The sequence below is a fragment of the Siniperca chuatsi genome, linkage group LG20 (assembly GCF_020085105.1).
Source record: "Siniperca chuatsi isolate FFG_IHB_CAS linkage group LG20, ASM2008510v1, whole genome shotgun sequence".
NCBI lineage: Eukaryota > Metazoa > Chordata > Actinopteri > Centrarchiformes > Sinipercidae > Siniperca > Siniperca chuatsi.
This window is the reverse complement of record NC_058061.1, coordinates 12,119,611-12,407,968: the sequence shown is the minus strand read 5'-3', so window position 1 is coordinate 12,407,968 and position 288,358 is coordinate 12,119,611. Positions and strand designations below refer to the sequence as shown.

General features: G+C 39.2%; 6 protein-coding genes and 2 long non-coding RNA genes across 11 annotated transcripts; 4 read left to right on the top strand and 4 right to left on the bottom strand.

Moving 5' to 3' along the window:
• Positions 1-185: 185 nt before the first annotated feature.
• On the bottom strand, positions 186-12,749 carry lgi1b (leucine-rich, glioma inactivated 1b). Its single transcript, XM_044178799.1, has 10 exons — positions 12,108-12,749; positions 11,862-11,933; positions 10,242-10,313; positions 9,439-9,510; positions 6,752-6,823; positions 5,620-5,789; positions 5,276-5,440; positions 3,818-4,038; positions 3,110-3,356; positions 186-2,311 (listed from the first exon to the last, which is right to left on the bottom strand). The coding sequence occupies exons 1-10, from the start codon at positions 12,317-12,319 to the stop codon at positions 1,962-1,964; spliced, it is 1,653 nt and encodes a 550-aa protein (XP_044034734.1). The 5' UTR covers positions 12,320-12,749; the 3' UTR covers positions 186-1,961.
• Positions 12,750-13,944: 1,195 nt separating this feature from the next.
• fra10ac1 (FRA10A associated CGG repeat 1) lies at positions 13,945-28,469 on the top strand. The gene is made up of 14 exons (XM_044178857.1): positions 13,945-14,094; positions 14,857-14,936; positions 15,149-15,241; positions 16,466-16,511; positions 16,720-16,796; positions 17,011-17,094; positions 17,273-17,357; positions 18,839-18,884; positions 24,571-24,684; positions 25,439-25,481; positions 26,052-26,191; positions 26,412-26,462; positions 27,420-27,504; positions 28,272-28,469. The coding sequence occupies exons 1-14, from the start codon at positions 14,077-14,079 to the stop codon at positions 28,312-28,314; spliced, it is 1,005 nt and encodes a 334-aa protein (XP_044034792.1). The 5' UTR covers positions 13,945-14,076; the 3' UTR covers positions 28,315-28,469.
• Positions 28,470-30,517: 2,048 nt separating this feature from the next.
• pde6c (phosphodiesterase 6C, cGMP-specific, cone, alpha prime) lies at positions 30,518-46,473 on the bottom strand. Its single transcript, XM_044178856.1, has 22 exons — positions 44,427-46,473; positions 43,369-43,521; positions 41,859-41,948; positions 41,464-41,604; positions 41,278-41,352; positions 41,081-41,145; positions 40,622-40,688; positions 39,995-40,042; positions 39,576-39,725; positions 39,051-39,194; positions 38,623-38,688; positions 38,144-38,299; positions 37,563-37,670; positions 36,894-37,003; positions 36,704-36,791; positions 36,515-36,615; positions 36,168-36,275; positions 35,953-36,016; positions 35,329-35,403; positions 35,127-35,210; positions 33,044-33,197; positions 30,518-32,928 (listed from the first exon to the last, which is right to left on the bottom strand). The coding sequence occupies exons 1-22, from the start codon at positions 44,892-44,894 to the stop codon at positions 32,885-32,887; spliced, it is 2,559 nt and encodes an 852-aa protein (XP_044034791.1). The 5' UTR covers positions 44,895-46,473; the 3' UTR covers positions 30,518-32,884.
• Positions 46,474-48,183: 1,710 nt separating this feature from the next.
• Positions 48,184-51,424, top strand: rbp4 (retinol binding protein 4, plasma). The gene is made up of 6 exons (XM_044178743.1): positions 48,184-48,498; positions 48,650-48,752; positions 49,030-49,166; positions 49,336-49,442; positions 50,220-50,432; positions 50,770-51,424. Exons 2-6 carry the CDS (start codon positions 48,651-48,653, stop codon positions 50,787-50,789), a joined length of 579 nt encoding a protein of 192 aa, XP_044034678.1. The 5' UTR covers positions 48,184-48,498; position 48,650; the 3' UTR covers positions 50,790-51,424.
• Positions 51,425-53,588: 2,164 nt separating this feature from the next.
• Positions 53,589-64,520, bottom strand: cep55l (centrosomal protein 55 like). 2 transcript variants are annotated; one of them, XM_044178972.1, is made up of 12 exons: positions 64,389-64,520; positions 63,702-63,927; positions 63,445-63,552; positions 62,412-62,567; positions 59,226-59,279; positions 58,588-58,732; positions 57,981-58,126; positions 57,448-57,641; positions 57,078-57,201; positions 56,735-56,806; positions 56,233-56,358; positions 53,589-55,986 (listed from the first exon to the last, which is right to left on the bottom strand). In XM_044178972.1, exons 2-12 carry the CDS (start codon positions 63,888-63,890, stop codon positions 55,774-55,776), a joined length of 1,527 nt encoding a protein of 508 aa, XP_044034907.1. In that variant the 5' UTR covers positions 63,891-63,927; positions 64,389-64,520; the 3' UTR covers positions 53,589-55,773. The 2 variants fall into 2 exon arrangements, with proteins under 2 accessions (XP_044034907.1, XP_044034908.1); XM_044178973.1 differs by having other exon boundaries at positions 62,418-62,567.
• A 124-nt stretch (positions 64,521-64,644) lies between these two features.
• LOC122867774 lies at positions 64,645-68,257 on the top strand. The gene is made up of 2 exons (XR_006375987.1): positions 64,645-64,805; positions 67,326-68,257. It is a non-coding gene; the product is annotated as an uncharacterized LOC122867774 (long non-coding RNA).
• Positions 68,258-97,263: 29,006 nt separating this feature from the next.
• nrg3b (neuregulin 3b) lies at positions 97,264-280,806 on the bottom strand. Of its 2 annotated transcripts, none has more exons than XM_044177709.1 (9): positions 277,829-280,806; positions 190,941-191,073; positions 124,637-124,710; positions 119,896-119,922; positions 114,663-114,765; positions 112,244-112,370; positions 106,655-106,752; positions 101,649-101,831; positions 97,264-98,497 (listed from the first exon to the last, which is right to left on the bottom strand). In XM_044177709.1, exons 1-9 carry the CDS (start codon positions 278,661-278,663, stop codon positions 97,747-97,749), a joined length of 2,331 nt encoding a protein of 776 aa, XP_044033644.1. In that variant the 5' UTR covers positions 278,664-280,806; the 3' UTR covers positions 97,264-97,746. The 2 variants fall into 2 exon arrangements, with proteins under 2 accessions (XP_044033644.1, XP_044033641.1); XM_044177706.1 differs by having other exon boundaries at positions 190,941-191,076; positions 277,829-280,805.
• LOC122867220 lies at positions 236,438-243,625 on the top strand. 2 transcript variants are annotated; one of them, XR_006375870.1, is made up of 5 exons: positions 236,438-236,859; positions 237,198-237,325; positions 239,358-239,464; positions 243,206-243,299; positions 243,403-243,625. It is a non-coding gene; the product is annotated as an uncharacterized LOC122867220 (long non-coding RNA). The 2 variants fall into 2 exon arrangements; XR_006375869.1 differs by lacking the exon at positions 239,358-239,464.
• Positions 280,807-288,358: the final 7,552 nt, after the last annotated feature.

Here is a 288,358-nt window from a genome sequence, read left to right as displayed (position 1 = left end):
CAAAAAGAAAAGTTCATAAAGCCAAGAAAAAACATCAAGAAATTGATCATAAAATGATAATGAAGACTATAATGTAGACTCACTGATTGAATGATAATTGACATCAATCCAGATTTACAGTGTGAGAAATAAAACATAATTTTAATGCCGAATCAACAGCAACAATAAAAGAATTATATCTCTGATTTAGCATTTTAGTATTTTATTACTACTGTACATAAAATACAATGAGCAAGATGACAAAGGAATGGCTAATATCCTCTACCCTTACCTAACTAGATGAGACTGACACAAGTAAGCCTATACTGTTTTGCAGAAGTAGCATGTTACACCGCATTTAAGGAGGTGGTCCTTGCTTTTTTTAATTTTACATCTACACTAAATTCTATATCGATGAAAAATAAAACATTGAGTGTGGTCCCCTCATACATACAAAAGCAACATCATATAAATTACTTTACACAGTCTTGTAAAAACGTAAACATTATATTTGGCAAATTGTTGTCAGTGAAGTGGTTAATTGTTATCAGACTTCTGTTTCCTTTGTGTCAGAATAAGAGGACCTTGTGAAAGCACAGGTACTAGGTGCTGCACAGTGGTTGGCTTTTTAGTTGTGGAGTAAACACAACAATGGTTTTGTCAATGAGGGAGAAAAGGGGCAAGAGTGCAGTGAAAGTGGGAGGGCCAGGTGGCACAGTGGGACGCTTCTAGCGAGTCATTCATCAGGAATCAACACTGTGAGTGTCTGTATCATGCATACAGTCTTGCTTAACTGACGGTCATAGAGTAGACAGGACAAAGAAGTTTTTTATCTCAATTTCTCACAGTGTTTAGTGGATACTTCATTCCATACATTAGGGTCACTTCTTTAAGTGTAAAGTAACTACAAAAGACTGATGGAACACAGGTGGACTAGCTGCCAAATTGCGCTAGAAGAATGGACATAACTCTTTGTAAGTAGTCCAATTTTTACCTGCGTTTGGTTGGAAACTAGTATTATTTTCCAGCTCTGGTCTTATAGTACCAAAATAACACCGCTAACTACAGTGCTGCTGTTGCGTTGTCATTAAACTTGGATTAGATTCCAATTTGAAAAAGTCTCTCTTATGCGACAGAGACCTACATAGACAACCCCATTGCTTGTAAACAACGTCAACATACCTCACAGTAGCTTACATTCCAAGCTGAATAATGTCTTGTAATGTTATTTTGCTCTGAAGTCAATTTTCCTGAAGTGGTTTGTTAAATTAAAGAAGATGTAAATTAAAGAAAATTTGTCTCTTGTGCCTGTAATTTTTCTAGAAAAACTGTACACTTCTATCTGAACACATTTTGCCTCTGTCCCTCAATAATATTTCCCTATTTGCATGATAATTAGCACTACCAAACTCAAATCCTTCCTATCAAATTCCTGCAATAGGAATAAAACAATGTATGGAGTTGCAGAGACATATACTGTATGTCTCTAATGCCAGACACCTGCCATCAGAAGCAGTGATTTGATAGCTTGTTTTTCCAAGATAGTCAGTTCGCACTTGGAGTGGAATTAAGTTTTTTAAATGGAGAATAAGGCATTACCAAATAGTAAGGAATCTTGATGAAAATACAAGGAGTTTCTCAAAATGAAGTAGTTGCAGCAGGATGCCAAACATAGGCATCAGGGGCTGTGTAGAATATATTGTCAGTGTCATGGAAATAACCATTTCAGACCTGTCAAAATAAACTCAATGATCATAACCAATGTAAGAATTTCAAGCACTTCATCTCAACCTAATCTGCCCTAAAGGTCCTGATTTGTGTTTAGTCTTTAGATAGTTTGAGCTTCTGCTTAAAACTTCCTTTTGTTTAAACTTAGGTGGGAATTGCTGGTGGATTCTAACGGGACTGACAAGTTCAACAAAATCATAGAAGAAAGCATTTGAATGGTAGTGTGCATAATTTGTCCTAAACTGACGAGGGGTTTAATTACTCAAATCGATCATGAGGTGCTCATATATCTGGGTTTTTCCCTTGAAGCTGGATGCGAGCAGGAACACCCGGTCATCAATGGAAACCAGAGAAAATGAACGAGGCGCCTGGATATTCAGCTCCTGAGATGGGACAAACTGGCCCCTCTGGGTGTCCCATTGGTAGACCTGCGTCAGTGAATAATCGCTGCCCAAGATGGCATACTGCCAGTTGCCGATGGAGACAGGCTGGAACACCATAGAGCCACGGGAAGGAAATGTCTGGGCCTCCTTGAACATGGCACCGTCCCAGCGCATCACCTTGGAGTCCCCGATGAATCTTGTCAAGCATATAAACAGCTCACCTTTGAAAAGGACAAAGATTCAACAGTCTGTTTAGTCTACACACTTAGCTACTAAATCTGGATCTGAAATAGAAAAGCTCACAAAAACAGTTTATGTAATTCCAAAATAAGTTATAGCTTGTTATCAATAGCTACTTAGCAAAGAGTCACTAACAGATGAGCTGTCCCTTTAGAAACAGAAAATACAGAGAATATTATACAGTAATGATTTATGGGCAGGTTTTATGGCAGTGGACAGTGACTTTACCTTTTATCACCTTCAAAATGAATGCCTATGACATGCCGAGTAATGAGGAACTTAAGTGTAATAAATTACACCTAAGAGTGTGAGTCATGAATGCTTTTATTAAATTAACTGCATCAAATAAAATGTTGACCCTGGATCAAAGTGCACTGTTAATCATATGACACACCCCAGACTATCTTAAGCTTACCATTAAAGGTCGGGTATGCGATTCTGGAGAAATCCAATACCATGACAAATACCATGATATAGAACTTTGGGGCCACTTTGTTTGTTTCCCATTTACAGAGCCAGGGCTGTGTACAAACACCAGAGTTTTTTTCAGCGTGCACACTGAACGGACAGCTATTGGACCGTGAGGATATATTCGCTGAATTTGACAAAAAGAGAGTACATGTACTGTATATGCAGTATCCTGCTCCAAGGACAAACTCACAGCAGCTGATACTGTGATACTATATGGTTAAAAATTGCTTGCAGTGTGCACAATGTCTTTTTAGGCAGTGCAAAAATAAACCCTGTGTGTACACTGCTGTTCAAGCTGCAGCTCTCACCTTTGACTCGAAAGTGTTTGATGGAGAAGACGTCCTCCATCTCTGGTATGTCAGTCCTGCGGTCAAACTGTTTCTGGCTTCGGTTCCACTGGTAGACAACAGGCCTCTGGGAGCTGCTGGACAAGATCAGGTGGGGTTTGTTGGAGATCTCCAAATATTCTACATCTGTGTCCCGGTACCACGGGTGGAGTGACTGGTGGGAGTAGAAGCCATTGCCGTTCCATTTGTACACTGTTGTGGAGCCGGCCTACGAGAGGAACATGTACAAAATGTCAGCTCAAGTCAGCTTTATTCAAAACATATTTTACTGTAACAAATCAAATTGTAACTAAGTGATCTACAAAAACAGAACAAAATTATATTATTAAAAATTTACAAGCAAATTGTAAATTTGTACAGGGCCAAAGATGAGTGTGTGTGTGTGTGTGTGCGCGCGCGCCTGAGTGTCCCCAAAAATATGTGAGAGCATATGTGAACATTTGGCAACGCCAGGGTAATCAGCAGGAGCAGATGCAAACGGGCATGCTGCGGAATAGCTTACATGATGGGAAGAGTAGTTTAGAGGAGCAGTATGCATACAGGGGCTGGACACAATGACAGAAACACCCGCATAATATAATGTAATTAGATGCCATAAAATGTTTTTTTTTTTAAATTCCCTGATCAATTCAAGTGCTTTAGACTGTTGGAAAAGCAAAAGTAGCCAACCTTAGAGCTATCAGCGATGACAAAGAAAGACTCTCCATCGATCATGAACGTCTCAATGTCGTTAGGTTTGCGAATCTTCAGGATGTCTATGTCCTGGATCTTGATGAACTTGTTGGCGGAGGTGTCACGTTTGTAAATGTGCGAGCCCCCAAACAACTGGGCCACGATGATAAAGAGGTGGTTGTCAATCACCATGGGCTTGCAGACCACAGTGGAGGTGCCTGTACAAAAAAAACACAAGACAAAAACATTATTAAGACTGGACAGATAATCATCTATACTAGAGTAATATAAAGTCTAGTAGCATTTGTTTTGTATCTCCTATTTGTGTGTTTGAAATATAGAGTACACCCAGTAATATGTGTACAATATGATCATCTGCGCAACATATATGCTTTTCCTACACGTCCCATCCGCCTGTCTGAGACGATGGAGTAATCGCCCACAGGAGGCGGGTCTGAGTAGCAGTTTAGCCAAAGATATGAACGTATGACGTAAAATTTAGCCAATCAGCGTCCTCAAAACTAATCCGAAAAGGGCAGGTTGATCTGGGATCAACCTGACCTCGCAATCATGCATTTTCAGGGGATTGGTGGATTTTGTTGCCTCCCTAGACATTGAAGAGCACCTAAGACAGCTAAGTTAACTCCACATTACTGTTTTTAAAGGCACGTCAAAGACGGTACAAAACAAGCTGTTGGACTGCATACTGTCAGTGCTAAAGGATTACATTCTGGAGGAAGTGAAGTGCACTGATTGTATCGCCATTCAAGCAGATGACTGACCTTTCCACCCACTTCCAGCTGGTGCTTGTGCTAAGCTACATCAATGCTAGCAGTAACATCCAACAGCAGTTTATTGAGTTCATTACTGTGGGGGTGGGCATGGTTAGCTGTCAGCTGCAGAGGGAGAGGTGGGGGAGTGGCTCAGGTGAGCAGTGTCAGGGAGAGCTAATTGTCACAGCTGTGTCTTGTTGACTAATTATGTTCTCCCCTTTATTTTATAATAGTAGTGTGCTGGACCTGGTTGGTGCTGGACTGGTTGGGCTTCTCCACGGAATATCACCGCCACTTCTCCATGGAATATCACCAGGAACGCAAGGCTGGGGTCCACTGATCGGCCCTTCATCTATGTGCAGCAGCTGAAGGATTTTACAACGAGATGCCTATCTGATGCCCTGGGCCCTGGCCACCTTCCAACGCCTCATGGACGAGTACCCACACTTGCTGCCTCTTATATTAATATTGAACTGCGAAGTAGGAATTCCTTTTTGATACATTCACTTTTTTGCTTTAAATCATATTGGGATGTTTGCTGAAATTGATTGGATGTGGCACAGACCTACCTAAAAAAATTTCCACCAGCAACAACAATTACACATTGCTGTTTGAGATGTAAACATTTACACAGGATTCCCCCACAACATCGATGTTGCTCTTTACTTGTTTATGAACTCACTTTCAATGGTGTCGTAGGTTCTGAAGGTCATCTCAACGTGATCCCATTCCAGGAAGCTGCATGTACCAGCAAACGGTTGGGCAAACACAACATACTGATCTTTACCAAAGGTGAAGGCCTCCACTGAAATGGACTCAAACTTCAGCGACTGATAGGAGGCGAACTCTGAAAAGTATGACATGACAATGAATTCTGTCTATCTTTAAAGAATCTTTAATATTTTGCTTTTCAGCTATTTCAGCTCGTTGATAAGAACAGGAAGGAAACAAGAGTGTGAGAAGGGTGAGGCAGTTAACTGACAGAGCTATTGTTAGTATAATGCTTCTATGACAGGAAGATGATACCTGCTGTGATACAGTCAAAAGAGTGTGGCAGCAGGTCATTGAGCTTCTTCCCCTGGTGAATGGGTGGGCCGCTGCAGTAGATCTGGTCCAGGGTGGCATTGGTGTGGTGCATCCACTCCACCAACCACTTAAGCTTGCAGTCGCATATCAGGTTGTTGCCCCGCAGATCCCTACATGCATGGATGGATCACATCAGTTAACAGATACATGTACTTGTTAAAACATAATATTGTTAATATTTACTCTTGAAACATGTATTTTAAACATAGGTTTTGTTTTTGTTTTTAATTTTCAGTCCCTGTTCAGTTTCTGCTTACTGTTCTGCTGTCTGTCTCTCCACTTCTTGGCTGCACTTTGGCTTCGAGCCAGGAAAGCCACAACAACAAGTGTCTTATCTCCTGAGTAGTCTCTGCTCATCACCCACTCTCAGTCTGAATGCTGTTGACCTTGGATGTGTGCATTGAACCACACACTGTAGCCTGCATTATTCTGGCTGATTGTGGCAGCCAGGATCCAATTCTTGTCTATGTAATTGACTTGTTTACCATTTACCCCGACATTCTGGCATCCTAACCAGAGCTTTTCTCTTCTCTCCTTTAAATTTTATCCTATTTTTCTCTTTCAGGGAATTTGTAGCAGGGAATAGCTTCTTCTACAATCTGTTATTTTCTTACTCTCTTTCTTCCTACTTCTTTTCCTCCTCAGTGTGCTCTATTTTTTTTCCTTGGCTTCTTACTTTTGCATCCTTTGTTTAGTGGGGGAATTCCTCTCCTTTCCTTTTTACTACTATGAACTCATAATATTACTCTATTTAATCCCACAATTTAAGAAAAGAGGGAGGAAGACAAAGGAAGATTTTGCTCAACATTTGCCATGAATCCTTTCCCTCCCCTCCCCAATGAATGAGTACCAAAAATATTACATTTGAGTTCTATCGTTACCATTTCAGAATAAATACCAATCAAGCAAACTATATCGTCAATCACAATCAACCCAGAGTTAGTTCATATATTAACTTTAACCTTACACACACATAAATCCACAGAAATGGCAATCGATCAATCAGAAAATTGATTAATTAACTAACTATTCTGTGTCTCAACAAAGCACTGAACTGAAAGACTGAACTCACACTTTGGTCAAAGCATCCATGCCCTTGAAGACATCTTTGGGCAGTGTCTCAAGGTTGTTGTAAGCCAGACTCCTAATCAACAAAGAGAAAAAAATAATACACACAGTGATTGAATTAGAGGTAGACTGTCTTTGTACACGTAATAGATATTACACTGTATTATAGACTTCATTTGTTCTGTTTGCCAGCTTGACTTGAGCAAGAGTAGAATAAACAAATTCTCATACCAACAAAATTACAAGCAACCAAATGTGAAGGAGGCATAATGTTGTGGTTTTGGGGTTAGTTTTGTTATTTCCTGTTTCATTTTATAAGTGTTCTACTTCATGTGTCTTGTGTAATTTTACTTTCTCTCTTTGTTTGCTTTTCCTGCCAGTTTCGATTGTTTGTCCTGCCCTGATTAGTTTCACCTGTGACTCGTTTTCTCCCCTCTCCTGAGTGTATTTAATAAGTCTGTGTGCTTCCTTTGTTCTGAGCCAGTTCACTTCGTCAGTCTGTGTCAAGTGTTCCAGCTCTTCTCCAGTGTTTCTTGTGTTCATTTTTATATTTACCATGTTTCTTGGACTTTTTGCTTTTTGCCTGCTCCCTTTTATATTTGTTTGCTACATTTAGACTGCCTTCACTGGTTTTGATCTTTGCCTGCCTCTTCACCACTCTGTAAGCCTTTTGGTGATAGACTCTATTAAATTATACCATTGAACTTCACCTGTTCTGCCTCAGTGTCTGCATTTGGGTCCAATCCCTTGTGTTCCCCATTTTACCTGCTTTACTCTACGTGACACACAAGTCAGAATCTCAGTACCCTCACAATATTAATGGGACAAAAGGCTAAGTGGTGAAATAGAAGGGAATAAAATCATTAGTGATTAATTAATTAAGGAAGAGCAATTACATTGAGTACAGGGAGGGAATATCACTTGTTAGAAAAGGGTGACTGTTTTTTTATACACCAGGCTTATTCATTACATAGTGATGTAGATGCCAATTTTGGTCATACTGAAAAGCAGTATTACTCTTATGTTTTTAACCAACATGTTACCCTAACAGTGTTACCCTTTTCCAAAGCTGTCAAGTCGATGATATCTTTGCCTGCCAGTTAAAACCAACCAACCGAAATTGGCCCTATAGAGACATTGCGTTTGTGAGCGAGGGACTAAACTCCAAACCAGAAAGAGATGTGAATGAAATGAACTGTCAGCGTTATTCATGAAGGCTAAATTATTTATTTGAGAGTCGGTTTTCCAGGGAGAGAGGCCATTTTACTTGGAATTTGTGCAAGACTGCACTCTCCAAACAGATGGGGATAGAGCAGCGTGGACAGGATTCCAGCAGGACCGCTGCCTGTACCCTTTAATAATTTATTGTATGTGATGGTATAGAGGTTTGTTTACTTTCCTCTAAAAAAAAGTCAAAGTATCCATGGAACAGGAAAAGAGCACTATGGGCTGGTCTATTAACAAGATTCCCCATTGTAACTCTTCCTTCCAATTGATAGTAAAGTTGCAGCTCTGCGACTAGACAACAATCAAACAGAACATGGCCCCTGTGGAAACTCTTTGGTTACTTATGGTATCGATATTACATTCTGTGTAAATTATGATGGTGTCCTTCCTGATTCCCTGATTATGTTCTCTCACCTAAAGCTTGCATGAATAAATGCTGTTAAGTGATAAACCTATCATATTTGAGTTATTTCCTCTACAGTACACAATTTCCTAAATTTGAAAATATGATGGGGAGAGTTAAAAATCACCCATCCATTCTTACATCAAGTCACACATGATGAGAAACACAAGTATGCAATAATTTTGCTACACTGCACAGCCTAAACTCAAAATGTGTTAGGAAAGATTATAGGTCACTTGGTTTAAGGTTACAGTACAATTATATTTAGTCTTGACCTACAGGTCACTCATGTTCTCACCTATCTTTAGTTTTGGCAAGCTTTGCAGTTATAAACTGTTGTCTGGCTGTTTCCTGTATCAAGATATTATATTTCATTATCATTTCTGTGAACAGTATTTCCTAAATACCGTAAACACAGATACAGTATATACTATGCAATACTTATCACACTCACAATAGACCCCACAGCAGTCCACAGAAGATACAGTAGCACTGCTGACAGTTAGTGGTCACATTAGTGAACTTAGCAATTCATTCTTTTTTTGTATGTAAAAGTTGTTTTTACATTAATTTCCAATATCAATACCAATAACTACATATTAAGAAAAGTAAAAGCTATATGACAGTTAAAGTCATAAAATCTTTTTATGGCAAAAGTGTAAGAACAACAACTCTGCTGGTCCACTAAGGCAATGTAACATCCAGATCTGCCCTTCAGCAACCTGATCCAGCTGACACCTTCAGCCAGTAACCTTGGACATCACCACTGGCAGCAGCACTTCTGCTTACCTTTGCATTTCAGACAGTGACAAAGTGATACAGAGAGAAAACAGGAAGTTGATACACGGGATGTTAGAATACCTTGAACACTAATATCCCATTATCTCTCCCACAGAGAAATTACTTAAACAGAGAATGTGAAAGCGGCTGTGCAGATTATTAATGATTAGGGATGAAGATAAAGTAATACATTTTAAAAACTGGAGAGAAAGGAAGAAAGGAAGCAGAGACAAATTAAAAACTGTTTTCCAACATGGCTGCCACAGAACCAAAATACTTACAGATGTATCAGTGCTTTCAGGCCCCGGAAAGCATATGGGGATATCGATGCAATTTTGTTATTTTCAATAAATCTGTGAATGAGACATATTTCATTAGCATTTTGATAGATTAAGATAGATTACCACTATGTAAGTAATCCCCACACAAATATTAAATATATTGTGACACTAAAAACTAAAATCCTTTAACTCTCACATACGTATGCACGTCCCTTTGCAGTTGTGAGAGGTTGACAGCAGTTATGCAGGGTTGTGTAGAAAACCTGAGCTCTGTCCTAATTACATATTACACTGTATACTATACAAGTATCCAGTACGTTCGTATCAGAGAAAATGTCAAAATGAATTATACTTTAAAGGCTCTGCACAACCAAACAAGTGTTTTCAATTACTCTACTGAAGCTAATTAGACTTCTGCTCTGGTTGATGTTGGGTGGAGTCAGGCTGGGCATTACATGAAGTCAGTGAAAACACATGTGTGGGCCTTTAAAATGCCAGCATGCATGCCAATATTGCTTGATTTTTTTGTGTGGAGTTGATGGACGCTCAACAGCCAAAATGAAAAACAAAAACTAGAAGGTAATAAATCTTTAGGAAAGCATTTTTGCTGGTTACCACAGTAACAAATTTCAAATTTGAAATTGGAAGTGTGTTTGATTGATGTTCATTGGTGTATGCCTTGCATCAGTTCCTATTAGTACAATACAGAGAGTATACAATTGGGAGACAGTTTGTGTATTTCATGACCCTTCACCACACAGATGTATATATCAACCATTTATAAATTAAAGATAAATACTTACAGATATTCAAGATGGGGTAAACCCAGGAACGCATCCTCATCAATTAAGTCAAATGAATTTGCTGTGAACAATCTGTGGAGAAAAACCAGTAAATTTATTAATAATTAATATAATTTAAAGCTACAGTACAATCTTAGATTTTATTATAGTTCCCACAGTGTTCCTAAACCCCAAACTGTTTGTGTTTCATAACTCAAAGGTGGACTGGGTTGAACTTCAAAACATCAACAGTCAGCTGGGAGGAAATGTTAAGATTTGGAGGTGCTGTTTGGTACTATAACAAAACCTGGCAGTGTATCTTTAACTCATTTAATCATATTGGGATAAATGTTGTGATTTATTATTGCCTATTGCCACTAACATCAGTAACTGTAAGTACAAAGCAGATGGAAAGATAGTAAGTGAGAGTTACTGTAACAGACAGCAGACTCATTCAACATTTCTGCCCACAGCCTGTGGTTAAAGAATGAATGAAATGAATACAACAGACAAATGGCAGATAACTCCTACATGGTTTTCATGAAATTAATGAAAGAGAGAAATGGGTGCCTCCTCCCACATGTTTCTGAGTCACCCTTTAAACCAGTAATGTAAGAATGGTGACTAGCAATAATTTATTGTGCACCGTACTGTATCTTATTATGAAAAATTATAGGGTTTTACTTTAAAGCACTGTAAATCCAGGGGGAAAGTTAGATCACTTTTGGTTGAATCTATCCTCAAAATAAGTTAAATCTTATTCATATTTGAAAATATCTACCATTTCAATCCCAAAATGTCTCTTAAAAAAGAGACCAAGACCTTTTAATTCCAAGATGTCAAAATGCTGGAAATCTAATTTTGTGATGATGTCTTCATGTCTTCATGTCTTTTTCTTACTGCACACTCAGAAAACCAGTGACAGTGACCCTTTACACCCCCACTGCATGGCATAGAGAAGCCGCATTGATTATGTAGTACTCTAATGGAGGTTAAGATAGTCCAGGTCACCTTGGCAGTAAATAATGCCACTCATTCACTTTACCCAGTTAAATTTACCCTCCTTCTGGTCACAAGCCTGCTTCTCTGACATCACATCCAGACTGATTTAGTGTCATCTGATCATATGCCAAGAAAAGTGTTTTGCTTGGAAAAAATGATACTTGGTGACAGCGTGCTGTTTTGTGCAATAAACTGAAACAAGTGTTATCTAGTATCTAAGTATGTCTGTAGCCTGACATTGCTGTTAATTTGCAGATTTGCAATAACAAATTGCTCAAAAGACTCCTTCCAAGATGTGTAATAATGGATGTGATATGTAAAAGAAATAGTAAAATAAACTCCATAATTATGTGTGTAATTATGATTTTACTGTTTTTAGCAATCTTTGGGGAAAAAAAGAACATGTTCATTATTTATCTCTGCATCTCTATATCTTCCCAGCAAACACACACATTGCTCCTCTCTCCCCAACCCCTGCTGTTATTCGCTGTAGCCATGTGGTCTATTGCATAATCCTGACACCATTATAGAGAATCCCCCTTTAAAATCTGCCTCGATGTAAGTCCCCTGGCGAGCTCCTGCCTCATTGTTTGAACACTGAAAATTGATTTACATAGATAGATAGATAGATATACTCACAGCAGTTGCAGGGCAGGCGTGTGAACAAAGCTTCCTCCTGTGATTTCATTAAATCCAGACTTGACAAAAGATCTGAATGGATGGAGAACATATATTAAAGGGGTATTTATCTGAAAGTATAATAAAGATGAGACCTGGTGTATATTGAAAGGCAGAGACAGAGTCTTTCCATAAGCTTTCCTGACAAATCAGTATTTTAAATGGCACAATAAAATCAAGGGTCTATTCAGATGCAGGACCACTTACAGTGAAACCACGTCGGATGGGAAAGTGTGAGGCACGGATCGGACATTCTCACATAGGGCATTATCTTTGGTGCAGGTACATCCAGCGGGGCATCTGGGCTGCTTCACTCTCCGTCCGTCTGCGAAAACCAAGCTGACAGCGGCGACCCAAACCAGGAGCGTCCATCCTTTCCACCCTCTCCATCCTCTCACTGCTCTGCCCGGGTATCCCATTCCTTCTGTCCCGGTCGAGTACTATCACTCCAGCACATGCAACTTCCTCCACGATTTGTTAACCCCGGATTTAACAGGCAATATTAAGTGTTTCTAATTTTTCTAGTTTTTCTGTCTTGTTTGTTTTAATGACAGAAGCGGGTGTTGTTGCGCTCTGATGCAAGCTTGTGTCTATGCTTCTTGCGTCTCAATAGGAAGGCACCAGTCCAGCGGATTCGTTCTGCAAGGCGCAGGATTACAAATGCGGGACAGACAGGAGAAAAGAACAAGAGAACAGTCTCAGATTTTTGTCATGAAAAGGAATTATCTCGAGCTCCCAAATAAAGCACGCTGCTATTTTTTTTGATTGGTCTATTTCTTATCAGACTGCTGCTTACAAAATAAGTTGTCTTGACTCAGTGCTACAGACATGAAAAGAAAAAAAAAAGCATATAAGCGTAAAATCCCTTGAGAGAGAAAGAGAATGGGGGGGGTTGGGGGGGGAGGCCCCAAGGTGCGCTTTTTTATCAGCAGTGCCAGCCATTATTTATGCGCGCTTCAGAGCTGTGCATGGTTAATGGGAAGCGGCTATTCATGAGGCTCTGTGCAAATGCACCTGCCTCACTCATTCAGAGGCCTTTCCTCCCTGCTTTCGCATAATAATGACATTGACTGTGAAAAGAAGATGAGTTTATACCGTAGGGTTAAAAATGAAAACAACATGAAAACATGAAACATTCATTCAGTGATATTGTGGCGTAAGAAATTGTTGGGAAAGTAGGACCTCCAGAAGATTTTCATAAGGCAAGCAACCTAAAAACGAATAGCCTACAAAAAATTAAAGTAATATTTTTACTTCTACCAAATATTTTTCTCCTTGTCTTAACGCCCAGATAATGAATTTATGATAATACTGTATGTCATGGAATAACCTTACATGATACTTTTATAGCATTTGTCTCTCACTTCCTCTTTTTCTTCAATCCTATATTGAGTCCTTTGTTGAGTTCAGTGGGTCGTGGAAAAGCCATGAAACACTGGACTTCTGTTCTCGGACTGTGGCGAACGTTCACCCCTGCCACCCCTAATAACTCAAGGACTCAATTATACAGAAACATTAACAACATTATTTTCCATCTACAGTTCAAACGCATATGCATCCTCTCTATATATTGTCCCCTGGAGGAAATGGACGTTGTGATCCCTGAATTGCCAATAATCCGTCTAATTGGACCTTTTGTTCCAAAATAAAAGTCAGTCTCTGATGTTGTACTCTGTAGACTATTCTCTCTTTTTTAAATAGATTATTCATTGGACCATGTTTAGTGATGTTGGCTTGCCCACCAATAAATATAGAAAAAATGGGTTGATGGATGAATGGATGCATCAGGCAATCCATATAGGCATGATGAAATAAATTATTATAGGCGTGGGAGGGATAAACATGAAGAAAGCACAATGAAATCACACAATGAATGCAAACCAAAGAACTGGCTATCAGAGACACTTAATTTGGTAGCCTATAGAGATCTAAAGCATTCCGTTTTATTATCACCAAAACAACAAAGTGGCCCCGACGACTCCTGTATTAATATGTATGTTGAAGGATATGAAGACTTTTTTCATCTTTTCTCAGCAGACTCTCCCAGAATAATTCCTGACGTTGGATAACGTCATCATACCGCGATTTTCTCTGCCACGTCATCATCTGGCGACGTACTTTTCATTTAGTAAACAATTGTCAGCAATAGTTGCTGAAGACTAAAGTCAGGAAACTCATGGATAATCTTGTGAAGGTAACCTATATCTTTTAAAGTCGAAATGCAAAAAAAAAAAAAATGCAAATAAGGTCGGAAGAATATTTAGCGTCTCATGTATTTGTTACTAGCCAGTTAGCATGAAACACTAAAGATAAGTTAGCCAGTTGGCTACAGGGTTAACGTTACTGTCTTGATTCCTGGCGGCTTTATTGGTTACAGTTACGTTTTAAGCAGAAAGCACCATTGTACCACACTTTAGCTGTACGTTTAGTCCACTGACTAATGCTAAACCCCCTCGTTACCAAGCCTGTCTCAATTGACTTTACAGAGGCAGGACTAACGTTATAGCTAACGTTAAAGCATCAAGTACAAAACACAAAATTTCACCTTACAGATGTTCTGCTTTGTGGTTTCTAAAAGTGGATAATACAGGGTTTGTGCTTTTTGGTTTTCTAGCTTCAGGTGTGTGATTTTATGGTGCACTTTTTCACAGCGGTAAGCCTTTCTATAGAGAAACATGTGCAGCAGATGATAATGTCATTTTTGAACCGATTCCTGTAGACATTGATACATAGCGTCATATTCACTGTATGGCCATGTGTGCAGTGGAGAAAATAGTGTGAGACTTCTCGGACTACTGTGTAAACTGTCAAAGGGTACTGTGCATGTTTCTGAATGACTGTGTATATATGCACACATCTATGCTTTTAAAAAAAAAGGTATGTTTGTACCTGTAAGTGCATCATGTGCGATTGGATGTGATTCCACCAACACAAATGAGTTCCTGTGTTTCCTCAGGTGCATGCAGGTGGTGGCTATGACTCTGACTTCAGTGATGATGATGAGCAGGGAGATTCCTCAGAGAGAGGCCTTAAAAGGTATAAAAGAAAGACTATAGAATTCCATAGGCTCAATATTATATTTAGCAATTTATTCACATCTAAAGTCATGCTAATATATTCTGAATCAACACAAGTGCTTATTCTACCATCTTTTACTTTTGTCTCCAGTATCTTACATTTAGCCTGATGTGCATAGACGGCCTCATCCTCTAACACAAGCTTTCTGTGTTTATTTGTACCTTTGTCAGGAAACGTGAGGAGGAAATCTTACAGAAGCCGTTCCAGAAAGGTCGGCACTCCAAGGTGGCTCACCGGAGTTTACACTCTAATGATCTGGACAGGTACTGTACAATTGCAGTGGCATATATGAGTCATTTAGTTTTAAATTTTGTTTAATCTATAATCATGGCAGAGCTTCCTGCTCAGTTCTGTAATGTATTTTAATAGCTCATCTCCAAATAATTGCTATTCCTTTTCAGTCACATGCATTTCACCTGTTCACATTGCAATTAATGCCAGTTCTGATAATGTATAAGAGTTGCCAACAGTACAATGAAATCATTCAATCAAACTGAAATTTTATTTGCAATTTGTGTGCAGATGATGTACGACACAATTACAATTAGTCCAGTTTTAAATTTCATGTTTGAAAACTCGTCATTAATGCCACAATGAGATTAATTCCCCCATTGTCCTTACATTACCATCCAGAGAAGATGTGTTTTTTATTAATTTATGCTTCTAATAAAACCAAATGGCACCGTAATTCCTTTGGGTTATAAAAGTTTCCTGTCACTCCGTTGTTCTCACTTTTGATCCATTTTAAAAAAAGTTTAAAAAAAGTACTTTAGTGAGACCAAGATACTCAAAACAAAAAAATAAAAGGCTCATCTATACTTGGTTCATTCAGTGACAAATCATTTAAAAATGTACCCAGACATTGTCGTCACACAGGCCAAACTCCTGTAATAATTTGAGTGCTCGGCTTTTACTCTGCCATCTACATAATACAGTTATTTACACTCCTGAAGTATACAATGTCGCACATTATTAAAGTCCCCCCCACTCAAAAATATGTTTTTCCTCTTGTTCCTACAGTTGGATGTTTCAGCTTCACTGTGCAGAATGATGTATGTGCAGGGTTTGACACTAGAAGGCTGTTTTCACATTAATCTGCTGAAAGTGGAAAGTTTCTCTCTGCTCATTGAAAATCTGATTTTAAGGGTTGGGCCTATGGGCATGATATGTGACATCACAAATAGTTTGGAAGCCAATCCTGGTCCAATTTGCAACTTATACAAGTGTGATGTAGAAACTTGAAGCCGCCAGTGCGCATGCACTAAGAATGGACTTTACAGTGAAGTAGGAGACATCTTGTGTCCAGCAGGAAAATTGTAGAAATGAACATTTGCATTGGAATTTAGTAGATGCCTTTTTACAGATTTTAATTTGGAAATTATACATTTTGTGCAGAAAAAACATATCAGACACACATTATTGTTCCAAACAGACTATTTGTTTTAATACATGTCTTAACTATTCTCATTCTGTTTTCTGTTTTTCAGAGAGGAAGCCAGGAACAGAAGAGCCCACCTGATTTCAATGAATGCTGCATCCTTTTTTCAATTCACCTTTCTCAGTGTTTCTTTTAAATCATTACAGTGTGAAATAATAAAACATACACTATGCCTTATACATATATTCAAAAAAATCATATAACAATCCCATATGGTATGTTCATTTCGTGTTGGTTTTTGCAGTTCAAAGTGTGCAAAAGTTAACATTTAAAGAGAGACTGACCTTAAGCAGATGTCTCCAGTTTGAGCGACATAAGAAGTTTGTCGGTGACTACATACTTTATTATGGAGGACAGATGGCCGACTTCAAACGCTCTGTGTGAGTATTGTTTCTCACAGTCAAGCTTGACAATCAGTCATCTGCTGTCACTCTGCTAAATCTAATGAGAATATATAAACCATAACAGACCATTGGTTGTGCTTTATTTTCATCCAATGATATGTTTAATTACAAATTACACTAGTGGTAATTTTCTCCTTATCTGAGTATCTGTGATTATAAACCTTCTCATTTAATCTTTTCTTTCCCTCAGAGCCAAAGACAAAACAGATCTGGATGTGCTGCGTGAGAATCATCGATTCCTCTGGAGGGACGAGGATGAGGATGACATGACATGGTGATCATCCGTAGTCAACGATTATTGTTCTGTTCTCTTCTGAAAATGTTTTGCTGTAAAGGAATTATAAGTATGTTGGAACTCTGAATCCACAAGTAGCCTGTGCTTGTGTTAGTCAGCTTGTTTCAGATGAGTTTGTGCTGTTATCTACCTTACTTCTGGACTTATTCTGTTCCAGGGAAAAAGACCTTGCCAAGAGGTATTACGACAAGCTGTTTAAAGAGTACTGCATAGCTGACCTCAGCAGATACAAGGAAAACAAGGTGGGATAAATGGATGAAATGATTTATTGATTGATTTATTACTGAGCTGAAACAGAAATACAGCAGCAGTAGACGTTTAATGTCACAAAATGTGACAGCACATACGGTGACAGGTGGCTCATGTCGCCTGATGATTAGTGGCTATTTTGAATATAGTAGCTCAACAAAGTTGTCACACCAGTAAAATGCTGAAATAAGAAGCCAGTTTCAGACAAGAACGTAAAGTATGTCATAGTTTTTTGTGTATCTGTGCCGTGTTGTGAGGTTGAGCCAACGTTGTAGGAATATTCAGACACACTAACATTATGACAGAATCCAAATGATTAGGTACGTATGTTGTGCTTCATTAAGAGGCTGGCATTAAGAAGTGAAAACACAAGTTCTCATAAGGTGAAACGTAAGTTACTTACCACACCTACAGAATGTGCAGAAAGAAAATAATACAATGAGTATAGACACCTCAGCCATCCCAGACACCATTGCCAGGACTTGGCAAGATGATTCATTTTTGCACTGTGCTCCAAAATTACACTAATTGTCCCAGTGGTGGTGCCATGAGTAAAGGTTAAAATTTCATAACTCAAGCACTAATCTCCACCACCACTGGTCCATTTAAGATAAATGTTAGGGGCATGATGTGTTTTGGCACTGTTGTCCGTCTCTAGTGACCACTGAGCCATTCTGGTGTGAGGCCAGGCTTTAAAACTGACAATATGTTAAACCCAAGGGCAGTGTGCCTATGGCTCCATAGCTGCACTGTCTGGTCTGATGATGCTGTACTCAAATATCTTTCAAAGCCATTTGATATCTCAACTGTTGTGAAGTTGACAAATCGCAGACAGATGGCATACATATATAATACTTAACACCCCAATTGACCTTTAGTTATTAGAAGCACTATAGTGCTAACAACATGCAGATGCATCCACAGACAGTGAGTGTGCTATGAGAGCTATGTAAAGGCACTGGCAAAAATACAAATGACTCTTATCATCTGTTAATGGATACTTAATTCCAACTACTGGAGATACTGTACACATACACCCCACATTACATTTACAGTAAGGTGTAAATGTGTATGCAAAGCATCCATTCACAAGAAAACATGACAGAAATATTTATAAACAATATTCACATGAAAATATGCATTGTAGCTGTTCACATCTTCTGAAGAGCTTTTACATTTGGCCTATTAAATTTTTATCTTTGTAACTTTATTTTTGATGGCTGGTTAGGCCGCTGCGACAGCATTCAGAACCTGGCTGACACACTGAATTCTTCCACTGAAACAAATGCTATTGAATGCTAATGACTATTCAAAGACAGGTACTGAGTTACTATAGGTAAATTAATCTAAGTTTAATTTAAGGTTTATAAGATTAATTTAAGTGAAGAACTGTAATTTATGCTTTGTGTCTGGCTGTTTCATTCTAAATGATTGTGCTAATTTACATGGATCTTTTTAATCTTGTGCCCAACAGTTTGGATTTCGATGGCGGACTGAGAATGAAGTTGTCTCTGGCAAAGGTATGGCATAACCCAACATTATCCTAATTTTGAGTTTATACACTTCTGCATGTTTTTTATATTTTTGTATACACTGCTTTATCAAAACACTATGCAGTATAATATTTACATTCTATAGTGATCTTTTAATTAGAGATAAACAAGATTAGGATAGAGAAGCAGCGTGTCCTAAATCGATACTACATACTAATTCTAAGCAGTTTTTTCGTATGTAGCGTGCTCGTACTGGAAAAGTGACAAAATGAAGGGTACTCAAAGCAGACAGTATGCATATTAAATAGAGTGTGCTGTTAATAAGGTGTCTCCTGCTAACATACCCACAAAACAGTTCACAATCTTCTCCACTAGATGGCGACAAAGATAGAGACAATTTACACAGCAGTAGATGACATGCTGTGGATACTCCCTAACACAAGTCACTCCACATGTAAGACTATTATACAAATATGGTTTTTTCACTTTACTTTGATTTATTGGCTTGTCAGAATGGCATCAAAAACCTTTCAAATATTTGACCTCTCACTTGAGTTTTCTTTTTGTTTTCTTGTGGCTACCAACCTTGGTGGACAATTAGTGCCATTCAGTTATCAATTGATCTGTTGATTCACACAAATCGTTCCCCCGTACCTAACATTTTCTGTCTTACACCCAAAGAAGAACATAATTCTACCTCTGCACTTGTGATGGAGCCTACCTTTGGCAGTTTGGCAGCGCTTTGATGATTACTGTCTATTAATTGTTCAGGATTAGTACAACACCTCCTCTCTGTCTACTGCTCCTTCATGTGACAGTGACATATATTTATAGGTTTACCTGGCAGGACAATATCAGCAAGTCAGTGAGGGTAAACCTGCATTGACAGCTCATTGATATGCTTTGAGCCACACAGAGACACATATTCACACACGCTTATCAATGTAGCCTCATAAACATACACAATATGTCTGAGAAAGCTGACTAAGTCAATATATTGTTCCAGATTAAGACTGTGTAATCCTGGTCTCTGACAGTTCACCCCCTGTAGCAGTACTCTACAGGAAGTGGGATTAGATCAGGTCAGAGGCACTTCACTTCAACTGTCACGCCTGTGACTTGTGTACATTAATGATTCCCAGGGAAATACTTTTTAAGCTCTATTTAGAGCATGGGACCCTAAACTCAACAGTGAAATCAATGCTGATCTAATTCTGTAAGGTGGACCCAACATCCTCCTTCAGAGGTAAAGAAAACACTTGTACAAACTGAAAGTTAAAAGTGTTTGTGTTGCAAGTTAAAGGTGGAAGAAGTGTCATGGACTCAATAAGACTTACGTTTGATTTGAGAGCTGATAAAGAGTTCCAATCATCAAGTCATTCAAACACAGGCACTTGAATGCAAAACCTGTACAAACTGTGTCATCACCAAGAAAGCTTGGTTTATTGTACACCTGGATTAAATGTTGTTAGTCCAGGCTCAGGTGTAGTACTATTCAGATGGCCAGACTCAACTTCTGCTTGCAGATAAAACTAGACAAGACTTAAAGGGTAATTCCGGTATTTTAAAACCTGGGCCCTATTTTTACACATTTTGGGGTCAAAATGACTAATAGGTACAAAAATTTTGGAACTGGTCCAGTAGATCGCCTCAGCTGGCAGCCGCAAAATGGGCTGCAAAGGCTACAGCATAATCGTTGTGGGCAATTGTGCCAGTCAAATGTACGTCCACTAAAAGTGCTTGTTTTTACCACTGACAGGCTCAGATTGTCATTCTAAGTGTCTGACAATATTAGAGAGAGAGATTTCCGAGCGAGACTTCCCCTTGAGCTCCTGTTTCTGGTAAACAAAAACAAAAAGGTCTATCTCTGTTGGGATCCTTTCCATAATGTTGTCATTATGTCATTTTGTAGGAAAGTGTGGACAAGTCTGAGGGATCGCTATATTGGATAATGACATTCTTCCGGTAACACTCGTTGACTTATTGCTTATTCACATGATATTTTGTTTGTATGCCCCCTGGCGTGTCAGAGAATATTGCAACGGACAGCGTGTTGTGCATAAATGCCTCTGTGCATGTTCGCAGCTCTGCGGAGGCACACACCACAGTATCTCGTGCAAGTATAAACAAAGCTTAAGGCGTGCAGGTGCTTCATTCCAAGTCATATTTTTCTGTGGGTTTCCCATCTGGGATAAATTGAGCTTTTGTCTTGCTGTCAGGAGGAGGTCAAATGCCAAATGCTTATGCAACTTTCCTGTCTTTAAAAAATGGTTTTAAAATGCTCGCTACCACACTCTTACTTACTTGCAGTGCAGGAGTCAGGATTGATCCACCGGCGGCATGGATGTTGAGCAGACCTAAAGTTGCATGAATATCATTCATGTGATGACATAAACAAACAAAGTGCTCTGATGCTAGCTAGGCTATTTTGCTAACCTGAATCTTGTTTATTTGAATCGCCCATATTGTTAATGATTGATAAAAATGAAATCCACTTTTGGAAAAAGCTTGAGAACCACCAGTTTAAACTGTACAAAAAGTGTAAAAATTACAATTTCTTGTTTTATGTGGATTTTGTTACGTTCTGACCGGCCACCTGTTTGCCCCAATTCCCCTCTTTATGCTAAGCTAAGTTAACTGATACTATTGATATTCTTATCTAACTTTCGGCAAGAAAGTGAATAAGCGAATTTCCCTAAAATGTCAAACTATTCCTTTAAAATTAGATTGTTTTTTCAAAGTCAGAAATGTAACAGAAATGTATCCACAGTCTTCTTGTAATAAGCAAGTGTTTGCAGTCAACTTGACATGTTTGGTCTAATAGCAATAGCTTTGTCAGAATACCTCATTATCATTAATTAGAAAGTTAATTATAATATTTTCTCAAAAAACAGGCTAAAACTAAAATTATTATGAAAACTAGTTTCATAATGATGTGTTGTTTGTGAACTTTTAACATCTACCCAAGAGTGAATAAAAAGTCTGAGCACTGGCTCAGGTCATTGCCCAGCGACTTCATCCAGTGAATGTTAATCACGCAGCCATCTGTCCTGTGGTGTATCCATCTTGATCTCAGGCTGCTGGCTGGTGGCATTAGTAACCATTGACGTAAAAGGACAGGAGTTTCCTCTCTTAACGGGTTTACTCAGCCAACCTGGTGCCAGCTCTTTTCATGGAGCATGTGAGAATCACGTGATGTGTGAGGATGCCCACTACTTGTCAACAAAACAAAGTGGAGATCCTTTTTTTTTTTCCTTCTAAAACTTTCAACAGAGACCCATACAGGAGCTTTTGTGTAAAGCTTATTTTGTAAAACAGAGATGCTCTGTGTGGTACTATTTTAAAAATCGGCCTTCTGTGCACAGCACCAGTGACTGAAGTTGTGCTTATTAGCTGTAGTGGTAAAATGTGGAACCAGGGTTCTGAAAACTATCAGAAATAAGTGAAGAATTGTTTCCTGACCTTGGTTATATTTCATTTTGGACATTTATTTAGAAAGACGTTGTCTAGAAAGAAATTTCTATTGACTCCACTCTGCCAAGGTTGTGGTTGTGAGTAGCTGGAGGGTAAGACAAATTCACACTCTCCATGTTGTAACCTTCGAATATATCACATTCTTTTATATTCGACACTGAGCTGCTTCTCTGCAGCAGCAAGGGGATTCAGTACCTTGTTCAAGGGTGCTCAGTTTTGTGTAGGCAAAGCATAGGCTTTTACCTCCTTTCTTTACAGATGAAAGCTGGTGTGGTTACATACAGTTGATGTATTTGATTGATTTTGTGTGTGTGCGTAATGGAGAGAGTAAAGTAGGATGTCATGAGAGAATTCCAGTGCGATTGTAATTGACGTCACTGATGATGGTGAAGACAGGACTCTCTTAGGTCTCCAGGCACCGGTCACTGCTCATGGCGTCATGTTGGCACAGAGTGGAAAAGATGGCCCTGTCCCAAATCACTCCCATATAGTGTCAGACTGGACCTGTCATCAAGCATTTAAAGGGATATGCTGGCATTTGCAGTTTCTCTTCACTTCGAATTCTTTTAGTTTTAAGACATTTTAAATGTAGCTAGGTGAACATACATATAGCTGCTTCTTAATATGTGACGAGTGTTTATTGAAAAAATGAAACACTTCATTTGAATGTTTATTGAAAAAACAAAACACTTAATTTGAAATGATCAATTTAAGCCTGCTGTTTTTCTTCAGTTCACTTTTTAAAAAATATTTTATTTTGAGGCTTTTCTTAAAGTAATGAGAAGAATCAACTAAACAGTCAAGTAACAGGTAAACTCAGACGTGCAGAAAGAATAAATAAAATAAAATAAAATAATAGTAAAAGGCTACCAGTTGTACAGAATGCTTAAGAGAGCTATGCATTAAATCTCAAACAAGGGCCATGAGAAATTAGCTGGGTGATTTACTCATCCTCCCCCGGTCTTGGCTAGGTAAGCAAGACTTTTCATCTGTATGACTGAAATCATGTCGGCCATCCATCTCTGGAAGGAGGGGGGAGAGGATGATTTCCATTCCCTCAAAATGAGTCTTGGCGATAATCATCCCCAGCATCAAGGGCTGTTGTGGCTGTAGGAAAGCACAGAGTGAACTGTGAGCAGCCGAAGATGTTGCCGTTTTTCTATGATAAAGAATTTGTTGATTCATTAATGAATATAATATTTATCCTTGCTAGTGGTGTGGCTTTATGGCAGTGTTGGTCGGTCGATCAGTTCACCACTCTGGTCCAGATTGCAATAGCTCAACAACTATCGGATGGATTGCCATGAAATTTAGTACAGACATTCATTGTGCTTATGTATTATAATGATTTAATTGAATATAATGTCAGGAACTACCAAATAAACCCAGTCAACCTCATCACAATCCAGGACTGGAGCCAGAAGTGTCTTTTTTTAGCTGACGTCAAATATCCTTAATCTAATACAGCATGTGAAGGGAAAGCCTGCTCTATGACCCAAGTGGCCCAAATCCATGACAGCCAGCGTCACCTCACCTGAACTTTTACAGAATCTTGATCTTAGGCAGGTGAGGGCAGGCATCACTTTCCTCTCGCAAAGTAAGGAGCATCTCTCGCCCCTGTGCCAAGAATGGACTACTCTGATGCACTCGCTCCCTCTGCTACAATCTGGAGGAACCCCCAGAGACTAGATCAATGCCACCTTAAGATCCTCGCGGGATAATAGGCAGGCTGTGCAGCGGCTGGAGAGAGGCCTAAGGGGATGAGGCGAGGTGAAGAAAGGGAGATGAGAAGGAGCAGGGGATAAGGAGGAGGGGTGTAGAGATAGACGGAGCAGTGGGGTTTGGAGGTTGCCTGTCAGAATCTGAAGCGTTTGGAGATTTATAGTCTGCATTTCTTAATCCTAAAATAAAACAGCCTTTTTTTCTATACAATTCTCTTCTACTTACATAAATTCTGTAGTTTTTTAATTCTTTCTTTCTATTTCATACATAATAAATCTTTACACACAAGAATATTTGTGCATTCACTATCAGGGTTCTGTGGCTTGTGTGGTCTTTATGTCTTACTTATTGATTAACAACAAATAATAATAATAATAATTATAATAATTTCTTTGCCTGTGTACATCTTAAATTGCTGTGGATAAGAGATAGATAGCTAAAATATCACGTGAATGTAAATGTCATTGAAATCTATGTTTGTATGTATACAGTACATGTGCTCTCTGCTCTCTTCCAGGTCAGTTCCAGTGTGGAAACAAACGATGCGAAAAGCAGGAAGGCCTAAAAAGCTGGGAGGTGAATTTTGCCTATGTGGAACACGGCGAGAAGAGAAATGCGTTGGTCAAACTCAGTAAATACTCAGTATTTTTTTTTCTTTGTAAAAAGTGTGTGTGTATGTATGTGTGGCTGTGGCATGGTGATTGTTCCTGTCTAATCCTCCTTCAGATGTCATACTTCAGAAAAACCTGTTGAAATAATTACCGTAATTGGAGGACCCACCAGTCATACTGAACTCAGTCAAGCAGGAAATGACAGGCTCTTTTAACAAGCAAGTGCAACAGGTCACATCCAGACATGTTGTTTCTCCTCATCATGAAATTCATTGTTTTGACATTCCTAAATGTTTTGACAGTAATCAAACATGGTCTGGTTACCCTGAAGCGTGAACTTAGCAAGGCTCATTGGAGAAATGTAATGGATAGGAATGTTGGAATGAATGAATTAATACATTTCTCAAAACACCTAAGCATTTCAATTTCATAAAGTTACAAATCTTAGTGTGTTATTATAAAAAGACAGACAGAGAAGTTATACAGGAGTTCCACAGGGTTCTGTCCTTGGTCCTCTTCTCTTTAGTTTATATATATAAATTATTTACCAGAATTACATCATAGATAAAACAAATCAATAAAGTCAATAAGTTAATAAATACAATTTAAAACTGTATGGAAAAACTATCAAACAGCCAGATTTCTCAAGTACAATGTCTATCTACACACATGTATGTATATGTATTTGTCCCTATAAAAATAAACATAAACACTAAATAAAATATATTCTCTTGTTCAGCTTTGACCTAATCCTGCTCTTGTTTTTCTTACTAGGACTATGCCCTGAATGCTCTTTCAAACTCAACTACCACCACAAGTAAGCTAACATACTTTTCACCATTGAGACATTTTTACATTAAAATTGTAGCTTGTTTTGCCCATGATGAGTAATTTTTAAACATTGCGGAGAGTGTGCACTGGTCTGCTAGAAGTAGGGCAGGTCACCATGGACAGTCAACACACATTATTTCGTAGCATGCAGGGGTTTAGGATTCAAACCACTATTTATGTCTCCTGCCTGACCTTCGTACTAGTCGTGTTTGAGTGTCATGGTTATTTATCACATAATTATTATTATTATTATTATTTTTTTTTTTTACAAATGGAATCCTGACACAACTGAATATGATAATATAGCTTGAGCTGGTTATGGTCTGTCAAAAAGTCAGGCATTAGATATGCGATGCCAAGGCTTTTTATAGTTTGTTAGGATTCTAAAAGGCCCTTCCAGCAGACATCGTAACAAAATGTATAAAAGCCTTCATCCATTTAAAGCTCTGGCCAAGATTTCATTTATGCGCCTCTGAAAGTGCCTTTGGCCTTGAAGGATTTCAGGTTGTCTCTATATTGTGAATACAGTTTGTTCAAAGTGTGATTCTGTTTGTAGGAGGAAGGAGGTGAAAGCAAAGACAACGACTAAAAGGTTATCGGAGGAGAACCAGGAGCCACCACAGAAGAAGAAGAAGAAGAGGAAGAGATCATCTTCACACTCCAAGAAGCACAAAAACAAACACAAGAAGCACAGAGGTAAGACTCCTCTCCTTTCCTAGACAAATAAACTGTCTCTTTAATTAGGGCAATAATCTCATCAGATGGGAACAGCCTGTAGAAGCAGCCTTGTTAATGCATTTCTTCTTGGAAATAATATAATTCCCATTTTTCTCTTTTGTTTGACATTATTATTTTGTAACGACTCCCTTTTGGTTAAAACATATCTTATTTTCTAACTCTCTCTGTTTCTCCACAGATCGCTCCACCTCTTCCAGCAGCTATGGGGAGTCGCAGGACTCGGACAAAGGTAGCATTCATAACGCTCTCTCTCTCTCTCTCTCACACACACACACACACACACACACACACACACACACACACACACACGCACACACACACACACAGAAGTACCTCCCCCATTTTAAAAAACATACACATTGGACAGTTTATGATCTACTCTCCCAGGCCTCTAAGCCGTGACACTCCTCCAAACTTCTGGAGTGAAAACACCCTGACAGTCCTTTCTGGAAACACATCCATTAGCCCTGTAGTTAATAATGATAGACCGACAGCTGGTCTGCTTTTTCTCATCTGTCTTTCTCCCCATTCCTCTCAAGCTTTTTTCCTTGTCTTTTTGCCCTTCATTGTGAGCAGCGTGAAATGAAGTATGTCTTTTCCCCTGTGTCCCTGTTCCGCTTATTCCAGGGTCTGGATGGATGGATGAGTGGATGGGTGGAGGTGTAGACAAAAACAAACTTACTCTGTTCAGAGGTTATGTCATTGAGTTCAACATGAAGTGGATTCCATACACACTCTCGCATTTTCTTTCTTTCTTTTTCTCAGTCGCACATTTGAAGCAGTTGTTGAAGGCTGAACTTGATTAAATGTAGGAATCCTAGAACATCATGTAATTTGTGAGCGATGTGTTCAGGGAGGGTTAGGGATTTTAAGGTTATGGAAGCACTTTCAATTTTTACAATGCAAACTATCCACCAAAACTTGTTTCTGAATAAATTTGTTTACAAGGTTTAGCTTGCTACCTGAACATTAGCTGATTGGTCAAATACATCTCTGACGAAGGTGATTCAAAAGACAATTGGTTGTTTCCAGACTTAAATCTCAAAAAGCCGGTCAGATGAATTCCTGCCATGTGAGGCTAGCAGTGAAGACCCTGACATTAAAACTGATGAACAAGGGTTATTGGTCGACCTAGTTTTTCCTTCTTGGAAGTGTGACCGACAACTCTCTGAAATTCTCCTACTAGACTCTGAAGCTGGCGATGTGCCAGGGGGCCAATCAGAAGCTGACCACTGGCGAGGACCCGCCCCTGCAGTGGAGGAAAAGTCAAGGTGAGGTTAACAGCTAATGTTCATATTAAACCACATCCAGTAAGCTGCTGTAAAACCATCAGAGACGGTCTTTACCACTTAGCCTACATAGGTTACGCATCTCTATATAGCACAGTATGTAGACCACTTACAGTAGATACCCTGCACAAAGCTGTTCTGAATTGTCAGGAAAGTAACTAAACCTTTAACCTGCTTCTGTCAAGCACAAGAACTATATGAGCAAAACTCTGACCTCACAACAAAACACTTTCGATAAATCGATGGTAGTGCTTCATACCCACGGCTACAAATTACTTCAGCACAGTATTATCTAGGCTCTATAAGTTAAGTTACAATAATTATGTTGGAGATGAATCTCATGTTTTATTTAAATGTAAAAACAGAACCATCTTAGAGAACATAAAGAAACGGCTTTCACAAGTATCACATTGTTACATTCAGTTAAGCTAACGATAGTGGGTAAATTAGGTGCCCTTCTGAGTTATGTTTGCCTTTGTTTAATTGTCTGTATTATGGATTGCTTTTTTTTTGCTGCCCACCACTATGTATTTGTTTGTATTCTGTACCAATGTTGGTACTCCACATCACTTCATATTGTCTAGAGCTTGAATAAAATGTAAATGAAATAAAAAAGCATAGCACTATCACTGCTAGAGTTAGTCAGGGGCCACCCATACAACGCATTTAACAGTCTGTGTCAGCACCGTGCATGACAGGAACTAACATTTCTGTGATTTTGTTTGTTTTCGTTTGTTTTATCCGTCTAGGGAGGAGGAGTTTGATGAGTACTTTGAAGACATGTTTCTTTGATTCTGCTGGTATCAGGAGCAACCCTGCTGTGACCACATCTCCTTCCGCTTGCCACAGACATTAAGCGTGTTCTGTTTGAGTCTTGTGTGCATGTAGGTTTCTTTGACTGTATATTTCATTACTGCTACAGAAATAAACATAACGTTTGTCCTGCACCTGTCTTTGATTTATATGTCTGTCACCATCTCCGCTTCAATTATACCACTATCGTGGCAGAAAATACTTGAAAATAGTTGGTATGCAGCATGCCTCTAGGGATGGCAATGTCTCTCTGTCAGTTGGTCCACATGGATTGATTGCCATGAAATTTGGTACAGACATTTATGTCCTTTTGGGATAATTTGTCATTACTTTAGTGATACCTTAACTTTTCATCTAGAGCCAACTTCAGGTCAAAACTTCAATTTGTCCAATACTTTGGTTAATGACTCATATTTGCAAAACCAATGTCATTCCCATCAGCCTCAGCTCCCATCAGCCTTTGTGTTTAGTGCTGATTGGCAGATGTTAGATGCTAACATGCTGATGGGAACATGGTAAACATTATACCTGTTTAACATCAGCATGTTAGCATTGTCAATGTGAGCATGTTAGCATGCTGATGTTAGCTCGAAGCACTGCTGTGCCTTAGTACACCCTCACAGAGCCGGTAGCTGTAGACTTGTTTTAATATGTTAGAATGACCTAAACTTTAAGTTATAGAGTAGTACTCTTTCCTGTGGCAGTATAAATCCAGTGAAATTGTAATCAGTAGTTATACAAAAGAGTCAAGCACTCTGCTTTTACAAAAAGACAACAAGGATTAGCTCAAGATGTCCCTCTGACCAAGGGCTGATTGAAGTGATGCCTTGACCTCAACTTCCAGAGAAGGAAACTGAGTGAGGTCGCTGGGAGATTATAGACCTTGGCTTAAATAAAGACAATTACTTTACCTCTTACTGCTCTGTATGTCTCGTTATAACTTTCTTCTCTGCTTTCTCAGGAGATTTACTGTGTGATTCATGGCAATGTAAGCTAACAGGTGGTTAAGTGTAGTTAATGGTACATTGAGTAATAACAGCCTGTTGTTTTTGAGTGGTTGTAGGACATGATGTGGCCCCTGGCTGTACTTGTACACCTGGATGCATTTACAGTTGATCAGTTGTGTTGTCAACATCTGTTTTCTTGCCTTCACGTGTGCGCACGTTTAGGGCCCTTACAAATGTCCTGGAAGGAATTTATTAATCCCAAATAACAACAACTTTTTAAAATTTAAAGCTCCCCTTGCCACCATATTTTCAGACACATAACACTCTCCTTGAAAAATTATTTGTTTCATATGGGTTTTCAACAAAAAAGTAAACAGCTATTTTAAAATACTTTAAATTACATCTACTCTTTCTCCCTCATTGAATCTAGAACATACTGTATGAATATGTAGATATGTAAATAAGTTTAACCACCAGAGACAAGATTTCTAGTAACTTGCATACAAAATGATGCACGTCTTCAACTCAAATTTAAGGTGAGCACAGAGAAACCTTCCCCCTTCAGCAGATGGATGTGAAAACAGCCTTCGAGTGTCAAACTCTGCACATAAATCATTCTGCACAATGAAGCTTGGAAACATCCAAGTAAAGGAATAATAGGCAAAACACATTTTTGAGTGGAGGGGGACTTTAAATTTAACATTCATATTTTGGTCATGTTGATGCAGGGGTTGACAAGCTGAAGTGTCCCACAGAATTTGTCAGGGGAGGCCTCAGCAGCATCCTGCCATTAAACTACACACATACAGGAGTGCACTGATGCAGCAATGTTGCTCTTAATTTAAAAGATTTGTACTCCTTTCACAGAGCGAAGTTTATTGTCTTCTAAATGACTGTATACCTGTTAAAATGATGACAAAACACCACGCAATCATGCAGAATCTGCAGACAGCAGGACACAGGATGTTGAACAACATAGCCAGACAACAGTGTCTTGGGCAGGGATCAGAACCAATCCACTGATCCTTTTTCCCAAGAGGCTCATCCAGCTTTGGAGCCTCTAAGATCCCTGCACGATATATGACTAAGAACGAAGCGCTGTCGCAGCTAAGCCCAAGGTTGCATTCTCTGTCTCTGTGTAACCTTCATGTGAATGAGTCAAGCTTGAATAAGAGATAACGTATCACCTTTGTGCGTCTTAATTAATTTTCATACTGAGAAAAAGTGATTCTCTCTATTCTTACACCTCCATAAATTCTTTTATTTGCTTACGCATATTACATCTCATGACACATACATACAGTAGAGGTCATTTCATACGTCAAATGATAGATTTCTAAAGACAGTTGATGGGATAAGTAGAAAGTATACAGTGCATTATTTGGTATCTCACAAAGGATCCTTGAAGGAAAAGCAAGGTGCCATTTGTTTTATCACTGGAGACAGAACTGGTGGTGTAACCATCCATATAAAATGTGTGCAGCAGGAACACTGAGGTAAATTCATGGTTAAATCATTAAAACATATCACTCAGGGGTTGATTCAGTAAAAGTTTTTTGCCTAGTTTGGCTCCAGTAATCAAAACAGCTCCTCGCTTCTCCTTAAGCAGCAGAAAAGGAGTTTCCAGGTAGTCCCAAAGCCATTCTGATAGGATTAAGTGCCTTTGATTGATGCCCCGTTGATTAGAGGAGATGACATTGTGTAACAGGAAGTTAAGAGCTGCAGCTTGCCTTTGCACCCGGGAGGGACATTGCTAAAAGTGTTTCAGAAAGTTCACAGGGGGGTGCGCTGTCAACTCAGATGCCTGATAAGATCAAGTCATTTCAGGTTTACATGGAGAGGTGTTGTGGGGAGATTCACACTGAGTTGACATCAAACAGCAGTTATTGCATGATTCATCACACTGTTGCATCAGTGACGAAAGAAGCAGAGGACTTTGGCCTGTCACACAATCAATGATGCTATAGTTGCATCCGCCACATAAACACAAGTTGTCTGCACATACATGTAAGGCTTTGGTAGCCTGCTTTACCTCCTCTGTAAGAAGGGTATTTAAAGTCTAAAGCCGTGTGGATCTTAAACGCTGGCTGGCAATCAAATCCTATCAAATCTTCTTACAGGAGAGGTAGATCTACTGTGCCCTGTTTGACTCCTTAGAAGAAGCAAAGGTTGCTTTTACTTGTACATCCTTCAAATCAGTTCTATGCTTCAAATATTCTTAAGTTTACACAATTTACATTTTACAATTTCTATGTAATAAACTATATACATGTGAAATCATGCACGTTTAAAAGAAGTTATCTTTTTTTGAATTGATATGGAATTGTAATTTTGCTCTAAACACTGGCGTAAATATGATATATATTACCCTTTTCAGGTATTTCTCCAGGTGGTTGGACATAAAAATACCAGCTTAAAGGTGTTTTTCAAAGCTGGCAATAAAGTTGCACAAATTCAACACATTTTCTAAATGCCTGAATTTGATTTTAGAGTGCATTTGTTCACATATTCACAACGCCCTCTCTCAAAGCTCGTCTCAAACTCTCTGTCCATGAAGACAGTTCAAGTACAAAATTGTCAGACAAAGAATCCAAAAAATATATGTATATAGATGGATTGCATATAACAATAAATTCACCCTTACACAACTCATCAGTGCCTTTTGAGGTAAGAGAACATCAGCCCTTGTTGATTGAGCGTAATCATTTGCTGTAGTATCTGAGCTTCGAGGTTTGTTATACAGCATTGACAGATCCTTCAGATTGCAGTCTCCTGGGCTTGTGTTCAAGGAATGAATTCCACAACTCATGCTACATGAACTGTTAACCAAAAACATAATTCTAACCCCATTCCTCTGATCCCAGTAAGTATAAAGTTACGTGGTTAGTCCCTGCCTGCCCTCCCATCCTCCATTCATGGCCTGCCACTGCCAAAACAGCAGCTAAGTGCATTGTGCAACCTACAGTACTACTATACTGTGTAGTAAATGACTGCTAATAGGAACACCATGTGAAAACTATTGTTTTGGCATGTATACACCCCACATGCAGCACAAGCAGTACCCTGTTTGAGCTATTTATACTAAAGAGTTTGTATCTGTACTTTAGCTTGACTTGGAACATTTGCATCCAACCGTGGTTTCAAACCATATGTCAGAAATGTTTAGATTATTAATATGTTAAAGGGAAATATATGTTGTCCATGTAGATATTGGGTTTCAAATGTGCATGGCTGTGTGTTGTACGAAGCAGATTAAGTTTCAAATACATCACATCTTCAGAGTCAAACGGTTTCTCTTGCAGTCAGAGTCCCAACATTACTTTTTGGTAATGTTTCTGACTCTTCCCTCCTTGGAGAATATCTAGGCTGACTGGACCGCAGACCAGACCTGACTACACTAGACTAAAGTAGGCTAGACTGAACCAGACCAGACCAAACAGGGCTGGACCCAGACTGCACCGGAGCGGACAGCACCTAACCAGAGAGAACTACACTGGTGTAGATCAGACCAGACCAAGCTAGCCTAGTCAAGCCCCAACTAGACTAGTTGTCAGACAAGAATAACCAGACCGCATCAGTCCAGATCCAAGCACCGGGGAACCTTAGCAGATGGTGCAGGTCTTTGACTTCCCTCCGTCGCCTCCAGCTAGATAAACACACAGAAATAAAAAAATTTTGTTTTGATACGGGATGATTCTCAACACTTGATCTTGATCAGGCCATCAACTGACCAATATACACAGATCTATTTTTTTTTTTACCTTTCTTGGCTTCTTCCTCTTCCAGTTTCTTCTTCTCATCCTCAATGGCCTTCATCTTTGCGTTGTATACCTCAGCCAGCTCGTTCCAATGTGCCCTGTTGTTGTTCAGACCATCAAACATAGGCTGTATCTCTTTGTGGAACCTGGAGAACTCCTGATAAGTGAAAGAAAAAAAATACACTGAATGCAATTATATGCTATTCACATTGTGGGATACATACTGTAGAGGGAGAAGAACTTACAAAAAGAAAATTTTTGCTGTTGTAAATAAACAATATGCCTCTTAGACCATCGACAGGGACAACAAACACATATCCATAGTGATGGATGTGTGTGTTCTTGTCCAAATGCCATCCTGACAAACTGCCAAATAGCTAACTGACATTCCTCCTGGGGCCATCTGGGTTCAACAGGTCCATATCTATACATCCTGTTATCCAACTTAAGATGGTTGAAGCTACAACACCACCTCTGTAAAGCTAATAATGAGACTGTATGAGAAATAATTTAACTCAAAAGTCAATAGTCAGTTTTTTTTATTAGACTACATTAAGATCAATCCCCATATGCTGTACATAGTGTTAGTAATTCAGCTCTGTCATAGCAGAGTTGAAGCTACACCTTTCTGACACAGTCTCATCCAAAACTGAACACATACACCAGGTTTTACAAATAGGTATTTACTGCACAGTTGGGAGAGGGCTTGAAAATAAATGTTATGACCTTGAAAATAGAAGTCACTAGGGCTGGGATGATTCATTGATTCATCGTAATTGATTACGGAAATACGTTGATTTGCGTATCGTGCGTTGATGCGTCACAATGAAGTATGGCTGCACCCAGTCAAAGCATGGATTCCCCCGCAGGACAAGCTGGAGCATTAAAACCTCGCCCACAATCTCCCCTCGCTCTACCCCTCCCATGCGGTCTACGGACAGTCGCACATGCTCTGCAGAGAAACACACACAGAGTAACTCTTCTGTTTATGTAGGCCTACTTATGCCGTTGTTTTGTAAAATCTTGAGAGAGCACCTGTTGGTGCCGATGTTTTCGGTGCCACGTTAGTTTCGATTGATTCGACAGGTGACGTCATTAACAACAAGACTCCTCCACACGCGGCTCACCTACTGTTGTGAAACGGAATCCAAAAAATCCAAAATGGAACTTGTGTTTTTTGGCCGACTTTATAAAACATAGTGCTGACGAAGAAAGTAAACAGTGCAGACACATACGTGGAGAGAGATACAGAAAGAGGCAAGTGGGGGCAAGTTAGTGTGTGCAGAGACCAGAGGTGCAGGGGTGTGTGTGTGTGAATGGGGGAGGGAATTGAAGGGAAAAGCAAGGTGAGGAGATTAGAGTAGTTTGTGAGTAAACACTAAAATAAGGTGGTGAATTAAGTAGAATTAAAATGGTAACATAAGAAATAACCTACTAGAAATAGGGAAATATATAAATGTATTCTTTCAAATATTATAATATTTTCAATAGACAAATGCCCTGCAGTACATACTTTGTTTCTTGTTACATTTGTTTGTTTTTAAGAGAAAATTAATAATATTGAAATATTAATGAGACATGTTTTTGATATTTTTGGGGTAAATTAATTGTATATTATATTATTGATATTAATCAAGGAATAAAAAAATCTTTAGAATAATCGATAAATTAGTCGTTAGATTAATCACTAAAAAAAATAATTGTTAGGTCACACTTTAAACTAGGGCCTCGGAGTGAAGTTAATGGCTCAGTTTAGTTACTTTTACAGTTTACATTTGTAGAGCTCATACTCTTCGAAAGTATCAAAATCAATTAAATTGAACTGAATCAAAACTACTCAGAATGTGTTTTTTATGGAGCTTTGCTTCGCTTTGCTGAAAATCAATGAATTGCTGCAACACAAAGCAAAGGCCAGACTTTTTTTCTTTTGCAAAATCCATGTCTGTCTTTTTTCATGCCATTGAAATCAACCTTTAAACTGTCACCTCCCCCTTCATTGTTTATAATATAAATATAAATAATATAAAACTTGTCATTTTTCTCAGGAAAAATGGTGAAGCTGTGCGGTTTAAAAGCTGTTCATTACCTTGTATACAAATGAGCACACAAAGTCGATGAAACCACACTGCATCTTGGGTAGCTGTTCGGCACAGTTTCTGTCCATCATGGGCTGAGAGAGACAGAGGAGAGAGTTTCAGATGGAAAACAAATCCTGAGAAACCTAAATAAAAAAAAATAAAAAATTCATGTGAAAGGAAGAGAAGGCACAGGAGGGGTATGAGCCTTACAATTGGTTGTTGGTCCAAAACAGTTCTCTCCAAATCTCCCTGTTCCCAGAATTCAGCAGCGACCATCAGAGCCACCTGAAGAGGAACAGACATGCAGAGGAACAAAGAATGATACGGTGAAATAAAAGACAAATATAGGGAGGAAAGGATTGCGAATGAGTAGCAAAAACATATTTCACTCTCAGGACATTCTTTTATCTTATGAGGGTTAGTTTCAATCCTTTCGAACCTACAGTATTTACATGTACATGGGATGGACTTCATCTCAGCAGGACAGGATCTCTTCTGCCAGCTATAAATATGAAACTTATTTTTTACCTTCTGTAAAGCCTTTAGCATTTGATCTCAAAGTAACAACAAATACAGTAATACAAGTGGACTATTGAACCTAGTTTGTTTAAACATTATTGTTTAAGTTACTGAGCTAGAACCAAACATATTTCAAGCTGAATAACCTGATCAAAGACTGAGGACAGGCAGGAGAAAATATTAATAATGTTAGCAGAACAAACTACATGAAAACTGTATTATTTGTAAAATTTGCTCCTGTGCTTTCTGTGTATTTTTTGCTTCTTGTGAGCTTCACTATATATTCTTTAACCAGCTCATGTGAAGGCCACCTACCTTGCTCTGTACCTCCCAGGGTTTGGTGATAGCTGACAAGTCACAACCTGTCATCATCATGGCCCTGGAGGTGAGGGACAGACAGATGACACACCGCTACTGATGCTGATGATTTGCAAGGGTCTACTGTTGCAGAAATCTTCTCACAAATATATTTTAAAGTAAACTGGACAGAATCTCAGCTGTATTATCCTCTGCTTGAATCGGTTACATACATGACGATTTCCTTCCTGGTGGCGTTGTTGGAAACGTAGGCAATGGCCTCCTTTTCATCTGCCATCGGCTCTGTGGCATTCACAATGTTTTGGAACATGGTTCTCTTTCTGTGTGAGGACAAACAGATGAGATAGCAGACCATCAATCAGACCAACTGAACTAAGCAAATACGCAAATTCCATAAAACATACTGAGTCACGAACGTTGATCGGCTGCTGCTACACTTCTGAGCAACATCAGCTATAGTCAGCTAGTCTTTCACTAGCATTATTTCATGTATGTTGCTAACTGTGGCTGTAGCATGGTAGCTGCTACTGGTCTGAGTGCAGTATTTCAGAAAACCTACTTAAAGTAAAGGGCCAGATCAGTGGCGATGATGCAGACGTCAAACAAGTGCTGCACATTCTCAAATTGACGCTTCTGGAGGTTGCAGAAGATGTTCAGGCTCTGTGAGAGACAGCGAGGAGTGGTCAAAATGTTCGTGCCTTTTCTTTAAGTCTGTTATTTTAATTTATTGTCCAATAATGTGTCATACCTCCTCAGCCATGAGCGTCTTGCTGTACTCCAAATGGTGCCTCTCCATGATGGAGGAGCCATGAAGTTTAGCCAGAGGAGATGCGCTCCTACAGAAAAAAAGAGACAAAGATAGGAGAATAAATTGGCACACAGGCGACACATGTGCACGTTAACTTCCTCCACACACAGAATCATATATTTTGACTTGCTTTGTCTGGTAGAGGTTATTGGTCCCTCTGTGGTCGATATCGTGGCAGAAAGCAGCAGCCACCATGGCAAAGGCATCTAGATCAGAGTAGTACTTCCTCAGCCTCCCTGTCTGTAGGCAGAAGAGACAAATCATTGATTAGTATGTGCAGGTATTTGGGTGTGTGGTATAGATTATGGCCACCTAAAAAAATCATTATCTGTTCTGTCCATGATTAAAAAAACAAAAGATTATTCTCATTTGTAGCCTGTTTTTAGACCATTTAAATCCAGAAACTGCAAAACATTGGGCACTGTCAATACTCACTTGAATTCTCTGCAATGCACTCATGTCGTTATACATACTTATACATTTTATTTTACCTGTATTGGTGAAATTCGCTTTATGAAGAAATATAAATACATTATAAATATAATGTTATGAGCATATATAGGTAGTTCACACATTCCTGTGTTGAACTGTCACCACATGTATTGTGTTAAATATTGTGCAGTAAGCTCTAGTGTAAAAGTTCTACAAGAAACAGACTGAGAAGTCTGCAGTTGTGAAGTGGAGATGTGAATAAAAGAGAAGAGATGAAGCTACAGCAACTTAGAACATACTCTTGTTCATTTGTAAGGTTTAGTGCTAGGGTTTACTGTAGGTGCAGCAGATGTTGTCCAGGTGTTACCTGCAGCAGGCAGAACATGGTGTGGCCTACGTTGAAGCCGTGCCTCCAGTTGTGGTAGGTGATGGCACGGTAACCCTTCCTCACTGTGTACATCCATCTGGTCAGCGTCTGAGATGGAAAGGGGGAGAGGGTGGATTCAGAGAACAAAGTGAGAGAAAAGAACAAAATGTTATCATTTTAGATGGCTTTCAGATGAGCCATGGCTCAGTCTGATGTACACGTGTTTAAAAAAAACCCCAAACACTTTTATCCCAGTGCCCAAAGAAACCCACTCTGCCTTCACAGCTACACCGCCGAGTATCACTCAGATTTGTATCTGCATCCCTAAGACTCTTTGTTTCTGTTCTTGACATATTTTAAAGTACTCACATTTCACGTAGATTATATGTTTACACTTAAAAGTTCTTTAATCTAATCAATTTCCACTTTTTCATATGTATTTTGAGTAAATACTAATAAAATCCCAGCTTTTGGGGGGGAACAAAAGAGAATAATGAGCCCAGTACAGACAATTATATCCCAGCTAGACAATAGCAGCATCTGCAGGCAAATCGAGATAAGTGTCTCACAACATGACTCACCTCTGCGGGAACTTTAAACTTTTCAACAACTCCGAGCTCAAAGAATATGCGAATGCCGGCTTTGATAAGGTCGTGCTCTGTGACGGGGAGGTCACTGAAGGAGAACAGGTACAGATTCTCTCCAGTGACATTGTCAGCTGGCGGGCAGGTTGCTTTCTGCACAATGCAATTCACACAGAACACATCCATGAATCCTTCAATACTCAAAAAGTACACATGTCAGTCTCGAGTTAACAGTAAAGAAAAAATGCATTTTTCAAAGGAATTTAATTTGTCTCTAAAATCCATTCCCATTATCCTAAATAATGATGATATTAAATGAATTAAGTGTACAGATATTCAAATTCATAATCTTATTCATACAGTTATTTGGTTTGCCAGTGCCTGTGCTTTGATAAGTGAGTACTGTAATAATCGTATGTATCACACTGTTTCATTTCATTGTTAGTTTTTGTCCTAAAGGTTTAAACAAAACATACCAATAGTTTGTACATCTCTTTCTGGTCGCAGTCTTCTGGCTCTGAATCAAACTTCTCTTTAGTGTTCTGGTTATAAAAGAGAGAACAATAATTTACAATGGCATTTTACACTCAACCCATGAGCATGCAGCCATCATCTACAGCAATTTACAGCTTGAATTCCTAGATGGGAAAAAGCAGAAAATCTGAAAATATTATGGTATTATGTTTTCATACACTTCAGACAAGTGCTCCAAGCAGTGAAATGTTATGTCATCGTGACCTCTAACAGCTGGTATTGGAGGACTGCTAATCAAAAAGCTATTAATGGTGCATTAACCTTTGACTACTTTTAATTCCTGCTTGAGTGGCCTCCTGATCAAATGCTGGGAGCTCAAAGGTAGGCTTCTGGAGAGGAAAATGTGGAGGAACGTCAGGCTGATACTGACCAGAATGGACTGCATCTCATCATTGGTGCATTTGCTCTGGTACATGAGCATCTCCTGGGCGATGTCTTTCCTGTACTCCATACGGTTCAGCCTGTCATAGGTGTCACAGTTCAGCACTGACCAACCCAAGAACTGTGTCAGGGCCTGGTACGAACAATGAGAGTGAGAAAGCATGAGAGAGGAGAAACACATCTAAACAAGAAGCAACTGAGCTGCCCCCCTGTGTTACCCCGATGTATTTCTAATTATTGTGATTACCCCATTAATTAAGCTAATGAATGCACTGGGTGGCAACTATTTCCATTATGAAGTTACTGCTGTTTTAGGATCTTACCTTCATTAACATGTAAATTTATGCTACAACATGCTCCAAAATCAGAACAAATCTTTCCCTTTATGGGGGAAACCTGTGGTGCAGAATGTTGACAAGAGTGCATCTAAACAGACAGACAATGACATGATATCCCAAATGAGACACACTGTATGATGGTGACAGCAGAAAAAAAGAGAAAGCATGGTGCTGACCTCAGTGATCTGTTCATCGTGTTCATCAAATGGCTTGCCGTCTTTCCTGTTGAAGAAAGTGGCAATGCCCACAATTTCTTCCTTCTTGTTGACAATGGGCAGCGACAAGACGTTCTTGATGACAAAACCTGTGTCATCCACAGCCTCTTTCTGAAAGACATTGAAATTAAATATTCAAACCATGCAATCGGTTTTCAACCGCGGCTCCATTCTTATTGAATATGAGCATCAAAACAGTATGATATAAAATCTGCATATTGTAGAGGAAGGGCCTTAATGTGTGTAGGTATATCAAAACCGATACTGATGTGTATTCTATTGTGTGCATATATGTGAAATCAGCTGTATAGTGGATACAAAGGTGGCCATACACAATTGAATGTGTTCTATATGTGGATGGACAGTAAAAGTCTCCTCACCTGGAAAGTGAAGAAATCATCTGCAGCCACGTTCATCATGTTGCAAATCTGCAGGCAGTCACATTAAAATATTAAAGTCCTGCACTTTACTTTGTAAATTTTACTCATAATTGCTATTGCTAATCAATCTTTGCAATAACCTTTAAATAAATTATATTTGTATACCTTTAATTGTTATAAGTCATGTTTAATTTACTGTATGGAATTTTAGTATGTTTAATGCAATATGTTCAACTTTTTCAAACAGTAAAATCTATAAATTGTTAATTGGGATTAAATGAATGAAATGATTACATTACATTACAAGTTGTTTTATCTAAAACTTGTTTATTACCTGTCATATATTCAGTGCTATAAATTGTCACATAACTACCAAATCACTTCACAGTATTCCAATTGATACATACCACTAGCTTATTTTCTGGACAAAGTGTAGAGTGTATTTAAGTGTAGAGTGACTGAATTTGTCCGTGCGCCCTTTGTTTCACTACATTCTTATGTTACTACATTAGATGTTGATATTTCTCTGTGCCTATTCCACATGTAAGTTCCCCTCTATTTTCATTCTTTTATAATTCTAGTGAATTCTGATAATGAATTGCCCTGCAACGGCTGTGACAGACTTACAAAGCCATTCTCTGCAACGTAGGTTGGTAGTCCGCTAACTAGAGCCCAGTGATCTGCAGGCGGACCACTGAAAAAGAGAGAAACATACAGCGTTGTGTGAGCTGGAGTGAGCAACTTATTCCCTGAGAAGCAAGATAAACAGTGCTGGCTCTCATGCATTATGTTTCTTCTACAAAAAAACATATCCAAATAACTCATCAGAAACCCCCAGAATTGTCTGTGAACATGTCTTTCAAAATATATAGGATACTTCCATTTTCTTAGCTTTCAATTTAAATTTGGGCTTTAAATTGTATTAATGTTAATGAGTGTGAGATCAGATTCTTATTAAAACTATGTGAGGACTTTTATTTTGAAATAAGAAATGTAATTTTTTTGATCCCAAGTCACTGAAACTGTTCTGTATTTTGAAATTTATTAGTTTGAGTGGATTTGTAGCATATAGCTAATGCTGCTCACGGTATGACTTTGATTTCTTCTTTGGCTTCAAGGAGGTAGTCAATGATCTTGTAAAAGATGATTTCCTGTATAAAAAGCAGAAGCCTGTTAGAAATTCTCGATCATCTTCAAACTACATTAGTGAATATATAAGTTGAAGAGAATAGGATTTAAAGTACTACAAAACTGAATTAATGAGGAGAAAATGAGTTTGTTACCCTGCCGTCTGGTGTTTTTGGTCCCTTATAGGGTTCCACATCTCCCAGTTTCACCGGCCATTCATCATAGAATTCCTGCAGGAAAATAACACAGGCAATAATAGTTTTAAGTTATTCATAGCTGTAGCCATGAACGCTATCTATTTAATCCTGTCTGTAAAACTGAATCTATTCTGCAAGACCAACCTTCTCTTTGGTCATGTCCAACAGACCCACTGAGTATCGTTCGCATTGTAGATAGGTCCTGACAGTGTAGAGCGCTTTGTGGAACTGTCTCTCAATGTCTGTCAACTCCTCAAACACTTTACTGGCTGACCAGAGCAGCACCTATAAGCGAAAGAACGGCAATGAATGCGGGTAATTAAATGTTTATCTATGGCATATAGCATGAACTCTGTTTAGAAATACCAACAGGTAACTAACACTAACACAGTAGACACAGTATTCATCAGTGCCTAATGATGGGAGGTTTCCACTGGATAACACAGTAATCACAGTATTACATATCTACTCTTAACTACTTCCCTGACTCAAAGGGTACTTAGAGCATTTATTTATTAAATAGCAGCAGTTCAGTTTACCTGACTCCTTCTGGATTCCACATTGAACATGTAGGCTGTGTAGTGCTGCAGGGTGATGACTTGAGCAAAGTTCATGTACTTGTGGAAGAGCTAAGGACCAAATCAGATTAGAAGTTTCATTAATACACAACAGCAGATTTAAGACTGTGGCACATGGGTGTATAGAGTATGTATCCTCAGAATGTTGCTCACATATGATGAAATTTAGATTTAACTGATCAGTAAATATTTATGACAGTTCATCCCAAAATCAAAAATCCATATTTTTCCTCTCACCTGTAGTGCTATTTATCCCGGTTTAAATATTTAACCCGGTTACTCAAGATAATCCACAGATTTGTTGTGAGCAGTTTCATGTAGGAACTATTTTCTTTCTACTGATAGTTCCTACATGAAACTGTTCACAACAAGGTCTGGAAAGAGAAATTGCTGTTAATGAGTGCCATCTGGTCCCATTATATCGAAAAAAGGCAAATATCGCTACGACCGATAGCTCCAAAACTCAGCAACTCACACCAAAACAATCTAGATGGATAAATAGCACTACAGGTAAACAAAACTTCATAAGGTCTTTTAAGTCCACATTTGGCTAATCTTTACACAGATTACACATATTTTGTATTTGGATTTACATAGATATACAACATTTCATAGGTCTTTGCAGGTTGCCAAACCATTTGATGATTGATCAAAGTACACAAGTGCGTTTTTCTTACATACTGAAGTTTACATTTTGGAGATGCAAGATTTTTGCCCAAAAGAAATAATATAGATAAAGAGAAGTAAACAATCACTACCTCTCTGTCTATATACCAAACTAAAAGAATGCAGAGGTATCAGACATTTTATGCATCTTCTCTCTAAGGAGAGGATTGGAGATCCTCTCCTTAGATCTCTTTACTCTCTCTTTCAGTTCCTGTGAATCACCAATATAACTGAGAATCAACCTCAATAGTCTGTAAAAACATAATTTCCATCTGACCCAGTTCAGTCTTTATGGAACTGTGCCCCAGTGTGTGTTTTTGGCTTCTGAATAATAAGAGACAGTAGTGCATGTTCTCTGATATAGACCACAGAGATAACATATTCCCAGTTAAATCATCATGCCTTTTTTCAAGTCGAATGCTCAAAAGCAACCGCATTAGGGCAGTCAGGTCTGATTGGCTTCCACTGACATAATGGGAGTATTTTGCACCCTACTGGTGAGATGTAATTACAGCAATAATCTTTATTTAGTTACAAATTTCAAGCACAGGCTTTTTAAAGTAGCAGACAAGCAACTATGGATATGATGAGCAGAGAATTCCTGCAAAATAGGGTGTATTTTAGCTGTTACTTCTTAAGACAAAGCAGACCTAATAATGATACTATAGTGGTCAAATTTTGGTTCAATTTATGAAGCAGTTAGTGTCAGCCATGCATCAGTGTCCAAAACACAATCTGGTTCCAGCTCACGCAGTAAATCACTACAGATAAGAGTGGATGTACATGTTTAAGTGTGTATTCTTACCGCCTCATCCTCTGCAGAGAACGTATCCGCTCCTATTTTGTTTAGTGCCATGACGACTCCAAGGCACTCTTTGTCAGCCATCAGAGGGAAAGTGAGCATGCATTTAGTCTTGTATCCAGTCTGTTTGTCCACAAAGTCACAGAACTTTTTATTCTGTATCGAGAGAAAAAGAAAACTTCACGTGAGGTTTGGTTGAATCCAAAGGTGGATATAAAACGACATCACAGACATACAACAACAAAATTCACATTTACACTGTTCATTTCATTTTTATGCAGTCCAATGTTGTTTTTCATATGCTCATTAACTTCCTGACAGACTGAAAGATTCATATTCATAAAGTATATAACAATGACTTTTTTCAAATAGAGGGTAGCATGCTGTCTGGTCTTACTTTTTTAAATAAAGTGCAATTTGTTGTGTATTTGGTAATCAATATTGCATTCACATTTCAGTGGACAAGACGGGTCAGTACCATATTCTTCTTTGATAATACAACTGATGTCTAATAGGGATGGTAGTTAAGAAATAATTAATATCTGCTGGGTTTTCAGAAATCTTGTTGCACACCAAAACTGACGCTCATAATAAAAACAAGTAATAAAAATATATCAAAGGATATAATTCAAAATAAAACCCTTTCCCCCATATGTTTTATCATTAATTTTGACAACAGAGTTGTGTATCACTAATATAGGCTATTTCAATATCATTATTTGAAGCTATTTGAAGTCCCCTGAACTCTTTTTAAACTCTTCACTTATTTTAAAGCAACAATTGCAAGAACCTCATCATGTATGTTAGGCTATAAATAAATAGTGATCCAAAGTGAAGAAAGTGTGGAGGTGATTTCTATATGTCCCAAATTTGGGAATCAAATTTGATGTGCACATTTAGACCCACCAAGCCAATAGAGGTCATTTTCACTAATAACGTTGCAGAAACAACGAAATTTCTCCATATGATTTTTGACAGATACAGTCACGCACACACAACTTTCTTGGAGAGCGCGCGCACTACAGAGCGCGGGTAGACTACTTCATTAGGCTACTTCTCACCGTTGAGACGTCAGGAACATTTTGTGGCTTTTTGGACTGTGCGGTGAAACCGACAACACCCATATCGAGAGGGAACACAATTTCACCCTGCGGATGGACCACGTTTGCCTCGTATTTGGATGTTGGAGTCACGTCAAAGAGGCAAGTGGCGAGCTCGGGTATTCCGTTTCTGGCCCGGCATGAGTAATAACTGACCCTGTCGGCCTGTAAGATCAGGGCAACTCTCTGCAACACTTTGTGAAGGGACTGCTCCATGGCTCCTTGTTTCTGCAACTCTTGGACCATCTCGAAGATGATGGCGGCCTCTTGAACTGAGTTAACATCCTTGAAGGAAGCGGTGTCTTTGATGTCGACAGGTGCAGAAAAGGCGGCGGAAAGGGCTTCAGCACGCAACTTCTTATCAAAGTATTCTTTAGCGAACTGTGGGTTGTTCTCCAGGTATTTCTCCACGCTATCCTTGTCTGCCATTTTGAACTCGAGTAGTTTTGTATTCCCGTCTTTTCACAAAAGCATCACCTGCAGGGATATGTATAAAAAAAAAAATAAAAAAAAATGGAGAGGGGAGCTGTTCTGTGGCCTACGCGGTTGGGTGGCTCAGTAGCATCCGTTTGTGCGGACGTGCATTCTCCTCCACGGTCCCCGAGGGAGTCACTAACACGTCCCGTGTCCGGCGACAGACAGAATAGGACAGAGTGCGGCTTAGAGGCTGAAAGGATCAAAGTGGCCGCTAATGAATGTGACGTCATGACATTAAAACCCCTGCTATAAGCGTCCTTAACCCGCAAATCCCAACGCTGATCATTTTATATTGGGCAATCCTCCCCATCTTAAGCAGGACGCAGGAGAGAGTGAGACTGTTGTCAGGTCGACTGCCAGGTTGGATGCATTGGCTACATCAGGACAGTATGTGGACGGTGTCCTATCTCATTGGTTCAGGTGGTTTTCACATGTCACCATATCTCCATAGGCTACATGAAACTACACACACCTTTACACCGTGGAGACACTCCAACCACTGGCTGCTAAGACCTGTGGAGGCTTCTAAAGAGCACCTCAACATTCACTGAATACAGTTGCTTCACACAAAGGTCTTCTGTAAGCCAGTTACTGGGCTCACACCAGCAGCCTACTGTTCCAATCTAACAATTTAATGTGTCAGCCCTGTTTACTTGCTAATTAAACAATTTGAGCAAGCAGGAGACATCTTGCCTCAAATAACCTCTCAGTGAGCTAACCCTGCATTAGGTATTACCACTGTTCTATCCTTGTTTTTGTTGCTTCAGCAGAGAAAGTACCTAAATAGTGTCAGCCACCGGCAGTGATCATGTTCAGAGCCATAACGGTAGCTATCTAATGCTCTAAATGTGTGAGCAGCCTACCTGTGTGCGCTAATTAAATCAGCATTATCATTGAGGTATCAGTCCCAGAACTGGAAATTGGCCAATTAGTGAGACTTGGACGTCTGAAAAGGCCCTAAACAAAGATGGCTGGCTATTATTAACTGAGTGCATTGTCTGGTTAGCTCCTGGCAGGCTGGTAAGATCAGGAGTTCCCCACTATTTTTCGCTGTGGGGATAAAGACAAGCTTATCAAGGGAGAACTACAAAAGGTGTGTGTCTGAGTGTGTGGATGTGAGGTGTTGTGGAAATAAATTATTAGAGCAGGCAGCCCATTTCAGGAGAGAAGTGGTTGGGTGTTAGTGTGCGAAAGAGGAAAGACAGACACAAACAGGCAAAGCAGCTAAATGTAATGATGAATAATGGTATATTTCTGAAACCCAATTCCAGTATTTTCTTTCCTAACTGAATGGACTCAGTTATGTGAGTATTTTTCCTGATTGTGTTACTTTTTAACAAATGTATGTACTAAAATAAAGTGATTTTTATTTCATTTTGTGTGTTTGGGTACTGAACAGCAGCCACTGTGGCCACATGTAGTAATTACAGGTTTAATTGATTATGAATTCAACTTATCATTTGTAAGAGGAACAATGTGATATTTTGTATTGCATAGTTGCATAGCCTCACTTTAGACAATAGATGAAAATTTCCCAAACTTGACCTCATTTACAGTTCTTCTGGTATTCAAAACTAAAACTAATTAGCTAGTAAAAACACCTGAAGTGACGTGATTTAATTGGTGCGGGCTCCACACTGTGCAATCTTAATCAAGTAATTACCAGTTTAAAAACTACACCGGTACAATCTACTTCAAGCCACTAAAATCACCCTACAACTATACTATCTTTGTTGTTGATTCATCTCTTTGGTACTTTAGGCTGGAGGTAGTGGTGATGTCTGATTGGATTGTATTATAATTTGGTGGGTGGACAAAACACTCAGTTTACACAAGTTTCCATCTTTAAAGCTTTAAAAGCTCAGATGGAAGCAGTTTATTTAGCCATGAGGTCTTTTGCCCAAAACCTCAATTTTGTAGGGGATCATTTGTTTTTGTTTTTTTGAGTTACTTAAGTTTCACACCCCCTCAAAACAAGAAACTGACTCCTGCTTTAAGCATGACATTACCATTTACTCAAAATGTTAAATGCATACACAAACCTGGCAGTGTAACGTATATTGTTGGCCAATCTTCATGATTATGAAACCTTTGCTGCCTCTGTCCAAATTCCAGCTGCTATTATTTCTGCTGAAAATGAGTGATTGCGCTGTTTTTGACTGGCTGGGGCTGTGGTTATGCAAGCTGCAGATGTTTGGCTGTGCTGTGCTCTTATTCAACCAAGCCCTCAGAGGACTGGTTACATGATCTCAGTGCAAAACAACAGCATCAATTTATACAATTCTGCCACAGTAGATTTAAGTCAGATGAAACACAGACCTGTGTTAGAGAGTAGTTTAGGTATTTCTCTTAACTTGCTTGTACTGTCAATGATGTACATTTTGACTTGAAAACAAGTCAGAAAAGTGAGACAAGCTGTGTGACCCTGGTCTTGGGAAACAGCATGTTTTTTAAATAGGAAATAAAGAGGTTCTTGTATACATGAGATTACAACAGTATGGGAGCCATTTGCTTTAGCTTAGTGTTCACAGGAATCAGTAATTAACTTTCTCTAGTGCTATAAACATTTTCACAAAAATACACAGTTGATTCCTGACTGATCTCTTAAATGACAACAATTCTTTGAAAGCAAAGAGGCAGGATCAATTTCATTGATGTGGATTAGTCACAGATTTGTAATATAAAGGAACGTTCTTAGCAGATAAACTTAATGTTGTTGATGATTTAAAAGATGTGTCTTCCTCTCTGAGCTCTCTTGGACTCATCTTATGTAGATACATCTACAGAAGCATTTTCAGCTAACTCACGCAGTATCCCATCATCATTGATTGGTGTTTGAAACTCCAGATTTTGTGCTCAGAAAATATGTGATTATCTGACATGGATTATTTTCTGCTGTCAGTGGACTTGAGCACTCTGTCTACCATTTATATAAACAGTGCTTGGAGTTACAAAGGAGTCCCTTGACAGCATAATCAAGTCAACAGCTGATGCAATAATATGAATGCACACCCACTGTAAACATTGTTTGGTAAATAAGAAAGGAGAAAGGGCTAAAACTCACATTTAGTGTTATCCAGTTTTTCCACACAAACAAGGGGGTTGTGTGCCTGTGCATGTGGGACAGGAAACAAAAATCACTCAAAGGGTACAACTCGCTTGTTTTCTCAGAGTGTGTTCCTATGGTGTTTGTATATGGAGTGTGACAAATGTGTGTACACATGCATCATATAGCTTATTCCAGATGGTCCTCTTGGCTTTGCTGGTGGTTGCTTTCATAAGGCCAAGAATGCCTTAGCAGTTCTGACAGGAAAGCACATTTTTGGGGGGATATGGACGGGCGGTCGGCCAAATGTGCAGAACATACAAATCAATAGAACTGGGGGACTGCAGTTATGTAAATGTTTTTCCAATGGAATGCAAGCTAGCTCCGGGGAGAACAGGGGAGGGCCAGATCTTCAGAAGTCATTATGCAATGCTAGCCAACTGTATATAAGACCCCAACCTGACAGAAAACCAGAAGATCTCTGAGAGCTGTCCACATTTTGGTAACCAGGTATGCATTGACAATGGAGTTGCGTTTTTACTAAGTTAATTATAGACTTTTTTTTCTCACACATTTTTATTTTTGCTGTGCCTCCTTCTCTCAAACTGTCCCTCCCAACCACTTTCCTTCTTTCTTTCTGTCTTTTTTCCTTCCTCTGAAGTATGCTGCGGTACATTGTGGCCCTCTGTCTCCTGGCTTTGTCCTGGGCGCAGGACTGCCAGGTGGCCAACATCCAGGTCATGCAGAACTTTGACAAGACCAGGGTGAGTTGGAAGCATAAAGAGATTTACTAAGTTCTATGATCATATTCACATTGGCTTTGTAGTATTATCTTCAAAGTTTTTTGGTTAGAGATAGATAAGAATATCACTTCTGTTTAAAGTACTTTGTGTAATACTAATTAGACTGTAGTTCTAACATTTGTTATGTCTTATTTCATAAAGAAATATTCCTGCTTTTACTTGGAATATGCTGTGCTTTAACTTTAAATGAAAAACATGGAGGTGTGAAGTGGACTTACATGTGGATTTTTTCTCTTAGTATGCGGGGACATGGTATGTAATAGCAAAGAAGGACCCAGAGGGTTTGTTCTTACTTGACAACATCATGGCCCAGTTTACTGTTGCAGATGATGGCAAAATGACTGCCACTGCTAAGGGCAGAGTCATTATCCTCAAGTGAGTTCTGCTCTTTACTGTGAAGGCTCACCTTTTCCTCCACTTGAACTGTGGCTTTGTGCAACTTACTACATGTTATATGCTTAAATCAGTATGCTTTCTCTCCGCTTTATTGCCTCCATTTTGTCTCACATCTTTCGTTATGTCCTCCTCTCTCTTTGACCTCTAGCAATTGGGAAATGTGTGCTGACATGTTGGCCACCTTTGAGGAAACCTCTGACCCTGCCAAGTTCAGGATGAAGTACTGGGGAGTTGCATCCTACCTGCAGACTGGAAGTAAGTTGTGGAACATTTACACCTGAACACTAATTAGACCAAATGGGGTCCAAATGTCATTGACTTAATCACGTTAAGTATAGTTGTTTATTAATTGTACTTTCATACAATTTGAGCCTGAGTCACAATTTTAGACGATTTTAAAAGTCACTATGATCCCAGTGCTGAACCAAACTGTTGTGTTTTTAAGTTAACTTACATTTTCTGTATCAACTGTAGTATTACCCATAATACCCATCCATGTTATTGCATTCAAGGGACTCCTTTGTAACTCCAAGCATTGTGTTTATATAAACTGTGGACAGAGTGCTCAAGTCCACTTTCAACAGAAAATAATCAATGTCAAAGAGAGATAATCACATCTTTTCTAAGCACAAGGTCTGGAGTTTCAAACACCAGTCAATGATAATGGGATAATGTGTGAGTTAGCTAAAATGCTTGTGCACTTCTGTATGTGTATCTACGGAAGACGAGTCCATATGTTTATACTGTTGCTTGAGGACAGATTAAAGGGGAATTTACTTCAATTTTAACTGAAACAGTAGCATTTATCTTGCGATCAGCTTCCATATACATACAACAAAGCAACTCTGAATCATAAAGTACTTGTGAGACGTACAGTAAATGTCCATTGTAATGTGTAGCATACTTTTTTTGCCCTCACACTTACCATGCAAGTTTTAAAAAATGCTTCACAAATTGTAAAAGGATGGTTTGGTAAAAATCTAAACTCTCCCACTCCCTCCCCTCTTTTCTCTCACCCATCACTGCTCGCAGATGATGACCATTGGGTGATCGACACTGACTACGATAACTACGCCATCCACTACTCCTGCAGACTACAAGACTCTGACGGCACTTGCCTAGACAGCTACTCCATGATATTCTCTCGTCATCTGGACGGTCTGAGGCCGGAGGACCAGCGCACTGTCCACCAGAAAAAGATGGACCTCTGCCTGCTGGGCAAATACAGACGCGTTGCACACACTGGTGAGTTGAGTTCAACTAAGTGCTCTTTTGTTTATGTAATGATTTATTGATCTATTTGTGAGTCTGTCATTCAATAACGTGAGAGACCAAGTGAATGATTGACTGAACTAAGTTGAGTAGGTCCTTGTGATTACTGTCTAACTTGATTAACTGATAAGATGAGATCAGAAATCACTTTATCAGTTATAAATCCTTAATATCACCAATATTATTACAGCTGTGTACATGTAGACTTTAAAATATAAGATTTTTGCATGTGTGATATAATCACATTTGTGTTTTCATGCTAATGGGGTATTTTGTAGTAAGCAAAATTTTTGTCTTCTTTCCACTGCAGGCTTCTGCGACAGCAGCTGATCTGTTGACACTCAGAAAACTTCTTTTTGAAGCAACCCCACCCCCCTGCATGCCCCTCTACTGGACTTGGACTGATTCCCACCGGAGTTCTCTCTCCTCTACTGTCTGTGTCTATCTTAACAGAGAAAGTAGCCCAATTAAAAATAAACTAAAAATGGTAAACTAGAAAGTCACATTCACATGACTATATTGTAAATAGAAAGGAAAGGTGAGTGTTAATGCTGGTCTGTTACTACTTTCCCAAATTTCCCTATTATTAAAGGAGATTCTGGGCCTTTTAACATTTTATCCTCAACTGTATGCTCATCTGTTTTTTTTGTATGTCAACTTCAGAGTAGTGTAAAACAACCTTCCTCATGGAAACCAGTGGAAGTTGTTCTCTGGTTCCAGTGAGAAAACTAGACATATCAGATAAGTGAAAAACAACTTTTGGAACTTTGCAGGCCAATGTGACAAATAATCAGTTGTGAAAAGCTGAAACTGTCAGCATTAGGCAGCTCTGGAGTATAACCACCAAAAAAACCAACAACAGGTAGCACATTAAGTCATGTGCTATATGGGCATAGTAGTTTGGTTGTGTCTTGATTGTATTGTACTTCTTGATCCAGTTTTTGAAATTAAACATTCATACAGTGTTGGCTCATTTAATTTTTGTTTGCCTTGAAATATTTATCTGTATTCCTGGATTGCAAATAATTAATTAATTTCGTTTGCTTTTTGTGAAGCACTTTTTAAAAACTCCTCTCCTGTCAGTTTTTGGTTGACATTTACATTTTTAGCCATGCTATGGCTTTATGGAGGGCAACGCCAGTCTGTCTGTAGGTTGGTTGGTCCAGCACTTTGGTCCAGACTGAACTATCTCAACAACTACCAGATGTATTGACTTCACCACTCGTGCCACTAGCAGATTTAGATTTTTGGCTTTTAGTGAAATGTCTTGACAACTGTTGGATGGATTGGCATGAAATTCGGTTCAGATATCCATGGTACCCAAGGTATCCATGGTACCCAATCCTAATGACTTTTTTGACCCTCTGACTATCATCTAGCGCCACCAACAGGTCAAAGTTTTCACTTATCCAAAGAAATATCTCAACATCTGCTGGATGAATTTTGTACAGACATTCATGGTTCCCAGATGATATATCCTGATGACTTTTGAAGGAAATTGTGTTTAGTGCATAATCAATTTATAACCTAGATGTGTTTATTTTTATTAAAGCAACCATATTATTTGTATTTCCTAGATGTGTTTCATTTTAATCAAAGAAAGCACTGAATTTATGATCAGAAAAGCAACACACGAACATTGGTGGGAACCAAGATCATTTTGCTGTGTAGAGCCTGGGAAGTTTCCCGATAAGCACTTTTTATCACGGGGGAGAGGCAGTGAAAGTCTTTTCCCCAGGAGGTTTATCTATGTGCCCGGATCCTCCTATTCCGCAGAATTCTAGGATAAAGTTCAGGCAGACACGTGTGTTGCTCATGACCTGTGTCTCTAAAATTTTACCCATCAGAAAGTCTCCTTGTGTAATAGTGGGTAAAAGTGTAATGACATACAATCCCGCCTTTATTTCTTAGCCAATCAGAGACTTTCAGTGATTTCCGTGTTTTGGTCATTGACGACCAGAAACATCTCATCCCATCAGGAGGAGCTTAGTATGAAAGGTTTAAAAATTGATGTCGGGAGAAATGTAGTCTTACATTTTCAATCCAAACCCTTTGTATTCCAGATTTGTATTGTGCTTTCTGCAGTCCGAAGAATAAATGACTTTGTACTCAAGAAGTTGAGAGTTTTGTTCTTCTGTATCTTAGTGTTTGATTCCTACGAACCTGATAGTGGTTGCTTATTTCAAGTTATTGAAGGCTGAACGAGGAAAAGAAAATCAACACAATATGAACCGCTGAGTCTTCCTCTAGTGCGACCATTTGAGTGAAATGTCTCAACAACCATGGAATAGACTGCCATGAAATTTGTTAGACACAGGATGAATTGAAATCAGTTGATTTCTTAACTTTTCATGTAATACCATCATCAAGTCAAAATTTACACTCCAATACATGACTAAATACCTGCAAAACTAATTTCCATCAGCCTCAGCTGCACTTTATGTTTAGGCCTAATTAGCAAATGTTAGCATGGTAACTAAAATGATGAACATTATACCTGCTAAACAACAGCATGTTAGCATGCTGACATTAGCATTTAGCTCAAAGCACCACTGTACAGCCTCACAAAGCCGACAGCGTGGCTGTAGACTCTTGCTTTTTTCATAGCTGATCTTTCAGCATCACATAATTTAACGTCACAAGTGATTATAAAGATTGACAATGTTTTCTACAGGAATACCTAGTTACTTTGTAGATCAAGCTAAAAATCCATTAAAGAGTGAAACATCAGAATGTGTTACATCAGCTTCATGGTAAATGGAATACATTGATGATGCCCAATCCTTTCAGCATCAAAGTACAATTAAGTGAACAACACAAAGCCAAGACACTCCAAGCTCAACATCTTCAACCTTTATCTCAGCAATCACTTTTCCACTGTGGATCATCTAGAACACAATGGCCATGAAAACTATACTTTTAAACTGGTGTAAAAACAGACAAGGCAAGCAAGCAACGGTTACGTATTTGGCAACATTGTATTAACTTACAGTAAATGTTTGGGTACAATGTCAAACTGATTTTTCATCACATAAACTATTTCTATTCCATTTTTATTTTAGTCTATTCAGTGATTGAGCAAAAGTTAAAAACACCATTGGCCCAGAAATACACTGATGTGGCAAAAAGTACACTTACATCTTTATTGCACATTTTTGTACAGTACATGGCAAAACACCTTTGGAGCACATGATTAGAATAAAACAAAGATGACCAAAAAAAAAAAAAAAACCCAACCCAAAACAACTAAATGGTCAAAGGTTGGTCAAAACAATGTGATTCTCGGCTCGCATTTTTAAAAAGACACATGGCCTAAGTTAAAACAAAACAACTATCTAAAAGATGACAGTATAGCGGTGTCTGTCTGTCTATCTAGTCACATTACCAAGCTGCAGGAATAAAGGCATCTTAACCCCCCTTTCCCCTACCAAGAGGACCTTCACTAATCCCCTGCCTTAAATAGTTTAGCACAAGGAATTAACTCATGCAATCTCATTCAAGCCTCACAGGGCTGCAGGCTTCAAAAGTCAAGGTGGAGACAGAAGTGAGCTTTACTCGAACAGGGAAGAATATGCGGTCGAGCTGGCACCATGTGACCCGTTAATCTCCCCGGTGCAGTATGTTTAAGGTCTGGTAAAGTTCAGGCAAGATCTTGGTCATGGTTACAGTCACATGGTTCAGCGAGGTTTGTCCAACTGTTTGCAAGACACTAGACAGAGAAAAAACGCTACACTTTGTAATGGAACACAACCACTAGGAACTTAAAAAGCAACACATGGCAGCTAAATCAGATGGACAGTTTTGTCCACAATTATGACTGAAGGTATTCAAGAACACAAAAAAGCTGGAACGCAGAAATATTTTCCCTTATTATTTTGTCCTTCACCTCAGTACTGTCAAAATGGCCAATGACGATTGCTGCTTAGGGGTGATTTCTCTCTCTTCAGAACAATGCAAATATGCCTTCAATATTACACAAAACCACCAAAGGAATGGATTACTGAAACTAGGAGTGAAAGAACAGTGTAGAACATATGAGGCAGGTTAGTAAACTTTTATGCAAAATAAAATAAAAAGGTGCCTCCCATGATTATATATATAGCCATATATGCAGAACATTGTACAGTAATACATAATTATCATTACTTACATTAACTGAAGGAAAATAAAATCTTTCATAATCTAAAACAAACAGTAGCTCACTTATAAAAAACAACCCAAGAATAAATAATTTTAACAAATACACACAATAATTATAGAATTCACTAAGAGCTTCATAAAAAGACAAACTGAAAAATACAACTGCACTCAGCAGGAAGACCCCAGAAATAAACAAATGAAGGAATACGAGTTCTTTTTCAATAAATGATGATTCAGAAATTAATATCAATATTTGGCCTGATGGTATTCTAAGGTCAAAAAGAAGTAGGGAGTACATTCTTTGAAATTGTCATACTCATATAGCATGAAACAGACTAGTAGTTTTAAAAAGGTGATTTAAATGTCCCTTGATTCCCATTTAATAATAATAATAATAATAATAATAATAAAAAAGTTAGATTTTTACTTGTGTATTTACTAAGAACGAAGGCATTCCAACTGTTTGGATGTTAATCCACTCTGAAGCAAAATATTATTTGAATATCTCTTGGAGTGAAGACAATTCACCACAGCCTATTGCAGTGATGAAATGAACCTTGTTTATGGGAACTGCACACACACTATCATGCTTAGTGAATGTATCATACATTTGTGTCCAGTGATCATTATGACAGCAGGAGTAGTATTTCAAACTAATCATCTTGCATGAGGTCTCAGCCACTTTGCAGTTTAATCAGCTTTTGAAAATTAAATTCACCTTTGCTGTTCACAAAAGTGCTGCGTTTGTGGAATCAGTGTTGTTTTTCAAATTGAAACATATTGAATAGTCTAAAACTACTTGGTCATGGCTTTCAGATTTTCATTCTAACCCAGACAGGTGTTTAAAATAAACTGGAGGGACTACATTTCCTAAATGGATCTTATGATCCAGTGCAGTGGTTCCCAACTCTTTTGGTTTGTGACCCATTAAAAAAGGAAGCAATGTCTACTTGTTACCCATTGTCACAGACTGTAGATTGTCTATATGACCAGGTTAACTAAATAGTGACACCCCCATTTGAAAACATTTTAGAGGTCTGGAGAGGTAAAAAAGAAATAATAAAAGAACTGCGTGTAGCATAAATGTTCTGCTTTGCTATCTTGCTGCCCCCTTGGGTGAGGAGGGGTCCCACCACCCAGGCTGGGAACCACTGATCTAGACTCTACTTTTAGCTCAGGCAAAACAGTAGTCAATGTGTGCCAGGAGCTCCCTGTGGCGGCTGGTGGGATAGGGGGTCCGACACTTGGGGCACTCCAGGAAACTCTCATCCAGGAGGTTGGTGACTTTAGAGGGAGATGTTGGACCAGGAGGGTCATTGATAGTAAGACGCTCAAACTCAAGGCCGTTGTAGGAGCTGGGCTCTGAGAAACGGGTGTTTGGCGGTTTCTGAAAGACAGAATAATACTCTAAGCATTTTACATTTAATTGCAAATAAAATACTATTGAAATGTTTGACATAAACTTTTCTAAAAAATGGCATTAAATTAAAACTATAATTTATTACTGCAGATATATGAGGTGCTAAGGAGAAGTAAAACAATAAGAGCCATTGTTTGTGACTGACCTAAAAGACTGAAGTTGAAAGCCTTAACAATGAACATGTGGTTATGATGTGCAGACAGTAACACTTACAGCAGACTCCAGTTTAGCAATCTGATCTCGGGCCTTGCGAAGCTCCTTCAGCACCTTATGTAACTGGTGCTGCATGCTGTGCCGATCAATCTTTTCTTTCTCAAAGTCCTTGGCAGAGAGTTGGATCTTAAGAGGGGTAGAAACATGTCAGAGGGAGAGAGCCAAGAACTCATTGTACTTAAATTGCACAAGTGGGATCAGTATGGATTTCAGAACGGTCACCTAAAATAGTGTGCTACATTCTACATAACAGGGCTGAGCTGATGGATTTTCCCACTCATAACTGGGTGGTGAACATTCAAATAAATCGGTAATTGCTGATCTCATCACTTCACACAGTGCAAAAAGAAACAGACAATCATCAAACTTTACTTGGTTTTGAGATGTTGTTGAATGTTTTTTTCACTATTTACAGTTGGGATGAAGATTTTCCACCATATGAAACAGATTTTTGCTTGTGTTAACGGTATCTGCTGTAAAAAACCAACATTCACAGTGTTACCTGTTGCTCCAGTGCTGCAATTCTCCTCTGTTCTTCATTTTGGCTGAGAAGAGACTTCTGCAGCATGTTTACCTGTAAAGGCCAAATTATCAGTAAAATACTATGCTTTATTTAAATCCCTTTCCATTCAAATAATCCTGGGATGAGATGTTATTTAAATATTCTCAGATATCTATTGAGCTCTTGCATTTTATTAAATAAAATATAACTGTTGATGGATTATATTTCCAATCCTTTAAATACAGGCTATCTTTCATACTTCATGAATGCTTTGAGATAACTTTCAAAAATGAATAAGTGAAGTGTGACTACAGGTAAACATGACAGTGAATGTGAGTGTTACCTGCAGTAGAAGTTCAGCAGATCTCTTCCTCTCCTCCTCCAATCTGATGTCCATGCTCTCCAGTTCCACTCTCATCCTGTCTGCCCGCTCAGATGACACCTTTCTCTCCTCACACACTTCATGTCTGGATGCAATGTTTATGCAATCCACATAAATATGAAGAATACTGTTTACTTATATTGTACTTAAACAGTGAAAAGGTGTGGCATTAAGGTAAATCTCCCAATTAACCTGCAGTCTGGCCTTTTCTGATCATAAGCCTTAGTAGTTTCTTTGCACCAGTCAGATTTACTGTTTAAAGATAAACTGACAGAGTTGATCTGAGAGCCACCTCTCTTTGATTTCTACATCAAGAGCAGACTTGCTTTACCTGTTGCTGAGTCGCTCTGCCTGCAGCTGCATCTTAGTCTCCTCCAGCTCTTTGCTCTTCTCTTTGTACTTCCTCAGGAAGGACGACAGCTCGCCGCACTTGTCCTCATACCTCCTCTGCAGTGTTGACATCTCCTCCTGGAGCCTGGCGACCTGCTCCTTCTGAGACTGCAGCTCAGCCTGAGCGTTCAAGGTCTGCAGAGCCATAGAAAAAAACCCCACACAATTTCAGAATGGTGTATACTTTTTTGTCAAGTCATTTCTCCAATAGAGTTCTACAAATTAATTATAAAGATGCCTGAATCCAATGAATGTATAAATTGAATGGGGTTAGTCCAGTTGAGTGAATGTCAATGAATTTGTACAGAATTTGATAGGGAGACTGCAAGGTGTCTAAGGAATGTGAACAGCAAAAGCCACAAAAAGTAGAATAGAAGAATTAATTAGGGAGTCAATCTTTATTAGACAGAAACAGGAATCCTGGAAAAGTAGAAATGAGAAAATAGTAATTAAATGAAATCCTACAGCGTTTACCTGTTCCCTCTGCACATAGAGCTCCTGCTGGGTTCTGGTGACCTGATCTTTTTGGTTCTCCAGGTCTTTTTGTACACCCAACAGCAACTGGTCATAGTGGCTCTTCAGTTGAAGATCCTTTTCTGGACCTGCTGAATTGGCAGGAGCTGAGATAAGAAGTGTTAGTAAGGAAATAAATTAAGAAGCTAATCGAGGATATTCATTGCAATCGAAATGTAAATTTTTGGTACTAAGCATTATCTTTGTAGAAGATTTAGAGAAAGTTTGGCAATTTAATTAAAAGCCAAACAGTCCTCAGTGCTGCTGTTGTTGCTATTTTTAATTCCAGGATTATTACCTATCTAATCTTTTCTCATCTCCTTTTCCAACTCAAAGCCTGTCGCCATAATAATGTTTAATGTTGTGGCTAGAAAACTAACATCTGAATCAAACTGCATAATTTTCCCTAATTTCCCCTTCTCACATTCCATACTGTATGCATCAAAGCACACAGTGTTCATTAAGTTCATTTTAATTACGTTAACATTTTATGTACTTAGCACAGGATTGTAATGAATAAGTTGAGGATGTCAGAAATAGCTAATTCAATTCCTCCTCCATTTCTCACCATCTGAACTGGCCTCTTGTTTGGTTTGTTGCTGCTTTGCCTGGGCCTGCTGCTGCTCCAGCTCCTGTGTGCGGGTGAGGACAGACTGGACGTAGGCCTCTCTCTGCTGGTCGTACATCAGCCACTGCTGGTTCTTCTCAAGAGCCTGGTGGTGAGATGCACAACCCCTGCACTGATATACTGTATTCTGTGTATTTCGACATAGAGCTGCTCAATTCAAGGACACAAGAGGCACACTTTTATTTGGGAGTTTGGTTTTGTGACAAGGGGTTTTTCATCAAAACTTGATACAAGAGAAAAGAAACACTGCTTTCACTCATACTAAATCAACCAAAATGTTTTGTTGTATCCAAAAAAGTAATACTCAGTGTCTCCTTTATTAATAGTACCTATTGATATTGACATAAAAATGTGCCCTAGGTATTTTGCAAATATTGAATGAACTTTATTAGAATTATTTCATTCCTCTGACCTTGAACAGAGTGTAATGGAATGAAATGCTTTAAATACATCGATGGGCGAGATTTTTCAGTTACAAAGCTATGGTACAAAAACATTTTTCAACTGTAAGAAGGTATTTACTTAAATTTCAAACAGGTACGCAGAAACATACTTAGTAAATCATTGACTGGACTCACGTCTCGCAGTTGTTCTTGTACCAATGCCACGTCTGCAGGAGGTACCTGTCCATTCTGTAAAGAGAAAAAACACATTTCTGAAATAAACCCAAGTCTGATAAATACACTATTGGCATCAACACTTCTATCTGATCTACAATTAGCAAGTCGTAAAAATCAAAAATCTATGTGTTATGTACCAAAAAACAGTGTGCACTGCTGTCTGCCACTGTGCCTTTTTTGTTATTATGCAGTTATTCTAGACACAGTGCTGTTGTAGACTTGCCTTTAAAAATAATTTGAGTTACAGTAAAATTACAGAGAGAATTGAAGGCTTTTGGTCCGATATCACAGTTTGGGACTTGTTTGACATTCATCCAAGACAAATGAAGTTGACAAAATGATAAAATGATGGACTCGTCCTTTTGAAGTACTTCATGTTCATGTTGTTATTCGTGTCTGTTGATTGCCATCAGGTTTCTGGGCACTAAAAACAGCAGGTTTGCCACAGGCTTAAAATTACTCGCAGGCTTGCTGGTTTAAATGATTCATCTTTTTAATTTTTTTTTTATAATGCAACAAAAAGGACTTGGCCACATGACATAGGGCACCATCCCTATCGCCAATTCCTTGACATCCATCCCTAGAAGACAGTCATTTCATAATTCTGTCACCCTGACCCTGAGGTCTACATGCCTGATCCCATCCGACGTCTAAGCTTAAGCAAAACCTACACAGCAACAGTAGGCATCTAAGCGATCGTCTTTGTGCTAAGGCTCTGTGAGCTCTTACACTAGCAAACAAGCATCATGAGCATGTCAACTTTTTACAGATGGATTTAAACATACATCCCATAAGCTAAGCCCACTAATAGCTTTTGTGAATCCAAGGAGAGCGAGGGAAAGGGTGGGCTAGGGTCTGATGGTCAGATTATTTCTAGTAATGCGAAAGGAGCTAGGCCAAGGGCTTGGAAAGTGGAGAGTATTCCTGGAAAATTACCATTAAAACATAAAAGATAAGGAAATCCACTTGCAGTGGGAGACACTGATATCAAAAAGCTCTATACATCTCCAAGTACCAAGTATTCCTATCCATTTGTACACATACTCTGCATTTTAATACTTTCCAACCTTGAGTGTAAAAGTAGTGACTTGAAAACCAAAGCAAACAAAAGTTATGCAAACAAACTGAGAACATTTAGATTCAAAGAAAGTAGTTCCAGCTTTGTGGTGACCTTTATGAGAAACGGGGGGGGGGCTACAGGGACTAAATTTTTGCTAACACGGTTTTGATTATTTAGAAATATCAATGATAATGGTGTTAACATTAAGTACACAGCAGATTAATATATTTTGAAGAAGCTTTTAATAAGGTGCAGCAACTAAGGTTTTTACATACAGCAGTCTTCATCAGAGCAAACAAGACATGCTTTATATCAAGATAGAAGAAAATCAGAAGACACCAAACTGAAGGAGAGCTCCTGGAAAAACTGGATGAAAATCAGAAGGATTATTTTCTTCTTGGCATTAAGTTTGAATTACTTTGAATTGAGCTTCATTATGGGTCCCAAAAGCCCACAGGTATGTGATTGCTGAGTCTTCAGCCATCTGAATTCCAAGTTCTCACTTGTGATTTTGCTGTCTAAGCCTCTCCAGAAGCCAAGGAGAATCCTGATGACCGCTCTCTAAGAGTGCAGAGAGGGCCTGCTGTGCTCAAAGCATCAAAGGGCTGACTGGGAATCAGTCAGTGCTGCCCTTTGATAAGGAATGACAGCCTACAATTGTGAAGGAACTGAGTGGCAACCACAGATATATCAATGGCTCTTGATGCTCTGATGATTTTGATGATGATATTGATTATACAATCCTATAGACAAAGTGTTACTTGGACAAAGTTGTTACTTTATCTTTCACAAAACTACTGTAAGTGATGTGTTATTGTACAGCTATTGACAGCAAAAAAAATAAAAAATCATTTTGAGCCACCTATTACTTGCGCCTTTAGCTTTCATTACAACAAATTAATAAGGTTTCTCCACAGAGAAGGTAATGTCAGCATCTGCGGAAAACAATCAGAGGTCACACAATGCCACCTAGTGGACGACAGAATAACTGCATCTGCATTTCCTGAAGTCTCCTTTCATGCAGTAGAGCAGTGGTTCTCAGACGTTTTCTGTCATGCCCCCCTTCAAAAGCCGAAAAACGTAAATGGATTGAAGTCTTATCAATCATTAACAATATTGGGGGAGCAACATCCAAATAAAAAAGGAGCCAATTTGAAATAAAAGAAATAAGTCAGGTCAGCACGATAGCATCAACAAACTCCTGTTCTTTTTTATTTCCCTACATAAATCATGTTCATTCAGCATAATTCCACTCCATACTTTCCCCCTGGTCACCAATGCCCCTCCTGCAGTGGCTTTATGCCCCCCCAGGGGGTCCCGCCCCTGAGTTTGAGAACCACTGTAGTGGAGTCACTGAAAAATCAGATTCTGTTGAAACGTACACTAAACCTATTGAAATGAACACGATATAAATTGTAGGTGCACTAGCTACTCATCTAAACAGCTGCCACGACTACTCAAAAACCTGACCAGAGAATTTCACACCAATTTTGATGAAGTTTAAAAGCACATTTCTGTTTGTCAGACTTGAGCATTGCTGGAACTCAATTCAATTAATCACTACTGAAATGGAATTTGATTTGTCAAAAATATTATAATTCAACAATAAACAAAAATATGTCTACTGCATCAGCACTATAGATAAGCAAGGATTTAATCCTAGGCTGGGGGAGGGGGATGCTGTTAGAGGGAGGGATAAAACCACTCAACCAACTTTGTTCTTCTGTGATTTCTGACAACAAAATCTCCTTTTTTTCCTCTCAACATTTTTGTTAAGAGCCTCAAATAAATGTATTTTAAAATATCCTAGGGCTAGTCATCATATAACTAAAGATAGGTAACTGAATAAGCGCTTCAATTATCAACGTCATGATACCATTAACCCTTTTCCTGTTCCTGACCTGTACGAGCAAAGGTAGTTCATTGGACACATTTTAAAGCCAACTACATTACTAGAAGAGTACAGATTCCCAATAGGATAACTGGTTGTGCGGAAGAGGAGACAAATGTTAATGGCAGTGCCAACGTTTCTAACTAATGAGAACATCTAGATAGATATAGAGGCTGTAAGTTGGTCAACCTACCCCCACCTGTGTTTCCAGGGACTGGCATCGGGTAGAAACAGTGACCAGCTGGTTTTTCAGGTTCTCTGTCTCCTGTGACAAGCTCTGGAACAACATGTCTCTCTGCTCAGCCTCCTTCCTCCGCTGCTCCAGCTGGGCCTGCAGTGATGCTACCACCTGAAATACACAGCAATATGAAGTAAACCAACCATGTGAAGCAGATTTTTTAACCTTTGTTTGTGCAGAGACAGTTTGCTGAGGATATCTGCTCTTCTCCAAGCAATTATCTGCTTCACACAAATGACATTACATGGCTGGCAGTCTGCTGGCATTGCCCACTGAGCAGCTCTGGTTTGAGCACTTTTACTGATGAAAGTTAATGAGGAAGAGGCAAGTGTGATTAAATCACATTACGCATTCACAATGTCAAATAGCTAATGTTCCATTTATCAGCGTGTCATTTCCAAGTTTTAGCCTGATGCCATTCTGACTAGCCTAAAATTTCTGCCATAACAGAAAAGACATTTCACAAAAATAAGCAACAACCTCAAATAGACGGCATCAATTTCTCCAGCAGTGCTATAAGCAGTAATAAGGGCATTAATGTACACAGACCACCTACAGCGAGAGATAGTTGGTTTATAAATTTTGAAGTGAACAGCATACACACCACATGTTAGTATGCAGTTTTTGCTGGCTGTCTAAACTTCTCTTAGCTGTGCTACTGTCAAAATGTGATGGAATCTACCCCCCCCAACTATTTTTGTGGATGCTCAGTGGAATTCCAGCCTGATTTCTCTCCTTTCTGACAGTTGTCTGCTGCCAGGAATACATATGGCACCAATACAATGCCAAAAGTGCAACAAATCTCCACAAGTTGAAGAGTACTCTCAAAGACACAACGGTAGGTATATCCCCTCACCCTGGTCAGAAAACTGCTGCCTAAGGGTGTCCATGTTTGCAGAGGACGGCTAGACGGATATATCTATATTGGTCTACTGTAAATGTGATTTTTAACCATATATTTCTGCAGAGATGTGTCATGTGTACATACCTCTCCTCCTCTAGCTGTCAGCTGCTTTCTCAGTGTTTCTAGCTCCTGCTCTTTAACAAGCAACTGCTGATTGTTTCTCTCTCGGAGCGTCTCAAGGGAAAGAATCCTCTGAAATAATCAACACAAGATACCACATGCACATAAAATACAAAAAACAAAACAAAAAAGCAGCCAAAAGACAGGCAGACATGCAGGAATTTCTGAAGTCAATGCTGAAACTCCTCAATTACCACCGACAAAACAAACACTTCCTTTACCTCCAGCAGCTTGCTTTTGTCGGAGTCGGGTGGTTTGATGTGTCGTTTGGCCAGTTCATCAATCTTTCTCCTGAGTTGAGCGTTCTCCTTCCTGACTTTCTCCAGCTCCGCCTCAGCCTTGGAGGCAGAGCTGCTGGATTTGAACCCCAACTTGGAGACGATGCTCTCTTTGGTACCTTTAGAGGTCATGGCTGCTTTGTCGGTGTTGAGGATGTAACCAGGGCTTCTGCAGGGAAACAAGACATTTCACAGACTGATGTTTTTTAAATGTAAAATTCACCAGATATTTAGTTTCAATTTGACTGAAATCATTTGGATAGTAAATAATCAAACTGAAGGAAAAGATCAAAACACTAAGCCCTTATGAAACAAGGAAGACGTGCTGTTGAATATTGATGAACATTAATATTAAATGATGCAATAGGCTTTACAGGTTATTAGTTACTGGTACAAGTTATTAATATAAGGTTACGCTTTTACATGTATTTCCTCGCGTATTTCACCGTCATTTATCCTCATCTTTCGACGTAATTTAATGTTAATTTAAAACAAAATTTTAAATAAATATTTATTAAACAGATATATCAGTAAGAAAACTGAAAGTAATACTGACAATAATACTATAACAATATTATGAAAACAAAGACTACTGGCACAGATAAACACTAAATATTTGACACTACTTACAGATAAAGCGAACTGAAGATATCCCCGGAAACCTAGTCTGTTCAAAAACAGACCGTTTTCTAACAAACGCTTTCGTTTCCTGAAGTTTGAATTGCAGCGCGTTGACGTCATATCCGCAATGTGCAGGGGGTGCGTATGTTTACGTAATCCAGGGTGTCTCGAAAATGACATTGTGGGCGGTGCAGTGCAAAATATATTAATTTTTAAAGGTTCTCTGCAGAGGTAATTTAAAATAGTATCATTCGATCATATTTCCCTTTAATTACTATAGCTTTCACAATCAAATGAGTAGGGAAGTTGCTTTTCTTCAGTTTTTTATGGTCTTCAACGACTGATTAATCTGTCACGCCGGACTGTCCGTTGCACTGAAGCAAACAGACGGATTGGCGCTGGACCTCCCAGGCAAACTGGTTCTCGGTAACAGCATATTTCCTATGCAACCATTACAGACTCATCACATTGAAAGATCATTTTATGGAAATTGCGCCGCCAGGAAGCAGCTTTAATGCAAGTGTATTAACTGTATGGTATCTGATAATAGTCTACACTGCAATCCATTGTCAAGGGGCATCATAAGAGATTGTAGCTGGGGTTATGCTGCAAGGACTACAACAGGAAATAGGCTACCTTGGACCCATTTACAATGTCTGAAACAAATGTATATTAAGAATGGGTATGTTTAAACGCGTTTTCTGGGTCAGAGCCTATGGTCAGAGCATTAGACTTTTTAAGTGACTGACTCACAGATTTGTATTTCTAAGCTCTTTCTCTGTTTTAATAGTGGCACTAAATTATGTGAAAGTGTACATCAAGCATGAACAGTTCCAGTAGGTGTATCAAGACACTGGCTGTATGTGTGTGCAGCGTACATAAATCATAGGAGTGTGAGGCCTAACAACGCAGAGGTGAAGAGACTTGGTAGATGTACTTTTTTGTAGGGAAAGAAAATGGTGGGGTAGGCTAATTATGATGAATTTTAGGACTTACATTTGATTAATGTTGAATACAGAATTTCACATTTCCCTACAAGTGAGAAACCAATGACCACTCCCTTCCTAAATGAATCTTTGTGTGAACAAAACAGAATAAAGTCATGACCTTGATGTCCTCATTATAGTTTTTCACCATGCCTTATCACAGCATAGTAATTACACGGTCTGTGCTTATCAAGTCGGGTGCTATACTTTGCAGTTGTTACTTATAGCATGGTCTTTGTACACTTAAGATCAGAGTACAAGCCAAGTAAACTTATCCAATAAATCAATGGTATCTCTTAACTGTCTCTGTTTAATTCCTTAAACCTATTGTATCAAACTGATATATGCACACTAATTACAATCAAAAGTCAATTTATTAATGTTAGGAAAATTATTAATTTATCCAAAAATGAGGTTTGGCTGGTCTTTAGTGCACTTTATGTTCTGGGATCCATGTTTTCTAGTTGTTGCCTTGTTTTCCCCACAAAGAGTACATTCAGGGTTGTTTAAGCATGTAAATAACTCCACTAGTAAGTAAGTAATGCATTTCCAACCAAATGCCGGTCCTGAATGCAATACTTCAATTCCTTTATGTTGAAAATATAATTTTACTGGGCTTTTATGGACTGAGGAGAATCTTTGCAAATCTGATAAATCTAAAAAGCACTTTAGGGTTTTGTTTATGTGCAAAGAAAGGGTTTGGAGTTGAAAATATCATCCTCACTTTCATTAGAGGTCAAAATATGCCAGTCTTTCAATATTATGGATTTGATTTGATCTGACAAAGGTGAAAACTACAAGTAAATACACATGAATGATTTTTATTTGACTTACTCACTGGCTGCATTATATTCTCTAGACCTCTCTCAGGCTTTGCTGTAAACACAATCAATCCATTGTACCAAAGTAACCCCTTGTTGGAAACTTGTTTTTAAGTTCTTCTGACCTTGCTTCAAAACCTTAAGCAGAGGAACAAATTATTTTGTAAAAAACTGTAAAACTGGCAAAGAGGCAGACCATATTTGATATGCCTCAGATGAAAACTGCTTGCAGTCAATAGAGTGTTTCTGTCAGTGGCCTTGGTGTAAATAGTGGTTGACAATTGTGAACCGTGTGTACTGTAATATCCAAAGTATTCTTATATTCAGAACTGCAATTCATATCAACAGTCAAAGTTGGCTTCAAGTTGTATTGTACAGGTCAATGTTGTATACACAATACTTAATCAATTGGCATAATTGCATTCATTTGGGGATTATGCATGGAAGTTCCTTATATACAGTATGTGGGAAAGAGTTTGTCAAAAATGTCTGGCCATTATAATTTTGTTTAATTGAATGGCAAAATCTACAGGCTACAGAGTATATATTTGTAAAAAATGTTAAGCTGATGATGTTATGGGCGTCCGTACATCAGTATGTTCCATAATTGCAGCTGTAAACCCCCACTAGCTAACTCATCATAAAGGTAAACATTGTCTTTGTTTTAACCTTTTGTTTTTCATTTGGAAGTGAGTCAAAAGTGAGTAAATTCATGAAATTATACAAAACTATTATTTAATTATCGCCATTCTGATTGGCTGTGTTCACTGGCTAGCAGTAACTCCCAGCTGAAGAACAACACCATGGATCAGTGTGAGGCCTCATGGCTGAGCCAGTAATGGCTGACTTGGGCAAAGGGCATCCCAAGATGCATTTTGTTCTTGTAAACAAAGCGAGGTATCTTTAATTCCGCTCCCTGGAGAGAAGCAGCAGAGAGATGGAGACGCTAAAGCTGGAAAACTCTTCCCACCATGTTTGTCCAGCAAGCTAATTAAAGATTGCAGGGAGACAACAGCATGACAAGTAACATGTCACCAACTGAAATTAGGTATGAAACCTGTAGAAAGACTACAATTCATGTGGACAGTATGATGTTAAAAATGTTTCTTTCTTTTCACCATTTCGTTGTTGATTTACAGAGCTGCCAGACTCTCAGCCTGCATGGCCCCGGGTTTTCTCACCAGGGCCAGGGAGGAGCTTGGCCAACGGATCAGTCTCCTGGTGAGCCATGTCCGCATCATCAGCAGAGGACAAGCAGCTCTACCACTTTGCAGCAGACCTCATGCTGCCCTGCATTGCTTACTGGTCTTGCTCCCATCGCCTGGAGCTGGGTTGCTGACCTGTGAGAGGCGCATTTCTGTCATGGCTTACATTAGCACAGCACTGTACCGGCAAAGCACACAATCTATCAGTGCTAGAGATTTTGTGCCCCGCAGAGAGCCATAATGTATAAATCAAAATCAAATCACCTTGATTAGATCAGACGTCAATGAAATTGGGCTGCAGTGGTGTTTTTGTTCAAAATACATAGAGGTCAGGTGGGTTGGAGATTCTAAATTGTTCATAGGTATTAATGTGAGTATCAGTCTAGACAGGTAGTCTGTGCACGATGTCTCCCAGTCTCGTGTGCTGGGATAGGTTGATGCCCCCTGTGACCCCGAAAAGGAGAAAAGTTAAGTAATAGAAAATATTAGACCAATTAGAAAATTCTCAGACCAACAACTTCAACTTGGAAGTGTCAAACAGAAAAAATAAACAAATGCAAAACAGAGATTTTAGCATTAACAGCAACCTGCAGCAGTATTACATCAGTCATAGCTGCAAAACATCATAAAACAAAGTGAGATTCATAATCCATTAATATTTCATTATGACTCAAACATTTCCGGATGTAACACTTTGAAGAGGTACATTAGCAAGTGCTCACCATAAATACACACCGACAGCACAACATGTACAGGAGTGTCTGAACAAAAAACAAAATCATGTTTTTTTCATGCTTTAACGAATAAAAGAACGAGATGGCATGCACCCGGCTGGTGTTCTGGAAATAAAGACTTCACTGACTATATTGACTGTTTCAAGTTCATCTTGCCACTGAGATCCACCGACAGATCAGTCTGCCTTCCCAGACTGAAAATGAAAGAGCTTGTTAAATTTTGCAGCTGCACAGTTCATTGAAATTGCAGAACTTTTCCTGTCTGCATGACTGAGCATCCTTAATGTCTCTCAGTTTTTTTGTTTATTAATTATTTGAAATATTCATTTGTTTCCCAACTTGACCAGGCACCTCCTTTATAGTTTTTTTTTTCTGAAGCACCTGATGTATTGGCTGATTATAACTGCATGGGTGCTATAGAGGAAAGAAAGAAGATAATAGTGACAGTGATCTTGGGACGCATGGATTGTTTGACACTGAAGGACTGAATTAATCAAGCAAATCAGGTAGTCACTACTCATTTCCATCAATTAATGCATTCATAATCCTGTCATTTAGGTACATCTTCAGCCTTATTAAACATAAGATCTACTATTAATGCAATACAAAACAATTAAACATGAATATTAACAAAACAAAGCATTATAAAAGAGCCCTAGTGGAAGCGTGGCAGAGACTTGTGACTTATATAATATATTATTGTTTTCAGCTGTTATTTCTTTCTCCTTCTATCTCAGTCCAGCTTTCTCTCCCATCATCTCACACTCTGTCTCCCTTTCCTATCCTTCCCTTTTGCTCTCACATCTTTCCCTTCCCTCCATCTCTCTCTCCCATGATACCTGATCGACTTTTCACTAGCTAAATCACAAAAATGCTCACTGGGCAACATCAACTTAAGACTGCAACTACGATTTTTTCAGCCACTGAAATGAATACACACCATTTAGTGCTATTAAATATCTACGTTTTCTCTCTGTGAATGCCCGTATGACATTTGTTTGTCCTTCTCGTGTCCACACCTCCTCATTTTGTGTGTGCCCTTGTGAACTCACTGGTCTTATTTCAAACCTTTTTGGTCTAATGATTAAATTATTGCTCTTCACCCTCCACAAAACCAGCCACAGCCATGCATGTTATGACCCAATGTACACACCGACGACGAGCCAGGGTGGAGGATAGCAGAGTGAGAGAAAGCTGGAAAGATTGAGATGTGACTCAGACCGTGAGTTTGCAATCTATTAAGGGCCTAATAGATATTCCCATGGCCTCTATGTTTCAAGGAGAAAGAAAACTTATTTTTCAAAACCCTAAAAGCTTGATTAAATGTTCCACCCGATAACATTAGGAAAAGACTGGGATGGATATTTTTGTGTTGCCATAAAATAAACATCCATTATCTCACCAGTGTAATAATCATGTTCAACAGAAATACTCATTACAAAATGTAATTAATGAACAACCAAATCCTGCCAAGCCCAACCAACGGATTCCAGGCTTGATTTCCCCATGCTGTTCCATGGTGGGCAAATTTAACCGAGATAAGGCTAATGAATTGCTCTGCTTTCTACCACAGAAAAACCAAGAATGCACTAGAGTTTATTACACTTTCGACAATGGGAGAATGAATTAAAGTAAGTTATAGTGTGACCCTGTGTGTGTGCATGAATGATACATTTTATGCAATTATTGTTTGCTTTTGATTTTTTTCTTGTTTTTCTATTAAGACCATACCATTGAGTTAGCATGTTTTAACTGTACAAAAACACATTCTTTACATTATTGCGGAACATTTTTCAAAGCATACCACGCTGCTTTAGATTATTGAATGTGTGTTTCCTATTGACCAGGCAACCATTTGTGTTTATTTAGTTTGATAAAGCATGAAAATCAACTTGAACAGCCTTGAAACTAGCTTCAGCTAGGTTATTCATCAGTGAATGTATGTGTGTGGTAATTAACTTTGAATTACACTCAGGTGCAGGTTAGCACTGAGAGCGCAGGTTTGAGGGTCATCATGCCAAACAGCATTGCATTTATAAGATATGATCAAACCCACAGCACACATGGACATTAAGATGAAGCTAATATTCATTTTAGTACATAGTTAGCCCAACAGTAAAGTAAGAGTTACTTAGAATGTTGTATTAGCAACACATTAGCCTTAGACAGCTAGGCTAGTGACTAGCTTGGTTAGCAGTACACTTACCACTGAAAAACTAAGTTAACAAGTTACTAATAAGCAATCACAAAACAGTTAAAAAAGATGGCTAAAAGTAATAAATAAACAGTTGAAATAGCTAAAATACTGGGTAAATGTTGTCAAAATGACTAAAGGTAATGACTGACATGTATGGATAAATGGATAATAGGTCTAAATAATGGAGAAATGGTAAAAATAGGGAACCACTGATTTATGGCATCTGCAATGGTAAATGACATGTGTTGTTTTTTCTTAGTAAGATATTGACATTCATAAAATTCTAAACTCTGACTGTATTCTGGATCATAATCAACCCTGCTCAGGACTGCCTATAAATTCATCAGGACCCGGTTACTCTATGGTTTCTACTGCTCCTCAACAGCTCCCCAGAATGTCTAATGAGCAGCAAACGTAAAGCAGAGTATCAAGTGAATGACATCTGTGATCAACAGTCCTGTCAGCAGTCAGAAAAGAGGAGTTTACATTGGCACAATTGGCGTGCCCGTACTACTGAGAAGTGTGCTCTTACTGCCAAAGCCTTGCAGAGAAAATCACACTCTTCACTGACACAAATTGGATTTAAATACCTTGAAATATGACAAAAGACCAAAGATCAAATATTAAGGAAAATCATTTTGCTGCAGAGATCAAACTCATAAGGTTTTCCATCACCTCCACATTTTATTCAATGCTTTTTTGAGGTGAGTCAACTTACATCATATGAAAGGTTAACTAAGGACCTCCATGGTTTCTTCATTTCCTTTTTTCTTCTTTTTAACAAGCCCAAAAAAGTTTTTCTACTTTGCAAAATTGTGGTGGATAATCTCACATTGTATGAATGGTGATCTATCTTAGGAACTCTCTGAAGTTTTTAGTCTTTTAAGAGGATGAAAGATTATTGTAAGATTCTTGCCATAGTCAAGAGAGAGCTTAAGCAGTTGACATCATTAGTGTAAAGAATGATCATCCACATCAGACATCATGTGATGTCTGGTGAGTCTTTGCCTTCTTCCACAATCACTGACGTCTCTGAGTCGTCTCTTCTGCCAAACTCTCCCACTCTGAACAAATGTTCGTCATCCATTTGGCCATAATCCTAATAATAGAGAAGAAACTGAACTCCTATAGTTTGCATGTACTGAGAAAGGCACAAACCACTATGATGATACACATGCAACATTGTGCCCAATTACCAACACCTGTTACACAAATGAGGTCTTTGCAATTTTGATGCTCTCTGAGGCTTGATTGTGCTCACAACACCTCATTAAATGGAAGAACAAAGAAGGATCATCATGACAGGCACAAACACACCCAAACAAATGTTTAGTCCATCATGTCAAGGCTGGTCAACTCAATGTTAAATTGTTCATGGGGATGTTTATTCCTATTTTACCCTACAAATGTATAGATTTACATATCCTAATACATTCCTGTGCATTTTCCACATATTTGTTTTTCAGTCAATTCAAATTAACGCTCAAGTTACATGCTTTGTTAGCTAATACTTACCCCAAAAGTGACACTAAGGTGTTTGATGATATTAAAAAATCATTAAACTATAATGAAACTTTACCAGCTGCCTGTTCTGAAGAAAAAGTATAAACTATACACAGGTTACATGAAATAAAGAAACTGGATTCATTGCAGCCACTGTAACGTTTACTACATCTGATTGAACCTGAGGAGCAGGCAGTAAATTACCTGATGTCTCATCGACACGCCATTATGGAAATGAATATATACTATAAGTTAATCTCTTTATATCTTTCACTAGGCCAGCTGAATTTGTGATGAGTGTAAATCTTCGTATTCATGAAGTGTGGTTTCATTTGACGCGGTGTGTGTGCTGACTTGCCATTACTAATTGAGCAGCTGCAAAGAATGTGCAGATGCAGAGTGCCTACATCAACAAATATGTGCTGGGTTTTCTTTAGGCTGCTGAAAATACTGAATCAAACATGGCTTATAAAGTCTATTGAGTATGATTTCTGTACATGGACCAGACCAGATGTGTAAAGCTGCAACCAATTGCTCACTAACTGATGAAACTTGGATGAACTGTGGGGGGAGCTGCTTAATGTTGCATTTGTCATACTAGCACATAGCTAATATTAACACACCCTGGCTTGTCAGTCTTTTGCTTCAGTGTAGACAGACAGATTCACTGATTATGCATAAAAGGAATAGCAAAAACACATTTTACTCGATCTTTCTCTTTCTGTTCCTCCTCAACCCTTTACCTCTGTCTCCTCTGGCTGAGGTATAGTCGTTTCAGTGCACAGGACATGTTTAAAACATTATGGAAGTAGTCTATGCTAACACTTGGAAACTCAAATTTCACTGCTCTAGGATTACATGTTTGTGGTTGTGCATCCTTCATTTGTGTCTTATCCAAATGGTTACATGGACGTGTGTGGTAGCAAGAAATATGAATTTAAAAGCGGTTAGCCTGCCTGACAGTGGTAGAAAAGAGAACAATTAGGTGTGAATCCATACAAGCACGTATGTCTGTAGTTTGTAACTCAAGCTTTAAGCATAAAAAATATGGGATCTGAGAGGAAAAATTATTCTTTGAATTTTGATTGTTCATTGCATTGTTCAGGTGTTCTTGGCTGAAACCTAAAATTGCTTGTTATAGTTCTTCCATCTGGATGTTTAACTTTTAGGAGGCAGAGTAGTGGATGTGAATTTAAACTCATCCATTAACTTTTGCAGCTTTGGGACATATGGTCTTTACTTTCTCTTTTTTTCTGCACAAACAAAGAACAAATCCAAAAAAAAAGCCCAATATAGTTTCAATAAGTATGTTGATTGGACACGACGGACGGCAACACTGACAATGACATTATTACATATAATCAACAGTTACGACTCTACATCAGAACAACACAACTAAATTGGTTAGAAACTTTGCATGAACTTCTAAAATGATACAAATTTTATAGCTTTGGATAACATTATTTAGTCTGAAACCACACTGTTAAATGTCATTCATCACATTTCGATAGCAATCAGTTGACAGCTGGCCTAAGCACCTGCCTCCACTAACGGTCAGCAGCTAGTTTTGTTTTCAAATTTTAGACTAGAATTCATTACTTGACAAACAAACAAAATTCCATAAAGTTGGATTGCTTAGAGCATAACATTAACTGCATTTTTTAAAACACCAGACACGACAATGGAAATAAGTCCAGAACTTGATAATTTTATCACTGACAAAGTCTAATGTTGCATATAATAAATATATAAGAATGTTGTAAACCAAACCAAGCCAAAAATGTTTATTACTTGTATATTTGCTATGTAATGTGTATTAAAGCACAACGGGCCAGTGGTACCACTCTTCTTGCGCGTTCCACTAAGCCTCCCAACCAGGGCTGCAACTAAGGATTATTTTCATTATCGATCAACCTGTTGATTATTTTTCCAGTTAATTGAATACTGTAATTAATTTGAAATGGAAAAGAGTTAAAAAATCCCTATTTAAAAAATGTACAATTACAAGATCTCAGAGCCCACAGTCTCCAATTTTGTTTTGTTTGACCAAAATTCTAAAATCCAAAGACATTCAATTTACTGTACAATTATATAAAAGCAGCAAATGCTCACATTTGAAAAGCTGGAAACCACAAATGTTTATTTGATCTATCCTTTCAACGATGATCAAATTTGCAGTCCATTCAGTTTTTGTCAGTGGAATCATTAATTAATCAACTAGCTGTTTCAGCAACCATATGCATCACTTACCTGAATAGTTGCACACGGACATACTGTTAGTATGTTGGGGAAACTTTGTACACCTGTGTTGTTTCTGTCTCTAGATGCAGACATTAATCCCTGTGTACTCATCAACATCTTGAGATAGGATCAGCCCAAATCAAACATTGTCCACCAGTTTAGTCCCAAACCAAACATTTAGTTAGATTTCATTGATTACACACCTGATTGGCCATGATGAGTAGAAAGATGAGTTGTGGGAAGCACCATCACACCTCCCAAGTAGTAATATCTAATCTCTTGCTAAATCACTACAGTTATGGTACATTTTAATCGCTCTCTACATCTTTGATTTAAACTGCACAATCCTCTTCCCGAGTTCCTCTAATCGGGTTATATGGAGAGTGACTCGGAAAGTTTTAAATGTCTCCTGTGGGTTAAATGTCTAATTATACTCAGCACAACACGGATCCCCCTTCACGAGAAATGCCTGACACATTTAGAAGAAAAAGTGAGACTCTTTGAAGCACTTAAGGTCAACAGACTAGTTAAGGAGTCGTTTTTTGGCAGAACAGAACTTGAGAGTTTTACATTCTCCGACAGAACATGGTGTTAAATTGTGCCTTACTACACAATGTGCCAGTGTTATCTCTCATCCAGTTAAAAGCAGCGTTAAATCCTGAGCAAGGTAAGGTATTTTCATCATTAAAACTCCTTCTGGCAGGGTCTTCCACCTCACATCACTAATGGCATAATCTTCATCAGCATGACTTTCCTTCAGCATCAGATTCGTATTTATCAATGCTGAACCTTGTAAGTATTGAAAAGATCATCAGAAAGATTAACACCACTGAGGTGCTGAAAGCAATTCTGTTGTGGATTGATGGACTAGATTTCATCCAGCACATTTGATAATATTTCTTGTCTTGTATTGAAAGCCTCATTCCAGCCAAGGTGGAACCAGCAGACAAAGAGAAGTGACTGCCGTCGTAATTACGGAATTGCAGCAGTGAAGGATCATAAGAATCTTATTGCTTCTCCTAAATACTGAAAATAGTTTGTGATCATTGCTGTTTTCAAACTCAGTAATAGGATCAACTGTTGTACCTGCTCCAGATAGGCCATTCACTTTCCACACAACAGGAACTAGCCACAGAGAAGTGCAGAGAAATGCACCAAAGAATGTCTTGGATATTAATTTAAAAGATTTAGTTTAAAATTTAGTATAGTTAAGAGTTTTTTTCTCTTTTGGTTACTAACCTGACAGTCAGGTTTACTGTGAGAAACTGATCTCATACAATAACCAATGAAAGTGTGTGGATTTGCAGCGAATTTTCAACTTTCTTTTTGAAAAGTGCTGTATAAATAAAATTTCTTATTATCATACATTTTTTGTTGCTATTTTTTAAAAGTGGTACTACAAAATATACTGTCATTTACATACTACTGTAATATACAATGATTTATTCAGAAATATCAAGCATGATATCTAAATATATATAAGAGGGGTAGAGGGATAGCGTTATATGTAGCTCCTAAATAAATCATAAAAAACAAAATACTAAAACATTTTAGACAATTTTTATTATTTTATTTTTCAGTTTGCCCAGCCTTCTCAGTATAATTATCAGCACACAAAGAATACAGTGGCTTTTTAAAGTTCTTCACAATTCTCTCTGAATGGAGTCTAGGTTACATTATAACATTAGCAGTCGCTGTTATGCTGATGATACACAGACTGTGTGGACCATGTGATACACATGATGATAATGATACACTGCTCTACCTCACTATTAACTGCAGTGACCCCAGCCTAAAGTTTCTAGCACTTGCCTATGCCTTGAAAGGTTGGCTGTCTCTTAACATCATAGAACTACATAATAATGAAATCAGAAATCATCTTATTCTCTTAGTGTTTTAGGCCAGTAACTCTGATACACAGATAAAGTTTCTGCCAACTGAGAGATATATCTAAAATTAAGTCAATTTTATTTACTGAGCCGGTCTTTTCCCAATTTCCAATCAATTGTGATGTCGTCTTCACTGTCATCTGACAAATTAATTTCAATGGATTACTTTTACCTATTTTGGGAGACAAAAATCCCATTATGATGAAATATATTGTACAGTGCAGTCTGTTAAGTTGTAGGGGTAGTGGCACATTATACATTGTTTTTGCTGGCACATCCCACTTGAAATAAAACAACGACATATGAGGTTAAAGGGCTCATTTTCACGCTCAGGCAATTTTCAGCTTTTAAGCGGCATTAATCAATATTTTTACATTACCAATGGATCACATGACTATTTGTATGTGAAAGGTGCCGCTTGTAGTGATGTACCCACACCCATTCTCTTCCCTCAGCTCTACACAGCATTTTAACATCTTTCAGCTCATTGTTTTGGTTTTCCAACCTGAAACTTATTTTGTTTCCCTCACTGCTCAAGCAGCGAGAAACCTCCAAAAACCCACACTACGCTAACTGCCCAGCACCAAACAGCAGACATAGTGGAGCATTTAGTGTCTTAAGAGCCAGATATTTCCCCCAAGAGTTGCTACAGAACAGTACTAAAAAGAGAGTGAATATTGGACTTACATTCACCAGAGACAAACACGACTCCAAGTGACTGCTAATGTTGCTCCATATCTGCTGGATGTGTAGCTAATTGTTTGCTGACAAGTTCACAATATCAACTTATTCAGTGTAAACAGTGTAACTTTTTTTATTACGTCAGGTTAAAAATGTTTGAGGGCGTTCACATCCATAATGGGGAAACAGTGTGAGAATCGTAGACCTTTTAATATATGGCACGTCCAATATACTGTAAAACATACAGCCAAGGCAACTCAGATGGTGTAGGGCCAAACAGTAGAATGTTCATGATTGGCCAAACCAGTCACCTGACCTTTTTTCTTCAAATGGAGGTGTTTTACTTGCAAAAGACGAGACCAAAGGCATAAAAACCCTAGAACAAAGTGAAGACTGTAACCCTTATCAATATGAAACAGTCCTGAAGGTTGTTAAAATGGACAATACTTTCAACATTGCCCATGTAAAGCTAATTGTGTCAAATTAACAAGCAGGGCAATGGCTCCACACTGTTGAATACTGAACATGTCACGTCATTCTCAATTTTATCTACACCTTTATCTAAGAACACAGTTCTACCATTTTATCCCCAGGAGGCACTATCTCAGTGCAGCCCTAAATCATTAGTACCCACATGTGGTCACAGGCGTGTGGGAAAACCCATACATTCACCTGCAGAGAACTCAAAATAGAGGCAGATGTGTCAGCTCTTTTATATAGAGAATGTTACGACTATATATATATATATATATATTCTCACCACCAGCTCCTCTCTCATCTTGCTATCCCTACTGTCCAAATTTCTGCCTTACATTGGCAGGCATTTTCCAAGCCCGTAGAAAATTCTCTGTGAAAAATGACCAGCAAGTGGAAATTAAAGAGAAAAAGAAATGACAGAAAGAGGTGAGACAAGTGCCTGAGGGGAGCAGATTCATTTGAATTGAAGATTAAGCTGACCAGAGTTTAAGCAAGCAAAGCACACCTGAATTGTGAAGAAGACACTATGTGCAAGCATCTATGTATGCAGCCACACACATGCTATTCAACCCCAAACATCTGTCTTTCTTGCCAGTTTTCTAGTTAAGTACCTTCCTATCTGAACATTTTCTTCTTTTATATCTAAGATGAAAAGTTTTATATTTCCCTTTGGACATTTTCATAAACCATTCAACCATGCGACGGAATAATTCCTATGAGCCAAGTTAAAGAACAGTAAGCTAACGTTAGAGAAAACACAGATGGAAAAACGCACAGCCCTGAACTTTTATAGTTAAGTGTCTGTGCAGTGCAGTGTGCCTCAGCCCTGATTCCCCAGTACAGTAAGTGTAGCACTCACACTAAAGTCAGAACCCAGCAGTGTTCCTGTCCTGCCCTTCAAGACATTTTCTTCTTTTCTTTCACAGGTGACTTTCCTCATATCAGCCCCCCACCTGACTTGACCAGAAGCAGACAATGTCATTTAAAAACACTGCATCTGCCGAGGGGGTGGGGAGGAATGTTAAGTGTCTGAGATCTGCCATTTAATGTGACAAGGGCATTTCAACACCTCGCACAGAAAAGGGACCTCATCCTTAATGAAGAGATGCAGCACTGGGCATGCTGTGAGCTTTACCTCTAAATATTCTTTTCATTTTTTCTTTCCTTTTGTTCAGGCAGATGAGTTCTTTTTAAATAAGCTCAGAGCCTTTAATTAGGCATAAGGCCAGTGTAAGGGCTTTTAGCAGTGAAGATTTAACCACAAAATCATGGCCTATATATGTAAAGAATACCAAGATCTAGTTGTGTTTTGGGATGTTTATCATTTGATTTTTCCATTATCTTCAGTGACATCATCCATTTGATAATATAGTGTGATCTGTCACACAAGTAGAAACTATGACACAAATGAGAATGACTATTTTGCAGCACCACAACTTCTGCGGGAATACCACCACATAACTTCACTGTCACTGCTGCTAAGCTTCCCTGTCTCTTGAAAATTCCTCTAGTGGCATAGCCAATTCTCTTGGGCCTGTGTCTTCAAATCTCTGTCCTAATCCCCAGTGTCAATTTTGTCATTAGCGGTAGCTTTTTCCATTTTAGGTCAATAGCAAAAATTAAACCTTTTTCCCCCTCTTTTGGAGATCTAGAGACTGTCTTACATGCTTTTATAACTTTTTGACTACTGTAACTCTTTATGTGGGAGTCAGTCACACTTCCCTAGCTCGCCTGCAGCTAGTTCAAAATGCAGCAGCGAGACATCTTGCTGTCATTTCCCAATCTATTGCCACTTTTAAATCCTTTTTACAATTGTGTTTGAGTCCTCTTAATTGCTAATATATATATAAATTAAATTCTTCTTTAAAGCACTTTGGTCAACACATGTCTGTTTAGGTGTCAAGCAGAAGACAAAGGACAGAGCTGGTATAGTTCAATGATTTAATAAAAAGACAATATACAAAAGGCCTACAGGGATGGTCAGACAGGGAAGGGTCAAAACCAGTAAAGGCAGTCCACAGCAACACTAGGAAACACTGGGGGAAGCTGGACCACTTGACACAATGGATGAAGACAAACTGGCACTAAACAAAAGAAACACAGACTTAAATACACTCAACTGAAGGGAGAAAACAAGACACAGGTAAAACCAATCAGGGCAAGGCAAACAATCAAAGACAGGAAGCAAAACTACAAGACACATGCCCGAAGGAGAATATTTCAAAATAAAACAGGAAACATTGATAGAAAACATGAAACTAAGGAAAACCAAAACTAAGAAGCAGAAAAGGACATGACATGTTAATGTAAATTTGCTCTATAAATAAATTCTTAAATTCTACAAGACTTGATTAGAATTATTAGCAGCAGCAGAATTTAGTAAAAGTATAAAAGTATCAAAAGTAAACATATTCAATTCTGAAGAATGACCACTTATAGGGAATAAAGTACTGACAAATTAAATTGGAAGCAGCATTTTAATGTAGTAGCTGGTCCAAATGGAATTAACTATTTTAACTATAATATTTTCTGTTGGGTAGTTTAACCTTTAGCAATGCAATCATACTTCATGAGATGATCATTTTGTATGTTTGTAAGTGTTGTTCTGCAGGTAGTTAGTAACAAACTTACAGTAATGGGGTCAAAAGTGTATATTTCCCTCTGAAATGTGGTGTAAAGTTTTACAAAAAGGAAATACTCAAGTATAATACTAATAACTGAAAATTATACTAAGGTATGTTGCTTGAGTAGGTGTACTTTACACCTCTTGTTGGATGTTATATATTCTTTCTTGTTGCTATGGTAATCTGTATGGCAGTACCACCACATCTAAAAGCGTTGCAGTCAGACTACTCATATGAACAGATTTATTGAGAATGAATGATGTTCTGAACATATCACTCCTTGCAAACATACAGTTTCAAGCTTAGCTCTAGAGGAACACCAATCTTATTTTTCCCAGATCTGATCAGAGTACCACATACTTCTTTCAAAGGATTTACTAATGCTGAGTACTGATCTGAGTATAAATTAGTTATAATGCCGTCAGACATGTGAGCAAATGTAGGCCAGTATGTATAGTGGTTTATATTTAGCATGTAGGCATCCTACCTTAAAGGTACTTTATGCATCAATTAACTTGATGAGGGACGTACATTGCCTGAAATATAAGTTAAATTTGAATCATGCTGACTGTAATTTACATACAAATTTAATGTGATTTTATCTTGGGTGACTCTACATAGTCCCGCAATCTGAGAGAACACTGATAACAAACTCACCCCCAGAAGCTGCTCCAGCTTTTCTATTTTCTAGGAGCATCCACCATGTGGCCTTGCTGATATCACAAATGCAAGCCATGCATGGAGGATAATGCAAGGTCATTCCAACATCACATGTGTGGCCATTCCCCTGCACCCATTATTAAGTGCAACATACTATGTGAAATTTATGTGTGGCCATTCCTCTGATAAGCAATGTCCAGATACAATATACATGTTAAAGTTGCATAGCAGTCCACCTAGTATGCAGCAGCAGTAATAACAGAAAAGCAGATCAGCTTTCAGAATGTGAGCATGGTGGCTTTTTAATTAATCAAAATCAATGCAGTTAGTTGTGGTAGGCCAGCTGACACAGCTCAGCATGACTTAATGGTCTGCAACTCACTCCGTATCTGTTTGACTCTTCTGACTTCCCCCTGAATCAGGATTAACCACGCTACCTAAGTGACATATAGCATTGGCAGTCATTTTGCATACCACACATGCTTTGATGCCCTTCTCATCTGTATCACTGCAGGACAGGAATTGAGTTTCCTCTGGAAAATAGACACATGCTGCTCGCTTTCATGTTTGTCAACAACTCCTACGGATACTGTAATGGCAGGATACTGTCAGTGTTGGGCAGAATACTTGGAAAAAAGGATTTTGTGCCAGAATACTAAAGACTTCATCCTAAATGTGATCAGTAACTTATTTTGTAACAAGACTCAAAAAAGTTACATACTGAGCATACATTTAGATCTTAATCAGACGGGTAACTGTCACCTTTTTCTACTCACTTGAGTTTGCTGCTATCATTATTACAAATACAGCCTACATTAAAACAAATGAACAGACAAGCTTTTTCCATAAGCATGACAAAAAATGAAGATACCTTGGACATTTAAACGCACACTATGCCATTTCTACTGCTAGGGGTCTCTCAATCAAAACAAGAATAAAAGGTGTTCTTTCGTGAAGTAACTTGGGATCATGGGAGTTGTTGTTTTCGTTCTTAAACAACCACCATCACGAGTGAGCAATACAAACAATAGTTAACAATAGAGAGGCTAGCTAGCTAGTTTGCCAACTTCCTTCAGCAGCTAGAGTGAGTAAAGGGGATATGATGCCATTGACAGGCGACCAAATGAAACGCACCGTTACCTTGAATAAAATTACAGATTTCTCTGAATTTGACAATTAGACAATTTTAATGCGGAAGTGTTACATATTATGCCTTTAAACCTTAGGGTTAGTTTCACAGCCCTAAATACTTCCGGCTACATGCAGAGATTAAACTTCAACTTGTTAGAGTAGAGTCAAGAATTTAAGCTTGTCAACTAGTGTTTTCTACTAAAAGAATTAAAACTAGGGTAGGTAACATTGGAGAAACTAGCAATAGACATCTAGATTTTTAATGTATCCAAATGAAAAAATCTCCCCCCTCCCTCCCACCAAAGCCACTCCCCCAAAACACATTTTTATGCGCAATGAGTGCCCGGCAGAGTGTGCGCAGGTAGAAAGGTAGGTAGACAGGCAGGTAGGTAGACAGGCAGGTAGACTTACTACAGGCCTGCGACAGCCACAGATGTCGGATTTTTTTCATTTTTTTCATTTTTTCCATTCTTTTCATTTTATATGTTGATTGCTGTCGGGATAAAGAGAATTTTAACAAATATAACAAAAAATTCTTCTGAAATAAAGTACCTACCCTAGCTTTAACGAGAATTTAATGGGCAAGTTTCTCATGTCACAAGTCTCCAAACTGACTAAACAGGCTTTAAAGCTGCAATTCGGACTCTGTAAACCAGGAATTGATTCTAAGGGAATATCTTTAAAAGTTTTTTTCCCCTAGTGTTATCCATTTATTTATTTCAAAGTCTGAGTCGGTAGCTGGAGTACTTCAAAGACAGCAGAAGGTCTCTTGTGAATTTGCTTCATCCAGAACATAAAATGTGGATCTTACTAGGGTGCGTTTACTGTTGCATCATCAGTTTAGCTAGAATAAAACACACAGCCCTGCTTCTAATTACTGAATGATATGAATAAACTTCATTTGATACAGTATTTCTGTTATTGGTGTGTAAATGATTATGTGAGAAAAGAAGCAACTCTAATGTTTGAACAACACCTTTGTTTAAGATGAAGATCCTGCATGCCATCTCAAAACTGAAAAAACTAATATAGATGAATGAAAATACCACAATTACTTGTGTGAAATGCTCATCTTAACTGTCCCTTTAATCTAATCTTATTTCACAACATACAGACTCAGAAGGTAAATTAGAAATGTGACATTTTTGGGGAATGTACATTGATTAAGATAAATAGCATGCTTAAATAAAAGTTAGAAAACAATTGATATGACATTAACAGGACTAATTATACTAGAAAATGAAAAAAGCCTAGGAGCTTATGCGTAAATAAATACCAGTGGTGGAAGAAGTACTCTGATCTTCTAATTACTAAAAGTAAAAGTAGCATTATGCAAATATATTAGCATCAAAATATACCAAAAAGTAAAAGTACTCATGCAGAATGACCCATTTCAGAATAATGTTTGTTATATTATTTTACATTGTTGTATTTTGGATTATAATTATTGATGCATTGTGTTCATCACTTCAATGTTGCAGCTGGTAAAGGTGGGGCTAATTTGAATTGCTTTATATACTACTGGGTAGCTTGTGAATTTTCCCCCTGGGGTTCAACAAAGTCTTATTTTAGCCTATAACAATACTTACAATAATTTATTTGTTGATTATATTTTGTATCATTAATCTGAATCAGTAAAGTAACTAGGAACTGAAGTTGTCAAATTAATGTAGTGGAATAAAAAGTATAGTATTTCCCTCTGAATTATACTTGAGTAGAAGTATAAAGTAGAAGAAAATGGAAACACTCAAGTAAAGTATAAGTACCTCAAAATTGTGATCACTTTGACACTTTAGCTTGTTCTGTATTGAGATATACAGCAACAAAATGTCCATGGAGTGAAGGGAGCAGAGGCATGTACAGACCCATCAGGGTGTTTGTTGGCATACCTATATATGAACTTATGATATATGACATATACCTATGATATGCACATCAGCTCTTACAAGGCTCAGATTGCACTGTGGCAAAATTTACCAGGCTTCAGAAGAAAAACAGGATCCCATCTTGGGTGACAGACCAAAAACACTCTGAGAGTGCAGCTCTGACAGTTCGAACTTGAAGACTTTGATGATGCTGAAGCCTCTTCTGGTGTGGGAGGTGAACACCAGCATGAAGATGAGACATGTTGGATTGGAAGCCAGGAGGTTGCTCAACTCACCAGAGGCCAGCCTTCTCTGTTTTCAGCATCCAAAGATCATTAATGGGGCTGAGAAATATGCCAGGAGCCTGATAGAGCAGCAGCAGGAGGCACCCAGCTACAAGATGCTTGGCCCTCAGCTGGTGGTGATGGAGGTGGTTCCCAAAGTCCTACAGGGTTTCTGGGTGCCTCTTCCAAACACCTACTTAAACACGCCCTCCCAGCAGCTCAGTGAAATAGCTGTTGGGGTCACAAAGGCTGTTTTGGACCAGGTCTCCACTCCTCTGTCCACCATGCTCCAACAGATCTCCTGCTGCACCAGGGACGACACGGTTCTGGCTATCCCTGCAAAGATAAGACAGGAAAATGTGAAAGAGGAGTCTGGTCTGCAAGAGGACACAGAACCAACAAGAGAACTTGACTCTGCTGTTGTTTCTCTTCCACCGGCTCCTCTAACCCATAGTGCTGAACCTCTTGCCAACACTGCAATCCAATATGGCTTGAACTATAGCCCGGATGATGCAGAGGAAGAGCCAGTCCCCAGCTGAGGACCAAACTCTGCTGTGGCTCCAGCTCCACCAGCTCTTCATATCCCATCTCATGAACCTCCTGTCATCACTGCAGTGCAGGATGACATGACCATCAGCCAGGGTGACACACAGCAGCAGGAAGAGGTGCATGGAAGAAGTCAAAAGGAGGAGTGGAATCCGACGCTAACCGAGGCTTTGAGAAACACCTGCTGTTTTTATTAATTACTGAATGCAGTAATGAATTGATTATTTTCCATGGAAATAAACACATGACAGCAGAAAGATCTGAATATAATTTTTAGAACATAGTGAACAAGTGCACTCACTAACCCGACTTCCATAGTTTTCTACTACAAATGAATTATAGGATTTATGGAGTCGATAATGTACCCCAAAAGTATAGACCACACATATTACTCACACCTTAACATACAGCTGTACAGATTATATTTTTACATTAGATTTGTAATCTCTCTAGAAAGACATGCGGAAATTCCAAAAATTAAAATCATGTTATGATAATTATGGACAGACAGACAGACTTTAGATTTTAGAATTTTAGAAAAGGAAAACACTGTCTGTCAATGAAAAAGACTGAAAACATCTGAAGATTGTCATTGAAAAAACACATCAGAATGCAAAATTAAAAAATAAGATAAGATTGTCAGTGCATGGTCAAAAACGTTTTTCAGTGCCAATACAACTTTCTTTGAATACAAGTGTTTCAATGCCAGTATTTCCTTTTTCAGTTCAGCTTTTGCATTCAGTGCCAAATTTTATTTTCAATGCCAAAGTCACTGTCCTGGCTACATAATAATCTGCTCAGAAAAGTAAAATGTGTTATATAGTGTAATTCAAATAAAATGTACTTCAGTATATTATCAGCGAATAAAACAGATTAGCAATTGAATAATCTAGTTATGGCAGTTCTTATGGACATGACACTCCCATTGCATTATACTGTAAAATATATATAAATCCGACATTTTACAAGCAAATTATGACCCAGTGCCCTTTCTGAAGTCATTGAGGTTTAAATGTTTATCTACTGAACAAAAGAGGAGCTAAGAAGGGAAACTATTATATCAGAAATTAAATGTGCAATGGATTTTTGGAGAGTGTCCTTGAAATTTCACATCACATTAAAATGTTCAAGTTCAACTGGATAATGGTTATGAAAACTACTAGCTGTTTGGCTGGGGTTGCAAGGGTTGTACATGTCATATTATCAACCATACAAAGTGGCGTGACTTGTACTGGGTGTGTGGCTCATCCCAAAGTAAAAGATGGGACTCCATGGGAGACAATGCTGCAGCTTGTCTTTCATTGTGCCATCTGGGTTGTATCTGATTGCCCTCAGTTCATGCACAGTGGCATCCCCTGTTCCCTCTCCTGGACTGATTGATTTGCCGTGGCAGTGGCTTTGTTAGTCTGGAAAAAAAACAGAAAAGCTCAGGTAGTTCAAACTGCAGGGTCTGGGTTTGGCTCTTGCTTTATTTATGAAGGCAACATATCCAGCTGGTACATGAACTTCCTGTTTTCTCATCTTCCTCTTATGGAGTCACACTCCATTTGCATGCCACTTCTGTCCAAATACTATGTGGCTATTGGTAAATTTAAGGAGGGTATTTGACACAGGATGTAATTTCCCTTGCTGACAAACAGCAATTTGTTTTGTGTCACACATGTAACATCATTGTCAACCATGTGGGAAACTATGAGGTTGCTCACAGAAGCCTTTGCTTTATATAACTATGGAAAGATCTGGAGTCCAGGGAATGCAGCAGGGCTTACATCCATCAATATGACCAGCACTTCAGCATTTCTTTTGATTTTTATCTTATTCCTTTGTCCATTGTGCTTCTTCTTTCCTCTGGAAGTGATCCTACCATTCATCTTCACTCATATTACCTGTTCTGAAGGAGCAACAACTGTCATATTGATCTCTCTTAAGGGATTTGAGTGAGAGGCTCGTCTAGTGGAATTCTTTCACAAATACTTGAGAGAGGGAGAGGGGTTGTAATGTTGACACACACTCATAGAACTCATAAAGGGAATTGAAAAGTGGCCATCGCCCTGCTGACCTACAGTAATAAGAATGGAGACCTTTCAATACTTCTTGAACCTTTTTACAAACTGATCCTGCATGATGTTCCCTCTTAGTTCTCTTGGGCTTGGCCCAGTGTAACACGGGCCACTCCACCAAGCTAAAAAGTGTCAGAATCATGTTCTTGCACTCACTTTTTTCTTTTTCAAGTTCCACATAGTGGAATGAGATGATCCCTCTTTAGACCTCCCTAGACCTTTATCTGACCTACATTAAGCCAGCTACATAAAACTAATTTTCAGCCGAGTCCATATTTTTCTAGAAGTGCCTGAAAATCTGGTCAACACTGCTGAATCATTTTTTTTTCTTCAGCAAAGGCAAAGCCTCATTCAAAAGTGCATTCAATGTGATAATGGCCTAATGCAGTAATAATGTAACACTTTGAAAGGATTTATTTTTTCATAACAATTACTTTTACCATTGATACCTTAATACATTTAATGTATTTCTTAATACTGTACACTTTTATTTATATATGCTGTTGCCCCCAAAATCACTAATTTCTGCCTTTTACACAATATCATTTTTACATTGTATGTGAGTCAGGAAAAGTATATATATTATATTCACAGTCTCTCCTCTGAACATGTCCAAACCACCTCAATCTGGCCTCTCTGACTTTATCTCAGAAACATCTAACATGAGCTGTCCTTCTGATGTACTCATTCCTGAACCTGTCCGTCCTTGTCACTCCCAAAGAGAACCTCAACATCTTAAGCTCTGCTACCTCCAGCTCTGCCTCTTGTCTTTTCTTCAGTGCCACTGTCTCTAAGTTGTACAACATTGCAGGTCTCACCGCTGTCTTGAACACCTTTCCTTTCATTTTTGCTGATACTCTTTTATCACACAACACACCTGACACTTTTCTCCACCTGTTCCAACCTGCTTGCACTCGCCTCTTCACCTCTTTTCCACAGTCTCCATTGCTCTGAACCGTTGACCCTAAGTACTTAAAGTCCTGCACCTTCTTCACCTCTGCTCCCTGTAACCTCACCGTTCCACCTGGGTCCCTCTCATTGACACACATGTATTCTGTCTTATTGCGGCTAAGCTTCATTCCTCTGTTTTCCAGAGCAGACCTCCATCTCTCTAGATTTTCCTCCACCTGCTCCCTGCTCTCACTACAAATCACAATGTCATCCGCAAACATCATAGTCCATGGAGATTCCTGTCTAACCTCATCTGTCAGCCTGTCCATCACCAGAGCAAACAAGAAGGGGCTCAGAGCCGATCCTTGATGCAGACCCACCTCCACCTTGAACTCCTCTGTCACACCTACAGCACACCTCACCACGGTCTTACAGCTCTCATACATGTCCTGCACCACTCTAACATACTTCTCTGCCACTCCAGACTTCCTCATACAATACCACAGCTCCTCTCTCGGCACCCTGTCATATGCTTTCTCTAAATCTACGAAGACACAGTGCAACTCCCTATGACCTTCTCTGTACTTCTCCATCAGCATCCTCAAAGCAAATACTGCATCTGTTGTACTCTTTCTAGGCATGAAACCATATTGCTGCTCACAAATGCTCACCCCTGCCCTTAGCCTAGCTTCCACTACTCTTTCCCACAACTTCATAGTATGGCCCATCAGCTTTATTCCTCTGTAGTTGCCACAGCTCTGCACATCTCCCTTGTTCTTAAAAATTGGCACCAGTACACTTCTCCTCCATTCCTCGGGCATCCTCTCACTCTCCAAGATCTTGTTAAACAAACTAGTCAGAAACTCTACTGCCACCTCTCCTAGACACTTCCATACCTCCACAGGTATGTCATCAGGACCAACTGCCTTTCCACTCTTCATCCTCTTCAACTTCCTCCTCACTTCACTCTTGCTAATCTTTGCTACTTCCTGCTCCACACCAGTCACTTCTTCTACTCTTCGTTCCCTTTCATTTTCCTCATTCATCAACTCTTCAAAGTACTCCTTCCATCTTCCCATCACACTCCTGGCACCTGTCAATACATTTCCATCCTTATCTTTAATCACCCTAACCTGCTGCACATCCTTCCCATCTCTATCTCTTTGTCTGGCCAACCTGTACAAATCCACCTCTCCCTCTTTAGTGTCCAACCTAGCATACAAGTCCTCATATGCTCTTTGTTTGGCCTTTGCCACCTCTACCTTCACCTTACGCTGCATCTCCCTGTACTCCTGTCTACTCTCTTCAGTCCTCTCAGTGTCCCGCTTCTTCTTAGCTAACCTCTTTCTCTGTATACACTCCTGCACTTCCTCGTTCCACCACCAAGTCTCCTTGTCCGCTTTCCTCTTTCCAGATGACACACCGAGTACCCTCCTACCTGTCTCCCTGATCACATTAGCTGTAGTGGTCCAGTCATCTGGGAGCACTTCCTGACCACCCAGAGTCTGTCTCAGCTCCTCCCTGAAAACTACACGACATTCTTCCTTTTTCAACTTCCACCACTTTGTCCTCTGCTCTGCCTTTGTCCTCTTCATCTTCTTCACCACCAGAGACATTTTACACACTGCCATCCTGTGTTGTCTGGCTACACTCTCCCCTACCACTACTTTACAGTCCCTGGTCTCTTTCAGATTACAACGTCTACACAAGATGTAGTCCACCTGAGTGCTTCTACCTCCGCTCTTATATTTCACCCTATGTTCCTGCCTCTTCTGGAAGAAAGTGTTCACTACCACCATTTCCATCCTCTTTGCAAAGTCTACCACCATCTGTCCTTCTGCGTTCCTGTCCTGAAGACCAAACCTGCCCATCACATTCTCATCACCTCTGTTCCCTTCACCTACATGCCCATTGAAATCTGCACCAATCACCACTCTCTCACCTCTGGGGATGCTCTGCATCACTTCATCTAACTCACTCCAGAATTTCTCCTTCTCTTCTAACTCACATCCTACCTGTGGGGCATAACCACTCACAACATTGAACATCACCCCTTCAATTTCCAGCTTCAGACTCATCAACCTGTCTGATACTCTTTTCACCTTTAGAACATTCCTCACAAACTCCTCTTTCAGGATAACTCCTACTCTGTTTCTCTTCCTATCTGCCCCATGGTAGAACAACTTGAACCCTGCTCCTAAGCTTCTAGCCTTGCTACCTTTCCACCTGGTCTCCTGGACGCATAGTATGTCCACCTTCCATCTCTGCATCATGTCAATCAACTCTCTAGCCTTCCCTGTCATAGTCCCAACATTCAAAGTCCCTAATGTCAGTCCTACATTCTTAGCTTTCCTCTTCTCTCTCTCTGCCTACGAACACACCTTCCTCCTCTTTGACCAACAGTAGTCCAATTTCCACCGGTACCCTGCAGGTCAACAGCACCGGTGGCGGTCGTTGTTAACCCGGGCCCCGACCAATCCGGTATGGAAGTCATTTTCGCGATTTGCATTTTTAATTAATGTGTTTTACGTTGGATGCCCTTCCTGACACAACCCTCTGCATTTATCCAGACTTGGGACTGGCACAAGAAGACACTGGCTTGTGCCCCCTTGCGGTTGCATTAGCATTCGCTATTTGTAGTAACAATGATAATACTGGTTTAAATTGTTGCAGTATATCTGTTGCCCTCAGCTCATTCATTCGCAACTGTCCCTGGGTCAGATAAGAAGGAGGAGGAGTAACAGCATACATTGCTGTCTACCCCAGTGTTTTTTTGATACTACCACTAAGAATCGTCAAAGTTCCAAGTCCTACACATGTAGGCTTTAAGGCAGATAAGCATGCTGGAAAATTAAAGCTGGGCAGGCAGCAGTGGAGGATGGACTGAAGAGCCTGGATGTGCTAGTTAAATGTAGATGAGAACTGAGGAAAACAGGTGACCCTTGACTGGGGACTGGAGGAAACTGGCTGAAGGCTGTGGCAGGAACAGGCAGTTAGAAGTTAAGTTGCAGGATGGTTATCAGCAACAGAGCAGGATAATCTTGCTTTAGAACCCTCTCCCAGTTAGAATGACAGGAGCACTTGTCACAAACTGACAAGAGTTATCAGAAGATTCTGCTTTAAATAGATCAGAGCAATTAGGTGAGTAATCAGGACAATGCAGGGCAGGCGAGGTTAAGGTGATCCAGATAGACTTAGGAGCTATCATAGAGTGTCAATTACTGCTATTGCTTTAAAACAACAAAGAAATATTTAAAATCTCTTAACATTCTGCAAACACATGAGATGTTGTGGGCAAATTGTGGATGCACTGTCAAGATATTGTTGTTCTGATGTGCCGGAATTGTTGAAATGGAGATATCTGGAGGTGTCGTGATCACAATTCACTATAATTCAATAATTGAAGAAAATAGTTTTAGTCTTCACGAACTGTCCTACACTATAATAATGAAACTTAAGCAGCATTGATCTTAAAATGATTGCTAATAAAATCTTACAGAAGGGTAGAATTTGCATTTTCTACTATTGTCTCTCAATGGTCACATGAACTTATCCCACTTTGAATCTTGCAGAATACCAAAGTGTGCATCTTGACAGCCTGTGCATAGGGAACATCCTGATTATAGCAGAGACCCAAACAGAGTCTGAGGTCAGGACCACAATCTGTCTTGCAGGCTGACTTGGGAGTCCCAGAGGATCAGGAGGCCTTGGCCTGTGAATGCCCAGCAATCATAACCACCCTTAGGGCTTTATATGTGTTCTCGGGAATCTTTATAAAACATGCCACGTGCCTGTCATTCCTGCTTATCAGCAGTTTAGCAGAGTTTAGAGGATTGTTCTGTGAGGAAAGACGTTTTTTCTGGGAGTTTCCGAAGGATTTGAGTTTTTTTTTGCTTCACTATACAGAAAATCTGTTGTTTGTGTGTTTATAGAGTGGATTCTTCTGCCAATACTAAATACGATAAGTCGTTTTATATAGTAGAAATTGAATGAAATGATTATTTAGATTAAGAAGCATGTTCATTAATCTCATTCTAAAACATCCTAAAGTAGCACACTGGTTCCATCTATGCAACTATGCTAATTAGGAAAGGATTATTCTGAGAATTGATCCAACCTGTCTTCAAAGGCAGGGCCGATCTGCACATGCTGTCATTTCTGAAGTCTTTCCACTGGCACTATGTGACACTGTTGAAGGTAACAGGCTCCGACCTATTTTTCACCTATTTGGCCCACCAGCAGACTGTAGCAGTATTATTCCTGTGTACAGGACAGAGCCCTTTTGACTGCAATCCTTGCAAGGCATCTGGCCCTCAATATACTGTATGTCTTTGTCCTGTTGGGTCAAAGATGACTGAAGATGTAACTGAATGCCGATAAACTAAGAAAATACACAACAAACTAGACCGTAAGGGGAACATTGTTATCCTGCAGTATAGGTCAACAGTTTTTGACCCTTTACATGTATACATTCACAAGGATGATCGAGAGGAGACCATATTTGTTTTATATTTCACTGACACAAACACCCAGATACTGAAGTGTTTTGCCTTTTTTCTTTTTCTTTCTTGAATCATTGCATTGCATCGCACTAGCCTGGCTTACCTGTAACCCAATGAGTCATTAAGCATCGGGCAAGTTGTTAAATAACTTAAGAATTGATTAAAATATGAGCTGCTTTTTATATCACTTGATGATGTATGTATTAGTAGATCCTAATGATTCAGAAACAGCCCAAACACATAGGACATTACTCTTGATGTGAGTTTTTGAGGTACCTTGTTTTACTACTTTGCAAGCAGGAAATTTAAACTGTCAACCTCAAGGAAGTAGTCCCGTTCAGCGAAATAATTTTACAGGGTGTTTTTGGATGTTTTAATTAGTTCCACCGTGTCCATATGTCTGGGCTGGCCATTAAGCCAGCGTGATTTCAAATGTTGTTAAAAATATGGAAATATGATTCCTAACGGTGTGCTTAATGATCTGAGTATGTTCAAAGATGCATAGGGCTTTTACACTGTGGTTTCAGAAACGTCACGAAAAATAAGCATGCTGGCTCTGTACTGACACTCCACAGCTCATGTCAAGTTTGACTCACCGCTGGATGCCAATGTGCATTTTAGTATGACTCCTAAAATCATACCTTTCTGAGACGTCCAGTGCATTTCAGTCTAAATTCCTAAATCTGTGTTGTTCTTTCAGGTATGTAATGCTTGATAAAAAGAGGGAATATTAATAAGAGTCTGTGTATACATTGTGAACAAGATGACCAAATGATCATATACATTTATGTGTTATGTGATATTTTGGCTGTGTCACACTGGAGACTGTGTTGCCAATGATGTCAGCACTGTAAGCAATTCATATTCTTTGTTGTTAGGAAACATTTGTTTATTGATTCCAGCCCACAATGTCTGGGCAACATTGTAGCATGGGGGAACAGATGGACTATTGTTGTTAAGTAGTGTTGCATCGCTCCATTGACAAACTAACATGTTAACTACTGTACATTGTTCCACTAATCCCTCTAAATCTAAATACAATACTATATGCAATGATATATTGCAAGTGTTCCTAAGGAAAAAATGAGCCCCTGTCTTATTCACATTGACAATTGCTATAAGTATAATGGGATGTCACAGTGAGATATTTCCAGGGCAGCTACATTAGCGTTTAATAGGGAAAAAGTCAGCTGTCAGAAACATCATTGTTCAAGAGTCAGCCAGGGAGAAACCACTTATGTTAAAAGCACTAGCCACAAAAGCCCAGACAATGCAGACACTTGATTGGTTACATTTTGTGACCCTCTCTTGACCAGAGTGATAGCTATTTCTATCTGCTCTCCCCACTTACACGTGAAAAGGTAAAAGTTCTGATGATATTGTGATTTAGTGTCTATATGGTACATCAACAATTTGTAAAACAGTCACACTCATGAATACACAGTATTTCCTGAACATGAAAAAAAACCCAGACTAAGTGTCTACAGTCATGCTAGCAGCTATGTGAGGCTGTACAACAGTGCTTAGAGTTAAATGCTAACATCAGCATGCAAACATGCTCCCAGTGACAATGATAACATGCTTAGTTTAGCATCTTAGCATGCTAACATTTGCTATTGAGCCCTAAACACAAAGTACAGCTGAGGTTGATGGGAATGTCATTGGTTTTCTGGTATTTAGTCATCAAGTATTGGACAAATTGACATTTTGACCTGATGATAGCGGTTAATGAAAACTTAAGCGATCACCAAAGTTAGTACAACTCATCCTGAGGGGATCTGAATGCCTGTACCAAATTTCATGGCAACCAAATGTGAATCTCATGGTGGCGCTAGAGGAAAAGGCAAGGATCACCAAGGTCATTATGCTTATTGTCTGGGGACCATGGCAATCTATCCAACAGATATTTCAGTTTGGACCAAAGTGGCGCCCGATCAACTGGCGGACCAACCAACATTGCCATCCCAGGAGCCATGCCACCGCTAGCATAACTAAAAACATTAAAACCATTGCTCTTATGCAGCTACTTTGAAATATGTAATATTAGAGGATCCAACAGCTTTATGAGAGCTACATGTTCTGTATATGCCCACAGAATCCCACCTCTCCTCCCACACTGGACAGTACAGCTGGTAGAGTTCAACTTTCTATTTTTGTTCAAGAGAGACATATAGCGGACAAGGCAGATGGCAAGAAAAACAAAATACCAAACTTCATGACTTCTACTACATTAGACTTTCATTAGTGTTAGAAAGAAGCCACACCAATGTATTGTGCGCAGACAGAATGCCTACTCTTTTATTGTTTTTATTGGTTGGGTTGTACAATAGTCCTTCTTGAACTAATAAATGTGCTGTACTCACATGTCAGAAGAGTACAGCAGTTGTCCCCTAAAAACAAACAAATCTTATTTTATTTCAGGAAGGAAATTGCCACTTGCATGAACACGGCCACTGGATGTGTTAAATATCACCCGATATCCCACGTCGAGGGGAGCTGGTGAGAGATGTTAGCAGACATCCACACTGGTTGTGCTGCATTACACATGCTGGCCTGCTGTCCTCATAATCTCTATGCCATCTGGTGGGGAACCTCACTGTCCCCCTGCACCTCTGGCACATTAGTATTCCTCTCACATTAAGCGAGGGAGACCAGTGTGTGTGCGCGACATTCCTCAGAAACATAAAAGAGTCAACAAAAGTGAGGATTAATCAAACGGCTACATGTCCCACCTCCTACAAACCTGGCTCATTTCAGGTAATGAGAACACTTATTTTTTAATCTTCTTTATTGTTGTCCTTGCTTGTGCGCATTGCAGCCCCCTCACAAAGTCAGCATCCTCTCATGTTGTCCACAAATGCATCCACAATTGTGACTGCATGCCTTTGTTAAGCGTGGGCGAAGATGTTCTATTGATTGTAAATCCTTTCATGTTTAAGAAAAAAATTCATGTTTTCAAAAATGTCTATCTCTATATATAATCCCTAATAAAGGCCTAAACAATGTGACATCAAAGTCATATTTTTTCATTGACTGAACCTTGGCTGTAGCTCATTCATAGTGTTCTCCTTTTCTGTGTCTTGATTACAGTAACAGCTACAGTTCACCGAGTCACCGCAGCTTCAGGCGGGTCTTCTCTGGTTCCTTGCCTCACTTTTTCAGCAGGAGAACCCAGTCAGCAAACAGCGGGATTGGAATTCTTTCAAGCTGTGCGTCAAACGGTGTTTCCAGTGTTTAGTGCAAGTTGTGATAAAGGACTGATCCCTTCCTTTTCAAATCCACAAGGACTCTCATTAGCGCCATACTAGGAAGAGGCTTCTCTGACAGGAATCTATTGTGGTGTCATCATTTCCAAGTTTTAAATTTCACTGCAATACAGTGCTATTTAGGATGAATGTGTTGTACTTTATGGTGTGCTTTCACATTGTTTATATTGTGAATATATTGTTAAAGTAAGAAAGTAAGAAGATCAATTAAGAAGACCAGTTAAACCCGCAATTACTGATTTTCTTGGCCACTTGGGGGCACAACACTGACATATCATCACTTTTAAGTTGATATGGCGAGTTTAATTATTTACACATCCAGCAACATTATCATTCATTTAGAGTCATGTTAAATGGCCACCTGGTGAATGTAAGTCCAATGTTCACTCTCCTTTTAGCTCTCTTTTTATTCTCGACCAACACCTGATGGAAATATCTGGCTCTTTAGCTGCTAAATACTCCACTATGTTCATCAGCTAGTTTCTAACTGTGTCTGTCTGCCCTTTGGCAAAAATGAAAACTATGAGAGTGGTGACAGTGAACCAAAACAGTTAAATTGCAGGCCAGGCAGCTAAACAATAAGCTGAAACTCACTGTAGCAGGCAGTCACATAGAAAATGTGGAACATTTTATATGCAATACCTAAAACTGATAAAATGTTTTTGAGAATTTGTTATTGTATAATGTGGGACAAAGAAGTGTTAAAATATGAACTACTGGTCCTAGACGTGAGGCCATTCGATTTATATTACACATTTTTTTTTTTATCTCTAGTTAATGATGATGTTGCATACAAAGTAGTTGTTACCAGAAATGGTACTGGTGATTTCTGTGCCACCCTTCCCTTCTCTGTCTAACTTCATGCACAGATTTGTGTACATATTGTTTACATTCATTAACATTAAAAACAGCCAGTGATGCAAATATGTGCGTCTGAATCATAAATATGATACTGTGAATGGACAGCGATTCTTAAAGAAATTCCCTTATTTGATGTTTTGATGATGGTGGTGGAGAGCACTGTCTAACACGTCAGTCCGAAATCTCCCAAAGATGTGTAATTGAGTTGATGACTATGAAAGGCATAGCATATATCATTCACATCATATTCATAATCATCCAACCATTCAGAGAAACCTTGTGCCCTGTATGCAAGTATTTGCATTCATTATATTTCTCCACTTATTTATTCAGATTTTTCCTTGAATTTGGCACACGTCTGTATGTGCACACCTTCCCTTTGTGGTCTTGCACTGCAGGGGAAATACAGTATGTAAATCTGTAAACATCTGAAAATTCAGTGAACTGTGTGCTGAATTCCGTCTAGCCAACAGTCACTGTATGTATTTAGAACCCTAAATATTTTCTATTTATGGTAATTTTATCTTTCCTTTGCAGCTGCCTTGGCTCAATTTCCCCTCGGGGATCAATGAAGTTCATTTTAATCTTCATAAAAACCTTCTTATAGACTCAAGATAGTTTTATTCTGCAGAGCAGTGATGAAGAAATCTCAGTAATTCCCATTTGTAAGTCCTGTACAACTTACCTTGCCAGCAGTCATTGCAAACCTAAAAGGGAGGAAACTCAGATACTGAATTTGACGTAAATGAGGCATAAATAAAGAATTGTACTCGGCTCGTATGCTGCTGCGCTTCATTTCCACCCACAAACCTCATGGCCATTGTTATAATTCAAAACAGTGAAGCTGATCTCTTTTGTGTTTATAGCCTATGGATACAGTATAAAGTGCATCGGGGGAAATAATGAGTATAGACTGAAATACCTTTTTCTTGTGTTAGTGCTCCATTACCAAACTTTTAACCATTATCCTCTGCTCATTTTGTACCTTCATTGTGAGATGCGTGTAGAAACTTTTTTTTCCTAAACTTGAGGATAAAATAGAGAAGATAATTTCAGGGGAGTACTTTCTTTTCCTTTTACACCGTCTTTACCCTCATTAATTCCAGTGGACCCCCCACCAACACACACACACACACACACACACCCCTGAAGAACAGCTACCTATATCTAAAGCAAAAATAATGAGCTATAGTTAATTAGTGTGGCTGTTTTTCAGGTTGGGGTATGGGGGATGGCTAAACAGGTGCATGATTAAAGTGCATTCTACAGGTGTCTGTTGCCATGGAGATAAAGGGAAACTTCAGATTACATTTGACCTAAACGTGGCATATTTTATGTTAGATGTGATTTGAACATCTATGGTATTTATATTGATTATTCTGTATATTAAAGACAACAATTTACAAACACGAACAGGCATTCTTTAGATCACGTAGCAAAAATGGAGATGAACAAAGCCCTTAATTAACACTGTTATCTTAGTCTTTATTTTGTCACAATTGTAGTCAAATATATATACGTCTATATGACATATATTATATGACATATATAATTTCATTTCTTTACAATAGAGAAACAACATAGAGATGACACACTATTTTGGTTTCTAAGTAGAAGCTCCTTTTAAATAGTGGCATTTTTTTCAATACACTGTTTAAGTCAAGCTCCCACTCAAGTCACGGTTTTGTTTTCCTTATTGAGTCACATTTATTCACAATGTGTGTTTGTTTGTCTCTTTTTCTTTATGATTTCATGTCTTTTGTTGTGTCAATATTTTTTTCCTCAGCAGTTCAATCTGTTCATGTTCCTTCAAAATCGACGGCCATCTGTTATTGGTCCGTGTGGCCACACAGATGGTTCCACCTGCTAACCATCCTGTGCCACCAGCAAAGGTATACAGTTATTGGAAACGGTGTCTTTGAAGCTTTACAGAGTTAATCCAATCAGCTTGCAGAGGGCTTGGCATAAGCATTTCCAGTTCCTCTGCAGCTGGGTCCTTTGGTGGCCAAGGAGCAGTTTGCGCCTCCGTACATGAGGGATGTCTGACCTTGGCACTGTCCCTGGGCTTCTTTTTGGCCTGTTGCCTTCAAACCTCTGGTCCCATTGCCTGTGTGCAGAACTCCGGCTGAATATTGGACACTTTTCCCTTCTGACTCCTGCACAGTCCCAGCCTCGAGAGTGTTTGCGCCACCACGGTGGATCTCGCTGTGAGACCTAGACATTTTCATGGGGCTGGAAAGGCTTTTCTGTTTTAATTCCTGCGCGACTTCCACTGTAATTTCGATGAAGCAGGGTGTTTGTGTGGAGCTGAGATTCTTCTCCGAGCCCAGTGTAACGGTGTTGGTGGCAGGAGGGCTAACACTGCTGGGCATAACACCAGGCACCAGCACAACAGTCTCATAGGGGGGAGGGGGAGAATTGCTAATGGCAACCGCTGTCTTTCCAGCCAGCACGGGGTGCCACTTCAGGAGCCTCTTTTGGTTCCGGTCACTCGTGTCCACATTCCTGGGCTCGAGGTCACATGCTTGGAGCGAAGGGATGATGGGCACAGAACGGGTGCGCAGGGAGGGTGGAAGGAAGGTTCCCTCATCCAGGCGGGTGCAGGGGACCTCGGCCCATCCCTTTCTGGCTGCGAAGTGAGAGATTGAGGTCCTGCTGAGGAGAGTGCCGACTCTTCCACTGGTGGAATCATACCTTTAGACAGAAGAGAGAATAGAAATGGCAGGGTGAGAAAGAGAGACGAGTCATTTATATTGTGACCTTTTCATTCTAGACACTCATTTCCTAAGAGGAATAAAATAAAGTGAGTAATATAGAATATGGAGATAAAGCTGCCAGTCTTTTGTGCTTTTTACCATTTCCACAAAAAAATCATCTTGCACCAAAAAAAAATATTATTTAGGTATTGTTCTTTCATAATCTTGTGTAATTATTTATAATCCTCGGCATGAGCAGTCTGTATTGTTGCTGTATGAATGTTTAACTGAAAAATCCCTTCTCTCATGACTGCTTTATTTAAGATTTAAGGCTTTAGCAACACAGCTGCTGGATTCCTGACCGTGGCCTGTGTGAGTGTGTGGAAAAATAATATATTTTGCCTCCTTAAACTTGCGCATGTGTGTTCTAGTTTTGGTTTTTGAACTCATTACACAACACCTTGTCTGACAGGCTCATAGTGAGACATTTCGGGTGAATGTAGGTGAGTTCGTGAGTATGAGAGTCTCAGCATGTATGTTTGCATGATGATGCATCCTGTGATCAAGTATCTCGAATGAGTGAAGTATCACGAAACGGTGTCGATAAGCTTGAGCGGGAGCATGTTCAGTGGGAATTTGATACAGCAGAGCAGGGAAACTTATCCAGAGTCAAGTGGGTAAGCTTGTATATGCGACAAATTTGCACAAGAGTTAATATTGTTACTAAAGACTCAATTCACATTTAGAATCACCCCGGCACAGCCTTAGGAGACAGCTAGTGCTATTGTCAGCCTTCAGAGACTGTTTGTAGCATAACCAAGTTTAAATAATTGAATTACTTTCCCACTCCTCCCTCGGTATTAGAAGGGCGAATACAAGCTGGAGGTAAATCCGGAAGATCAAAACATATCTAAAAATAACTCCCATAGCAAATTTGCCTTCAATTCTATCCTTATCTGCGATGGGTAAATATATGTTTTGACACTGGATAATGAAACTGACAATACTCTGCAGGGATTTGTTGTCACAAAATGGAAATCACTGAAGAGTGTTCTCGTGTTTGCTTGCTGTTCTCGCCTCCTTTTTTTTTAACACTTTCTACCACACCACACTTTGTGCCTCCATCTTTCCTTCACTGCACTCTCATCATCTCTGCACAATCTTCCTTCTTTCCTCACTCGTTCTCTCACTCTCCTTTCCACCTCCCATTTCTCATTTCCAGAGATGAGAGGGTGTATCCATGGCAACAAGGAAGAGGTGGGGGCTGGAGGAGGAGGACGAGGAGGAGGAGGGGGCTGTAAGCTTGGTAGCTTGTTGTTGTATGGCTGGTAAGTCGAGAAAAAGACGTCATTTGAAGCTCCTGAAGGCCAGCGAAATATACTCGACTGATGGATCTGCGAGGGAATTATTAATGGCTAATGAGATCTAAATTGTTTAACAGTACAAATGCAATCTTATCCCCAAGAAGATGAAAAGCCCTCTTACTCCAGCTCTTCTCCTAAACACTATGTTAGATTTAATAGCTTATAGCTTACAGATTTCAACTTTGTGATTTTAAAAAAGAAGTGTGTGTGTGTGTGTGTGTGTGTGTGTTTTAGGAGGGAAACTGTTATGCTCCTGGTGGATCTCTCTGCACAACCATTTGCAAGAAATGCTGAGCTCCATGGAGCTTTGTTTAAAAATGTAAATTATGGAAATAGGTCACATAAAGAGTTTGGCAGCTTGCAGTGTATCTTACAAGTCACTGAAACGCTCAATCATGCTGGCATGCTAATAGGAACATTGCTAGGCACTTTTAAGTGTGTGGAATGCACAAGGGACACTACTGCTTTAATGACAGACGTTTTTGATAACAGTGCCATCGCTCAAGTTGCACACACTGACAGCAAATTAGGCAGTTTCTGAGTCATATGCTAAATAGGACTGCCTTACTCAGGCTTAAAGATGCTTCTGCTCTTTTGCATCTGTAAATAAATCCTAAAATAATTCAATGTTTTAGTGTTACTTGTTTAAGAGGAAATGCCAGTGGAGCTTCTTGACATTATGCATTATTCTTCTTAGGAAAACAAGCACCTCAATGAACAGCGGAAGATACATTTTCTCCAGATTTGACGAAAAAGTGTTAACCAATGTGAAATAATGTGCAACTTTGTTTCTACATGGATCATTTCCTCCCTCCTTGAGGACACTGGACAAATCTCTTTGACAGCAAATGTGTCAGAGAGGATTTCATATCAGACTACCTTTTTTGAACCCATGCCAGTGAGGATCATCAGACTGTACTTCTAAAATGTGTAAGTTATTTTAAGGCCCCAGATAGCCAACTGGCGAGAGGTGGCTCTGCCAAAAGTCCTCCCTGCTTTTAATGCCTCCTGAAACAGCGCCAGTAGCTGTGCTTCACTTATGATAGCCATGAAAATAGAACAACTCGCTGTCCTTACTCAACATCGAAATGAGCATGAGGAGAATTCAAGATGTGTAAATGCCTAAAATTAATCCTTTGCAATTTGTAGTCTTGTTCTAGAAGGCTGTAGTCACCCATTATGGCTCCATATTTAGCTTGTAAATGACTATTATTATTACTAATTATTTATTTAATAGGTGAACCATGAAGCTTCCACATAATGCTCGAGCATTAGCCAAAAGCAAACCATTCTGGACATCTTGAAATTCATGTGAACTCGTGTATAATCTGGTAATTAGCTTTGGTTCTGTTGTATTTTTAACCCTGATAAAACCAGCATATAAAACACATTTTCATTCACAGCAACAGCCCAGTGGCAAGTGTAGGGAGGATTACACACAGAGTCATATCTCGGACTTCCCCAGCACCATGATACTGTTGAGCGGCTGGGATCAAGTGTGTTCTCCAAATTAATTGTGACAGTCCCAGTTGAAGGAGGGCACAGTAGATCTAATTTATTTTCATGGATCAGATTTCATAAGCCAGTTCACGGATCAACTGAGAGCATTTCAGTCATAAACTCATTTCTCCCAAAATTATCCTTCTGCCACTCCAACTTAACCTCAGTTAGTCCGGGGGTCTGTATCACTGAACGGGCTATTTGACCTCAGTTTAGAGGGGGGCAAAGAGAATTTCCTCTTTGAGGATCAAACAAACATGACAAAACTGACAAAAAAAGTTTCACCTTCTTATGGACTCCACGTCTGTTGAGTCATCCTCCTGCAAGTGTTTGTAGACGTGGCCAACCGCTCTGGATCCGTCGATAAGATTTGTCGTTATTTTGTGTTTCCCTCTAGAAATGGGCGGGGTCCTGAAGTAGTTAGTCTCCCTCCGTTGTTGGGCAGGACTGAGTGAGAGGGAACTACTCCTGTAACCAGAAGGGAAACCAAAACTAATTTACAAAAGCTGCATAAATTCAAACAGCACTCACTAATTCATTTATTGTATCAAATGTATCTAATCTCCTGTGTTCACTGATGTAAAATCGACTGGAATGGATTGGCCTTTCTGTTTAATGTTTGAGTGGAAAAAAGCATCATATACCACACTCAACTGACTGAATAAATTACCTCGGTATTGAAGTCTAGGCATCAGACTGAGGTATCAGATTCATGTGAAAAGAATAGTAATTTACCAGTAAGCAATTCAATTTACATAAACATTAAATTATTTGTCATGGTTCAATCAGAGGAGAGAAGGAATTGTGGTAAAATAAGACTAAGAGTCTACAGCTATGCTAGCAGCTCTGTGAGGATGTACTTAGGCACAGCGGTGCTTTGAGCTAAATGCTAATTATCAGGGGTCTGATGATTAGCAGGTAATATTTACTAGGTTCACCAGTTTAGCATACTAGCATGCTAACATTTGTTAATTAAACACAAAGAACAGCTGAGGCTGATGGGAATTCCATTAGTTTTGCAGATATTTGGTCATAAACACGAGTATTGGGAAAATTGAAATTTTGACCCAATGATGGTGCGAGATGAAAAGTTAATTGTTTCTTTTTGTGAACTTTAAAATGTACTATTTGCTGAAGCTAAACAGCATCTTCTTGTAATTATATGCTGGTATATATAAAATGGCATATTTCTTATACCCACATGAAAATGACCAGTATATATTGACATCCTGCTGCCGTTAAGAATCGAAGCGGCAGTCTTTAGAAACCTGCCTATGCGCACTGTTTTTAAATTGTTCTGTGGGCAGTAGGTGGTTGACTTCAAAGCAGATCCCTGCACGTCTGCTGCAATAAAGCAATGACATGAAATGTGAATCAGCGTTATACTGCACTATATTCCAAGCTGATGTGTGAGTCTATCATGCAAGAACAAACAACTCCCACAGCATATGTGGGACTGTGAAATACAGACCTAAATAATTTTCACTTTATTTGAATACATGTAGCACCTGCTACTGTTTCTTTTGTGAGCAATAGGTCACTTGATTGTAAACCACAAAAACAACTTATGACACATTATTACTGCTGGGTGAAAGATTTGTTTGTGTTGAAGCACTAAACACAAATCAGGGACAAAAATTCTCCCAGCTTGATTTTTGCTCTTGAATAATTTGGCATTGCGGTAGCCAAACATTCCAAAAATATTGTATGTATGAGGTGGTGGACTGTGTTTAAATAGTAATCAAGATGTCCAAACTTTAAGATTTGTTTGATTAGCTTGTCCTTAAACTCCCTCATTCCATTTAATTCACACACTAAACTAAATAATCTAGTAGATGTTTGGTTATACATTGATAGCTGACTGGAACACTGTGCAAAAAATATAAAAACATTCAGCTATAATAATTTCCAAATGTCTGTGGCTGTGGAACAATAAGCATGGCTAATGTTGGCTCTAGTCTTTGCCAGCATTAGCTTTTGTTTCGAATGATGTTGTGAAAAGTTGATATGAATAAAGCTGAATTATGTCAGTTTTGTTTGTTTGGCTATTAGCATGCTGATTTTTTAAAATCAGATTAACTGAAAGCTGGAAAAATTTAAACATGTTTTTGTGGACAAAATCACAAGGCTGTTGTAATTATTGAATGTTAAATCTTAAAGGTCTAAAACTGAAAGGCAGCTGCTTATCTCTACAATTCACCAAAAATGTACAGCCTTCTGATGTTAAATGGGTAAGCCTGGCTGTGAGAGTAATCCAGCGCATATTTTAATCGGTTCTTCTCTGTTTATACCTTTATTGGAGTCGGGAAAGGCTGGGAGAAAGAGGGGGATGACATGTAACGAAGAACCTGAGCTGAATTTGTCACAAAATAATAAATAAACACCCTTCCACAGAACCAGCCCGGCACTGCCCTTCTAATTTATATGGACTGTACATATGATAGCTCCTTTTTAGCTTTTTCCGACTACTCAAAGCGCTTCAACTACATATCACATTCACACACTGATGGCAGGTACCAACTGCTCATCAGTTTAAAGAAAGTAACTCATTCACACACACTCAGGCACCTCCCTGCCTCTGAAGCAATTTGGGGTTCAGTGTCTTGCCCAAGGACACTTCGACGTGTGGGCTGGAGGAAGCCAGGATCAAACCGCCGACCTTCCGATTGGTGGACGAGCCGCTCTACCACTAAACCACAGTCGCTCAGCACGGGAAAAACTCATGCTCACTGACCTGACTTCAGCATATTGATTAGCCTACAATACTACGATTTCCTCATAATCCAATCATGACAGTGGAATCTTGGTGGTTGATCAAATTCCACAATAACAAATGAAAATAATGATTTACTACTGGCAGTGTGATGATTATACATTGCCTCGGACAATGTTATTTCCATTAGATTTTGCTGGCAAAGCAACTTGGAAATATGCTTGAGAACAAAGTGAGCTGTGCTGGTCAGTTTATTTAGAATGTATCAAAATTGGAAAATTATTGATTTGTTAATTTTTCCCCACTTACATGTCTACAACAAGCACTATGCTACATAGAGAGATGGTGTTAGCCTGACTATTTAGAATGTAAATTCATGAACGCCACATGGCTCTAGGGATGTCTGTCTTTGGTCCAGACTGAAATATCTCAACATCCACTGGACTGCCATGACATTTCATACAGACATTCATCCTACTGATTTTGGTGATCCCATGACTTTTCTTCTACCGCCCCCATGAGGTTGACATTTTTGTTTTTTAGTGAAATGTCTCGACAACTGTTGGATGGACTGAAATTTGGTACAGACATTCATGTCCACCTCAGGATGAATTGTAATAATTTTGGTGAGGTCAAACATTTTGTCGTTTCATGACCTGCAAAACTACTATGCCCATCAGCCTTAGATGTACTTTGTGTTTAGTGCTAATTAGCTAAAGTTAGCATGCTAAGATGGTTAACATGGTAAATATTATACCTGCTAAACATCAGCATGTTAGCGTTGTCATTGTGAGCATGTTAGAATACGAAAGTTAGCATTTAGCTCAAAACACTGCTGTGCCTAAGTACAGTCTAATAGAGCCACTTGTGTGGTTGTAGACTGTTACTCTTTTTGGTTAAAGAGCAGGCTACATGTTTTTTTATCTTTATCTGTCTATATTTTCAGTGATTTATGTGATGTCTACATTTTTTTAGCACATTGTTTTTTACATTCAAGAAGGTGAATCAAGCTGCACATGCTCATACCCAGTGATAAAGCCTTTGATACACAGGTAACCTTTTGCAGCAATATTGATGGGCCTTATTGACATGCTTTTATGGGCATTTCTCCTGATAGCTCACTATGTGGTTCAGTTTCTCAGGTCAATAGCTGAAAGCATCTCAACATCATCCATCACAGTCTAGTTCTCCCCTGCCTCCTCCTACTCCGAGAACAAGCTGAACAGATGATTGACTGTCAGCTGCCCTCCATGAAGCACCTGCATGACACTGTGGAGAATAAAAAGCCAGGACAAGTTGGCACCATCCCCGCAGCCACACATGACAACCTTTTGGAAAAACTGTCCTCTGTGACACAGCACTGGTCCATTAAAACAAAGCAATTGCAGCCTCTGAGGGGTTCTCACTAAAGTTGTCATCATAGTCAACCAGACATCTAAAAACTCCCTCTGGCTGTATACACACAACCTGAGTTCCCCATTACTTCTGCAAACATAGCTGACTCTAATCACTGTACATCCTGTGTTGTATGTCCTTGCTACATAACAGTGAAAGCTTGTCTAATGTACATAACAATGTATTGAGACTTTGAATAAATGTGTGGAGCCTTATGCACAGTCTATTCTCTTTAGAATCCCATTATACAGTGCAGTTACAACACGCTTATCCAGAGTTGCTTCCAATGCTGCTCAACACCATCAGATTAAGTGAAAGGTAGACATTTACCAGCAATCAAACATTTTTATTGCCAACAATGAGTGTAATAGGTGCTAAGGGAAATACACATTGTGAAATTAGTTCTTGCAAGTTATGTGGCTGAATGTCATTAATTGTCGCCTGCACCCATGCCATCAAAGCAAATGAAGCTTTTCTGTAAACATCTCATAGGGCCATTGTAGCATGCTCTATACCCACATCCCTGGGTTCTTCTGAGGATTTGAAATGGCAGCATTTGATACTGACTGCAGTGATCACAAAGCACAACGGCTTCTGAGATCCCCTCTTGGCAAAATGTTGTTCATTTGTTGAATCTTCTGTCATTTGAAGGATGGCATGAAAGGAATTTTGTTAAATCAATGTTTAACTCTACACATTAAGATTCACTTCCCCTCAGAGGACATCTCTTCTTCCCTATATGCTCTTCCCTATTACTGTGCAAGTAGTCATTTCAGAGTACACATTTAGTCACTTTTATGCATAATTTACTGGACATGCCATGTAAATAAAGACATCTACTTTTTTCTACCCAACTATTTTGAGAAACTTTAATTTTCATTTTATTAAGCTAGCTAAACCAATAATCCTCCTATAAAAAGTCTGATTAAGGATGTACACACAGGCAAAGCTTATGGTGTTGGCAATGTATCCAAAATATAGATTAACATAGTTGCTCCCACTTAAAATAACCATAAATCTTTCTAACAATTTTACAAATTATCTGTTTATTATTTTGAGGGCTATATATTCTACCATATTGCAGGACGATTACATTTCTCACTTGGCTGCCTCTTGTATCTGGACATAGTGAAAGTGAAAGATATGTAACATGGCTGCAAATAAGAGGATGTCACATTTTCACCTGAAGCGTTTCCCTTTAGACAGCGTTCTGCTGAGGATGGGTGGGGCTGCTGGTGCCACGCTGCTGCCCTTAACAGACGATCCATGAGAAGTGCAGCTCTGCAAAAATGAAGAAGAGTAGTGCATACAGTAAGTGGTAAAACAATAATTGTGGCTTCAGAATGTATCCTCATGCTATGCAAAAGAGCCAGAAATGTTGTTCTTTATTATAGTTTAGCATGGATTCATTTGTTATATTGATCAAAAAAACAAGACCTTCAGGTGTAAGCGATTATGTAAGTCAACACAGGAAATAAGCTCAGGGTATAATATATAATGCTGTATGTGGCTTAGCAGCAAGTCCCCACTCAGGTTGAAATCCCAGACAGGTTGAGGATGTTCTCTCATTGATGTATCCCCCCTTAGTCAGGCAGAGTGTCTTTAATTACACTTTACATTTTAAACTGCAGATTAGGAGGGGACGCTTTGTGAATAAACTCCACCATGACCCTCACAGCACTCCCGCTGCACTAAAGAATTAATCCCACACAAGATTACATTAACGGTTTCCTAAAGAAGTTCCCCCCTCAATTCTTCCCCTTTATTGTTATCAAAATTAACACCATTATCTTACAACAGGCCCCAGACAGAGCTCTGCTACAGCGACCATGAATGCCCCAAGAACCCCCCTGTGAAACAGTAAGTCATGAGATAATTCTGTTATTCCAGTTACAGTACTTCCTGCTCAGCCCTTTCTGACTGTCTGATTGTACATCATTAAAGCAATTGCATGTGACTTAGAGCTGGTTCAGGGTTCTCATGCCTGATAAGCCTCTTTTTCTCCCTTACAGCCCTGACTCCCAGAGGGAGCTGTTACTGCTGTTCACTAGTTGTCCAAGAAAATAGGATCATTTTGGCCACCCTCTCATATACCCTGCGGGTGCAGAACGCCTCACTTTCTGGAACAATTGCCGTGGCAAACTTTCCTGGAGGATGATATCTATGTCAGGGGATAAAATAAATAGCTTGTGGCAGACAATGGCAGACCTGCATGGCATAACCCATTTCACTTGTTCCTTCCTATCTCACTTTTACCTTGTTTTATGCCACTTGTGAAAGCCTTGGATAAACACAACACAATGTGGATTTATTTCAAGGGGAGACAAAGAGCAAATACAGGAGCCTGCCAGAATAACAGAAAAATCTATCAATATGTTGACTATTAACTACATAACAAGGAGAAAGGCAAACCTATGAATTCAGAGCAGCATTAATCCTCCTTAGATTACCATCAAATCACAGGTCCTGAACTGTGCATAATGGGATATCTGACCATTCTTCATGAAGGACACTCCTTGGGCCAGCAGCAGCACAAACCACCACCAGATGTAGCTTACTGCTCAAACTGTGGCAACTCTCTGAGCCAAGACGTGACCGCTACAGATAGCATACACAATTTCGGCTCTACCTGATATCAAAATGTTAATCAGTTGTTTCAGAATTATGCACTGACATGCACATTAGCATAGAGTTTGTAACTGTTGACAACATTATTAATTTTCAAGCTGCATTGGCCTGTCCTTTTATTAATCATGGAGATACCTACAGAAGCTCTCATATCCTCCTCACTGCTGTCACAACACTTTCCAAACAAGTGGCTAATATTTCTCCTTCGTTTTCTGTTCATACTGGCACCCCGGTTAATTGTCTGATGGTATTGTGCCTTCTGTTGTTGTTTTTTAAGCTATGATAAAAAACACAACTTCGAGAGACATACTTACATGCACATGAACTTCAGTTTGTTATTTATATTATATATACTGTATCTATATATATATATATATATATATTTCAAACTAACTCTTAATTTGAAAATACTCAAAAGGAGAGCAGGAAGCCAATTCACTGATTACCTGTCCAAAGCCTGTTAATTTAAACCTTTCACTGGGGTTTCAGATATTTGAATTTAACAAAAAAAAATTGTTAATGATCATCTGCTTTGCTACTTCTGCAGGTACTTTTTGTACATTCCGAAATCATCTTTAAAAAGCCTTTGGTATTCAAGAATTGGTGCTTTATTGGTGTAAGTCTTGAAGAAAGAAGAGTCTGTGTTTTTGAGAACATATGACCTCAGAGAATTGACTTTGGTGTAACAGAACACAGCCTTGTGCCACACCAGAGCTTTTATTAAAATATTCTCAGGTCATATTTCAGTGGATTTTGGTACACACGGCTCTGTTCTGTGGCCCTTACCATTCTCTATCCCCATGAAGTATTCATACAGTATGCTCACCCCTAGCATCATTCCTGAGGGTGACTCAGTTGCTTCCTAAAGTAAGGCTAGACTAGTTAGTTACCACCACTCCAGCCTCCGGCGGATGGGAATTTAGTTGTTCTCTCTTGTCTTCCCAGTCTGTGTGCCCCTATTCCTTCATGTTGGTGCATGTCTGTTTCAGTGCAGTGTGTCTCATGGGTGTGTACCCTATCTCTTTTTATTTGAGACACAATTGTATTGCCATAGAGGTGTTGATTCAACTCTCAGAGGATGTGGGAGGTGTTTAACTATGCAATTACATTTCCTTTTCTCTTTTGGTTTCCTTCCCCTTAAAAGTGCCTTGAAACAAATCATACTATCATATATGACTCCTATTTAACTGTTTACAGGTCTGCACATTTACATTTAAGTGCAGGAGCCTGTGCAATTCACATGGCTATTCAACCTCTGAATTACAGATGGAGGAAACATCTGCACAGGAATGTTTCCAGATGTGCAAATATGTATATGTATTTGCAATCACAGAGAGAGAGTCACACAGAAATATGTACAAATTCTGCATGTGCCAGGGCAGGTGCACAGAAAAGTCAGATTTAATAGTACTGTAAAGTACACATAGTATAGAGGCAGTGCAGGTGCCCAGGTGCCTATTTTAAAAAGGTGCCGAGGGTTTAGTAACGTCTTAGTTGGCTCAGACTTGGAGTATTGCTGCAGAAATCATTGTTACACAATGATGTCAGCATATAACGCATAAGTCTTTGCAGTGCTACTCAGCACACCTTGAGGGAAAATGTCTTGGTCTATAATGCCTGAGTTCAGGGAGTTGATGTTTTTGGGGAGGTTAAAGAAACTGGAGTGGTGCTTCAGTTTATCATAGAGATGTATGGAAGCCACTGACCAAAATGGACTTCAGTTTCATCCTCCCCTCTGCACCTGCCTCGACAGAGCCAGGCTTTTGTTTCCAGCTCACTGCCCTCATCCTCCACCTTACTGCCTCAAACGCACAGAGTAGAAACTACTGTGTTCTGACACTGAGTAGTTATGCAGCATACACCCAATGTTTTGAGCCTCTTTAAAAACCCTCTGCTCTGTTCTTCCTTGTTGAGTATTTCCATTGTGTCAGTCTCATCCTGAAAACCCAGAGAACTTGTGGGGCTTCACCACCCACAGCACATGTCCTCTCCCTAGATGTTGCAAGCTGAGGGAGTGGGTGGGAGAGAAGCAGTGGTCTGGGTCTGGGGTTGCTGTGTCAAATATGTGGAAAAATAGGTTTCACTTGTTAATCTTTCCTCTGTCTGTTCAGCTCCTCCTGGGTGCTCACAGCCAATGATCTTTCACATCCCACCTTAAGCTTCCTTCACACTGTTCTATTATAGCTTGTGTTTCTGTGTTGTTGTGTTATTACTGTCTTTTATTTTTGTCTTTGCCTTCCTCCTGGCTTCCTCCATGTGTCCAGCTCTGAAAACATTTTGTAGCTGGATACAGGGCTTCACTACATACTGAGCCATCATACATTCCTGTCACTACATTCTCACAGTCATGGTGTTAATATAATAGCATGCTATTGTGCTACAGGACAATAGGCCTGCATCTGACTGAAAGATATTAAACTGGGCTCCGATGTGCTGAGACTGGTTTGGTGTCAGTTGAAGTTTCTGAACTCATTTATAAGGTTTTTGTGCAGTGTTGTGAATTTGTCTGTGCAGCAGTGAACTCATGCGAGGTGTTCTGTCTCATTTAAAATTCATCTTTTATTTGACTTAAACACAACTACTTAACAGCTACAACATTTACACCAAATATTGTACCACTTCTTAGCTGTCAACCGCTCAAAGGCATAATTTCCAGTGACACCCTCAAAAAGCTTTCAGATTGTGCCAACTGCAGTTCTGTGGGTGGGGCTAGCTTGAGGGGTGTTTGTTTCAGTGTGTGGCACTAGACACTGTTGCATTATTAAAGAGCCTCAGTACAGGCAACATTTGGCAAAGTACTAACACAGAAATGACAGAGCAAGGCTGAACCTGAATGAGGAATTTCAAGCAACAACAAATACAAAACTATAACTAAAACAAACGTGTTGGTTATCACACAGGCATACCACCCTCTGGTTTGTAATCAATAAAGTATGCTCACTACCTACCTTTACACATGCATATTTAGTTGAGAGTCATGCAAAAAGAAGATGTGAATGATTTATTCAGGGTCAGTAACACCTAGAGATTCCTACATCTATAAAGAGCAGGTACCCATTAGCACAATATGATAGGAAAGTAGCTATGGGTATTACTTCCTCAAACAACGAAAGAAAGCTGCACACTGACCAAATTCAAAATCAATAAAATAACATCTCATGAAGAAGAAAAAATGGAGCAAATAATAAATTAACACAATATGTGACCATTTTTGTAACACCATACAAAGAGGGTGCATTCAGGAAAGTGCTAATGCACTATGGCAATTGCACTCTTTTTATGTGATCTTTACAAGTGTGCATTAGGCTGCAATTACCTTGGGATAGTGTGGAGACATCAGCCGTATCAGTGACATCTACATCCTCCACCTACTCTGCTATGAATGTCTGGGTCAGTTCTCTCTTCCACAGTGTCTGCCACTGCATGCCGTGGTGACTTGTAATAATTTTAAGCTACTTCTTCTTTTATGTCTGCACCCTGCCATTTCTTGTCACTTAACCAGGAGTTTGTTTTTGTGATTTTTTTTTTTTTTTTTGCATTGTGAGAAATAGCTGCCCAAACGTGATTTTTCTCCTTTGGCTTGTACCATTTCTCTCCAAAATGACCTGGTGTTGCATTTCTTCATTAATCAATAATTTAATCACATAAGTTTGTTTTTCTTTTTCATTTCTGAGCTGGTTGATGGTTCCATTTTGCACAAACTTCAATACAGCAAATGAATGCGCCTACAAAACAGTTTTGGCATTCTTAGTAGTAAAATACCACTAGCAAAGTGCCATTTAACATTATTTGTCTACTATACAGTACTGTTGCTGTGCTTGCATGGTGAATTCAGACACGCCACAGATTAGAATTTCCAATCTGCTCTTTGTCACAGGAATTTGTCACTGTGAACATGACAAGCAGATTTTTCCTGTATAACACATGATGCATTTATTTTAAACTATAATTCCCCACTGTCTCTCAGATATGAGTGTGAACAAAAGGCTTCGGCCAGTAGAGAGATTATTAAGACATACATCATAAATCATCCTGTCAAGCACGCTGTTTTTAGAGAAGTGCTATACATATTACGATGAAACTGATAATAATAATGATGATAAAGATATGACTGGAAATAAATCAACATTAGGTAAAGATTTACCTTTTGGAGTTGAAGGCTGTATTGAAGCCTGGGAGTAGATTTGGACATGAGGCCAGAGGCGTTGACATTGCAGTCCCTCAGGCTGCGGCTATCTGAGAAATGAGCCTGGAGTTTTTCCCTGTGTCTTCTGTGCAGGAAGAGAGAGAAAGAGAAAGAGAGAGGTTGCAATATTACAACTAAAACGAGGCAATCCAGACAAAAGATTTGTTGACACTATAAACTGTAATTAAAAAAACAAAAATATTCCCATGAGACAGAAACAGGCAGGAAGAGGAAAGATGACCATGGTGGTATACTTTACTATAAAGTGTCTATTTGTTGTGGACAGGGTATTTCCTGTCTTCTGTCTATTGATAAAACTTCTCAGTCATTGATTTCTAACATCCACTTGGCCAGCTCTTTATACCAACATGTAACAGCAAGGTAGTTACCCTTTATTACTGACATACACTTGACATATACTGTATGTGTGTCAAAACAGGCACATACATCACATACAGTACATAAGCCTTCAGATAAGTCCTGCTAATAAACTGTCACAGTTGCCTATTCAGGGAAGAATTTCACTTTACAACTATTCATTGTAGACAGGTGCGTATATTATTGTGCATTAGGAGAGAGGATGCCTTGCACAAGTAAAAATTTAATCAAGACAATATACTGTGAAACGTCCATTACATGCCTTTGTGATAATATTCTAGGAAATGAAATACCTCCAGAGACACCAGAGACTATAAGGAAACTTTCTGGTTGGTAACAATGTATAGGTAATGTGTATAATCAAAGACTGTGAAGTGAACATGTCACGTTGATGGTGCCGGGTAGGTGTTAATTTATCCATGTGTATCTGGTGACTTACTGTAAGCAGACTTTCTAGCTTTACTGCTTCATAAATATCTTACATTTTTCACCTATGCAATATAATTGCTTCCAGTCTGTTTCAATCTTTACCATAAAAAAGTTCTTATGAATAAAATGTGAGAAAGAAAAGTAAAATGGCATCTTTTAGCTATGCTAAATATAAAATATTAGTGTTCCTTCATTTTGGATTAAACTTTGATTGGATTAAAAAATTAATTGATGCTTAAGACTTTTGGATTAAATGTTAATTCTCCATTAAATGTTCATTTTTAAATACTAGATTGCTAAACTCTCTCGGCAGCTGAGGCCTGTTAAATGTTTCCTGTTGGAAGGACATGACAAAACATTCAAATTTAGGAAGCAAATTACTAAACTGGTTGAAAAGAACAACAAACTAAACAGCGACTAACTGTTGGTTTGGAGGTACTGACACCTGGTTCTGGGAAACACTCTCAAAAAAATAATTAGCCAAATTACAAACTTCTTAAAAGAATAGTATGTAACAGTGAAAGCAGTGAAATATATATTATTTGGCTGCATCTGTTTTAATTCAGATGTGCTCAGTTATTATATAAGCTTACTACATCATACAGTACAATATAGCACAGTACTTATTACTTAATAAAGTTAATTTCATAGTCCAATCCATGATAATAAGCGACTAATGGTGGATATTTGGCAAACATCAGCACTGCTGTAATATGTAGTCCACTACCTTATCCTGCCTAATTACAAAATTTTATAACCACATATAATTAACTGGGCTTTGACTTTCATTTCTGTGGGTCTTTAAAAATGTATAAGTAATTCTCTTATCTGTAAAGTCTTCAAACACTATCAAGAATGCAACTTTGCGACTGGTTACTCTTCTCTGTGAAGTACTGATACAAATGAAATTGTAGGTCTTTACCAAAGAGCAGAATAAACTTAAGTATTAACAAGAGAAACTATCTCTCTAAGCTACACTGTCAAACAACATTTGGGAAAAAGAGATTCAATTTAACAAGGACTCTGGGTTTGGATAATTTCCGGTACATTAATTCTACCGTTGAGCCACTCTGGTCACGCTGACTGATAAGCGCTGCACTACTTAGAGTGCTACAGTACTGAAAATAAAACCTATTATTATTTATCAAGACAATTTCAATCAACAAAAGCTACATAAACTCCCCCTTTACAATCTGCCATTACTTTTCTTTGTCTACATTCCTTTTCTTTCTTCTTCCCTGCAGAGAGTAATTGATGTACGCATGTACACACACGCTTAGGGTTTAATGTTTTTGAACTTACTCTAGCCCTTTCCTTATCTGTATATATTTTGTATCGTGTGAAGCATTTGGTGACACACCTGCTTGCTAAAACCGCTTTACAAATAAATTTTACATGAGTATCTGTCCCAAATGCATCCTACACAATTTAGATTTGATGCCCTGCTAAAACATCCTCTAGCTGACTCACACTTAGAATTTCATTGGGCTCCATGCCATGATAGTAAAGTGTTCTTTCTGCACAGCCAGGGGCATACTCTACTAATGTGGTGCTGGCTTGCATCACTCACTTGTTGCGGCGGTAGAGAGCCATACATGCCACTCCAAGAAGACAGATCCCTGAGGCAATGCTGAAGATGGACAGCACCTGCCTCTGGTAGGTGTCACCACTCTCTGCGGAGGAGAGAATACAGTTCAGGCCATTGAATTTCTACTGTGACACAAAGAATATGGGGCTGTGATTAAGCAGGGAGGAAGAAATGTATCATGAATTAACATACTGAACTCACACAAACGGGATGGACGTGCACACACAGCCACACACAGACATCCACCCACAAACTGCATTAGCATAAAGCGACCAATGCTGCTGTCAGTAAATGTCAGTGTTTGAGCATGGGATAGGGACATGGCAGACACAGGCAGGGCTCAGTGACATGTGCTAACTGAAGTGTGATAATCATTTCGTTCAGACAAACCCAGCAGGCAACACCGATGGACTGTCTGCACAGCAGGGGCCACACTGAGTGTGTGCGTGCATGTACTGTATGTGTGTCAGCATTCAGAGACTGATGGCAACAGGGAATTATCAGCAAAGGAATGCTCCCGGAGCTTCTTGTCAGACCCCTGCACATCAGCAGCAGAGGCTTAAGGTCACAAGCAGCTGGGACAAGTAGCAGTTGATCCCAGCAGATATCTATCTGACTGAGCAGCTGGATTGTGGAGCTGCACTACTTACCATAGTGCATGGTGCAGGGGCAAAGGCGAAGGCAGTGCATGCATGGGCTTATCAAAATCACGACAAATTGTCTAGTGGTCAAAAATGAGCACAATCTAAAAACTGCAACTTGGTATGTAACTAATCCACTGACATCCACTGTGGAGAGTTGGACTTCTCTGTCCCACTATCATGCATGACCTTGAACACAACCTCTTGTGACATTACTCAATCCCTCAAAAACAATACATTCCCCTGTGTCTGATCTCACTACCTTGACAACTGCAGGGTAAAGTGAAGAAAACATCACCACAACCTGTTCATGACCTTTGAGGGCTTGTCTTTGTGGCTTTTGATGCTGTCAACAGCGAACTGTCCTGGGAGGTCGTCTTCATCTGTGCTTGTCTACCCAGGTTTATCAACTACCTCTAACTCTTGTTTTAAGGGCACAGTGACTATTGGAGAGCTCCCTGTGCTCAAAGCTTACACTGGAGTGTAACCAAGCAGTCTGTTTTCACCATTTTATTTTTCATTTTCTTCCTCTGCATTACATCAGTGCTGCATTAACACATTTAAGGGATAGTATGGTGTAACTGAGTTCAAACCGGTGGGAAACCTTTTTAATATTAGAATGCTTCTGGCAAAAGATAAAGATAACATCTGAACACATCCTGGAGTTACAATATATATATATAAAAAAAAACTTCGTCCTTCACCCTCCGCGGGTGGTCTCATCCTTCGAGCTCGGGTCCTCTACCAGAGGCCTGGGAGCTTGAGGGTTATGCGCAGTATCTTTGCTGTTCCCAGTACTGCGCTCTTCTGGACCGAGATGTCTGGTGTTCTTCCAGGGATCTGCTGTAGCCACTCCTCCAGTTTGGGGGTCACTGCCCCGAGTGCTCCGATGACCACGGGTACCACTGTTGCCTTCACCTTCCAGGCCTTCTCCAGCTCTTCTCTGAGCCCTTGGTACTTCTCTAATTTCTCATGTTCCTTTTTCCTGATGTTGCCATCGCTTGGTATCGCCACGTCAACCACAACGGCTTTCCTCTGCTGTTTGTCAACCACCACGATGTCAGGCTGGTTCCCCATTACCATTCTGTCAGTCTGGATCTGGAAGTCCCACAGGATCTTGGCTCAGTCATTCTCTACCACCTTTGGAGGTGTTTCCCACTTTGACCTTGGGGTTTCCAGTCCATACTCAGTGCAGATGTTCCTGTACACTATGCCAGCTACTTGGTTATGGCGCTCCATGTATGCTTTTCCTGCCAGCATCTTACACCCTGCAGTTATGTGCTGGATTGTCTCAGGGGCCTCTTTGCACAGCCTACACCTTGGGTCTTGTCTGGTGTGGTAGATCTGGGCCTCTATTGCTCTGGTGCTCAGGGCCTGCTCCTGTGCAGCCATGATGAGTGCCTCTGTGCTGTCCTTCAATCCAGCCCGCTCTAGCCATTGGTAGGACTTCTTGATATCAGCCACTTCAGTTATGTTCGGTGGTACATCCCGTGTAGGGGTTTGTCCTCCCATGATGGTCCTTCCTCCAGCACGTCTTCCTCTGTTCCCCATTGCCTGAGACATTCCCTGAGCACGTCATCTGTTGGGGCCTTATCTTGGATGTACTTGTGGATCTTGGATGTTTCATCCTGGATAGTGGCTCTCACACTCACTAGTCCACGGCCGCCTTCCTTACGGCTAGCGTACAGTCTCAGGGTGCTGGATTTGGGATGGAACCCTCCATGCATGGTGAGGAGAGCTGCGTCTTAACGTCTGTGGTCTGTATCTCTTCCTTTGGCCACCTTATTATTCCCGCAGGGTATCTGATCACTGGCAGGGCGTAGCTGTTTATTGCCTGGGCCTTGTTCTTGTATATATATATATATACAGACATATATACACACACACATCCAAGAGTCCAAACTGCCCACTCAGCTCCTGTGAAAAGGAGGCAGGATGGGTTTTAAAATAGTCAGTCCAAAGAAATGCTGCGGAGGTGGCCAGCTGTGACACACTAATGCATATTTAATACTGGCAAACTGACAAATTGCTATGTGGATGATTTTAGTCGTATTTTTGGTTTTGCATTAATGTGATAAATAATGGGTTGAAATTATGACATTTTAAAGTTGTTTTTGCTGGCATGTTATCATCTTGAAAAGAGCAATTTAGCGTGCGACTAACTATTTTAGGTCGATATTATGCATTATAGTCTGACTGGTACTGGATTTGTGATATTGACAACAATATTGATTTTTGAGGATTATAAAAATCTAAATATATGCACATAGATTTGTGTTTTTTTCATACACATATAACAACACATTTAGTCAAATTAATTTTCTTAGCAAAGATAAAAGTAACTTCATAATATAATATAAGATATGAGTTAATTTCATACAGTAAACCTTATAGGAAATTAAATAATAGTAATAAGTAATAAGATATAAGTAATATCTATAAATATTTAACTTAACTATATGAACTTTAATTAGGAGAAATTAAGGTAAAATAATATACATACAAATGCAGCTCATAAAGATTTTCTGCTTCAACTATACTGAAATGTCTTCATGTACGTATATCTGTCAACATAAATGGTGATATACTGAATATAATTATAAGCCAATATGGCTGATAATATCAGCCCTGAGATATATCTGGCAGGCTCTATTATGCATAATAGAACCATATCACATATATAGACACTAGTATTATAATACTTCTGTGTGGTGAAGCTCTCAACAAGTTCTTGACTCGCAAATTTCTTGACCAACCCTGTAATTTGTCAGGAACACAGCAGTGGATATCTTCAAGCTGCACTTTACAAATGAACAACCGAAGTTGCCTCTGTTCTTTGTTTATAAATAATGTGTCACTTGTATATCTGTGCCCCTGTAAACCCTCCGGCCTTTACCATCAGTGAAATGACCTTTCTGACAGTTGCATCTTTGAAATATATGGGAAATATCTTTCCCTGCCAACACATCATCAGCACTCATGTGGAGCACCACCTGAGACAAGCTTCTGCCTTTTTTTTTTTTTTGGATAGATGAAATAGGCTTTTCCAAAATCGGAACATAAAAACAGCTGTTTACAAAGCTCTGCTGAATGGCTGCAAGGAAAAACCAACATGCAATCTGTACATAAAACCATTACAGGCCTTTTATGCCCGATGCCTACAAGGCATTCTTGAAATTAGATGCAAGAGCATGTTGGGAAACGGAATAAACTGAACAGCCTCAGCTATACTGGCTAAGCCATATCATATTGACTCAAGGACAACACAATCCCATATGGCCAGCTATGCCATACAAACCACTCTCCACATGACTAGAAATAATGCTAGACTATGCTAAAGTATCCATGACAAAATGGGGTATTCAGCCTGAAATACATCAGAGCAAACTAGTGAGACACACAGAGCTTCAGCGGCTGAGCTAAAGAATGCAAGAAAATCAAAAGACAAGATCATATTTAGAGCACTCAATCCCACTTCAAACAGAGCTTTGCTGTATTCTGACTGTCTCAGACTCAGACTGTCACATATTGGACTTATATAACAACTATCAAAAGATTCATTGCTAAAGCAGAAGAGGAAGTCATAATGGAACACAATGAATAAGCAAGTGGGGATGCACAGTCAGAGCCAAAAAAAATCTGTGCTTCTGTCTGTCATCTGTTCAGCTATCAATCGATCAATCCTGTTCTCATTTCCTCTAATGCATCAGCCCACCTGCAGTAGCATTCTGAACTAATTTAGTCCCCAGATTAAAACCACTGAACTGAGGAATGTTGTGAGGGGCGGGCAGGGCGGGTTTCTCTCTTTCAGAGCATCTTCTCCTTCCGTCTATTTCCCGGTGCACATGTGTGACGTGACGGCAGTGTATGAAGCCATTTTAATGGAAAACTTCACAGCATGCAATGTTGGTTTTTATGTATGCACAAAAGGGATCCACAGAGTGAGGAAAAGACGGCAAAGAGAAAATGAAAAACAGTACATGTGTGGTAGAGTCTGTGTGTGTGGGGGTGGGGGGGGCAAAATTGTATATTCCCTCTTAACAAAGAACAGTGTGTCATTATTAAAGAAAGAGGGCTAGATAATTTGGTTTTTAAAGATTTGTTAACCACCTGGATGATACCTAAAGTACTAAAGTCAAATCAATTGGTAGACGTTTGTATTTGTCCAGGCTTTTAGATAAATTCTTTTGCAAATCTAGATGAAGTAACTTAAAACACAGAGGAATATTTTTTTCCACACCATATATAATGTAACAGTTTCAGAAATTGCTGCTAAACTGACTATACATGCATGTGGCAGACAAGTAGACAAACATTCATACATGAACTGCTGCGGTCTGTCTTTATTGCTCTATCCTCATTACATCACGCCTCTCTAACGGTACTGTTCTTCATGCAGACAGAATACCCCAAATTCACCACCATGGTGTTTCCATGGCGACTGGCCTGCATTAATTTTCCAAGGTGAGTGGCCTTGTTGTGCTGGATTGGGTGTTTTGTATGTGGTATTTCACAGACGTAAGGCACGTGAAAGATTGAGGATGCCACACACAGTCAAAGAAAAGTTGTCTTACCCATGAACTCGATCCCAAGTTCATCCGCTGTTCCATTCAAGAAAATGTGGGGAATGGGTAAACGGGGGGGAGAGAAGAGAAAACAGTTACAACATGATGTGCCTCTATCTTACTCAGAATTCACCTTAGGGAGACACACACGCTCCATAAAGTTGGTTTGACGGCTTTCTCTGACATGGCTCTCCCTTGTGCACAAGGTAATGAGCCAGCCAGCCCTAGATGCTTGGTATGCCTTTCTGTGATACACTCTGAATTCACACAGCCTGCAGTGGCTTTGAATTAAGAAAGAAAACAAAGATATGGGGGCTGAGAGGATTAGAGGAAGGATTGTGAAAATAAAAGTTGAAAATGACATATCATATAGCTTTATGTCACTGACGTTGCTTTGCACAGGCCTTTTATATTGATTTGAGCCTGAGGCATTGCAGTAATTGTTCTCCTCTGTCTCCAAGCATAGCTTTTCAATATTAACAAGCTGGTCGCTTTAAGATGCGCCACACTAACACACATGTTCACATGCATGCGCACCCATAGGCATACAGTATGTTACACTCTTGTCTGTATGTCTTTGTCTCTCGCACAAACACACACTTTGATATACACCCTCTCTCTCTCTTTCTCTCTCTCTCTCTCTCTCTCTCTCTCTCTCACACACACACACACACACACACAGACAGTCTTTCTTCATGCAGTTAAGTCTTTCCCCCCAATTCCAGTGCTGGGGAAACAGATAAAAAGGAACACTCGTGTTCTGTCCATCCTGACAGTGCCTCTTTTTCATGTCACTGTAATGTAATCTCATTTAAATTAAAATGAAACCCTCACTAGTAATTGCTTTTCTGACAGAGGTGGTCTGAGTTTTAAATAGAATGCAGCTTGCCAAGCTCCTGACAGATTATGTGGTGGGCACTCTTAAAAAAAAAGTGGCTAACACAGAGAAAAAAAACCATCTGTTCCCCGATGCATTTTGATTGTATCATGGGAAAATCTGTCGGTCCTGTAACTTTATATGTACAAGGAAAAATGAAAACACACTAGAGAACTGGAATGAAATTCAGATAGGCAAAAGACAAATTAACATTTGGATGAATGGATCATAATAATTGCACAAGGTTATCTCACACTATTAAGGGGTGTGATTGGAGGAAATAGGTCTTTTTAATGTGAATGATCAAAAAAATACAGTTAGCAAACTTATGACATTTAGGGAAAGTTTCAGAGAGCATTTAGACAATACAATTAAATACGAAGCCAAGTTTGTCATCCACTCTATGACTGCCTGGCAGATTCTTAATGAGGCAAGGGGATTTTCATGATTGCAGTGATAACAAGAGAGAAATGAGAAAAACGTCTGAAAAGCAGGTCTGAAATCCCCAGATTAATCAATCAATTAAGAAATTAAATTTGTATTTAAATAGGGAAGTAGGTGTCATCATGTTCTTCTTGAACACAATGCCAGTTCATCATTTCCAGATTTATCTCCTGCAGCCTCTGGGATTATTTAACAAATATCAGCATTTATTACACGCTCCTACTGATTCAAACTAATGATGAAAACAGTTAAGAGCCAATCAGTTCTGGCCAGGGGACATTATGCTCTTCGCCATGAGGAATTAGCCTTGCCATGAGATATAACTGCATGATTAAGATATGGTTGACACTTTTGTTACTAGGTGCTTACTACCACTGTGGCACAAACACTTGGCAAGGCTAAAGACGTGAATGCAGTATCTTACTGATGTTACCTGATCTGTATTATCCATTCAAGCCTTTCGCTGTGATTGCCCATGGCAACAGCCAACACTTTTCCACTCTAAATCACTCTGACTGTCACAGCCTGTGCAGATGATGTCATTACAACACTGATACACATTCCTTCCACTGGAATTGCTGTGTCTGGAGACATTCACCATTCATAATACATGCAGGCTCCCAATCCTTTGCACTGGCAACTCAAAGCACCCAGGGGAATCACTTACGGTGTCTTGTGGGAGCATTGAGCAAGCTTGGAGAATACCTGTGCATCATGTCAGATGCTCTTGGCCCGATTAAGAGGCAGAAATCTGGCGAGTGGGAGAGACAATGGCAGGAGTGAATCAAATCCTTAATCCCCTCCTTCACTTGGGTGAGCAGGGAACTGGGGAGCCAATGTGCCTATGTGTGAGTCTGTGCGTGTGTTATTGAACCCAACATCCTGTGTAGCTGCTTAAACCAGGCCTAATATCTACCGGAGATAAATAGTTCAAATTAGAGGCTTGCCTCCTTCCTCTTTGTAAATCAGATGGGTGAAACCAAAAGCTGGCTCACCTCCCTCTTCCGCCCCTTCAGTCTTCCACCAAACATCACCTCTGTAGTCTCAAAGGTGCAATTGGCCCAACTGACACTTAAGGGAGAAACTTATTCCGGTTCTTTACTAGTTCTAAACTAAATACCTTCCTACACTCCCATGCTTCCAATTAAAGACCCCATCACTTCCCCACTGTGCACCAATGCATAAGACCCCAGCACCTTCTCCCCACCTCATTTCCAAAGCTGAGTTCACAGCAGTATAGCTGGAATACCTGGCAGGGAGCCTCTTTTTCCTTTTGTCCCTGAGCATTTGAGATGTGCACGACAGTCTCCGCTTCTCTTTCTACCTCTGTAAGGATGAGTGTATGACAGCGTGGCATTGTGTGTAAGCCAGTGCGGACTGCTCTTTTGAGTGGCTGCTTTGTGGCCAGTCAATACCAAGACAAAGGATGAGGGGCGATGGATGATTTGTGACTGTAAGGTGCACAGAGATCGATTTTAGTAAAAAAAAGAAGGAAAAAAAAGGTGAAAACAGAAAACTGTGCACGGCAGATGAAACTTTTCTCACCCCAGGGTGTGACATGTGTCTAACGCTGCCCCGTCAATAAATGAAGATGTAGAATTAAACTCTACATGGAAACATGGATGTAAAAACAGACTCGCAATGAACTCAATTTCACTAGAACTCGTTGTAGTTGTTGTTAGTGTGTGCATGTATGTGTGTATGTTATTATATGATTTGGCTTTTGAAAGCAGGATAATCCTCAAAACCCTTGGTAATCTGGGTAAATTTTAGATTACTCTGTATCAACAGAGATCAAAATAGGCTTCATTCCTCTCTCAAATCTTCCAGGGTACACTTATCTCTTATGGTGGTTGAACAATTGCGGCCAAAACACAGTTTTCTGTGGTGAACAGGTGCAAGCGTGGAGCGGCGAGGCAATTTGTGTACAGTTTTGTACCACAGCTGTCAATAATCTTTTTTTTCTGATAAAAGAGGTTGGGGATGAATTCATGGCACAAAATGACAACTGAAGATTGTTTTGACAAAACTTTAATGAGCTTTTTTTAAATAGGTATTGATGGATACTGCATATTTTTATGCTATTTACTCATCCATCCATCTATTTTATGTACCAACAAATTGTTATAAACTTATATACTATTATATAAATGAGAGTTATCTTTTTTAGGAAATCTAGTTTTTAAATTTGAGTACAGTACATTTTACTGCAGAGTCTTAAAGTATAGAGGTGCATAAAATAACATAAAAAAATGCATATAACACATTAAACAATTACAACACATATTTTGCCTTCTGAGGCTTATTGTCTTATACATTTTTAATAAATGAAAATGTACTATAAATGTGTTGCAATCTACTGTACTAATCTAATTTTGTTTCTTCAGGTGTCCATTTTGGGGCAAAACACAATAAGATTCAGCTCATCTCAAAGAACATAAGAACATAAAAAATCTCCTGATCTGGACACACAGGAAAATTGATGTCTGCCTATAGAAGATAAAATAAATCCCCTTGTGAAAACTGGGTGCCATGAGGGAGCATGAAACATGCTTCGTGACACTGGCTTATGACCCCATTAATGGATTAATGGACTCTCGGTGGGGCTGGTGGCATCAAAGAGATGGCAATAGGAGTTAAGTTTTCTCTCTGACTCTTGGTGCAGAGGAGCCAAGTCACTCCATAAAACAGTGAGAATTTGTAAAGCCGTAGTCTCATGGGAAAGGCTCGGGGCCTCCAATTTCTCCTCCTTGTACCTCTGACTTTTGCTTTATTTTTTAACTACACTACACAGCTGTCATGGGGATTCAAAGACTCCAGGGGAATTGTTTTTCATGAACAATAAGAAACTGAAGACTTTCCTTCCTTTTAGCTAGACCAAAGCAAAGCAAGATTAAGGACCGTAATAAAAGATACACGAGGTTTTAGGCGCAGGGTTTAATTCTAATATCTGCACTATACCTATGCAGGCCAATAAAGAAACATAGTCTCATAATACACATTTTGACTGTGTCTAGTAACTAAATAATGTTTTTTTATTTCTCTAATAATTGCCAAATTAAGATTCAAATGAAAATCTCCCTCTTATGACACTATTAATCAATGTATGACCACCTGTTATGAAAGAAATTGACACAAAATGGAAATATAATTAGATAATGCAGCGACTGAAAACATCCATGTTCTTATTAATTAAATGCTGTAACACAGGTATTGTAACATTACCTCTTAGACTATATACTTTAGCTTTTTGGGGGAGGGCATGCAACAAAGGCTAATCTCACTTAAATTATATTTATCTTGTTGACTGAAACAGTACTGTCAGAGATTAGCTTGAGGGCATGTAACATGTACTTGTTATGAATTTGTTTTCATGTCGCAGATCAATACACCAATACTGTAAGATAAAAAATAGGAAAGAGAGCGTACTTGGGTCTGACAAGATAGCATCTGTCTTGGGTACAAACTGGTCACAACGTAGTCCATGGTAGCCCTCCTTACACCTGAGAGAGAGAAAAAAAAATTAGAGGTTAGAAGTAAGACAAGCCAAACAAGAAGTACCAAAGTACGGCATGAACTATCAGCTGAAGACACTTTCAGATAAGGAAAGTTGAGAGCAGGAAACCTAGAAAGAAGACTGAATGGACGGTATAAAGTAGAGTGCTCACTGAGGACTGAGGTGGTGGAGGGAGATACACAGAAACTGTCGAGAGGGGTGGGGTGAGAAGAAAGAGAAGAAGGGGAAGATAGTTGGGCAAGCATAAGCAGCGCCTGCAGCCTCACTGATAGCACATGACTGACAGGAATGCCAGGTCCCAGTGGAAGAAATGGGGAACTGGAATGGGAAGTACTTGGCGTGATGCAGACGACGCAAGATCTACAGTGGAGGGGAAGCTGCCATAGTTGGAACACTCATATAAACAAAGTCCTGGCACAGTCCAGATATTTGCCTTCACCATCAAATAAATATCCCTGCACTGATGATGCCTGCAGATCCCTCAGCAACAGTCATAAACATATCCACTGAAATTATGACATCTGAAGTTTGGCTGTGTTTGTTGCAATATTTTCTCAATACCCTTTAATATGCACAAATTCTGTATGGTCCTTATAAATTATAATGCATGTATAATTCTTCTGCATTTTTTTCCAAGACTGTGCTGAATGAAAGAATGAAAAAAAAACACTTGAAAAACATACTTGTACTGTCAGCATAAAAGAATATTTTACAAAAACGTGAAAAGTTACACAAGAATATAACCCACAAATGTAAAGTTTGGAGTTGTTCCTTAGCACTCAGCCCTAGTTTGGCACAATCCTCAATAGTTTTTGTTTCAGGACATTTTTTATTCCCATCTTCAATAGCGGCCATACTGTGAGTACATCCAGTGGGCTGATCCATCCCTCTGCTCTTTCACGGCTTAGGGAAGACAATTAGGGGATTTGCTTTGATGTGTCTGTTTCAACATAAACTTGTACATGAGTGAGCGATATGTCAGAGCTGTCTATGTTTTCTCTATTCCATCACTCGATGACCTATTGTAGGGAAACTGGGGGGATTTACACTCGCATTATCCATCAATATCTGTCCACAACATTTCCACTGGTGTCACCAATCCCACATACAATATAATGTATTGGATGAGTGACAGGCAGAAGTGGACCATTCAGTCTCACTCAGCTTGGATTGATGTGATAGCTTGAAGAAAAACAAAAACAAAAAAATAACAACACTGCCAGCAACAACAGAGCTAAACTGAGCAGCAGTGGAGATCACAAGTTGTTGGTTAAGGCTGGGATAAGAGTGAAAATTGTGATAGATTGTCATCTTTCTTTGTTTTTAGATCTCAAGCTGCAGTTTCAGCTCCATTTGTTCAGTGTGTCTCAGCTCTATATGTGTTGTTTCTTATCTCTCCTGTTTTTTCTCCATAATGCAGTATGAAACTGCACAATCAATGAAAATAAATAGGGCACAGTGCATGGTAGTGCAAATGTAGCTGCATCTGCATTTGCATTGGTTGTCCATTTTTTCAGTTTGCGCCTGTTTGGTGATTTTGTGGCTCCAAAGGAAGATGCTCCTGTCACAGTAGGTCAAGTGGCACAGGTGAGGTTGTGTCCTGATTAGGTGGCACAGTGCAATTTTGATGTTTTGTTGTACTTGTTCTGGCACACAAATTGTGCTTGAATTTCCACCATTAGAGACCACCTCTTGGCAGAAGATTAAAAAATCATTCAAAAGGGAAGCTTTTAACCTGCATTGACTGAATTTTTGGCCACTCGGAGGCAGCAGAAACCATCTGTGAACACAACACTGACATATTATTATCTTTAAAGTTGATGTGGCGAACTTGTTAGCAAATAGTTACCTATTTAAACATCTAGCAGACACAGAGCAACATTATTGAATCTAAGTCCAATATTCACTCTGCGTGAATTTTTTTTTTTTTTTTTACAAAAAATATCTAGCTCTTTAACTGTCAATTGCTCAACGATGTTCACCAACTTTGTCTGTCTGTCTTTTGATGCTGAGCAGATAACAGTGGGACTTTAGAGCTTTTTTGCTGCATTAGAAAACGAGTCGGGAGTGTGAACCAAAACAGTAAAGTTGCGGGCCAGAAAATCTAAACAATGAGCTCAAGGAGGGAGGCTGTAAAGCTCTGTACAGCTGAGGGGAACTGCAGAATCGGGTGATAATTCTCTGTGGGTTCTTTACTTCAAACGATCCCTTTCACTCCATTTGATCCATTGTAATTATAAAAATACTGATTATAGCAGCTTTTAAAAAACAAATTGAAAGATGTACAAAACATTTCAAATGGTGGGTGTGCTAGAAAGTGAGTTTGGAAAGCTTTTGAGATCTCACTGCTGTTCACAGTAATCAGCATCCCTGTCAAGCTGCGGGGCGTGATCGTTGAAACAGTCATTTTGTGTTATGTGGCAGTAAAAACTCTCTAACTGCACCCTTAAATAGTGGCACTCATTACTGTTCAAGTGATGTGTGAAAAATACTCCTGAATTAAACCCTCTAAATCTTCGACCTCAAACTCTTTGTGTCATTTCATTTCCAAAGTAATAAGCACAACACACAAAACCCCTGCAAACCAGCTGGACCAGACTCTGTCTCTCCATCCACCCTGAAGCATTGCGCTGATCAGTTGTCTCCAGTGTTCACGGACATCTTCAACACCTCAGTGGAGACATGCCATGTGCCAGCCTGCTTCAAATCCTCCATGATCATCCCCGTCCCCAAAAATCCAAGGACCACAGGACTTAACGACTATAGACCCATCGCCCTGACCTCTGTGGTAATGAAGTCTTTTGAGCACCTTGTGTTGTCCCACCTCAAATATATCACAGACCAAATCCTGGACCCCCTACAGTTCACCTAAAGAGCCAACAGGTCTGTAGACTATGCAGTAAACATAGCCCTCCATTTCATCCTCCAGCACCTGGACTCCTCATGAACCTACGCCAGGATCCTGTTTGTGAATTTCAGCTCTGCCTTCAACATCATCATCCCGGCTCTGCTACAGGACAATCTCTCCCAGCTGAGTATGCCTGACTCCACCTGCAGGTGGCTCACAAACTTCCTGTCTGACAGGAGGCAGAACGTAAGGCTGGGGAAACATGTCTCTGACTCTTGGACCATTAGTACCGGTTCCCCCCCAAGATTGCGTTCTTTCCCCTCTGCTCTTTTCCCTGTACAGCTGCACCTCCAGTCACCATTCCGTCTAGCTCCTGAAGTTTGCAGACGACACCACCCTCATTGGGCTCACCTCTGATGGGGATGAGTCTGCCTAAAGGTGGGAGATTGACCACCTGGTGACCTGGTGCAGCCAGAACAAACTGGAGCTCAATGCTCTAAAGACAGTGGAGATGGTTGTGGATTTCAGAAAGAGCCCAGCCCACCCGCCCCTATCACCCTGGGTGACACCCCTGTCAACACTGTGGAGTCCTTCCACTTCCTGTGCACCATCATCACTCAAGACCTCACCAAGAAAGCCCAGCAGAGGATGTACTTCCTGTGGCAGCTGAAGAAATTCAATCTGCCAATGACAATGATTGCGCACCTCAATCACTCCGCCATCATCGAGTCCATCCCCCCCTCCTCCATCACCATCTGGTACGCTGCTGCCACTGCCAAGGACAAGGGCAGACTGCAGCGTATCATTCGCTCCGCCGAGAAGGTGATTAGCTGCAGTCTACCTTCCTTCCAGGACCTGTACGCCTCCAGGACCCTGAAGCGAGTAGGAAAGATTGTGGCTGACCCCTCCCACTCCAGACACAAACTGTTTCAGACACTACCCTCAACAGCTGGCCTCATCAACAAGGCCCGGGACCCCCACTGACACTGACTCATTATATCTGATTCTGTCATGGTTTTGGGTTTGTGTTCAGCTATCTCCTGTTTTATTTTGTAATGTGTTTGCCCTCATGTGTCTTGTGTAGTGTTATTTCCTGTCTTTGTTTGCTTTTCTCTCCAGCTTTTTGTTTGCCCCACCCTAATTAGTTTCACCTGTGTCTAGTTATCCTGCCCTCACCTGTGTACTTAAGTCAGTGTGCTTCCTTTGTTCTGTGTTAGATCATCATTGTACTCATGTCAAGTGTCCTGGCCTTAGTTTTCTGTGTTTTGGACTATTTCTCTGTTTTCTCTTGGATATTGCTGGATTTTGGATTTTTGGCCTTTGCCTGTTCCCTGGATTTATGTTTGCCTTAGTTGGACTGCTTACCTGTTTTTGTTTGACTCCTGCCTGTGTGTATCAGTCTAAGCCTTTTTTTTCCTTTCATTAAATTACTTATATTGCAAATACCCTATCTGGGTCCTACTCCTGCCTGCTTAATTCCCCGGCTTGACAATCGTACAACAGATTCTGATTCTAATTCTATAGTTCTGGGATCAGGCAACCAAAGGAGGGGATAAAGAACTTGATTCTCTCCTGTTATTGTCTCTCCCACAGCCAGACTTCTACTGCTTAATCAGCGTGAAAAAAAGGCAAATGCAATACCCTGGTATTTGGCAAACTATCAATTCTTTCTTCCTTTCTCTCTCTCTCTCACACACACTCACACACACACAAACACACACAATTATGTCATGTTATGTTGTCCCATAGAGCTACCAATAGACTATACTGTGGCTGAACATTGACTAATCAAATACTTTGGACCGAAAATTTTTATATAAATAATATGGCAATATTTTTTCTGCCTCTGGAGATATTTTGTGGTAACACTCATTAGTAATACAGATAGGGTGACCAAACAAATAAGGATTCATTGTTTGCAAGTTCACAAAATCTTATGATAGATTTAGATTACGCCATTGTATTCATGCAGTATATTGCCCGGTTATTGACCACTGTGCATTTGTGAGCCAGGGCTGGTTTGATTATTTGTATTATTTGTATTATAATACAGTATCTAGTATGATACGTTTCTGTGCTGAATAGCATCAGTTGGATTCTTATGGTTACTGTTCATAATGCACTTAGTCTACATTTTAGGCAAAAGCCAACATGATTTAAGTGATCTGAAATAAAAGCATTGAGAAATTTGAAATAGAATATCCATTTAAAAAGTTATCATTAATCACCGTAGAGAGAGACCATTAAATCAGACCGAACATTTTACAGTGAAATGGAATATGCAAAAGAACATGCCATGATGCGTAAAGCACCAGTTCAAATGAGTAATGCAAAGATCAGATTAATTACCAAATTAACACTGTTTTTGTATGGGAGAAATTAAGTTGGGGCCACAGTGGGAGAGGATTAAAATAAGAGAATCCCAGGAGAAGCTGGAGTTTTGACACACACATTCATCTTATATCCAATGTTAAAATGACATGTCTGTGTTAACCTGTTAGAAAAGCTGTCAAATGCATGTCACAGGAAACAGGGATGCTTTAGCTTTGACTAATGTTCATATTACTGATGCTGACATTTTCTGTGTGGCCAGATATGAAGTTTGGGCATCCCTGTGTTCTTAGTTAAACTGATTCCTTGATTTGGTATAAAACACGAGCACTGTCCCCCTTTTTTGTTTGTCAGCGTGCCAATCTGAGTCAGACAGCCAATCATGTACCGCAAAATTCAGGGAGGAACCCAAGGCGACCACTCATATTTCAAGGGTAAATCGTGCCTCCCCTCCCATTGCTTGGCTCTGCCCTACATCACACCTTCTATCCCTGGGTGTGAGCTGAGATGCCTAGTTAGTATTCTGAATCACAAACCCAAAGGCAGAATGCCTGTCTGGCTATCTGTTTACGTCTGGGCTTGCTTTCTGTTTGTCTAAGTCTCCATTTCTCCCCTCCTACCATCTTTGTAGCACTGTGAAACAAGCTCAGCCACCCCTCAATGAGATGCAAACAATGCTCTGTAAATGTGTTTGTGTGAACATGGCGTCGAATGCCTGAATGGATGATAAACAATGTAAGATAATGACGCGCTTAGAGTATGTGTTTGGGTGTGTATCACCAATGAGGGGAAATGGGAGAACAAGAGCTTGTATTTATGTATGTGTGCCTTGGTTACGTTTCAAAAGGGGGGAATATCTTAAAAGAGAACCCAGGTGTGTGCGGATTGGGGCACATATGACAGCTTTCTCGAGTCTGTGTGTGTTTATATCCTGCTGCCACTGTGTGTATGAGCAGAAGCTATAGACTCGGAGCATGTTTTCCCCCACTGCTCCAGAGCTGTCTGACTTCCCAGCTGCTTTTAACACATGTTCCAGTCACAGAGAAAACACACCTCTGAGTCTGGAGGATGATGGAGGGGTGGGGCACGCTGCCTCATAACTAATCACCACCCTGCCTGTTAATTAGCGTGAAATGGAGGATACTTTGAGTGCAAGGGGAGGGAAAAGAGGTTCAAGGAGGAGAGAAGGGATGGGGATGTGATCATGTCAACCAAACTTTTCATTTACCTTCTGACACCAATGCATATTAGCTTCCACATGCCCTATAAAATAACTGCATATGAGCTATTACTGATTAGTCAGAGGGGAGGTACCATAGCTTACTGGAAATGAGAACTGCTCCCAGAGTGTTGAGCACTTACTGACTAGCTAAATCAGACTTTGGACTTACTTTTGGATGCACACTATCTGGTGGTCACTGATTAATTATGAAATACAGAATTTAAAAGGGGACTAATCCCTCACTTTTACCAGCATCTGTTGACAACCGGTTACAATGACATGGGCTGTTGCTTTTTTAATGGTGTTTAAACCCTGAGCTACAGTTAGCTACAATATATTCTTCTGATTGAAGGCAAATGGTTTTCTAAGGAGACATGTAGCAGTATAGAAAATGTTTTGATTAAAACATTTGCCACTTAAAAAAAGGGTGAAGCACAAAAAGCTTGTGACTGCAAAAGCTTTCCAACAGCATATCTTGATTTATCTGAGCTACATGTGTATGACTAAAGTTGGCTAACCATGAACTGCAGGACATTGCTATCACCAGCTTTTACATGTTAGCTCTGTTTGCCAACTTTATATGCTGGCATAAACACATGGTTTAGAAATACAAGTAAGCCTAACAGGAAGATATGCTGCATGCTACTTGGCACTTGATCTAATCTATGCATGATGACTGGGAAGTTAACAAAGTATCTACAAATAATTTGAAACATAGACAATGTTGGACTGAATCCATTTCCCTTAATTACCTGACTTCTTGGAAATGACTTTCTTCAGTCTCACTATAAAAGGCAATCATTATTTGGCAGCAGGGGTTCTCGCCACACTCAATAGACACATTTATCGCACTGCACCAAGTCTTTTGATTCACTGCCACATTAAATTTCGCACACCAACTGGTGCAGTTGATTTTAAGTATTACTGAATTGGGCGTTACCCCTAATTTCCATACCTTGGCCTACAAGTCATGCATAATAAAATCAAGATTTGCATATGCATTGTAGGCACAGATGCAATATGGTATTATGTTAATTGCTAAATATTGAAATAAATTATTTAAATTCCATTCACTGTGTGGGGTTGTGAATATTGTGGTATTTTAATTTGCTCATTTTTGAGAGATTTTTAGCACCTGCTGCAGTCCATGATACACAACTTTTTTATCAAGTGTATAAATACAGAATAGGAGGAGGATGAGGGCACGCAGTTAATTTAAGCTGCATTTGCTTTCCACTGCAGCCTAATTTTTACCACTGGGAAGGTCGGGATGACTGACTAAAATCCATTTTTTATGAGAACAAAAAAGTAGACCTCAAGTAATCTAATTTCTTTTATAATAAGAAATACACACAAACATATCACAGCCATCTCTCTCACACACCCGCACACAGCCATCTCTGCTTCACTCTCAATATCAAAGCCTAATCAGTGGCTGACACTTCTCTCATTGTTATTGATGGTGTACGAGGGAAGAATAGGCTATGAGTTGGCTGCAATCTGCCCGGATTGTTCAATGGTAAAAAAAAAAAAAAAAAAAACACAATGCAAGGCCAAAATGCCTCCAATAGAGACAGTCCCCTGCCTGTATTGCATACATGTTTCTATCTATCTTTTGCAGTGGTGCAGCGGAGAAGGTAGGGCGGACATGATTTATACGTTGAGCGAGTTTGATGGATGCCTATTACTAAGTGTGAGCTGTTAACATACAAGAGTGATATGTAGCTGCCAGGATGTGTCTGTGTTAAAAACTTTAATGCTACACCGAGAGGAGGCCAAAAAGAGGTAAAGCTAGAAGGAAGGCTGTCGCTGAGCAACTTTTCTTTCTATTAAAATCACTGAGAAAATGTATATATAAACATAATGCGGGCATAGTAGTTAAATAATTGGCATCATCAATTTAGGAAGACTTAATTACTTTGATGAACAGAGCATTAATAAATCTATTTAATTTGCTGAGGACATGAAAAGTATGATGTATGATATAAAGCGTGATTAAAATCTAGATTGTCAAACTGTAGTCTCATACTGTATATTCAACCACAACTACCGTTAATTAGAGTGCTCATTAGGGTTCTGACTAATGAGCCACTTTACTGTTGTAGTAAATACATGGTGAACAAAGTTAAGGTTATACTGTCCTCATTCCTTTTATAAGGTTTCACTACTTTTTGGATCTCATCCTGAATACATTTTGCTTCCTTGGTAAATAGTGTTTACAGTACATTGCATTTTCTTGAGCTGTACCCTGGTATAATTGCTGCTGCAATGTCCCCATTTTGCTGCAGGGATCATTACATTTTCATCAGCTAAGACAGTAAACAAGGCTGCTGCAGCCATTTCATTCATCAAGATAAACACACACATACAATCTCGCTATTGAATGTCATCTGAACTAAATAACAAAAAAATATATTTTAATAGGGCGCATGGCACAAAGAGCAACACAGCACACAATGTTCTGGTTTGGTGTGCCCTATCTGCAATGCTCCAAGAAGTCATTAAGCTCTTGGAGGATGAAGACGTCCCAGCTTGTTTGCCTTGCACATCAGCGGGGCTGAATGTGAAACTGGGAGCTGGCACTGTATCACGCAGGAGTGCACACTACATCATGACGGAGCTCCCAAGCTGTGAGTCTGTAACAGGTGCTGTTTCAAAGGACTAGAGATAACAGGGGTGAGGGGAGACGGACACAGTGAGAGAGAGGGGGAGGGGGGGTGCTGAAGGGGATGTATTCCTCTTCATCTTCAGAGATTTCTTTTCGCTTTCTCTCTCTGGATGTGTGTGTGTGTGTGTGTGTGTGTGCGCGCGCAATTGCAAAAGAATACTGGCAGACTGAGAAATTGTATTCTGTTTTGAAGGGAATAATACTTTAAGCTATGCTCTTGAAGAATAAGGATGAACCAGCAGTCCATATAGGTTAAATATTCATAAGATTTGCACTTCCAACCCGGTATAATACTAGACATCTGCATTGTGCACTATTAACCCCTGCAAGTACCCTTCTACTGGCACTTGTATTATTCCCACACAGAGTAAAAGCCACATAGAAAACTGGCTAACACCTTGTTTCACTCCAGCTGTGTTGTAATTTGCATTATGTTTCTGTTAACAAGTTTATATGAGTCATGCCATGTGGCCATGAGTAATATCTTCACGTGCTACCATAAATATATGAATATATGAGGTGTTTTTGACTGCATTTGTTTTGGCCAGTGTTTGGAGAAAAAAAATGAAGTCCCGAGCTCTTTCTGATTTAGGTTTGGCATCCATTTAGCCTGCGGGGGCTGCAATTTTACTTAAATCTTACATGCTCAATGGACACGCTAAAGAGATAAGAAGACAAGCTGGGATACCTATAAATAAGAGTAACAACTTTCTCCATGAAGTGGTTTCAGTGGAATCAGAATCAGATTCTGATTCATCAGGGAGCACTACTTCAAACTGAATTATGCTTGAGCTATCCTACTTGTTCTTCATTTGGTATGGTGCGTTGCTAACTAAACATGGCCGGAATTTTAGCACATAGACAGGCTCATGTTAAATAGCAAATTTACTTTTAGATTCCCACGATTTAGCTGCAGTCACTTAAATCACAGCAATTACTTACAGTGCAGTGGTTATACTGTCTTTAGTCATGGTTCTGTGTGTTAATCTAATGATGACTGACCTGGTTTGAGGCTAAGCCATTGCCAACACAGTTGGCAATGGCTTGGGACTTGGGGCTTGGGACTTGGGATTTCTAAGCTGATAAGAAATAACTGCCTGAAGATTTTGACCGAGATCATCCTGACTATTTTAAAGACACCAAAGAGTTTTTGACAGCCATTAAAAACAATGTCTTCCTGAATCACCAGAGACATTTCTCGACTTTTATTATTCATTACACTTGTCCTCTTGCGAGCGACTGCCAATGCCAGACAGCCACAACGCAGACTGTTGGCTGCCTCCACTATGATGCGGTACATTATGGATTTAGCAGTGGTGTTTGAACTGTACCTTGAGAGAACATAATGTGATTATTAAACAGTAATAAAGAAAGATGACAAGAGAGGGGAAACAAACCCACTAGAGCCCCTGCTTGTCAACAAGGTGTGTAAAAGCTTATCCTCTTTGATATCATCTACATGCCCCTTTAGGACTCGTGACAATGAAAAAGTAATTAAGTTTAAGCGTGCTGTTTGGATCCCTGACAATAGACAGAAAATACAGTCCTGACATAACTCATTATGTGTGAATGATTGAGTTTGATTTTTATTTGCTAACAGCCTGTTTGACTCAACTTTACTGAAGGTGCCAAGAATTGTAGAAGGTGCTGCAGATTACATCACCACAGCTGGAGCGAGAGCGACCTGAATAATTCGCCTCCTTCTGGTAATGGGTAAGCGAAGACGTATGTAACATCATAGTCTAGTCTGGAAACATTGCATAAGAGGGGGCTTTTGTCTTTGAGATGGTGATCCTATTAGAGTAATGCGGATCACTTGCATGTTCTATAGAGGAAACATGACTTGTGCATTTAAATCGTGAATGGATTTAAAACATGTGATGTCTTACGGAGCTGAAAGAGAACTTGTGTACATTTGACATGCATTTGCTTTACACGCTTTCAAATATATATAAGGGGCAAATCATCTTTCGAAAAAGTAACTGCATGACAACTATTCATCCTTTCAGAAAGTAATTTGTACAAAGTTAAAAAAAACACTTGTTCTTTGTATAAACATGTTATGGTGCTCATTATTTGCTTATGAAATCTCTGCCACCATATCAGCCTTTATTAACTTTTATTTCCCTGCATTTCTTTTAATATGAGCAGTAATGGTGCCGTGGACAGACAACTGAGAAGAACCTTACTTAACAAGTGCTTCACTTTGCAAATAGGCGCAGCATTAAATGCAGACGTCTCTTGAATATCATAGGGTGAGAGGGATGTTTTGCTGTAGACTAGCAATTTAGTCTTTAAAGAGAAGGCATTGCCATTAAAACATGATTATACTGTGATTACAGGATGAGAAACTGTGGGGAGGGGAAAGTGAGATCTTTTGTACAGTACACTTGACTAACACTTGACACAACATATCAACATTTCTTGAAACACTGTCATTATCTGTCTCCTCAGGAGCAAAAACCTCTGGCATCACCTTGTTTTAGAGTTAAGCGTTGCTTTATATTTACAAGAATATTTTCACAACTGACATCACAATATGGTAAATACAGAACCATATATAAAATAATCAAATAGTTGTTTAGCGCATGAACTGTGTTCCACTGTTTTAAAATACGTGAAACCAAATTCTTTATGTGTCAAGCAAAAACTTCAATAACAAATTTTGTTATATTTTAATGAGAGCATGATGAGATCACGTCATCGTGATATTTATCTATAAAGCACTTATAAACACAAAATCAAGAATTACTTTACAACTTTAAAAAATCAAACATAAAACAAAAAACAAGAACAATCAATGAACATGGAAACATTTTAATTATTTATATATATTTACATATATATCTACATATATATACATTTACATATATACACACATATATACATATATATGTAAATATATATGTATATGTTTGAATACATGTTAGCAAGTAAAAAAAACAGCATAATCATAATGTACTACTTTATAACTTTCTGGCTAGTGGTTAACCACTGTATCACATGGGTGTTCACACTAATAGTCGCATTTTCAGTCATTAGCATAAACACGATGATTGACCAACACGGTGACGTGGTCAATGATTTTTACATCAGAAATGACTGGGAAACACTGACACTATGAATGCCCTCAAGAACTGCAAGTTAATACTACTATCATGTGTGCAGGATTATGTTGTGATTTTCTCCACAAACATCAATGATATTAGTTGTGCCCATTTCTCCGATTCTCTTCTTGCCCTACATAGTGTAAATCTGGCTCTGGTTTTTATGTATCTGAGGGATCATTCTGCTTTGTAATGCATAACAGAGTGCAAAAGCCAAGGCACCACGTGGCTCCAGGTGTTTCTTCTGATCTGCATTCATTTCAGGAGTTCATCAAAGAGGTCGAGTTGGGTTAACGTTCTGTCTGCCAATAGCTGAGCTCTTTTTTTCTCCCCACCTGCAGACCCACTCACTGTTGGGTAGGGACACTGCAGTTTTTTTATTTTTATAGCTTTTTAAAAATGATTTTCTACAAAGAAAGAGGACACTGCTGCCTTTTGTGCACAATGTTTTGGATGCTGCCGACATCTGCCTCTACAACCTTAATCCTGTGCGTTACATTCAGCATGATTGAGTTCAAATCATTGCAAATGCTAATGGACTCCAATGGACCTATAAATACACACCAACAAATGCACACACAGACACACACAATTACAAATACCCAAACACACACACACACACACACACACACACACACACACACACACACACACACACACACACACACACACAAAGTGTACAACACAGTCAAGGCAGAGCTTTGTCTGTAGATGAACTGTCTTGAAGCCAAACCCTCTGGCTCAGCCACAGTATCAGCTGTAAAAGATGGATTAGGGTCCTCTAAAACTACTCTCACACTGAGGCACAATGTAATAAGGGTGTGTGTGTGTGTGTGTGTGTGTGCTAGAGAATACAGGGCACATCTTAAAGTGGCTGCACATAGCTACTGTACCTCCAGTGTGAATGTGGTATGTTTACTTCTGCAAGCTGCCTACAAGTGCGAGAGGTTTAGAGGAGTGTGCTCTGATAGAGATGACTGGAACAGCTTACACAGAACCCAAACAAGTGTCTGGGGGAAAAAGAGATTGCTCCCATTGTGATCAATCTGACTGCCTTAGCCAACCAGCCTTGAATAGATGGTCACATTTCTTCACCCTGCAGGCAGACACCACTATGCAATACACTGTCAAACACAATGAATGACATGTTAGCCCAGTTTAAAATCTGTCATTAAACTATATTGTGCCTGGTGTCTTTATAATTATGTTTGTACAGTATCTCACAGTATAATGCTGGCTGAATGCATCCTTAATGCTTCCAATCACAAGTGGGTGTAACTAAAGAACACACTGTTTATAAGACCTGGACACTGTCAAACTCAAATGATTTATTGAGAGAACTGTGGCTATCACAAACTGAGACCGATCAGGGGCGCCACAGAATCTTTAAGAGCCTTAACAACAAGAACATTACTGACAGTTTGAAACAGTCACAACAATGTATTAGAGAAATCAGGAAAAGCTGGTAGTTTTGTATGTTTTAACCCTTTAATCATCCACTGTATATTTTACATTATACCATGGCCACTGAGAATTCTGATTGGGTAGCAGGTGCTCATTAATTTCTTGTAATGGACAGTATATCCAGACAACTCAGACACAGATGTTTGCAGTTCTAAATTAATGTTAGTAAGTATTAAACTGTATTGAAACTTGTAATGAATAAATTGAATGAATTAATTATCTTAATGAGCTAATTGTATTCAACGTACACATCATTGGATAACATCCCTTATGTATTGATTATTTTCCAAATCATACCACAGCTCTGTAGATAGATTGATTGCTTTAAAGAAGCCAGAACCTACAATTAAGTCACACCACTACTGTCATACTAGTAGCACTGTGCGCAAATGCTACACAAGATTGAAAAAAAAACATAACAAAACAAACAAAAAAAAAAACAAAGGAACACAGCATACTCGAAATGCCCTACTTGAACAATTTGAACATGCTAACCATGTTATAGCTACAATCTGGATCTAATTGTAATAATTTGAATTAGTCAAGTCAGTAAGTTAACAACTGGATGTTTTTAAAATGAGTGGCTGTGACACTGTACTTATGACCACATTTAATGACACACAAACTAATATCTGCTGTCAGACCCATTTCACCTATTCCTATCCCTATTTGTAATACCAGGTCACCCTTAAATAGTTTATGGCTATACTATTAACAATAATGCAGTCAAACAGTTAATATTAACCACACTATAAGCAGGTCGATGCTTCGACACTGCACAAATTTGAGCCCTGAGATCCAGCTGGAACACAAAACAAATATAGTCCTTCAGCAGTGAGAAAACAAAATCCTCCCTAAAAGATTTAAGGAATGGATTTCACATTTAGAAATGAAAAATGAGGCTGCAGAGCAAAGTTATAGCTGCAATGCTAATTGGAAGAGAATTGAGCCAGAGAAATATCCTCACAGTCTCACTGCAGATGTCAACCATATAGATTTTCTGTGTGGACAGTGATCTATATTTACCATACACTCTGTAAATACACCAATATTTTATGATTTACCTATCTGTGAGTTTTTCATGTGAGTAGAGCCTATTTTTTAACTTGTGGACACCTATGAATTGGTATTGATTAAATTCTAATTCAATTCCCCTTGTTTCGCTGTTATTGCCAGCAGAAGCAGAGATGTACCGCCTGTCTAGGCAAATGTAGCTCGAGCACAGAAATAAATGACCTCTGTTGCTTTAATTACCCTTGGTCCCATACAGCTGGGTCAGTTTGGTCTTTTTGACTTGCTGGACTATATAATTTACATTCATTAGTGTACAGGATGGATAAATGTTATCTGAGAAATGTTATATTTATCTGCAAATTCTCTAACGTCTTTAGCAGAAATACTACAAATGCAACTTAGCACTTGGAGGATGTTTCACAGCTGACTTGAGCCAGTTCTCAGTGAAATGACAACATTGTAAAAGAGTGCACAATACTGCAGATAGATCAAGATGATTCCATCCTCATTTATTTCACTGCCCAAAAGCGCAAACAAAATAAACCCAAATCATGCATCCGTCTGAGGCAAGCAGAGCTCCAATGATACAGTTGTCAGCGAATATATGCTTCCACGTTTAGCCTTTGGTTAAATTCAGTATATCTATCTCTGTCACAATTTAGAATCACAGCTAAAAGGATGAACATGAAAGTGATGGCCAAAAGAAATGAAAATGAAGGGTGGGTGAGTCTGGGAATTATAACTTGGAAACCGTCAACGTGGAGTGCATCAATGTCAGTCAAGCTCCATTCCCAATGATGGTAGCTAATTAGATTTTCCTATGCTCAACAAATCATGCTGATAGGGAGAAACATTTTGCAACTCAATAGCCAGCTGACATGTACTGATAGCATTGTCAACAGAGTCAGCTGTGCTGCCTGTTACCATAGTTCGAGTGGAGAACTGTGGTTGACATAACAGATGCGTGTTCTGTTTACATGCAGTGACAGGTACTGTGGAGGAGAAAATCATCCATAATTAGAAAGAAATGAACGAATGAAGGAATGACCTCAAAATAAATGCTACAAATAAATGCACAGAAATCCAGCAATAAATAATGGTGACCATAACATAAACAAACATGCCAAAATTCTGCGAGAGAGTTATGAGAAGAGTTATGATCTACTGTATAGAGACAGTTATTTCCCCATTTGCCTGTTTTTCTATTCTAATTAAAGTTATGATCCTAAAGATTATCATGAAATCAAACCCCATTTTGATACTATTTATGGTCCACAATAGCCGTTCAATATATTTACATTCAGTAATTATATATAGTAGTTTTTACTGGTAGTCTGCTATTCCTGCCATTGATTGCCTACCTACCTACAAGGGATTCATAGGAAATGATGCAGCATGTAATCAAGCGCAATTTTACCTAACTGATAACAGCCTCACTGTTTACTGTTCACTCTCTTTACATCGTGTCAGTGCTGTATTAAGTTGCACATTAAAAGCATTCAACTGATGAAACAGGGGGTGACTTTTATTGTGAAGCAGCCAAAAGAAGCACAATGTATTTATCACAGCGATTAGTACTTACCATGATCGTTTATCAAAAATACACCTACAAAACAAGACATGGTAATTTTTGGCCACTCCGTGCACAATGTGCAGTGTGAAATCAGATTTTGGGTGCAAATATTTTTGACTGATGTCTTTATCAAAACAGCTTTTTGTTTGGCTGCACTATAAACAGATACACTAGTTGCTCTTCTGTTGTATTTCTGACAAAGCAGGTACTCAAGGAGTGTTTCCTAAATTTTTAAACCGCACTTGCTGTTACCACGGTAATCACAGGTGTCGCCAAATCAACCATGACTGAAATCTAAAGGATTACAACTTTAATTACTGTAGTTGCCCTGCTAGAATAATAGGGCTTTCTTATTCACATGTATGTGGTTGGTGTGGGCCAGTGACATTCATGTTGGGATCACTGGCACTCCACAGATGAGTTTGTTGATTTGTGTGACTTTTTATTATGAGACGACATGCCCTTTTGTTCCGTAAACAATGGAAATCCAAACTTCACACCTACTGTAGGTGTGAACTCCTGTGAATTATATATTTTATTACTATCCATCCATTGTCACTAATCCTTGATTGACCTTGATGCTTCAGACTGTGTTTTAAATGTTTTAAAGGAATTTAGTTAAAAATGATCTCTAAAGATTTTAATAATCTGTCATGGTGGATGCACTACATGCTGTTGCTCACAGCCTCTCTTACAGTTTTCCAGCTAATCACTAGTGCTGCATTGTGGAGTGGTAAACGTCTTCAGTTGTAGTCCTCTTGGCATAGACTAAATGCTCATTTGGAAGCCAAGATGTGACAATTCACAGCAGATACTTGGCTTTCTTTTTATAGTTACATTAATGAGGACAAATAAAAATAACAAAGACATTGAAACGGTAAAACTCAAACGAGGCAAATGAACCGGAAATTGTGGAAGGCAGGACACCTTTATCATATATTCAAACACAGATATTTGTTTCACAGCTGATTGTATTTTACAGTGGTGGCACTACATTTTTTTTCAACTGTAACTGTCAATATTATGTACATACTGTATTTTCTCCTTCCACTGGTTCATCTTGCACGTGACATGCTGGTGTGGCTACTAATTACTTTCTTACACGCTGCTGATTAGCTTTGCCTGGATCCCAAAGCTCCTAGTGTGTGTGTGGGTTTGTGTGTGTGTAAATATGCAAGGATTCAAATCACTTCTGTTGCCACTAAAATAACAACACGTCTGCAAAATCTATTTGATTGCAACCAGAAAATAACCATTTTTCATGAAGAAAAATAAAGGTTTGTTTTCAGCTATGATGCCAGAAATCCTCAATGCATGACCATGTGTGATGTCAGCATAACTGATCATGCATCTGCTGAATTAGCAATAGGTGGCTCATGATCCCTCAGTCTATCCTTTCACTTTGAAGTGGCAGTGATGATGAGATTACATAGTGGAGTGATCAAGGATAACCTTCAGTGTTTTATCTCTACAGATCCACCCGTTTGTCCACATCTCTGACAATGGCATATTCACCTGGAACAGAGCACTGCCACATGACTGAGTTTTTTAGCCACAAAACCATTTCAAGAGAGGAGTTGTTTCTGTTGTGTGGTTTGTATTAGACATTTATTTTTCTCATACATTTCAAAGTAAAGCCCTTTCTCTGCTTTATAACTGGCAGTGCATTTGCTACAGTGAGGTTTAAATTTAAGAGTAGAGTTAAGCAGATTACAACATCCTTGTAGGCTAACTTGCTTTCTTGGAGGATGGCTAAATAACACTTCTGGTGTATAATAATAAGTATAATCACTGACATATATGTTGTGAAATCAAAACTTAAACAAATCCCAGACCATTTCAGATATGTGGTGGTTTGGGTAGCAGTGTCTTTCCTTTTTATTTTGTGATTTTATTATATGTTATATGTATGAATCTATAAATCCCTGTTAGACCTCTTGCAAGCAAACTGTTATAAAATGAGTTCAAATATACTTATTTGGGATTTGGGAGATGTAGTGGTGCATAAACAAAACTGTCAACACCAGTCACGGATATAGAGCATTTGGAAATCTATTGTATTTAACCTTCTGAAAAATGTCATCACTCCAAATTATAATCTCATAAAATTAGGAAAAGCCATGAAGTATCAAACTAAAAGTATCAAAAAGTATGTATCTGAGTTGTTAAAGAGGACCAACAAACAGAACATCAAATTTAAGGTAGGAAAGTATTCAAAACAAGGCCACATTAGAAAAAAAGCAAGCAAACAAAAATCTCTATCACTGAAATACATCATTATTTCTGAGAGTATCCAGCCATGCTATTCCTTGCATGACAGCCTCAGTTAAACAGGTAAGCAAAATAACAAAGAATGAGTTTTATCAAGGCAATTATCTGAGCAGAACTGCACTGGCGAATGTATTCCACTCTTGACTTCTCTTTGATGAAAGCAGCAGGAACCTTCTCACTCCCTCCTTCTTATCGCACTGTCAAGCCAGTTTGCCTGCTCCCACACTGCGCTTGCCAGTAGAAAGGGCACTGCTCATTAATGCCAGTGAGCTGGAAATGAGTCACAGCACCTTGTCACGTGGCTGATCTGTACCCCGACGGCGCCCTCTGCTCAGGAACTAAAGAACATGGTTTTCCCCGCTCATTGACATTCAGTGCTGCTATCATGACTACTGTTCTCATCAAATTGAGGGAAAAGAGTAAACGCGCACATTGAGTAAGATGTGGTGAATTGAACTGCAGGCCTTGCCTTGTGGATGCTACACCTCTGCTGGTTATAGGGTTTGATGTTTATTGTATATATTATAGTCTCCTCTATGGATATACTGAACTTTAAGTTCATGTTTTGAAATGACTATACTTAACAACATGTTCATGAAAATAATAATACTATTCTGTAGCTTTAAAGTTTAATAAGTACAATACGTATGATAATAAAGGAGCTTCAACAAGTGTTGTCGTCAAAGATACAGTAGATCCCATAAGAAACGATCGATTTCTCCTCTAGTGCAAAACATATCTACTATGCTATTGCCTTTATTTAAGCTACTGTGGCTTAAACTGTGTGATAATAATGTGCCAAAGGTGAAAAAAAAATCTAGTATATCCAAGCCTGTGCATGCTACAAACACCGGGGAGTCGTGCAACACAACTTAAGTTGTGCGTTGGTGTGCTGAGATTATATAAACATGCATTCTCTCACAGTTGATTTGCTTCAACTGGCTCTGTGTTTTCAAGTGGGGGTTTGGGAAATATTTGATATAATGAGGTTATATTCTACAGTTTTCCAGTGCTTTGTGTGGAAGACTGAGATTTTCTAAGTGACTTCAAACTGTAACATTAGCATTATAGAAAGGTCAGGTCCTGAGAAAAAAAAATGCTTAGATACTCTTGGATACTACAAGCTAATTAGTTAGATAATAGATGCTAATTAATAAACTGCTACTTACACAGTTATACATTGTATCACCAATTTGTGATTTGTGTTCACTACTTTCCAGAAGCTAATTTGTTGTGAAATGCAGTCATTTAGTCTTTTGGTATACCCACTTTCCCTTAGTCTAACTGATTTCTTTCTACTTCATTAGGTTTGTATTCAGAATTGAGATAAGCACTTAACTTCAGCTGAGTCAATGCACCAAAGCTGTTGTTAAGCACCACTCGAGCAGATATGTGTATGGGTGGAGATTACCCAAAAGGAGCTGACATCACAGAGGTTTAAACCTCAACAATTTTTTTTTTCTTTTCTGCAGTGTCAGCTCTGGGGAATAGGTGGCCTAAATACAAAGTGACAGTGTCATGTACAGCTGAGTATAAAGTATGTTTTGATAAGCCATTAAAAGTATTATTATGTAATTGTTAAGAGAACGTGTGCACAGTCAGTTATTTGGTGACTGATGTGTGGTCACTTCATCTGCCAACAGGATCATGGGAGATTTGTAAGACTAACACATTTATATTAAACATGTTTAAAATGACATTACAATTACAAAGAAATTATATATTTTCGAATTTCCCTGATGTTCCTGAAATAAAATACATAAGTATGCCACATTTAAAAAAGGGTCATGGGCCAGAAGATGTTAACACAAGAGTCACACACAGCGGTGCTTTGAGCTAAATGCTAATGTCAGCATGTTAACATGCTGATGAAAAGTTATCACCAAAATTATTACAATTCATCCTGTGGGAGACATCACCAAATTTCATGGCAATCCATTCAATAGTTGTTGTCACCTTTCTCTCAAAACCACAAATGTCAACCTCATGGTGGCGCTATAGGAAAAAAGTCAGGGGGTCATCTAAGTTCATCAGGATTCACCTTCTGGGGACCATGAATGCCTGTACCAAATTTCATCTTAATCAATCCAATGGTTGTTGAGATGTTTCAGTCAGGAGCAAAATGGTGGACAACTGACAAACAGATCACATAGTCATCCCTAAAGCCATGCTAGGAGCATCACTACAGCCTTACAACAGCCAAGTTCAAACCATCGTTTTAAAAGCTCCTTGGTGGTCCATCTTGCCTGGCTCCTCAGAAAACTACAATGAGCACTGGTTGTGCTTTAGCACTACAGTATTTCCATTTTTCAGGGTTGACTTTGTCTGTAATCTTTCCCTCTCCGTTCTCTTTGAAATCACCTTACTACATGCAGCAGATGAAATGCAGAAAGCACAGTGGGCTTACTCCAAGTGAATTGTTAAGAGGAATACTACTTACTTTCCCCCACTGGAATAGCTTACTCTTCTAGGCCAGGAAATATAATTTTATATATAAGAAATTTTAGATATAAGATAAAGCATTAGCTGTAAAATTGAGTGTAATCCTCTGGTCATAAACACTTTAGGAGACTCATGTAAACATCATTTTCTGCCTGTCTGAATAAAAACATTCACACAAGGAACTGCATGATCTTATAAGACATTACAGAGTGGAGCTGAATCAAAATAATTCTGTAAGCACTGAGAAACCGATCAGAAATCTTTCATCTGATTTCTTTATGTCCAGTTCAAAAAACACCACACACTGCTTAAACGATAAGCCAAAAAGGGGTAATTTGGCATGCCTCATCTGCCAAATTGATTTTACGTAGAGGCATTACTTTAAGCAGCAGCCCTAATGAATTTGTGTGTCTTCAGCCAGGTCAAATGGAATGATTGAAGGATGAAGACTTTGAAATCTGAAAGAGCTGCTCGTTGGAAACAAATTCAGTGTTCATGGTCAAAGTGAGCTACTTGGCTCAATTCATTATAGTCTCCCTTTCAAATCTGTAGCACTTGAAAAATACCAGTGTTACAATACTAGTGTGCACTAAAAGCTCAAAAAGTGTACTGTGATTGGTTGCATTGAAACTCATAGGCTGTGATAATACTATACCCTGTGCCATTACTCTGAGTACTGCTGTCAGGAAAATGAAAGCCATCACATTTGGGGTAGTGCCTGGTAGTCTGAGCCTTTTCAGTGATTCATTCATGTTGTGTCAGAACCTCTAAATGAGTAAACCTTTTCCTATTTTTGAGTTTTGCCTTACAATTAGTTCTCTGGTCCCTTATAAAGTCGTCTCAATATCCTTGTGGTCTTTCTTATAAAGTGCTGTACTCAGGTCAAATGTAAAGTATAAAATACAAAGTGGTTCATTTTCAATGTAATCGATGTTAGTCTATTTTATGATTCATATAAGCAAACATGGAATGGAAAGTGGGGTGGTATGTTTTGATCCATACAAATTTTAACTTGCATATAAGCAGTAATCACTTGTATAAGTGAACAGCATCACCACAACCACAGTCTTCCACTGATACCACTCAACAGCCTACAGTAACTGCAGCAGATGGGGATAAATGCTCTGCTCACGCTGAGGCACAAAAGAAACCTCACATATTCACTTCTCCCACCTACAGTACATTTTCCAACATGTCTCACCTTGCTGCCTTGGTGTAATGCAACAAAGTCACCAACAATACACACACACGCCAAACACATCCTTAACACTACTGGGCTGCTAATAGATAGCCTGCAATGCTGTTTACACAGATAATGCGTAAATCCCTAAGGTAACTAAACCTGCCTTCACTGTCCAAGAGAAACTAATTGGTCAGTAAACAAAAAGAGATCTGTGTTGAGTAATAAAAGCAGGTACCCTTCTTTTACTGCACCACTGTAATAAATATAGACAAATTTATTCATGCAGTTTTACTCCGTAGAGAATAAAAAAAAAGATTAACTGTAATGAAAATGCAATAGCACAACTAATAACGAATGATAATTATATGGGTCACGTAGATCATTAGGTAATTACCTGATGATTACTGATGATTGAATTAATCAATAATTCAAGTTCATTCTGTTTTCCATGACTTAATTATACAATTTATTCAACAATTCATTCAACAATTTCCTAAACTGAAAAGGAATTCAATATCTCTACTTGGTATTTAATTTCATGTGTTTTCAGTAGACAGTACAATGCTATGTCAAATGTGCATTTACAAGCATGCAGGGCCTTGTTTGATAAAAACAATGTCTTAGAAAGACCACATGACACAGAATGTTTAATATTTTTGGTGCTAATATTTGTTAGGGATTATTTTTGCTATTGTAGCATGTCAACAATGCATATTTAGATGCTGAAAGTCAACTTGAAATGTACAGTAATTACATGAGATCCATATCAGAGAGACATCAGAGATTATGAGCAGGTTAACCATGGGAAAGAGTTAAGTGCTTGATCAACATTGCATGTCAGGAAATGGAAATGAGCTTTATGCGAATTCGTGATGTTAAGTTTTCGGAGCTGCTAATGATCAGATTTATAGATGCAAACTGGGGATCCCTCTGGCATGGTTTGAAACCTAGGGATTGATGGCATGAAAGTAGATTAAACCTCATTTAAGCAGTGAGGCGATTATTCATGGGTTAACTTAATGTAATGCAAGCAAATAATGCTCATACTTTCAGCTAATTCAGATGACCCAAAATATCCTCCTATACACAGGAGAATAACATAGTTCAAACAAACTAGGCTAACACCACACTACACTGCCAAAAAAGAAACTCAGTGTGTATCAGGACTACACAAACAGCTACAGTATTTTACCATGGCCATTTATATTAGCTGGAGCACTTATAGGTGTCAATATTTTTAACAGGCAACCAGTAAGCTATGCTGTGTTTTTCCCTCAGAACCTCAGGAGTCTCACTCTAACTATGAAAACCTTGAATAAAATACAGGTTCATTTTAGTGATATTCATCACTGATTTTAATACATTTTTATTACAATTTTTTTAAGTATCAAATTTGATATCTTAACTACATATTTTGAATGTGATGATTTGGCTTATTTAATTAAAAAATTAACAGTCTGTAGAGTTATTTCTGGCTATATTGGATGAGACTGCACACAGTGACAGTAGCCTGATTGATGACATTCTATCTGTGTTTAATGAATCTGTAAGGCAAACATAGACATAGCCTATGAATCAGTCACTAAGAACACTAGGTAGACTTCAGAACATACCCTACTCATTTCCCTTTCAGAGACTCTCTAAAATCTCTAAGCTACATTGCTTGTGGAATCAGTCAATCATACAGTTACTTTTTGGGTAATTTCAGTCATTTTGTTGAAGCTGCACTAATCAGTATTTTTTTATGAACAATGGGCCAAAGGACTGTGTGTACTGTGAAAGGGGTTGCTAACAGTGATAAACTCAGAGAATTATCATTCGACTGCAGTTCCCCTCAGCTTACTTCTCACACGTGCAGTTTTAGCGTCTTTCAGCTCATTCTCTTGGTTTTACTTTACAGTTTTGGTTAAGTCTCACCACTCTCATCAACCCCAATTCCAGCTACGGCAGGCAGATGTTAGTGAGAAAGCTCTGATAAAAGCCAATGTACACTACCTGCCCAACACCAGATGGCAGACAGACAAAGTTAGCGAGTAGCTGGTGAGCAGATATTGGACTTACATTTGTTGGGTCACAAGAAACACGACTCTAAATAAATGCTAATAGTGTTCCATGTCTGCTAGATGTATAAACATGCAATAGTTTGCTAACATGTTAGCCATTTCAACTTTACAGGGCCATTATATGAGAAATGTGTGTGTTTTTTTAGCTTGTTGGGGAGTTCTGCCCACAGGTGGAACAACAAAAAACTGATTAATGCAGCTTTAATGAATCAATTAGCTTTGATTCCTAATGTCTTTCCCAGTGTTTGTCATATTTTTTTAAACCCAACATGCCTTGAAAAACTTCTATGTCTCTCACCCGAGTGAGTCAGTACTGAGTACTGAGGCACTGATGCATGAAGTTACCATGCATGACAACTCTATGATCCACATCAGGTATTCAGAGGCACGGCACATGTGATAGGCAATGAAATAATTATGCAAATTCTGTGTTGCATATTTAACACCCACTGAACTGATTCAGCGGACTCCATTCTGGCCGTGACAGACAGCGGAGAAAAATAATCTTGCCTTAAAAGTAGGAATGTCACGATTTTGATTTTAAATTGATTGAAATGAGCTTTCTTTTTTGACCTTCGAAATCAAAAGCAGGATCGATGATTCTCCCAGTATTTTTTTTCTCTCCACCTACGCCAACTTGTGCACATCTGCCGCGTGTCCGAAGAACACAAACAACACTTTAAAGACAACACGGCGTAGTGTAATGGAAAGAACACACGGACTGCATGATTGTATAACATACTGGTAGCCTGCAGCTGCACTTTTCGAGACACCATGGCCACTGCCATGTAGGAGAAGACTAAGAAACCGCAAAACTGGAAAATCCTCCTGCTTCCCTGAATTCACCGGTGTTGCAATATTTTGCTTTCCCCATGAGTTATGTCAACAACGAACGCGTAGTTGACAGAAAAACTACAGTTTGTAGACCATGCTACATGCGGGAACCATATGTCACCTCATGCAACACAACAAATATGGCATGACATCTTTGCAGATGAGGAAACTCGAATTCGAAAATCGAATTGTGACCTTAAAATCGAATGTCATATCGAGTCATGCATTTGGAGAAATGTGACACCCGTACTTGAAAGTACTTTGTGAGGTGCCTGGGAAATTGTCTGAAAATTACATATAAGCTTGAAGAGGTGAAGGGAAATTAATGAGATAAGAAGAAACCAGTGGCCAACAACACCAGTGATGAGTGTCAAGGGATGCGTGGTATCTCTACAAATTACTTGTTCCACGTCTTCAGGTCAAAGCTTGTGAATGTTTAGTTTTATCCTGACAGAGTGATAGCATTGATGTGATGTCCATATTTTGGAGTACTGATTCATTTTATTAATTTTGTCCCATGAGAACACCAGCAAGCCCCAAGATAACTCATCTTATCATGCAGGCGACACAAATGCCCCCTCCATCAACTCAATGTGCAGAGGGTGTCCCAGGTAGCTCTTATCAGCACTCCAACACATCCCCTTGCCAGCCTCCACTATGGATGCAAACCCCTCAGTCACCTCACCACACATGGCACACTGCCCACAGTGTCAGGGAGAGACAAGGAAAAAAGAGATTTTTTAGCCATTTGTCTTTTTTTGGAGTGCTGATAATTAAAATATAATAAATTAATTAATAGAACAGAAAAATGCTAAATAAACTCTTAGAGTCAAGTACTGCATAACGAATAAAATGTTTTACGTTGGTCTAAATCAAATCTTACACAAAAGAAGACCAAATGTTACATTGTGTGTAAATATAAGTTAATTAGAACTCTACATTAAAGTCATATTAACCATAAACTATATATTCTGATATATATATATATATATATATATATATATATATATATATATATATGTGTACACACATTATACAACCTGACTTTTAATGATCTATTTCTATATGTATGTGTGTATTTGTAGATCGAGTTTAGAGAAAGATACTGAAATACTGATTTGGTGATTTTCTATATTTTCTTATTGTCAACCAATCTCATGAAAAGACCTGCTAACAAGTCCTTAATTACAATGAACATTGGCACTGTACTTTTTTTTTACTTGATCCCACATACACTTTCCTGCTGCTGTAAATACGTACTAGAGCACTAAATATGTATTAATCCATCGCTGAAAATAGTCCCCAACAAATGCACTATTTTCTCCTGTTTGAGTAAAGTCTGCTAAAAACTACACTGACTATCTGTTTTTAAATATTTACGTCTTGGGGTTAAGTGGCAAAGAAAGGGCAGGCAGAGTATTTAAAGGTGGACAACCCATTGTTGGTTTTGGTCTATATAGAATAACGGCAAACTTATCCTTTGAGCCTTGATATTATGAAATTGAAATGAATAAATGATATTCACATGACAAGAATAATTACAATAAACAGCATGAAACAAGTTATTTATAAATGGCACAAGCCGCAAAAAAGGAATAATCATTTAACACATGATTGACTGATTGATATATAATTCACCACATGAAATGTACACATCAGAAATCATCCAAACATTTCTGGTCAGGTAATAACACCATGTGATTTATGTTGTAGCTTTAATGTGGATCTGGTTCTGCTTGGTTTAAATTGTATGCATACAAGTTACTTTGTGCATGTTTATTACTATGTGCTAATGAGCCCATGTCCATCATAACTGATCTCTTCCTTTTTCACAACCTCCCTTTCACTGGCAGACAACCTGTTAATGAATAATTTATGCTGCTGCTAACATCCTCAGATTAGACAGAGAAAATTGTTTTGGGAACACATGAATGTTTAAAGACGAGTCACTGAACCTCTATGGCGTCTGGAGGGGCCTCACTGGTGTCATTAATTTGTGCTCAAACTGCTATCAGAGGGTTGAAGCGACAGCATAAGGCTCCATGCAAATTCAGCAGAAAAAAACAAACCCTTTGACTTGGTGCAAGGAATCATTTGTTTCTGTGCTGATACCTTTCCAGACTGATACAAATGAGTGAGAAGCTTTACATTTCAGTGCAAAATGCCAGGCTGCTGTCATCGTTAGGGGGGAGCGGTGGGTAAGCGAGTGAATTTTAAGCCAATTCTCTGCATTGTTGGATGTGTATCTGCATGTTTTGGCAATATTCCCTGTGAGCTCTGCATACAAGGATTCACTGTGCATGTGCACCCAAACACAAACTGTTATCTCTGTCTCAGTCCTGTGCAGGGTATTTACATCAAAATTAAATGAAATGAGAAAAATAAATGTCTCTCAGACTGGTTCCATCCCTCCTGTGCTGACATACTGCATATGATTCCTTGATGATGCATCAGAAACATTTTCACACATGACACATTTTGGCTTTTAAGGTAGGCTTCCTTTTATTAACAAAATGAAGTTTCATACAAATCAGATGTTTCATTTGAGATAGGAAATGCAGTTCTGGCTCACTTGTACATAAATGATTGGACAAGGAGCTGTGTGTTTAACTTCCAGTTGTCCATTTCTCAGAGGAGAAGAGCTCCCATTTAAGTGCTTTAGTATTGCTCTTACAGCTCCATCAAACACCACTGCTGAATCATTTTACACTTACACTAGGTCTGTATTTTTCTACCAACATGTATAAACACACTATTAAAAATCCAAGCACAGCATTAGCTCATTTAATAGCAGTATTTTGTGGTAGCCAGCCTTTTCCTATTAACAACAGTTGGGCCATGCGGTTTCCAGTAACATTTCTCAATCACTGGAAAAGCTTTAGTCTCATCCTTCTTTGATTCTTTCCAAATATCTGAGCTTTTAGGGCTTTCCATCCGAATTCTAGAGAAAGAAGCAGAAATTGAGTTGTTTTTATTTTTTATGCTATTTTCTAGATGTATCCCAAACTACACCAGAGCGTCCTTTCCTGAAAGCATCCTAAAGCTTAGATGATCGTAAATCCCTGCGCATCTTTTTAAGGGTGTTTTCAGGAGTGCCTCCTACCCACTCAGAGAGCTTTTCTAAGAGCGTCTTAGAAAAGCTCAAACTCCAGCAGAAAGAACTATGGACTCCATATTTTATTAAGAAAATTTATTGTTTGTGTTTGTTTTCTCTGTAAATAAAACTGGTGTTTGTGGCAACATTAGTGATGATGCTTAAGAAATAAAATGTATCTGACATAACCCAAAGTACCGTAGAGGCAAAAATAGGGAGAAAAGAAACCACAAACAGGAAAAATATTTTGATTCTTCTAAATAAAAAATCTTCAATTGTTGGTTTGCTCAAGCCATGTGTTTGTTGATTTACATCTAACAATTTCTCTAGCATGCATGCCGGTATCTTTATAAGAGTTAAGGGGGGCATCCACCTGCAAGCTGGCAGCGATGCAGGTGGATGCACCCCTCCTGTCCTGGATTGTTGACTACCTGACTGGCAGACCATAGCATGTGTGTCTGCAGCACTGTGTGTCGGACAGCGTGGTCAGCAACACTGGGGCCCCTCAGGGGACTGTCCTCTCTCCCTTCCTCTTCACCATCTACACCACGGACTTAAGCTACCACACAGAGTCATGCCACCTTCAGAGGTTTTCTGATGACTCTGCTGTGGTGGGATGTTTCAGCGGTGGTGATGAGACTGAGTGCAGGGCTGTGGTGAGGAACTTTGTCTCATGGTGTGAGCAGAACCATCTGCAGCTCAACGTGACAAAGTCTAAGGAGTTGGTTGTAGACCTATGAAGGGTCAAGGCACCAGTTACCCCGGTTTCCATCCAGGGGGTCAGTGTGGAAATTGTTGAGGACTACAAGTACCTTGGACTACATATGGACAATAAACTGGACTGGGCTAAGAACACTCAATCTCTTGGGAAGGGCCAGAGCCGCCTCTATTTTCTGAGGCGGCTGAGGTCCTTCAACATCTGCCGGACAATGCTGAAGATGTTTTATGAGTCTGTGGTGGCCAGTGCTATCCTGTATGCGGTTGCATGCTGGGGCAGCAGGCTGAGGGTAGCTGACGCTAACAGACTCAACAAACTGATCCGTAAGGCCAGTGACATTATGGAGGTGGAGCTGGACTCTCTGTCGGTGGTGTCAGAGAGGAGGATGCTGGCCAAACTACATGCCCTCTTGGACAGTGTCTCCCACCCACTGGTCAAACAAAGGAGTACCTTCAGCGAAAGACTCATCCCCCCAAAATGCACCACAGAGCGCCACAGGAAGTCATTACTGCCTGTGGCCATCAAACTCTTTAACTCCTCCCTCTAAGTGTCAGTCTATATGACCCTAAGTCACTAAACTGGACATTGTTCATTAACATCACTGCAATACTTGAAATAATTGTGCAATATTCTCTGTTTAATACTCCAGTGGAATATACTCTGTTTTCAGTTTAATCTATTGATATTTATTCATAATTCTATTACTGCTGTGCAATATCCACCGTCTCATAATCATCTTAATAAGCTACACTTAACTTGACAGTACATGGACTATTACTTGTTACTTATATTATTACATTGTATTATTATACCGTACATACTTATCATCAACTGGTAAATCCACTTTGTACTTTACACTTATTTTAATTTTATACTTATATCCACTTTGTACTTAATTTATCTTACCTGTATTATAATGTATTATATTTTGAAGGTGTAAGAGGAAATGTAAAATAAGTGCTTGAATACAAGAACATTACAAGAATCCATGTACTAAATTCATAATGATTACAAAAATATTTTTGGCAATGTACCCATAATGTTTGATACAGTTTAATGGCTACACCTCTATTTCCCTCGTATTTATTGTTGTATTTTAAAAGTAAATACATAGACGCTGATTTGGTTCTGCTGTAATTATTCCAAGGATGGAGCATTGTAGTAAAGCATTTTCCCTCTTTCTACAAAAGATTATTAGATTCTCTGCTGTAACACTGTGTGCTGTGTTGTTGTCTAGTCCAGACAATAATGAAAAGTAATTCCATCTGACCACGGTCGCCTTCTAAAAACTAATTTCTTCTCTATTCCATTTGGTTTCAGTTAAAATATTCATTATGAGTGAACATCCCTAATATATTTTTCTGGCTTTGATTTTGCAACAACAGTCAACTATAATAAATCATTGAAATAGCAACTTTCTCTATAAAATGCATCACTTTAAGGCTATGCATATACTGTATATGAAAGCACTGTTGTTGTTGAATACGTTCCATGGCTTCAACCTCATGTTTAAAATATTTAATGACTCAATATATTGTAATTATCTGTTAAAAACGATATATTTCAGTTTTTGCTTGCAGACTTTGGGTGGTAACAGCCTTTTGAGCAAACTACTCAGAGCAAAAAAATCACAGCATATGTATGATTACAGCGCTTACTACTTCTAAAGGCAAAATAGCACATAAGTAAACTGAATCATCTGAGTGGGTCACAATGCAGGATCCCATTATTTAAAAATGGAGAATTCATTTTCAAGACAATTAGTATTTAACTCATTAGTTTCTGGGGAAATGATTTTACATAATAAGCACATTAATGTTAAAGCATAAATATAGCACGATAGGACCTTCTATGACTATCAATCTGCCATTGAGACAAACTCAGTCCTTTAAAATTTAAAAGCCATACAGAAAATAAATTGATGAGAGCCTAAAGCTTAAAGTGACACTTAAACTTCAATTATCATGTCAGAGCAATGCTTTGCTCATCCATCTCACTTGAGTAATGGTGTGGTCATGAGTTATTAAAGTTTCTTTTGTTCCTAATATTGAGTCTATTCATTCTTGTCTTGATTGCATTTAACTACAGCACGGCAGATGACTTTAAAGAAAGGCATCATTCAAAAAAAAAAAAAAATCATCTAGCGAGTCGAAACATATAATGATTGCTAGACAACATGTTGTATTTTGCAAAATGTTGAAAGCCTTTCAATGATCAGTGCAAGGTCTGTTTATTGAGTGCAGATTTGATAATAGAAAACTGGTTGCAGACTGTTAACAGACTGTACAGTTGATTAATATTGCTGTTTCTTTCTGTGTGCTTCTTTATATTGTGTACAACCAGCCCACTGCTCCAAGTTTTACTTCAGATCAATAAGGCGGTATGAATTTTAACAGATAGAAACAGTAAACAGTAGTTGACAGGACATGACTTAAAGGTACACTGTGGAGTTTCTGACCACTAGTGGCACTGTAAAGCATTGACTTGTGTGAGTTTCCAAGTTTGTATCTCCATTGTTTGTACATTGTGCTCAACACAGGGGTAATGTGATACTCATTTTTGCAGACTGCAGAGTATTGTGAATGCATCATGGGATGTATATGGCAAAAGAATGAATAGAGTGGATTTACAAAATTATCAATTTGCATTCTGTATTGAAGATTTGTCAATTGACTAGGCAATACCTGCAGTTTGAACAGACAACTAAGCCCATCTCTATGCATATTATATATATTTACATGCTAAGGTTTTTAAGAAATTATTACTTTGGAAACAACTCATTGCTAGCTAGGCTTGCATGCCAAATTAACTGATGTTAAATTGGTATTTAATAAAAGTGGCTTTATGAAGTACCCCAGTTTCACACAACTCCACATATCAACAACTGGCAATGGTTATACGCTGTAAAAGGCAATAAAGTGCCAATAAAGGAGGAGAAGAAGAAAAAGACCACTAGCTGCAGATTTCCAACTTTCAAAAAATCTGTTTTGCAAGTCTTTTCTGAGGAAGGAAATGCATTTAACATATTTGTTAGGCTGCATTTGTTAAAAACATATCTTAGTACACCTTTGAATCAAAATTAAGTGTAAATCAGCCTCCACTCAACACTGTGCATCTTGTCTCACGCATAAATACTGGGTTGGAAAGTGCAGAGATGACCATCTGCCTCCCACTAGATAGTCCAAAAACATGTTTTGGTGGTCATAGAGAAGGCCAACAAGCTGTCAACAGAAGGGGGTAAATATAATTGGAAGCACTATTTCCTTGTGTCGTTTCTGAAAATATAGCAACTCTAGTTTCTACAGAAAGTGGGTCAAGGAAAAGTCATGGAGGGACATTTTGAAAGATGAGATGTTTCATAAAATCCAAACAGACGTCAAGTGGAGGTGGCTTGTGGCTTCTAGTTAGACATCAAAGGCAAATTACACAGTTCTACTGCTAAATGAAGGTCTATATTGAGCCCATTTTGGAGATATATGTATATATGTGTATATATGTGAATATACATATATATATATATATATATATATATATATATATATATATACACACATATATATACACACACACACACACATATATATATATATGTATATATATATATATATATATATATATATATATATATATATACACATATATATATATATATATATATACACACATATATATATATATATATATATATATATATATATATATATATATAATGCTAATTAAGCAAACAGAGCACAATGAAACTTAATTGAATTATCATAGATAAATCATTGCAACTTTAAGATGACAGCGATGCCATAATTAGGCTATTGTGTGATAGTGTTTCCAAACGAATATCACTCAATCTGCACTCCATGGTATTTGTCAGTCCCATACCCAGGCAGCGGCTTAGAGAGGCAGACTATAGGACAGGGAGAAGTGGGTTCCAGGAGGCTCCAGCCAGATTACATAACAATGGAAGATGAACTCTGGCAAGGACGTTATGTGAGGAGATATACCTATATGATGCACGTGTGTAAGATTTTTCGTTTTTTTTAAACATCACCCTCAAGCACAACTTTGGTGTCTAAGTCCCTGTGATCCTTCTAACATCATTACCAGTCATGGGAAATAAGCGGAGCATCATTGTTGCAGTGATGTGTCACCGAGTAATTCTGTTCAGTTGTACTACAAAGGGATCCTGTCACAAATGTGACTTTGGAGCTATAGATTTTTGGGTCAATTTTCAATGCAGTCGGAAACTCTGCTCTACTTTAATACTTCCTTGGAGCAGATTAAGATAAGCATCTCCCTTCCTGTCCTAAATTCAATGAAATGACATCCCCTACTGTGGCCCTGATTCTGACAAGAGAGGAAAGCCGGGTTGTGATATGTCTTGCTTAAGCAAACTGGCACTGAATTTTCAATAAGTTTGACCCAGGTCAGACTTAGCTGAGCCTAACCTCAATCCCAGACTTTCAAGCATAGAGAAGAAAACCCTGCTGAATAACCTCACAAAGGAAAAGAATAATTAGGATGACTGGAAGTGTTTTCACAAGGCTGCGGTTACCCTGCGGTTCTTTTCATGACTTTTCTCTCACAGTCATGCCAGGATACACTCATTGATATATCTAGACACATAAAAATCTGACTTTGCTTGCAGTTTTACTGCACTGGCATTGTGATTATAATTCAGTATTGTCTGCTTCAATCTTGGAACAATCCACATGCAGATATGATATATGTTGGGATACTGTGAAGGACAGCAGGAAAAAGTAATGATGGTCCAGATCTTAAGGCACACAATCATATTCAAAACAGTAGCATCCACCGGCCAATTGTGGACATAATGCACAATGTAAAATAACTATATGTGTATCTTCAGAATCAGTTATCCAAAATCATATATGAATGATTTCTTGATGAAGTCTAATAGTAGCCTGAATGGCATTAAATAGGAAAAAAATACCCAGTGTGATTCAAATTATATTTTGTGTTTACAGCTACAGCTACAGCATCTATTGTGAGTACAAAGGGTCAGCAGGTGGCCCATTGAGGTTACTGTTTGGTTGCTCATTTTGTGGTCTGAAATATTATTCAGTGGTTTTAGTGGGGCCACTGTGAACGGTGTCAACCTCTCCTCATCACACAAATTTTATAGGAAGAATCAAGGAGCTCTCTGTGGCCAATTCAAACTCCCCTGCATCGTATTGATCTGTCGCTGACATGGCAGTAATGCAGGACACTGGTGCTAATGGAGGGTGATAAAGTAACTATAAACCCGCTGCAACTCGCCAGTGCATGACTGTAAAGACTGAAAGCAGCAAACAAGAGCCGCAGAGGCAAGAAGACTAACAAATAGGATTTCTACATTTTTTTAGACTCCCTCCATAAACACAAAGAGACCTTTTATGGATTCTTTGTGAAGATGACAATAAGAAAGCATTTCACCACAGAGAGCAACAAATGTAAAGTGAACAATTTGGGGGTCTTTTATGGCCTTCTGAGACTGTGAACTCAATGTAGTGTTTGCTTTCCACTTGAGCCTTAAATATGCATGTGCTGAGAGCTTGGTGGGGGGAAATAGTTGGCCTTTTTGTTTGTTTACCATGTCTTGGGGGAATTTTTGTAATATGGCTGAAGAAAGCTAATTGCCTTTTTGTTACTTCTAACCTTTCACATTTGGATGCATGTAACTTGCTGCAATTACACTGTATGCCAAAGGATATGTGATTTTCCCATTAGATTTTGGTAATCTGTTCACTTTAGAGTAAACCTACAGTTATGTGCGGTACATAGACCCAGTAGTACTATACAACACTGTAATCTGAAACATTTATTTGTCTACCACCATTCACAAAAATGTCACTTGCGAAATAGTAGTGTGATAATTATTGATCGCCATGGAGGAAGTCAAATTTCAAACTTTATCTCTTGCTGCAGGGGTCGAGTCTTGCGTGAGGACACCTCAATTCTGGTTTGTCCAGTTGAACAATCATCTCTATCTCGCCTATATAAATGTCACCACATATTTACTGCTTATATGATTATTATTATTATGGCATGTAAGAGGAAACACTTGTATATCACTTCCATAAAGTTCCAGGAAGAGACAGATTTAAAGAAGAATAGTCAAAATATCCTGACTTTTAGTCCCTAGTATGGGTCAAGCTCCAAAAATGCTGGATCCTACATTTCCCATAATGAAACTCAATAGCATTTTTCATTAGATCCTTCCTGCTTCCCAAATGCCCACTTCTTTCAAAGCCCACAACTCAGGTTGTAACACAGAAATCTCTCAAAAATTGGAGGTCTCAAGCCCAAGCCATAACCTTGATGACATTATCAGGGTTATTTTTTATTAACTTAAGCTCCCTTCAGGTTGAGTAGTACTCATCATGGTGAATAAACTGAACTTAAAGTATAAAATTGGTGGAGTGCCCTTTTAAAACCAACAAAATGTTAAAATGTTAAATTATACAACATCACCAGGTACATATACTGTATATGTCGGGAGACCCATTAGCAAAAGTATCATCACAGCTACAGACGTTTTTTTAGACAGACTAGAAAGTGATTTTTTGGGGGGATGCAAATGCATTAGTGCTTTCAGTGAGGTAGACAGAGCAAATGGATAACCAAGTAATTATTTCAAACAGGAAGTAGTGAGTATGATCACAGTGTTGGTTTTAAAGAATGTAGCCAACAGAAGCAGAAAAGGAGAATAAAACTATACATTTCACTAGATTCATAAGCTCCTTTTTAACCTTGTGGTGAGCAGAATTTCATTTTACAAGAGCTTTAATTTGTTACCTCCAGTTATTCAAAGGTTATAGCCATTCACATAGTATTCATGCAACAAAAAACAATGGTGTCCTTGAAGCGTAGTTCTTCAGACCAGAAAAGGTCCTGTGTAACAAGCATTTCATCTTGTTGAGTGACAGCTGAGTTAGAATTAGTGCTGTCATTGGTTGGATCGAGTCACAGCGGATGCTAGAGAGCTTTGATACATGTATCATACATTTGTAATAGCTCACAGAGAGAAGGCTATATCTGATTGAAACATATGTTCGGTATGCATAATACACGTTATAAATAAATACTGTATGGGTGTGTACAATAAGCCCAGAGCATTGGAGTGAGAAAGACAGATTTGGTTCATTAACATTTTTTAGCCAATTTATATGCCAACAATCAAGAAAATCAAACCATCCCATTCATTTGAGTTTTATTTACCCCCAACTGATTAGCCATTCAGAGATATATTTTTTGCACAAGTATCTCACGGTTTTCTCTGCACAGGACATTTCAGAACATGATAACTCTGCAAATGCTGCCTGCTGAAAAAAAAAACTTTTGAAACTCAAACACTGATTGAGCTGTACTTGAGCATAGAAATAACATATGAATCGGTAAAATTGCCTGCTATTCCTCCTTTTCTGCAGTGCTATCGATAGTTCTCATTTCTCGTAGACTTTCTGCAGTGTTAAATGGATGGCTGATATAGATTTCTATTAAGATGGTGGAGCAAATTTTATTTTTCCTCTAAACTGTTCTGTCAGACTCTTTCACAGCATCGTAACATTCAATATAGTGTCTATTTTTGCTCCATTTAACTCCCAAGATGCTTAGGTTCAATATAGAGTATGCTTCACGCTATCACTTCACCACCTGGCAAAAAAGCCGGTAGCATCTTTCCATTCTTCTTACCTCTTGTCCATCCTACTCTCACTTCCACCACTTGACACCCTTTCTCTGTGAACTGACTACACTAAATCCATACATCTATCTGCCCCCTCTACCTCCTTTGACCTTCTCTGTGCACTTTCTTCTAGACTTCCCTGTCAATCCGCCTGCCTCTTTGCTGTTTGATGCCTTGCAAATTGAGTGAACACGAGTTCAGGTTGCAGGAAGAAAGTGGCTCAAATCTGGCTTGTCTGATGACCTCTCTCACTTTCAGTTGCTCTTCACCTTCTTATCGACATTTATTTCAGCTGCTACCTCAGCCCTCCTCGTCTAATTCCAATCCTGCGCCTCTAACCTCAGCGAATAATTCTCTGTATATCTCTCCTCACCTCCATCCTCTTATGCCTCTCTACTCTCCTCCCTCTGAGGGTTCTGTCACCTGCCTTGACGAGAAGTTAGACAATATTCAGAGCTCTTTCTCTTAACTACCCACTGGCCCTGTCCTCAGTTCCCCCACTACTTCCTCTGCTGACCTTACTGACTTTGGTTTAAATTATCTCTTTTCTCCACAGATGAGGTCCTGAAACTGATCCACAGTCTTGCCACTTTTCCTGATTGCTATCATCAGCACCTCTCTGACGGCAGACTGATTACAATCTGCCTTCAAGTCAGATGAAGTGCTACAGTGGAAACACATCACAATAATGGAACTTTACAAGCTTTAAGAAAGTTAATCAATATCAATAATATGCTTACAATGCTTCAACATTTGTAGTAGTACATCATTAGTATTGCCAGTTTATGAGTCAGTATGAGTCAAAATTTATACTGTATTTCATCATCTAGTCTACTTCTATATCAGGTTAGACCTTCATATTCTTCTTTAGGAATACAGAAGTTTGAAATAGTTTCCTAATCATATACAAATATTAATCATACACAACTGAGGTTACTGAGGTTAATCTGGATTGCGACAGGCAATGCTGCAGTAACGTATGGTGGTGACGATACTGTTTCTGTCTAAGTGCCATTCTCAGCCAACTCCATCAGTTTACTGCTTTTAAATGAGCTTTGTTTCTATTCTTAATAAATTAACTACATTTTGCCAGATCACACAATAGACTGACTTGGATATTGAAACTAGATATCTGTAATCAAACTTCTTTGGGTTAGCTTGTAGCATAAATAGGCATCAGCTGTATGTATGTGATAATGTTGCTCCGTGTCTATAGGATGTGTGGACAACGGCAACTGTTTGTATGAAGCATAATGTTCAATTTATTTTGTGGTTTGATGTATTGCATTATATTGTAAAGTGATTCTTATTTTTGATAATGCTCTACAACAACATCACAAACCGCAGCCTCAGAAATAAACACATAGTTCAATAGACTCTCAGAAAGAATCACAACCTTTGAACATTGTAAGATTCGTAAAGGTGCTATTTATTGCATGGATGTTGCATTATATATGTGTTGATGTTCTTCTGTCCACCTCACTGTGTCATTCAATGTTAATGGCCTCCCCTGTGAAGACTGATGAAATAATTCATCAGTTTAAATCAAGTTTACCTGCAGATATGATTTTAGTGTTTGAAAAGGCTAGGATGATAGCAATCATTTGTGGAACCATCTCTATCATCATAACAAAGGATATAATATTTAGAAAATCTCTAGAAATTGACTTAATTTTAAAGGACCAGCTTTAAAAATTATCAGAAAACATACACATGGAATGATGGCAGATTTAGGTGGAATGTTCCTATCAGTCAATCTCAAACATAAACAACTGATCTAGCAAAACGCCATAGAGAGAGAAAAGCATTGCTTATATAAGACATAGTAAGCAAATCATACACCCATTCAAGTAGAAGTCTACAGGGAATGTCAGTGGCCTACGGTAACTATGGACCAAACCATAACTAACCAACCTTAACAGTGAACACCAGGAGCAACTGGTCCTAGTTTGTCTCGCTGGGGGGACACATACGTAAAAACACCATATTCTTCATCTTGAAGTCGAGAATGAATACCTATACACAGAGTGTTAAAAATTGCCCTTTACTACATTTAGAAGAAATTGAACAAAGGCCGTACTCATCATTTAAGCAATTGGCTAAAGACACACATAAAGATACAAAACTGTTGCAGATTGCACATGCATAAGTTAAATACAATAAAAACCCTTTTACAACACTATGAGGTTTTTTTTTAGGTGAACTGCCAAACAGATGCCTAAACTATAATTACATATAACATACATTACTCTGAAAGGATTCCCACTTGCTCCAATTTAATTTAAATTAAAAGTGAAAAATGTACTGTATAAGTGAAAAAACACATAGGGCTTTCTTTATTATTACATATGTGACAAGATATTTATACTTTTGACAATTGTTGGCTAATCAGTACCGTCACGTTCAAGAATTACCTACTACATAATATTGTAAAGTTTAAATATGCCAACGTTATGCTTTTACAATATATATTTTACATAATTATATACATTTCATGTTTTTACACATTTGTTTTTATAAAGTTGTTTCATACTGGTGACAAGTCTGATTACTGGTGTGACTCATTTTATGCCTGAGGAGAATAAGGTTTCCAACATAGTTATTGGTAAATATACAGTAGTTATATCACACTGCATCACCTCCCTGACATCCTGCTCAGCACTTGTCATGTGAAACTGCTATTTTGGATTTGTGAAATGTAAATGAAATTCATCCAAAATTAAACAGAAATAGCGCTTTGTCAACATTTTCAATAGTTTTCTAGCCTATGAAAAGCACTGCACAGCCTAAAATGGACTATAAAGTCACCTCACCTTGTGATAAACAGCATTAGCTGATTTTCCACTTTATTCTTGTTTCCCTCTCTTTCCTTCCTGCCTCATCTCCTCTCAGAGACATACTATGCTCTCATAAGAGGCATAACTGCTGTCAGTTTAATGTCTTGAACGCCTTCTTTGTTGGTGATATCCGTTTCCTGATCTGACAGAGTCACTTCTCCCAGTGTGTGATAAATTTGATAAAGTACTTTTTTATGCATGTTTAAGTGTTCACAAAAAGATTATTTTAACCATCATCAGAATGTTCCTAACTTTTCACCCACCTTGTATTTAGTAATTTGTTCAGAGGCTACAGCCATTTACAGATATGAAACATACTGCATATAGCCAAAACGTTTTCATGCATGTATGGAAATGTATGCTAATAACCACACTCTTCACCTATAGTGGCTTTATTTTTCATTATTCATTATTATTATTGAATTTATTTGTCATACTTCTTCTCTTCTTTAATACATGTTGTTCCACACATTCCCATCATCTTATATTAATTTTAATATTACCAATCACATGTTGTTATCCAATTTAACAGCGTTTCGTTTCCATTCGTTTAAGAGTGAGATGCTTTTTAGAAGTCATCTGGGTTTTTGTTATCTCAAGTGTGAATTAAACTTGTTTGTAATAAACATGATGGGTACATATGCATAAAAAAAGAGATGTAACAAATGTATAACAAGCTCCAACAAATTGGGATAGAGCAAGTGTCTGTGCATATAACCATGGAAACTGTATGTGTTCACTGCACTGTGCAATACCGGGACCATCTGTAGAGGGAAGTGAAAGATACACTGCATGGCAGTAGATAAAAGAGACTGGCTGACAAGGTAGGAGTTAAGATGGGTTGTATGCTGTGCTGAATAAATGGGGCAGCGTCTGGTTCCTTAACATTGGTGGGAAGCTTGTCCACATAGAGGGGTTCCTATTGTCAGAGATCTTTGTTCCCAAGCTGTTTCTTCTTTCGAATGCAGCCATGAGTAATCCTGCCATAATCGATGTGCATTTGCAGAAAGTCAGTTAAGAGAGGGTAAGAGAGTCTGGATTATGTGTTTTCTGGTTTGTGTAGATATTAGGGCTGCATATTTGAGGAATGGCTGTGTGTGTGTGTGTATGTGTGTGTGTGTATGGCGTTGAGGAGGCCTTTGCATTGCAGCAGTTGGTTCTCTAGGATTCTGTTTTTCTCAGTTGCTAAAGAAAAAGATAGAAAAGTAATCCAGACATAATTTAAGATGTAAATAGACTTTTTTGGATAAAACCCCAGTGCAGTAGGCAAACTATCAACCTCTGGGGTAACGTTGTTAGGAGAATTGTTGCGTCACAAAATGTGATGTTGTATATCAGTTTTATTAGAGTGAAAAAGAGTAGTGTAATCATATAGTGTATGTAACTGAGGGGGAATGTCTTGCATAACAGAATAAAGCTAAACAATTTTTTTTAAAGAATCTGAATTCAAATCTAAAAATGATTTATTAGTCAGGTATTAGCAAAACCAGCTGAGGACAGGAGGAGAGATGCCAACAACCCAAAGGATACAGAGACCAACAGCATCAAAGGCTACACTTGAGGCAAGGAAAACAAGGACTAATGCAGAGTCCTGGTCAAAATAGCAGGTCATTTGTTACTTTCATTAGAGCTGTCTCAGCGCTGCTGTACACTGCAGTCTTGGGCAGATTCATGGAGGTGAGAGATATAGAGAAAGCAAGTGGGCTCAAGATTGCAAATTGGTCTGTCATTTTTCAGACTTCAGTGTTGCTGATGAGCTTTTTAAATAGTGGCTTGAAAACTGCTACTTTGTCAATTCAGGAACACATAATACAGAGAAAGGATAACTATTTAGAATATTAAGTAAGCGTTTTTGCCCAGTGTGGAGAATTGTTCTTCTGGTAAGTTTCTGGGAAGAAGAGAGATTAGACAACTTTGGCCCTTTGAAACATTTCAATTATAGTCATAGTATTGCAATAGCAATGAAAATGCATTCAATGATACTGACATACGAGTATTGCAAATTACAAGATGCATGTACAGTGCACTTCACAGTTGCTGTCAGTTCAGCACCACAACACAAGCCAAAGACCAGCAACATAATAACAGTATTATTCTTATCCTACTGCTGTCACTCATTTGTTGTTTACTTGGATTTGTATTTTCCTGGCAGTGTCTCAGAGCATGTCCAGTCCAGTGCAAGAAGCAGCCAATCGTGTTTCATATTGGATTTTTAAAAAATCTGTTTATAGCATTAACCTCATCAAAGGAGAGACCATTGTATTTTATTCTAACGTGTTTAAAGGTATTAGCAAGCACTGAAAATCTCCTCAATTGGACTCTCATAATTCTAGGAGCCCACTTAATTCAGACACTGACCTTTGTGATGGACAGATAGCATTATTGAACTACTATTAGTTCTCATATGACCTTCCTTCTTGCAGAAAGAAAAGTTCCTAAATGGGTGTCTTTAACGAGCATGTCAATTTGAGAGCACTTTACAATTTATATTTACGAACCATTGTTTTCCAGAGATATTCAAGAGGCATCTTGAATAGTGCGGTGATAAATCCTCTTTAACATTTTAAAGAGATGCTGCAGTGTTCATCTTTGTTGTTGATCTTTCATTTCAGCAGAAGTGAAAAAAGCTCAAGTAAAGTACCAGCATGTGGTAATATTTAGAATTTTTGTTAGAAACAATGATAGAGTAATTAGTTCCTCATCCTACAATTAGGATTTAAGATTGCAAGAATTATTCTTCCACGCAAAATGTAACTTGTTTTTAACTATTAAAGCTCTATAAAGCAACATATCTGAAATTAACATTAAGTCAAATGTTAAAAGGTTGCTAGAATTACTAATCCTACTGATAATCAAACACAGATTCTGCATCTTTTTGCAGAGTTGAAGTTTTAGCTCATTGTTTTCACAATGGTGAAACAATGACTCTCAGCAGTTCTCATCCACACCCACATATATTCTGTGTATAGCATGCCATATTACACCATGGCCAACTGCTCCTTGTATGACCTGATGGAATGCTACTTGCATAGCTTGAAATGGCAGAGAGCCAAAATAAATAAGTGGTTAGTGAAGGAAGTCGAGGATCTAGAAAGTTAGAGAGACAGATAACTTTTCAAGCGCTTAATGCAAGTGAATACTTGACTTATATTCATCGGGTGGAAAGAAAGAGGACTCCTCATATAATTTTTTTCTAGATATGATAGCAATAAGAACCTACAAGGCAGATTGTATATCAAGGCTCTGTTGCTGTTAGTTTATTTTGGCTACTGACTACACAAGTGCTTGGACAGCAGCAAGAATTATAAAGACTATTCTCTTTCAAAAAATTAAATACATAGAGTAATGTTGACTAAATTAGTACGAAACAGAAATGTTTTCTGGAGAATCACCAGTTTTGCCAATATGTATTATATAACTGAAGAAACACATTTTTGATTTTTTTTCACAGACTAGCTTGTTAGATTGCAACCAGCTAAGCTTCAAGGCAGCTCACTCTACTCATGGTCTACTCCTTGCTGCTGCCAAGGCACTCCACCCTGCAAGGGCTGATATCCCCAGTCCTCGAAATACTTTTCAGTTGTAGAAGTACAATCACCAAGGGTTTGAACTCCTCTCTCTAGCTCTATTTTTTCATTTGTTACACAACTATTTCTGTCACTTTACATGTGAACTTCCAGGAAGACTTTATCCCCATATTTACACAATATTGCATCTCCCTCTCTATGAAGGCCGGCTTCTCACTCCGCCTTCGAGTGTGATCGTTTGGAAAAACTATAAACACTTTTGATTTACAATGCAGTCGGACAACATGTGGTACGAACTAGTTCTGATCGAATATACCCCGGCCCTTATTGTGACACTTCCACCAGATTTATCCATCCCAACAATCAAATGTGAAATCCCTATTAGAGGCTTGGTTAGGAGTGACGGTTAGGACAGATTATCTGGTAGTGTAAAGGCTTTGCAGATTTATCCATCCATCTTAATCACTCTAATTGACTTGTGGACTGTTCTGAGCCATCCTGATAATATGGGAACCGTTGGGTATCACCAACTGCATGAGTCCTTTAAAGGGGATCAATGTTTCTCACTTGCCATGGCAAATCTGTTTTGTAGGTTCTCGTTTTGACGCTGCATATTATGCATGCTGCATGAACATGCATATTAATGCATATGTGAGCCCAAAGTATGCTGTGAGATTAGAGGTCTTGATGTCAGTGACATATCAGGAGTCAGGAGGATCATCTCAGCTTCATCGTTGTGTGTGTGATACTGCTTTTCCTAATCGTCTAGCATGTAAAGGAGTGAGACAAAAAAAAATCTGTAAATTTTGTGATGTGAGTCATTTTGAAAATTTGAAGAATTTTAAAAGTTTTCTCATGTGGCCCTATTATTTGAAAAGCTACTGCTGTTCTCAATATACCATGACTTTATGCTGCTACTCTCCCTCTTTGTTTAGAACCATTATTCACTGTATCTCTCATTTTGCCACACAGTTGCTAATTGTTTTGTTTTACAAGAAAACTTTTATTAAAGTTGTTAACTGCTGTGAAATGGATTAGTATGCCATCTTTCTCCACACTCTCTATGGATTTGTGTGTCAGCTAAGGTAATTGGATCATTGATCTTTTCATTCATCCCTTTATTTGTCTTGTCACATGTAGTAAAACTGTTCTCTCTCGAAATTTGATCTGCATTATACAGTCGGTGTTTTGTGTAATTAAGTTCAGCCTCATCAAGTTCACCTCGATGCTCATATATAGACAGATTATAACTATCAGTATAACTCAGTACAACTTTATATTGACTTTACTTCTCTTGACAAGTTACTATTAACTTCATAAATGTATTTATTCATCTGATTTTTCACTGTGACACACTGTTTTTCACAAAAACATTTTTCTAATCTAATATTAATCTAGAGAGTGAGACACATATGTTGACAAATGAGTAAAGATGATGTAAACATGTTCGTCCTGTACAGTCCTGTTTGGTTTCTCCTACTAACATAGTTAAAAACATTCAAACTTCCTCAAACTTTCCGTATTTATAGACAAACACCAGCCCAGAATTTCACTCAGCTTCACGTATTCGGCGAGAGTTTTAGGGGTGGGTTCGCACTCATTTGCACACATTTGCATGTCATTAGCACTTCAAACCTACAAACTTGAAAGGCTTTCCTTGTCAAGACACTCTAATCTTCCTCTCTCTCTCTGTCTCCCTCCCTTTCTCTCTGTCGTACTCTTTCCCAGGTCTCTGCTCTCTCACACAAGCAGTGATTAAGGAAGCTCGGGACATCAATTAGAAAGTTTAACCTTCTGTTCAGACTTATGACAGCTTCCAGGGTATTGAAATCTATGATGCGCTTGTGTTTGTGCAAGTGTATCTGAATTTACAGCTTGTGCCACACTCTTAACAAACATTAAAGAAAATGCCTCAGTACACTCAAACCGCACACAAAAAGAGAAAACTTTTTGCCTAGTTGAAGTGAAGTGATTAAATTAGTGATTTAAGGGTGTTTTTATTTCATTATGAACCTTTGGTATATGGTCAAAAAAGCATCCATCCATCCATCCATTTTCTTCCGCTTATCCGGGGCCGGGTCGCGGGGGCAGCAGTCTAAGCAAGGACTCCCAGACTTCCTTCGCTCCAGACACTTCCTCCAGCTCCTCCGGGGGGATCCCGAGGCGTTCCCAGGCCAGCCGAGAGACATAGTCCCTCCAGCGTGTCCTGGGTCTTCCCCGGGGCCGCCTCCCGGTGGGACATGCCCAGAACACCTCCCGAGGGAGGCGTCCAGGAGGCATCCGGATCAGATGCCCTAGCCACCTCAGCTGGCTCCTCTCGACGTGGAGGAGCAGCGGCTCTACTCGAGCTCCCCGTGTGACTGAGCTCCTCACCCTATCTCTAAGGGAGCGCCCAGCCACTCGGCGGAGGAAGCCCATTTCGGCCGCTTGTATCCGCGATCTTGTCCTTTCGGTCACTACCCAGAGCTCATGACCATAGGTGAGGGCAGGAGCGTAGATTGACGGTAAATCGAGAGCTTTGTCTTTCGACTCAGCTCCTTCTTCACCACAACGGTCCGATACAGCGCCCGCATCACTGCAGACGCTGTACCGATCCACCTGTCAATCTCACGCTCCATCCGTCCCTCACTCGTGAACAAGACCCCGAGGTACTTGAACTCCTCCACTTGAGGCAAGGACTCCCCACCTACCCGAAGAGAGCAAACCACCTTTTTCTGGTCAAGAACCATGGCCTCAGATTTGGAAGAGCTGATTCTCATCCCAGCTGCTTCACACTCGGCTGCAAACCGTCCCAGTGCATGCTGCAGGTCCTGGTTTGAAGAAGCCATCAGAACGACATCATCTGCAAACAGCAGAGATGAGATCCTGTGGTTCCCAAACCGGACACCCTCCGGCCCCTGACTGCGCCTAGAAATTCTGTCCATATAAATTATGAACAGAACCGGTGACAAAGGGCAGCCCTGGCGGAGTCCAACATGCACCGGGAACAGGTCTGACTTACTGCCGGCAATGCGAACACAGCTCCTGCTCCGGTTATACAGGGACCGGACAGCCCTTAGCAAAGGGCCCCGGACCCCATACTCCCAGAGCACTCCCACAAAGCGCCCGGGGCACACGGTCGAATGCCTTCTCCAGATCCACAAAGCACATGTGGACTGGTTGGGCAAACTCCCATGAACCCTCGAGCACCCGATGGAGAGTATAGAGCTGGTCCAGTGTTCCACGACCGGGACGAAAACCACTCTGCTCCTCCTGAATCCGAGGTTCGACTATCGGACGAATTCTCCTCTCCAGTACCCTGGAGTAGACCTTACCGTGGAGGCTGAGAAGTGTGATCCTCTGTGATTGGAACACACCCTCCGGTCCCCCTTCTTATACAGAGGGACCACCACCCGGTCTGCCAGTCCAGAGGCACTGTCCCAGACCGCCACGCGATGTTGCAGAGACGTGTCAGCCAAGACAGTCCCACAACATCCAGAGACTTAAGATACTCAGGACGGATCTCATCCACCCCTGAAGCCTTGCCACCAAGGAGCTTGCCAACAACCTCAGTGACTTCGGCCAGGGTGATGGATGAGTCCGCCTCCGGGTCCCCAGCCTCCGCTTCCTCTTCGGAAGACGTGACAGCGGGATTGAGGAGATCCTCAAAGTATTCCTTCCACCGTCCGACAACATCCCCAGTCGAGGTCAACAGCCCTCCACCCGCACTGTACACGGTGTTGGTGAAGCACTGCTTCCCCCTCCTGAGCCGTCGGACGGTTTGCCAGAATTTCTTTGAGGCCGACCAATAGTCCTCCTCCATGGCCTCTCCGAACCTCTCCCAATCCTGAGTTTTTGCCTCTGTGACCGCACGGGCTGCAGCACGCTTAGCCTGCCGGTACCTGTCAGCTGCCTCGGGAGTCCCACGAGCCAACAAGGCCCGATAGGACTCCTTCTTCAGCCTGACGGCATCCCTTACTTCCGGCGTCCACCACCGGGTTCGGGGATTGCCGCCGCGACAGGCACCAGAAACCTTGCGACCACAGCTACGAGCCGCCGCATCGACAATGGAGGTGGAAAACATGGTCCACTCGGACTCAATGTCCCCAGCCTCCCGGGATCTGGGAGAAGCTCTCCGGAGGTGTGAGTTGTAGACCCTGCTGACAGCGGGCTCCGCCAGACGTTCCCAGCAGACCCTCACGATACGCTTGGGCCTGCCAAGTCTGTCCGGCTTCCTCCCCTGCCAGCGGATCCAACTCACCACCAGGTGGTGATCGGTTGACAGCTCCGCCCCTCTCTTCACCCGAGTGTCCAAGACACGCGCCGGAGGTCAGATGATACGACAACAAAGTCGATCATCGACCTCCGCCTAGGTGTCCTGGTGCCACGTGCACTGATGGACACCCTTGTGCTTGAACATGGTGTTAGTTATGGACAAACTGCAACTAGCACAGAAGTCCAACAACTGAACACCACTTGGGTTCAGATCAGGGGGGCCGTTCCTTCCGATTACCCCTCTCCAGGTGGCACTGTCGTTGCCCACGTGGGCGTTGAAGTCCCCAGTAGAACAACGGAGTCCCGGGCGGTGCACTATCTAGTACCCCTCCCAGGGACCCCAAGAAGGCCTGGTACTCTGCACTGCCGTTCGGCCCATAGGCCGCCACAACAGTGAGAGACCTGTCCCCACCCGAAGGCGGAGGGACGCGACCCTCTCGTTCACCGGGTAAACTCCAACACGTGGACGGCTGAGCTGTGGGGCTATGAGCAGGCCCACACCAGCCCGCCGCCTCTCCCCCGCAGGCAACGCCAGAGAAATGGAGCGTCCAGCCCCTCTCGAGGAGACGGGTTCCAGAGCCCAGGCTGTGCGTGGAGGCGAGGCCGACTATATCTAGCCGGTAACGCTCAACCTCCCGCACAAGCTCAGGCTCCTTCCCCAGCGAAGTGACATTCCATGTCCCTAGAGCCAGTTTCTGTGTCCGGAGATCTGGTCGCCGAAGCCCCTGCCTTCGACTGCCGCCCAGATCTCTCTGCACCGGCCCCTTACGGATCCTCCCTGCGGATGGTGGGTCCACGGAGGACGGCCCCACGTCGCTCCTTCGGGCTGTGCCCGGCCGGGCCCCGTGGGGAAAGGCCTGGCCACCAGGCGCTCGCCGTCGAGCACCCACCCCAGGCCTGGCTCCAGGGTGGGGCCCCGGTAGCGCCAATCCGGGCGACGTAACTGGCCTTGGTTGACAATTCATAGGGGGCTTCTGAACCGCTCTTAGTCTGACCCGTCACCCTGGACCTGTTTGCCATGGGTGACCCTACCAGGGGCATAAAGCCCCAGACAACATAGCTCCCAGGGTCATTCGGGTACTCAAACCCCTCCACCACGTTAAGGTGGCGGTCAAAAAAGCATCTAAATGTATCCGTAAATCGAACTAAATGTATCCCTTAATCAAAGATTACATTCTTAATTCTTATTTTTATTCTTATTTGTTGTATCCAGCAGGCTTATGCAACTCTGATTAACTTTTTCAACAATTTTAATACAATACAAATTTAATTAAGCCATTCAATTATAACTATAATACTATTTATAATAAACAGTGGCAACTCTGGACCCTGTCAAACATTAGATCGGGGCAGGCATACTGTAGTTTTGATTAATTATACAACTTAGAACTATATGAGAAAAAGCTACGTATTTCCGGTGGTGACTCGGGCACGAGAGACGGGCGTTTGTTTGTTGTTGAATGAAAGAACAAGAATAACACGATGGGGAAGAAAACTGTTGAAGTGCTGTTGCTGTTGGTGCTGATTACAAGCTGCCTCACATGTAGCCGACTGTGTTCATCAGCAATTACAAAACAAGTCTGATGTACCAATATTTGTACTATGAGACTTCAATCACTGTAAGATGGACTGTGCTCTTCCAGGGATCCTGCAATATGTCAATAATAGCACACGGAAAAATAATTTACTGCTGTTTAATTTACAAATGCTATGAGAATATTAAAGATGCATATGCTGCTAAGATCCGACCCCCTTCAAATTCGGACCATAACACCATCCAGCTTATTCCCACTTTCAGGTCCGCCCTTATCTTGTGTGGCAAGATAGGAATAAGGAGGAGCTAAGTGGTTGCTTCCTGGCCACAGATTGGGAAGTTTTCCAACAAGACAACAATATTGACAGTATTGCGGAGGTGATTACAGGATACATTCATTTTTGTGTCGACACTGTAGCGCCACAAAAGACCATTAGGATATACCCAAACAGCAAAGACTAAATCACGCCTACGATCAAACAAAGCCTTCTGGAATAACGACACAATGGAACTGAGAGCAGTTCAAAGAGAACTAAAGGGGAAACTAAGGAAAGCATGAGGGCAACATAGTGTATGTGTCAGAGAAGCCTTTTCAAATAAGAACTGGAAAAAAAATGTGGGACACCGTGACAGAAATGGCCAACCTGAACTCTGACAAGGAGGAAAGGCATGTACTAAATGAACTGGAAAAAGCAAACAAACGTTTTGATTCTGTAGGGAGAGACTGTATTGATGAATGTAGAAACCTGTCAATTACAGTTACATCCAACACAGGATATAATAGTAATTGATCCAAGTCCTGTGGCCAAGGTTTTTTAAAAGTTGCACACTAAGACCGTTAGTGGGCCAGACGGTATTATGGCTCTTTTTCTTAAAACATTTTCTGATGAGTTGACCCCAGCCTGAAGCCCTCTATTCCAGCTCTCAGGTGATACATGTACCATTCCTACAATATGGAAAAAATATGGTAGGGATCCTACGTAGTGAGGTACAACATCTCTTTGACCCATACAAATTTGCTTACAAAGATGGTAGAGGCACTGATGATGCTTTAAACGCTACAACACACTTTATTCTAAAGCACCTTGAAAATCCTACAGCTTATGCGAGGCTAATGTTTATGGACTTTAGTTCAGCATTTAATACTATAATCAGACCCTGTTAAACAAGCTGAAACTGATGGAGGTGAACCCTTATATAATGAAATGGTACCATGCATTTCTCATAGAAAGACAACAGCAGGTGAAAGTCAACTCAACTCTCTCTGACGTACAGGTTTTAAGTACTGGAGCTCCTCAAGGCTGCCTAAGCTCCCCACCTTCTTTTCACATTACATACAAATGACTGTAGAAACCAGTACATAAACACCTACGTTATCAAGTTTTCTGATGATACAGCCATACTGACAACAGATTCAGACATTGCTATATATAAGTCAGAGATATAAGAGGTTGTGCAGAGATGTGAGGGGCACAACCTGATGCTAAATGTAAAAAAACCCTAAAGATAAGGTCTTCGATCCCAGGTCTGTTGTTGATCACAGCCCAGATTCTCAGTTACAGTGGGCTCAGTGGAGTATGTTTGTTCACGAATCAGTCAGCGTCTGCATTTTCTGCGAAGGCTCAGGGTCCATGGAGTAGATAAAATAATTGTGTTCTTGTTCTACAGGGCAGCCATTGAATTTATTATTCGTTATGGCATCCCAACATGATTTGGTAACCTGTCCGTTAAATTCAGATCACAACTCCAAAACCTGATCAGAAGGGCTGGAAAAAGAATTCTTCTCCCCAGGAGATGTTTGAGGAGACAGTGAGGAAGCAGTGCCTTAAAATCACCTGTGACCCAAACCACATCCTTCACAATAAGTATGACCTGATGCCTTCAGGCAGAAGGTACAGGTTACCAAACAGTAAGTTGAACAGGTATAAATGTTCCTTAGTTCCACTATCAATCAAACAAATGAACAGTAAGAGATGAAGTGTGTGTGTGTGTCTGTAATTTGATTGAACATGTGTGCTGCTATGTCAACTGTGTTCTCTTGAATGCCCAAGACAAATTTCTCCTAAAAGAAGGCTAATCTAATCTAAAACTTGTGTGAATTTAAGTAAATCGGATACTGGCTGTGAAAAAAAGTATGAGTAATCTGGGACATATAAAAGCCCAGCTGCTCTGCAATGCCCTTTTCTAAATATCATAATATTGTACAAGCTTTGGTTTTCGACACAATGACAACATCTAATTAGAGATGGCAGGACCTTTCATAAACTCAGTTTGACTAAAATGAATAGAAACAGCAGTGACAAGCAGTAGACTGGCACACTTGCAAAAATATCAACAAAGCTTCAATGCCATCAACATCCAAAAACCCCAAAGGCATTTCAAAACATGTAATCACTGTCATGTTTTCCTGTAAAATGTTCATATCTACTGAACTGATTGGAAAATGCAGACTTTGACAACATCGCTCCATTTCCTGTCACAAGTTTAGACAGCTTCCTCAACTGAAAAGAACTTCTTGGTGCAGACAAAAAGAGAACTCAGCAGTGCCTGGTGACATCTATAAAGGACTTTCTGTGGCATCAGCTAAAGAAATAGAAGCGTGGTTCTTTATCTTGTGGTTTATTAATTATAGATATAACTTTCCTTTTACAAACATTAAGCACTTTGGAGTATTTTATTGAGTTTTATTAATTTGTTTTTCTTCCCTGTATGCTTTGATTTTATTTCTGAGTATGGCAATCAGGAAGATGAGACTATGTACATGCTTGGAAAGCACTTTGTGCATATTGCTTGAAAAGTGCTCTATAAATAAAATTATTATTATTATTATAAGTGCCAGTAAGTATTTTAATGCTGGCAAAATTGTCTTAACGTAAAATGATGGGATTAGTTTCTATTATGTTACTGAAAGTGCAAACATAACTCAAATGAAACTCACAAATTCTCTGATTAAGACTTGATGTACTTTGTAGAGTTAAACAAGCTAGACACATCTCTATTTGTGTTGAGATTACATGACATGAGAGCCAGTGATAGGGCATCAGTGTCTTTCTGCATTTAGCTCAAGGAAATTTGGGAGACATTCACTTAGACAGTGATAGATGCAGCAGTATTTCCATAGCAACGAAATGAGCTTGTGGCTCACCGCACATACTAAATTAAGCAGAAGTAAGACAATCACCAATAAAAACCAAAAACATACTGACAGATAACCGGTCCGGGGCAGTCCCAGTGATGCCGAGGCAATCCCTCAGTTAATTATTTACCACGCCAAAGATTGTGCAGAGGTCAAGCAGAGCATGGAGCATTAGCTACAGTGTCCATCTCATCAAAGATCATTTGTAGCAGGTAACAAACGGATTATTTGGTATTAATTTTGGGTTTCTTTATATTAATGAGGTGAGGCTCAGAATTACCAACTCTCAACAAGTAAAATTAAAACAAAATAGCACTTTAAGTCAAAGTTCCATTTCAGGAGGTGAGTTTTCTCTGTCCCCAGTTAATGACGCAATGTCAAACATTCATGTTTGCCCTAACAATCAATGCTATTATTATTATTAAATAAGCCTATTGGTTTTTCAAACCACTCCTAAATTTGTGTTCCAGCATGTCATGCTGTCTTTTCAATCACAACGTCAATTCAGTAAAGTTATTTGGTTAAAGCTGTACAATTAAAAGTTTCTGGTGCTCATAAGCCACCAGAATAAACAATTGACCATTCACTACAATCGCAGCAACGTCACTAGAGATAGCATTACGTCTGCCAAACACATTGGCAAAATATTAATAAAATTTGTATGAGCTAAGCAGCCAAATAGGGTTACGTAACATTTTTCTATATCATACATGACTCTACACTGCAATACGATAACATGCTGGTTCTTTATGTAGCGTTACATGTCTTCCACATGGATCAACTGGTGGTCAACAGGATGCAGACTTTTTGACTGGGAGCTTTAGCCTCAGTCATTAAACACAATACATGTATGTAGCCATAAAGCACATTATTAAGACCCCTTTGACAAGATTCGCATTTTAAAATGACTCAGCTAGAGACAGTATTTTTAACCAATGCACAAAGCTAATGGTACCTTAATAGATGAAACGCCTCACTACACACCACCACGCCTATCAAGTACTCTGTCATGACACATACAAAAAACACACACATTGTGCAGCTTTTTAAAAAGTGTTCCCTGAAGTGAGATTTGCATATAGATAAGATGGCTTAGTCTCAAACTGGGCACACGCATGACAGACTGATGTGCTTAATTCAAATTCACTGTGGTTCCAACAGATGTATGTGAGTCAGCAGTACTGGCTGCTGGTTGTAAGTTCCATGTAATCATTGTAATGTAATCATATGGTTTCTTAGAAGAATATACAATAATAATTACAGATAATCAATTTAAGATTTACCGGCACCTAAAGTGGATGATGCCTATTTCTGTTCACGCCAGTCAACCCAATGGTACATCATGCCCAGTATATAAGGAATGTTGAGTACTACTATGTGGAGTTCACAAAAAAAGTTATGTTTCTTTTCATAACTACTAAATGTTTTAATACCATTACTTAAGGGACAAGACCTGCATACCAACAGGTTGTGATATCATTTAATTAGTTAAATTAGGCTTCATAAGGCATAAGGCGTTGTTTCTGAGAACTATGATTAGTGCTGATTAGCTGAAAGGTCAATATTTTGTCAATATTTCAATAGTCTTAGACCCTGATTTTGCTTTTATGAGTTTTCAGGTAAAAATAAGAATCCATATGTAAACACCATCATTTCTTGTTTGAAGAAGAATTCAAATTAGCTTTAATGTTTGTAACTGCTCTTTCGGCAGCCAGACTCACACTCTTCTATCATAGCTCTGTTACCTAACATCTATCTGTATTGACAAATGAATATTTATCCCCAGTTTGCTTGTTGTTTTCCCGCAAACATGGATTAAACAAGTCTGTCGCTTTTGTAATTGATTTCAGCCTGAGACAGGTTGAGGTGGAACAATGGGATTTATTTCTGCCTCTCTCTGTCTCCTTTCATTTTGCTACTTTACTTAATTAAATTCTAATTCAATTCAGGAGGAGTTTTATCAATAAACATGGACAGTTCTCCTGGTACAATACCAAAGCAAAGCCTCTTGTGAAGACATGTCAAGTAGAAAGAAGATATCAGGAAAAATGAAGAATCACGTCAGATCATTTGATGATGAAATATTACCCTGGTTAAGCACCACCACCTGCACCTATTCCTTCGATTTATTTCTTATGTTTTCTATCTCTTCTTCAAGTGGTCTCTTCTTTCCTGATTTTGCTCAATCCTCTGGCTTGTGTTTCCCAACTAACTGATCTGTTTATCTCATTTGACACGTCTCAGGATAAAATGTACAAGCTGCAGCTCAGATAAAGCCGGTAACGATGCTACATAGAGGGCTTGCGTCTTACTGTACTTCACTTCTGACAGAGAGAAAAAAATGAGGAAGACAAGGGAGAATGTGGGGGAAAAAAATAGAGGTGGAGTTTGGTAATATTATGGAAGGAGAACAGAGGCTCATCATTTTCTATTTTCCCCAATAAAGACTAATTTGTTATCTTTGATTCCACAGCAATCCCATGAAAAAACACAACATCTTCACAGGTAAGTAAAATTTGCTTTACATGATACACTATAAGCACACACAGAAGTATTAACACCTCATCTTTATGACCCCCTTACCAATATGCTCGAATAGAGCACCAACCTAATCAGAATATACAGTGGCTGAATATAAAAAGTCTCTTTTCTCATGAAGTTTCTACCTGTAATGATGAAATCAGTGGAGCTCCCTCTGGTGGAGTATAGATGACAATCCTTAGTGCAGTTGTGGAGTATGTTTCAAGGTCTACACTGCAACTGAACTCCTGATCTGAGAAATTCTACCATCTGATACCCCTGAGATGGGAGGAGGCTACATCTTTATCCTCCATTGTTTCCCTATTAACAAAAAAACCCCAACAACATTTAATTATCACCATCACTAGCACCTGTCCCTCTTCTTTTCCTCTTCTGTCTGCTCCTCTCATCCTAATGACCGAGCTACAGACGCAGTAGGCAGTCCTTGAGAAAACCTCCAGAGACCCCTTCTGCATGTGGTGGCTACAGAGATATCAAAGTCTGCTGTCTGTGCTCAAACATAATGATGTAGCTATATGGTCTCTATTCTGTGTCCATTGCTGAACATCTTTTAGTCTAAACATCATGAGAAGCAGCTGTTATCCTTCACCAGCTGAACTCACAATGAAATGACAAATAAAGTGCTGCAGGCAACTAACTGAGGCTGTACAACTGCCTTCACATCCAATGCAGTCTCTTTGTGGTGGTTATATTTAAAATCTGTCATTACTTTTTTAAAAGTCTTAGTGTGCATTTGATGTGGGGAAGACAAAGTGGAGAGAGATGCTGTGTATGTGTGGGTGTGTCTGTCATCTCATCTGTGATCTTCTTAGGCTCTGCAAATGTCACTGTGGACAGTTCTCTCCATAAATGTGACTTTGTAAATGTGGAAACATACAGTGATAAAATGTTTTACACTCTATGGTGGTTAAGAAAAAAAAAGTTTCATCCATTTATTGGGTGGGTAATGTGAATTGAAAAAAATATTTGTCAATTTTTTTGTCTGATATCATTTACACGGGCAACATGGCAGCAACAAAGGTATGTGTATTTGTGTTCAATCCTTTGATTGAGCTCTCTCACGGACAACGTGGAAGCAAACCAGGAATTGAGAAAACTTTTTTGGCTTATGTCCTAGTAATTTATATTCAAAGAAATGGGCGCCATTTTGGAGTCCATTATCTAGTTCATGTACTACATCAATGTAGGAGATGCACTCAACTTCTGTGGTGTGTCTCTGACTGGAGAACGTCATACTGTAACTTATATCCTAGATATTTTTCCCCCCTTTATCAACAAGCACACACAGCGTGGGCTATCAACTGCTAGTGATTTAAGCCATCTGTCTCTTTACAATATTCAACATTTGGAAGGATCTTTCATGCTTTTAAGTTTGTATGTCACTCAAAAAGTGGAAGCTAGCTGGATAGGCTAAGTAGCCTAGTTAGTGATCTAGGCTAAATAGCGTCCTCTTGGAAAGTGGAAGTTCGTTAGCCTAGCTTGCTAACGTCAGTACTGATTCCCACTAGATGTTACTTTTCTTAACTTGACAGTTCATGCACTATTACTTTATACTGTATTATTATCATCAACCGGTAAACCCACTTTGTACTTCACACTTATTTTATACTTATACCCACTTGGTACTTAATTTATTTTCTGACCTGTATTATAGTGTATTATATTTTTTGCTTAGTACTTCTATTCCTGTATGCACTGACGTGATAGTGAGCTGCTGTAACAAAAGAGTTTCCCCTCGGGGATCAATAAAGTATTTCTGATTCTGATTCTGATTTTCGTTCATGTTATTTCAACACCTGCTGAGTCACAGGCAATTCCTGCACACTCAGTGCTGAGTTCATCACACATTACACAAAAGAGGGGGTCTAGCTAGCAATAGCTGCCTCTCTTTCAAAGCAAATGACCCCACTATCAAAACTTACCCTGTGATTCAAATCATGACAAGGAGTAATGTATGAAGTCAGAGTAAAGGGAGTGTTCACATCAAAGATGAGACATCTGCTAACATCGTGTGCCCCCAGCTGGTTAACTGCATGTGGCTGTTGGAAATAAAGTGATATTACAAACTATATATATATATATATATATATATACATATATATATATATATACATATATATACATATATAGTTTGTAATATCACTATATCTATATCTATCTATATATATATATATATATATATATATATATATATTAAGCAATTTAATGTACCTTTTATTTAACTGATTAAGCTGATATGTAAAACAATAAATCATAGACCAACAACTTGTGAAAGCGTTAATTGTCTATAGGTATGGTAGATTTTCTTGACAACATGTCTGTCCCATGCTCATTAAGTCTTGTAGCTTGAAAAACAAGGCAGCCTTTGTTAGCTGAATATGGACACCTGATTATTTTATCTGCAGTGTTTGTGACGGGTCTCTGCAGAATGTAAAATGAAATGTTGAAAGAACCAAGATGGAAGCATGGATGGAGAAATTAGTCATGTGTTTACAGTAGTATGCATGTAATAGTAGTAGGTATGGGAACAGTAATAATGTTTGACTTACAGATGTTTTTAAGAGCCAAGTATTTTAGAAGAAATCTATAATTTAACATTTGGTGCACCTACATTTTCTTTCAATTAATTAACTTGAATTAGAAACTTAATGGGCCAACAGTACTCAGTTCCAAGGCAAGATGATGGGTCTGTCATGGGATGTTGCCAACAGGTAAGTCTGCTCCCACATTTATAATTGTGTTGCTTTCATACAGCAGTTGGGTGGGGTAGTGGGGGACATGGCCCATTGGCTTTAAGCCTGGAGAACGTCCTCCCTAGCAGAATGGATCAGCAGAGGAGCGACAGCATCGTGGATTAGTGCAGCCTGTCAAGGTCTGACGGTGCAGTGACAATTTAATCGCTGAACTGGCTCCCCATAGAAAAAGGAAGATGAAAGGAAGAAAAACAGGAAGGGAAGTTAAGAGGTTGTGGTCTTCATTTATATGATTCATTTTGTCATATCAGATTCTGTTAATACTGCTGTCAACGTCTCTTGGATCCTGGGAAAAAAACATAAACAGGCTCACAGAGACACAGACAAATGCACACAGGCACTCTCAACCTATCCTTAAGCTTAACCCTACAGCAAATTACCAATAGAAATAGCTATTTTCCTCATGGGGACCAGAGAATTGGAATGTGTTTTTTTTAATTCCTTTTGTTTCATGTGCTTCCTCATCAGGGTAGATGAACATGTCCCCTACAGCATTCGGATTCACACACACACACACACACACAGACACACACATACACACACACACACACGCACACAATGTAAGCACTTTGGTTATGAAATACTGGTTTTACTAGTTATCCATCTACACAGATGGGTTTTGAAGGAACAGACATAAAACAAATCAATGTTCATTTAAATATGATCTAATATCTTATGTCAGCATAGCTTCAGATGAAGCAATCAAATATGCAAATTTAGTTATGTATTATTCACGACAGCAATCATTTATACCATTAGGTGGCAATTATTTTAATGTCTGATCAATCAGAATCAATGCACAAAAATATATAATGCAAAGGAGTGAACATTTGAATGTAACTACCATAGCAGGCACATTATAAGTGAGTCAACAACAATTTTTTCTGCTTCTGGCCTCACACTAATGAGGGAAGAAGTTACCATGGTAATAGTAGACACGAGCTACCTTAAGCTTTGCCAGGCTTTTAATGCATACACAAGCACAAAGACACACACACAGAGGATAGTGATTTCATCCTCCATGGTGAGGAGAATGAAAGCTAATCCATTAAAAATGTACGGATATTAAAAGGCGTGGTAAAACATAAAGAAACCATTGAGCAAGTCTGACTTGTTCTTCTGCTCCATTTGCTTTGACTTGACTAAACCTGTAATTAATGCCAAATTTGCACTGATTGGATTTTTCATTTGATCAAAAGTACACCCTTTATCATAGGTTCATTACATCCATATTTAAACCTTTCTATAATGGTTGGTTGTTTAGACCTTCTTTTACCAATTTCATGTACAGGCCACTAAATCCTTCATACTAGCAGTATCATCAAATTAGAACAAAGGCATTCATAAATCCTACCAGCAGAAATTAAGATGGTAAAGTGTCTTTGTTAAAGTCACTTCTTAAAATGCAAAATGCATCCTGTGTAATTCTTATGGTACTTAGGTCTGGAATAATAATTTTGCATTTTTATATTATTATTATGGATTTACATATCAATCAGAATGAAAAATATTAAAAACCCATAATAATGGATTACTGGGTATAAAAAATAGTACACACAAAAATGCAATGTCCAATTCATGTTTCCTTTGGCAAGGAGGCATCAGGCTGTTTCAACTATAAAGCTAACTTGCAGGAGCTTTGCATCATCTGTGCAACACAAGTGAGCCTCTGTGTAGTGTGTTGCTGATACAATGCCCATACAAGTTAGAAAACATTCTGTTGAAAGGAGGCAAGTATTTTCAGTGAAGGGAGACCATTTTTCCTACTGATTTTAGCAAGAGAAATATTTTCCATTTAAGTAAAGAAAAAAAAGATTTTACAGCATGGGATGATGGTACTGCAGGAAAGAAAAACATACTGTAGGTAAGCAAGTGTTATTTGTGTACATAAAGAATGAAAAAGAGCACCCACATCATGCAACTCCACATACAACAATCAAAAATTTACATATTTGCTGTATTGCATGCCCTGAGTAAAGCAAGCACAGCTTCTCAGTGCCTGAATGTTATGATCATTACTGTGTGTCACCAAAACACAACACAATGCTGCAGGTTGTGGCCAGAGCTGCAGTGCACCCTCAATATATTCTACAACGCCCTCCAACCGTGGCTAACTGCATGCTTTTGGTTTGCTGAGCACATGTCAGACTGATACTGCTGAGCATCAAAGTCAAAACCTGCATAACTGAACAGGTCCAATATTTTCAAACTACAACCTGCTAGAAATAATTGTATTGAAAAATGCAGAAAGAACGTTACTCGGACTGGGGCGTATCATCAATAAGGGCTGAGCTGAATGAAGGGCACCCATGCAGAATGATCAATTACAACACAGTTATTTCCATAAGATATTATCAGAGGCCATAAGGTCCTATTTTGTCTTGGGCTCTGGGAGGACTTTAAGTGGCTCTGCTTCACTGAATTTCACACATGCCCTCCTGTAATTCACAGACCTCACATACAGAGCTAACCACTGCATTACTCTACGCCACCAATTAACCTTCCAATAACTCCACATGGAATTGCTATTTTTTAACACGCTGATTCAAAATGAAACACACAAAACTCATATTTTGCTGATTGGCTTTGCTTAAGTGGAAGGAAAGGAACAATACGGTTTGTGTCAGTAGCGATTACTCGGCACGGAAATTCTGGTGTTAATAATTACCATAATTTGCCCTTGTACCACACAGACTCATATGAAAAGTGCATGGTGCGAGGCACAGTCATACAGTGTGCAATTTTTCTTTCAAAAAAAAAAGAAAAGGAAAAAGTACATGAACAAATCCTATTCAAACTCTTTGTGGATGATATTTTGGACAATTTTAACTTGAAGCCGTCATCTGGAGAAAACATATTTAAAATAATTTGTTGTCATAACTAAATACACTTGTGGCTGTGTGTTGTGATTCATATTCAACCTAGAACCATCAGCATGCACCATTATGCATGGAGTGACAGTTCTGGAGGTAGATGTATCCTCTATGGCACTGTCAGGCACTGTCAGGTCCGCGCTGCATTGGCACATCCAAGTGTCCCAACAGTCTGCTGCAAGTTCTGTTTGTCTCTTCACGTACTAACACTGAATTCTTGCACTGGGCAACAGTTCTCGTAGGATCACAGGAACATGTGTTATCTCTTCCAATGTTAATTTAATTTGAGGTGCTGTATATTCGCCTGTGGCGATTCCCTTCCTCTGGCACAAGGACATGCTTTCCCCTTGGGGAGAGGCTTTAGTGGTAGTTTTATTCCATACTCACCATCACAAAACTGTCTGAGTGCTGTGGTGCTGAACACATAGAAAAACAGGTGACATGATTGGGTATGACGGCCAGCTCTACTACACTTCCTGATAATGTATTCCTCCACCTTTGGCTTTTTTATATTTTCATAGAATATATGCATTCTACATTTGTGCGCTCAGTGAGTCTGACATCTCAGAGCCAAAGAAAAGTGTCATCATCTTAGTCTCTTCTTTGTTATCAGAAATGCATGTCAAAATCATGTTTCTCCTCCTTCTGAAGGCAGATTTGATACCAATTTGAATCTATTTACAATTCTTCATGATTTGCACTGTATGTGATAACTCATGCTTAATATTTCAAATGAGATCATTTATTTTTAGATTTCTATGAAGCAAACAGACACTGCATTGCTTTTCAATAGGAACTTGATTCATACTGTACCAGCAATTTACATTTTTTGACAATGGAGGCATAGCTAAATATCTGTCTTATTGAAGTAAACATTTACACTTTCACTCCTCTACGGATCTACTGTATGAGATTGCATTCTCAAATCTCTGCATGCATGTTTATGCCTGTGTGTCAACTACTGTACATTAATTTTGGAATTTAAAGATGGTTGTAATCACATTGTATAAATGTAATGCATCTTCATATAATACATACTGTCCAAAATAATTCTAATTCTAATTATCAAGTTTTAAAAAAAAATAATCTAATACTTTTGGCATTTGCCTGTGCCACTGAATCAAGTTTAATTTTTTACTGCCATTTTACACTAATCAAAGAAATAAATTTTGGGGAATTTGGCAGGGCACTGAAGTGATGGTTTGGCTTAAAAATCCTTGATCGAGAATGGTGTCATTTCAACTACAGTTATCTATAGACTGATAATTCTATATGTATTGAGCCCCAATTACCACAAGACCTTTGAATTCTTGTATTTTTACTGTACTTAGTGTATAATAAGCCACAGCACTGATGTGGAAGTAGGTCTTAAACTCACATTTGCATGTTTATTTTGGGAGCCTTATTAGCATTGGCAAACATGAACATCCGGCAGAGGAGGGGGAGAAAGGCGAAGGAAATGTTTCATAACAAAATAAATTGATTCCCAAGTTCAAAACTGTGTTCTCATCCAATGATTCAAGTGTTTAAAGATTGTTCTGACATCTTTACTTGTCTAATGTTGGAGAACATCCAACCATCTATTATGCTTTTTGCACTGTGGCCTGGAGGAGAAGATGACGTCAAAAGAGGCAGCAATCGTTAAACCTTTACTTTTCTATACTTTAGAGCAGACTGAATAGATCAGCAGTTATTTTCATGAGGATGCTGATCCGGTATTGCTTGGAGGGATGACTGATCAACAGCAGTATCTCCAGCACACTAAACCTGGGTATAATCATCTGCCTTATATTTCTTCAAGTAACAACTTTTTTTCCCTTTTAGTTGTATCCAGAAATGTGGATGGATAGTATCTGGGTTTATCATCACGCACAGTATCCCTGACAGGAAGAAGAACGGAGGATAACATTGTGTGCAGCATATTATGAATATAGTAATGGCACAGCAGCAGCAACTCTACTGCTATTTGCAGCTTTCAGCTCATTGTTTTGGTTTGTCAGTCCATATGGTTGAATCCCCAAAAAATAAAACAACAGCTGACTGTACACTACCTGCTCAGCATGAAATGTTGAAGATCCGAAGTAAACAAATGGCTGGTGAGGAGAGTCGAACATTTAGCAAGCCAAAAAGACACAGGAGTTGTCTCAGGAGTTGGTGGACCAAACCATGGACTTAAATTTGACAGGTAGACAGAAAGAATGGGATGTTTCATCTGGTAAATGTGTAAGTAGATAACTGTTTACTAAGTCATTGGAACTTGATAAATTAATAGTTCAGTATCAGGGCAAAGTGCAGCACAAATCACTGTAGAAAAAAATCTCAGATTCTTGAAATTATTCTTAATTTCCATAAAATAATTTTGTGGAATGATGATGACTTAAAGAATCAGTTTTAAAGATTTGATGTTCAGTAAAACTTCAACTGCTTCAACTTTACAGAACTAGAGCTCTGCTGCTGTGAGTTTGTTTTGGGGACTTTCTGCCCCCCAGTGGTTAGAAATCCTTTAATGCAGCTTTAATGTAGATTGCAGGCTCAATTTTATTGTTTTCAGATTACTTGTTGCAAGTTATCTTCAAAAGAATTCAATTTTGTGATTACTGTCCTGTAAAAGCACTTCTTGAAAATCACAAGCACACCTGGAGTTCCACCTAGTAGTGATGACATTAAACATCAAAATGGCAGTGATTTTGAGTAAAATGATCATATTTATCTGACTTACTTCCTGGACTTCTCTCAGGCAAAGGAAACAACCTTTCAATAAAAGTATTCACAAACCTGTAATCATTCTTTCACACAACAGGCACTCAGCACAAGAAAAATTGGCAGACAGTACCTCTAGGTTAGGCCCTCCAGTCTTTCCTGAGTTCTATATGCAGTCATTCAACTGTCACTAATTATAGCCCACAGGGTAGTTGCTATGAGTCTTCAGGGTTTCTTGATGCTGCTGTCGCACAGGTGGGACGTTCCAAATTGTTGTGCCGGCCACTTTAACATGACATGAAACACACACTCTCCTTCCTATCACTGAATTATGCCCAATCCCTTAGCTGTCTCCATTCAGTGAAATTATATATCATTATATTATCACATTTTTAAAGGTTGTGAGTATTAATACTTGAATCAGTTTTGTTTCAAAATAATCATTTTCCATTTTTTATAGCTGGTTACTGCTAAAATTGATTGATTGTTTCTCCATTTGTCAAACAAACATCTTTACACAAAAAACTTTGCAAATCTATTTTTTAATACAATTAAGTTATCTGGTTAATTGTCTGTGACTGATAATAAATCATGTGACTGTTTTAATGACTAAAAATGGTCAGTGAGTTTTAATTAAATGCACCATTTTCTGTTTTTTCAACTTTCTGTTGCTCAACAATTACTTTTCTAAGAGGCTTGACTCATGCTCATGCCTCATTTATAATGCACTATTTTTTTCAGATGAAGATTTAGGCCCTTTAATTCCAGGTAGATGTACTAATGAGCTGTTTTTCAATTCAGCACCATTCAGCACAACTCTTCCCTCAGAGCACATTTCTTATCATGTATTTTTAAAGTGATGTATTTTTAAAGTGATATACCAGAGTGATTGCGGAGTTTAAGTGGATAGTGCAGCAGGCTGCGAGGGGAGAGCAGGAACATGCAGGAACATACAAAGAAGAAAGAAGTTGAAGGTCCAAGGAAGAACTTGTACCCACAAATTAATGGCACATGTATGCACAAAAAATCTGCAATGTACATACGATCACATGCGTAGTAATTAGTGTGCTTTCCTAGCATTCTGTTTAATTTGAGTGGTTTTTGCAGTACAATAAAAACACAAACCTAAAGTCTCTTATTGGCTAACACCACCACAGAAATGATAGCTAACAGAAAATATTACTGAATATGCTGCTAAAAAAAGATTGATAAGCATTATTTTATACCATTTACTCTCTGTTGTCTATGTATTAGGGATGCCCTGATCAAATTTTTTTGCCGCCGGTACTGACTGCAGATCGTCTATGATCTCAGCCAATACCAATCGTTTATTTTGTTTTATTGCGCCTGAGAAACCACATGCGCAGTGCCTGGCCAGTGAACAAGGTGGGAGGCAGGACTACATCTCGCACGCAGTTGTTGCTCCCAGAGAGTGTTTAACCACAGGTGTGTAGTACTACTTTGCCTTCAGGGCTGACTGCCAGAAATAATTTTATTAGCAAGGTTATTTTGAAGTATTGAGCATACGACTAGATGAATGAGACTTGGATTATACTGCATGAGTTGTGCGAGAGTTTTTATAGTTTTTTAGTTTTGCTATTTTAGCATCAACTTCAACAAGTCTGGATAGGGTGTTTTGGATTCATTCTATGTTCATGTGGAAGCATTGGCATGCGAGGAAAAAATTCTTAAGGAATCCATGGCAACACAGGGTGAGTAATTGATATGCAAATCATATTGGGGAGAGGAAGTGCACCTTTGGGTTAGTTAGCATCAGAGGTGAAGCGCTATTTGTTTAAGTACCGGAGTGCATCTAAGAATGAGTTCATTAAATTGCTTGTGCTGAGCAAATGAAGTCACATTCAAAAAATACATTCTGAGGACAAGTTGTAGTGCATGCAGAGAAAATGTAGCTAAGCAAGCTTTCATTTCCTGTAGGCATTATGGATGCAGCACAAGCTGGCCAAGTTTAACAGGCTGGCTTTGTAATGTTTATTTGCAAATGCATCACAAATAAAGAAACCGTAAGAAGAGTGAATGATTACTGAAAGGATGTTTTGCTGCCTTTTCATCTTTACTAGTTAACGTTAGCTAGCTACAGACTGCTTTTAAGGTCGATTTTTTTTTTGCATGTTATGTTTGCATGTCGTGAATCAATCAACACACCTTACATATCAATATGACAACTCTTACCATTCCATTTGTTTTTATTGACTCTCTTGCATTACATACATTTTAGTAATGATTGGATCTTCAAGCACTTAAAAATGTATATGCATTTCAACCGGATAACGCAAACTGCGAATGTTCTATTTCCTAATTTGGAGAAAAAAAGTGTTGGAGTGTCGTTTCGGTGCACTCCGGCAGCCCTACCCCTATGGTTAGCATGTAACAATGACACCAACTCAGGTGAGAATTAGCACAAGTTTTTGTGTCATCGATCGGGTTTCGTGATTAATCCCGATCTCCTGATTGCATATTTTTACTGAATATCGGCCGATAACGATCGGCAGCCAATCGATCAGGGCATCCCTACTATATATATATATATATTCCTCTTTCTCTTTTCTTCCTTCCTAAATAATTTTGTATTTTCTGTTCAGAATGCTATATAAACACAAAAAGTTTGCTTGCTCTTTATTACAAATTAACATAACGAGGTGGCGTGACATAAACGGTATAGGCTTGATAATGCAGGCAAACAGGTTGTCAAAGGCATTAGAAAGGATTGGATATGTTTCTTAAATAAATTTAATCTAGGTAATTTACAACATTTTAGCTACACCTGCGACATTATGATTTGAGTGCGCTAAGGGTATATTTATAGGAGTTACCTCTATTTATTCTGTTGGGCAGTCAGAGTGTGAGTGGTTGCGTGAGTGAAACAAAAGGAAAAAAGAAAAAGGAAAGAAAATTGCAAAGAAATAACTATATATATATATATATATATTTTTTTGCTTTCAAGTAAGATCAAAGAAGGAGCTTGCAAGAGCACCTTCTTTACACCTACCATTAAAATGTGTCTCATACCAAAGAAGTCATATCAGACAACATTTATGACAAGGTTAATACATGAGGATAAGGCCATTTTATAAGACTGCTATCACTATTAAAAGTTTGTCAGATCACATTAAAGACAATTTGATCACATTTCCTCCTCATGTGCTTCCTGGTTGGATCAGCATGGAAGCATTTCTTTCCATTTGTGTAGTTTGATTTGATCAGAGAATCAACTGCATCTAATGCGGCCAAAGCATCTCTAAACCCTCGGTTAGTGGTTTGGGTGATTATAGATCTTCAGTGCATTTTATGTGCATTTGCACAACGATTTTCCTGTGTTCATCACTCTAAGAACACAGTCTGTCAGGCTGGGGGGGAAAAAGCAGCTTGAATGAAAATGACCCCAAGGTTAGTGATCAGAGGGGAAGGGCAAAGAGAGGAAACATCAATGCTGAGGCAAAGAGAGGAAACGTCAATGCTGAGAAAGAAACCAAATGCCTCACAAACACACACACACACACACACACACACACAAGCCCCATCACACTCACCTGCAGTGTCTGTGAACCCCAGCCACGGTTTCAATGATGGAGCACTCTCCCTCATTTAGACAAAAGGCCAGGTCCTTGTCTTCCACACATGGCTTGAAGACCTCTGAACGTAGACTAGGAAGTGTGGGGACCACTGCTGTAGACAGAAAAAGACAGAGAGACAGATTTGGTTTATATTGGACAGAAAATGTTAAAAAAGGGAATTTCTCTCATTCCTTCAACTGTATCTTAAATCATAGCTAATTCGCAAAAGAACTTTTTTCATTTCTTTAATTTCTTTGACGTGCTACTGCACATGGCATGCCGTTATGGTTCTAAAAGTAGTTTTTCTTATATAGTGATTTCCTTTTTGTACTAAAATGGCCACCCTCCTCAGATTGGAAGAGAATACTTTATTCCTTGTGCATTTCTGAAACTCAGTGGGCTAAAGGCAGGATAGCCCTAGGAACAACTTTCTTCATTACTGACTGAGTAAAATTAGCATTTTCAGATTGAAGGTTTCTGACGTTGACCTGATGCAATAGAGAAAGCAAAGTAATGGTGTAACGCATGTTACAAACTGCAATAATGTGCTTTAGTATTATAATTGTTATCAGTATTGTACTGCTTTTTGGCGTGTGTGTTGTATTTGTTGCTTTTATTAAACATATGTACTGCATTCCTGGTGTCTGTTTTGCTGTTTGTTTCAAATGAAGAAGTTTAACCACAATTCCTTAGTGAATATCCTGCTTTAGTAAACACAGTTGGAAAACACTGAACTAAATTACAGAGGTAAAGAAGTGAAATGATAATGTTACACTACAGAGAGGCAGAAGAGAGAGGGATGGGCCCAGTGATGGAACTTTAATACTCCTCTTGTAGTCTGACCCTGAGCCACTCTCATATAAAGGCTGCCATGTACAACTACTGCAATGCAGGGTTCTCCACCCTGTGAAATATGCACAGCTGTCAGGCATGTGGTCACAGTGACGTATAAATATTGTGTGCTACCATGTGCAACCACACACTAGTGTATGCAGATATTCTATCAAAGTACATACATGTACTCTATCATGCTGTCAAGCACTGAAAATTGGATTGACTGCTATTACACTCAATACCTTGCCAATACAATTGGATTACACATCTGATTCTGCTTTCATCCATTTATATTATGCCCACAGACACCATTTAAATGCACACACATGCACACTCACACACCATATTCTTCTAATTGTCATCCCGCGCCTATTTCTATCATCCTTTTGTGTGAGTCTGCCACATCTTTGTTGCCCACTCTGCTTTGTGTGCCACACTTCTGCTGGCCAATGGCCCTTTTCAGCCGAGGCTCTAGTGACCATCGTGTGAGGTGGAATAAAAACTCGGTAATCCGTTTGTTGTGCCCCAGTGTCCAGTTCAATCTATGTTTTGTTTATGGCCACTGATCAATAAATCCGGGGCTCTTGATGTAAGGCCCAAGAGATGATGAGAGATCAGAGGTAACACAAAAAGAGATATGTGGTGCTCGTGGGGCCAACCAAGACTCTACTACTCTACTTTGTCAGAGTAAAAACTTTGGAAGATATCATTTAAACCACTTACTGTAGTGGCTCATATAATATCTTCAGATGCATTTGGGGTCTCTTTCTTTTTTTTTTTTTAAAGGAAAGAAAGGTAATACATTCACGTTCTGCATCTGTTGCAAGTCTTGCTTTTTGATTGCTATTTAGAATCATTTTTGGGTACCAACAGTGGGGTACATATGAAAGTAGGTCTCGAACCCAAGCCGACTCTTTCACTCTCTCTGCTTTAAAAGCCACCAGATTACATCTTGTATTATTAATTCCACAAATTCCCTAAATGGAATGTTGAAAAGGTTATCTATTCCAAGATGCAACTTTAATAATAGAAAATAGAACACAACATCCCCCTGTGGTATGTACGTCCCTGGCAATTATTGTCATGGTGTTTAAAGTCCCTTGTATCTTTTATTCAGACAGCAGCAGTGACCACATGTGAAGAACAGCACGTTTGATATACAAAGACAACAACCTATGTTAGGTCAGTGGTTTAGCTTTAAGCACATGAGCCAGAGCTTTTCTGACAAAAGAGGAAATTGATTTTGTGCTGTAAGCCTAACCATTGATATATTTACATTAGAAAAGCCAAGGTCAACACCCTTTTAGTACCTGCATCGTAAGTAATCTTATCTATTTCAAAAACTTTATTTTTTCACTTGTCACCTTATCTTTTTTCAAAGAACCAGTGAAGAAGGCTTTTGCTGATCCACTATTACTATGTTCTTTTCTGTATCTGTACTTATATACATATATAAAGTGGTTCAAGTGCAGCATCATTTCATTTGTCACATGTTGTTGACAGAACAGAGGGGTAGGATGTGACTTACACAAGGTCACTGTGGTACCAATGACACAGCACTTTGGCAATCGATGATGATGTATGACGTCTCCATATATTTTTTTCATGAGGGACAAAGCTCCCACAAAACTCCAAGGCACATTATAGCAGCACCTTTTGTATATTGGCTCTATTTTCTTTCAGACAGTGAATGTGCCAGTTTCAACATAGAGAGAGAGGGAGGCTGACATGAGTGTCTTAAATTAAACACATTATGGCATACTTTAAATGTGCACAGGATTTCTCGAATAGCTGATCTTTAAAATTTCCTGTGGTTTTTAATATTGCACCTATACTGATACCCAACGAATCATTTGACCTATAAAACCTCTGAAAGTAAACGCACACAATTCAGCATGTTCTCTTTTTCCTTAAAACAGAATAAAAACTGCAAAGTCTCTCACCTGTCATTCTATAAAATAAAGGCTCTGCTATTTTTCACCAGGTGCTAGGTCTACAAACAAATCTGCAAAAAAACCCTCTTAAGTCTTAAAGGATTACCTCTACTCTTTTAGCCATGTTGGCCACATCAAGGAACAAGTCATCTTCAGATATGTTTGGCCTTGAGCAATACAGGCTGTCAATTTCTTATGGGTTCCCTTTTCATCACTGTGACAGGCAAGAAATGGTAAAAAATCTGCAGCATAGCAAGCACAACTTGGGCACTTTTGAACGAGCACCTGTCAAACAGGATCCCATGGAACTGCTACGTTCTTTAAATATCCCCCTGTCAGAAATAGAGCAAGTTAATAAACCAATTAGTCTGTTTCTTTAATGTATCAGAGCGGATTGGAGATAATGTGGGTTTGTATGTTTTGATGGGATATTTTCTGGGTTGTCATTTCTTGACTGTCAAGGGACTGACCCTGAATAAATCAGTGTAAACCCTGCAACTGATCCAAGCACTCAAACCAATTGAAGAAGAAAACAGACTTTTGCACTTTTCTGATATCAAACCAGTACTGAAATATGTTTAAAAAAGAATGTTCATCTTCATTAATGAGGTAATAGCTGATAAATGATGTGTCCCTTGCTTTAGTCATTATTAAGATGTAGTGTCAGTTGCCATTAGGTTAATTTATCGACACTTTTAACGAAGACTTTTACAAAATAAAACCCTCACAATTCAAGCCTCTAGCAAACTCTGTGAAAGTGTTAGGTAGCTGTAAAAAAAAAAAAACATGGTCAAAAATGTGCTAATAAATGGCAGCTGCAGTGGGAGCGTGATTCATCAAGGAATCTTTGAAATCATTTTCACGTCTCTCACTCTCCCCGTTGCACAAAGGCAATCCAGATTGCCGATTCCCTTGGTAACTTTCAAGGAATCTACTGGCTGGGGATCACAGATTCAGAGAGAACAGAGTTATCTGAGAAGAATACCGAGGCTAGTACTTCTTCACAGTTATTACTATTGAATCGCTTTTAATCAATATCTTCAAAAAGTCCAACAGCTTAAACTAAATACAGGGTTTATTTAATTTTAAAACGTACCTTTATTTCTAATGGGGGGGGGGGCATCACATCATTGCATGCAGATCTGTTATTGTAAAATAAAGGTTACAACCTAGTGATTCAAAATACAGTGGAAACCTCTTGTCCAGGTCAAATTGATCACTATAAGCGGATGATTATTATTATTATTATTATATATTATTTTTTTTATTTTTCTTTATTTCTCATGCTGATTACCATCTAACTGACATTTTTATATTTATTAGGCTACATGAATATGAATATGAATAATGAAACGAACAGCTTGGCTATTTACTGAATTTTATTGACGGTTTCCATATGTTGTCCTGTATGAAAATACCCAAAATGAACACTGTAAGCGGACTACTTGATTACTATAGGCAAATTATTTAAAAAGCATTTCTATAGGAATGATGCTGTCTCAAACTTCTTGATCCATATAAGCAGTTGATCACTGTAAAGCTGAATGCATGCTAACATTACGGTATGGTAATAATCATTGAAAAAATGACACATGGGACTCAGACACATTATGTGTTTTTATAATAAAAAGGAAGTCACAGTACTACATTCTCTTCTATATGAATGCATACAGATAAAACCAAAGTGCACTATATGTGGGCCAGTGTCTGCAGTCAGATATTATGCTGCACAGTTCAGCATGGATCTGAGGAGTTCTGTGGTAAACACTGAGACATGTTCCATGTTTGCCTACTGCTATAAACTTTGATCATTTGGTAGTATGTCACAAACTCCTCTTTAAAACATACAGTATTTGTGTCATTTTAACAGATCCATAAAACAAACACAATTTTTAACCGACACCCACGCCTTGACATAGCCATGGCTGTAACACTGTTTTTCAGGCAGGTAGGATTGTTATGCAACACTTCTTTAGGACCTTTGATTATCTTAAATGGAATAAATGCTGAATGCTCCACTTGTAATGCTTTGCTACTGTTATTGTCGGTGGCATAATGTCACCTCAGTTTCACAGTCCCACTTTCACATTTTAGCTCCAATGCTTGATTACTTTCAGCTGTTAATTATAGTGCGGCAGAAAGCGGTGGTTATATTACAGTTTTTTCAGCCTGGATTCAAATCCAGTTTTAAAATCTTATATTACGCTTTTATGAAGAAAAAAAAAAAAAGAATTTCCACAAAAAGGCTTTTTTGTAATTGTCCTATGGAGGCTTCCATATTCTGTATATACTCTGCACACATACACACAGTATATACATGCAGTTGAATGCATACACACACACACACACACACACACTTACTGTAGACAGAGCATCTTTGGCACAGTCAACACAAGAGACAATTCCATTTACAACTTTAGCATTTTCCTTCTAAGGCTTCCTTGTAATGTGCTCATTAGTGTTCTTGTGCTAAGCCTTATCCCCCAGGAGACTGTGGTCGGGAGAGAACTGCCTGTGTTTACTGCAGCACACATCAAAGAGGGCCTTACTACGTAAAGGGAAAAGATGGCCTACTGATTGCTTACCCATCATGCACCGCTGCCTTTTGGACAGAACCATATTCAGGGAACTATACATTGCAGAGGGTATATATATATATATATATATATATATATATATATATTATATGTAACATATGTAACATATTTATATACACTGATACCTGTTGATACAGTTTTAGAGAACACCTTCATTTTCACACCGTATTAAAATGATTGATTGATTAAAATGATGTCAAAATTTGAGATTCGAGCATTGAAAAAATCTGGGGGATACCATGTTTAACTATGTAAACAATCTGCTGTCAAAGTAAATTTTTGTTTTTGATTTCAAGTTAGTATTTTTGGTTGATGGTTAACTCTCATGAAAGTAATTTTTTCCAACTATGGTACAACACATGGCAAAACATGCTATATACTGTTTGTTACATATGCTTCACAAAAACCAACAGTGGCGTGAACAGCATACATTAATATATAAACTGAAAAAAATACATTGAGCTTGTGAGCATGTATAAATGTCTTGAAAGAAAATGCTATGGGCAACAAATACAACAGAGAAAGGAAGAGCAAGCACAGAAACAGTTCAGTAGACACACACACACACACACACACACACAGAAACATGCACATACATACTGTACTGTATGTCTTGCATGATCATCAAAACAACAAGCCTTGGGAGACCTTCTGTCCCTGACATGACACAAACAAATAGTAGTTGACCTGTGAGACAGTCGGTTAAAGGTGGCAGTCGCTGCCTGTAAGCAGGGTTAAAGAGCACATGGCCTTGGTCGCCATGACAGCCCAGTGAGAGGAATTTGGTGGGACATTTGTCACAGGTACTCTAGTTGTCCTTCACTGTAGTCCAACTGGTGGTGGCCTTAAAGCGCCAAGCTGTGACATATATTTTCCACCTATGGGTAAGCAGTTGCAGAGGTTTTTAAATGTTTGGCAAAGGAAGTAGAAGATATGCATTTCAATTCCATTGTTCATTGAAGGGTGCATTTGGGAGTTCAAAGTACCGTTTTACTTCTTGGTCACTGAAACACTTTTGAGTATAGTCATTATCTAATGGCATCATTATAAGTTGACCTAAAAAGGGTTTTGAATGTGTTTACAGTGACAGGCCCAAAGCAGCAGGTTAATAAAGTAGACCCCAGAAGACACCAAACATGCATTGAACCTTAAGGGAACAATTCACCTCCTAATGAAAAGTTTTAATTATCTACATTACATCTCCTGACCCCGTGTCAGCTGAATCTTGATTAAAGTTTGGATGACCATTGTACACACAACAAGTAAGCCCCTGCACTTCCAAACCTCCTCCTTCTCCCAAACAGATCATAAAGTGACCTTGAAATTTCTTTCCACAACCCACGCAACATAGTGCAAGTGTTTTGCAGCCAAGAGACTGCACTGTAAGTCCAAATTGCCTGTACTGCGCTCTACCAGAAGGCTCGGCTTGCTTGTTGTCTAATCTGCACTATACCTCTGTTGGAGGTGCAATGTGTCTACACTGTCAGAGACAACCTGCATGTCCAATAGAAGAGGCTGTACAAACATCAGGGGAGCCGGGACTCACATAGGAGAGAGTATGTAATTTTGAGTTGAACTGTTCCTTAAGAAAAGCACAGAAATTCAGTGCATCAGTCTTCTGCAGAAGGAAGAAAATACCTTTAGTTTTCTCCTAACCAGAGCTTTAAGAACATTAAAATCACATTGGAAGAGAACAGCATTTATGAACAGCATTTACTTCATTACCTCTCTTATGGTATAAATGTGAGTAATGCTATGCTGTTTGATTGACCTTGGACCTAGAGCTGTTAATGCTACAGATGAAGTACTACCAAAGTACCCTTAAGAATATACAAGGAACACAGGGGGATGGACAATTGATTGAATTTCTCTGAAATGAACATGACTCATAATGTCAGGTTATTATCAGTACCAAGAACTCTGTGTTTTTCTGAAGGTGCCTTGAGGGCTTTCAAAGATAATTTGCCTCCTCAGTTGCACATTTCTCTGACTCAGCAGTGGTAACAAAGCTACAATGCCAACTTCAAATGTGGATCATAACAGTGGCACTGTGACAAGAGGCAGCAGTGAATCAACTTCTTTCGACCTGCAGATCCTCCTGTAGCAGTTTCATTGGCTATCAAGGTCAAAATGTAATCTGTCAGATGTTATTGACTTCCTGTTTAAGACTGGAATCAGCAATGATGTTTATAAGAATGCTCAAACACAGAACAATATTATTAGAGGCAATTTATCCTGCGCTGATTTGTCTTCACAACCCATATGCATTAATATGGAACTAGACAGATAATTTATCCTGATGCATTGATTGTAATTTGTGGTGTAATTATCATAATATACCACCAGGAGGGACACAATTATGTTACTGCTTATTCTCTCAGAAATGAAAACATTCAATTTTCTGTACTGTATGTAGTGCCTATTACTCAAATGTTTTTGCCATATTTCTTTTTTTTTTTTTTTTTGAATGTTATTGGAGGTGATCCAGCAATGTGTGCTACACATCGCATTAGCTAAACCTCTATGATGTACTGTAGATGCCAGTGTAGCCATGAAGATACATTCATTCATTCAGTCATTCATTCCTAGGGAAACTCATAAATGCTGGGAAGAGTGCCTCTACCTCATATTCAAAAGTGGGTCATGTACTTTAATGTCATTATCTAAGTTACTTACAGATCAAATAACAGAGAATAACCAGCAACTGGAGAAATACATTTGAATCCATCAAATGTATATTTAATGAGCAAGGTCGCTTTAGTGCTTTTGCCACAGCAATGACATTAAATTTAGATTTGGATTCCAGGACAGGACACGCAAGAAAAGAGACAAAAATTAAAGCTTGCTGGAGTTTTGCTGAAATATACATACCTGTGGTGTTGCTTGAGGAAGGACTAAGTAATTAACAATTCATCACTGTTTACAAATGGGACACCATGAAAGAGGCCGTGAAACTAATGAAAAACACACAACGCACACACACAAATGTGCAAGAAGGCATGGAAGTAGTGAAGAGCACTCATGAAGGGACAGACTTGCAAATTAAATGCAGTGTGTAAGAGGTCTGATGTATTTAGACATTTTGACAACCAAAAATATGCTTGGATATTACCTGGTTGTGATTATTCATGAGAAACAATTAGGAAGATACAACCCTAAAAATGCCATCTATTTTAGATTAGAAACGACTGATATAAATGAAACTATTAACAACTATATTACCCATTAAATAACACCAACATAATTAGTTTGAGTTATTTTCAGAAAATACTAATTTCGAGATATGATTATGATCTGTAATTGGTGTGTGTGCGGCTGTGTGTATGTGCACCGCATGTGTTCATCAATGTTTTCTTTATCTCCATGAAAAGTCTTTTGTTCTTCATAACAATTTATTAACAACGCTAACAAACCATTTATCAAACATGGCATATTTGGCTCGCCTGTTAATGTGCATTTAACTGTTACCACACCGCTGATACCACACTTGGTCCTGTCTTGGCAGTGCCTGTCTCCATCTGCCTATTTTATTTTATTTAAGACTATATTTAAAAAGATGGCATAAAAATTTAATCCTGGGGGTTCTAGAGGATTATGCTTTGCCAGCAGAAACTGGCTGAGAGACGAAAGGTGCAGTCGGACGAGTACCTAATTGTGTCTTCATTTACTTACTGTAACATCTTCACTGACAATGACGGTTGAAGCTAAAAAAACCCGCTGATTTCTTCATGCTGATGAGTTGAGATGTAGTGTTATCAGTGCTATGATCACCACACAGTTGTGTTAAAATACTTCACTGGGAAAAAACAGCTTTTTCCCTTCCATGGGTATTCACCATGCTCCTTCTTTATGTCTGACAAACATATTTGAATTGGAAATTACTCAAAATACTGTTTTATGCAGCACTCATAGTAATCAAAAGAGGGGAAGAAAAGCAGCACCCTCCGTCTGCCTCAAGGGAACCCAGGATGTTGCAGAAATGCAACATCAACATGCATCCTCACCTCAGAAGCAACGGCAGTAAGAGGAGAGGAGTTGAATGATTCACCTACGTGGACCTGAGAGTGGCTTCCTGTCAGCGCAGTTGATTAAAATTCCTTGGACCAAGAATGCAGGGTGTGATGTACGACGAGCAGGTGGTGTGGGTTTAATATGCATGAGCGGACGGCTTCTGCATCTGCAGATTGGCAGTCACTGAGCTTGCCTGTCCGCTCCCTTGGCAGCTCTCTTGGCATATGGAGCCACCGAGGGCATACATGAGCATAGCAGGGGGCTGGTCTTAGCACCCACTGATACAATTCACTCTTTTTGTGACTCCTGAGATCAGTAGGATGGCAGCTAGTTCCTTTTGGTGACTTTGGTCTGCTCTAAGTAGCCAAGATGAAGGTATAGGAGAACATTTTTTCTGCTGTATATTTTATTGATTTTATACAAACAGCAGAAAACATCAAAGGGGAGACGGATTAGAAGAGCCGATGTAAAAATGGACTGAGATGGGGTTTGGGATTTAGGCTTATGGGAGGGAAGATGTGATTAGCCCCTTCACCATCTCAACGGATGATTCTATTGATATGAAAAAGCAAGCACATTTTGAAGAAGGGAAATGTGAGTTTAGCTAGCGCTGCCTTGCACTGTATTTGACACATACACTGTGACTTGGAAAGGGTTAGCTGTGTACTCCAAGGGGGACAGTAAATATAGTGTAAAAGTTGTACACCCCATGAAAGCTACAAAATGATGTTAACATGATCAAGAAATAACTTTTAAACTTATTATTTTAGACATAACTGTTTCGTTTTTGATTACTCTAAACAAGGTTTTTAGGAAATTATAAAATCATAGTTAAATCAAGAGCGTGTGATCAACTACACCCCTTTGTTTCATCAGGGTTTAACTTAAATATCTTAATCAGTATTTTGCTTGAAGTCAGCTTCAAAGAAAATTCTTTGTTCCCAAGTTGCCATTTACTGATAATAGCAATTTTACTGTGAAAATTAAAAGTTACTTTTTTAAATTATTTTTAATTATTTCATTCAAGTGGAATTATATTTAGTAGTGAATACTTCATAGTTGTCTACTTAGGGTAATAATGACAAACGTCTGGTGAGTCACGTCTGACAAATAAAGCAGAAAACATCAGATATCATCTAAACTGATCCTGTTTACAGCTCTGTTTCCCTTTAGCTGCTGAGCTAAAGTTAGCTAATGTTATAGTTTTACAGACTGACAGGACAAGCTGCTGCTCAGTCCCGATTGTCCAAAGATCCTGAGTAAAAAGTGATTGAGATATTGATGTGTTCTTTTTAAAAGTGAGGGATTCCGACTACTATTTGCTAACTGCTAGCTTTAGCTGTTGGTCAGTATTCGACTGCTATCTATCTACAACGTTGGATTATGATGGGGATTACGGGGACAACTGGGTGCAGGGAGGTTGTAGTTGTAGTGACAGGACGTTTTACGTTTTAGGATAAAATTGTCGCAATGTCTCGCTCTGACTCAAACACTCTCTTCCAAGCAAGCTGTGTGACGTGCTTCCCTTTGGGCTAATCAACTCTTCTTTTCAAACCATCTGTAGGTAGCAAGTGTTTCATCTTTACACTCTGATTTGAGTGATGTGCATGGTCAAAGCATGATTACACATGATAGATCCACTGTAGTCTTGTGCAATCAGCTCCAGGCTTTTGCAAAATAGCCACGCAAACCTCTGTGTTCTTGCGCTGTTATTTGTTAATGTTATAACAGTGTTATAACAGTGCTGAAGTGTTGGAGACAGTGATGATGACTTGACTGTGCCCTTCATCTTGATTCTTGAAATTAATTTGCTTAAAGACCCAGTGTGTTGTCCAGTGCAGACAGTGAAGTGGTCATTAGCGAGCGAATGGTTTACATGTTACTTTATTAACTGAACTTCCCATTGCCATGTGTAATTACTGCATTGGAGCATATGTCTAATCACAGAAACATGCAGTCATATTTATATACATATATACTAAAAAGAGCTAGATACATACACATAAAAGATAAACAATTAATATTACACTAATCTGAGCCTGGCCATGGAACAAACTATATCACAATAATCTATTTAGGTAAATAATTGAGTCTGTATTAAGTACACCTGCAATGAGTCATTTAGAGACAAATTTGTAAACACAATGAATGTACTAATTGGATTACATTAATGATAACTAGCTTGGAAAAACGGTTAATCCCAATTATAAATCCCACTGACTGTGCGTCCCGTGGACAAAGCAAAGCCCTGATGAGTTTTGCTTTCCCTTAAACAAGGCAGATTTCCCCTGTCACCCCATTCCGCTCAATACAGCCATCCATATCTTGGAGGTGGCTCCCTCTCACACACACACACACACACACACACACACACACAAATGTTTGTTTCGCTATCCCTGAGGGGGCCAGTCATTGACATAATGCTTTCCCTAGCCCCTTACCATAACCTTAACCATCACAACTAAATGCCTAACCTTAACCCTTACCCTAACCATAACCTAACTGTAACATGCACCCTAAAACCAAGTCTTAACCCTTAAAAAGCAGTCTGTACCCGGGGGACCTAAATTTTTGTCCCCACAGTGACACAAGCACACGGGTTAGTGTGCATTCAGGTTAAAGTCCATGACGGGATATAAGAACATGAAACACACACACACACACACACACACACACAGGAAAAAAAAGCAGTCACAGCACATTTGGCCAGGCATTATCACCCCAAAGCTCTACAAAAATAAACATAGATAGAAACACACAGCTACAGACACCCGCAAACGTGTGCTGCTCTCAATGTAGCAGTGGGAACAGGATTACATGCCTTTCAGACTGCTCACTTCCAGCAGGAAGACACAGCACTGATCCAACCATGGTCACACATGCAGAAAGAACTGAAAGGTTGTGGCCTCCCTCAGGAATAAGCTTGTCATCAGTATGACTTGACAAGAAGGAGAGAACACTGACATAACACTGATAATGTGACTATTTTAAACGGATTTAACAAATAACAATTAAGTGGGTGGGGAGTATTAAGGTAAAGTCGTGAGCTGTATTAGTGCATATGGACCTACAGGCTTAACCCTGAAGCTATGCTGCCAAACACAGCCTGTGGGGTATCTCCAAGTGCATAGAAATGCCGGACTGGCACTGATAATACACTAGGACTGGCAGTGTTGGCCCTGACGTTGGATCAGTGAAATCCTGTTTAGCCCCCTCTGGCCTTCAGGGACAGTGTCTGCCATCTAATTCTAGCCAAATCATGGCCTGTTTAACACCTCACCACCTGCTATGTTCATCAGCATGTGTGTGTGGGAGAGAAAGAGAGAAATGTGTGTGTGTGTGTGTGTGTGTGTGTGTGTTTAGTGCTAAGCAGTGAGAAGTGTAATGACTGTGGGTATATTTTGACCACAGGAGTGACCTCATTCTCTAAGATGAAGCCCCCCCCCACACACACACACACACACACACACACACACACACACACACACACACACACACACTCACACAAGCTCAATCTAGTATGTTTTTCCTATTACTTTTTCCATAATTTCACCATACGTACATATGGAGCAGTGATAACAATGTTGTCTGTTAATTGGATGGCTTCAGAATGGCCAACATAGGGATTTGATTTTAATGGAAGTCATCAGCATGAGTGCATGAAGTGATTAATGTTGATGATTTCAACTGTCACATAGGAGCTGTTAGAAACCCTGTAAAACATATTGCTCCCCCCCAAATATTCTTCTTCATTCTCCTCTATGGCCTCCATCAGAGGATGTATGAAAACATTAAACCTGACGGACAGAAATGTTGTGCGTGAATGATGGTTGTGTTTTCAGAAAGTGGTTCTCTCCGGTGCATAGCATTCCTTAACAGACATATTAATCAAAGAAGTTTCGCTTAGAGCCATTTGGGGATGAGTACAATACAGTCCCCTCATTCCTCCACACAACAATGTTGCCTCTGCTTGATGTGTCACAGTCAATGAATGCCACAGGCAAATATATTTTACCGACTGGATGTCTGTCTCCAAATTACTGCAAAATACTTTCTCTTGAGGAAACAAAGGTAGAGAATTCTGGCTTCATGGACAGTGTGAAATGCTGTTATTTCTCAGCGTTTTTGTTTTTGTTTTTGTGTCGCTGTTGAATTTGGCACATTAGAAGGAGAAGACACTGCAGGTTGCTCAAAGCTGAGAACAGAAAACTCCCAAGCTGAAGCACAAGATAAAGTGCTTTGAATAGCAAACAAACATGGCTTTAGTGGAGAGTGGCTGGTGATGAATAAATGCAGGGAACGACAGCAAATTGCAGCAACAATTGCTCCTGACATTCACAGCCACCTATATGACCACGGAAGAGAGAAAAAAAGCTTCATCATAGCAATGTGGAAAACAAATAGTCCACCAATATGCTGCCATAATTAAAAAATTTTAAATTGTGATTCAAGCATTTATTTTTGCACAAGAAAGAATAATGATGCCATTTATAAAAACATTTTGACATGACAATAAAAAAAAGTATAATTTATATAAATAAAAGGTCATAGTATCTTCATTGTGCTGTTTTATGGACTAAATGTGACCTACACAAATACCTAGCAAAGTAGGTTGCATCTGTGGCTTATACTATACTGTTATAAGATAAAATAAAACTGAAATGATCTTTGTGGGGAAGTCTGAATGTTACAAGCAGAAACACTATTAGGATGCAAATTGAATATACATTGGAAAAATGGCAAACCCAACTTTCGGTACATCATTACAAAAGACTGATTTGATTAGACCAAAGCAAATTATTTTGATATTATTATTTTGATATTATTATTATAACAATAATATGAACACTGCATTATTGAGGTTAATGCTCAGGCTGAAAATGGCAATCTCACATTGTCACTATTGACAAATAAGAAGGCAGCAGAGCTTAAGAAATGACAAATTGTGCAGCACACCTTAATCCAGTTATACCACAACAGTGGAGCCATTACCGCCCTCACTGCAACATAAAGTGGCAGCTCACTGATCTTTCCTTTGTGCCTCCAGACCAAAACCAACCATTGTCATGGAAAAAAGACCCATACAAAAATAAAACTCCCATAAATAAGCTGTCAAAACTGATGTTGATTTTAGTTAATGGTTAATTTGGCCTTTTTGACTTGACAGGACGTCCACTCTGCTGTGACATCCCAACCAGCCTGCAGTCTTTATTCTTGTCAGACAGGTGGGTGTTTTAGCAAAAATTGGGAACTTCTGTCCTAACCTCAGTTTGTCATATTTACTATTTTCATTCCAGTAGCAGGAAAGGTCAAGTATGACTGTGCCATGTTCAGAATTTGGGTATGGGTGTACACCGGCTGGCACCAACAATCTGCAATCACTTCCAAAGGTACAACTGATGTTTTATTTACTGGATCACTACTGGTGATGGGTGTGGACGATAAAATTTAACTGAATTGAAAATTGATTATTTGTAGCGTTAATATATTTGGTCTAAAGAGAAAGGAAGTAAGCATAAGCTGTCGAATGTGTTGGCTTTTCTGCTCAAGGCCACTGGTCAACTTTCATTTTAACAGCTTATGAAGGACAAAGCAACTAAAAGCATATCCCTTCACTAATTTACACAAGCTATAGGCTTCTATACTGTAGAAAAATACAACAAAAAAATGCATTGCATTCTTTTGATGAACTGATGCCATCCGTGTAGCTCTTAAAGACACTGTCTTAGTGCCAACCAATGCTGTCAACTATGACAGCCATCCACAGCTAAGCATAAGTAAGACAGAGGAGCTAGTAGAGGATTTCTAACAAAGCCACTGACACCTGTCACCACAAAGCATGAGAAATGGGTGATGGTACACATAAATAACAAACTGGTCAGACTGACTGGACTGACAACATGAAAGCATTATAAGACAGAGGGCAGAGAGGAATGTTCTGCTTGGGAGGCGGAGGTCTTTCAGTGTGTATACAACGCCAGAGTCTGTCAATCATTGGCAGCTAGCGCCCCGTTCTTTGCAGTTGTGTACTTGGGATGTTGTACGAAATTGCAGGCCATAGGAACAGTTGCCTAAAAAAAGAAAGGTTTAAAAAAAGGTTTAACATACTGTAGGTAGGATTACTGAACCGTGAAAAAAGGTTGAGCATAAGTAAGAGTACTATTCTGAAAAACAGTTTCGCTATGTTGGAGTACAGCAGGGTGTCCGCCTCAGACTCAGCCAGTTAACAGGGTCCTGAGGCAGGATACTTTCACTGCCCTTATGAACAATTCAGGATATTTTTTCTGACTTCTATAGTCTTCCAATTTATCTGCACAGCATCTACTGGCACAAAAGTCAAAGTCTTGTCTGGCTCGCAAGAACACATATTTAATTTTTTTTTTTTTAAATATACTGTGCATACAGGGTTGACACTACAGTATGTTTACACACTGTTATAGCATGGACACTTGTGCTCTGTGCTGTCTTACTGTTCACAGTGCGACACCAGCTTAAAAGTCATAATCCCCACTTTGACAGACTTCAGCTTTCTATTACGGTTTACAATATTAAGACAATGACATTTTTATTTTACTGTTCTTGATTTGGTTGAAATTTTAATTACCTTTGTGTCATGTCCTCCACTCTGTACATTGTTTTTCTCACTATAATTAATATAATCTTCTGTGCTATCATTAATATCAGAGAAGAATTAAAAACTTTTTTGAATAAAGCCATAATTTCATGAATTTAGCATAGTTAAGACCTGCTTGAAATGTAGGGCACAAAAAATATTGTTTGCAGTGAACATCAGCAAAATGTTTATGTCCTATACGTATAAGATATTATCTCATACCCAGCCTTTATGTGGTCCACGTAAGGGAGCTAATAAAAGATTGTGAGGGTGCTACATGATGAGCCCTACAGCAGATACTGTAAATGACATGTCATATTAGACTTATGAAGCATGTGGCTGCCCAGTCAGTTCAAGAAAAAATACCACCATGCATGAATGTAAATACATCGTCCTTACAGTACTACATTGCTAAATAATTAAATATGATAAACCCGATCATAAAACTTACGCCTGACAGAATTTCTGCACATGGTGTGATAGAAATGTCAGTATACGGTTGCCAGTCATCCATCCACTGGCGGGCCTGCACTACCTGCTAGCTAGCATCTTTCCTTGGTGTAAAGTAGGTCCAGACAGTGATGAACACAAACAGTATTGATCTAAAATTTGCATCTTATCTTAACCCCATGTCTTACGTTCAGCCCTTACTTTGTCTAGAATTTTGCCTGTATGATCCAATACTCTCCTAGTAACTAGTAGTCACGATTGTCTACAATTGTTCCATATCTATCTGGTTAGCTGCTACAGAAACTAAATGCTAATTTAACAAGCTTACAATCTGCATTTCATGCCTGAAAGTGTCACTCGGAGGCAATATTCACAGCATGATATGCATTACTTTGACCACCAGCTGGTTTTGAAATAAACAGGGCTAATGTATGTACTAGAAAAATCAGCCTATGCACACAGAAAAGCGCGGAAACAGCAGTGAATCAACATAATGTCGTTTACATCTTGCTTATGGCTGTTGTTGTAATTCAACACATATCTGTCAGAGCTACACACAGTTTCTAAATCACAAAGAATACACCCTGCAGTAAAGCTGTGTGTAGCTTTAAGTGAACCAGAACCCTGTGCATACACACACAGAGATGCCTAGCCCTCTGCAGCCATCAATTCACAGCAGTGAAGCGGACTGCAGCCTGCCCCTTTCTCTCTTCCCCTGTACCAGAATTAATTTCTCCCCAGAGCTGATAGGCTACGCTCTACTGCAGCCAATCCATATAATTAGGCTGTCAGCAATGTAAACCCCTGGCTCAGACTTCAAGTCCATTTCAATATTAGGTGCTGACATGACAATGGCTTCATCAAATGTGAGTTTTTCCTGCATTAATTTGATAAATTGTTCTTTCTTAGCCCTCTATGTGGCTTATCACTACACACAACTGGCTAATGTTTCAATTCTTTTACACTAGTTACACTAGTAGGGGAATTATTCTCTTCTTCTACTGCACAGAATGTTTGATGTGTCCTGTCTTCCTTTGGGTTTTATGATACATTTAGTTTCTCATTACTAATGAATCACTTGCACTTGTTTTAATGGGCATTTAATATTGGCAGATGCGGAAACCAATGTGTACGCCCCTCACCACTTTCTCCCACCCCTTTCTCAGCCCTGTTATGTCAGTATTTTTCCTCCCTGAGACAATTATGTAGGGTTTTGACGGCTGATCTTGCTCCATATGGCAACAGCTCTGTTAATCGCTACCTCCCAGAGAACTGCTGCGTGACAGCCTGCGTGTCAAAATCACCATCAAAACGGTGAGGCTTGGAAAGGGGAGGGCGGGAGATGAATGGAATGTGTGTCTATGTATGTGCATGCATGCGTGTGTGTTTTGGGGGGCTGGGAGGCGGGCAGCGAGGAGAAAGGAAAAATTAGCCAGAGAAAACAAAGTCAATGAGGCATGAAGGAGGATTCCCTCTCCTGTGTTCGGTAGAGGTAGTCATGCCTCCTCATTTACTGTTACCACCACTCCAGGGGGAAGGCCAGAAAATGACAGCCTCAGGGAGAGGGGTCTGGTGGAGGAACAGTGAGGCTGTAACAGGATTCCACGTGTTTACTTGGTCTGGTTGTGGTTGTTAACTGAGGCAACACTTGACAGCACAGTCCTCCAATCCTCTGCCCACATGTTTGAGCAGACATTAACTTGTAGAAAGCATTTGCATGCCCCCAAGTCGAATCTCCTTGGATTGAAAAAGACCTTTGGAATGGGGTGTCAAGAGGGCATGTTGTACACAACGCTACAATATCAAGGTTCGAAGCTATTACAATCACAATGACTTGCTTTGTGCATTGACTGATTACCACTGGTGAAGAGGGAAATAGCCTGCATCAGCCTGAATCCCCTTGTTACACATATTTACTTGAGAAATTCATGATAATAGCTATGTGATCCTTAGCGGACAAAAGACACAAACACATCAATTTGCTCTAAAAGAGATACCACATTTTCACATTAAAAGCAAAACCATGGTTAATCAAATATTAAGATGACAACTGGCTTCAGAAGTACAGTATAGAAAATAATTCCCAGTCAGTTGTAGCTGTTTCAAAAGGACACAAAATATACCTGCCTATTGTTTTTATGTTGTGAAGTAAGATCAGTTAATCTGCTTTTTTAGCTACTCCTGTTTCCTAGAGAAAAGGTGCATGTCTAATAAATGCTGTATTTAAAAAGATTACAAAATCAATACTTTCCTGCGGTTGCACTCCTCCCCAATTGCCAATAAATTTGCAAAATCACAACATCACTATCCATATCATAGATGTATCACCTTATTATCATTAAACAAGAATACACAAACATATGCATAATTAGCTCAACAGGAAGTTGATTGATTAGTTGTTCCTTCCTTTACGAGCTACATTTTGCCGACTGAGCCGCTGATTTGGATATGGTTCCCCACATATACAAAAGCATGATGGTAATTTATCTTCCTTCCAATCATCATTACTGTTTTGATAAGTCTAACCTTTAGAGGCAGATGGGAAAGTACAAGCTTAATTATATCACTAGCACAGGAGGGTAACATTGCTATTAAAATCTGCAGGTAATTTAGGGAAGAAATTATTTTAAAATACTGTGATAAAATACAGATTTCTTTTTCTTTCTCCCACTGTGTGTAAATATTGATGTACATATATGTGTGTGTGGGAGACACTAAATATGCATATAAAGAATTAAGGATGTGGATCCCTAGAGTCGAGATTAGGGCATTAGTGGATCAGTATCGGCTACATAAAGTCAGATCCATTTTTGTATATGTAGAGAGAGATTTAGAGGTACTGTTAGGCTGATATTTTTACCCTTGGAGAGAGCCATGCTAAGGCAATGTTTCCCCCCGTTTCCAGTCTTTATGCTGAGATAAGGTACCTGTCTCCTGGCTCCAACTTCATATGTAATAGACAAACTTTTGAGTGGTATCAATCTTCAGGTAAGATGCTGCGCTATGCTCCACTATAATATGATGTGCTAGATCCTGCTGCATGCTTGGGTGATATGGAAAAATGTTCCTGTAGTCAACCGTCGACTTTTAAACAGCAAAACCAATGTATCTGGCATCATATTTGTATTTTTGGGAAAGGAAGTGCTAATGTTAGCAATCATGAAGAGTGCTACTTTCACAAAATTACTTACCTTACTAATATGCTTACTTATATTTACTGCAAATGATGTACCATTTAATTAGAGACTGTATTATATAATGTAATGTATGTTTCTATTTTTATTATCTTGTATATTTACAGTAACAGTTTAAAAAGTACACAAGCACACTGAACACATCCTCACAGTGACTTCATACCTTGGTAATTGCTTGTGGCGCTTTCCATCTTTAGGTTGTTTGTACATGAATAATCATGAAATTCTCTGAATCATGTCCAGCATTACCCGTTCTGATTCCATGAGTGAAGCTTACTGAAAAAAACCCAAGAGCTGCTCACTGATGTAAACATTTTGAATGCTAGGTAAGCAAAAAGTACATGACACTGTTTAGTCAGTGTGCACTGAGGGTTAAAGCCTGACTGAGTCACTATGGCTCACGTCAGAAGGCCTTAGACTTTGCCACCTCACACGACACACATGCCTAAGGTCAGTGTCACCACCGTGCCAAGCACTGACCTTTGATCAGTTAGAGAAGTGTTAAGAACTGCCCAAAGGTCTCTCTGGGTATCTCAGAGTATGGGAAGAAAACGACAACAGCCTTTAACTATCCCAGAAAGATTTTCCTTGACTGCAAAAACATTAACATGCTTTGTCAACATACAGTAGTGCTCTAAAGCAAAGCACAACATGAGCTTAATGCTAAATCTTTAGTGCAGATATCTGATAGTAGTTGGATATTTTCATTCAGTAACCTGTGTGGAAATTACTGAAATTCAGAGAGCTATTATTATTGGCCATAGTCAGTCATATCACATACTATACATATTGCAAAAAAAATTCCTTTGATGCCTCTGAGCTACTATGAATTTTACAAAGGAAAAATTATGTATTGAGCCGAGATTTTGGCGGCTATAGTGAAGATACATTTTTTTTCTGGAATTGGATTTCCTTTAAAACTGATATGTTTTAGTCCCTGGGCCCAAACGCTGTTGTGCTTCAACCACTTTGTTAAAAAACACTGGCCCCTACAAAGGGACTGCTGGCAGGAAACAAAGAGGTATCTATTTCATCTCAGATGCTGCCTGAATTCCCATTGCACATAATCAGGCTAGCTGATATCCTGTCTTCAGCAACAAGCAGGAAGGTACAATATTGCTCCCCACGTGCAGCTACAAAGGATGGTCAACTAAATTTTAAAGCATTTTTTGCACTGATGTCTTTGCTGGACTTCATATTAAATTTAGCCTTATGAGTTTCATGTTATGTTAAAAGATTTTTCTTCATAGTCTCACTACAAAAAGCAGAAAATGCATGCACCTCTGACTCATGAACTGATGTATTTCAAGGGAAAAAAGGTTGACAACAATTATCAGAAATAAAGCATCATCTAAATTATATTTGAAAGAGCCTGGCTTATATTAAGTATTACAGTTCAGCGAGCGTGCCAAGTAGTAAAGACAATAACCAGATCTCCCCCATCTCTCATGCTAATTATTGTTTGCGGCTTCAAAGTGTTCTATGTTGTGCTTTTGCTATTTACTGCTGCTGACTCCAATGCTGACACCAGTCAAGCTCAACTCTCCTGTCCTGCTATCAGAAGCCTGTCTTGACCAATCAACATGTCTCGTTGTTTACACTAAAGTGGTGTAGGAAGCAAAAGTCAGCATTTCCTGCTGTGAGAGTTATTTTTGGACTCCTTTGGAGAAAAAAAAGACCAGAAAAAATGCATGTGATATTACTTTTCTGAATCGCACAGAGGGGGGGGGGGTGAAAAAGGGAGGGGGGAGGAGAGATATTGATGTGCAAGAGAGGCATGGAGAGCAAGGCAGAGAAAATGGAGAGAAATAAAGCAAGAGGGAGAGACAGTCACACTTGGTTTGCCTCATCTCTGGGCATATCATCTGGCTTGCAGGGGGAAAATTACTGTACCAGTCCCCCAAGGGCCAGAGTGACTTCCTTAACCACTTTAATAAACTGGAAGAGTGTGATTGCCCAGACAGTGCTGCTGTCAGCGTGTTAATTAGACACAGCGCTTTATCAGAGCTGGCCACTCATGAACCGACCAAACATATTACCATAAATGGTTTACTATCACCCTGCACGGGAAAGCAAACTTAAAGCATATACTCTAAATCCATTGTCATTTGGATAAATGATATGTTACTTGCTGTATGAAAAAGTCATACAACCTGGTAGTTCATAAGTTGTCAACTTATTAAACAATAAATAAATATGCATTATTAAAACTGCGTTTGTTTTGAAAAATGCATTTCAAATTAAATGTAGTCTTTGAAACATTCCATATTTTGCAATCCTGATTTCCAAACCAGCCCTCGACCTCATTATCCCGAGGATCCCAATTACACTTCCACAAACTCTGTTTACAGTTTGCTGGTGCTTTTTCACCTACAATGTTTTTTCCCCCACATCTGCTTATCAGCATATGTATAATCCTCAAATGATCACCTTTCTAATCTTAGACTGTAATTTAGATTTGTATAAACTGTAAACCATGCGCAGGGTGTTTATTTTCCACTGATCAGTTGTGAATTATAATAATAGTTTTATTGAGCTACATTACATGTAAGGCAAGATACAGGACATGGAACAGTTTGCACAGAAGACTTGCATGCATTTGTTCACAAAAATCACAATTAAAGATGTGTGAAAGATAGCTGATTAAGAGGTTCAAACCTATATTTAAAAAATAAATAAAAATAAAACCCTAAATGTATTTAGTGGAATACGTCGATTAGTTGAAGCATCTCTGGGTTATGCTTACTGTAAGGTCTGAGCTGTAAGATGCTAAGCCTTTAATTAATGTAAGCCTTTAGTTTTGCCAATGGGAAAAGAGGATAATGCTTGGGATAATATCTAATTAGATAAGATCAGGCAAATTAGTCAATATAGTCAACCAGCTCTATATGTTCACTTTTGATAAGCAATCCTAAATTTGGCAGACAAGCAGAGAGACCCAGAAAGAACCCAAAGCTTCATGGTCATTTCCCCAGTTTACACATTTGAAATAACACCATACAGTATGTAAACACCGCTTGCAGCTACTTCATATTGTAGCTGATATATTCATCCTCTTCAAGCCCAAGAATATACAATGGGGGTTGAGCAAAAGCAACAGTGTTTATCCACCCTGAAGACAGTAGATATAATAATCAACTCCAGCCCAAGTTTTTTGCAAAAATTAAACTAGGCTACTGAATAATTCAGGAGCTCTGAGTGTGTGTCACCAACTCAGCATTTAGCTTGAGGAAACCATGGGCAAACTCTGAGAGGGATACTATTGTTCCCCTTTCATCTCTTATGTGTAACTCTGCGCTTGTTATATTTAAAATTCACATCTTCATAATGAGTGAAAAAAACTGCATTCATCCCAAAAGATATGTGTTTCACTTGGAATCTGCATGACACTGACATAACACCAAATGTCAAAAAAAAAAAAACTCTAGTTCATTTATTTCTTATAATATATCTGAAGGGAATGAGAGCTAGTTGATGTTCAGAAGATGTTTGACCCTGGAATCATCCCAGAGCATTGAGAAAACAAGCTAACATTCAATTATAATACATACATACTTACTTACTTTACTTTACATACTTTTAATACTTAATTTGCATGAAATCAAACCCCATTTATGATACTATTTACGGTCGGCATTTTTTCTCTCTCTATAAGGTGGTTTTCATTGTTCGTGGCGGAGTCCACCATTTCCACACTGGATTCAATTTGCCTTGACAAAAACGCAGGATTCACAGAAAACGACACATGCATGTAATTCAGTGTCATGTTTTATCTAACTGATAGCCTCCGTTTACTGTTTGCTTTCTTTACACCATGTTAGAGCTGTATCAAGTTACTGCTAATGCAAAGAGAACATCCCACTGCCACCACTTTACATTAAAAGCGTTCATCTGGCAAAACAGGGGCGGTGGCTTTTATTGTGAAGGACCTATAGGAAACACAATATATTTAATTCAGCTGCACTGTAAACGGATACACCAGTTGCTCTTCTGTTGTATTTCTGACAGAGTCGCTGCTCAAGGAGTGTTTGCTGCCCCTAGAATTCTGGGACCTGTAGTATTAAACTCCAATTGCTGTTACCACGGTAACCACGGCTGTCGCCAAGTCAACCAGTACTGAAATCTGAAAAGGATTACAACTTTAACAGTATACATTAATGCTAGAAATATTATTAACAGGTGACACATTAAAGGTAACAGGTTTTCTGCATACACTCATGAATGTGTGCCTATTTTTAATTGCTTGACAAAAATAGATACTGCTGTTTGGACCTTTAGGCCCTTAATGGAAACAGTCATGGAGTTGCAGAATGATGAGACAAAACACACAGAGATTTGACGTAGTGAAGATGTGGCCTGGGAAATGAAAGGGAAAATGAATCCCACTGAAGTGGGGAGTATGGGTAGAGGGGGTGGGTGTGCAGGGCATGTCTTAATCTATTTCCAGAAGCTTTTGCCTGACTGCTTGCCCTTGAGCCTATTATTTTCCGTGCTGTGGGTGAAAAGGAAATAGAACAGGTCATGAGCAAGAGACCTGATTGTGTTGGAAGGCAGATGAGCATCTACCCCACCCTTAACTGAAATATACTACAATAAACATGCTGTATGCAAAATGAGAATATGTCAAAAGTGCGTAAATTAATATACAGTAAATCTGACACTATGATTTGGAAATGAGTTTAATTTCATATGGAGTTGCCAAAGAATGTGGCTGTGATAGACACGGCAATTCAAAGCCTGCCATCCGTCTCCCTTATATTTCCTTTGATATATTCATCATGGCTTTTCAGCTTCTGCTTACCTGTTACCTCTCAGCTACAAAATTTTAAATCGTATTTCCTAGTCAAGAGTCAACAAACATAGTTTTAAGGAAAAATAAACAATAAACAATAGACAAACAATAAAACAATGACTAATGAACCTAACAAACAAATTATAACATTGACTTGTTTAAACATTGGCAAGTATAAATATAACGTAGGATTGCCAAAGTTTCGCAAGTTTAGTAGTGTTTGGGAAGTAGGGGTATTGTTTTCTATATACATGAGGTGGTCACCAGATTCAAGAGTACAAATGCAAGACAGTGCATGTAATTGCAGAAGAAATTCTGAGGCTTAGAGATAGCAAACCTGTCAAGAATGGAGAACACATCCTCACAGTTTGAGAGGAACTCTGTGCTTGAGGTTGTGAAGTCACACACAGGCTGTTTATTTTCCTAGTAGATTCAGTAGACTTAAGAAGTGTTTGGATTATTCTCACAATGAAAACTGGGGCTTTATTTGTTCACATCTGCCAAGTGACAGAAAATTGATTCTTGGATGGCCAGCAAACTTAGAGATCTTTATCCATCCTCTCTGCTTGCCGTTCTTTTGTTCTGAAATTGTAAGCGTGCTGTTAGATTGTTTAAGACACTTCACAAACAACACAAGAATGCACAGAAATGGCAAGTGTGTCTTCCCAACAAGCACTGGTCAAGAGGTGGAGAGTCAGGAGTGGACTAGTGGGTCACAGTAGGTACATGCACTCAATTAACCCTTCTTTAAATCTGGCCCTGTCTCAGAAGGTGCTGGCAAATGAGCTATGGAGATACAAAGTCATTTGATTAAGTGTGAAGCAGCTAGAAAAGGAGAGGGCAGGAAAAGTTATTCTACAGTGTACTGTGAGGACTTACGTTTTCCTTTTTAGCTATGTATTTTATGTTATTGGAGCTGAATAAAAGACGAATGGAACCTGAAGCAAATCTCCGGTGTCCTTGGTTCTGTGACGACTGAAAAGCTTTCACAGTGCTGCGGTTAATGACATATAGTTTCTGTATTTCTGAACAAGTAGCTTTGTCATTGTCCACATGAAGGTGAGACCACTTTGGTCTCACTTACTTAATGTATTATGCTCTGTTTTGTAAGATTGAATGTCGTCGTGGTGAGGTGTATGGGGAAATGCGTAATAGCACACAGGGGTTAAACTCATTTTCAAGCCACGCTTTGGAACTGTGGTAAAGACAAGTATAATTTAATTTGTTTGGTAGAACGAACTACATACTGTGTACTACATACAATAGATTTGTCTGCAAGACACTCATTCAAGCAAGATATTCATTTTGGTAAATCTCACTCTCGATTACAGCCTCTGAAAAGACAAATGGCATTATCATTAGTGTGCAGGCCTAAAATGTGTAGCAGAGTCCCGGGCTGTGATAGATTTAGCTAATTAATGAAGTGTGATGGCACCACTACTCATAAATATGGTATCTTTAGAGTGACTGCTTTCATGGCTGGCCTTATACAATTTCAAGACACTTACAATCGCACTGCTTTAGACAAATGGTCAGATGGCAGACCCTTTCTTATTTCTGCAAATTGAGTCACATGGCTTTTCCTCAAACTATGCAGAAATGTCCGTGATGACATAATCAAACAATCAAGTAGTAATTAAAATGCATGACAATGTCAAGACAATGCTTTGTCTTTACAGCCCTTAAACAAACATCGAGCTCAATGCCCCATGAAACAATAACCCACACTCCAATACCTAATCAGTCATAAACATTAACTGTGGCATCTTTCATTTGACATAAACTGTAATTGAGCATAGAAATGAGTTTAAGCAGAGGGGATGGGAGAGCATGAATCTCCTATTTTCTCAGGGGCTGTTTTCACTTTGTGCTCTCACGACCATGAAGATGTAACGATCACGAAAACATGGAGCCCCTTCCAGTTTTAGATCAGCATCACCGTTTCACGGTGTAACAGAATCTGCAGCGGCACGTCACATGAGCCGGGCCAGTTGCCCTGCATGGAAGCCGCTGCGTCTGTCCTATCAAATCTGAAAGTGTCTCTCCCCAGCACCCCCACACTCCTCTCAAGTGAGACTGCTGCTCGCGCTGTGGGTGGATGAGACATGATCTCACTCTGGTAGGTGATGACATTGACAGGAGCAGCCAGTCACTTTGATTTGTTTAAACAGAGTTGAAGCGCGGGCTATCTGTGGCTGGAGGTGGGGGTGGGGGGAGTTGATGATCCTCTAGACTAGTCAGAACAAACATGTCCACTTACGGCCAGATGATGCGATGTGATGTCTCCTCTGGCCATGTGGACAGAACATGCAGAGTCATGACCTGGATTCATATCCCTTGGCGACAGAGAGCTCTGCAGTGTTTATCATGGATTTCCATTGTTTGCCTAGTCATATTCATTGAAACTGTACTTGCTTATACTTTCCACTGCCAACATTTAACTTGATTTAAATTGACTTGTAGCTTTAATAGATTTCAATTACAGATTTTTGCTGGAGGACATTAAAAAAAATGAACAGCCGATGATAACTTAGTCAAAAAAAAGGAATGGTACCTTTTCTCATCCAGTTTCAATTAATTTTTCTATATGGGTAGAAGTAACAGATTTCAAATTTAATCTAACTAATAGGGCTTAGAGAGAACAACGTCTAGCTTGATGGCTGCAGGCACACTAGGAATATCTTTAAGACAAAACAAAAGTCATCTCCAGTGTTTGGGATATAATACGTAAGAAAACCTTCAAATTATTAAAAAAGACTTGGAACTAAAAAAGGCTTGGAAATGGCTATATAAGTGCTTTGTTCTACCTGTTAATTTTCATTCAAAGCAGGGCAATGCAGAGCAGTGCAACGCTCAGTGAATTGTATTCCCTGGTGTAACACAAATAATGATTGTCTTAGGTAGAGAAAATTCATAGGGCCTCACTTTTTAGAGATGCATTACATTTGTTTAAAGTTAAAAGAAAATATTGTACCTAGGAGAGCATTACTCAGCGACTGCACATGGAAATACGATTTCTGTGGGTCTTAGCAACTTACTGTGGAGAGGCTTGTTTCTGCCTTGAGGATCAGATGGAAAACTGTTGGGGTGGGGTTGGCATGATTTCGAAATTGGAGAGTAATTATAATCCCGAGGGCTAATAAAAGGGGGACAAATTTGAGGAGCACAGACTGAATATGAAATGCATTTGAACTGACGAGAGAGAGTGTATTCTTTCACAGAGGAGCTATTTTTAAACCATGACGTCTAATGGTGAGCAGGGGGTAGCTTTCTTTAACGACCGTGCTCAGGTCTTTTTGACTGGAGTCAGCACCTCTGTTTCAGATCACATGGATTAGAGGCCAAGAATGAACAATGTGTGCCGGGCTCTGGCACAGACAAACGTCAGTACTGCCAACACACTTCATCCATCCATGCTGGCATCCTGTCTATCATTCACACTCTGCAGTAGGCCCACACCTTCCAAACACATCCCCAAAGCAGAGATTACTTTTGAAAACATGATACTACAACCACTGCCATACAACACCCTACTACACCAAGCATATACACACACAAACACGCTGCTGTGGCTTCTCACTTCAGCACCACGGTCAGCTCTCTGCTTTTCTGGTGACTTCCATCAGTCTGTCAATGGCTCTATTGGCGCCATCATCCCCAGTCAAATTTTGACAGCACACCAGCCAGCTAGCCTGTGCTTACCAATAGCCACTTCAGACCTCACTGTTCAAGCATGAAGTGTCACTTGACTGCTTTGAGCATCTATTGTTGATTTTTTTCCCTTTCTCTCTCATTTGCTTCTGCTGCAATTTTTAAAGAAATGAACACAAAGGTTAGCATACATGCAAGACAAATTAGTGCACTCTCTCTCTGCAACCTGATTTGACCATTACCATCTCCTTCACAGTAACTATCAGAACTACATAATTTGGTGTCTACATTTCCTGTGTGTTCCCCTGTGTTCTCATTATCTGCTTTTTATAGGATGTGATTCTGCTGCTCAGCACCAAACAAATTCACTGAGCATGTAATACAGGCAACTTTGCGTTTGATAGAAAAGAGAGTTGTGTTTTGTGGTTTTGGCATGTTTTTTTTGTTTTTAAAAAAAAATCATTTTCATGGTGTTACAACAGAGTGACAGTGTTTCCCATGATATTTCTTGTATAATTATGTGTCAACTTGGGCCTGTGGTGAAAATTATTTTCACACATTTTGTCTTCATGCACCTGGGGTTGAGTTGTCTCCTGCACTAAAAAGCTTATTTTGGTATGGAAAGTGAATAGTAGTCCCTTTCAGAAATCTGAAATTCAAGCAGATTTTTAAAATAATTTCTCTTTTTATCCAATTTTCACCTTTTTTAAATATAAAAAACACCAGATGCTAGACTTAACCTGTTACGGACAGAACTGACCGGAGACATGGGGAAGATACTGACATGGTTTATTGAGAGACAAGGAGATTGAACAGATCATGGATGAAGTATACAGTCCTTTCACTGGTGATCGTGGAGCTCTGGAGTAGTGTGGCTGAATACAGGTGAGTAGGTTCACACAGGGCTGGGAACCGGAGAGACACACACACGGCAAACTGAAGACACACAGAACCAGGAGCTGGAGAGGCAAACTCACAGGAGACTGAAGACACTCAGGAACTGGAGCTGGAGTGACACACACGGAGAACTGGAGTAACCGGAGCCGGGGTCAAGGCGCTCAGGGCTGGTAGGAGTTTCGTTCGGGTAAAGTGAGTCCAAGGGGTTGGAGAATCAGGGGAACTAGAGTTCTATCCTGTGTCTTAAACGAGACCGGACCCAGACTGTGGTGAGGAGCCGGGTTTTATAGGGGAGTGGAATGCTAATTGGCTGCAGGTGTGTACGAGGTGACAGGTGCTTGGCATTAGTACTCAGGTGAGGGAGTGCAGAGTGAAGGGCAGTGGCTGGAAAGAACATGGCAGACTGTGACATAACCTTAAACTCAAAATATTGAGCCCTATATGCTGTATTTATGGCAGGCAGTTCCTCATACAGTACATGACAGTACTGTATGCTTCATGTAAATTTATTAGTGAATGCCCGGGATACTCTGCACCTGAGTATATCGGAAAGGAGCAAGTGAGTAAATTCTGAGTGCATCCTATTGTGTCACTCATGTTCTTCTTGACACTTTGTTCCCTGTCTAAGAACTGCACTCAAGAAACCTCCACATCCTTTTCTCTTCATCACCACCACCTGCCCACTGCTTGCAACACCTTGTTTCTTGAATCAGCTCATCTGCTGTCTTAGACAACCGACTCCTACATATTATATGAGATTAAAAGATCACTAGACGAGCAGAACACCAGTGCGAGTTGCACAGAAAACAGATAAATCACTGGAATCTCAACCAACGTTTTTATTTTCCAATACTCTCTTAGGTCTTTCACTGCTCAGGAGCTGATCCTTGATGATGAATGATTATCATTTGTTCTACAAAACCTGACATTTATCTTATGTGGCTTCATCTTATGTGTTCACTTTGTTCACTTGATGCACTTTAATTTAACATTGTGACAGTGTGAAATGAGTGTGTTATTGTTATGAGTGAGCATACATGTGAATGTGGCCATGAGGTTTAGCAGCACATTATGAATAGAGAGGGGGACAGCCATTAAAAAACAAACCAGTGAGTTTCCTGATGTAAGAACAGAAATCTTATAAAATATGCATTCAAACAGCCTACTATATCTGTAGGGGATATACATTATATACTACATGGTAATAAAAAGCCTTTACCTTATTCGACAGTATGTGTCACGATCCAAAATTCACATTTTGAATAAATCTGTGGCCAATTAACTCAGATTCTGTGTTGCTGTACTGTGTGGTTAAATGCTGGAAATACATAGTGAATCTTTCCAAAAGACTTTAACTCAGTTTTTGTTTTTACAAGCATAATTACTCACAAAGCAAAAGAATATTGATACTGGGTTGGATTGAGGCCTCAAATATTTATTCTTGCATGATAAAAAAGTTGTTTTTGAACATTCAGTAATGATTTTGTTCAGCCATCCTTTTGTGAAATGCCACTGTGCCTCCATCCAGAGGCAAGTATTTCCTATCAAGGTTTGGCGAATAATGCTGAGCAAAAATGGCTCTGTCAATAGCGTGGACATTCCTTTCATCTGTGAGAGCATGCAGGGATATGTCTAAGCACTCTCTGAAACCCTCGCTGACGGCTGTGATTAATTGACAAGTTGACTGACAACTCAAATGTCACAGACTGTCATTATGTTCAGCATTCACCTACAAGCTGGGAGAAATCTCTGGACAGAAATACACTTGACAGAGTGGTTTTGCTTGACTATTTAAGACATTATATTATCACTCATTCCCCCTCACAGGGGTTCAAATCCAATCAAATTTGCTGCAACAAATGAACACTTCTGTCAGAAACACATCAGAAAGGTATTGCGTCTCTAAGGAATTCATCAAGAAGGTAAAGCCTTTGAGCAATAGGCTATTGTCTTTTGAAACACTTAAAGCTGTAATCTGTAATGTATTTTTTAAAGGAATAATTACTCTTAATCTCTTTCTTTCTGAGAGTTAGATGAAAAGATAGATACTGCTTTCAAGTCTGTACGGTAAATATGTAGCCAGAGCCAGCAGCCAGTTAGATTAGTTTAGCATAAAGACTGGACGCAGGAAGAAACAGCTAGCTTGGCTCAGTTCATAGGGGAAAAAAATCTGCCTACACGTTATAGCTTGTTTATTTAATCAGTAAAAAACAAAGTGTAAATATGAAAGGTTGTGTGTTTTTACAGGGGGTTACGTTATTCCAGCATTTATGCTAGCTAAGCTAACCACCTGCTCGCTGTAGCTTCATATTTAGCATTCTAACTTGGAAGTGGAATTCCATCTAACTCTCAGTAGGAAAGCAAATAAGAAGTATTTACCAAAATGTCAAACAATTTCTTTGATACAGTATATTGTAAGTATATAGTATCTGTCTGTACAATGAAATATGACTATATACTAATAATGGTTCATATATTGTGGACGGTCTCCAAAGCAACCAAATGTTTGTCAGGTCACACCTGTCTGGTTAACAATGCAGTCTTCATCACTCTACTCAATAATATGTTAACATTTATGTTGCCTGGTCAGTCAATTATACTTTAATCGTATAGTAAGAAAGTGAAACAACTTTACAAATGCAATGCAAGTCATCTGTAGTTTGAACAACTATCAGACTGATACAGCAAAAATGCAAAGTAGCCCAGCAGTAGCTGGCATCTGCAGAACATTCAAGTGTGAATGTGTCATCATTGAGTTGCCCGATCTGGCTTCATAAAGATAAAAAAAACAACAACCAGGGCAAACAAATATAAAATCCATGTCATTTGCGATTGGACATAGCAAGAGATGAGCTGTGGAGGCACACCGCTGCCTGTCAGAAATATTATGAGAATCCACATTCTTAAAGCAGATACACATGATTTCAGATTTCCTGAAATAGACATGACAAGCATTTTAAGATCACTTCCTGCTTGCATTGTAGAAGAGCATCAGTGGGGAGGCGAGGCTCAGTACTTTTACCCTACAGGCCAAATTTCAGATGTCATTTTTAAAAGCTATGATTTTCCAATTGATGTTTGTTTTGTTTCAACATTGACATAAAAAAGTCTAAATAAATTTACCAATCATTATGTGTCATGAGCCTGCAATGAAAGCAGACATATTGCTCGATGCTACATTTCTGAATATTACTTCAAAGTCCCTGAACATGCATTCTTACACTGGGTTACTGACATAAAATATAAAAGGCTCGATTCTCAAAAGCAGAGAAACACAAAGACTTGTTTAAAAGTATACCACGGGACCCTCAGTCGGTGACTGCCATCTAGACCTGGAAGTGCCCGTTCTGCACAGGATTCTGATTGCAGCTGAATTTTTTAAGATCCTCATCAAATTCTCTGTGACCCCAGTCTTGACCAGAGGAGAAAGCTGGCATGATTGAAAGACTGAGTGAGAGCGATGGATGACGAAGAGCAGGACACAAAACAGACAGCAGAGAGGCAGATTAAAATAGGAGAGAAAGGGAGTCAGGACGTTTTTTTTTTTGTTAATAAGCGGATTCAGGTTTAATTTTCTGAATTTCACATTGCTGCACCCGTTTGCTGTCTCCCCATCCCAATTTCCCTACAGAATGTTTTATTTTGTTTGTTTATTTGTCATGTTTGTTTATGAATGGATTGCTCACATGAAGCCATGCGGAAGAAAACTGCCCCACGTGCCTTAGGCGAGTCACCAAAGGGACAGTTTTGTCAGTTAAGAGCATTTGACTGCTATCAACTTGTGCTACGACAGTGCACTGCTGTCCCATTAGTCGAGGGCAGGTTGGCACAACATCCAACTACGGAGATGGCGTACAAATCCATCCGTGTTCTCCAGACAGTGATAATCCCCACTGATCTCCTCTCCGCCTCTCCCACGTCCTCCCCAACCATCAGACAATGGAGAGGGAGGGAGTGAGAGACAGAAAGAGACTGACAGGGGAAATACAGAGTAAGGAAATGGTGTTAGAGAGTAAGACAGAGGTTAGGAGAGACAGCATTAGTGAGACAGAGAGAACTATGGACTAAGCAGCCCCTCATCAGCCTCCCCCATGATGTCACAAAGGCTCACTGTGCTGCCATGATGCACATGATATGCTAGAGAGGATTATGCAGTAATCACAGGGGTTTGGCTGTCCTCACAAGGGAGTGTCTAAATCCCTCCTCTCCCACCAGCAGTTGAGCCCTCTGCTGGCTTCTCTAAGGGATGTACCTGGGCAAACAGTCAATGGTATCGGGGAGGATTTAAAAACACTTCTAGGAAGAATTTGGAGATCCCTTAATCACAAACAACACAAGTGGTTTGTCCTCAAAAGAGAAAACACCTACAGTTCATGTAAAAATCAAAAGCCAAAGAGAACTTGAAAGACAGTTGTTCTTTTTTAACAACCTGGATCATATTTATTTACAACTGAGAAAGATGTAACAAAAATGCTTGAGCCGTTTGTTGGTGCTGTTTATATGGAGCCCATACCAATTATTTAGTTAAATACTGTACATAGTGTTTGAAGTTTTTGTATCGTCATCTGTAAAATAGTTTAATCTCACTTTAGAACCATTCAAAGGTACATGTATGTGCACATTCTAAAATATGGCTGCCAAGGCCTATTTATAAAATGTATATATTATATTATATTATATTATATTATATTATATGTGCAGCTGGTCATCCGTTTATGCCCAGTCACATCTCCATAGGAATAAGATCTATAATTGATATTCTAAATTGCTAGATTCACATCAATGGCAAAAGGCTGAGTTAAGGATATAGAGGTCAGGCTGGTGGAAGAGTTTGTAATGTGTTTGACTTAAATACCTGACACAGGTTCACTTCCCCTCTCATATCAAAAAATATTGTTGGCTTTTGTAATAGTTCACCATTATAATCAAACAACAATCTTTCCCCAACATTAATACCATACCAAGTAGTTTTAGTTGTCCAAGTGACTTTTACTATACTGGACTGTAGCTGCCATGCACATATATTGTATGAATGATGGGTTAAAAAATATTGTCATTGGACATAATCCAGGGTTTAGTCCAAAATTGATGTTCTTCTTGACAAGTGGGTTGCAGCTGCTGCAATGCCCATCATGGCTGGCTGGTCATTATTACTACTGCCAACTGCATTTCTTTGTTTTTGTGCTTGAACAGCATGAAATACCACCGATCAGGGCTTGAAATTAACACCATCTATCCCGCCAACTGTGGGCACAATTTGACTGTTGAGAACAACTATGTCTCTTCTATCTGGCACTTGGGTGAGTGCCGTTTTCTTCACTCTGGTTCTTGAATGAACTCCAAGCATTTCCAGTACAGGGAGTTTTATTAGTGTGACCTGTCCTCTCTCATTCCTTTCTCCTTTGTTTGCTCTCTTCTGTTTTTTATTCGCTACAGGAATTGTTAAAGTCTCCATTCATCCCAGTAGTGCAGTATGATACAATGTGGTATAGTGCGACTCAGACAGCACAATCTGTTCATTTTTGTATGACATCTAGCCGAAGCACACAGCAGCACAGTGAAAAATACAAAAGATCGAAAGAAGAGATTGCAAGTATAGCTACATTTTGATAAAAAAGTCTTGTTTTTCTTATTTCTCACTATGCTGCATTGAGCATATCAGCTATAAGGAAGCTTCCATACTCTGGAGAATTAAAGTAAACACTTACTACGGAATGATGATCCCCCACGTCTCAGCCACCACATCACTTTATTATCTCACAGTTATTCCTGCAAACAGTGTATTGTTGTGAAATGTATGTGCAATACATTCTTGTAACATGACTTTAGAAAGCATGGCATGAACGGTAAATGGACAGAATAAACAGGAAATACACGATTGCGTATTTATTGGCTTTCAACGCAGCTGGTAGACCTAATCCTCGTTTTATTTTTCTGGCATTTCTTGAAATTTGCTTGACATTTGGCTGGACTATTATGAGAGTAAGATGCCACCCATCCTAAGCCACTGAGTAAGCTGTCTGGGGCAGGACAGCTGGTGGACCCCACCCCAACGACACTGGCTTAAATCTCTGATCCCTGGTAGCTGACATGACCTCCGCACCTCCCATCCCCCATCCCTCAACTTTGAATCCTGCGCTGTCTGTCTCCTTCTGTTGACTTTTTCTCATTCATGCCAGTGCCTGCTACTCATGAGCTATGTCTATTTTGTTCTTCTCTGTGTGCTTTACCTACTGGGTCACACAGTTAAAGCAACCTCTAACCCCTTGCAGCATAGATATCAAACTTCACTATTTAATTTCAAAGTGTTGTCTGTATAGTGACCTACGAAAAATATGTGTCAATATACAACAACATTTTTAAAAAAGGCATAAAATGATTACAGTGGTACAGATAAGACAGGAGAAATAACGGTAAATAAAAAAGATAAATAACATAATAAAGATATTAAAGCAAGCGTAAAAAAGTAAAACACAAAAGGGTAAAAAGATTCCGACTGTATATGAACCATATTGGTTTTGAAAAATACTGAAGCACAAGCACTCAGTACAAAAGGCAATGACATGTTCCCACATGAAAATTTGTCAGGATATTTCTCTTTTGATGTTCCAAGAAAACACATTGGTATTGCTTTTAAATCAGTGTTACCTTTTACTTGCCTTTTAATATGTGATAAAGAGCTTTGTCAGTGTAACTCTTTAGATTACAGTTTAGTTTCCTTGATGATCTAAAGAATCTCTGACATGTATAATTATTGAAGGCATATGTGGAGTAGTATTTGTTTTCATATATAACCTGACTTCTGTAAATACCACTGTAATGATCATTTATCAGCAGCATATATAGAGCAGCCTTTATTTCTCTTCAGTAATAGGAGCCTCTGTTAAGCCAGTCCCAGCAAGTAAAACACTCCTTATGCATCCTTTGCCACTTTCCTGTTAAAATGATTCTGATTCAAAATGAATTTTTTATACCTGGTCCTTTCCCCACATCATTCCTGCCCACATCTAAAATGGAAGCAAGTGAGAGTCCTACCCGCATAATGAAATCAGACAGATGACTTAGGTCCTTAGTTCATGCACCCTTCCATCACATTCAGTGTTACAGACACCTGAGAGTGGATTTTGACAACTTGGGGGATTGATGTTTTTCACTACTTCATTGTGCCATTTTCAAAATTATACCACTATAACAGGAAAAAGAAATGTCTGAGCAGCTGTGAGAGGTACTGTATCCTTTGTGGAGGAAACGTTTGCTTTTACCATTCTGTATTCTTCTCTCTCGTCTTTGTGAAGGTGCAGGAAAGTACCGAACCAAAAATCAGTGCACAAAACAACATTTGTGAGAAGAGCAGCCCAACAGTAAACAGCAGATCTGATAATAAAGGCGCAACACAGATAGACATCTGGTGTAAGTCACAAGATCAAAAACGTGATTCTTTTTTATTTTTGAATACATTTTCTTCTTTGGCCTTAAGAGAGTGTTGCGTCTCTTTTTATCACATCATTAAACGTGCAGGGCAGGCAAGCACTGAGGGGTTAAGGTGAGAGCTGGAGGAAGAAAATGTAACTTTTATCTTTAATCTATCATTATGGGAGAAATAAGAACACAGTTAAATTAGAATGGTGAGCTCTCTGTTCTTTTTGGTCAGTACTCAAGGGGAATAATGAGTGAGACATGGCTACACAGAAATACATCAGACTCTGCCACAGCTCTGGAAGCCCTCCAGAAGAGTTGCAGAGTGCAGGCTGACAGAAAGAATGAGACTGGCAAGGGAAAAGTGATGTGGTCTTGGCTTTTTTTTGACAACAACAGATGTTGTAATCCCAGCTGTATAACAGCGAAGGCACATAACTGTGGTCAGGATGTTGAAGCGCTGGCCAGGGGTTTAAAATAACGCTGCTTTCACAAGCCATTGCTCTCATTGTTACCCTTCTGCAGTCAGCTCATGCAGATGCTCCGTGGAATGTCGTGCACTGGTAATCGCAGGATTACAACTACTGTAACCAGGTGCCATCATGGTTTCAATCATGCCTCACACTCCTCCATTCTTACACCTTCACAGACACATTTCTGTGTATTATTTTAACCTGTATATCTCCTGACAGCAGGAAGTCACATTGTGCCTCTGCTCTGCAAATCTGATAATATCCATAACCACCAATGCACATTTGTACATTCCACTCCATGGTTGCTTTTTCAGTGGTGTAAAATCAGTAAATTATTATATTTATGACATCTGTCCTATTTTTTCCTGTCCTATTTTTCTGCTGCAATGACTTAATTTTCCTGCTGGAAACACTCAAACTCCTAATTTTAATCTTGCTAAATTTATACATTTCGTCTGACTATGGAGTTAAATAAGGAGTGGCAGACATGAAAAAGGAAAGAGAGGTACACCAAAAGACAGCATGACATAGAGGCAGAGAGAGCAAGAGGAACACAAAACATTATTTTTGGCAGCCTCTCCAAGCATCCCCGTCAGTCACTCTCATTACCATCCAATTGTGAGAGGAGGGCTACTCCATCCGGCGTAGTGGAACACAACCTGGCAGCTGCAGCACTGTAGGACAAGCCAGGACTCCTCCACTGAGCCAGGTCTGCGCTTTTGGTCCTCTCTGTTCTTCTACCTATGCAACTGTATTGCCTAAAAATGTCATTTCACAGTGATCTGTGTTCACAATTTTCATTATCTGCGACTTAATTTGCGTCAAATGACAGCTGCCCTTTTCCAGTTCCAGTTCAACTCTATTATGTTATCAAATGTCTGTGACTCATTTAAATGCTTTTCACACACAAATCCAGTGTATTGTTGTTCAAATGCAGAAAAACATTTACCTAAAGCAATGCCTTGTTTTTCTGACTATTTTTGACCTATATTGAGCATGTGTGGGCTTTGCTATAAGATAAACTATCTGGCAGCTTTCAAATCCACCAGCTCATAACTACAAGGCTGCCTTTCTCAAAGAAGCAGGGATGATTAAAATGTTATTTATTTCAATTCTGTCTATTCAATGATCATTTGATCATTTTGTATACTTGAAAGTGCCCACCGGTGACTAAAGTACAGTATTTTGCTCTTATTTGTATAGTCTGGCCATTAGATAACAAAGCACTAGAAAATGATGTGATATGACTGAAAAAAGTATACATGAATTATAGCTTCAAAAAAATCTATAGTACACAGTTTCACAATGAGTGAGAACAGTTAATATGTTATACTCTTCCATGCCTCAACACCATTAAGAAGCCCTTGAGTGAGCCATTTAACCTCCAGCTGCTTCACTGGAGCTGCTCAGTGGCAGACTGTGGAAGACTGGGTTTGAACTAGGCCTCAAACTATGAGTCCTATGTTTAACTGTATGAATAAAAAGCAGGACAGTGCCTTTAAACTCCCACTGAGAGCTAAAGAAGACTTCAATTCAAAGAAGATTTTATTTATTATTGAAGGAGGGGGTTCACTTAATTTTTCCACAAGAGTAAAAAGTTTTCAAATGGAAAATGGAAAAACTAGATACTAGCAGTGGGTTCCCATGTTTTGCATAGCTTTGGATATTTTTCATTCATGTACAAAAGAAAATAAAATCCGTTATCAGGCTGCGTGTGATCACTTAAAAGACGATCAGGATTACCAGCGTGGCTCTAGCCGAAAAGTCAAGTAAATAAAAAGCTTGAAACAGAAATGAGTCACAAAAGGTAATGTGACCACAGCTCTGTGTGAGTCAAAAGCTTACTTTCACTCTGTTATTTGGAGTAACATTACATATCGTCTCTCATCCTTGTGTTCTGAGCCTAAGAGATACTGTACGGCTTTGGCTTCTCATCGTCCCAGCATTACTGATACCCAACACAACATCAGCTGTCTGCGCTTGTTATATCTTATCTGGTAATAGCAGTGAGAGGCAGAGGCAAACATGAATAGTGGAGATGACATGTAGGGAGAGACCCATGAGTGTTTGTTTTGCATGGGAGTGCGAAGTGCTACAAATAACCAGACACCATGCAAGCTCAATTGCCAGTGATTACACCTGCTGTCAAGAGAATCGCTCAGGGCATTACGAAGATGATGGGAAAAAATACAACCTCCAAAATCTACACACTGTTCCATTACATTGACTTTCATGTAATGAGCTGCAACCTCACATGCCATCCGATCCGAAAATGCGACTGTGATGAGACATTCACTGGCATGCATTTATTCACCACCATGGCTTTTTTTAAATTCTCCAAATGAGGGGAAAATATACCTCATGTCTCCTGCACCTGCATAATGTTGCCATCAAATTTGAAATTCTAATGACATTTGAACCAGTGTGCGAGTGCAGCTGATGAAACTAAAATTTGAAGAATAAGTGTTCATTTTTACGACTGTCACTTTATCCTGTCTCATCGAGACAAGTGAGAAGAGAATGTGGCCCCTCGCTGTGATGTCGATGTTTTGCAGGGCTTATATTAATTTCCACTACATTTTAAAAGATGCATTATAGAATAAAAAATTATATCAACCACTTATTATCAACGGTCTCTAATTTATATTTCTATCTGCTAAAGTGAGTAGTGCAAGAAATTAATTAATTTGAGCATTATTGAAATATTAATAGTTTTTAACTATATACATTTTAACTAAAATTACATCTCTCCTCTGTGTCTGGGTGATTAGGACCAGAGCTTCAAAAAGAAAACACTTTTTATTTGTTTTTTTCCCCCCTCCACAACCCAAAGCAATCCCAGTCTTTGACCTGTTCATTTATTCCTCACACTAACAGGATTAGTGCCTTGCAACCGAACTACAGATAGCAAGCGAGGAAATGGCATCCAAGGATATCTGACTAGGTCTGAACTGATTAATGCTGAAGAAGTAGCCTGTTAATGAAGCAGTAGTCTGCTCCAGACGCTCATAACCTGATAAATAAAGAAATTGGTACATGTGCCAGTTTCAAATCATTGTGTGGGTGTACACAATTTTTTATTTGCTTTGTTTGTATTTGCTGTGCACATGTTCGTCATCTTGTCCCTGAATTCCTTCTGTGTACCTGTTCAGTGTATCTGTGTATAAGTCATCCATCTAAAATAATCATTGTATTGAAATTTGAATTATATGCAGTATGTATAATTCCATATATATCAAATGTCAAATGTTAACAATCTGAATCCCTATATTTGAAAACAAATAACAAAAGGGTTTAAAAACACATTTCATGCTGATGCCAGAAATAAAGCAGACCCTCAACAGAACACTTACTGATGGTTTCCAAGAAAACCGACAGCATTAAATCAGCTCAAAACTACTGCATTGCCCCCTAGAAGCAAAACACTGACTGAAATGTGGTACTTAAACATAGTGCAGCTGATTTCACAACACATTTTAGATCTAGATCAGCACAACTAAGGAACTATTTGCAATTCATAGAGACTACCTTCCCTAAAATCAATCACTGAGATGTTTTTTTTTTACTCAAGCACAGTCTTGTTCCACACAGTCTACAACTGAGATTATGTTAAATGCATAAGGATGAATTTGCTGGAATTGAATGAAGTGAAATGCAATCATTGTCAGCAAATCCGCCCTTATCTCCATTTTTTAAATGGTTTTCTGAAACTTCAGTGTATTGTTGTGCTCTCTTCAAGGCATGATTGAAAACCACAGAACAAAAAAGGCTCAACACTTTTGGCATGTAGTATCAGGATACCACGATGCAGAGAGCTTTATTTTATATTCCATTTCGCAAACTATAGGAGAATTCTCCAGGCTACACAGTTTCTGCAATTGCTGGGCGTGTGAGGTGGCAAAACATCCTATCACTCATCCTGCAACTGAGGATGACCTTGGTTAGATAGAATCAATTTGCACTTGCTACAGGGTAATGTTCAAAGCTGCTAATCTTCATTCCAAAAAACTGTGAAACTGTCAGGCCAATCATTCTGTGATCAGCTGAATATAATTTCTTGAATCCTCCTAAGCATACACTATATCTGATCACCGAAGCCTCTCATGCCTGGCATCTAAAAGGATGGAGATTTCACCCTCGACATTCAATTGGAACAAAAACAGTCATTGACATCCTGCTGTGCACTGTAAAATAGTCAGTGTTTTATGTCTAACAGCTGGGATGTACGCCAATACTTGCTGTAACAAAGCATAACTAATCCTGAATTAGTTATGCCGACCAGGTCAGTAACCAAGCATAACTAAAGACAGGTTATTACCTTATTCATCAGGTAATAACCTGTCTTTAAATCAATGACTGCTGTAATTAAAGTGGACTGATTTAATCAGATAAAGGAGGGAGAGTGCATGCAGCCAAGCATGGACAGTCATTACTCAGCTAGTTAAACTGTACAGCTACACGTATTTTACATCAAAGTTTTCTCTCCAAGAAGGTGTTTGACTTAAGCCTTGAAGTGAGATTTTTGTGCTCACAAGTAACCAAACACAATGTGAAAATGTCTCTACTATATATGTTTTGAAAATATGGCAAATAAACCCACAGTTACAGACCCCGTTCAGTACACTCAATTTGCAAAATACATGGTTCTCCAGCTGGATTCAACTTTTCTGTTCTGCATGCCAAGTGTGATAACAGTGTGGTAGAGCCTATGAGACAGGTAAAGAGATCTTGTAATACTGTGTGTGCTCTGCATTTTTATACAAGCACTGGCAAGGCCCTCTCCAGCCCTATATCATCTTGTGTGGTGCATAATAATATTGCATTTACATCGAGCCTTTTGACAGCCCTCAAAATTGCATAAAGGCTCAGAAAAACATCCCACATTATGCAGAAGTGGCATGGACTAGACCATAAATGTTTACAGGTCCCCATTAAAGGTATTTACATTCCCCACTTTGTATATATACAAAGTAATTAAAGCAAACAGTGGTTAATATTTGAAATTCTGGATTGATTGCTGTCATAACATTACACTTTACATGTTTTTGTGGGAGTTTTCCTTGTTCTTCAGTGTAAGGTTGGGATCTGTAATTTTCATTTATTTCATTCACAATGTGGGCGAGAGGAAGCTATTCCAGACTGTAATGGTAACTAAGGGCTACACACAGAGAAAAAAAACACTTTCAGTTTGAATTAGGTCTTGATTGGCCTTTTAGGAACCAGTTACAAAAGTTCTTCTAGTCGGGCAAATTTGCAGCATTTGAGGTTACTGCCCTTGGAACGTGGGCATATACTGTACATGTTAGTTGAATTATATGAGCATGTATTATATTTATGTTTTGATCAGGATCTATTTGTTACTGTTCCTCATGAGAGGTTTTGCTTTCCTACTGCTTAATTTCAGTTTAAAAATTGTACATAAATTTATGTGTTTGCAAACCATTATTTAAAGAATAGTATGACATTCCGGGAAATACACTTGCTTTCTTGCTGAGAGTTAGATAAGAAGATTGATACCGCTCTCATATCTGTACAGTAAATATGAAGCTACTGCCAGCAGTAAGCTTAGCTTAGCGGGGAAACAGCTAGCAGGTAACCCCCTATAAAACCACAACATGCATTTTTTTTACACACATCTTCCCATCTAACTCCTGGCAATTAAACAGATACACGTATTTCCCTAAATGTCTATTTATTCCTTTAAGATGATTAGTCTTTCTCTGAGAAACTTTACTGTGTATTTATAAAGAAAAAAATGATACCCGAGTACCTTAAAAGGTTTGAAATGGTCAAGGCTGCAAAATAAACTTGCACAGGAGAGAATCGTGTCCTAGAAAGATTTTATGAATCAGGCTGAATGGGGATCAGCTAGAAAGACAGCATGAAGGCATCGAGGAAGTCATGAGAGAGAGGACTGAGAGTGAGTTGGCACAGAGTACAGGAGTACACTGCAGTGTTGTGGTAATGGTGTGTTTACGGCTCATGCTCCAGGCACTGTCTAGGCTACTCTACAAAGCAGGTAATGAGTCTACTCCATAATTTACTCACCTCTAGCCATCTTAGCAATGTATGAGATGGCATCTATGCTTGCCTACAGAGTGTGAATGAAAAAAGGTAACGCCTGCCACAAAAGAATTAATAATGAAAACGTTTCAGTCCTACTTCGATCTTCTTTTGTTTGAAAAATAGAAACCACACCCATATTTATACATCATGCGTGATGTGTGTATATTTACTCTCCTTACCTACAGAGTCTGGACAAAAATGCACCTTGTATTTACAGGAGATGTTACAGGAGTTGTGTTTAGTGTTTTTCACCTTCACAGGCAAAGTGGGTTTAGGTTTATAGTTAGTGAGTGTGTGGATGTGCAAAGTGCAGGCACACGAGAAAACATTGAGGTAATTGTGTGAGTGCATTCTGTCTGTGTGTTCTTTAAACTTTAAAAAGTGCCTGCTGGATAGGTTACATGCAGGGAAGGAAAGATGTGGAGAGTCTTCTAGCATACATAAAGAAGTGATGACATTTCGGATTATAAACCAAGGAAGGTGCCTTTGCAAGGAAAAACATTGTGATATACAAAAACCATACACTTTAATGCTTTAATACAATATGTGGCACAAGGGCAATGGCCACTGTAAGTGATGGGGTCAACTGTTCTCATGCAAAATTTAAATATGCACTGGCAGTAGGGTGAACAAACATCTCACAACTCACAAACTTCGACCATTTGTTTTGCAATAAAAGACTAATGTTATTTCAACACATTCTTTATTATAAATCTATAATGTTCTTTTTCTTATCTATGAATCATTAATTCCTCATATACTGTGGAGATTGTGAGCCTGTCGCCTTGTCTTCTCTGTTTCTATGGTTACAGAGAGTCTTATGTTCATACAAGTACCTGTGTAGCATTTCCAAGGCTAGCAAAACCAAAATGCAAACATGGAGGAGCTGCTTTTTCTAAACTGCTGTTGGACATTTTGGTAATAAGCTTTAGCTGTACACCCAGGGGTGGAGTGAGACTCACTTTCAGCCCGGGAGTTAAAAGATGTAGAGTGGCCCACTGATGTATGGTGGGGAGGAGTGGGAGGCCATGCGAAGGTTATTTCTAAAGCTCTAGGTAATTAACCAGTTCCATTTAGTAAAGTCATACTGCTATATGGTGTGACTTGAGATCATTCATAAACAGCATTCCTCACACTTGCATTTAGCTTGCAAGTTGTGAAACCTCCCTGCTCTCCAGCATATAGAATGAACCAACTACCTAACACAGAGAGGGCACTGTGCCTTTTTACCTTCCAGACTTTGTTATTGTCAATATGTAAGGCTCACTACTCACCAAATAAAGGCTTGTGCTGAAGTTAAGGTTCAAAGTCAAAAATAGCAAAAACATCTGCAAACTCCAATCTGTGCAATATTTATTTATTAGAGCGAGTTTTCAAGCATTAACAGGAAAGTGCTTCACGGTAAAACAGATTATACTCCCTAAAACCATCAGATCTCAAACATTTGAGAGGGCACATCCACGCACCCTTGCCTTATTACTCTGCCAACTGTACATGCACAGTAGCCATTACCTGCTGAGCCAGCACCGTTCACCCAAGCATGTCAGGACTGGCTGTGATGTAATTAAGACCTGCTAGACGGGGCTCTCACCTGCCTCCTCAATGACACTACTGTTTGTTCACCACAGGGAATTTACTCTGACTCATGTGTCCTGTTACTTATCCAGTATGTATACAGTACACTCACCGTGCATGTAATGTACACACCAACACCAACAACCACAAACCTGCAGTTGCACCCACACAAAATAATATTCAGTAATATACCCAGACATAACACAAATGTGCAAATACTACCACAAAACCATCAAACTACACACGCAGTGCCACAGGCGCAGGCTTCATACACCCAGGGACTCCAGCTGCGCTCAGAAGATTCCTCCCTCCCTCTCAATCACGCCACACTGATTTTAAGGACCTGCCGCTTGGCAGCTTTTCATTTCATGCAATTTTGTCTGAAAGCACTGCTTATTTCTGCTAAGCTCGAGTCACAACTGGGTAAACCTGTTCCTGCTGCATGATGATCATCATATGCTGCATGAAGTCATACGACGGTTGTGGTGGCATGTGCTGTACATAAATCATGCGTGATGTATAGAGAACAGTTAGCAGGACAGTTATATCTGAATGCCCCATCATTAAGAGATACATGAACTAAAAGTTCTTGCAAGAATTTAGGTTCTCTCCTGGTTTAACTAGGGTCTCTTAGATATATGTAATTCCCAATGTGTTATTTAATTAAAAGTATAACCATAACAGTTAACCTGGTAATGGAACCATTTGTTCCGAAATGAAAGAACGTCCTGTTGCATTAAAATTGATTTCATCTATCCAATGAACTTTAGCTATAACCCACACAGACCAGAAGGTACGAGCCTTAAAACCCATTGCTAATACAACATTAAAAGTTGGACGAAACACAACTTTCGACAGCTGAATGAGAATATTGTTTGGCCCCGCAGCTTCTGTCATTGCCCAGAGGTTGGATCTGTTATCCACCGATGTCAGGCCACATGGCAAAAATAGGGTGATATTTGTGCTCTGAAGTTTGACAAGCAGATCAGCTCAGTTGTGAAATCTTGCCTTTTCCAATTAAGGATTATCTCCAAAATTGACCCGTCTGTCTTGCATTGCCTTAATATCCTCCTTGCTACTGCAATTTTCTCTATTTTCATCAGATATGAATCGGGTATTGATTATTGTTCAAATGTAAAAAATAAATAAATAAATAATAATCACTACATTACACCAATACTAGCCTCTTTACACTTGTTCCAAATTCTAGAATTCTATTGTTTATCTTCAAACCTCTGCATGGTCTTTGAAAACGTCCCCCGCAGCACTGCTGGGCCCCTCAGATCCTCCCACCATGGACTGCTGGCTATCCGGTCTCAGCTGAAAAAGTCTGCTGATACGGCTTTCACCATAGCTGCGCTGAGAATGAAACAGTCTCCTTGAATACATAAGGTTGGTTCTCTTGTGTATTTAAATAATCATCTTTATACCTGTTTCAACTCCCTTGCAATTTGTACTGTTTGACCTGATTGTTTCAGCCCTTACATAGAGAAGAAAAAGGCATAACCCAACACAAAATGAATAGCTACATATTATATTCAAAAACAAGCAGCAGTTGTAGATATGAAATAAAGTTAAAAAAAATCTGAATTCATAGTGTCCTGCTGTTTATCCCTAACCTTTCTTTACTTCCTGCAATCCCCTCAGCTCTTCTTCTATGTGTAACTTTAAAAACAGGATGTTTGGATTTCCATGGCTCCTTCTTAACTGCTCTGATGTGTGTCCAACAGACAGAAAACCACATCGCCAGCCTGTCAACACACACAGCCCTCTCCCTCGGCCTGCAAGCTGTCTCAGACAAACACAAATTCTTCTATACCTCCTTGTAACTTTTGGACAGCTAGAGGTGATGGTGGAGGTAAGCTGGTATCCTCTATGTAGATGCAGTACAGTAGAGTACATTTTGACTGACTGAAGGAGGCAGAGGCAGGTAGTTTTGAAAACGCAGTCAAGTGTCTGAAAGTTACTGTTATTTCTATGGAATCTCATTTGACATTTGGGTGAGTTTTACGATTTCTGGACTTGTCTGCTCCCAAACTTAACCCTGGGCAAGCCTGATTTCCTGCCTTTTAAGTGAACTTATGAAGCATCACAGGATTGAGACTTGGAGGGAGCAAAAAGCCACATTTTCGCACTCCCACTGTCCTTAAATTTTCCTTTCAAGCGCTCGATGCAAAAATATGTAACAATGTCACATTTATATTGGTATAATAATTTTTTTCATACCAAGAAGATTATAGTTTAGGCTTTATAAAGCACTCAAATGAAATGCTTAACATGTGATCCAAATGGGTTGCATCTGAAGTGGTTTCATCTACTTTATGTGAAAATTTTGGTGTGCTTGCTGTACAGTGGACTTAAAACAATAACTTTCTCCTAAGACTAAGACTAAGAGGAAGACTAAGAATACTCCAATTTGAAATGAACTAATGACCAAAACAATGTAAAATATTTTTAGAAATAACCTCAGCACATAACAGCCTCTACACTGTAGCTTGGCTCATCTTAATCAGGGCAGTTTGTGTCAATAACTCTGCAGGGCACTGCAGAATCTATTTTTGGTTCACAGTATTAAAAGTTGGAAGCTGCATCACTTCTGTCCTTCTCCTTACCACTGGATAAAGATCCTTATGTTGAACTGGGTTTATTTTCTTTTATCGCAAACAAAAGTTCCACAAAAGTTAAAATCAGAATGTAAAGTACAATATTATAAAATTGTTACAAAATGCATTCTATGATAATTCTGAAGGTGTCAAATCGTGATAGCGCATTATAGAACAGTAACACCAACCAGTGAAATCTTTGAGGTTTGTTGTGTAACTGACAGTGAATATGACTATGGCCTTACAACAGCTTCGTAACCAATACATAACATAACTGAAAATTACAACAACAAACACAAAGTAACATTTACTCAGGATTTACTGAAGTCAAACCAAAAGAAAACATCTAGAATGCGAAACATTTACTGAAGCACCATATCCAATAAATAACTCCGGCAACTTTTTAGTGAACTCCATATAGACTCTTCTGCCATTCGAAAGAATGGGAAACAACCAAACTTTATGTGCAGATGTTGCTTGGAAATTTAAACATGCAAGGATGGGTTACAACCAAGCATGATCGCTCTTTTTGCTCGTAAGGACCAGAGTTATTGATATGTTGATTGACAAGAAGCTAGGCCAATTGGTTTGTGTGCACACCTCACTTAAACAGTGGGCAGAACACCGGCTTTTGCTGGGACTGATAGGTGGATGAGGACTCATTACCGTACAGATACAGAGACCTGAGCTGCAGTCCTGACAAATATGGTCTTTGATACCTTGGCGCTTACAGACAATGTGCTACACTATGCATTTAGCAACATAGGGAGTATCTGCTGCATAGCAACACCATTTCATCAGACAACTTCATATGATCGGGGGAGACCTGATGACTGATTTGTCCAGTAAGATTAGATCAGAGTGGCTCTCTTGAAATACAATTCAGAGAGCTTAGGGGGTAGAGTTAAAAGGTCCAATCTCATGGTGTCTACTTTGAAGTATGATGCCTCAAAGATGTTTTTACATAAAGCCAAGTGGCACACATATTTAGAATGTCATGTACACAGGTGGGATCATTTTAACGTTCAGAAATTTCTTTAAGCAAAAGGATTTTTTCATTATGGTCCTTGGTCACACAGGTACATTAACAGAATAAGCTCTTTGATTACAAACCAGTCAATGATCCTTGAGAAAGGCCTCAGACATGCTGGCCCCTCAGCGCTTTGCTGACAAACGATGCAGCCACCAACCAAGGCTAACCAGACTCAACATTCATTTAGGCTTGTCCACAGGCAAATGGAGGACATGACACTTTCTGATTACTTTATATTGACTGTTCTCTCTTAGCCTGGAGGGATGGAGTCCAAAGAGGCTACTCTAACAAAAAGCTACACTCCGGGGCTTACTGCTAGATACAACATTTACAGCAAAAATTGTTAGTTCCCATCTGAAAGGTAACTCTCTCTTAATGTTTTCAAACATCTCTGTCTACATGAGATTGGCGATTTGCAGCCAAAATCTAGCTAGGCAGGTTACCACAAAAGTAGTGGCATGATTGGCATAAACTCACCTGCATGAAGTAAGTGTCCTGTATGGACATAAATGAGTATTAAAACACAATTGAGAAGGCAACATGAGTTGCAACTTTCGAGACAATTTCATACTGTAATTGTATGATTGCAAACAAGCACATAACACACACACTTCAGTTTTACAGGTGCGAGTACACATTTGTAAGTTACACTGGAAAAGTTTCACACCCGAGTCCTGGGGATTTATTCTAAGCGACAGCAGTTCTTGGTACTTCTCCATATATTGTGTGAAATATTCTATTCTCAGATTCCACAGCAAGCTAGCTCTCTGAGCTGACAGGCTACACATGTGCCATAGTAAAAACATAAAAATCTATATCTACTCGACCAGTCTTGATACACTGTAGTAAGCATGAACAGGTCTGTGACTGTGAGCTGTGAATACATAAGGGCCCACAGGGGCCTCTAGATGCCTTCTCCTCCCACCACCTTTGATTACTGCATATCTAACCTCCTGACCTGCCGACACTTTGATCTGCTGTAAGATGCTGGACGTGTGCACCTGCTCCTGCTGCCTATAAACATTCCCTACATCACGCTCTCTGACGCTAAATTATAGATAGTGCGTGTGTGTGTGTGTGTGTACTTGTTGGAGAGAAGTGTTAGGAGTTATTTCAGTAGTGGTTAAAGCTGTGAGGTGACATGCTCAAAGACCATTTTTCTCTGCTCTGCATAGTAATTACCCTCCAGCTCAGAACCTACTGGAGTTCATGTGCACGCTCACTGGAGGTTTTCTATTAAATGTGGTAATCAGCATATGCTTGCACATATTGTGAGCTTTACACTGTATGTGGATTTTATATATCTTGCCCACTAAAAAAGCAGTAGTGCTATTTTGTTTATCTCTGCATACATTTCATTGTGGCTCTGCCAGCGCGTAAACTGTGAAGGACACATTATAGATGGATGTGCCAGCTGTAAGATGTGCCTCTCATCAGCTCTGTAAACTCTGCAAATGGCTGGCAAAGTCCCACCAAGATTTCAAACAGAATTCACTAGATTTCACTGAGACTTTTATGGCTGCATACTGAAATAAACACAAATGAATAATCAAGAGGGCATGAAAAATACATCTTTATGAGATACATACTCTGTATCCACAGATGGATATAGAAAATGTCTTGGAGGAAATATGTGTACACAAACAGACATAAACATGCATTCATGCAGGCTGTCACTTGTTAGATAATGTTAATGTCAAAGAAGCAGACAAACTAAACTAAAAATGTAACAAGCAAGATATTTCAGTGCAGTTAACAGAAAAGGGACAACACAGAGAGCAGCGAGAACATCTTCTAACATCTGGATTACATAACGCTGCAAATTAATCTTACCTCAGGCAGCCTTTTGCCATACACTGTACAAATGGTAGCAGTAATCCTTGAGTGACTACAGCATTGCTACATTTAAAACTTCACTTAAAGAGCTTTTTTCTTGTTTTTTAGAATATTGTAATTAATCGTGAGCTGGGATTCCCTTTGGCTCATGTTAAAAGCCCTTGTATTAGGCTTTCAGCATGATAGGGAGGAGAAGATGTGAGTCCGAGAAGATTTTTTGAAATATCATCCTTCTACACTACCATATGTAGAAAATAATGATGTTATATAGAAACATAATATTCTACAACTATTCATCTTAATGGCTGGAAAGAATGACCTAATAAACAACCTATTAAACAAAGGTCAAGGGTTCAAAGACCTTTGGGCCTCCAGAGGATCCAGACTAAAAATCAGACTACTGTAGGAAGCCTTCACTGTTCCAGTGTGGGAGAGATTCATTATCTTATCAGATGCATATATTATGTCACAATGCCTCTCTGAGTCATGTAGCCAATGTGTGGGCAGTTAAACTGAAAGATAAAGCGATAACACGGTTTCTATATGAAGCAGCAGAAATGTTTACAGTGGTCCACTCTTGGGTGGTGTAGCAAGTGTAGCAATAAAACAGTTTGAAAATGTATTTATTGTACTGTTTATAGGTCTCCCTGGGGCATTTGAGGCACGAGATAAAAGCTACCATAGAAACACAAACTAAAGCATATACATGAACAACTCATATATCTGTTTAAACACAAAGACAACACTGTAAAAGGCTATTTATTTTTTTCCAGCTTATGTTTTTGGTGAACATGCACCTTTTTAAATGTACTATTTGTTTACTAGAATGAAATGAATGCATTTGCGTTGGAACAATTAGTCATTTAATCAAATTTAGTTGACTGACAGAAAAATAATTAACTATTTTGATAATTAACAAGTTAAGTCATTTTTAAAGCAAAAATGCTAAACATTCCCTATTTCCAGCTTTTGAATTATTTGATGCTTGTCTTTGTCTTTAGAGATAATAATTCTTTAATAAGTCTTGGTTTGACAAAACAAGCAATCTGATGACATCATCTTGGGCTTTAAGAAAAATTTTATAAACATTTCTCGCTCACTTAATCGAGAAAATAATCAACAGATTAATCGATAATGAAGATAATCAAGATAATCATTAGCTGCAGCACTAACATCACAATGTCATAAAAGTTGAATTAGTGTCAACCATTTCCTGCTCTTGTTCCTGATAAAAATCCATTATGACTTTAGTGAATGGCAGAAAAAAACAGAAAGTCCAAAAGTTGATTTTCTTCGTCTTACTGTCTGTACTTACTATGTCACATTTGGGGGTCGGGGTTCTTTGTTGTTGATGGGGGGGGGGTTTGTTGTTGTTTTTACAAATTACACTGCTCACATGTTTTCCCTACTTCATGACGTTACCTAAAAAGATTATTTGTTTTGCAAAATATTGCTTTACTATTTCATTGGCTCCAACTGTCTTTCAAGTGCTGCACATGCATTATGCAACATCAATGGTTGGCAACGCTAACAGCTCACTGCTTTGTTCCAATATTGCTTTGCATGCAGCTTACATTATAGAACATTCATATTATGGTGTGATACACTTGTTTTTCAGAGAGTTCTCCGATTCTCCCAACAAATGCAGATTTTATTAGATTTTATCATATGAATAGTAACTGTAAATTGGGAGTAAATCTGACAAATAAAATGGAAATACAAACTGAATTAATTATAAAGGAGTTCCCATAAGAGGGCATTTATAATGTTAGTCAGTGTAGCTTTATATTGTAAGTCAGTGTAGCTTCATTATTTGGAACATTAAAAAACTGTGTGAATACAGACCACAGAAAGTGTAGAAGAGGTTGTAAAGTTCACACACACAGACAGACACAATTTGCTCTAAACCCCAAAACATCTGCAGATGGTATGGTGTTGAGTGTACAAAAAAGGGGGGAAAAAGACATGATACACTAATATACTGTGTTTTCCCCTATTATACAAAATTTGTAACGGTGTAAACGTACATAGTATGTATGGCCCTTTTTTTCAAGTGCAGGTAAGACACTGATTTGACTCTCTTGTTTAGTTTATCCTATATACAAACAGTGTCATTCGCTGTAGTATAATCATTACATCATAATATGTGTTTGGAAGATGGAAGCATATGTTAGCCTTTATCGTCGAGTTTTGACTGTGACAAAAGCGGAGATGTGCTACCCTTTTAGAAAAAGACCTTATGAATAATTAATGCTGGATCATGCAGATGAGGGGCTGACTACTTGATGACTGCTAGCAAAGTGAACAGATTCTCTGAGTCACCGTGAATTCAACAGTCTTACCTCCCTCTCTCACTCAAGGTCAGTGTGAGCTCAACACAGCCGGCATCTAAAATTCGTTCAATGTCTTCAAAGTATTGACCCTGACCTCTATATACTGCACCCATAATGCTTTCCTAAACAGGTCCAATGAAGGATTTTTTGTATAATCCCTAAAGAAAAAGCATAAATAAAACTGAAATCCTATGACCTTGCACATTTAAAGAAAATTGGAACAACATCAGCGCTTCTTCTCTCTGGAAATGGGAAAGCCAAGATTAACCTTCAGGTCTCACTGTGAGAATCCACCTGGTGCTGAATTAAAGGAATGTCTCCTGGTGCAAAACTGTTGGCACTCTTATGAAATAAAGCTGTTTAAAAAAAAACACACACAAAGCTACATCCTTTGAGTCCTAGTTTGTCAAAATCCGATCTTATTTTGTTTGATTTGTTTAAGGGTTTTTTAATTCTATGTTGAGAAAAGCATCCCCAGATGTTTGGAGAAATGTGAATATGTTAACTGTTAAAATTGTAATTGGTACATAAACAGATTCATATGTATATTTCTTGTAAATACTACTACTATTGTTGTACATTAACCTTATTCAAGTAATGTAAGAGCAAGCAACATTTGTTTAAAAATATTCAAAACAAGTAATTCATTACTCATCTGAACATTGCATTTTATTTCTAATCCCTTCATTATTAGTGCTCTGTCTAGCCCTGTAATCTAGTATTATTGTCAATCTTTACTGTAACAGTGTTGTGGGTGCATGGCAGCCATTTTGAGTTAAGGTCAGGCATCTGTTGCACAGAGATTAAGGAGGATCAGAAGATCACAAAATCAATCTAGGTTTCATGAGAGAATGAAATGACCTCCCTCAATGGAACTTTTAGCTCAATCACACATGAAGTCTTTATACCAGTGGCCCCATACATCACATCCCTTCCCATCCCCTCTTCTCTCCCTCTCTCTGTCTCTCACCTCCCTAGAGCTCATTTGTTTTAGCAAGGATAGGGCCCTTAACAGTCTCTCCAAAAAGCCTCTCCCAACAGGAAAATGTGAATACAGCGAGTTTACCTCTACTGTCCCCACTCATTAGTGCTTACCTGTGAATTATTTTTTCCCCCTGAGAAGCTACAAATGTGTCAAAGGTGTTGGAAAACTCTAACAGGCCACATTCTTAAGACTTTTTATGTGCATTTTAACAACATAAGGAAATACTAGCCATTTTATCAAAAGCTGAACACTTCCACCAGAACAAACAAGACTTATTGGAACCTGGCAATTGTTCTATTTGGTTTTCATCTGATGTGGAAATAAAATGTAGTCATTGGCATCATGTAAAACAGACAGCAGCACAGTGATCACACAGAGGTCAACACTTGGCACACATTCTGTCATTACTTTTAATCAAGCATTTTGGCTGCTAGTTTTACACAAATATATCCAAGCAAAAACTTTACTAATCTGATGACTACAAAAGAATCATAATAGTTAACATGACCAATGTTAATAATAATAATGATGGTATTGAATTTACAACAGCAAATTCTCTTTGCTGCTTTCCACCCTCCACAAGAAGGTCAGCTACAGAGTAGCAACCATAAAGCTGGCAGGGATCAGTGTCTTGCTCAAGGATGCTTAAGCAGGGTGAATGCTTACCAACACAGAAGCTTAAACCCAGATCCTCCAGTTGAGGGATGGTGTCCCTTTCACTATGGCATCCTGCCATCTCTAAACACCGTGCATCAGGGCTGGCTACAGTGGCTTTAGTCTTACAGATAATTCTGCGGGTGCATTTAAATGGGAAAGTCCAGTTATTTGCAGTAAGGCTGAAGTAAAGTTGAACGTGCAAAAGTGGAAAGGTCTTTAACTTAAGATGCTTTAACACAGAAAGAGAGCTCTGCAGCAAATAAGCTATTACGTGAAGGTGTTTTATAATACTAATCCCCATATTTTGCATTAAAATGAACTGCAGAAATTACTACTCTAGCAATAATCCCACCTTTGATTTAGACTACTGCACTTTCAATATTGCTATAGGTTGCTGTAGTTCCACATATGGTATACAGTACCAAGTTAGTGTAAGGTGAGCCAAATAGTAAGATGACCTACCAGCACTTTCACTGAAATTAAAACCATAAATATAAAACCACTTGTAGATTTTATCAATCAAATGACAAAGCCTGTGTTAAAGCCCCTTTGTGTAGGACATTTACCTCAAAATACAATATATACTGTATGTTCTCATATTAATAGAATTGTATAGTGGCGATAAAACGGGAGACAAATCTGTAAATTGGTTAATTCATTGTGGCTCTCTATGTGCATTAGGTATCTTACAGTATTTGTTCCTGGTTTGTGCAGAATGATGTGCAGCACAAATATGAATTTTACCAACATACTGTATTGTACCGCAACATATCTTAGGATTATAAAAAAATAAGCTTGGGAGATTTCTTGTTTGGGGGGTTTTCTGTTGTTTTTTATTTCTTTAACCTTTAAACTCATGGGGCTGTACACAGACAAAAAGCAAAAAATAATCAGGTACTTAATCAGTGTGAAATTGGCAGGTTTAATCACAACTCACTGCACCAAACCTGCTGGAAGACGGTAAATACTAATTAATTAGATTTCTAAAAATACTAGTGTAGAAACACAGCAGTAAACTAAGAAAAATTGTGTGAAGCATGAATACTGTTATTGTGTTGCTGGTCTTTTGGCTTGTGCTGAGGTTCTGCGGTGCTGAACGGACAGCTCCTGCAAAGTGCACTTTACATAGATCTTCAATATGCTGCAGTGCCATTACAGTTGAAGTGGTTTTTATCATCAGATTATTATAGCTATTACTTGAATGTTGATTGTAAGAAGGGCCAAAGTTGTCCAATCTAATCTCTCTTTGTCTCTCTTGCTTAATAATTACTTATTGCTTGCTCATTCATTACTGTGGTTGAATGGCATTGACTATGATATTGCTGCATCTTCATATGATGTTGGTGTTTTTGTGGGGCAGCCATGGCAATGTTTTGTTGTTGTCAAATTTATGCTTCAGTTATGTATGAAATTTATTACAAGCCTTTAAGCAACAACAAACAACTTTGTGCTTCATTTCTGACGGTCTACACACATTTTTATTTGCCTAAACCTCTGATGTGTTAACACAAGCTGTTTTGCAGTGATTCCCTTATTACACCGCACTACTTTTATCCTGCTTAGTCAAATTTTATCATTCAATTTTCTTTCTAGAAACATTTTGCAGGCGTTTTCTTGGCAGTTATACGCAATATAGACTTCTTATATATATACATAATATAATCCTGGACTCCATGTTGATGATAATTAACATGAACTCCTTGTTTATAAATACACTTCCTTTCTTTAAAACATATACCATTCTGGTGGTGTAGTTTGGCTTCTACTGTTCATATAAATGAGATGCATGATGCCCTTGAGGTTAGTGAGGGCATCACCCAAGAGGAGGGTGAGCTTAATACTCGAGAGAGTGATTTTGAATTAGAAAGGAGGCCACACAAGAGGGTCTTTTCAATTAGCTAGTTCAACCAGAAACATTCTCATCATACTGTAGTTAATATTATAGCAAATACAATTGAAATTGGCATAATGGCTTAATTTAAAGTAACATTCTTGCTCAATCAGGAAGTAATTTAATATTATTGGGCAGGGCAAAAACAAGACCCCTAATGGAAACAGAGTGAATGTAGCCAAAGCATAACAGTGTTGTTCAGTGTTATATGCACATATGACAACATACTGCATTAGATTATTAAATATACCATATTACTAGCATTAAATTGAACATATGTCATGAAGCAGCTTTGTATGCAAAGATGAGCAACATAAGTTAGCAGCAGCAGTAGCATATAGCAACAGCTTGTTGTAAGAAACATCAGATGAGGAAGGACTTAAGGCCCTGCACACCAGCAGAGGTGTTGCCAGTTATTCCAGTTGATTGGGCCCCTGCTCAGGCTGAAGCTATGTTACGAATAGATCTTTTTCATGGCAGACATTTTTACTTAGCAGAAGAAACACAGGTGTAACTCATAACGTTAATGATGGCTCCATTCAGTTTAAGTGTTGCTGTAAGTCATACCAGTGAGCCAGCATGCACAGTAGCAGGGCCCTGGTACTAGTAAAATGAAATGGAATGCATCAGTCATTCATCACTTTTTATGTTATTAACTACACCTGTTGTGTCTGAAAACAGATCAGGTGCTTCTTGTAAACTTTTCCACATGTAAAAAGCACAAGAGTCAGAATGACTATCCTTTGATTTGATGCAAAAGCACAAGCCAGTGAGTCATGTGAGATTATAGCCTCTACAGTGGCACATAAAAGGAGTAAAAGTGAGGGAGAATTTCGATCAAGCACAGTCTGCACACACACACACACACAGTCCTATGAAGAGAACTAATGAGCCAAAATAAGTGAAAACACCTGTGTGGGTGCACCATGGGTGTGTCGGGCCTTTAAATAGATGACATAGTTAAATGTGTGTGTAGGCGTAAAGACGGCATTTAGGGAGATCAGCCGATGCTCAGCTGATGTGGATGGCGTCAATAGCTGTGTTCCTGCATGGAATGAGCGCCATTTGTGCTTCCTCATCTGCTCACTCCTCCTTCGATCTCCACTCTGTGACCTGTGAATCGATCAAGGTCCACCATTACATAGGATGTTCCGATCAGTTGCATGCAGCTTAGAAGAGATGAGGATAAAAGAGAGAAGGGGCTTCCAGAGGATCTTAGAGGGAAGATACACAGTTGTATCCTGTACAGGAGTTTGTTTGTTTTTATCAGAGAGTAACAACACTTCAAAGGGAATCTATTTATTGATTGGTCACTACAGCTTATCTGATTGGACTGTAAAAGGAGTGTGAAAGACTGGTGAGAGACTGCGACTGCATCAAGCTACCCGTGGGGACAAGACAAACAATAGCACCAACCGTGGGTGTTACATTATTCCCACTTCTCCATTATGAAGTCAAAAGTATTAGATGTGTGTTAATCTGAATCACAAATGAATCATAAAAACACTTTTCCACCTTCTCTATCTTTTCTTAATTAGCCAGCCTTCATTAGTCTTATAATATCAAAGCTGAAAAAAATACTTACTGCACCTGTAGCTTTTTGCAAACCAAACATGCTACAGTCTAGACTTCATTAAGCGCTTTTATGTTGTTCTGAATTCTCTTGAAGGCCGTGACGCCTGCAAGCGATCTATCAGTATTGGAGCGGAAAATGTAATCAATCACTGTCAGGCTGAAACACTTAAAGTGTTGATGTCATTTCCCTATCCAATATTTGTTTTTCTGTAAACTGTAAATCATTCCTGCACTTATGGAACATCCTCAGCATACTCAGGATTAAAATTAAAATGTGGGAACAAAACAACAGATAACTGTGGACACAATTAACTGCCTCAAATTCTTGCATAGGTTTATACATTTTATAAGAGAAGTAAATGACTTTCTGATCTTATAATTGAACCTGCAGTATTACTGCAACTCATGGCAGCTGATGTGATTGAAAATCGACAGCCTTGATGATGGCCTGAGACATTTTTATTGTGATTTAAGTTTAATAACACAGCATGCTTATTTGAAAATGTATTGATGGATGACTAGATGTAATCCCTTATTACACAAGATGGAATACACTAGCTTGATATGACTGATTTCATTCACTTCCTCTCATGGCGATTTAGTGTGCAGGTATGGATCTATGGCACAATTTTGATGTAAAATAGGAATAATATTTCACATCCTAGTTTCATTTCTGCCATGTTTGTAGGAGGAAATGACAAAGAATAAGAGAGTAGCAATAACGTGACAAAGAAATACATCAGTCAATGCAACAGCAGCCCTGTGTCACATTAGTTTCGCAAAATCAAGCTCTGAGACAACAAAACAGTTGATACAGCTGTGCACCATGAGTAACTGACGTCTCTCAAAATGATTCTAGAGAGAGTAACAATGTTCCAATTGGTCAATGAGATTAATATACGTATCTCTTTTCTTTGCATTTCTCCCTCAGATCATAAGTAGAAGGAGCTGTGGTATGTGGAAGTGTAAAAATGAGAGAAAGAGGCACAATACTGTATTGGGATCCTTCAGCTCAAAGGGGGAATTTTTGTATCAAAGTCAAAATAAAGAACAGGAACAAGAAAGGGATTTTTTTTAAGGTTCATATTACATTCATGACACATTTCACTGTTTCAAGAGACTTTATAAGCATCTACCGCTTGCTTTAAAGATGAATTCTAATGATTTAAATACAAAGATATAGTGTTTTATTGGGTCATACAGTCAAGTGGAAAAATACAAGGTGTTGACAGCCTTTCAGTAGAAAAGGCCATGGGACGATTAAGACCTTCTCTGCACAAAGCGCGTGCCCGAATCTGATCACCTTCAGTCTTTCTCTGAGCAGACCATTATGGCTCGCCTTCTAAAAGGTCAAGCCATCACTAGTATAAGGACAAACATTCAGCACCAAATCATACGTTTATTCCAAGTTATTGTGCTCTCAGATCCCTGCGTCTTTGACAAATGTTATGTATCTATTTGTTGTTATTTCCCAGTTGCAGAGGACTGAAAAATCAGAGAAAATTGCCTAACAGCAAACATTGGGGAACACTGCATTGTGAGTTCCCTCTTCTCAATAGAATACTCACATGCGACTGTTGCTAATATGGCTAATTAATGAAGGTGACCGCTATGGCTTCAAACAATGTTATGACTGAACTGGCAGGGGCAGAAGGAGAGCTGCCTGGTTCTTTATTCCACATTACTCAGGATTGTGACAACATATCTGGAAACCGTGTAGCTGTTCTCCACAGATGTGTTTGAAATGGTACATCTTCATCTTACTCCTGGGGAGCCCCGCTGGTTTGTAATCTAGCCATGTGATCAGATGAGATTAGATAAGGCCTGGGATGCCAGGTGAATGCACTTAACTAGCTGGTAGTATATAAAAAAATATTAGAAAGTCTATTTCAATTAGTGCATCATTCATGGATACAGTCTTATCCTGAGTGTCATTTTTTATTTTTGAATGAAATACTTCAACAACTACTTCATGAAATTTAGTACAGATATTCAAGGTCCTCAGAGGATGAAGTGTAATAACTTTAGTTAGCTTTTGGTTAGCTATATTGTATTAGCAAATGTTAACAGGCTAACAAGCTAAACAAGGATGGTAACAGTGGCAAAGATCACCTGTTTAACATGAGAATGTTTTTTACACATTTTAGCATGTTGAGGCTAGCATTTAGCTCAGTGCACCACTATGCCAAAGTACAGCCTCTTAGAACCCTTAGAACCATTAACACAAATTAACTAGAGTGCTAAACAATTTCTAGAAATAATTACACACACACACACACACACACACACACACACACACACACACACACACACACACACACACACACAGCGTATCCAACCTACAGTGTTGTATCTTAAGTATTATGTTAAAACCAGGCAGAGAAAGCATCCTTTACATCAGCTACATTCACATGACGTTCATTCCTCACCATCTTAAATTAAAGTATATTTCTAGCAGATTGTATAAAATAGCTCCATTACAATGTCTTTAGCTGCAGATGCAGTTTAAAATGGTAATGTGGAGCAGTTCCATCAACACCATCATTCCAGACAGTCATGCATTAAAAACAAAACCACTCTTTCAAAGCCTTCACATTTCTACCCAAAGCTTTGAAGTCAATAAGACAATCCAGCTCCTTAAGTCACCAAATATTATCCATAAAAAAATGAAAGCAAGCACACATACACCCATTTTTCAATAGCTTTGATTTTAAAAGAACCCCTCCCCCCCTTCAAAGATTAGATGTGCTGGCTTTATTTTCTCATAGGAGCACACAATATCCTTTTGTAAAATGTCTTGCAGGATGACGATGATGTGCAGAGCATGATTCCCTTTCAATATAGCTACACAATAGCTTGACTGTAAAATACTGCACTGTATTGTATTATACTGTCTGGAACTGTAATATATATGATCTAATATTCATTCAACTTGACTTGTACTCTTCCTCTTGTTATCATTAAGGAAAATTTATATGAAAGTGCTTTGGAGTATGTCATTTAAAACATGGTTTCATTTAGTGCTCTGCCTATGTTCTAATATTGAGAAATGGAGACAAATGAACAGTGACAGAGGGACAATTACTATTGCTATGCCAAATGGCCATATTAAAATGATTACTAGTTATAATAGAGACATCAGGAAAATGATGACTGCATGACAGAAATGCATTGATCATTTCCGAACATTTCTGTGTTAATAAGATCAACCATATTGACACTGGCTCTAGAGCCTCAGAGATCCTCACCACCCAGAATATGTCCATGACGACAGCAGCAATTTGTCTTTGGATTCACACTAATTGTAGTGATAGCGAGAAATCCAGGATGGCAAAGCTCAGAGATGATGTGTGCACTGTGACCATGTGTGCTCTCAAATTAAGATGTGCGGGACTTCTTCAGAATGGAAAAGAGGTATAATTGATAGGTTTTGTAGGGCCACTCCCCATCTGCAGGCCAAGCAAAGAGCACATCATACAGACACAGCAATCAAAGAGGAGCAGAAAGAATAATTTTTATCTCCATTACAACTCCTATCCCCCTCACAAACCTCATGAAGATGTTGTTAAGGTGTTTGCAGTGGAGGTGAGAGCAAATCTATTCAGAGGTGCACTGTATTTCTAGGTGTGATAGATGAAGATTCATGCTGTTAGACAAGACGACTGTAAAAGGCTGAGTAGCGACAAGTTATATAAAATGTCAGCTAACATTACAGCTTTGTCTTCTCCTAAAAGTGAAGTGTGAAGGTAGAATTTCTTACTGTGTTCATCTGGTATACATTTTTATTGTTGCATTCATGCGTGTTAGTTTTTGTGTGGTTTGTGTGGAGATAGCACTTCAGGTATTACAGATAGACAAACAGTAGGAGCTGTCCTTTTCAATGCCATTTTTACCAGTTGTTTGGAACCAGGAAATCTAACTTTAGGTATCATCCACTGAGCCTTAATAGTTCATGGATGCTCCCACACAATCAGAAAGAATCTAAGGGCCCACTAAAAAACTCTTGACCCACATGCCTTTAGTCTCACGGCTGTATCATCAACACACAAGTAATTTGGCCCACTGTGGCATATTTATTCATCAGAGGCAAATATTCATATCTTGCAGTTTTTAATTGATTTACAGTAGATTCAAGTACACTAATAAAGTATGATTAGTAAATCAATATATTATTTTTTTCAATATATTCCTGTATGCAGGTATCTATGGTGTGGAACCACTTTTTGTGCTTTTGTCTTTATGCCACATATTTTCAGTGATTTATTTTTGTTATTATTACTTGTTTGCAATAAAAAGCAGCTTTGGTACACTTCATTGGTGTACCGTCATGAATGTGGTTGACATGCACATTTACGATGGTTTGAAAGCAACCTAATGCCCGCTTAAAAACGAATCCAGTGTTAACTTAGCGCCCGTGTCCCCAGATCCCCCAGATCTGGGTTTTTTGGGGGTTTTTTTTTTGGTTTTTAAATTTAGATATATATTAAAAAAAAGAGCCTGGGGATCAATCAGCAAAAATAAACAGAACATGGTTAACATGTTCTGCTTCTGTTTTTTATTTATCATATCATACAGTAACATTTACTGTTTGTAGCTCAACAGTGATTTTCTGTTATTTTCCTATGTGTTATGTGTTTTATATTATAGAGATTATTTAAATTGCATAGTAGCATATCCTGCTAGATTTGATTACAGTTTGTTTTGCCAATCCTGTCCACAGGTGGAATATTAATAAACACACCCACATCAAGATCACCACACCCCATGGATACAAACACATTTACACTAATGTCCATTCATTCTTGTAAGGCAGTACAGCTAAGAAAAAACAGTAAAGCCATTAGGAGACTCCGCCAGCTCTTCAAATGGGCTGATGTAATGTGTTGTATAGGCAGCCTTATAGCTAATGTTATGTGTTGTCAGTCTGGATTGTGTTGTGTCTATTCCAAACGACGTTCTGTAATACATCACTGGCTAAAATGCTGTCCAGAATGATGAGTCTGGTTGCCGAGGAACATGGCTAATATTTTATCACCCACATCCCTCAGGAATATTAATCCCATCCGAATGGGGCAGCTCAGAGCACAGGAATACAATAGGATCCCAGTGATTGAAGACCCTCAGGAATGGGCAGGCACAAAAGAACTAAAAAGACTAAAATAAAAAAGCTATTTAAGACAGTAACCATGCAAAAAAAACAGCAAAGCTTTTTCACATAAGCAGTAAGGTTTCAATTCCATTGGTCACAGAGAAAAGAAAAACATTAGGAAGCAGTTCACCATTAGTACCAGCGCAGATCAACAACGGCCATGGAATTAGGAGAAGCAAATACTGCAGCCAGCGACACATGAAGCATGCATGTGTTAAATTGTCTCACATTCAGATTTAAGTGAATCCTCTTTCAATTCTTAACTGCTCTGCAATGATGAGGCCTGAATGGGCTCATAACCCCTGTAAGCACCTGCTGCAATAGCTGGACTATTACCATTACCACACCACAACCCTAATGGTGGCCACTCTACATCATTATGAAATTGCCCCCAAATGCACCAATGAATGCAGCTAATGTGGTCACAACTTCCTCATACAAAGTCGATAGTCCACTGTCATTGTGGCGAGCCAATGAGGAGTTCGGTGGACAGAGATAATTATGATCCTGCTCATCATGTCTACTGCATTACTGAATCAACTGTGTATGTTGCAAAGCCTATAGCACTGCGAGAGCCTTTTGTTTCTTAGGTAGCCCATCGCTCTTTGTCTCCTCATCTTGTTAGAGACTCATCATTGTATTCCCCAGATAGTTGGCCCAGGCGTATCAGGTGGCATCCCCTAACTGAAGAGCAATTTAACAGTTAACTCACTCTGCGCAGACCCAATTACAGGTGTATCTAATCCTGGATTAGACAATATGCAACTAGTCTTTGTTTACAAGGTTCAGACAAAAAGTGATGCCTGATCTGGAAAGATTCAATTTAAAAGGCCCCAGACAGGGCTGCCCTGACTCACCGCTCCGATCGACATCATTCGTTTTGCATTTACTTTGAGAAATTGTAATATTATTGACTTGCTGGAAAGCGGCAGAAACAGAGAAATAGGTGCAATGCATTTTTTCTACTCCACTGCCCCCCAGGCTTGGCAATAAGGACATGTAACTGATGCATTAGAGCAGCTTGATTTGACTTGTGAAATTGAGTTGATCCACTGCACTGATCTGTTTTAACAATTTTGCATTCGTTGCTCCAAATGCCACATTATGACAGTGACAAAAGGTGCTTTTATGTATTAACTGTTTTCCTCACATCTGGACATGTTAGCTGACTGTCTGCTTCTCTGTTGTTTGCATCATAATGACAAAACATTCCCAAATAATGGCAAATAATGGTGTCCAGTAACAATAACATATTGCTGTGCAACATATTTAGCTAAAATCACTAATTTTAATAAGAAATAACAAGGGTTCATTTTCAAACGTTATTTGTTACTGTCAATACTGTTAACATCACAGGATTGCAAAATTGGTATTCACAAGTGAGAAAAATGGGTTAGACAGAAAGTTTGTATAGCAATACAACTTTGAAAAAGCTGAAAACAATATATTGGCCAGTACATTTTCTTTTTGCATAAACATAGACATTTATAATAATGTCCCTTCATTTGATTCATTAAGAATCGTGACCAAGATATACTGTATAATCAGGGGGGCATTTTACAATCACTGACATTTCTTGTTAATTATCGACCACAATATACACGGAAAACAATATATTGGCCAATATATGGCAGATTTATCAGTCTGGAACTAAAAAATAGAGCTCATTTCATAATAATGATAGTTGAAAATTTTTTGAACAGGTAGTTTTAAATCTATAATAATTTAAAATTTCATTGTCTATTGATTGTAAATTGGTCTGTATTTTCAGAGTTAGAGAATATCAACTTCCAGATTACTAAAATCCAAAACATTCCCACTTTCCACTTCCTAACTGTCAGTAAATTGTATTGTGTATTTTGTCAGTGCATGTGACAGTTACTTCTGGTACTTTCTTGTGTTTCTGCTATAGTGTTGTCTGTGTGTATATTCTCCCCAGTGGCTCTCTCGTCTCTTGCCCGTGCACTAAAAAGTCTTGTCAACTTGTCAAATGAGTGAAAGGAGGCAACATCAATATATTACAAACCACTCCAGTGCATTTGCAATCTGGGCCACATACACATCCTTATATGCACATGCATGCTTACTCAGCATACACCAAGCACACATGCAGTATGTGCACACATCCAAAGATAGAACCATCCACTACTGCATATGCCTGATCAATAAAAAAAAGCTTCAGTTTGATAGAAAAGGGGTGTGATATGTTAGTAGAACACTATATTTAGCATTTGTACATGAGCAAAATAAGACAAAAATGTGAATAGCCAGTGCACAGTACAAATATGGATTTCATATCAACTGAATATCAAGCAAGGACATGTGTGTTTGCACACTCAACCTCATAGAAAGCCTAGAGCCTAGCCTTTTCTAATATTTTCAAAAGCCTGTATGTTTTGGGAGGAGTCCATTTTGGCAGCCCTATCCTCTCTCAATCTTGGACTAGAAGCCGGCCCGCTGTATCTCTCCACATGCAGGGCATTTGTATCATTTTAAATCACAATCTTGGCAGATTGTTGGGCGTGAAAACAGCTTCTCCTCCACCTTCATCATACCACTCTGTACACTCCCCTTGTGAGTACACATGCACACACTCACACTCACACACACACAGTACGCTACTAATGCAGCAACAGTGTCATCTGGTCCTTTCAGCATGACTTCACTCAAGGATCTTTGGTCAAGGCCAGCAAAGGCCACAAGGGAAGGATCGGCTGCTGTCACGCACATCTAAAAATCTTTGATCCCATCCATATGTGTTTAAACATTTATACGCAACCATTAGCTTGTGGTAAGTTGGCTTTTAAAGGGAACCACAGAGGAGGAACCAGTCTAGGAGAGCAGGGAATTCTCTTTCTTGTGCTTTGAGCATGCCCTAGTTTATTTTCCAGAAACCATCAAATCAGATTAGATTCTGACAGTTTTGATGTTTGAAAATCGAGCCTGTCAAGACACTCAAAAAGTAAGAAGCACATGTTTATGTATGTATGCTGCTCCATTCTCCTTCATCATGAGAGATGTTGGTCTATTGTGATAAACATCAGTGTATAGCACGAAGAGTCTAATGTTTTATATATTCAGTCAGTTCCAACATTTAAGCCCTTCCCTCTTTCCTGATGGGCTGTGCTGATCTATGATCCTCTTTTGATTCCAAATTGCATAAACATTAGTGACAGACTGTCAGATTGCTTACTTGACTCCAGTGAGTATGTAATGGTTAAGTTCATTGCACAATCCTGATTAGCTGTTTCATGATGTAGTCCATCATTCTTTCTTAAGCATCTGAAAAACCTTTGCTTTCGTCTACCGATATCACTGTGACATTGACACGAGTGGTGGTCCATCACAAACTGAGATTTCTTTTATTGTTGCAATCTGTTCTGAAAACATACTGACAGGAAGTCAGTCAGTGAGTGTTTGTGCCAGATGTCTACTTTTTTATGAATGAATAAATATAAATGTGTATTATTATGTCACCCATACAATTATGCCCAAAGAAATAAGCCAGGTCCAGAGTTCTGTGTATACATTTTCAAACCACAAAAAAAACTAATTATACAATCAGATCAATTCATAAATGATGAAAAAACTATATAACATATAACTTGAGAAAACTAAATACTAATTAAACAGTCTGTCCTGCCTTCTTTTCCAGGCTTTTGAGTCAAAGCTAAAGTAAACACATCAAAATTTAAACAACCACTCCGATGTTTGCTCATCTGTACACCAGAATATTTCAGCCATTTCACTTCCATTTCAGAAAAAAATTGACATTCTACAAAAGAGAATGGGACTCACATTCCAATTCTCCCAAATCACATATTCATTCATTCATATTGAATGAACCAGTGAATGGTGTCATTAAACTCATCCCTCTTTCCAAATACCTGCTGTCCCATTCTAAAAATTTAAATAGTTTTGCTGTTTTTCATCATCTACATCTAAACTAAAGTTGCACTTACAAGTAATAGCACATCAGTCTGGTGAGTATCCTATTTTTGGTGATGTCCTTAAGCTGCTGCCCTTTACTGATTCATTTCTAATGATTCCAAACTGAGATGTGTGACAGCTAATTCGATTAGAGTATTCTTTCAAGTGGTGATGCAATTCGTACTGTAGCCAGTGGACAGAACATTAGCTTACATATTATGTGACAGTAATCTTTTTATTGTCAGGGTGGGTACAGCACCTCAGATCCTCTCAGACTTGTCCATTAATACTTTAGGCATACCTGTTGTTTTTATCCAAAGTGACATGAGTGCAACACTGAAACAAGCTTAAATCCCTACATCACCAAAATTACAAGCAAATAATTAGTATGGAATACTGTCTGTGTTAAGCCCACAGTGCCACCATGTTGGATAAAAATGACAGCAGGAAAAGAAAAAGTAAATAAGAGGCACAGAGAGAAATAAGAGGGATTTTTAGTGGGCAGAGGCAAGCGTGATTCAGTGGGGAAAAGGTGACAATGAACCGCCATTTATCATGGCTGTCAATTAATGGTTGCTAGCCTTTTTAAAACTGAATTCACTTTCAATTAAATCAATTTAACACAAAAACTAAAACTACAACATATATAGAAAGAATTCCAATTCAATTTGATTTGGTCTCGCAGTTTGCTGTATTGTAAGCACACTCATACACAACATTTCAGTTCCACTGAAGGATACTTGTGGTGCTTTAAGGTCACATTCAATAATGAATTCAGTGGAATAGTGACAATTATACACACAAACTGTCTGTGCACACCTACACACACACATACACAAAGCACACATGCACACACACACACACACACACACAAATGTGTGTGTCCCTTGACACCCTTCACTCCAGTGCAATGATGATTGGGTCTCTCCACTGGACTGACTCCACTCCTGCTCTGCCATTCCACTCAGCACAGTGAGAAATCACCTAGTCAGTCTAGGACTATTACAGAGTAATTGGCCTTTTAAAGAGGGGCTCCACCATGTGAAACAGTGTAACTCAGAATGATACTCTCGTTGCTCCATTTCCCATTTTGTCCTCCATCCCTCTACCCTTACTTTTCTCTCCGTTTCTGGCTTCACCTCTTGCTCTCCCCCTCTTTCCTCGCCAGCTGCTCTCAGTGTGTCTCTGCCTCTCAACATCGTGTTCCTGTTGCACCCTGTCTTCTGCTGACTCTTGCTGACCTCTAAAAGCTCAGTGCTATAGCTGCCTGTGTTACCACTTTCAGCGGCAGACAGCTCCTGGACTGGACAGACCAAGTTTATTTCCAAGAGGAGAGAAAGATAAGGCAGTGGAGCAGTGGTTCTGTTAGTAATGCTGTGTCAGATGGAGCAGCTATGGCAGCAGTATTAAAGAGGAAATTGTCCACACCAAAAGACTATACCAAACAACACAACAAGAAGAATATGAATAGCAGAAAAAAGCAGAAGTTTAAATAGTAGCATAAGAGGAATGGTGACAAAAGCTAAAAGCTATTATGACAATGATAACATCTGGCAAAAGGTGAAAAACATCCTCCTCCTACGAGAATTCTGGCAACTCCTTTTTTTATATTATATAATTATATAATATAAAAAAAGGAGTTGCCAGAATTCTCGTGGTGGTACAGATACCATCACTTTCTTAAAATGTTTTTCTTTCTGTCTGTGCTGTCCAAGATTAATCTTTATCATTTTCACTATTGATTAGGGCTGCTACTAACGATTTTTTCATAATTTTTTTGATGAATTGACTAATCACTACGCACTGTAAAATGCAAGAAAATATTTTAAAACATTCCTAAGGTTACATTTTCAGATTGCTAATTTTGTTCAACCAGTAGTCTAAAACCCAAATATATTTAATTTACATTTATATAAAATGGAGAAAAGCAGCAAATCCTCAGAATTACTAATTGCTAACTGATTAATTAAAGAGTTGGTAATTAATTGTGTGACAATCGACTAATCTTTTCTTATTAACTGGAATATCAGCTTAAGATCACACAGGATTTTGTATGGTTATCTGTCTTGGTGGATACCTACCATAAAGCTACAAAGTACAGCAATATGTCTGTATTGTAGAAAACACTGGCAATTACCATTAAAGCTTTACTACCTTCACATTTAAAACAGTACCATAACAAAGCACCAGATAGCTGAGCATCTACAGTATATAGCGTCTAGTATATGCTTACAAATCTGAGCCCACTTTACAATCTAAATCTTGAATCCAATGAAATCACTAGCAATTTAGATTGCACCTTGCACTCAGGTTCCAGTCTCTGGTAAAAGTATCTTCATTACTTTTTCATGTTCATTACCTCAATTGTTGTGGCCAACATTTAATTATAGAAAATATCTGTATAAGAGTTGTGCTTTGGAAGAGTAGGGTGTGTGTGCGTGCGTGTGTGCATGGGTCTTTAGGCGTATGTGTGTTCAGAGAGATGGGAGGGATCAGGGAGGGAGCTGTGAAAAAAAGTGATTTGGTGGAAGCAGAAGGAGAGAGAGAAGAAATAGGGGAAACAAAGGGGAGGGTGTGTGTCAAACACATCAGCACATTAGCACAGTGTTTGGCTTGGAGAGAGGCAGGAGGCCTCTTGGGAGATGAATTACAGAGGTGTGTGTGTGTGAGAGAGAGAGAGAGAGAGAGAGAGAGAGAGAGAGAGAGAGAGAGAGAGAGAGATTGAGATTGAGATTGAGGGAGCAGGACAGAGAAAACCTGCATTTCTTTTATGCATGTGTGAGAGTGTGTGTGTGTAATGACAATTGTGAGCATGTGTCTTCCCGTGGGCCTAGGTGTGCACATGTGTGCTTTTGTACATGTGACATGTGCAGCTCTGGTAGCAAGGAGGAAGAGAGGGAGGAAGAGAACTTCAATCTCCGATGCATAGCCTCAGGCCCTGAGAACAGACCTAGATGAAGAATGACATCTTAAATAGTATACATCAACTGAACACCAAAAGAAAATAAAAAAAAACACGTGCACAGAATGAACCTGCCAGCACAAGCTCCTGATTGAAAAAACACCAGAGTAGTAGTGGTGGGTCTTGGGCACCTGCAAGATCTCCCTTTGGAGGTTTTCTGGGCCAGAAGGGGACGGAACCTGGGAGGAGACACAGGGTCTGACCGAAGATACACTGGAAGGAATACATTTCCCTGCAGGACCAGGGGCTACACACCCCCCTTCAGGGCCTCGCTGGAGAATAACATGTCTGGGCTGCTCTGCTTGCCATGTTGACACGGTGACCCTGACCTGCACATGCAGTAAGGTAAAGGTAATGGGATGGCTGTTAAATGGGATACAGTGACGTTAAAATGAAATTCTAACAGAATGATCTGGGTTCCAACCTGTGTATCAGCAAGCATCCATGTTCTTTTGCAATAGCTCTACATGAATTACAACATCAAACCAAGCCTTTAGGAACAGTGCTGGGACATGCAGTGGCTTAGTGGTCACACTTGTAATTGCAGTTATGTGGCATATTTGTCTTTTTCCCCTACAAAACCATTACAAAAGAGACAGAAATTTAATGAGCATGACACATATTCAGAAATTATTTGAATTATCACAATTTGGTCCAGTATAAATTAAATAAACCCATATCAGTACATCAGTTTTACATCCAGTGCCAGCATTCAGTGTCAATGCAGGAAGTTTATGTTAGGAAGCGGAAGTCATCTGACTTTTGTGCTGAAGACGTTTGTGTAGGAGTTTGCTTCCAGTCAGACCTGCTATTCATATTTGCAATTCGCTATTTTCTGACATTTCATTTCACAGATTAATCTGATAATAATAATCAGATAATAATAATAATAATAATAATAATAATAATTATTATTATTATTATTATTATTATTATTATTATTATTATTATTATTATTAGTTGCAGCCCTATTTGCCATAACCACCATCTTCCCCTAACCTTATCCATACTGTGGTTGTCACAGACCCTTTACTTGGAAAATATCCAGATCTTTTAATACATCCATGCATCAGTCTTTCTTTTCACAGTCTGTTTTGACAAAACTGTAATGCAGAAGAAGAAGTTGAAGCATTAGAAAAAGATGAAGTATCTATGAACATTGCTGTCATTAAATAAGGCAATAAGATGCTACAGATTTTCCCATTACTCCCTAAAGGCTTGGTGCTCAATCTATGGGTCCCCTCAGAGATGCCTTATGACATATAAAATATATAAACCCTGTTTATCAAGCCTACGTTCATGAAGCTCCTTTATCTGCCCTCTTCACACACATGTGGAGAGGGTTTGTCTGTTCTAATCTTTTTAAAACGGATTCTTGCCAGCAGTCATGCTGGAAACCTCTGCATGCTGTAATATATGTTATATAGGTTGAATCTTTATTCTTAAGCCAGGATAGATGCCCCCGGATCAGACCAAAAACGTGATCACAATGGATTTTTGTGATGCTTGAAGACCTGTCTGACCTATAATGCGTCGGTGGGTGGGGTATCTCTCAAATAGGTTTTCATGGCAGAAACATAAGTGGACAGAACTACAATATATCTCTTTCAAGGTGATATATATAACATGTTACCAATGATAAACAGGGATGGTTGGCTGCAAGGTCAAGAGCTCTCACTGTCTGTCTGTGCAAGTGTACAGACAGACAGACAGACAGACAGACAGGCCCCACACTCACAAAAACACACACACCACTATTCATTTAGATTTGCCTCTTGCTTATCTACCACTTGCTGTCACAATGAGTAGACAGAGAAGCTTTGGATGGGGAAATCTACCCCTCAGCAAAACACATTCATGCTTCTAGCGAAGAGAGGAAGACATAAGAAGAGGGCAGGAGAGAGCAAGTGAAAATGCAGGCCCACTTCTTTGAGCCAGAGAGAGAGAGGGAGAGAAGAAAGAGCAAGAGAGCAGTAATACGTTTTCATCTGAAATATTAAAGCCTCTGCATTAATCTGTCTTCCCTCTCCCTGGGGTGCTGGTGAAGGCTCTCTCTGTCCTAGAGTTCCCTGGAAAAGGACAGAGGCTGGCTATCTCACAACCTCCTTCTCTACAGGCCAGCACCAGCTCTCCACCTCTCCTCTCATAATGGCCATTTAAGTGTTTGTGTGGGAGTGGGCTGTGTGCTGAGGTTTCCTGAAATGGCCGCTATGGGCTGCAAGTACTGTGTGGCCAAATTTGAAAACAAGGAAATTGCTTACTTTTTCTATATTTTTCCAGATTTCCCCATATATTTAAAACTAAGAGTTAAAAAAGGATTAGTCAGTGAATCAATGAGTTGACCGACAGAAAGTTAACAGACACTAATTTTGATGATGATGATGAATTTATAGTCATTTATCAAGTAAACATTGGCTGGTTTCAGCCTCTAAAATATGAGGATTGGCTGATTTGATCTGCTTTATGTTATTTAGAGCTGAAAATATTAGTTGGTCACCAGAAAACAACTATTTTGATAATCGTTTAATTGTTTCAGTCCTTTTAAAGCAAAAATAGTGAAAAATTGCTACACATTCTTTTCATGTTCTTCAGTGTGAGGACTTGCTGCGTTTGCTTGTCATATCATAGTAAACTGAAATACCTTTAGGTTTTGGACTTTTGACAGGACATTTGAAAATGTCACCTTGGTCTGTGGGAAGCTAGGATGGGCATTATTAATTATCTTTTGACATTTCATGAATGATTCATCAAAAAAAGAATTAATTGAGAATGAAATTTAAAAAAAAAACATTATTTGCAACTCTAATATTACTGCAAATTGAATATCTTTGCGCATTGGACCTCATCTTGGAAAATGAAATGGTCAGTTTCACAATATTTTGGCAATTAGACTAAACAATTAAATAACCATTCAAAAAAAAATGTTAATTGATAACAAAAATAATTGTTGGCATAGTTAAGTAGCTGTGAGATAAGATCAAAATTGTAATGGTAATTTTAACCTTAAATGGACACCCCAGTGAGGTGGTCAGTTTTTAACATTCTTCATTATAGACTTAAAAAGCAGCTCCTAATGAGTGCTCTCTCAGCTGGATGTTTGGGTCCATCAAAGCCTTCAAGCTTTTAACACCTACTCTAAATGTTCTGCTGGCACCTCATGAAGGCAGTGGCACCCATCTAGCCTTTATCTAGGCCACCAGATCCACAGCTGGACCCATCTGGCCTTGCTATCCCCTCTCTCTGTCTCTGCACGTACACACATGCACGTGTGGACACGCATGATATCCATCATGCACACACACACACACACACACACACACACACACACACACACACCAGCTGTCGTAGATTACCAAAAAAAAACAAGTGCGGGTCTATTGCGGGCTATTTTCTGACTTATACCCCGTGTTTGATGGCCTTGCCCTGGATGTGACCCAACACAAAAGCACCAGCTTGCTTATTATTACATACTATAATACTGCATGCTTTGCTTTAGATTTACACTAATGAGAACAAATGGAAAGAAAATGCTCTTAAAGTGAATTGTGATGAATGAAATGTGAACGCTTATACGTAATAAAAGCCACAGGGCTTAGCTGCAAGTTAAGTACAAAAAGGATATCATGATTGTGTTGAGGGATGCTGCTGTTTGTGTTCCAACATCTGACAACTTAAAACTCTCTGCCAAGAAGGAGGCCATGAATTATGCCTTGTGCTTTATTTTCTTATCTGATCAAGCCTTGACGTGGCCACTCAGAGAAATGTGGGTTCTTTTAATCAAGACGGTTTCCACTTTAGAGAAGCAGGAAATCTGTCTGCCCTCACTTTCATCCATCTTAACTTCACCCTCATACATTGATCTTACATACTGACCCTCCAATCTTCCCACTACCTGATACCAGCTTAATCTTCATTATTCTCTGTAATATCACAGACTCTTTCTGGTGGGAGCGTCAGCCTCATCTTTACTAACCCTCCCAACCCCCGCCAGTCCCATACCACCCTTACCCGACACACTCGCCAAATTAGGAGGGAACGTAGTCTTTTTGTAAAGCAGACGGTTTAGGAGTAACAACATGCAAAATAGTCACTTGGGTACCTAGCTGAGGCTTTAAAGCTTAACTAAATATGAGGAATAGAGGGTGAAACCGGCAGACTGAGGCAACCCCACCAATTGCTTTCCCACAACAGCAATAAAATATTCCATCATATCCCTGAAGCATCCCTGACTCCAGCTGGGATCAAAGAGTATACTTTATGACTCAGAGAGGAGTGCATATTAGTCTTCAACGGCAGTGTCTCACTTGCACCAAAGCCTTCATTCCATTCCATTAATAGCCATCACGGAAAATACATAATAGGGTTTGGTGTTTCCATTTCCTCAGTAAGTATAGATACATAACAGGAGAAGACACACAGGAGTATAAAAAGCCACGGAAGGAGAATGTCACTCACATGCCAGTGTTCCTTCATGAAATTATGATGAAGAGAATTTATGTTGCTAGTTTTTGTTGGTTATTGGACAAATACTCAGCTCCAGTCTGTAAACAGCTGGCAGCCGTCAAAAATATCATTTTAAAAGTGAATTTTAAAGTTAAATCAGGTACTGCAGTAAACTTACCATTATTTGTACACAAGGCCCAAAATGCATAATTTTGCCGCATACTCCCTATTCAAACGATCAAAACAGATTCCACATCTCGCTCTGGTTGTATTCCTTTCAGGCTGTCTGTGACAGGTGTTTTATAGGGAGGAGCGCTGTTGTTGTGGATGTCCTATCAATGATTCAATGCAGCACATCAGATGGAAGGCAGAGACAGAGAGAAAGATGTCTCTGCCTGGATGTTCAGGGGGAACTTTCAATATATAATTCACTGAGTTGTCTGATGGGTTGGATGTTAATGTGATGGATGCTCTTTCAGTCTGGTGAAGATTCAGTGTTCTTAAACCTTGGATCTCTTAGGCCACTTTGAGCATGAACTACACTGCCAAATGTCCTTGTATGATCTTTTGATCTTTACACTGAGCTACTGAAGAACTGCAATACTCCACACACACACACACACACACACACACCATAAAAGGTATGTTGCATTCACACACTTTTACACACTGATAACTGACATCTGGCTCCTCCATTTAACTTAGTAGCACAGCAGGCTATGTACAGTAACTCTCCACTTATGTCTGCTCAATCAACTTGCCATGAGTGATCAAACATCCCTGAGTACCATGAGTAATAACCCCCCCCATTGATTCTATTTGTGATGTATAGTACAATAACAGCTATATGCAGCCTTTGTGCTTCAACCATATATCTGCAATTGTGTTTACTCAAACAGAAAACGTTGCGCCTGATGTAATTGAAATGAAATAAACGCCATTTCTGTCCACCATCTTTTTTGATAGAAAGCAACTGTGCAAAGCTACACAGCGTGTGTATGTTTGTGTTAATCGGCAAGCTCGGGCAACAAATCCATAGAACAGAGCCATGTAAAATGGCAGATTATGGGAATATGAAACATACTCTGGAGTGAGCGCTAGGCAAGGGCTTTTGTCTTGTTATCTTCAGGAGTGAGTTGACATTATCCCCATGGATAAGGTTTTACCATGCATGGATTACCGCATGAGACAAGCTGTGCGCACCCCCAGGAAAATAACATGAGAGGACCTTAGTCGATCCCTGTCTCCATCTCCCCCTCCACTCAGCCTCTCCCTCTCTCACTATTCATCAATGGCATGATCAGCACACCTGGGGTCTCTGACACAGTGTTTGGAAATAATATCATCTGCTGTAACTTCACAAGGGGCTTAGGCCATCTTTCAGTTTATAGTGAATAATCAGGCACACAAATATTTCAAAAACCCAAACAAGATGTTGCTTCATCTTTGAAGCCAGGTTATCTATATTCCTATAAAGATGTTTTATTAATAACAATACATTTACTTACACATAGCACCCCTCGTAAAAATAATGTAACTTAAAGCGCTTCATAATATGGAAAAAAAGAAAAGAAAATGGTTGAGCTAAAAAGGGGCACAAGCTAACATCAGTAAAAGTAATACAATACTAAAAAGAGTTGCACAGGCAACGTTGCAAGTTAAAAGAATAGTTGAAAGTCAACTGAAATAGTATTTTAAGCTGTCTCACTGAAGTTCCCTCTCTAATATCCTTGGAAATGGTATTCCACAGTTTGTAAGCACAGTTTAAAAAAATTCCATCCCCAGTTTTCTTTTTCTGCTTCTCAATATCTAACAAATCCACAGCAGAGGATCAGACTGATCGTGGACAAACATAAAACCACACGGGCTCTACAGTGTAGGCTGGTCATCAGCCACTTAAAGCTTTTTGTACCATCAAAACTACTTTAAAGTTATCTCCTGATGATACATGGAGCCAGTGTTCTTCAAAACACACTGTAGCTTATCACTCCATTTCAAATGGAATGATAGGCTCTCTCTTTTTAGTTTTGATCAGAGGTCTAGCAGCAGGATGTTGAATATTCTGCAGCCTTAGTAGACTTTTAAGGAAGGCAGAGGAGCACGTTACCAAGGCAGCTTCCTTGACCTAAAATGTCCTCCATGAGATGTATGTTCAAACACAGTTCTTAATAACTTATTCAGAAAGACAGAACCACAACGTGAAACATTATTGGAGACAGTAAGTCTCAGTTTTTAATTACAAAGTTAGTCCTTTAAAAGACAACATTTCCTACTATCTTTCTTATGAAAGGAAAGTTTGAAATGGGAAAGAGTTACTTTGGACCTCATTGTCTAGGTTAGGTTTTCTTAGTAGTTTTAACAACAGCAGTTTTGAAAGAGTTTGGAAAAAAACCCATTCTCAAGGGATGTGTTTTTAATTTTCAGGACATTATAAAGTCATGCTTAAAAAATCTAGTGGGAAGACAGCACATGGAGGATTTGCGTTCAGTTACAACTGAGAAGAAAGGAGTTCTGAGGTGGGAAAATGTATTCATACATTTCTACCTTTTGAAGGAGAGGATAAAGACGGTTGTCATTTTTTTTCTTGAGAAAATCCCAGCTCTAAGAGTTGTAATTTTATTGTTATAAAAATGTGCTAATTCCTCCACTTGTACATTTGAGGCATAACATATTAGCATTATTTAATGCTTTACAAAATAACAGAATAATTGGATCATCTACTTGAAATCCCATTTGACAGTATGGTAAGGTGCAAAAAGATGTGAATGGAAATGATTATGTAAGGCACTGAGCTGTCATGGAAAGCAGAAAGCAAACGCCCAGACCACGCCGCCTACCTGGCTGGACTGCTGTGGCTCGCGCATGGTGTCCACACAGACAGCGTTGCTGTTGCTGTTGCTGTTGCTGCTGCTGCTGCTGCTGCTACCAGCCCTATCTTTCTACATTGAGTTTGCTTTTGATAATGGCCATCAATAATAGAATGTTTAATTCCATTTCATTATAAATTTCATTCATATTTAGTTTAGACAGAAAAAGGTTATGAACGCAGTGGATGACGGGCGGCGAAATGAAAAGCAGGAGGTTCCGCGACACACACGAGCTACTCAGGTAGGCGGTGTGGCCTATGCGTATGTTACATGTTACACCAATGTAGCTCTCCATAAAATGGAGAACTGAAAAACTTCAGAGGATTATATGAAAAAGCACCACAACTGATAATAATAATTAAATAGTCTGGGTTCCTTGTCATAATTTCCTTAGGAATTCATTGCAGGACGTGGTGACAGCAGTTAATATGGAATGATGAATGATACTTTAATCTCTTCCTGATAAGGGCTCTCATTGGCCGGTATTCATATTGTCAGCGATGTGAGGTGAATGAAGGAAGCCCACAAAAAAACTGAGAGCAAAGAGAGAGGCAAGAGGGTGCCTTAAAATAGAGGACAGGAGGATGAGAATAAAAAAAGGAGAAACTAAGTATAGAGGCATGAATGATACTGGGAGGGAGGCGAGAGAGAGAGAGAGAGAGAGAGAGAGAGAGAGAGAGAGAGAGAGAGGTGACCTCCATCTCCACCTCCACCTCCACACGCCACAACAAGCCTCTCCATCTCAACCAGGGCACCGTGGCGCATTTCCCGTCACTGGGGGTGGCAGCAGGCCACACATTGCAGTGAATCAATCCGACTGCTGCAACCTCCGCAATCCACACTTTCCTGCAGGCTCGTCATGTACCCAGATGCTATGTGCGAAGCAGGGCGAGTGAGAAATCATATTCCACATGCAGCGCATACCTCGGCTTGAAGTCGTGACAATACAGACTATACAGTTTAGATACAGAGAAGTTTGGAGGAATTGATGCAACACTGTCTAAACTGTGCTGTACAACTGGAGGCTTATTTTCATGCCAACAAGATAAGTGCAAGTTTGAAATTAACAATGTGGCAAACAGTGACTGAGATTATTTTTATATGAATTGTTACTTGACTATTTAAAAACGAAATGTCATTTAGCATTAATAAAACTCAAAACTGCACTCTCCTTTTAAAACCCCAGCTTTTAAAATGTTGCTTTAAAGGATATGTGGGCCATAAATATGTTTTTATAATGGTTAATGAAGGCTTTATGTGGCCGCTACAGCTGTAATCCTTCCAAAATGGGACCATATATTCAACTGAATAGGCAAGAACTCAAGCTCCATAACACCTAAATCACACATGGCACTGTAGTTGTGTTGCCACTTGCAGTCCCTTGGACAAAAAAAATTGGCTGTTATTAGATTCATCGCATCCCACCAAAACCCGCCTCAAAGCCACACACCCCACCTCCACCCTACCTCTAACTCCCATCCCTTTCCTTTCCATGTTATTCGTTTGCAAATTGATAACGGAACCAGAGACCCCGCAGGGTCCGTAATTCAATATTGGGATCTAACAGTCTTAGATCAGATATGATGGACTGTAATCCTCTCTGCACTGCCACAACCACATGCACTACTATAGCTTAGTGCCCCTTGAGCTATCAGCAAGTCACTGTGTTCTCTGCACACAAATGAATGAATGAATGAGTGAGTGAGTGAGTGAGTGAGTGAGTGAGTGAGTGAGTGAGTGAGTGAGTGAGTGAGTGAGTGAGTGAGTGAGTGAGTGAGTGAGTGAGTGAGTGAGTGAGTGTATGACTGGGGTTTTGTGGATTAGAAGCAGGCCAATACTAAGTATCCATTCCTAAGATGCGAAAAAGCCCTGTGGCAGAATTGTGGGTAAGGAGGCATGACAGCATGTGATTAAAATTAGTGAATTAGTGAGTACTCCCCCAGCACACACACACACACACATCACCACCACCACTAAACACAGTCTTTAAAATTGTTCTCTACTCTCCATTTGTTCCAATTTGAAAAGATAGAAAGCCAGGGAGTTATGTTCAGAGACAATAATGATCCTACTGTTTACTTTCAATTAGGATTATTTCTTTCCTTCAGCTAAGAACACCTTTATTTCTCTGTGGAAACATTAGTAACCATTAACTCTGTGTGTGTGTGTGTGTGGGGGGGGAAATCCAAAGTTTTACTGATTTTGTGTCCAGGGACGTCTAATATTATATCTTATGACTATTGGTGCCTTTGCCTCTGAAAGACAAGGCAAAGGCAAACTACCGTACAGTAAAATGTTATACCATGTTTCTGCCATTAGACCACTGAGCATGGGACATCTCAAGCACTTTATAAAAGGGAACTTTCATCAATTATTCACACTTCCGGCAACACACATTCCACATGTTTCTCTTCCCATACATTAATATTTCAGTCACACACACACCCCCTCTCTCTGCCACCTCCCGGTGGACATTTTGTCTACATAAATCACACAGTGACATTAAGAAGCCCTAAGATGGCCTCAGTCAGTACTTACAGTAGGCAAGCTTCTCCTCCACCAATCTATGAGTCCCCTGACTGCTGCCTGAGAGTCAAATGTCACTCAAAAGCTTCAGATAAACTTCACACAATATCTATTACAGCAGCAACACAACATTTTACTGGTATGCCTGCATATTTAAACAGTACATGGAATATAATAGGATAATTCACAATAAAAGAGTTGTGTCTTCAAGGTCTTGCCTGTATGGCACAGTAAACATTGAAGAGCAACAAGAAACACACAGAGAGAGTAGCCAGGGAGTTTTGTTTCCCAAGCCAACATCTCTCAGGAAGCACTTGGTCCCACGCCTTTTAGCACCCTCAACAAGCTCTGTATGCTTTAGGTCATAAAAGTTTAAGGTTAGGGTTAGGCCATGGTTGTGGTTTGGGTCTGCCAATTGAGGCGGGATATGTACACAGCCTGAGAGGAAGTGTTGCCTAAGAGACTCAACTCAAGGATCAAATGCCCGTTGTGTGAGGGAGGATGGAATGTAATAAAAACCCACGGCTCCAATCTCAGATGTTACACAGTAGGCTCTGTACTGGACTGCTAAGCCAACATGACACATTTCGGTAGCTATTTCACCTTCGTGTGTCCACCCCATTCGCATACTGCTCATGTTTACCTGTCAGTGCTAGCTTGTTTCTCTCTAGCATGCACTCAACACCTTTGTGCATTGTGGTAATGTACAATAAATACTGGACAAAGAGCAAAGACTACTCCAGCCCTGGTTTTCTTGTTGCATAATGGTTTAGGGCTGCAGCAAATGATTATCTTCATTCTCAATTAATTTGACCATTATTTTCTCAATTAAACGATTAACTGTTTTATATAAAATGCCCAGTATAATTTCCCAGAGCCCAATGACATACTCAGATTGCTAACCAAAAACAAAAGATATTCAATCTACTGTCAAATGAAAACATTAAATCCTCACATTTGGTAGGGTGGAACCAGAGAATGATTGCTAATTTTGCTTGAAAAATGACCAAAAACGATTAATCAATTCTGAAAATAGTTGTTGATTAATTTCCTGTTGAGGGACTAATCAATTCAGCTCTACAATGGTTACTTACTCTTACCAAAAGTTAGTGCGACACATGCTTTCTTTATAGCACAATATTCCATAGACATGCACACGCCATTTTATGGTGCCATAAAATGTATGTATAATATTATATAATACACTGATAACCTCCACTGATTTACACAGCCTTCTGATTCAGTTCAGTATAGGATACATCATGCAGACATTGTGGCAACAGGATTGAAGTGAAATACTTGAAAATTCAAATATGGATAATACCTTCAGGGCAATGTGCATAAAAATGAGAGATAGCAATAGAACAGGTAGAATGGTGGTGATGACTATATGCCTTTACCTTGCAGCTGGATCCTTACTTCTGGAGCATGCTCTCATGGTTTTTGACAGTCTTTGCCCCAATAAATTCAATTTTTTCTTTTATATCCAACACACACTATTTCTGTCCTTCTGCTCTCTTTCTCTCTTGCAGCCCTCCTTACTCGGGGCCCTCTCCCTCCCTCCTCCTTATTGATTCTGTGAGGTTCAGTGGGTAGAGCACGGCACTAGCAATGGAAAGGGCATGGGATCAATTCCCACAAAATTTCAAGCATTCGGTGGGCTGTCACTCTAGGATAATTTGTCTGCAGGCGTACCCCACTGAATACACTGATGTATTCTGCTTTGTAATTGGTGCCCATCAGTGTCAAGTGTCTCTGCTAGCTAGATGTTCGGGGCAAACACTGCAGAATGCTGCACAGTTCCATTAATTTGCATGTGCAAAATACACACATCTTTTACTGTCTGATGAATCTCAACTATGCCAATATCATAAGGAAAGTTCATGTTTTTTTTAAGAAATATGTCTAATCAGTTGAGAAAAGAACCAAAGTTTTGAGATTGTATATGTAGTTGTTGACGCTAATGGAAGCCAGTTGATTCACAGTGTAAGAAGAATCACGAGAATGTACTGTAGCATGTCTGAAGGCATGGTTTTATCTAATGCTTCTTTCAGCGATGCTATTATGAATAATTTCTATTTCTGCTATTGTAACATTCATGCAAGCATTCTATGGATATTGGAATAACTCCCTATTCATTTTGAATAATTAAAACCACTTAAATGAGAATTTGATGTACAGTGGCCACCACAGACAGAACATTTCACATCTGTATTGCAGTCGTGTCAAACAGGTATTTCCTAAGAGCAAAATCGTATTCATTATTTGTGACTGACAGCCCCTAGCACCAGCTCAACTGCTACCACCAAATAAAAAAAAGCATCTTTGAAAGTATTACTCAGTATGTTAACATCAAATTGCACCATCAAACTACTCTTCCGAGGATTACAACAAGTCACATGCAGAGACCAAGAAAAATCAGTTTGGGTTATAATGTTCCTTAATAACTTTGAGCCTATAATGACAGAAGCTGAGGCATAAGAGCTAGCTTTCCAACTAGGAAGATATTTGTAAATCAGTGCAGCTGCACAACCACACTGTGCAGAAGCAGCCCTGCTTGGGCCAGCCTCAACGAACAAGCAGAGCGTGTCTCAGGAGAGACAGAGGGGCCTCAGAGGCAGCATGGCAAATCTGAGCCTGACCTCCCTGGAGAGAGAGAGAGAGAGGCAAACTGGATTTATATCTTTGTTTTTAATCCCCCCTTACACGCTCCACTGGTCCTACAGTAGTACTTTGTGCAGGCTTCATGTATAGTCAGGAAAAAACAAACAAAACAAAAAAAAACAGGGGCTTGCGTGTCAGGAAAAACATCCATTTCTGTTCTTTTTTTCTGAGATCTGAGAAACTCTGTGTTTTCCTATCTGGGAAAAAAAATCAGCAGTGCCACAATATCTGGCTGGCTTTTGACTTCAAAACTGTGTGATGCTAGCCTGTAATTCAGACTGAAATGGTATTTCGTTACCGCCGCAGTATTCAGTTTGACAGTGGCCTTTTGTTAAGCAGTTTGGGAGGGAGTTTACCTTGCCCACCGTAACTGAAGTATCCATCTGCTTGATGTCATTTTCAGGCGACACAGACTCTACATTAGCAGTAGCTAACAGAAGTAAGCTTTAACATGCTGATTGTCACTGTCATTTATGCTAAATTATTTTATAGGATAAAGAAGTGATAAACTCACTGTAGACACAACACAAAGGAAAACCTTTGCACAAGTAGTTCCAAGATGTAGGACTACCTATAAGCACTGAATCCTCCAATTTTTTTAAGTGCCAATGGAGCCAACTGATAAATTAAACCCATGGGAAGAACAGCATCAACATTTTTTCATCTTTTAAAAAAAATGCCTTCACTGCACAGCTGTTCTGATTTAATGGCTGTTGTTTCAGTCAGTTGATTTACAGGGGCCTTGATAGCTGTGTCTGGCTCTCACACAGATGACTTTCCCCAAAATGAGTCCCACCTATAAAGGCACTGACTGACTCGGTTGTTTCCCCAACTGGGGAAACAGCCATCGATTCAGTTGAAGAGCAAATCCAGACCATTGAATTACTCGACAAAAATTTAAATGTGGCTGGCGATTCACAAGTCTAGAATCAGGCTAGTGAGATGTGCATGGAATTACAACCACACTTCGCTAAGGAAGATTTCTTACAACCAAGAAGAGAGTGGAATGGGCCCTGAGCCAGCACAGCGCCCCATGGTTTCCCAACAGGCATTCATTGTGCACTGCTCCATTCGCCTGTTATTTCCCCACTTCTGAGCCAATGGGGCTTGTATGTAGAGAGCAGAGTCAGATACATAATAGCCTCAGATACAGAAAACCAGATGACAAATGCATAAGTATAGGCACACACACACGCTACATGCTTGACTTTGTGTTCACAAGTGTGCCAGTTTTTCTGCGTCTGCCCATATGCTCATGAATGCGAGCTGAGGAGCTAATGTATAAAGGAAGATAGAAAGCACAAAAGCAAAAATAGATGGAGGAATACAATGACATAGAGAGCGAACACAATAACCACAGGGAAAAAGGGAGAGTGAGGGAGGAAGAGGAGAAAAAAAAGACAAAAGGAGTAGGTAAAATATGCCATCATCCCAAACAGACAGAGCTTGTCTTTCTTCCAGGACATGGAGATTCATTTAGATCTTCAGCAAACAGCAGGAGTAGAGTGGGGAAAAAATCATGTTACTGCCTCCTATACTGTATGCAGTTGAGATTATCTGAAACCCGAGACCATACAGTATAATTGCATTAGCGCACTAGTTAAAATAAAATATGAGATCGCTTGGCTGTGGGTAAAGACAACTGAACCTGAAGCCATGTTTTACAGAGCATTTCATCAGCAGCCAGGACATTTTCTGTGTATCATTACACTTTAAATATGCTGTATTGCACAACTCTACATACTATTACAATAAGCTCAATACAGCCAAGCTTTAGAAGAAGCTGTATTCTCGAAACTCCGGGAGTTAGCTTCTGTTTTGCCCTTAAGATTAATGTGTTAGTGTTGCCATATAATATCGCACATAAATGCTGTACACAAGGGTTATGTGAATAAATATAAACAACACAGGGGTTGTGTGAATAAAAGTAATATCCAGAAAAGAGAATGCTTCAATATCTTTACCCATAGCAACAGTGTCACAGGGTAGAATAACATGACAACAAGGAGCCATTTAACACAAAGCGTAGCCTTGAATAAGACAGAATAAGCAATGACAGTGGTAGGGGTCCACTCTGAACACTAACTATTAAATTCTAGCCACAGTTTATTGTTTATTCGCACCATTCACACATAGTTTAAGTGATAACATGATATATTTATCAAGAAACCTGCTGACTATACAAGGATTTCTAATACTTCTTGATAGGCAAGAAGTAACTTATTAAACCAGATGTCTATTTATACAAACATCAATCAGCCTACAGTCATCAGAGACAGCAAATCCTTCATGTCTGATCCTGGGCCATGAGAATGGACTGTATTTGAGTAAGACCCTGAGCAATTTTACTACAAGGAGAGACTTCAATATAAAACATCATCTTACTGAAATGTCAACTGAAAAAGCCACATCCTGTCAGATCACTGTATCATTGTACCTTAGATATTTAAAATATCACTAATACGCTAAGTGAGTTACTTCACACTTGACATTTCCCTACAAAATGGGCATTTGCTTCCACAAAGTTTTGTCTAACAACCAAAGAGCTTTAATAATGCTTTGCTGCCATGGTGATGTTTATGGCAAACATGAATGAGAGTTTACAGCTTTCATCTGTTTTTCTATATTCTAGGTTCAAAGGATTTAGCTTGCATTTTTTTATTTTTTTTTTAAGATTTGGTTTACATTTGGTAACATCGCGTTTACTAAAATATTGGCAAAAATCTGTCCCCATTGATTTGAAACTCAGTGAGCATAGCAGAGATGTGTTTTGGTGCCTGTAAAGTGCCACATATTGCCTGACAGAGGGCCAAAATGTCAGCCCACTCTGCATGATGTCAACATGTAGGGTGGAGACTTATCAACAACATCAGCCTCCACTGAAAATGATTTGTATATGTGAAAGCTTTTATTAACTGAGGGCAGCTTTACTAAGTATGCTTCAGCTTTTGAAGGCAGTGCCCTTTTATAGTATACAGTACAAACAGATGTGGCCTGATGTTCACACAGGGGGCTGCCTGGTTTGGCAGCTTTCAGCTGTTTGGCAGCTCTCTGTCAAGTGACGTAATTGACTGTGAAGCAGTGGATTATGCTGCAGGAGGAGTCTGAGGACTGTCTTTGGGCATTTCTATACTTTTGTCACTACTGGAATCCATTGTTGCTGGGTGAATTCGAGCTGACCACAGCAAATGTCCTCCCTCATTTGGGAAGTCATTTTCTCCAAAGCTGCAAACAGAGTACATATGGTTTAATATCCAATGTCCAACCCAGCTATGCTGAAAATATTTTTGCCTTGTGGTAAAGGAGAAGAAAATTATGTCACTTGATCACTGTTTGCCTATGGGATTGATGCCATTGATATGTCCAACTGATAAACGAGAGGATACCATGTAGTCAACTGGAACTGCTGTCCAAACATATGACCCATACCAGAAATGTGGAGAAATGAAGGTTTCAGTGTTTGTTAACGTTTTGTCATTGCACTCTAGAGCACTTTGCTGAAAAAAACAACAGGGAACTCACAATTTCATAATTCACTCCCATGGTCAATCCATTTAGCTCATATGTCACATTTAGCATGACATGTTGATCAGAGTACTTGTTTGTCACTGGACCCTTTGCATTGGTACAACTATAGGAAGCTAAGGTGAATATGCAACTAAATATAGATGATCACGAGCCAAATCAAAGCCGCCAATTGAACCCCATGTTGCAACAGAATTTGGCAGAAAATTGAGCGTTTAGAGTTTTCAACATAGTCAGTACTCATGATTACACTCGCATCCTACCCCACCCACGTCTGAAAAAAATACCTTGTGATGTTAAAAACATGCCCCTTGTGGGATGAATAATCAGGAAGCATTCCTTCTTTACACAATGCTAAATATGCAAAATTCACAGCTCCCCTGCTTTATACCCTCTATCTCCCTCAAGCCTTTCCCTCACTTAGCCCACTCCATCTGCCATCTCTTTCTCTCCCATCTACTTGCAGCTCCCACTCTTCATTCCCCTTTGTTGTGCTTCCTGCATTCTCTTCCTTCACCATGCTCTTCAGCTTTATGTTGTTTTTCAAAGTAATTCTCCTCTTTTTCTCCATTTCCTACCTCATCTATATCCACTTGTCCTTTGCAACCTCGTTCTCATCCCTACATCCATTTTCCCCTCTGAGCCTTCTCTTTCTCTCGCTCCCTCTCAGTAGCTCTCTGCAGTGTGAAAACAGTACCTGCGACACTCTGCTCCCAGTATCCTCTCATCTAAATGAGATGTGTGGCCTTGCTGTATCTGATTCCTGTAGACAGGAGGTGAGAGCTAACCTTTCTCCCACTTCGACACCTCAGCAGCTCCTGTTATTTGTTTTCATAACACAAATATGCTGTCCTTAGTCACAGAACACATGACAAAGCTCTAACATCCCAACTCTAGCAGACAAAACAAAAAAAATAAATTCTTCTAGATGGAACCCTGCCTTTAATAGTACTTAAACCAGTGTGTGAAAAAAACTCCACCGGAGGTAAGATTCATATCGGATTAATGCACAAGTGAAAGATAAAGACGAGAGGGGTGAAAATACTGAGAATATCCCATGATATCTGTCTGTGCTAATGAATATGCTTAATGTTAAGCTGCTGGAGTATCCACTTTCCATGTGGATATAAAAGGAAATAATTTATATTCTCAGACCATGAGTCATATCAAAGCAAATCAGACAAAAGAGTTTCTTTTTTTCTATTTTTTTTTACCATGGATACAGTTATATGTGATAACTAGCCGCTATAGTGACATACCATTGTTACGGCTGTAAAGGCCCAGAAAAGAGCTCTTACAAAACACTCATCTCAAGTTCCACAGATAACCTCACACAACTGCACTCACTCACACAACTCCATAAACCCAAAAAGTGAACTTACGTGTTCGGAAGCGGTGGTGTGGGCGTGTGGCTGGGCCCTTGCCTGGGCGCCCGTGATTCCAGCGTGACGTGGGCTTGACCGGGGCTGCTGGCTGGGAGGTGGTTGGCTGCACCTTGGTGGTGGTCTTCACACTAGCTGTAGTTGTGGTGGATGCTGTAGTGGTGATGGTAGCAGAAGTCTGTCCTGGCTTTGAGTTGGCGGCTCCGTTACGTCCAGCGCTACTTCCTTTTCTAACAGTGCTGCGAGGGGTGACCTCCTTACCACTGGGTGGTGGGGTGAGTCGGGTGGCGCGAGTGGTGGAGGTGGTAACCACAGTCCCGCTAATGTGGGTGCCAACACGGTTGTGAAGGTGTGGGGCGTGGTTGCCATCTCCATTGGCAGTGCTGCCATTAGCTGAGTGGTTTGCTGGAGGCCCAGATCGAGTTCTTGGCGCTGGGGCGGTACCATCCGCAGCTAGCGGGGTGGTAGTCGAAACCATTGCTGTGGTAGAGGCAGCTGAAGTAGTGGCGGTGGAAATGTCGGGCCCCTTAGGCATGGCACTGGGTTTGGAGAGAAATATAGGGTCCTGTCCAATGCTACCTTTGGGATCCACCAAATCAGTGGGGACATAGTCTTGGACAGATCCCACCACAATCCATTTCAGCAGCATGAGACTGAGTCCCAGTCCCACAAAGCCCATTACCAGGGGCACGGCACACAGCCAGGTCTGCTGGCGAGGCCAGACAGCACAGGGGCCACAGCGGAGAGGGCCCGGGGCTCGGGGAGATGCCTGTTCAGCCCCTGGCTCCTCCAGCGTCATGGCTGCTAGAGTGCTTGCACCTGAGCGCTCACTCATCCTGCTGCTGGAGCTTTTCGTCTCTTAGGGTGTTCAGGGGGTCAAACAGGTGGCCAAATGATACAAGGGCATATACAAGGAAGGGGATGTGGTGCAGAAGAAATACTGGGCATCTTAAGTTAGTACCCACACAATGCCTAGCCTATATATCTACATGCACAAACATAAAACATGAACAATGCACAAGCACTCACAAGCATGAGCAGACACAAATCACTCACAGTCACTAATTAAAAGCTGGCACAGCAGTCAAATGCATACACAAGCAATATAACCTACACTCCCTCTGGCGGACAACAAGCCAACCAAACATACACATACACACACACGCACGCACGCACAAATAAGCACAAGAATATACACGCTTCCACGCGAGCACAGGTTATGGACAGGTGAGAGCGCGGAGCGAGGGGGCGCCTCACTGTAGTTGAGCGCTAAAGAAGCGATGATAATTCCCAGGATGCTTTACTCCCTTGTTTAAAAAAAAGGCCTACGTAGAAAAGAACGGAGAAGGATATCGATCCGCTTCAGACTAGAGCTGTAAATCCATGTGCGTGTGTGCGTGCGTAGATCACCAACCCAGGCTACGGCAGCACCCTTCTCCACTCTCAATTGGTTGATTATCGGCCGCATAAGGTCCTTAAAATACAAACCACCGATTCCTTTATTCTCTTAGGTTTCATTTGAGTTCATTTTACCTTTCATACATACATTAGAGAGCTTCCTATTTCTCTTGCAGGTGTCTTTGTCGGCTACTTCAACTTTGCCTCTAATAGCCCTCAGTTCTCCATGCCCGGCCACCCTTTTGGTCGCTCCAGCTGCCAGTAATCCAGTAAGGAGAGAGCCGGTGAAAGCCACCGAAAGTGAAACGAGGCAGGGCAGAAGGGATCTGATATGATCTGCCAATGAGATATGGGGGGTGTTAGTGGTGTCCGGGGTAGCGGGCTAAATCCAACTGATCCGGGTCCAATTCCTGCGCTGACCACCCCGCTCTGATTTCCCCGGAGTGACAGCCGTGTGTCTCCAGAGCTGTATGTCTGCAGTCCGCCACTGTGATGATGGATCCGGTGTTGGTGGGGGGGGGGGGGAGAAGAAGCCTCTACGATTCGTTTACCTTCGCTGCATTCCCACAGTGGTGCAAGCAGCAGAAAGGGAGATGGAGAGAAGAGAGAGGATGGTGGGAGTGAGGGAGGGAGGGGGCTGCTGCTCTGAAAAAATGATGCGGCGGCTGTTCTTGGAGGCTGCAGACTAGGGTGAGACAGAGAGAGGATGGAGGGGGGGGGGGCTTGCTCAATCCGCGGTGAGTGATGTGGGTTTCACGGCTCCTAACCCATCCGGCGCTCTCTCCGGTTCACCGCCGTCCTCAACACTCCAAAGTGAGGACTAGTGATGCCCCATCTCTCCCCCTAGACTCCACGGGTGTGGGTGTGCGCTGACTCCCTTATCAGCAAACCAAAAATGAAACAAAGGAAATATTCTGGTGGGTAGAAATAGGTAGGTAGTGGCAAAACAAGAGAGAGAGCATAGATGCGTGTTGGCTAAGCTCTGCAGCAGATGCAGATAGGAGGCAGAGGGAGGAGGCGGCAGCAACAACAGCGCACGCCACACACACACACACACACACACGGCGTGGAGAGGAGAGGCGCTGCCATAGACACACCCCAGGGAGCGGTGAGATGGAGGGAGGGAGGAAGAGGAGGAGGAGGAGAAGGAGGGAGGCGCCACACCGATGTCTTCCACCAGCGGCATACAAGAGCAAACAAACCTAACACCTGGCTCATAATTTATGGGCGAGTTAGAGCACTACTTCAACTTGATACTTCGGTGGGCAGTAGATGAATCCTTTATTTTACAGGTCACAAGGGACAGTAGTGCTTTAGACACACAGCCAGCCAGATTTTATAGGCAGTACGACTTATTGATATCAGAATATGAGAGGAAAAACACTCTCAAGGTACAGTATAATCACGTCTCCTTTAATTAGCCAGATTTGGCATTTGGTTTGTAATTATATAAAACCTGCAACACAGCAACCATGGATGGGTAGGGCCATTAAGGAAAGATATACTGTAGGTGAGATGCAATAGACAAATTGCTGTATGCACTATGAAACCAGCCAGGGGCACTTCACTGTATCACAGTAAGAGGTAAATTCAGGTTAAAACCATTATTGATTATTATTTACTTTTTTAAATGTACTCATCACAAATGAGCGTGCAAAAGGAGATACAATTCAATATCACTAAGGGTGCCTCTATGCTGTTACATTATTAAAGTAAAGTGTGATAAATTTCTGTTGTTGTAATTCCATTAATCAGAAAGTAGCTATTTTTAAACAAGTCGTGGTTGTTAAAGGGCTAATCAGACATTTAGATGTGTCTAGATCTGACAATTTTCTCAAAGTGGCATTGAATGCAGCCTCTTGTTGCTTGTAGAAGAAGACCCACAAATACAGAGATACTCTTTGGTTCCTCATTCATTGCATCTTCAACATAAGGTTGTGGCATTACACTATTTGAGGCTGCCATCTGCTTCTTTAGAACATGATCGATTCTTCTTAACAATGAAACTGGAGTATTTGCTAAGTTCAAGAAAATCATTTATCATCGAAAATGTGGATGTATATATACTGTAATAATAATCTTTAAAAATTGCTGTGTGTGTGTATTATGTGTGTGTCTGTGTGAGGATTAAAGAAAGTAGGGGAGAGTGAGAAAGAAAGAGGGAGGTGAGGAGAAAAAACAGGTAGGAGAGAGTAAAATGAGGAAAATGTCTGCTTTTTTCACGTGACTTATATAAGCATCTGCAATACAAAGTTCAAGATCCAAAACCTTGCAATCACTCCTGCAAAATCCCAAACATCATTCATTACTGTCTAAACTGCTTATGGCTCATCGCAAAAAAAATTAGATCCATTTCAAACTCTTCACTTTCCCTAAATGACTCTAATATTATGCCATTTTGAATTGTTTTCACAATAACAATTTGCATTTCCCTGAGGTTTGTTTCTCAATTGATTTTCATAAATAAAATGACTGACACAATTGTAGCACTGTGACATCTTTCATTAGCTGCGTACGATGAGTCTGACTTCATTATTTACTTTTTTAAGAGGTAATGTCCTGCTCTTAAGACGCCTTTGAACTTGACAGACTGTCTACAGTCATTTCCTCACAGGAATTCACTGTACTCTTTTTACCCCTCACAAGCATTTGAAGATTCTCAAGAAAAAAAAATCTGAATCATTGAAATATCGGTTTGACTTGTGCAACACTGTTTTTTGACTAAAGGGTTAGGATGGAAAGTTTCTATGAGATTTGCTTTAAAGTATAAATGCTTCAAAAATAAAGAGCTAAAAAGGGAATGGAAATTTTCACATTCAGCATGGGAAAACATTTTAGCATATTGTGTGCAGTTTTTGTTATATATTTGTCATCAAGTATGAAAAAAATTACAATACAAAATATGTACCCTTGACTATTAGCTATCAAATTAAACTTACATAAACAGTAAAACCTGGAATTAATTCCTAATGTAGATATTAAATAGTGATTTATTTTTTTTTAGGGTTTTGTGAGTGGTTCTGGTGGGGCAGGTGATGCAGGCACCAAGCTATTGATGATATACTCTATAATGTCATATTCACCTAAGACGTTGATGTGATTCAAGTCCCTTTAATACTATGGTCTATGACTAGATCAGGTGCCCATAATGTCCCGTATTCCTGAGTAGGGAGTTGGGAATTCACTTCTGCTGTCTGGAGGGCACCATTAAGGTCACTGCCCTTGATAAATGTCCATTGGTGTCAGTTAAAGTTCATCTCATTGCTATCTCAATTGTCCTGGTCCTGGAGGGTTGTCACCAGAAGACTATATCGTTTCATCTGGTCCATCTATTATGGTCTGCTGGGTAGCTGCAGGCGTGTCCACTGTGTCAGTTACCCTGACTAGAACATATCCAAGAGGCCTCTCATGGTCTTCTTTCCACTCCAAGGCTGTCAGCTAAACCACTGTTCCTCTAGAGCATGAAGAATTGCATGAGGCCTTCGGGAAGTAATGGGTGACCTCTCGCCCTCTGCACCCTCCCTATGACTCCACTATCATCCAGTCTCTACCCTAAAGAAAGCTGAAATTGAAGAACATGCTGCTGGCATGTAATTCTTTTGCTCACCTATCTCACTTTGAACTGTTGGCATAAATGATGGCAACGTCTATATTGATTATTGCCCCCTGCATAATATTAAAAATCAATGTCTTCTCCCGCTGCTGGTGTCTGCATTTGAGCATCTCCAGGGAGCCACTATTTACCAAGACCGATCAGCAGGTTGTGTAACCTTGTGCACATCCAGGCAGAGACATATCACTTCTGTTGTCACTGTGAATACTTGCTCCTTTTCTCCAGCATGGCAAATGCCAAGGTTTGTATTTGTGTTCATGGACATCATCCGGGCATATTCCCAGAACAAACACGAGCATGTTCAGCATCGGTCTAGTGCTCAAAAGACTTTTGGACAACAACTATTCCTCAAGCCAAAGTGGTTGAAAGAATTTTATACTGTTGTGTCTTCAACCTGTGATGCATCCTCATGGCTTTCTGAATGTGTGGAGCCAGAAGAGTTGAATGCAATCTTGGAATGACCCCAATCCAACTCTGTAAAATAGGAAATAGGCGCTTAATGGGGTTCACCAGTTTCTACCAGTGGTTCAGTGGGAAGCTTAGTACTATTGATGCTTCCATTAAAGCACTTTCTAAGATCCCTACCTGTTGCTGCTGAACTGTAGAAGCAGACCAGGCCTTCACAGAGCACAAATGGAGCTTTACTCAGGCTAAGGGAATGATTAGTCCACATTGTTGTGGACTTCCATTTCTGGTCTTCTTCTGTCAGCCAGGAAAAGTCATGGTGGTCATTGTGGATAGCTTCTCCAAAGCTATAAAATTTCTACTCATGATAGCAGCTCCAATTACCCAGTATTACATTGGGTTCCACAGGATGTGGTCTCTTTATTGGCGCTCAGTTAATCTCTAATTTCTGGGTTTTCTTTTCTCTTGTAAGTGTCGCTAAATGTTTCCCCTTGGCCTTCTACTCTCAGTTAAATTAGCAGAGAGGGTTAATCAGGAGAAACCACATTGCACTGCCTGGCTGCATCTAATCCATCCACTTGTAAATCCTACCTCTTGTGGGATCAATGCACTTGCCAATTCCCCTGCAGGTCTTGTTCACAAGGAAGTCTCCATTTGAATGTCGGATGGGTTAACTGTCAGAGCAGAACCTATATGCAGAGAGAGCAGAGGATCTTGTTAGGCAATATGTCTACTTCTGAAGAAGAGCCAGAGTTGCCCTGTTGAATGCCAGATCCACACATTCCTGACAGACTGACCAGTGACGCAGACCAGGACTTTATTATAATGTAATGTACTGAAAATTGCAACAGTGAACAGGTGAGAGCTGACTCCTCTTCCTGGACGTTTGGTTCTTCAGTGGTACTTGGGGAAGTTCATGAGTAGACTAACATAGATGGAATGTCACATCATAACCAAAAGCATGGCCCCTGTTTGGGCTACAATTTGTGGCTTATCTCATAATCATATCGAAAGAAAAATGAACTTCTTTCAAGTTTTTTTTTATAGCAGAAGATGTTATAAGTGAAAAAATCAGATATCAGGTTTTTCATATTACCGAATGCCAAAAGTCTCATAGAATAGTGCCTGGCTAAACAATAATAATAATAATAATAATATAAACTTTATTTATATAGCACTTTTCTTAACAATGTTACAAAGTGCTTTACAAAAGGAAATAAAACCAGACAAGGCAGATACAATGAGAATAAGGCCAAAGGAAATAAAGAAAATAAAATGAATAAGATCAAATAAATAGGAATAAAAAAGTAAATAATGAAAACATATATCAAACATTTCCAAAAGCTTTCACAAAGACAAAAGATTTAAGAAGAGATTTAAAAGAAGCTAGAGACCTCAAACGAACTCCTGGACCCTGCTTCATCACCAAACTACATGTGTAGTAAACACTTTTTTCACAGGTCAGAGTGACAGAAATCTTTTCTACTGATACTTTTGCGAGTTCGATACATACCGGGTCTGCACTATTATGTACTGCCTCCAGGAAGTAGCCATATGCTCACACTCTAAAGTCTGATAGGACAAATGCTTTTGCTTTTTCCCGCATACTCTGCATTTACATATTACCAAACTAACTGTCAGCCACATAAATGGCAGCATAATTTGTTTGTTGTTTGTAACCTTAAATAGTGTTACAAACTCACTCAGTACTGTGTGACAAAATTTAGCTTGCTTTAAAACATGCTGGTGGTGACTGACTGATACATTATCCCCTCAAGGCTTACCGTAGTTGTATGTGCTCACTGTTGGCTGTTCACTAGGCTACTATAAACCAATATACTCGACTCAGCTGATACCGGTACATACTGGCTGCCCTCGACACTTACCGTAAATGCTGAACTGCAGCCCGTAACCACGGAAGAATACTGAAGAGACCGCTTGGGGGCTTTGGGGCTCGCCAGATTTGTTCATGTACCAGAGTCACAGTAGACTCAGTGCTTAATAGCCTGTTAGCCTGTGGATAATATTCCTGCTGCCTGAGGAGTTTGGAGAGACTGGTTTATTAAGTGCCTGTTTTTTTTTTTTTTTGTTTAAATACTTATCGTCTCCAGGTCATTTCCTATTTCTGCTACTATTATGATACAACATATATACGAGTTGGTAGAGTTTTGTTTATTTACTGTAAAAATTATACACATGTAGCATCAACACAATTATCACAGTAAGTTAAATAGGAACAATTCTTGATTTCATAAGTTATCAGCTTCGATACCCGCATATCATGTTTGTGAGTGCCTTGCACTCTTGTGGCCTGCAAGGTGTACAATACCAAATACTCGAAAACCCGAAATACACAATACATTTAGACGTCCAGACCTGGGTATACCAAGGCAACATAACACTTGAACCTCAAGGCACTAACGTGCAGATGTATAATTTAGTTTTTTTTTATTGTGTCTAAACAGCAGAACTATCCAACTTTTCCATCATGCTCTTAGTACACTTTATCAGGGGGGACAGTAAATTTCCCCTACGTCATGGCTAAAACAATGACTGGCTGTATGAAGTGCATTTCCATCCACTTGTTTTTATACACATTACCGGCACCTAACTGGAGAATTAGTGCCACCAACTGTTTATCACAATGCAGGCCAGCTCCTAATATTCGCACAGTAACAGTAGTGGATGGATTAGCACATTAATTAACATTTTCTTTCACTAATTTTCTGGAAATTCGGTTAAAATTTGTTCTAAATTTAGATGGAAAGCTCCCTAAAGTCAACTTTGTCTGTTCATTTAACTCCAAGTGGAAGGCCAAAGGGAAAAATGCAGCAGCACCAACAAGAGAAGAAAAAGCACAATGCAGAGCGCTGTCCATGGTGCTGATTCTGGAGCAACTGAATCTGCAGAGGTTGGCCAAGCCACTCAACAGGCTTCCCACCTATTGTAACTGGCCAGACACTAGCCATTTCTATAGCTTTATGTTTTTGCTCATAACTCCTGAATTGCAATACATATAAACTCAGTTGTTGCCTGAATTCTCTGGTCCAACACATGTATCCATACAGTCACTTGATGGTGTTATTGACACTAAAATCTTTTAATTTCCTCCTTGACTTATGCCCTAACTCTCCACCAAATTTCATTGGAATTTTCTAAATAGTTTGAGATATCTTGTGAGCTATCAGACAAATAATTAGGATGAAAACATAACCTCTTAGGCAGACAAATGATACTCAGAATAATAACTAGTGCACTCTTGCCCAACAGAAGGAGAGTGTGGTGAAGCAAGTACTGTAGTTATTGCAGCAAAGGTACTTCAAGACTCGTTCCTTCAAAGCCAAACAGAGAGGTTAAGGAAATAGAAAAGAAAACTACCATCACAGAATTCATGCCATTTCAGAATTTTCAGTGAGTAGCAAATGACTAACAAAAGTCATTCCTAATGAATACCTCCATAAGATAATACATGCCCTCAAGTACTATTTTTCATAATTACTCTAATTATATTACATTTTAATGAAGCATGAATGTTTTCATAGTGATTAAAAACAACATCATCACTCAACCATAATAACAATAGTATTGCTTAAGGCATCAAAGTTCTTTATAAATGCATTTTAGAAAGTTAGTCTGGAGCCATCTTACCATTGGGAGGCAGCAGGCAGACAATATTACAGATGTAGCAGTAATTAAATCATCAGTCCCCAACTAGAAACATCACAGAAATTAGCCATATCTATTCCATATTGTTGAGGCAGCCAAGTCATAAGCTTACAAATGGGATCAGCTGTTCTCAGCTGTTGTTGCCAAAAGCAGTGGACCTCCAACATGGCCGCCAGAGGGCCCATTGCATCATTCATTTGTGAAGCTTCTTCTCCACTCCTGAGCTGGGGAGGGGGGAATCATTTGGTTACCCCAGCTGGGGACAGTGTCACATATGCACTACAACCTATTCTTTCAATTTGTCTGTGTCAACTGTGATATGTTTTGCCTATATTGAAATTCAACTCTGTCTATAGTGTAGCTAGTTGGTGCTTACCAGAGAGAATGCATCTTTATTCAAGCTGGGAATGTCTGTATTTCCAGCACAGCAATGACTGAATAGACTGACAATGGGATTTAACAATGGTTTTCCTAGCATTAATGCTAACATATTTTTCACCCAGGTTAAAACAACACAGTTCTGCTCCAGCTGAGTTGTACCATTGTTAATGTTAATTCACATTGTAGCATTTACCACACACACCCACAAACATAACATCAACAACATGTTATTTATATTTCATTAGAAGAGACAAACCACTAATGTGACATTCATTTAGAATCTTGAGGACAAAATATTTGCATATCATGCACTATTTCCTTCAAAAATGTACATGCTTTTGCCATTTCTCAAATTCATGCTTGGGTTTGGCTGAATAAATAGTCAATGTCAAACAACAAAGAATTAAATTATAGTTGAGTGAACAGCCTCCCATTATTTTTTTTAAAGCCATTTTAAGTACAGATACGTGTGTTTGTCTCTCACATCTGTGATGTTCATCATACTGTCCTTCACACATCATTCGTTTTCCTTAACGCCTTAAACAGCCAATACTTGATTGGCCACCAGTTTCCCACCAACAAACATTAAGCTCATCTCCAAGGACTTATTGATGAGAGCTCGATCTAGTACTATTTTGCGTCTTACTCAAAGGGTGGTTCTGTCTCTGGGGAGCATAATTATAGAACGGTAAATCTTTGTTAAACTGTGAAACAACAATATTTCCTAGAGGCAGTATTAGCCTCTGTCCTCTGCTGTTTTCCTACTGCCTTTATCTTACCCCATGGTTAATGGAAAGAGCAATTTCCAACACAATATTTTACTTTGATACCAAGGGGGCTTTAAATCAAATGTTTCCAAATCTCCTGAGTCACAGTTACAAAGAAATACCAATGTTAAAAAGTGACTTTTGCAGAGGTTTGTGTGAAATGTTTCTTTTTGGAATATGAACCAAAAATGTAATCTAATATGTTATTTGTATGTAGCAGATGACCATTGAAAAACCTGGTTTACTGTTGAAAGCACAACATTAAATGCTAAATCCCATTAATTTAAGCTGCAGGACAGC

What these genes read in the sequence shown, in the direction of transcription:
- fra10ac1 (XM_044178857.1), top strand. An exon ending in GCCGACTTCAAACGCTCTGT is followed by an intron (nt 16,797 to 17,010) that starts GTGAGTATTGTT and finishes TCTTTCCCTCAG; the next exon opens with AGCCAAAGACAAAACAGATC. An exon ending in CAAACACAAGAAGCACAGAG is followed by an intron (nt 26,192 to 26,411) that starts GTAAGACTCCTC and finishes GTTTCTCCACAG; the next exon opens with ATCGCTCCACCTCTTCCAGC.
- nrg3b (XM_044177706.1), bottom strand. Translation starts at nt 278,663, where the DNA reads ATGAGTGAGCGCTCAGGTGCAAGCACTCTAGCAGCCATGACGCTGGAG. An exon ending in GGGGTTCACAGACACTGCAG is followed by an intron (nt 124,711 to 190,940) that starts GTGAGTGTGATG and finishes TCTCTCTCTCAG; the next exon opens with GTGTAAGGAGGGCTACCATG. An exon ending in ACTTGGGATCGAGTTCATGG is followed by an intron (nt 114,766 to 119,895) that starts GTAAGACAACTT and finishes TCTCCTCCGCAG; the next exon opens with AGAGTGGTGACACCTACCAG.
- cep55l (XM_044178972.1), bottom strand. Translation starts at nt 63,890, where the DNA reads ATGACCTCTAAAGGTACCAAAGAGAGCATCGTCTCCAAGTTGGGGTTC. An exon ending in CCCTGGAAACACAGGTGGGG is followed by an intron (nt 59,280 to 62,411) that starts GTAGGTTGACCA and finishes TTCTCTTTACAG; the next exon opens with AATGGACAGGTACCTCCTGC. An exon ending in TTGCAGCACTGGAGCAACAG is followed by an intron (nt 56,359 to 56,734) that starts GTAACACTGTGA and finishes ACCCCTCTTAAG; the next exon opens with ATCCAACTCTCTGCCAAGGA.
- rbp4 (XM_044178743.1), top strand. Translation starts at nt 48,651, where the DNA reads ATGCTGCGGTACATTGTGGCCCTCTGTCTCCTGGCTTTGTCCTGGGCG. An exon ending in ATCCTACCTGCAGACTGGAA is followed by an intron (nt 49,443 to 50,219) that starts GTAAGTTGTGGA and finishes CACTGCTCGCAG; the next exon opens with ATGATGACCATTGGGTGATC. An exon ending in CAGACGCGTTGCACACACTG is followed by an intron (nt 50,433 to 50,769) that starts GTGAGTTGAGTT and finishes TTTCCACTGCAG; the next exon opens with GCTTCTGCGACAGCAGCTGA.
- lgi1b (XM_044178799.1), bottom strand. Translation starts at nt 12,319, where the DNA reads ATGGGATACCCGGGCAGAGCAGTGAGAGGATGGAGAGGGTGGAAAGGA. An exon ending in ACGCCTGCCCTGCAACTGCT is followed by an intron (nt 10,314 to 11,861) that starts GTGAGTATATCT and finishes TTTTCTCCACAG; the next exon opens with ATTGTTCACAGCAAATTCAT. An exon ending in TTACCCCATCTTGAATATCT is followed by an intron (nt 9,511 to 10,241) that starts GTAAGTATTTAT and finishes TCTCATTCACAG; the next exon opens with ATTTATTGAAAATAACAAAA.
- pde6c (XM_044178856.1), bottom strand. Translation starts at nt 44,894, where the DNA reads ATGGCAGACAAGGATAGCGTGGAGAAATACCTGGAGAACAACCCACAG. An exon ending in ACCAGGAAGGAAATCGTCAT is followed by an intron (nt 36,017 to 36,167) that starts GTATGTAACCGA and finishes CCTCACCTCCAG; the next exon opens with GGCCATGATGATGACAGGTT. An exon ending in AGAGGAAGAAGCCAAGAAAG is followed by an intron (nt 32,929 to 33,043) that starts GTAAAAAAAAAA and finishes GTGTTTATCTAG; the next exon opens with CTGGAGGCGACGGAGGGAAG.